The sequence below is a fragment of the Microchirus variegatus genome, assembly GCF_963457635.1.
Source record: "Microchirus variegatus genome assembly, chromosome: 3".
NCBI classification, from domain to species: Eukaryota; Metazoa; Chordata; class Actinopteri; order Pleuronectiformes; family Soleidae; genus Microchirus; species Microchirus variegatus.
The window spans coordinates 5,429,818-5,679,385 of NC_139804.1; the positions used below are offsets into that span (position 1 = coordinate 5,429,818).

General features: G+C 42.4%; 4 protein-coding genes across 9 annotated transcripts in view; 2 read left to right on the forward strand and 2 right to left on the reverse strand.

Annotated features, from left to right (window-relative positions):
* Window positions 1-17,133: 17,133 nt before the first annotated feature.
* On the reverse strand, window positions 17,134-23,713 carry LOC310924431 (arfaptin-2-like; the record flags this gene model as incomplete). Of its 6 annotated transcripts, XM_083886159.1 has the most annotated exons (9): window positions 17,134-17,311; window positions 18,251-18,425; window positions 18,514-18,671; window positions 18,758-18,979; window positions 20,485-20,588; window positions 20,720-20,809; window positions 21,321-21,383; window positions 22,535-22,643; window positions 23,610-23,713. In XM_083886159.1, the coding sequence occupies 9 exons, from the start codon at window positions 23,706-23,708 to the stop codon at window positions 17,156-17,158; spliced, it is 1,176 nt and encodes a 391-aa protein (XP_083742285.1). In that variant the 3' UTR covers window positions 17,134-17,155. The 6 variants fall into 6 exon arrangements, with proteins under 6 accessions (XP_083742285.1, XP_083742287.1, XP_083742286.1 ...); XM_083886161.1 differs by lacking the exon at window positions 21,321-21,383; XM_083886160.1 differs by lacking the exon at window positions 20,720-20,809 and having other exon boundaries at window positions 21,315-21,383; window positions 23,577-23,708.
* Window positions 23,714-72,647: 48,934 nt separating this feature from the next.
* Window positions 72,648-183,574, reverse strand: LOC310925382 (protocadherin-16-like; the record flags this gene model as incomplete). The annotated part of the gene is made up of 20 exons (XM_083887329.1): window positions 72,648-75,238; window positions 75,968-76,109; window positions 77,119-77,405; window positions 77,713-77,843; window positions 78,326-78,477; window positions 79,100-79,311; window positions 79,838-79,951; window positions 80,045-80,911; window positions 81,150-81,359; window positions 81,449-81,574; window positions 82,765-83,004; window positions 86,175-87,015; window positions 89,016-89,173; window positions 89,414-89,510; window positions 90,321-90,508; window positions 91,244-92,272; window positions 93,757-93,993; window positions 94,100-94,331; window positions 95,040-95,228; window positions 181,775-183,574. The coding sequence occupies 20 exons, from the start codon at window positions 183,572-183,574 to the stop codon at window positions 72,648-72,650; spliced, it is 9,843 nt and encodes a 3,280-aa protein (XP_083743455.1).
* Window positions 183,575-229,420: 45,846 nt separating this feature from the next.
* Window positions 229,421-246,311, forward strand: urb1 (URB1 ribosome biogenesis homolog; the record flags this gene model as incomplete). The annotated part of the gene is made up of 39 exons (XM_083886410.1): window positions 229,421-229,550; window positions 230,211-230,350; window positions 230,440-230,591; window positions 230,710-230,839; window positions 230,928-231,024; window positions 231,106-231,191; window positions 231,272-231,397; window positions 231,506-231,636; window positions 231,980-232,175; window positions 232,255-232,392; window positions 233,065-233,238; window positions 233,311-233,443; window positions 233,541-233,663; window positions 233,760-233,872; window positions 234,256-234,375; window positions 234,707-234,823; window positions 234,918-235,056; window positions 235,153-235,311; window positions 235,900-236,099; window positions 236,194-236,412; window positions 236,500-236,697; window positions 236,822-237,659; window positions 237,776-237,980; window positions 238,054-238,240; window positions 238,319-238,377; window positions 239,033-239,214; window positions 239,298-239,408; window positions 239,491-239,554; window positions 239,645-239,813; window positions 241,174-241,276; window positions 241,365-241,525; window positions 241,618-241,729; window positions 241,847-241,953; window positions 242,409-242,552; window positions 243,181-243,290; window positions 243,385-243,585; window positions 243,737-243,978; window positions 245,177-245,755; window positions 246,118-246,311. The coding sequence occupies 39 exons, from the start codon at window positions 229,421-229,423 to the stop codon at window positions 246,309-246,311; spliced, it is 6,789 nt and encodes a 2,262-aa protein (XP_083742536.1).
* A 1,099-nt stretch (window positions 246,312-247,410) lies between these two features.
* Window positions 247,411-249,568, forward strand: part of LOC310924623 (SR-related and CTD-associated factor 4-like) — a gene marked incomplete at its 3' end in the record, with an annotated part of 32,905 nt that continues 30,747 nt past the window's right edge. The window contains exons 1-2 of the mRNA XM_083886411.1: window positions 247,411-247,571; window positions 248,987-249,070. Of these exons, the coding sequence (XP_083742537.1) occupies window positions 247,542-247,571; window positions 248,987-249,070 (114 nt within the window). The 5' untranslated portion in view covers window positions 247,411-247,541. The remainder of the gene's footprint in view (window positions 247,572-248,986; window positions 249,071-249,568) is intronic.

Below are 249,568 nucleotides of genomic sequence, written 5' to 3' on the forward strand. Positions count from 1 at the left end.
CAGGAACTGACTGAGGGGAAAAGAGTCTGTCTGGTGCAAAGGGGTTTGGCTTTCTCGGATTGTACCACCCCAGTTTCCCCCCCCCCCCCCCCCCTAAAAGGACAAAGGATACAGTTTTATGTGCGCTTCAGGTTTGAATTACTTGGGATGCAAAGAATTATTGGAGTGTAAAGACAAAAGGGAAACACAGAGCGCTCTCTCTGACTCTGTTTGTCATGTGATATTCCCTCTAAAAGCTCATGCATCAGCATGGAAAAAAAACCCAGATGTTTTGTCTTATTATTATTATTTGTAAGATTTGTAAGAATCGTCAAAACCCTAATGCTCTTCTTCTGCAGAAAACTATGTACAACAGGAAACTGAGACGTGCAGAGTCACAACTGGACGTTTCCCATTGTGTTTCTTTCTCTGCATAAAACAACATTCTCAGCAAAAACTTCAACCTCTACAGCTTTATTTTTGCTTTGTATAACTGTGAACGGGGGGAAATTGCAAATGACTCTGTGGAGTCTTTGACAACAGGGAAATAAGACAGTTTGTGTGTGTGAGAGTGTGTGTGTGTGTGTGTGTGTGTGTGTGTGTGTGTGTGTGTGTGTGTGTGTGTGTGTGTGTGTGTGTGTGTGTGTGTGTGTGTGTGTGTGTGTGTGTGTGTGTTCCACTAACACAGTCATTCGGGTGGAGTCAGGTGGTTGAATGCAACTTGGGGTCCGGGCCACTTGATGAAATCTATTTATACACATAATTATGGACGCGCTCTCCAGAGGATGATGATGTAAACAGTTGACTCCAACCTCAATCTAATGGAAGCTTAATCCCCTCTGTCTCTCTTAATGGTGGGAAAGTGGGGGGGGGGGGGGATGGTCAACATACATGTATGTATCTGTGCTCCATGTAAATAAAGGCTGAATGCACGTTATAATCCGTTTAAGTCAAATTTCAGCTCAGTTTGTCTAATAAATATTGTCCTAAGTGAATAATAACTTGATTATTTCACCATTAATTGATTCTAATATATTGTTTGGCCCAAAAAAAGAGAGAAATATTAATAATAATTTGTCTACAAACCAAAGATATTAATTTAACTGTCACACAGAAGCGAAGAAAACAACATTGTCCCATGCAACAAGCTGAAATCGGGTGATTTGCTTTTATTTTGTGAAAAAGAAAAATAGCTATTGATTCATTCAGTAACCGCCCGATCATTGATTAATCAATAAACAGCTCCAGCCCTTTGTGTGTTACACTGACAATGATGTTAATGCAAGGACGGAAACACATTTGCATCACATTTTTTAAAAGAAAACAGCACATTTGGCTTTAATGATGACAAACTTCTGCCCCGTATGAATGAATGAAGATGGCCGTGTGTTGTAATGTGGATGCACTCACTGTGTGAGGCTGCTGCTGCAGAGGGGGAGTTTGTTGGGGGTGGGGCTTTGGGGGGGTGAGGGGCAAACACAATCATCTCTGGGTTTTCAGTCTGCAACGCGACGTTGCCATGGAGACTGCTTCCCCGTCGCCGTGGTTTAGTCAAGATGGCTGCTGCTGCTGCTGCTTTTGCCAGACAGCAGCAGGAGGAGGAGGAGGAGGTGTGATCAGACTGTTGGGGTACAGTAACTCACACGACCTGGATATCCACATGGATTGATTTTTGCGGGCTAAATCATTTTCTTTATTGACACAACGCACGATACGATCACTGCCGTAGACGGCAATTACCTGGCATCAGATAATACAGTCAAATAATAGGCAGCATGTATTGTTAAGATACAGTTAAAAATAACTACTCAAAGAGTTCAGTGTGTTTTAATGTCACAAAACAGGCTCCAAAGTGAATTAAAGTTGAAAGTCTATGTAATAACAACAACCACTGTGCAAAATAGATGCTATTTTTAAATCGCTCATGTTGACACAAAGATAAGAGCGATTATTTGTTATTAGTTTGTCTTAGAGCTCTTAAAGGTCCCATATTACCCAAAATCAACTTTTTAATCACTTTAATACTTTAATACTTATATCTGTGAAAAAAAGATGACTCACTCATGTTTTTGTGGTCCTCCTCAGTCTAAATACAGGAAGTAAAAACACGCGATGTTGACTTCCGCGCTCATTGGGGCGTTTTACGGTCCGTAATGTGTCCGTAAAACCCGCGAGAGTGCTGGCGAGGTCGAAGTCCGTGAAAAGTTCTATTCTTGGCTCCACAGTGCAGCGCAGAGTTCTACACAAACTTCCAGCCTCAGAGGATTTATCTGTCCACTGGATACATGTTATATATGACGGCAATGTGCCTGCTAGAGCCTGCAAATGATCACTTTTCCAAATGCTAACTGCTGTTAGCTCCCATGTAGCCTCTGTGGCTGATATCATTTCCTGTCGCTTAAGTTTCGTTTTACTCACACAAGCTCATTCAGAGCGGAGCCAGAGTTTTATATGTTTATATATTATATAATTAATTGTTTTATTTTCTGAAATATACAGCAAAGGCAACAAACGAACAGGTGGGGGATTAGTTAACCGAACTGTGTGTGTGTGTGCGCATTTATTCTAACACTCTCAATCACAATGAATCTTTGTAATGACAGAGTTTATGTATTTCACACTTATAAATATTATTCTCAAATAAATAACGACAAGGATTCACACAAGTGTCGCACTTCAGTCATATATCTGGACACCGTGGTCCTGAAATGCTAACCTTTGTAGCTGTTTATGGCAACAAAGTTACATAAACAGATGCAAATTAACATAATCAGTGTGTCGGCCTGGGGATTTAAAAAAAACAACAAAAAAAACAGACTAACAATATAGCAATCTTATATTCAATAAAATCTATCAAAGTATCAAAAATAACAATCAAACTGTGAATTAAATACATTTTGAACATTTCTACCATTGTTATAACACTTAACATGCGTCGTATAACACGCTGTAATAATTAACTGGTTCATCAAATCATCAAAGAAAATCTTCTTGCAATGAGTTTCCTCATCATTCATTCCCTCTTTTTCTTTCTTACTTAACACAGACCCTCAAATCACCACCACCACCACCCTGTTTCTCTACAACATTACTGTTGCACACTGCCATCTAGTGGTAGAACATACACAATGACCTTTCTTCAGCAAAACACTGTCAACTGACAACTTTGCACACTTTCCAGCTTTCAAACGACTTTCTCCTTTTCCATCTCATTAACATTTACAACAACAAGTCCCTGCTAAGTGATAGTGTAACATTTGGAGGTTCTTGTGGCTCAGAAGACTCGAGAGAAACCATTTTCAGCCACGATTTTCTGCGTGAAATCTCTCAATTTTGCTTTTACAGCATTGGTTCTCAAAGTGCGGCCCGGGGGCCAATGGTGGCCCGCAGAAACATTTCTGGCGGCCCGCAGTGAATTACAGTTGATAGTTTTAATCCAGGAGCTACTAAGCTTGTTAAATGTTTATTGGACATTACTGGATACAGACCAATAAGTGTAAACACAAATACTGGGTATTTACCTGGTTTCTATATGGTGAATTTTTGTGTATTATTAGGTTATAAGCTGATAATAAGCAGGTAGCTACAGCCCCCAATAACTAGCCATTTACCCAGTAAATATATGGTATCAGAAATGTGTTACTTGGTATTAACCTGTAATTAGAAGGTAAGAACAATGGCCAAAATACTGGGTAATTACCCAGTAAATTATAAAGCCTTATTATATTAATGCTTATATTACTTAACGCTAAACTGTAGAACTGCAATCTGGTCATTAAAATTATTACAAATGGGATTTCTTTCTGTTTTTTTTCTTTGGCGGCCCTCAGTCCAATGTTGGGTTCCTAAATTGGCCCTCAGGTATCAAAACTTTGAGAACCCCTGTTTTACAGGGACTTTAAATGCATCTCTTCAAATCTAAACCTCAGAACTGCTGCCTTTAGGAACCGTTTCCTTGCTGCTCTGCTGTTTGCCGATATCTCCCAGGCGTTTGAAGAAGCTAAAAAACAGTCCGGACGTGTCGCTCTTATTCCACGCGCTCTTGGGCGGAATATTTTCGTTATTCTTTTGCGCGTGGTTCCCTGACGACTCCAGGGCGGACTTGCCGTCTTGATTTTGATCCCCACGGTCTGAAGGAACGTGCGGTTTGCTTCTCCGTTGTTCGGCATCGGATTGTTTAAAGTTGTGACACGCACCGGAAAAATCAAACACTTGTTTTGAGGCGTCGGGCTCAGCGCCGTCTTCAGGAAGTGTCCTCGCCGCAGAAAGATTCTTAGGTGTCCTGATTGGAGGCTGATCCCACAGATTCTCCTCCTCCTCCTCCTCCTCGTCAGTTTTAGGGACTTTGGAGGGGAGAGTGTGGCGGCGGCTGATGGCGGGAATCGACGGATTGATCAGAAATCTGATCAGGTCGTCGTTGGTCGGGTCTCCGGGATAACGGTCCGTTTCCTCGTCGAGGGTCCGCTGACGAGACAGCTTAGAATTCGCGCTGGGAGATTTCTGATTTTCCAGAGAAAAGTCCCCAGATGAGACGCTGCCACGGCTGTTCTGGTAGCGCAACACTTTTTTGGACGCTTCGCGCAACCTTTGAGCCTCCTCCTCGGTATTGTCCTGTACATCCTCCTCGGCATGGTCATCAGCGGTGGCTGAGAAAGATCTGACCGAGGAGGAGATGCTGGTGGTCCGAATGATTGGATGTGCAAATCCTTTAGGGTCCTCCTTTTTGGCCGTTTTCACGTCTTCTTCTTCGCAAGGAACGACATCCTCCGCCTCGTCCACCTCGCCAATCGACTGTGAAGACGCCTGCGTGAGCTCCGCCGCCGAGTTCCACTCTTTGCCGCCGATCTCCTTGGTTTGAAACGCGCGACCTGCTTTGTGATTTACAGTCAGGAGATTTGCGTGCGAGGTAATTTCGGATAAGCTTCCATTCTTTGGGCTGCCGTTGACGGGGCTTCCTTGAGTGGACAGGGGTCTCGCGGATCTCCTGCGAGAGACGCGGTTGGCGAGGAAGTTGTGAAGGACAGACTCCAACGCAACGCCGTCCATTTCCTGACTGGAGCAGGTCGCCGTGGACCTGCGCTTGACGGCGCACTGCAGTCGATCTTTGTATCTCCGCTTCACCTCTGCGACCTCCCGGGCCTTGTTTTCCTGCAGAAAATCACACAAATATTGGTCGTTTTAATTTACCCCAGATGAAGAAAACCTACCAGATACCACACTATATACACTACCGCTCAAAAGTTTGGGGTCACCGATACAATTTGCTGGTGTTTTCCCTTAAAAGTCACACTTTTATTCATCAAAAGAGTTGCAAAATGAATAGAAAACATTGTCAAGACATTGACAAGATTAGAAATAATTAGTGTTGGGCACAAGGTCAACTCACGATGCGCTTCCGTGACGTCATGTTTACGTGCCGTGACACCGGAGTCCAGGCACCGTTTACCAGTTAGCTCCGTTAGCTGCATTAGCTTCTTTAGCACCGTTAGCGCGCCTACAGTCGAACTGGAGCGGTCTGTTTATTAAACGAAAAGAGCAGCGCTACAAATAACCGGCCTACCTGTGTACTGCGTATGTGTGCCTCTGTTTTTAAAGTGTAGCGTTACTTTAGAGACTCATTTTAACAATCAGGAGTCAGTCGTCACAGAAACGCATCACGTCGCGCGTCTTAACTCTTAACCGCCGTTATTTCATAACGTGCTCAGCACTAGAAATTGTGACGAAGAGGCGGATCTGCTAGTGTTTTGTTGTTTACTTTTTACATTTTAGTTTATGTTTTAAAGGTTAAGTAAGTAGTTTATAGTGCCATCTAGAGGAGAGGCTGAAATTTACAACAATGAACTGCTCCTCTGCTCACCCCCTCCCTTCCCTGAGCGATACGGTATCCTCACCCGGTCAAATGTCGTCCTCGTCGTCTTTCTCCATGTCAGCAGATGAGGTTCGTGAGGTGAGGGAGAGGGCGAGCTACCGCGGCCGTAGCAGACGAAGCGGAGCGAGGGGAGGCGGGACTTCCGCTACAAGCAAAGCGACGCTTGATTTGTTCTCTCGCGTCTGTCCTTACAGGCTCCGGTAGAAACATGGTGTCTCGCTGCCAACAGTGGCTATGCAACCGCGGCCCGCGACCATGTTATTTTACATGACTTTTTGAAACACTACGAAAATGAAACAAAAACTATTATACAGCGACTAGACAATGCAGGAGCACATAATATGTATAAAAGAGTGGATTTTGGGTCATATAAACCCATAAATACTACACAGTGTCCCTTTAAGTCACGTTTTTAGTTCATGTCATGTTTTGGTGTCGGTTTAGGTTTCACTTCCCCTTTTATTTTGGTAAACACTCCTCATGCACTGCACCTGGTGATCCTCAGCAATCACACACACCTGCCCTTGATTTTCCCTTCCCTTTATAATGTCCCCACTTCCCTCAGTCAGCGCCAGTGCGTCAGTCTTATCGCAAGTATTTTCGAAAGCTCAAGTGAGATTAGGTTTTGTTATTTTTTGATTCATTTAATGTTCTATTGAAAAAAAGTACCTTTTGTTCAAAAATAAGGACATTTCCAAGTGACCCCAAACTTTTGAACGGTAGTGCATATATGTATAAATATGTTTACCTGCATGGCCCGGAGAAATCTTTCACAGAAGGACTTGAAAATGGAGCAGCACTCCTCCAGCCTGAACTTCTCCGGGTCCTCGCAGAAGTACTCGGCCACAGAGTCGCTCACAGACTTCAGCTCCTGAAAGTCGCTCTCTAATTCTGTCAAGCAGAGCTCAGCTTCCTAAAAAAGAGCACAGATAAATAAAAAAAAAAAACAACATCAAAGCACGGCCATCGGCATCACAGTTCACACAAACGTCGGCAACAGAAGGTTTTTCTCACCTGTAGGAAATCCTCCGTCTGTACCTTCAGGTCGTCCTGCTTTAACGTATAAACCTTAGCGTCTTGCACTTTCTTTACCTGTCTTCGAAACTCTGCTTCAACATCACCTTTATTTATTCTAAAATAATGCAGAAAAAAATATATAATTATAAAGGAACAGCGAGTAAAAAAGTGTTAATGTATGGATTTCAAGAAGCCTGTTTTACCGTGCAGCAGCTTCAATGTGCTCGAGTTGTTCTGGGAATTTGAGCAGGGCCATGTCTGCCTTCTGAGCTTGCTGTGGTGAATTTGTATTAAAAAAAAAGTGTGGATGAATAAAGAATCACACAAAAAACAAGACTCTCGATTCAAATTGCATCAAAATAATATGAGATACTTGCCATCACGACGTAGTGCATAAGATTCATTCCAGGTTTGTTTGCTTTGGTGTCCACTAATTTCAACAGAGAAGCCATTCGGAAGCCGATTGCACTGCCCGCGTAGCTGCCCTGTGATCACATTTAATACGATAACAATTAGAGATTCAATAAAATCAAATAAAAAAATACTGTCTGCTGCTGTCACATACTTTAAAGTAGACATAATACCGTATTTCTCCAAGCTAACCTAGTTCCCTGGTGTCCTAATGAACATGTCTGTGACATGCTTTGGTCAAAACACCTTAAGGATGAAGCACCACAGCAGTTCAATCACCCTGAACAAAACAGCCCTGTTCAGAACGCTCGCTTTAGAGTGCCTGTCTCTTTAAATATGCAAATGAGACACAGGAAACTACGTTAGCATCACTGAGGCTCCGGCAGCTAACAGCAGTTAGTATTCGGAAAAAACATAATTTACTGAATCTAGCCGGCACATAATGTAAATCCTCTGAGGCTGGAAGTTTGTGTAGAACTCTGTGCTGCACTGTGCAGACAAGACTAGAACACTTTGCGGACTTTTGCTCTTCCTGATACTCTTGCCCTCGCCTGCACTCTCGCGTTTTTTAGGGACAAAGCGGACAATTCCAGGAATGTCTCATTGTGACGTAGCAATACATTGCTGTCATATATAACATGTATCCACTGGACAGATAAATCCTATGAGGCTGGAAGTTTGTGTAGAACTCTGTGCTGCACTGTGGAGCCAAGAGTAGAACTTTTCGCGGACTTCGACCTCGCCAGCACTCTCGTGTTTTACGGACAAAACGGAGCTCCGCGAGACAACAATTCCAGGAATTTAGCACATTGTGACGTCCCAGTGAGCGCGGAAGTCAACATTGCGTGTTTTATCTCCCGTACTTAGACTGAGGAGGACCACAAAATCATGACTGAGTCATCTTTTTTCCCACTTTGCTGACTCATAGGGCCTCCAGAGTCCCAAATATAAGTATTAAAATGATCATAAAGTTGATTTTGCATAATATGTCTCCTTTAAACTCACCGCATTCATGTAATTTCCAGTCTTCAGTACGAGGCGAATGATGGAATGGAGATGATCAGACTCCAGCAGCTCTGGAAGAAGACACACAAAATGGTGTTGAATTCAATATCTAACCTCTAATTATTAATCATCCAGGTAAACAACAACAACAACAACAAATACCATTTCCAGCAACCGTCAAAGTGCCGATGAATTTTCTGATTTCGTCCATGAGAGGGAAGAATTCCTCTTTGAGCACCAGACTGCTGAGACGCTCCTCATAGCTGTCGGAGAGAACAACGTTTCCGTCGTTAATACGTCATCAACGCTCGCATTCAACAAAAGCAATACCTGGAATTACGTGAGGTAAATATATATATATATATGTCACCTTGGAATCCTGACTAGCATTAGCATAAACAGATCTGCTTCAGGCAGAGCGAAATGGTCGCCCTTAAAATTCACCAGCTGCTTCACCTGAAAAAAGACATCGAGGGTCAAATCAGAAACAGGGAAGAACGTAGAAGGTTTGGTAACGCTTTAGATTAGGGAACACATATTCACCATTAGCCTAACTAGCTGCTCACTAGCATGCATGTAAGTAGCATACTAGCCCTTAATTAGTAAATACTAAGCACATGCTAAAATCTTAATTCATGTCGTAAAAGAGGTAGAATAAGGTGTTTAACCCTTCAAGGGTCCCACCAAATCATTTTTTATTATTGTATTATTTTATTTTATTTACTTATGATCACAATAACGTGAAATTAGCAGGGTATCCGCGGGGACTTAAAAAGTCTTAAATCCAATAATTTGAATTTAAGGCCTTAAAATGTCTTAATTTCTCCTAAAATCTCCTAAAAGGTCTTCAATACAATTTTGAAAGGTCTTAAAAATCTAATAACGTGACTTTTATTCAAAACGTGCATAAACTTCAGTCATAAAAGGGACTGCGGCGGGGAGTCGTGACGAAGCTATTTTTAAACACTGTTAAAACAATGTCTTAATATGAGTAGCAGTGCATCCGCCGTTCCAGAGGGGGGAGCTGCGCTTCTGAGAGCGGGGTGTGCTGATTATGTCACTTCCGGGTTGAGAGACTTGACTCTCAAATCTCGCGGCTGGGAAACACCGTCAGAAAAGAGGATTTCTATCGGCTCGTTTACAGCAACTAGGAGGTTTTTGACCATAAAAACAACTTAATGTATGTAAGTAGACCTCCATTACTATTATGTGTGCGACAGGACCACTCTATGTGAGCTTTAAAGGGTTCAATGATTACTAATAAAGGGCTAGCATGCTATTTATATGTTAGTAAAGCACCTAGTTCCCTAATCTAAAGTGTTACCGAAGGTTTATATGACACAGTAGAAAGAAAAAAAAAGTACCTCCGTGTCGTCTGGCATCAGCTTGCAGAGCTCCCTCACTTTTCCAGAACCAAAACAAAGACTACTTCCTGATTTGATCGATTCAATCATTTCTTTGACGGGCCTGTGGGGGATGAAGAGGACAGACAGTTCAGTTCAGTTCCGGTTTAGTCACTGAAATATGTTCCTGTTTTTTCACAAGGGTTGGGGCAATAACCACAGTCGCATTGCCTTTGGAAAACTGGGCCGCTGAACGTTAGCAAGCCCCTACCTGCACGAGCATCTTTGGGAGATTGCAACACCTCTGGCATGAAAACACATGACGTAAAACACGTGCGGTCAACAAAAATGTTTGTACTTTTAAATAGAGGAGAAAAAAAAATGTTCTGTTGTGCCGATTGTGACATTCCTAATCTCATCATATATGGTCACCTTTATGCTCCATGTGCACAATAGCCTGAGGCAATATTTTTACAATACATCACCGTAATTGATCTGCGGGGTTTATACCAAGGGAGGCAACCTGTTGGAGCAGTGTATATCAGACATGCCAGGACATGCTGGCACTGAGCTGTGTGTGTGTGTGTGTGTGTGTGTGTGTGTGAGGCAGCCATGTTGCAGAATAATCTGTGTGTGCCCGTCATGCCCGTGCAATAATTCCCACCACATTACTGGGAATATACGAGCAGTGACTCACCGCTTAAATTGCTTGAGGAAAATTCCGACGTTCATGCTCCTCTTGGAGCTGAGGATGGAAACCTGAAAACAGACACAGATATAATCAGTTTGTCACTCGTGGGGGGGGGGGGTTCATTTCACTGTTGTCTTGAAACAGTCGAATCCAAAGGTTAAGAATTCCAAGAGTTGATAGTATTGAACAGTCGGAGGGGGGGGGGAAGATACCGCAGAGGTCGGTCACTTTTAACCCCCAACTTTTTCCTTCAGATAAAATGTGACCTCAGCTCAGCTCACTCTGCCAAAAAAGTTGTGATGTTTTTCTAATTTTCTGACATTTGTTTTTTAGGATGAAGATGCAGATTATTTTTGCACTGTGGCTTCATCGCAGACACGAGTCAGCAAATATAATGGAGAACAACCCGCCTTTAGCAAACACGCTGTATATTTAGAATTGTCAGACTCCACCCGTGCATTGAGGGATTCTGTCATCAAAAGACAACACTCCTCCTACAAGACGTTTTGGAAACTCGAACCATTTCAAGAATTCATGTCGTGATAAAATGAAAGTGCTGTGTAATAGAGCTAAAACGATTAATCGTCAACTATTTTGATAATCAATTTCATAATTAAAACAAGATATCTGATTGTTTTAGCTTCTTAAATGTGAATATTTGCTCCAGATAACAAAGAAATCATTAGAAACCGAATCATTTTCGTTCGCGGACAAAACGAGACATTCGAGAACATCGTCATCTCCGCAACAAACACTGCTCAACCAAACGATTATTCGAGAAAAATTATCGATTACGAAATAATAACGGTCTTGTTGCAGCTCTACTGTGGGAGTCACTGCGAGAGAGTGACCTGTTTATCTACAGAGAAAGAACAATCGATGCAGCTCAATGTGTCACCATTTCATAACAAAAATCCAGTCAGTTCAACGCACTGCACTGTGGTTCTATGACGTTTCAATGTGAAAGAACTAGTGACATCTAAAGGTGGGAATGCACATTGCAACAGATCGCATTAGGGAACAACAGGATGCAAGATGGAAGCCTCTGTGAAGCAAGGCCCTTGCCTAAAGCATATACTGTATATGACCTTACTCACCAGTTCCCCTCCTGAGGCTGCAGTTGCTAGTTGCTGGCGATTCAGGGCCTTGAGTTGTTGCTGCTTGTGGCTGAAAAGCTCTTCTATGTGTTCAGTGTCCAGCTCATATTCTCCGTCCATCGCGTCCGAGGTCCAGATATTGTGCTTTCCAACCACACAGTGTTTGGGAAGAGTTTCCCAGTTGAAATTGCGCATCTTGGAGCGCCGGCGCTCGCCCTTGGCAAAGAGACCCAGGCCATGTAGGCCTGGAGGTGGTGGTGGAGGGGGCGGTGGTGGTGGTGGAGGTGGAGGTGGTGGTGGAGGAGGAGGTGGTGCTGGTGCTGGTAGAGACGGTAAAGTGGGAGGACCTCCAGGTTGCATCATTTGGAAAGGAGTTCTCAGAAGGTGCGCGATACGTTCGTGATCTGTGAATTTGCAGGGAGATATGCTGTAAGTTGTGCTGTAACGAGTGTGTTTTTACAGTAGGAGAGCGGCGCAGCCAACGTGTTGTCGGTTGGGATGATGCATTCAGACTGAAAGGAAGGGCGTGGACACAATGGCAAACACTCCCTTGCTACTACAGCTGCAAGCCACGGTGTAAAGCGACGGATAAAGAAGCAAACACAGTCCTGAAAAACATGCAAATCAGCTGCTTCTTTATTGTAGACTGAGAGACAGCTCTTGGAAAAATGAGAATAAACATTCAAATTCTATCTTTTCCATGTGTGCTCAGTGTTCATTGTTCATTAATTTCGGTATAAATTCATAAGGGCTTGCCAGAACTAGAAATAAAAATGCTAAGTAGAACCATATAGGGTTCTTCAACTTGTCCTCATAGGAGAAACATTTTTGGTTCCAGGTAGGTTCCATCTGGACCATCTGGACTAAAAACCCTTAATTCAGGAAAGGGGTTTTAAATGGTTCTCTGGATCAAAATGGTTCTTACTGAAACCATTAGTGTTACCAAGAACCCTTTAAAAACCCTTAATTCAGGAAAAGGGTTTTAAAGGGTTCTCTGGATCAAAATGGTTCTTACTGGAACCATTAGTGTTACCAAGAACCCTTGAAAAACAAATGGTTCCAGGCAGAAGCTCAGCCCTTGTAGAAGAACACTTTTGGAACCCTTATTTCTAAGATTGTAGGGTACTAGGCACTAACTTGTGCTGTAAACCCATGGGTCCATTTAGTCAAACACTAATTAAACTATGTATAAAAACAACCACAACCATGGGAATTGAGCTTGCGAGTTGGTTTTTCAGCTATATACACATGAGCTCATGTGTATATAGCTGAAAAAACAACAACTATCTTGTCTTAAACTCGACGTTAAGTCGGGTCCTCCAAAAGTCTCCCTTTCACTACTTATTCTCTTCCCCACCAGGATGGCGTTATCATGGAAAAACCCAAATGACATCTGGGTTTTTATGGCACAAATGAGCTTCCTGAACAATAAAAAGTTAAAGGCTATCATCTTTTATCAAGGGCACTAAATATGGCTCAAAGGAAAAGTATCTAGTAGCTGTGTCCTGTGACCAAATAGGAACCAACTAGGGTTCCTAAGTATTGAGTCAAAACACAGCCTGACCCAAAGAGACTCTAAGAAGACTCCTTTGGTATTATATAAAGACATTACAATGGATAATCTGTAGTAAATAATGTGTTATTTTGAGATTATGTTGTCAATATAAATGTAGTTACTAGTTAAGAGTCACATGTTTACACTCTTAGAAATAAGGGTTCCAAAAGGGTCCTTCTACAAGGGCTGAGGTTCTACCAGGAGTTTGCTTCTGAAAAACCCTTTCCTGAAGAAAGGGGTTTTCAAGGGTTCTTGGTAACACTAATGGTTCCAGTAAGAACCATTTTGATCCAGAGAACTCTTTAAAACCCCTTTCCAGAATAAAGGGTTTTAAGAGAGTTCTTGGTGGAACCCTCCAAAAGGGTTCCAGGTGGAATCTTTATAAAAAGGTTCTACCTGGAGCCAAAAAGGGTTCTCCTATGAGCTTTATATGGTTCTACTTAGCACTTTTATTTCCAAGTCTATCAGCTCCCACATCTAAAAATGCCATTCCTGTCATGAAAGTGAAATAAATCATCTTACCTTAGTCTGTGAGTGGGCAGCAGAAACATTATCCTTCATTATCGGCCTGTTTGCGTCTCATCATCGTCGTCGCTCCCGTCCTCAGCAGCTCCACGGCACAGAATGACATCAGGCAGGAAAAAGCAAAGTGTCGAAACAACCTGCGTGCGCGCACGACACGCCCAGGAAAGACATTTATGTCCACACGCCTTCCCACCGGGAGGGATTATGGGAAGTGTTTTGACTTGTTGGCCGCAGTCTATGGCCCCCGCTGTGTTTGCTGTTATGTGAGCTGGATTTATAGACTTAAAAGTCCTGATTTAAAGTCCTGACTGATAGGAAGAAGGAACAAAAAAAATCAATATCTTTAAGGTCTTTGTTCACTTTTCAGGTCGAGAACACACACAAAAACACAGAGAAAGAAAAAAAACAGTTTCAATCACACCTTGAACATGCTGCTTCAATGTAATCAGCGTCTTAGAGTGGAGCTGGGGTTTGCAGCCTCGGCCTACTTTTTGCGGTCTTAGAAATTACAAGATCAAATAGCCGCGCTCTGGTTAAACATTAAGCCACTCGAGGAGCTCACACAGTGGTATTTGTTTGTGTGTGTGTGTGTGTGTGTGCAGCAGCAACATCAGCAGGGTACTTCAACTCTGACCTGAGAATGATAAGCCCTGGCAGTGATAGCTTTAATTCCCTTTGAGAGGTTTTTCTTTTTTTACAAAATTGCTTCATCTGAATTTCGGTCACTACAAGGTGTTAAATTCACTCATGTTAAGATCTTTCAGATAAAGATTCTCTGTAAATTAGCCTTCATTACGTAGGGTGATTTTTTTTTTTTCCTGAATCTCTGTGGAATGAGGTTTGCCTAATCGGCATAATCTCCACTCATGTTAAGATAAAAGGGGGATTTTAACAATGTCAGCGAGACATTTTACACTTTTGTCTGCACATATTCAGAGAAAGTCTCATTTTATTCTATTTAAGACCAAATGTTTGGGAGTAATTTGTCGTTTAAGATAAATCAGACACTTATCAAGGCCTATAATGAGGTAAAGTTTAGATTACAACTATAATATTTAACTGTGTTTTACTGACAACTGGGTTTAAGGGGATCATCTAAACCTTTATTGCTGCACAGACTTATACAAATATAAATAAAGTGCTTTTCATTCACTGTGATAATATCATCAGGTTTTGAATAGAATAGAATAGTCTGTGTCTTGTGCAGCAACTCAGCGCCAGTTTAAGAGATACAGAGGCTTGTAATCCAGAACTCATGTGGTTTCACAGCCTCTAATCCCCATTCATTAGACTCCCATTCACTTTTTTACGACCCATTCACTTTCCCACTGTGTTGCCATCTTGTACAAAAATGAATGCTTCCATTCAAGCTGAACTCAACCTGAATGAGCCATCTCTACCATTGCGTCTGTGAGCACTATGCCTTTGATGACACATATCGGCGGGGTTATCGTTTCAGAGGAGTTGTTGTACAGAATTATGCAACTTAATTCAACAAAAATAAGTCTTATAAGGGTCAAATATTTTTTTCAAAACATGCTCTACCAAACGGTTTGCTTGTCATTTTATGGTAAAGGTAGAGAAGCTAGCTAATGATGGTAAAATTCGGCGGGAAAAAAGAGTTAAGGCCACATTATACTTCTCCGACTGCGTAACCACGGAGACCCCTCGAGCCTTCATACTTCTCCGTCGAGGTGACGGATACTCACTGCAATTTCCCGCCTGATCAGTAGGGGTCGCTGTGCAAGGTTGTTGTGCTTTTGGCTACAGTAAACAATGGCCGTCCAAGAGAGAAAGACTGTTGTTGTTGAAACAGTGGCCGTTTCTCACTTTTCTGTGTCACGGAACGCAGTTTTAAGATAATTTAAGGTGAGAAATTGGCCATTTAGAGTCTAAACATGTGCTGTGTGTATTAAGATATGACGTATTTATAGTTTGGCAGTGACTTTGTCGGCGGTGATCAGCTCCGCCTCTGTGGACGCTCGGTGCGCACAGTGGCCCGCACATAGCATCGCTAGCTCGGCCTGTCCTGAGGACCAATCGCAGCCCTTGCCGTCGCCGTTGTCCCTTGACGGAGTGACTTAAAAACCTATATTGATTGTCGTTATTGTTATCATAAGTGAATAAAACATGCAAATAATTATTTTTCCTATACTTTTTTCTTGGTGCGTACCTTAAAGGGTTAAACCGCCTGAAACTGCGTCAAATAAAAAAACTAGCTAGCTAGCTAACTAGCTAACTAGCTAGTGTAGCGCATGCTGAAATAAGTGAGCGTCTCTTGTATACAGGAGTGCATAATTCATGAGAAAGTATGGATTTATGATAATGAAAGACGGCATGTCAAGAGATATATCACACTGTATTGCCATATACGTACATATTACATACATTGTGGGGGGTTTTCTGCATATACATCTGTGAAAGCTTTCCATATCAAAGGGCACGGTTCAGTGAAACAAAACATCCAGCAGACTTCATTGGAAATGGTGGAATATGCCAAGCTAACGAGAATTTTAATTGTTTGTTTTTTTTGACGTTAACGTGGGAGAATTTATGTTACAAACACACTGGAAATAAATAACAATAAAACAAGAAGATACCTATTCATACACTCCGCCCGCGTCGACGAAGAGACACTGAATTTATTATGATTGTAATCATGTGTCTTTCCATTCGCTGTACTTGTACGTGTTATAAATACTTAGAAAATAAGCCTCAAATTCTGGCACGGTAGATTTTCTGAACGACGACTGACGCGTTTGTGTTTTCGTCATCTCGTTCCGAGGCTTGAGTCCATGTAAACGGTGGAGTAAAAAAGACAAAATGCTGGGTTCATATCCTCAGATACCAAATCTGTACTGTAGGTAATTATGATTTATGGACTATATTGACTATGTTTGTATCCCTCCTATGCGAGTTAACTGTAAACTGACAGACTTTATATCCTCGGCGAGTTTGGCTCAAATCTGTGGGACAAAAACTTCCATGCATGCATGAAAATAAACACGATTTCAGACGATATTTCGTCATAGTCTTTTGACTCTTATGGAATATTACTAGAGCTGAAACGACTAATCGATTATTAATCAACTATTTTGATAATAGATTAATCAGTTTGAAGCATTTTTCATGATTAAAACAAGATTTCTGATCGTTTTAGCTTCTTAAATGTGAATATTTTCTTCGTTTCTTTGCTCCACATGACAAAGAAATCATTAAAACATCGTCATTTCCTGGTTTGACGAACACCGATCAACGTTTTTTTAACATTTTATGGACCAAACAATTAATCGTGAAAATAATCGTTAGTTACATCCCTAGTTATTACCTGATAACGCTTTAGACAACATTTTAAAAAAACAATAAAATAATGCATGTGCAAAACTGCTGAGGAGGTACATGAATAATATACATGTAAGTGATTGTGTACCTAAAGGAATAACTACGTAAAAAATAGGATATTTTGCGACGTAACGACAAAAATAAAGTAAATACATCCGATGTGTAAAATAAGTGATACTGTAAAACTTTACAAAAAATGATTTCTCTAGCATTTCCTTTCCCTCACTGGCCACTATTGATCCTACGATATACTCCATTATACAGCAGACTCTTGACCGTCTAACCTTAACGTTGGCATGTTCTTCTCTTTTCTTTTTTTTTTTACTGCTCCTCCAGCCAGGACGGCTTTTGCGATCCCGGGGGCTGCAACTTTACATTGAACTGTATCAGAGTTTGTTCCAGCTGCTGCTGGTTGCCAGCAAAGTAAGCCGAGATGGCATTATGGAAGAGGAGCAGCTGCTTGTGCATCACCTTCACCTGGAATACAACGGGAAAGGAAAGGACTTCAGACGTCGGCCATTACAAACACGGTTTAGAAAAACGTCTAAGATGTTAGCAACTCAAAAATAATCTGTGCATTCCTCTCAGATACAGTGGCTCTTCAGACATCAAAATAAACCATTACAATTTAGAAAATTGTGTATGATTTGCTATGTAATTGAAGTTATTATAGTTTAATTTAACAGTAATTATCAACATCAACTCTCGCTGATTTTCCCCCATTTAAAAACAGGTGCTTATTTTGCCTTTATGTAGGTACAAATATTTTATAAAAAGTATTAAAGCTGCATTATGTAATAAATCTAAAGTAACTGGTCATAAAATCCTCCTAATATGTCACAGAGACACATGAATAATATTCATATAACATAGTGAACTCACCAACAACAACAGTACAGCCAAAACATTTGCATCAAAACAAATATTTTGCGGACCGCAAATCATGTTTATGTTTTGAAATCATGTTTCGGCATGTGGCGCCACCTACCGCCGTCTACCAATCATTGCAGTCATTCAAGTCTCAGCTGCCGAGCAACCACGGGTTACCAGTTACGTCTGGCGAAGAAAACAAAACCTACGACGAAGACCTAGGTATTTTAAATTTTAGTGTAGTAACCCTTTTTGGCCACATTCTTACATATGGCGCCTTTAAAGTAACTTTTAAAAAGTAGACTTAACAATGTTGTCCACGTCTTGAAAGCCTTTTATCTGGTGGAGATCATCGCTGACCTGTTGCGTGAACACAATTGTTAGCTTTCCTGTGATTTTTCCATTTCATGCGGTAGTAAAACTGCAAATGAAGCGAACCCGTCGACGATGACAGTGATAAAAACATTGCGATGATTGCCTGTCTACCCGTGTAACCTCCTCTTATCCTGCCACCACATCAAGAGAGAGAAATCACAGACGACGAACCTTGTTTTCCTCCAGGAATTTGAGCTTGATGGTGACGTCGCTCCGCAGCCTTTCATACTTGTCTCTGTGTACCTGGTACTCTTGCTGAGCCATATCAATGCGAACCACGGCAGCCGCGTCCCTTGGGCCCAAACTCAGCTCCTCCAGATCGGAGCGGTAGGCGTCAAACTCAAGTCTGAAGTGTGTAAAAATAGGACAAGGCTGTCACATTCAGTTCATTTCCCTCAAAAAAATCCTACACGGTATATCCCAATATTTGTTACCTTGCATTTTCATAGTGCTTAATGGTCAACAAAGTGTCGTCCATTGTCTTATTGACCAAGGTGTTGACGCTGGAGACAAAGAAGCTAATGGCGCCGAGCAGAGCTTCGCCGTTCTTACACAGCAGCTTCTGCGTTTCCGCGTTATAACCAAACTCATCCTGCAAAAGGAAAAACTCACGTTTTTACATCACCAATTACCAAACTTTCATTTCACGTCAAGTGCGCGGCTTTGGCGCCAGCGTACCTGCAGCTCTGGAGACTTCTGGCTGAGGTCGGTGAAGGTGTCTCCTAAAGCCTGCTGCGTCTGAACCATGCTCTGAAAATGTTCGATGAGTGCTGTGGCCAGTCTGAGGATCAGCTCATACTTGCTCTTGGTGTCTCTCAACACGTCGATCTGGGCCTCGAGCTCCAGGTCTACCGTTCGCGAGCCTCGGCCAAATCGCTCGGAAAACATCTGTCTGGTGCACTGGAGGGCGGAGAAAGTAGCAGCGAGACTAAAAACAAGATCAAATCTTCAACGTGCATGATATAACCTGCGTTTTATTTGGAAGTTGTGATTACAGAACACATGAGTGACGCAGGTTCACGCAGAATATGATCTTCTCCCAGACGAACCCCCCCAATATTGCATCATAGAAAAGGAGAAACGATGACTTGAAGCTACATTGCGTCATATTTATCACCTTCCTGATGAATTCTGTGTAATACTATCAGCTCTATGTCTCATGTATCTCTCGCACCCCCCCACCCATGCTACTATCTAGTAGCACAAAGCAGTTTGACAGGATAAATGCTCCTAACAAGCTAACTAGGGGGTTGTACCTATGTTCCCCGGGTCCTATGTTCCCCGATCGGGGAGCATCGGACCTTTTTTTTAAAAAAGGGTCCTATGTTCCCCACTTTGTGGAAGCCTGGGTGTGGAGCTCCAGGGTTAGGGTTAGGGTAAGGGTAAGGGTAAGGGTTAGGGTAAGGGAAAGGGTTAGGGTTAGGGTTAGGGTAAGGGTAAGGGGTAGGGTTCTATGTTCCCCGGGTCCTTTTGGGTGAACAGCGGGGAACATAGAACCCTTTTTTAGAGAAAGGGTCCTATGTTACCTGGTCACATACAAAGCGGGGAACATAGGATCCGGGGAACATAGATACGGTCCCGCTAACAAGCTAGCTAGCTAGCAAACTGCTGAGAGTGCAGTTGTTAGCAGAAGAATTCACTACAGTAGTAACATTTTTCAGCCATACTGAGACCAACTGCAGCCTTCTCACCAGTTGGGAGTTGCTGTTAGTGCTTCCCTCCCCACGTTTTGTCAGTCTTGGAAGTGAAATTAATCACTTCCTGTATGCAGCATACCATTGAAAACACTACTTTACTGCTTTAGCCTACTGTGTTGGTCAGTAAAGCAGTAAAACACAGTGTTGCATGGGGCTGATGGACTTAATTATCTTTGTGTGGCAATAACTTAAGAGGAAGCAACAATCATTTATAACACAGGTGTTAACAAAGTTTGGTTTCGATACGTGAAAGCGTTCCTGATACATGAGCTAACTTCCTGTTTGGAGGCTATGCCGCCGATTTCGTCTAGCTGTTCAGAAAATCAAAAATCCTTCTGGGAACTTTTGTGAGGCTTGGTCCAAGGATCGTGTATGTCAAGTTTCATGAAGATCGGACAACATATGTGACCTGTGAAAGTTTTGTTTCGCTTTCTATCCAATCCAATGGCTAAAGAACGACAAGGATCAGTAACGCTATCTTCAATTTCCACACTACACCGGTTCTGGCCGGACGTTCCAGAGTTGGATCGGTGGAGATATCTCAAAAGGTCTAGGAGCAGGAGCAGGAGCTGACCAAAAATCTGACCAAAAATCGAAGAAAACTTAAGAAGGACAATAGTGTGCTGCCTTTCAGCATGCACACTAATGATGGTGACAACCAAAACTGCCGTACATGTAACAGAAATGTGATAAATATGTGCCCAATACCTTGTATGTGTTAATTCCCCATTTCTTCACACTATCCAATTTCTCCACAGCCACACCACGTGTAACCTCCTCAGTTGAAGAGGCAGGATTATGGTTTGATGAGCCTTAGAGATAAGAAAAACAACAATACACATTCTAATGAATTTCCATTAAAGACAATGAGGCATTGATTTACAAAAAATCTTGTTGCGGGACATGAAAGAGGACTTTATGTTGGACATGAGCCGGGTGATACCTGGATGCTGCGTTGTGTGTTGGGCAAGTCGACCGGCAGCAGCAGACTGGCTTTTAGGCAAACAAATACCTCTGGATTTCATGCGGATGTCTGAAATGAGCATGGCGGGGTGATAACAGAGTGAAGATGAGAAGAACAGTGGAGCATGTGTCAGAGGCAGCTTGGATTATGCAGCTGAAGAGCTGAAGGCTGCTAAGACTGAAAGGTAAAGGTTAGTCTCTGTGGCGGAGGACACAGCATGACGAGGAGGTTAAAACGTGCGGGGAAAACTCGTGCAGGAAATGGATGAAGAGAATGGACTTCATGGCATGAGCAATGACATTCGTTCAAAGTGCATTTCACACAGGTCGTCCTTAACAGACACCGGCACGGCGATAAATTTCAAGTGACGGAAGGTTAATACAGCTCTAACTTTGACAGCTGCCAAAAATATTCCTTTGCTTCTGAAGCTGTGAGTTGAAGAGGAACAAGCAAGACCGCATACAACTCCCTTGGTCAAGCAATATATAAAAAAAAAACGTTTATCAGGGGAGGACCAAGACAGACCAACATAGGTTAACTTATATATATATGTATAAGGGTTGTTGGGTTGCACAGCCACCTGGTCCTGATGCAGGGGCTCGTCTCCTGTCCAGATACTCGGGGTTGAAGTGAATTGCAGGCCCTGTAGGATATGGATGTTTGTGACATGAACCATGAGCATGGAGGTCAGCAGCTCTCTACAGTGACACGTTCAAATACAAGGAGGAAACAGGCTTGGTATGAGAATTAGGCAACGACCGATGTGTGACTGCGAAGTGGACAATCCGAGGAGGTAGAGGTGGACCGACTCATCTGCTTAATCGACCACCGATTACAAATGAGTCATGTTTGTTCTCAGACACTTTATGAAAGTGAAAAATATATATTTTTTAAATCGAAAATACTGCTGACATGAAATGTAGATTGGAAAAACAGACCATTAGTGTTGTTCAACATGAACCTGGTTCAGGGTATCCGCGGGGTCTTAAAATGTCTTAAATCCAATAATTTGAATTTAAGGCCTTAAAATGTCTTAAATTCTCCTAAAATCTCCTAAAAGGTCTTAAATACAACTTTGAAAGGTCTTAAAAATCTATGAACGTTATTTAAAACGTGCATAAACTTCAGTCTCGCATTGAAATGTTTCTATTTTTGAGGATGTGATAACATAACCACAACATGGAACTAAAGTAGGTCACCTGTGCTGCCCGGTGAGAATTTATCAAGCACCACTAGCTAGTGTGCTGTGCGCGCGCCGCGGTCTGTTATAGCTTAGCATAGCAGTGGAAAAAACTTAAGGTAAGCCCACAGCTAAGCCAAATTGCAAGTTCAACAATTTTTGGCTCGAATTCTCCAACTTTTTTTTTACCATTATGGCTTTGAAATGGGTCTTAAATTGTATTCATTACGGTCTTAAAAAAGTCTTAAAAAGTCTTAAATTTGACTTGTTAAAACCTGCAGGGACCTTGTGGTTAACTTTACCAGTCAGTTGCCTTATGAAACTGCCATAGTTATTTTGATCATTTCAAGCAATTTATGCAAAAAATAAGACACGCAACATTGAAACTTAACTCTATGAACCAAATCTTCATAAAGTAGCAGTGAAAAAGCAGGAGAGCATCTGCACACCTTAAAGCTGACATTTAAAAGTTTTTTTTTTAAATTATTATTATTATTTCCACTGATGTTTCAAGCACAAACTCTTCCCCAGCTGTTTTTCCCCCCACAAGAATAAACAACAAATCAAAGCCCTGTGAGAAATGCATTGCATTCAGGGTTTTTTTCTGGCATTACCTTTGATGGCGCTGGTTGGAATGATGCCCCCTGCTGGCCCTCCATAACCTCCGGAGACGATGCTGGTTTCGTTCAGGTTGGGTCCAGAGACCATCACCTGCTGCAAATCCTGATGGAGTCACAACAAAGACGTTGGTTGGTTTAGAAGGCAAGAAATACTAACTTTAGGTAGAATAACCTGAAAACTGTCAAATAAATAAGCTATAGTGTATTATACAATGATATGACCGTGATATATATTTTGCGCAAATGAGAAGAAATCATGCATTTCTTTTGTAAAAATCAAACTAAATAAAGAAGATACCATACAAGATTGTTTACATGGTGTTAAATGATGTATTTATCTATATCATTTGTCTGTGTGATACTACTGCTACACTGACTGCCACTTGTATTTGTTTATAATTGTTCACTAATATTACCATCAGCTTATATTATATAATTTACTTAAAAAATATATTATATATATATAATTTTAAAAAAAAATTAGTAGTAGTAGTATTTGATGAGAGATGATGACAGAGGCCACATTACCATGTCAATCATAGTTTGATACCTTTCCATGGCTCTTTATTAAGTGGATTGTGGAAATTGTGTACATGCTTTTGACTTTAAAGTAAATGTGTGTATGAACATGAGCATTTTGGGGGTGTCTGTCCATACAAGCACACGCACATATGTGTTATTTTTCAATTCCCCCCCCCCCCCCATTGTATTTCCGTATTTAAGATATTTGTCGTGTGTTTCATTCTATATGCCCTTGTTGAATTTCATTAAGGTGATGCACAATGAGGCTACGATATCAGACATAAAGAATACAGATATGCCACGTGTGTGCAGCATGGGTTTGTGTTTTTAATAAACATCTGTATGTCTGTGGATGCACATATGGCTGGTTTCACTGTTATGCTAATAAGATAAATACAGTAGCTGCAGGCCTGTGTATGTTAACAGGCCTGTGTAGGTGACAGCTGGTCTTTAACCAGCAGTTACACACAGAATAAATAAACAAATAAATAAAGAAACAGTATGAAATAGAAATATGCTGATTCAGAGGTGACAGTGACTGACTGACCTGCTCCAGGCTGTCATCCTCTGGCAGAGTCCCTGTGTCTCCATTGCTGTTAATGGGGATCTCCATGGTAGCAGCTTTGCTCATGATACTGTCTGCCATTATGAAATCTCTGCAATCAGAAAAGCAGCGCAACACTCACACATCAACGTGCACTTTGATAACAGTGAGAACAACAACAACAACAACAACAACAAAGGCTGACACATACACACACATGCACAGCTTGATGCTAACGTGACAGAAGCTAATAGCACAGCTGCTGCTGATGTGGCTGTAAAAAAAAAAAAGAAAAGTGACAGCTAGCTTCCTCACCGCTGTACCAGCGCAGAAACCTGACACTGGCGGCGTCCGCAGGACAAAACACGCCGCGGTTCACACGGAAAGCAGACTTTGACTGTCAGTCAACGTCAACGGGAGGGCACACTGTCGTCTTTAATCGTCTGTCAACGCTGCATCCATGATTATTTGCCCCGTAACGTTCACGTTGTCCGAATGCTTCCATTTAATTCAGCCAGAAAATCCTCGCATCCAGGCAGCTAGCAGCTTTTTACAAATCCTTTCAAAGTAAAATGTCAACATATGTTTTAATGCAATTGTTATAGGTGTTTTTATGATTTAAAATACAAAAGATGCTTTAAACGTTTGCAATGTGTTTTTTAGAGAGGGAAATTAATCAAAATACGAGGCTGGAGGGCTTGTGCTGCGCTTACACGCTCTTATTCTGAAGGAGCACAGCTTTAACGTAGCATCCCTGGCTCCATCTTCCACGTAGCGCAGTGCTGACGTTGCTCTGGTACCTGAGCTGCAGTACCGTGCTTCACCGGAGGATGTCACTGTCTCCCCACTAAGATGGACACATTCAAATTCTGCAGCTAATATAATAAGTAGTCTGGATTTGTATTACAGATACAGTACAGGTGATTGAATTCTTCCTTGGACAATTTATTTAACTTTTCCCATATATTATACTTTATCAACAATTTAATTTTGAACTGTCATAATAAGTGATGATATCTTAAATTGGAATGAGAGATAATTAGTTGCAGGAGGGTAGCTACTATTGAATTAAAGGTAATCAAAATTACAGATTTTCAGATTTGTTTTTTTTTGTCCATACAAGTTATTGACTGTTAAATTGACTTACCATGAACCAGGCATGAAACTGCAATTCTTAACACATTTATTGTGTTAAATTATGACAAAAATATCAAAATTACATGTAAAAATGTGATTATATATATCACATACACAGTTTTTTTTGCGTTTTAAAGGTGCATTTCAAGAATAAATAAGTAGTTTGACATTTATTACCACAAAGAAAGTAAAAAAACTGTAAATGGGTCTTATTATAGAGGAAATAATATATATTTGTGTTTCCTTTTGTGTCTTTTCTCACTTATGTGTTTCTAGTTCACATTTTATTTGTTTTTCTTTAATACAAAATAATGGAGAAAATGTACATGCATTCCAGTTATGAGGCGCCAGTTTCAGAACTTACTTGAAATCGTCATATGTTGCATTAATCATCGGGAGGAAGGTCACGGAATCCTGCTTCATTGATTGCAGTATCTCACAAAATCAAAGTGTGTTAGTACGGTCGTTTGTTTTCTGACGGCAGAGGCCTCGCCCCGCTGTAAACTGACCACACTTCTCATTATTTGCCTCATTTGTTTCAATCAGGGATGCTTGGAAAGTGCACATGGTCACCAAATGTAGGATGTTTTTGTTTTCTTTCTTTCTCTCTCTCTCTCTCTCCTGTAATCACCCCAGCTCAAAATAGAGAGAACCAAACCCTTCACACATACTCACCCACAACCCGACTGATTCCTGTAGTAAAAAAAAAAGAATTAATATTCTTTGATTTGCAAAATTTTCCGCGCAAGTGATGTAATTTTAAGACATCTGAAAATATCACGTGGAGCAAAAACAACTTCCTCGTCTTTCCTGTTCAGACGTCTGCACGTGACTGAAGTTGACGCCGGGATCAAAGGGAAACAAAATGGCGAGTGATGAAACCGGGAGTTCTTCGTGTTTTTTCTCTTAATCTACAAATCAACATGTCAAAGAGCATCTTGACTGACAGGATACTTTACGCTGCTTTTGATCCTCCTGCCAAAGATTCTTAGATGTTTTTTAAAGCATCACACTGGTCAGGGAACGTGGTGCAACGTACAGAAACACAAACACACACACAAACTGTGTGTTCTCACCACAATATTTCGTAAGACATCTTGAAACATTAATGTTCCTTGAAACAAACAACAAAAAATCCTTTTATACTACGAGCACAGTGTATGCGTTTTTATTAGTGCTGGGCACGTTAACGGCGGCTAACTGTGCTAGCGGCGTGAACATTAACGCACGCCGCGCTTCCTTGACGACTGACCGGAAAAAGATGTGCGTGACGTCATGTTTATGTGCCGCGGCACCGGAATCCAGGCATCGTTTACCAGTTAGCGCCGGTAGCTCCTTTAGCGCCGTTAGCACGCCTACAGTGGAACTGGAGCGGTCTGTTTATTAAACGAAAAGAGCAGCGCTACAAATAACCAGCGTACCTGTGTACTGAGTATGTGTGCCTCTGTTTTAACGGTGCTAGCGGCGTTAACATTAACGCATGCCGCGTTTCCTTGACTGACCGGAAAAAGATGTGCGTGACGACATGTTTATGTGCCACAGCACCGGAATCCAGGCACCGTTTACCAGTTAGCGCCGTTAGCTGCGTTAGCTCCTTTAGCGCCGTTAGCGTGCTTACAGTGGAACTGGAGCGGTCTGTTTATTAAACGAAAAGAGCAGCGCTACAAATAACCAGCGTACCTGTGTACTGCGTATGTCTGCCTCTGTTTTAACGGTGCTAGCGGCGTTAACATTAACGCATGCCGCGTTTCCTTGACTGAACGGTAAAAGATGTGCGTGACGACATGTTTATGTGCCACAGCACCGGAATCCAGGCACCGTTTACCAGTTAGCACCGTTAGCTGCGTTAGCTCCTTTAGCGCCGTTAGCGCGCCTACAGTGGAACTGGAGCGGTCTGTTTATTAAACGAAAAGAGCAGCGCTACAAATAACCAGCGTACCTGTGTACTGCGTATGTGTGCCTCTGTTTTAACGGTGCTAGCGGCGTTAACATTAACGCGTGCCGCGTTTCCTTGACTGAACGGTAAAAGATGTGCGTGACGACATGTTTATGTGCCACAGCACCGGAATCCAGGCACCGTTTACCAGTTAGCACCGTTAGCTGCGTTAGCTCCTTTAGCGCCGTTAGCGCGCCTACAGTGGAACTGGAGCGGTCTGTTTATTAAACGAAAAGAGCAGCGCTACAAATAACCAGCGTACCTGTGTACTGCTTATGTGTGCCTCTGTTTTAACGGTGCTAGCGGCGTTAACATTAAGGCATGCCGCGTTTCCTTGACTGAACGGTAAAAGATGTGCGTGACGACATGTTTATGTGCCACAGCACCGGAATCCAGGCACCGTTTACCAGTTAGCACCGTTAGCTGCGTTAGCTCCTTTAGCGCCGTTAGCGCGCCTACAGTGGAACTGGAGCGGTCTGTTTATTAAACGAAAATAGCAGCGCTACAAATAATCAGCTTACCTGTGTACTGCGTATGTGTGCCTCTGTTTTAACGGTGCTATCGGCGTCAACATTAACATACGCCGCGTTTCCTTGACGACTGACCGGAAGAAGATGTGCGTGACGTCATGTTTACGTGCCGTGGCACCAGAGTCCAGGCACCGTTTACCAGTTAGCGCCGTTAGCTGCGTTCGCTCCTTTAGCGCGCCTACAGTGGAACTGGAGCGGTCTGTTTATTAAACGAAAAGAGCAGCGCTACAAATAACCAGCGTACCTGTGTAGTATGTGTGCCTCTGTTTTTAAAGTTTAGTGTTACTTTAGAGACTCGTTTTAACAATCGGGGAGTCACGTAAACATGACGTCACGCTCGTCTTTTTCCGGTCAGTTGTCATGCATTAACGTTGACGGCGCTAACAGTTAACAGTGTTAACCGGTGTTAATGGCGTTAGCTGCTAACGTTAACGCAATGGCGTAAGCGCTAGTTTTTATTATAGTATTATTCAAATATGTTAACTACCTCATCAAGTCACGGGGTGTAAATTAAATCCAGTGTAACCTTGGGTTAAAATAGTTAGCCTAGTGCTATTCTGTAATGTCTATTTTCTCTCTAAACTTTACAAAAAAGACATCATGCTATTAAGGAATAATTTTACTTTAGGCACATTAACCCATAGATTTACACTCAAATAGAGCTCTTTTTTTGCAACCAGCAGAGTTGCTGAAACCTAGATCGATTAATATATTCTTATTGTTCGATTGGCATCACCAAGGAAACAGGAAGTTTATGTTGATTTTTTTTATATGCTACAGACACCAACTGTGAGATGGATGTTCATTTGCATTAGATCCATTCATCCGTCCATCTTATACCACTTTATCCTTCTATACGGTCAATTTAGAGCAGGGGTCAGCAACCATGTTGAGCCCGAGAGCTACCTGAAGGGCACAGAATAATATGGAGGGCTAGCATAATAACGTTTTATGCAATTTACCATTTAAAGGTGCATTATGTAATAAATCTAAAGCAACTGGTCATAAAATCCTCCTAATATGTCACAGAGACTCAGGAATAATGTTCATATAACAAACTGAACTCACCAACAACAACAGTACAGACAAAATATTTGCATTAAAAAAATATTTTGCAGACTGCAAATCATGTTTATGTTTTGAAATCATGTTTTGGAGTCATGTGGCACCACCTACCGCTGTCTACCAATCATTGCAGTCAGTAGACTCTCAGCTGCCGAGCAACCACGTGTTGCCAGTTACGTCAGAAAATGAAACCTAAAAGACCTCGGTATTTTGAATTTGAATGTCGTGACCGTTTTTTGGCCGCATTCTTACATATGGCGCCTTTAAATTATGATTATTTTTCATTCAATTGCATACACATTCATTCCAGTGCTTAATCCTAACAACTATCACAGTTTTTCTAAACGATATCAATGATATTTTACTGAGTGATCATATGGATACATGCAAGTGATGTGAGCCCGTGGGCACCTTATCAGTGGTTACCATGTTGGTGACCACTGATTTAGAGTGTCCAATTTGCCTAATCCCCAAACCTGGGTGCTTTTGGACTGCGGTAGCAAACTGGGAAAACACAAGAACGTGCGTAAATGTGTGACCCTGGAAATCACATATCATAGAGACAATTTCATTAAATAAGAAACAAACGAACGCAATATACAGTCACATCCTTCACTTGTAAAGAAAATGAAAGAAAGGCAACAGGTGATGCTTTCAGCAGTCTGACCATATGCAGCGTAGGTGTAACAATGAACGAACACAACAATATTCAGACCACTGTCTCAAACTAAAAGCACCGATATTATGAATCCATTTAATAATAACGCTGTTATGCTGTTTCTTTATCATAACATCGTCAAACTCTCAGAAAAGACTCTACGCTCGAGGAGACTTACTGTCATTTCACCTTCCTTTTTTTGGGGCACTTATGAAATGAGAAAAATGGATGTGATTTTATTACGATAATAATTGAATTCAACAGCTTGCTCACTGAGCTGACTCACAGCTTCTTTTTTTTTTAAATCAAAGAATCCTTGGTGCCTCACGAAAAATATGTATTTGAAGGTAAGCAGTAATAGATTTCGCATACTCATTTGTAATTTAAAAAACGAATGTCGAGTTGTGTGTCATTGAGTTATGTTGAATTGCATTGAATTGTTTGTCCCTGAATCATTTAGATATGAATCAAATCGTGCTCTAAGTACAAGTTGCACAACCCTACTATACTATACATCAATGGCTTATCAGGGAATAAGATAGTTAAAGAGAGCAGAATTCACAACAAGGTACAGCACGAGGCTGCTGTCTCAAAGCTACACTACCGTTCAAAAGTTTGGGGTCACGTAGAAATGTCCTTATATTTTAAGGAAAAGCACCATTTTTTTCAATGAACATAACATTAAATGAAGCAGAAATACACTCTGTACATTGTCAATGTGGTCAACGACTATTCTAGCTGCAAATGTCTTGTTTTTAATGGACTATGTACATAGGTGTATAGAGGCCCATTTCCAGTGTTCTAATGGTACATTGTGTTTGCTAATTGCGTTAAAAGGCTATTGGATGATTAGAAAACCCTTGAAAACCCTAATGAAAACCCTTATTTCTAATCTTGGCAATGTCTTGACTATATTTTCTAGTGCTGGGCATGTTAGCACGTTAACGGCGTTAGCGGCATCAACGTTAACGCACATTCGCGCATGACACGTTTCCATGATGACCGACCAGACAAAGACGCGCGTGACGTCATGTTTACGTGCCGCGGCACCGGAGTCCAGGCACCGTTTACCAGTTAGCCCCGTTAGCTGCGTGAGCTTCTTTAGCGACATTAGCTCACGTAAACATGATGTCACGCGTGTCTTTTTCCGCTCAGTCATCATTGAAACGCGCCATGAGTTAACGTTGACGCCGCTAACGCGCTAGCCACTAACATTAACGCAACGCCGTTAGCGCTAGTTTTTGTCCTAGTTTTATTCGAATATGTTTGCTATGACATCATTTAAGGAGAACACAAAGTTACGCGGTATAAATCCAGGGTAACCTTCGGTTGGATTAGTTTTTAAAGTGAAGCGTTATTTAAGAGATTCATTTTAACAATCGGGAGTGACGCAAACATGACGTCACACGCTTCTTTTTTCCGGTCAGAAACGCGCCATGCGTCAGTGTGCATTAACCTTGATGCAGCTAACCATCGTTAACATGTAAATGTGCCCAGCACTAATTTTTTCTATTCATTTTGCAACTCTTTTGATGAATAAAAGTGCGACTTTTAATGGAAAACACAACAAAAAATGTATATGAAGTTTTCAACGGTAGTGTAAATGCAGTCAAAGGACAGAATACATTAGTCCCATTTCAGTGAGTGAATAAGTGAAAGGGTGTGTTTCGACTTATACTATTTGAAGAGAATGACTGACTCAACATCCTACAGCTCCGGTACCTTTGACCTCCACATAATTCATGGGCCACAAGAAGCCTCTTGCTGCTGCTGCTGCTGCTGGTGCTCGAAGCTTGAATTTTTAAACCAGTCGTTTTTTTTTTGAAGTGTAGGTAACGGAAACGGCGTGCAGCAGTCTTGTGCACTTCTAAGCGTTGCACAGGATTTGCGAGATTGTAATGAGGTGCTTAAGGTTTATTAAAGCCGAGGTTTTATCGCAAAAAAAAAAAAAAAAAAAGAGTTCTCTCACGTTTCGACCGTCGCGACGTGATAAACATCGCAGATGTCGCTCCGTAGCGGTTTTATATGTGAACAAAGGCAGTGGCTGGAGGTGGAGGTGGAGGTGGAGGTGGAGGTGTGGGGGGGTGGCTGAGTTTCTGCCAGCTGTCAAGCTCCCTCTCTATATACTTTCAACCTTGGATATAAATTTTAAAACACAAAAATCTCACGGAGAAATTTACTGTAGCTATAAATTTAGAACAAGGCCAAATTAATTTTTTTTTTAAGGTTAAAAGCCAGGGTAGGCAAGAGAGTGGGGAGCGTGAGATCTACACCACAGTGTACCCCCCTCCCCCCCACGTCAGTTTAGAGAATAGTTCATCTTGTTCTTTAATGATCATTAAGCACGGTTCCAGATGTTGGGCAGCAAATTTGTCCCCACACAATTCGCCCCAATGCTCCGCAGCAGCAAACGAGATGACGAGAGCGAGACGTGGGGGAATCCAGAACAAAAAAAAAAAAAAGAATCATGCGTGGCAAAGCAAAAGCGATGGTGCCAGCATGGGAATTACAAACAGGGCTTGATTTTGTTAAATTACAGGGCATATGGAAGTTATTTTAATGGTGTCTTTAATATGCCATTTCTCGCAGTCTGTCAACCTTTTTCCCAGTTGGTGGTTCTATCAACAGCCTCGCGGAGAAACAGCAATTTATTACCATAATGGAGGCTTGGATGTTGTCAATGATGATCGCGGATTCTTTGAAAAACACAACACATTATCAAGAACAATATCCCGTGCAGTTAAAGGCTTTAGTGAGAGTGTAGATATTGTTCAGCGTGGAATAATAAATGTTTTTTTATGGTTGTACATCAACTTCCCACTGACGCTAAAGATTACTTTGACTGACAGATGTGTTTTCATATGCAGAAAAGTGCAGACATGAAGTCTCTGTTTTCCAATATTTTTCTCGATCCTCTTAATTTCGAAACGCTTTAATTTAGGAATACATTTGGGGGCTGTCAGGGGTATAAGCATTATTTAAATGGAGCCCAAAACAACTGAGGGAAATAATTTGAAAACAAAAAACAAACTCCAGGCTATCGTTGAGTGACAGTAGACCCCTCAATGTCATAGAATCAACGGAGTCTTACCTATGTTCCCCGGGTCCTATGTTCCCCGATTGGGGAGCATCAGACCTTTTTTTAAAAAAACGTGGGACTTATCCTACCACCAACTAGAAAAAGTGCACTGGAATACCTGTTGAAATGGGACCTCCTACCCGCAAAGTCGGGGCTGATCGACCTACCCCGACTTCACCAAAATGACGTCGGAGAATAATGGCGGCTCCCATGGAGTCACATGAATAGTCTATAAACTTTACTTTTCTGCGTGTAGAGTTGTTTTAAACACAGCAATTTTATCACAACTTGTTTTTTCATGTTATAGCGTGAAATTCTGTCGTTGTTGTTATCCGTTAGCATGAAGATATGTAGGGCTACGGTAAAAGTATACTCATGACGTTATATGTATGGCTTTAAAGCGGAACTAGACCGGAAGTTCCTATTATCGCAGTTATTTTTGGTGTGTATCTGCGTCATTACCTTGTTTATGAAGCCTGACGGTTCGAAACAAACAGTTCAGCCATTGCTGAGAACGTTGTGTTTTATTGTAATCTCGGGGCTCAACGAGATCACTGAAAATCCCGTAATAGTTACGTAAGCAGCGGTTCTCCTGAACAACCGATCGCCCTGCTCCGGGCGGTAGTCCGGGCACATCCGGTTACGTACATTGAACCGCAGAAGAAGAATAACGTCCGTTGTGGAGGTGTTTCACGAGCAACAGTGTCTTCTGACTCTGGGTCTGACTCCGGTTTAAAGTCATAAAAGGGACTGCGGCGGGGAGTCGTGACGAAACTATTTTTAAACACTGTTAAAACAATGTTTTGATAATGAGGAGCAGTGCATCCACCGTTCCAGAGGGGGGCGCTGCGCTTCTGAGAACGGATGTGCTGGATAGTACTGGCCAATCACAAGACTCTGTCTTCTGGGGGTGAAAGTTCACTCTGAATTCTCGCAGCGGAAAAACACTGTCAGAAAAGAGGATTTCTATCGGCTAGTTTACAGAAACTAGGAGGTTTTTGACCATAAAAACAAGTTAATATATGTAAGAAGACCTCCATAACTAACATTTATGTGCAGCAGGACCACTATATGTGACCTTTAACATATACGGCTCGCTTGTTTATGTAAGTAGACTGAATTGCTAACAGTCAAAATGCCTCTTCAAACATAAATCTAAAGCCGCGTGATCGTCCATGTTTTCTAACATTCGACTTCAATTGCTGGAACGCTTTGAAGTAGCTAGTACAATTCAGGTAGGATATGTCCCGCATGGGCTCTGGAATGCAGCATGAGTTCCCCGGGTCCTTTTGGGTGAACAGCGGGGAACATAGAAACCCTTTTTTAGAGAAAGGGTCCTATGTTCCCCGGTCACATACAAAGCGGGGAACATAGGAACCTAGATACGGTCCACGAATCAACGAGTACAATGGCGTGAGAGCAATGCCCTCCATAAAACACAGGCTCTGCTATCGCTCTGATGTTTCCCATTAAAGTCACCTGCATAATCAGAGGGACAGCGAGTCAAGAGGCACCAAATAAACGGGGAGGGACGCAATTTAACAATCGTAAATCCCGCAAAGGGCTTGTTGGCATTTTCACTGAAGTGTTAAAGCAGTTGTTCATTTTGTTTTCAGAAAGGCTACCTTTGGTTGAGACTGTGGTCAGGATGTGCACGAGAGGGCCGTGTTTATTTTTTCCGTATACTGTTTACTTAGCTTGCCGTGCAATTTTTTCCGCTTCGCGGGCCTCTAATTTCGAAAAAACTCATTCATTGTAGTTTCCTGCTTTTGCTTTAACCGTGAATTAGCGCGCCGACGAAACCCTTCGTTATCTACGTATACAAACGTACGCTACCGTTCAAAAGTTTGGGGTCACCTATACAACTTTTATGTGTTTGACATTAAACTTAAAGGGGACATATATACCGTATTTCCCTGGTGTCCTAATGAACATGTCTGTGACACGCTTTGGTCAAAATACCATAAGGATGAAGCACCACAGCAGTTCAATCACCCTGCCAAAACAGCCCTGTTCAGAACACTCAGTTTAGTAGTATCTCTTTAGGTCCACCTTAAAGGTCCACCTTTAAAAAAAGGAAAACGAAACTTAAGGGACAGGAAAGGACATCAGCCACAGAGGCTACTGGGAGCTAACAGCAGTTAGCATTTGGAAAAGTGATCATTTGCAGGCTCTAGCAGCCACATTGCCGTCATATATGACATCTATCCACCGGACAGATAAATCCTCTGAGGCTGGAAGTTTGTGTAGAACTCTGTGCTGCACTGTGGACCCAAGAATATAACTTCTCGCGGACTTCTCGGACTTACGGTTTTTCGGATGCCGTTGCGCTCGTCAGCCCTCTCGCGTGTTTTACGGACAAAGCGGAGCTCCGCGAGACAACAATTGCAGGAATTTAGCGCATTGTGACGCCCCAATAAGCGCGGAAGTCAACATTTCCTGTCCCAAGACTGAGGAGGACCACAAAAAACACGAGTGAGTCATCTTTTTTCTCACATTGCTGACTGATATGGAAGGATTTAAATGATTAAAAAGATGATTTTGCATAATATGTCCCCGTTAAGTGTATTTCTGATTCATTTTCATGAAGCGTCTCTTGATGCAAGTGTCACCATCAAATCCAGAACAATGCTCACGTGTGCGTGACGAAGTCCTGACACACAACAACATTTCAGTTATTGTACATAACAACCGGAGAGAGCCCAGAACCTTGTTTTTCACATTCTTCTGTCAAGCAGCTTTAGTGCATGTGCTCCACTTGTAAACATGCTGCTACTCCAAGCTTGGACAATAATAACTATACTGAGTCATAAAAACACTTGTGCAAGAAAACAGGAAAAGAAGAGCGTTGTGAATATACAAAGCGGGGTCATCTGTGGACACGCAGCCATGTGTCTACCGGTTGAATCATCGTAGATCGTAGAAGTTGCTTTTGTCTTCGGAAATGCGACGATCTAAGAACATCTCAAGCAAAAAACCATCGAGCCATTTCCTCAAATCACAACAGTCATTTCTTCCCTTCCTGTTGTTGTATAATGGGTTTCAGTGGTCAGAAGAGACTTAAGTGGTTTCTGCCATCATTAAACTTTCATTTCATTGAAGTTCTTTTATCTATAAATGAATACAATGAAAAACAAACAAAACTTAATCTTTATACTTTCCAATGCCTTTGAATGATTCTGCTTTACCCTACCGTTCAAAAGTTTGGGGATCACCTATACATATGGTCTTGTGTTTTCCATTAAAAGTCACACTTTTATTCATCAAAAGAAAATAAAATATGAGAAATAATAAGATGAGAAATAATGATTTTTATTACAAAATATGACAAAATCTCTGTTTGAACCTGGCCACAAGCATGGAAGGCAAACTATAATAAAATTAACCTACTGATTTTTCAATCATGTGTTTAAAATGTAAAAGAAAAAGCTGCTTCTTATTAAATAATGTCAAGACATTCTGAGATACTTTTTGTTTTTGAGAAGAAAGTCAGCTCTCTGTCAAAGTGAATCAGGGCAAATGGATCATTTCCTGAATTTCAAAAATTAATTCAAATTATTCCTTTAGAGGTTTGTAAATATTTCCAATGGATCCTTGTTCAGGGTGATACCGACTATTATGATGGTAAATTTCAAGTCATTCCGAGATACTTTTGTTTTTTTGAAGAAAGTCAGCTCACTGTCAAAGTGCATCAGGGCAAATGGATCGATTTCCTGAATTTCAAAAATTCATTAAAATTAAAGCACTGTTTATTTAAAACAACAACAACAAAAAAAAACAACCTAAATACTGTTGAAATTCTGCTGTAAATTCACAGACATGATTTACAGAGTGTATTTCTAATTCATTTAATGTTATATTCATTGAAGAAAAAGTGCTTTTCCTTCAAAAATTAGGAAATTCTAAGTGACCCCAAACCTTTGAACGGTAGTGTACGTACCTCGCCTATCATCCTGTGTCGACATAGGGCAACCCTCATGTGGACCCGCATGTGGAGGACAAAGGGGTAGAAAATGGATGGATGGCTACTTTACTTCCTGGAACGTACTTGTACTTGCCCACCTTATTGTAACACCCCTGGCCAACTCATTTCCAGCACTTCTTATGACTTCTTGCGAATCCATTTGGAGACTCTATTCAACTTATTAAACTTTGTGGTGTAGACTTTCCTCCGAAACCGCCGCGCCACAAACAGTTAATCTGTGCAGCAATTTTTCATTTTGCTCTCATGGAAGAAACCTCAGCAGAGACAATTGAGTCAGAGATTGCTTTTTATTAGACAACTAAGTGAAGACAAATAGGATCCAGTTCAGTCCAACATGAGTAATACAACGAGTAAATCAGTGCAAATATTCACAGAAAATATCAACAGTTTGGCAAATGTGTGGCGTCTGTGAGATATTGTGAACTAATGAAAGAATAAATGAATGAAATTGTATTTTCCCAAAAGGGAATTTGTCTTGTACTCAAAACTAAACTAAATGTAAATATGGAAGCTCATTTCCATCAGGAAAAAAGTGGTAAAACTTAGCCTTGATAATAAAAAATGTCCTCAAAGTATGTCAAAGTTATGAGATTAAAAAGTGGAAATTGTGATATAAAGAGTCAAAATTATGAGATAAAAAGTCCAAATTATGAGATTTAAAAAATCCAAATTAAGAGATGCAAAGTCATAATTATGAGGTAAAGTCAAAATGATGAGATTTAAAAGTCATAATCATGAGATAAAAAGTCAAAACTATGAGATAAATTCATAATTATGAGATAAAAAGTGGAAATTATTAGATAAAAAGTCAAAATTTAGAGATAAAGTCATAATTATGAGATAAAAAGTGGAAAATATTAGATAAAAAGTCATAATCATGAGATAAAAAGTCAAAATTATGAGATAAAACTCAAAATTATGAGATAAAGTCATAATTATGAGATAAAAAGTCAAAACTATGAGATAAATTCATAATTATGAGATAAAAAGTGGAAATTATTAGATAAAAAGTCAAAATTTAGAGATAAAGTCATAATTATGAGATAAAAAGTGGAAAATATTAGATAAAAAGTCATAATCATGAGATAAAAAGTCAAAATTATGAGATAAAACTCAAAATTATGAGATAAAGTCATAATTATGAGATAAAAAGTCAAAATCATGAGATAAAATGTGGAAATTATGAGATAAAAAGTCAAAATGATCTATTATTGTGTATTAAAGTACAGCGTGCCAACTTTTTGTGTAAGATCAGAACATATTGCATTAATTACAACAGGCTAATAAAATTCAAGATTCAATCAATTTCATGTCTGATCACAATAATTATACACATTATGTAGATGAATGTTTACCGGAGGTATCAAGAACGAGTGACATCTAAAAGGTGAGACTGCAAACTGTAATAAACTCCTCCACTCACTGCTAAATTTCCCAAGTGAGTCGGGAATCTATGGTGGCCTTTTGCGTACACTCGACAGGATGTCAATCTTCTTTGCACTAATTGGTTGCATTAATCCAGGCTGCTGCGTCGAAACATGGTGCAAGATGGTGGCCTCTGTAAAGCAAGACGATTAAAGGCGCATGGGGTTGGAGATCCCGGAAAAACCCCTATACACATAAAAGGCTTATCCTGAGACTTTTATTTCCCAGAACATACTTATGGCAAAGTATATTCACTTTCCCTTGTATCTCACATAGGAACACGAGTTTCAGCTCAGCACAGTAGTCTATTTGACCTCACGGCACAATATCCAGCGAGTGGAACAGCACCTGTGGAACGTCCGCCTCCCTAAATCACAACATCAGATGAAGTGTGATAAAACATATGTGGAGCTGCGCCACGTTGATTAGAATCTGCTCCCGCCGTCTGTCACCGTCGGCTCAGAACCTGCCGACTCTCGTCCACCTGGTACCTTTTTCTTTTCCGAAAGGCCCCCACACTCCAAATATATACGTGCACCGCCTCTCATTAAAATCAAAGCTGCCTCACAGATGTGCTGTTCTGTGTTGTTTAATGGCTCGGCTACAGGCCTATCTGCTCCGCGCGAACACCTAATGTGCGACGTTTGCCAGGTTCCTGCGCTTTTATGAGGCACATTACATCCTGACTGGTGTCTTGCTGTGTTCAAAGTGGTGTATACTTTTTTTTTTTTTAAAAAGCAATGACGATGAGGAACTGGAGCCGTGAAGGAATCTACTGCAAAATAAAACCTGCTGTAATATTCATATTTTAGCTTTGCAAACTGCTACATTAAAGGGATAGTTCGGAATTTTGGACATAAGACCTATTTTCCAACTCCTTGCCAACCAGTGTGATGGAGACGTCTGGAGACGTTTTCAAGAAATTTCATTAAGTTCTTCCAGTTGCCGAGTTCGCTGATGCTATGGCTAGCGCAAGTCAATGGTACGAGCTAGCACGGCGTTAGATACACTCATACCGACTCCACAGTGCACCCGAGGCAAATCAATTGTAATGGCAGACTATCGATGTACATATCTGTGTTGATAGAATAATATTTGAAACAAAACTAACACATTTTTGAAGGACTACTTTCTCAGCAGCAGCGGAATCAGTCTGCCGCTGCCATAGGCTAACAGGAAGTATGACGCGCTGCTGCTGCTGCTGAGACATAAATCCTTCAAATTGCAAGGTTAGTTTTATTTCAAACATTCTATCAACACAGACATGTACATCAATAGTCTGCCGTTACAATTGATTTGCCTCGGGTGCACTGTGGAGTTGGTATGAGTGTTTCTAATGCCATGCCAACTCGTACCATTGACCTGCGCTAGCCATAGCACCAGCGAACTCGGCAACTAGAAGAACTGACTGAAATTTCTTGAAAACGTCTCCAGATGTCTCCATCACACCGGCCGAGTTGGAAAATAGGTCTTATGTGCAAAATTCCAAACTGTCCCTTTAAGAGAGACAAGTACTGTGTTGTTTTTACAGTTTTCTTGGAGCTCTTGAATCCTGAATCGCATGCGTGCTCATCCGCTCGTCCAATTGCGAGGTTTATTTTTTACCAACACAACATTTAGGACGGGGATAAATATTATGTCACAAATGAAAATTGTTACATTAACAAATCCTCTTGTTTTTATAATATTTATTTCCGCAGTAACACAAGGGCCTCTGTGCAAAAAAAAACCACGTGCACTGAGTGCCATATGTAAGAATGTGGCCAAAAACGGTTACTACATTCAAATTCAAAACACCGAGGTCTTTTAGGTTTGTTTTCTGACGTAAACTGGCAACCCGGGGTTGCTCGGTGGCTGAGACTCTACTGACTGCAATGATTGGTAGACAGCGGTAGGTGGCGCCACATGCCAAAACATGATTTCAAAACATAAACATGATTTGCAGTCTGCAAAATATTGTATTGTCTGTGAGTTCAGTATGTTTTATGAACATTATTCCTGAGTCTCTGTGACATATTTGGAGGATTTTATGACCAGTTGCTTTAGATTTATCACATAATGCACCTTTGACTCTACTTTTAGAAAGTGCAATATTAATATTGGGCTCAGACGAGTGTAAGTAAGTTAAAGAAGTTGCTTGTTTTGTCACACCGCTAAAGACTTGACGTGTTTATTTTTTTCAAACTCATTGAAAATCAGTTCCTCCACAGGGACGACAAATAAAGTACTTTTTTCCCCTTTATCAAAACGTACGGTGCGAAAAATCCGCCCATTCATCACTGGATCTGCGGTTTGCTCGGCTGTTCCTCTGCAGATCCTTTGGACAAAATGTTTCCTGCTGAGCCGACCAGCACGTGGCTGCTTTAACAACACTGGTGCGGGTGAATAGGTGTTAAGTTCATGAGCTGCTGCTGTGAGTGTAAAATATTTTTAAAGCACAGTGTGTGTGTATGTGTGTGTGTTTAGGCTGGAATCGATTAAAAACATTCCAATAAAAGTGATGAATTATGTCTCTTAAATGACATAAGTTCAGCCCGAACAGTGAGAACATTCTCAGACTGTCTGTTCTTGTGGTGTCTTTGAGTGATATGCTATTCAGCAGCATGTCCAAATTTCTGGAAATGTTTTTCTTTAATGGAAACTGCCAATGTGAGTCGAAATAACTGTGGTCAGGCTGGAAAATGTATTGTTTGATGCTGTTGTATTGAGAAGCGCTATGAGCCGCGATTCCATCCATGCACCATCACCAGCTTATCACGTAACGTAGCCCATGTACTTGTGAAGAAGTGTTTGCTGACTCGGAATTTTAATATACTACGAGAATGTTTGCACATGTGTATAATTGCTTAAAAGAAAGTGTCGCCTTGTGCCGTTGTTGCAGCAGTGTTGTTTTCGTCAACGATGACGAAATCTTTTTTCGTTGACGCCACTTTTTTTCGTGATGATAACGAGACGGTGACAAGATAAACGGCTCCAAAACATGACGAGACTTGTGTGAGTTTTTTTTGTTGAATGAAGATGGATAAGGAAACCCACAGAAGGACTAAACTGTGGCTGTACTTCTTAACAAAGACAGACAGACACTTCTGCTCGGTGAGTGGAATCGTTAGCATTTTAAGCTAGCGATCTTTATGCTAATGTGTTAGCAAACAACAAACAGATGGACTATTTAGCGGCAGAGAGAAAGCAGGACATGACAGTAACTGGACACAGTAGTTAGTAGTTGTGGCTAAAGTTAGCTTTTGTCACGCTAACATCAAATCATTAGTTTCTTCAGCAGCATGTTTATTTTTTCGTTGTCGCCACTTTTTTCAGGACGATAACGAGACGGTGACGAGATAAACGTGGCTCTTTGATGACTAAAACATGACGAGACTTGTGTGAGTTTTCGTTGAATGAAGATGGATAAGGAAACCCACAGAAAGACTGAACTCTGGCTGTGCTTCTTAACAAAGACAGAGACAGACACTTCTGCTTGGTGAGTGGACTCGTTAGCATTTTAAGCTAGCGATCTTTATGCTAACGTGTTAGCAAACAACAAAGAGATGGATTATAGCGGCAGAAAGAAAGCAGCACATGACAATAACTGGACACAATAGTTAGTAGTAGTGGCTAAAGTTAGCTTTTGTCACGCTAAGTCAATTCATTATGTGTGTGTTTCTTTAGCAGCATTTTTAGCCATGTTTACATTCAGTGACGGTGTGGTCATCTCTTTGTGTGTAATAATAGCCAATCTGCAAGCTCACAATGTGTTGCAGTGTGTTGAACTTATAGATCTGCTGCTATTTTCACAACTTATGTGTGACACTGCTCAACAACAATCTCCAACACTTATTGACCTAAATAAATTTGTTAAAAGCCCTTTTGAGTTTTCGCCGACTAAAACTGGACGAAACTATCACATATAGTATAATAAAGTATAAGTGACTAGAATGTGACTTAAACTAATAAGTATATTAGTCCAAAAGACTAAGACTAAGACTAAATCTAAGATGGTTGTCAAAAACAACACTGTGTTGCTGTGATTCGGTGGTAGAACAGGTCGTCCCTCTCACCAGATGGTTCCATCTTAGGCTCTCTGCTTGTGTACATACTAATGCGTCCCTGGGCAAGACACTGAATCAAGTTGCCAAGTGTAGCTCCTGGTGGCTGCACGGTGACAAAAGTGTGGCTCTGAACGGTCATCGAAACAAAACAAAGAGAAATGACATACAAATACAGACCATTTTGTCTGTGGAAAGCTTATGGCGCTTTTCCATTATATACTTTCAGGCACGTCATTTTCCATTACTTCATTGTATCTACTCCACATGGACCAGGTCGTCATAGCAAGGCTGTGCCAAACTGCCATGGCATCATTTTATACATGACACAAACAATGGAGGACATGAGGTGATGGTGGTACTTCCTGCTCAGTCTGTGGACCATGGCGTATTTTTGCTCTTGCTAGTATTGTTAAAAAATGGCAGGTTTGACGACTTCCAGTGACGACACTCTCGGACCAATCAGTGGCCGGCAGTTGCCGAGAAGGTACCAAACCACCAGGTACCAGGTTATATGCCGAATGGAATCGCAAAATAAAAAAAAGTCAAAGTGAAATCATGTTTCGGCATGTGGCGCCACCTACCGCCGTCTATCAATCATTGCAGTCTCAGCTTTCAATTTGAATGTAGACCGTTTTTGGCCACTTTCTTACATATGGCGCCTTTAAAACCAGCCGGAGTTATATAAGAGTGTGCGTCAATTTGAGAATGTGGTTAATTTTGTATTTTATGTGTGGATAATTGCCTGCACTAATCGAACTTGTGCTGTGTTAGCAATTGGGCTATTGCTGGCTAACGTGTTACTGATATATATGACCTGTGCTATTGCTATATGCTAACTAATGCTACATTAGCTAAACGAGTTGGTTTTGTGAGCTAAAACACATGCAGTCATATGCAGATGAGTTATTGAAAGACAGCAATTCAATGAATCATTGTCAAACACGATTGATATGTGAGTCAACCCTTCAAGGTACTACTCAACCATTCGGTCGACCACACTTTAAGTCACTATATCTTTATTATCAACAGACATCTCAACCGTTTGGTAGAGGCCTGTATCTAAAATACTGGAGGGTCTAATTAAAAAAATATATATAATGCAAATAAATCATTTTTCTTTTGCTTTTATCTTGGTGCATACCTTAAAGGGTTAATTCACAATTTGTGTGCAGTGGTAAATGTCAAGAACACTTAAAAATATTTAATATACACACCATTTTTTGCGTGTAGCTTCACCTCTGCGTTCTGGCCTTGCGTTCCTCTGCTGTGCATCGATACGCCCGATGAAATCAGTGGCTAAACACACAACCGAGAAAACAAATGGACACACCAGATTAACAGCAACACAACAGGTGTTGAATGTGTAAAAAAAAAATCTCAAAAATGAGCGGGTCCACTTCCTCTATTTAGAGCCGGAGCCATTAAATACACGTGACCGCTGAAGAGTAGCTACTCATTTGACCCAGAAAGCCAAATTTTACCCAGAAGACAAAAGCCAGATGTTAGTGGGTGTTAGTTAGATTTTTGTCCAGCTTATATTGGAGGCTTTTTTTTTTTTTTTTTGCCAAAGGTTAGGTGGAGGAAATTCTGGAATATCGATTACAGCCCGAGAGCCGCGATGGACTCTGCCATCTTGGTTTTTTTTAAATGTGCATAATCGGGCCAACAGTTTCCCAGGGAGGGACTCGAGGCACGAGTGGCTGGGCTGGCGACCAAAACAAAGAACAGAGAAGCTCATATTACACCACACACAGAGAGCGGGTGACTTCATCCTCCACCGAGGACGCCATTACACCACCCGACATAAAAAAAAAATTGTCGCCGCCTGTTATGTTTAAAATTTAGCATAACTTTCTTATAATGTTTCTGAAAATAATTGAAGAGGCTTTAACGTTTTTAACCAGACTTGTAAATCAGAGCTCCACTTTCAATCCAAAAGAGGATCACAGAGGTCTTAATCCCTGATCAGTCTTAAACCAGATTTACATCCCACTGTTTGATTATTGAAGATTTTTTTTTTGTAATTTATGCTTTAGTGAAAGTTTTCGGGTTTCAATAATAAAAAGGATTGGATTGGAAGTCGTTGATATAAATGCAAGGAGGAACATATTTAGCATTCTCTTTCACCGAACTGTCAGTGGAAGTGCAAGAAAAAGGAGATGAGCTGTCAAGAGAAGCAGGAAAAGAGAGAGAAACTGGGAAAAAGATGTTTTCATACGAGAGTTGAAGGTAGAACGGCGGACGGCGGTTACCAGTGTGTGTTTGAAAGACGAATACTTCTGTGCATTTAAACGTGTTGTCAATCAAGATGATTCTACACACTAAAGCTGTTTTAGCTTTTCCACATTATATTGTGTTTCAGTGGGCACATGCAGGGTTATAAAAGAAACACATTTTTTTGTTGTACATTGCAGTATTTCAACCTCTCCTCAAATAGTCATACCAAAAATAAGGCCCAAAAGTTGCCCAATTGAATTCCACGATACAACCACGTGCATATTATAATCCCAATTTACGATTTGCTTGAGATTTGAGGAGATCTAAAAAATGCAATTTCTCATTTTTTACCCAGAGCATCAAGTAGTTAGAAATAGCTGACGTTTGCATGGTCAGAGTTCAGAAGAGACACTTCCTCTTGAATGTCAAGATCTTTTCAGACCCACCGTCATCAAATCTCTATTTTAATTTAATTTAATATTTAATAATGAAGTGTTACATTATTTAAAATTTTACATCTTTGGTTTTATGATGTTATTTTGCAGATATATATGCCTTTGATCCATATCGTGCAGCCCCCAGGTCTTGGGAGGAGGGAACACTATCAATCCTGTTCCTTTCTACTCCTGCCAAAGATGCGTCATGGAAATCAAACCTGATCCAACTCCAAGTATGAAGGTAGCACGCATTCCATATGAAATCCTATAGGTCAGCAATAAAACTGGAGTCTGGCTGGATGTTAGTGGTTTGAAATTTTAATGTGGAAAATAGGTAAACATAAATACAACAATTGTCATTTGATGTATCAGGAGTTTCAAGTGATGATGCATAGCAAGGGTTCATTCTAGGGTGAAAGCATATAAGTCGTCCTCTAACAGTTGCAACAAGTGGGTCATGCTTTCCTGACAAATAATTGGTTTTGGTTATGTATGACGGTGGGAGAAGTCAGGCAAAAATTCAAATTTACTTTCACATCTGCAGGGTTCGGCGCACAGGAAGGAAGTCAGATAGAGCAGAAGAACACAACTCACTGTGCTTTAAGGCAAAAGCAATTAATTAAAGTCACAGGATGGTCTACAATGGAAACGATGGACGATCTGGCGGCGAGTGAAATGTGAGGAAAGTTTAAATACCACGGAAAGACGAGTGAAGACTTAACAAGTGATCGAGTTGTGAAACGAAATCACTGGGGCGGGATCAACAACCAGAAGTGAGGGATGTGTGCGATAAGACAAGGTCGTCATGCTCCAATCACAGCCACCGTCGCATCACGACTCCTCCCTCACTGAGACTCAGACTCAAACATTCAAAATGTAATTCAAAGTCTTGCTTTGGCTCGTTCTAATACAGGGTTTCCTGCATTATGATATACCTGTTTGACTGTTTGATCCGTCCAGGGAGCTTCTAAAGAGTGGTCGTTTTCCACTTCTAGGTCCAGCAGCCTTAGCAAGGAAGCCCAGACCACCCTCTTGTCAGCTGCTTCTGCCAACTCCTTTCGGGAACATCCCAAGGCGTTCCCAGGCCAGTTAAGAGGTATAATCCCACTTCCATGTCCTGGGTCGGCCCCGAGGTCTCTTCCTGGAAGGACATGCCCCAAAACGTAAAACCTCTACTCGTTCTACTCTGAGCCCCTTCCGGATGTCCAAGCTCCTCACCCTACCCTAACTAATTTTGTCCTCCTGGATTCATGTTCTCATTCTTGAGAATGAGAACATGAATTCTTTCTTGACTGCCCTGATCAGCTTGAATCAATCAATCTCCCATTCCAAATCTACAATCTTGGAAATGAAAGCGCTAAGTAGAACCATAAAAGGTTCTTCAGCTTGTCCTCATAGGAGAACCCTTTTTGGCTCCAGGCACCTGGAACCCTCTTGGAGGGTTCCACCAAGAACCATTTTAAAATCCTTTATTCAGGAAAGGGGTTGTAAAGGGTTCTCTTGATCAAAAATGGCTCTTACTAGAACCATTAGTGTTACCAAGAACCCTTGAAAAACCCTTTCAGAAGCAAATTGTTCCAGGTAGAATCTCAGACCTTGTAGAAAGACCCTTTTGGAACCCTCATTTCTAAGAGTGCAGTATGATTGGGGACTTGCTTCAATTGGGGGTTGGTATGTATGTTTTGGTTGTATTTACCCACAATGCCCTGCCTTGTAATCCACTTCCTGCATTTGGTTCACTTGAAGCGAACAAAGACCTACGTTTTTCTCTTAGAAATAAAAGTGCTAACTTGAACCATATAAGGTTCTTAGGCTTGTCCTCATAAGGGAACCCTTTTTGGCTCCACGTAGAACCTTTTCATAAAGGTTCCAACTGGAACCCTTTTGGAGGGTTCCACCAAGAACCCTTTTAAAATCCTTTATTCGGGAAAGGGGTTTTAAAGGGTTCTCTGGATCAAAATGATTCATACTGGAACCATTTATGTTACCAAGAACCCTTAAAAAAGGGTTTTTCAGAAGCAATCGGTTCCAGGTAGAACCTCAGCCCTTGTAGAAGGACCCTTTCGGAACCCTTATTTCTAAGAGTGTAGTATGATTGGGGACTCGCTTCAATTCGGGGTCGGTACCTATGTTTTGTTTGTGTTTACCCACAATGCCCTGCGTTGTAGTCCGCTTCCTGCATTTGGTTCACTTGAAGCGAACCAAGACCTACATTTTTAGGCAGACCAGAGTTTGCTTTTTTGGTGCGGATCAAAGTTTAGTTGTGCGTTCGCACCTCCCCAAACAAACCGGACTTTCCGAGCAAACCAACTAGGGTTCGATCAAGAAGTCTACTTCTAATTTTACCTTTTTACTGTTCATTTTTCTTCCGTCAGTCTCATTTCTGCTTTTAGCGCCCAAGATAATTCCCTCGACATATCTACACGAATGGTTATCCAAGTTTGTCTTTCATTTTTTAGTTTTTATTCCTTCTGCTTAACATTCACTTTTATGCAGCAGCAGCATCTACGTCTGGAACTTTTCTTGAGTGCCTCTCCAACCTGTTTCAGAGACTCGCTCAGAGCTGATTGGCTTAATCAGCACCTTTAATGTAACAGACATTCATTTATATTTTTAAAAATTATGCACTACAGCTTTAAAGTAGGCTTTGGTTAGGGTTAGGTCTAGACACACAGTCAGACATTAATTTTTCTCTTTAATGTTTAACACTACCCATATGTATGGGCACTATGTGTTAGATTAAACTTCAGCGCTCATGTGTTGCTGGCAACATTAAAGGCTGTTTTTATGTTGCGGACTCAAAGGAACAAGCAGGCACTTTCAGTGACATTCTTGTCTGAGTTGAAACTTTCAAAGTTAATAGTTTCCTATGAGCAGTAAAACGTTTAGCAATTTCGAACCATAACTTTTATGGGATGCTGAGTTTGTTACTCGCGGCTCAAAGCAGCGCCGGGGAATCGTGAACGGCTTATAATGATTCTAATATTTTTTTGAAAAAGTGGAGTGCAGAGAAAAGACACATAATCATGCACAGGTAGTGGCCACTATCTGTTTTGATGGGGGGGGGGGGGGAATCAAAGTGAAAGCAGATGGGATTGGAGGCTGAAATATTTTCCACTTGAAGCAGATTTCTCTTGTTCAGAGCTCTTCTGTCTCTCCCAGTAGCTGGGATTGTTCCAGCTGCACGGCTGGAGTGAGCAGTGGAGTTCAAACTGCTTGGCTCGCATCGCTCCCACCACGCTGTCGCAGGGAAAGATGCTGATTTACAACAGAGGCACTGAGCAGGACGAGCCATGTGCCTGAGATGAGGAATGGCACAAAAGGAACTCAAGACGCAACGGCGTGTGTTTTTGTGCGTATGCTGTTATTTTTTTTTAAACATATCGTACATGTGTACAGCTGCAGCTGCAGCAGGAGGAGAGACACACACACACTTACAAATGAGGCCACGATGCACAAGTTAATGCTGAGACGATCCACTGTACATGTGCAGGCTTTCATCATGCAAGTGTTTTCTTTTCAAATTAAGTGACATTATATCCTGTGGAGCCATTGTCGTCTGTAGCATTTAAGACACTGCACACCCTCACATGTGTTTTCATTTACTCTGTCTGATCTTAATAGTTTGGCCAGAGCAGTTCTGGGAATGAAATGACTTATTTTATACATATTTGGACTACTTTTTTTAAACCTCTGGGTGACCAACTTAGGTTCGAATTTAGCAATATGTCATGACCTCTGATCTCTGGTTTTCAGTTTCCAGGGTTTTTCTTTTTTATTTCCCTTGTGTCTTGTAGGTTTTAGTTCTTCCTAACGTGTGCACTTTGTCCCTGTTTTCCCTCCGTTGTGATTGTCAGCTCTGCCCTGACGTGATTCACCTGCGTCTCATATGTACGGTGGCCGACAGGGGCAAACGCACTGCAAACCCCAAAACACCAGCAAATAAGAAAACGCCAGCAAGTAACAAAACAACAGCAAAAAACATAACACCAGCAAATAAGAAAACGCCAGCAAGTAACAAAATGCCAGCAAATAAGAAAACACCAGCAAATAAGAAAACACCAGCAAATAAGAAAACACCAGCAAATAAGAAAACACCAGCAAATAAGAAAACACCAGCAAGTAAGAAAACACCAGCAAATAAGAAAACACCAGCAAGTAAGAAAACACCAGCAAATAACAAAACACCAGCAAGTAACAAAACGCCAGCAAATAAGAAAACACCAGCAAATAAGAAAACACCAGCAAATAAGTAAACACCAGCAAATAAAACCAAAACCTTTTTTTTTATAAACTTTATTTATTTAAACTTTTCCAGTACACATATACAAAATACCTCAAGGGGAATATAAAATTGCGTTTAGAAAGGATACCTCGATTGTAACCTTGCCTTAATTGCCTTGTTGTGATTGATTTGTTTTCACTGTTGTATTTATTCTCGACAAAGCCTTGTAGATTTTTTTTTTTTTTTTTAGTTTAGTTTTGATAAATAGATCGACGAGATGCAATTTTATATTCCCTTTGAGGTATTTTGTATATGTCTATATGTGTACTGGAAAAGTTTAAATAAAGTTTATTAAAAAAAAGTTTTGGCCCAACACTGCGAGTCAACAGGTCGGTCGAAGACCTGCACGACAGCGCCCCCACAGACCCGGAGCACCTCCGTTTTCTTACTTACTGGCATTTTGTTATTTGCTGTTGTTTTGTTATTTGCTGGTGTTTTGTTATTTTCTGGTGTTTTGTTATTTGCTGGTGTTTTGTTATTTTCTGGTGTTTTCTTATTTGCTGGTGTTTTGTTATTTTCTGGTGTTTTGTTACTTGCTGGTGTTTTCCTATTTTCTGGTGTTTTTTTTTATTTGCTGTTGTTTTGTCACTTGCTGGTGTTTTGTTATTTGCTGGTGTTTTGTTATTTTCTGGTGTTTTGTTACTTGCTGGTGTTTTCTTATTTGCTGGCGTTTTGTTATTTGCTGGTGTTTTCTTATTTGCTGGTGTTTTCTTATTTTCTGGTGTTTTCTTATTTGCTGTTGTTTTGTCACTTGCTGGTGTTTCGTTATTTGCTGGTGTTTTGTTATTTTCTGGTGTTTTGTTATTTGCTGGCGTTTTCTTATTTGCTGGTGTTTTGTTATTTGCTGTTGTTTTGTCACTTGCTGGTGTTTTGTTACTTGCTGGTGTTTTGTTACTTGCTGTTTTGTTACTTGCTGGTGTTTTCTTATTTGCTGGTGTTTTCTTATTTGCTGGTGTTTTCTTATTTTCTGGTGTTTTGTATTTTGCTGTTGTTTTGTCACTTGCTGTTGTTTTGTCACTTGCTGGTGTTTTGTTACTTGCTGGTGTTTTCTTATTTGCTGGCGTTTTCTTATTTGCTGGCGTTTTCTTATTTGCTGGTATTTTCTTATTTGCTGGTGTTTTGTTATTTGCTGTTGTTTTCTTATTTGCTGTTGTTTTGTCACTTGCTGGCGTTTTCTTATTTGCTGGTGTTTTGGGGTTTGCCCCTGTAGGCCACCGTACATATGAGTTGCACCCGAGTTCAGTTCTCTGTGCTCTCCACTGTCTTTGTCTCTTCTTATCTGTTCTAGTTTCTGCATTTTAGATCTTGTGTTTGAAGAGTTTTTTTTTTGTATTTTTACAGCTCATTTTTTATTCTTTAAGCCTTTATTTAACCAGGTTGGTCCCATTGAGATCAAAGATCCCTGTTTTCCCTGGTGGAGAGAGAAGCTGCACAGTGTTCTTCATGTTTTACCTGCACCATCTCCTCCTGCATTGGATTATTATTTTTTCCCTTTTTGTGTTGAGTTTGTTTTATTAAAGACTGTTTATCCTGCATCATGGGTCCTTTCGTTCACCTGCTCAGTGATTCCACACACACACTGTTCTCAGAATAATTGAAATACTTTCAAGGTACCTGCAGCTGTTTCTATTTTTCTTGTTTGGAATTAAATATTTTGTCATGGATTTATGTCTGATTCATTTTGTTTTGTTGGGTTGTGTTATGCTGAAATGAAGAATTTAAAAAACTCAAATCTCTCTCTCTCTCACACACGCACATTTGTGACATTGTATATTTGACTCCTTCCAACTGACTTCTCACATTAAAGCAACAGGAGCACTTTTCTTTTTCAATAAAATGCTCAACACTTAAGCGCAGTGTACTTTTCACCCTCAGCGAGCCACTCGCAGACAAGTGAGGTGCACAGGGCACGGATAGAGTTTGCGGATAATAGACACTGGAGAGGCTCTTTCACGCCCGCCAGTAACTCCCACATATAAACAGCGAGCAGAATAAATGTCACGGCGCCTGACCCAACCATGGAGCCGATGTGAGGGAAGTGCACACTGTGTTGACCGAGACGATGGAACAAAATCGGAGACAATTTAGACGGGGACGGATGAAAAGCGTTGCTGCTGTGGTAACCGATGGTGGTGCTGTCATTTTTAATCATATTAAAGTTGCAGTGCGTAACCTTTTGCTGATTTCTGTTGTTCTTCTGCCTCTGTTTGGTCTTTGTGGAGAGAAACTTTTAGAATATTATTCGTATGCTGCATCCTGATAAACAGACCCGCTGTGATGTATATGTTGGAGACACTGGAGGTGGCAGAGCTGGAAATACTGAGGATATTTTGTTTGAGGATTAAAAGTGAGCATATTTGAGGGACAGGTGAGTTTATTTACATTATATAAAGTATCATAACTCGGGTCAAAATACAGTACCAGTATCGGTATCTTGAATTCGGTACTGGTATGTTTTGAGTCTCTGATTTTCAGTTTTTTATTAAAAAGTAATTAAATAAACTTTTCAACTACTTATTCACATAGTCAATTAGCTGATAATTACCTGAACGTGTCGAGGTTGATTCTTTGCTCGTTTCGTCAACGTTTCTAGCTCGACTGGCTTCAGGGCTGTTGCTACTAGCAGTGCTAGTAGTTGCACAGCTAGCTAAAACTGCTAACGTTGGTAGCTGATGCGGCAGTCGTCACTTTTCAGTCAAAAAAACGGTACATTCCCGTGTTTGACCAGGTGCTTCGTCAGGTTTGAGGTGTCCCCCCCCCCCCCGGGCCCGCTTTGTATTTAGCGTGGCTAATATTACCTACATTGAGCTCTTTTTGCGTCTAATTGTATGAAATGCAACCACACTTATGACGGCTTTCGGCCCGCTGCCGTGCTCTCGTAGTCTCGCGAGGGGTCGTACCTATGTTCCCCCGGGTCCTATGTTCCCTGTTTTTCCCAAAAATGGTCCTATATTCCCCACTTTGTATGTGACAGGGGGAACATGGGACCCTTTTTTTGAAAAAGGGTAGGGTTAGGGTTAGGGTTAGGGTTAGAGAAAGGGTCCTATGTTCCCCGGTCACATACAAATCGGGGAACATAGGGTTAGGGTTAGCTGGTAGCTCTCACATTCTTTGGCGTTCTCCTAGGGATTTCAAGTACTGAAATTTGGCAGTCCAATACCAATACTCGGTAGTAGGCCTGTTAACGGCGTCAACGTTAGCGCACAACGCGTTTCCATGACGACTGACCGGAAAAGGACGCCGTGACGTCATGTTTACGTGACTCACGATTGTAAAAATGAGTCTCTAAAGTAACGCTAAACTTTAAAAAACAGAGGCACACATACGCAGTACAGGTACGCTGGTTATTTGTAGCACTGCTTTTTTCGTTTAATAAACCGACCGCTCCAGTTCAACTGTTATTGTGCCAACGGCGCTAAAGGAGCTAACGCAGCTAACGGAGCTAGCTGCTAAACGGTGCCTGGACTCCGGTGTCGTGGCAAGTAAACATGACGTCACGCGCGTCTTTTTTCCGGTCAGTCGTCATGGAAACACATTGTGCGTTAACGTAGTGCCCAGCACTAATCATTACCAATGATTTCCCTTCACTGACTGATTTATATTGTAGTAGAAATGTTACAGTATTCATCGACTTATTTTACAAGACCTTTGGCTTTCAGAGCCGTTGGTAAGACGACTGACGATTAAGCTGCAGCACAGTGGTCATAAAACGTTCTGTGTTACTAAGTGTTTTCCACAGCTTTGCACAAAGTTGTCAAAGAATCGGGCAAGAAAAAAAAAAAAAAAAAAAAAAAACGTTTCGAAAGACTCACTCCAATTTCAGTTTAAAACATCAGGAAAGACAAATTGTCATTTTCCAAGGTCAAAACCAATTCTCCCAGCAGCCATTTAGCCTCAAATCATTTTCCAAGGCGAGTGATTGATCGCTTCATACTCCTTAATGAGCAATGCAACCCAAGAGGGACGTGAGGTGATAAAATCTGAGCTAAAAGAACGAGGATGATAGTCATGTTGGATCAGAAAGGAGGAAAGATAAGGATGACCCCCCCCCCCCCCTTAAATCAGATTCCTACTTTTAATTACTTCTTATTTAATAGATTTAACATATGAACCCGGCCTGGAGCTTTCTATCACTTCAGATTCTGACAACGGAATCTCCAGATTTTATCTGATGCACTTCAGGATTGTTAATCAGGACAAAAACAGGGACATAAATTTTGCACATGGAGCTGCAGAGGAGATGTGGGAAAAAAACAATCACTCACGTACGATATAACTGAGCTGCCGCAGGCAATAAAACCCCAAAAGTTAAACTATGAGGCCAACAGTAAAACTGATAAGGACTTTGGTCACATGTTGACAGGAGATGTTTTTGAAAGACTTATGACAAAGTGTGATTGACAACACAGAGGATATTGTTGTAAGAAAGGGAACTCATAAAGAACAATGGTTTTAAGAGCTAACCCTCTGGAGAACAGTTTGTTTTGCATACAACGAAAGGTTGCTAATCTGCACCTACTTGATCTTGGCGTCCCAGGTGCATTTTATTTCATCATCAGAATGAAAACCTCTGTTTCTGTGAGAGCAGGCAGATAAAGCAAACGGCCGCCCAGTAACTCTATTGTCTATGTTTTTAAGATGACGATGGTGCCAGGATTCACTCTTTTGTCAAAGTTTATTTGAGGAAAGTTACACTTTTGATTGTTGTGTGCACTGAATAAAAAAAAAAAAAAGATGAATATTAATAAAAGCTAGAGCTTTAAGCTAAATTCATGCTAATCACCATCTCCTCTGTGACTGTGAACCTTTCGGCTAACATTGCCATTGTTACCAGTGTTAGGACTCTCATCTATAGTCATTGTGTTGTGAGGATAGTACGGTGGCCCTGAGGTGCAAAACACAAACGCAAAACACAAATGTAAATCACAAACGCAAAACAGAAGTGTTTTGTGATTTGCGTTTTTTGATTTGTGTTTGTGTTTTTTGTTTTGCGTTTGTGTTCTGTGATTTGTGTTTGTGTTTTTTGTTTTGTGTTGGTGTTTTTTGTTTTGCGTTTGTGTTTTGTGACTTCCATTTGTGTTTTTTGTTTTGCGTTTGTTTTGTGATATGCGTTTGCTTTGCATTTGTGTTCTGTGATATGCCTTTGTGTTTTTGTTTTGCGTTTGTGATTTGCGTTTGTGTTTTTTGTTTTGCGTTTGTGATTTGTGTTTTATGTTTTGCGTATGTGTTTGTGATTTGCGTTTTTTGTTCTGCATTTGTGTGATTTGCGTTTGTGTCCTGTGATTTGCGTTTGTGTTTTGGTTTTGCGTTTGTGATTTGCATTTGTGATTTGCGTTTGTGTTTTGCGTTTGTGTTTTGCGTTTGTGTTTTTTTTGCGTTGGTATTTTTTTTTTGCGTTTTTGATTTGCATTTGTGTTTTGTGATTTGCGTTTGTGTTTCTTGTTTCGCGTTTGTGTTTGTGTTTTGTAACTTGCTATTGTGTTTTTTGTTTTGCGTTTGTGTTTTGTGATTTGCGTTTGTGATTTGTGTTTGTGATTTGTGATTTGTGATTTGCATTTGTGTTTTATGTTTTGCGTTTGTGTTTGTGATTTGTGTTTGTGATTTGCGTTTTGTGATTTGTGTATGTGTTTTGCACCTCAGGGCCACCGTACGAGAGTGAGCCTTAGAAACAAGAAAAAACACTTAGCAACTAAGTGTGTTGCGCCACATGTTCTCAATTCATTGTGCGTGCCATTATAATCTTCAAAGCAGAGAGTGTGTATTTGATATAAACATCATTAGGGATCATCATAAATTATTGTTTCCCCCTCGGCTGCAACATTATTATTGCATCCCACATTTTTTTTCTTTACTTTTCCGTAGTTTTAAAAATCTGAATGAGCGACTGATGAGGTTTCCATAATGTATCAAACTTCCAGACTGGCATCTTTACGCTCACGTCTGCTGGGACCATGTGTCTGTGGAATCCCTGTGGCAAGAGAAAACACAAACAATATTGTGTTATCCACTCTGCAGAGTATAAAGAAAAACAGGTCCTGAATGGCAACAGGTCCAAACAAAGACAGAGAAAATGTGTCCATCATTCTTTTCATCATTTTTTTTTTTTAATCCAAATAGCCCAGAAGTCACTTTCAGGTCTTTTTCGTATATTTTGATGTCAGGCGAGGGTTAATTAGCTTCAAGGATTAGCTCTCAGGGATTTCTTTATGTTGTTAATCAGTTGGTTGACTGGAGAATGTTTAGCCTTAAATAATTGTGTCTGTGAGAGGAAGCAGGTGAACCTTTTCAAAATAAACTTATAAAAGCGACTGTTGCCGACCGCCAACTGATTTCATTTTGTCAATGTCTTATGAGGGTCATGTTGTGCGCTGGCTGGAATAAAATTTCAGACATAATTATCGGAGACAATTACCATAAACATGTTCATAAACAATGGGTAATTGCAGGGCACCACACTGGTACCTGCCATATTGGTGATAATATTCGTCTCAATTATAAGAAGCCCTGAACTCTGTATGCAACACAAATGAATACACATGAAAAAGAAACACAAAATCCAATTTGGTCTCTTTGTTGTTAGAGAGTGATACAGTTTGGCTTTCTCTACCTCAGACATAGGGCCAATTCCAATTCCTATCTTAACCCTCAAGCTCAACCCTTAATCTTAACTGGCCCTCAAAACCAAGTGTTATTTTGTCACTTAGAAATGGGACACCCCTAAAATGCAGATACGTCTTCAGACTGTAGGGGGCAGAATAATGCGAAAGCTGCGTCCAGTCTGTCAACTCCAAAAAAGAAGAAGAAGAAGAACACATTTACGTCACGATTATTTATTGATTACGATCCGTTTGTCAGTCAAGTTATTAGGTTGTCAGTTTGTTATAAGATGATACTCATACAAATACCACAACCACGGACATATTCAGCTGACAGTTACCACACACCACGGCTTATTGAAAAGTAAACCATAGCAAACGATCGCTTGTCCGCACCGGCCGGCTATTGACAAAAGACCGTAAAATAAAAAATAAATGTTACGCAACAATGACGTCAGTAATCCATAATATGGGCCTAAACTAAGATAATACAATGGTTTTCATCATTTTTATATCTCTATTAACAAAGAAAATGCTTCATTTGTATCGCACTCGCTTCGCTGCTTTCGACGCCATCTTTCTTATGTGAAAACACGCAATGCATTCTGGGTAGCCCTTGCTCCCAAGGGTGGTCTGGGAAAATCTCAATATTGAGGGGCGATACAGCCCTTAACCTTCCCCTCAACTTAATTTTTCTGAGAATCAGGACAGCACTTGCACTAGCGGGAGCGCGCATTTTTGAGATTGAGGGTTAAGCAAGGAATTGGAATTCACCCATAGTCCACTTCAACTTTAAAGTTCTAAAGTTTTCCTTCACTGCAGCCAAAGTCACAAGAATAAAAAAAAAAAATACTGAATTCAAGCCAACCAAGGTGAGACCGGACATATTTAAATTGGCAAGTGTTTTACGAGTGGTCACAGGGATTCGAGAAACTGTGAAGTTTTATGTAGCCCTGTATTTTTCTAAGATCCTAACAGTCATTAATCAAAGTATGAATCTGCCAAAAAAATAAAAAATGAAGCTTTATCATTTATTAAGCTTTGATCACGCGGGAGGAGATAAGGTGAGATTTTTAAAAACCTGGATGATTTCCAGACTTTATCGACCGTGCGCTCGACGTGTGAGCTGTCATGATATAATTTTGGTTACTTTATAAATTGGGATTCTAAATGTTTTGCACTGCAGCGGTGCTTTTTTAGTTTCCAAGGTACCTGTTTTTTTGTTTTTTTTTCACCATGTTCCAGAGTCAGTCACACATTTGTTTTTCAATGAGCAGCTATTGGGAGCACCTGTGTTCTCCTGCAGCTGAGGCCAATCAGCCTGGCTTGGAGCTTATATAAGAAGGCCGGAGAGGCTTTGGCCAGTTGGGGTTTGTGACTCTCCAGCGTCGACACCTTCAGTTGACGCTGTGAGTTTCTGTTCTGTTGGTTGTGTTACAAAAAAAAAAAAAAGATTTCTCATTTTTTTGGTCATTTATTTGGTTTTCCAGTGGATCCTATTTCACCTGTAGTTTTGGACCAAGTTGTTCATCTATCATTTTAATAGAGCTAGTTCTTTTGGGGGATGTTTAGGGTTTGATTTTCTGAGGAAAATTAACTACGTATCGTTTAATCTCCTCCATGTGTCTACATGTTCAAAGTGTGGGGTCACCTGTATTTGTGTGTTTATGATTAAAAGTCACACTTTTATTCATCAAAAGAGTTGCAAAATGAATAGAAAATATAGTTAAGACACTGACGAGATTAAATATAATGATTTTGCTTGTGTCAAAGAACCGGAAAAACCGTTTTCAGCTGTGCTAACATCATTGCACGAGGGTTTTTCTAATCTTCTAATAGCCTTAGCTATTAGCTTAGCTATTAGCTTTAACGCGATTAGCAAACAGAATGTACCATTAGAACACTGGAAATGGGCCTCTATACATCTATGTACATGTTCCATTAAAAACCCCTTTGAACGGTAGTGTATATGTGCACCTGACCAATATTAAAGGTGCATTATGTAATAAATATAAAGCAACTGGCCGTAAAATCCTCCTAATATGTCACAGAGACTCAGGAATAATGTTCATATAACAAACTGAACTCGCCAACAACAACAGTACAGACAAAATATTTGCATTAAAAAAAAATATTTTGCAGACTGCAAATCATGTTTATGTTTTGAAATCATGTTTTGGCATGTGGCGCCACCTACCGCCGTCTACCAATCATTGCAGTCAGTAGCGTCTCAGCTGCCGAGCAACCACGGGTTGCCAGTTACGTCAGAAAATGAAACCTAAAAGACCTCGGTATTTTGAATTTGAATGTAGTGACTGTTTTTGGCCACATTCTTACATATGGCATCTTTTAACCAGTTCGTAGTTCCTCTTCAAAGGACCAATTTCTTGGTCAACACAAACTTATCGGGTACAAAACAAAGACTCTGCAGTTCACAAAAATCCAAAAGAAATGGTTTGTGGGTTAAAAAAAAGGGACTGAAGGAGGTTATCTGTGTTGAAGTAGAGAAACCATTCCTCAAAAGAGTTGGTCTTTCGTTCTGTGGACAATTTCATAAGTAGCCGTCCTTCATACGACTCGAAACCCTTTTGACAATTCTGACATGAACGGCCTTGATAACAATCCCGCAAACTCTTAACCTTTTATTCCAGTCCAGTCGCCCTTTATTCAACCTTTTCTTGAGTGATTCCCATAGTTTCATTTTTTTTGTGGGTGCACAACAAATTGTACAGTTTATTATCTGATTAAAAAGAAATGATGAACATAACTCATGCCTTAGTTTGGTACTCTTACTTATACCTGTCGGCACATGTTTTCACAGGCCCCGATTTATGTCTTATTGGATGTATATTGGAAGCTTCGAGGTGTCTGCTAAAGCAAGTGTTGAGCGCTAAGTTCCTCAGTTACAGCAGTTGGACTGTGGCGTTGGTTTATCAGACCAAATATGTCAACAAAGTATGTTTTTAAAAAACCACTATGAGGCTGTTTTCCACCTGGATATTTAACAATATTTCTCCCTCAGCACCTGTATCCTCTTCAGCAGAGGCCGGTTGACTGATCATTGTGTGGGGAATTCTGAGATTCCAGTGTATACACGCTCTTTTTTTTTTTCCCGGACTGTCTGCAAATTCTTTCTTATACCAGAGTTTACTAGTGTTTTGTTGATTCCCATTAGAAAAAGGGAGTAAACTCCAAGTTTTTCCGGATATATTGAAATAAAGAAAATGAAAATAATCCCATATTTCAGGGCTAAGCAACTAAAATTTCCAGAGGGCCAGCTTTTCAGAAGGCTGTCCAGCCAGTACTACTATTTTGTGTTGCATGTACAGTAAACGGATACAAAATGCTATAAGTTATTTAGCACTTATTTATTGAAATGGCTGCTAGTTTTGTGGAAAAAATACAATACAATTTGCATATAGTGCAAAAGGTTACAGTTAAAGGTGCATTATGTAATAAAGTAAATCTAAAGCAACTGACCATAAAATCCTCATAATATGTCACAGAGACTCAGGAATAATGTTCATATAACAAACTGAACTCACCAACAACAGTAGAACCAAAATATTTGCATAAAAAAATATATATTTTGCAGACTGCAAATCATGTTTATGTTTAGAAATCATGTTTTGGCGTCACGTGGCGCCACCTACCGCCGTCTACCAATCATTGCAGTCAGTGGAGTCTCAGCTGCCGAGCAACCACGGGTTGCCAGTTACGTCAGAAAACGAAACGTAAAAGACCTCTGTGTTTTTGAATTTGAATGCAGTAACCGTGTTTGGCCACATTCTTACATGTGGCGCCTTTAAAGTACCACCAACATTTGGGTATAACGGTCACAATTGGCTCTTACAAAAATGTGAGGTAACAATATAAACAGCAATAAGATGCAATGGCCACAATAGGCTGTTTTTGCAGAATTATAAGTAACAGTACCCATAATATTCGGGTACAATTGCTACAGTTGACTCTTAGTATTACAGTACAAACAACACACAGGTACTGCTACTATGCTATTTGGCTCATAGTGCATAATATTCTGGTACATATATAGGGCGCCTACAATTACAGCTGTACTAGTATTTGTCAAAAAGGGACGCAAAGTGCCAGAAATAGGCGAAGCTACAGTTTTATTGGCTTTTTAATAATGCATTCATTATTTATGGGTTAATGGGCCACGGGCCGGTCCAAATTGCTTGAAGGGCCGGTTCTGGCCCCCGGGCCTTAAGTTGAATAGCCTTGCCATATTTCATCGAAAGTAACAGACTTTAGACTCAAAATTTTGTGCGGTTTAACAGACTTGTTTTTGCCTTGGAAATGTGGCAATAATACTTTCTTAAAAGCATCAAGCAAAGCTGCTTTTTTTGTCTTTCTGAAATCTTACCAAGACATGATATCATTATAATTCCCCAGTGGAGGTTTCTGGCAATAACAGATCTAATAAACTGTGTTGAAATAGTCGTGCAGGTGATTTGTCATGGGAGATCGAAGTCTTTCTCTCATCGTAATCCAGTTCGATAGAGTCGAGGGCTCCGTGTTCTCAATCAAACTCAATTTCTTCTGATTCACTTAGAAATATCCCCTGCTCAAAAAAACATCTCTTTATCCAGATGTGTTTCAGATAAGATGCCACCATTTAAGACCAGATTGCGTGTTTTTTTTATCGAAAGCCAAAGCCAGGTTTCGTCCCACTTTGGAGCGTAATTGTCGACTATTCTGAATTATGGAATCGTTCAGTTTCGTTGACTGGTGTGCAAACTGCACCACACGTTTCCGTTTTTTATACATGAACGCAAGAACAATATTGCGTTTGAGACGTTTTCAAGTGGCTAACAAGAGGTCATTGTGCTGGGCCTGGAAAGTCTAACACTGTCTCAAAGTCTAATACTCTGCTCCTGCACGGTGGATTGAAATAGGGGGGGGAAAAGGAGGCCTTTGTTTGGACAGAATCAGTAGAAGGTACAATGGGTTTTCCTACAAGAAATTTCCCATCCCCGAATCAGTGACGGGAAACACGTCGTCATCAGCGCGGCCGCACACTGCTGTGAGTCATTATCCCTCTTCCACCACAGAGCTCTCCATTTTCATTCATGCCACGATGTTTTGGCCGATTCAGACTGACGGACTGTAGCATCTCCTGCCTAAACGGGCCACAATTATGACTCCTGTCATTATAAACCCAGATTAGTTGTCGGATTGAATTGTTTTTCTTTTCTTCTTTGTGGTATAAAAGTCTTGCGTCGTCGTTTTTATTTTTTTTTACGACAAAGATTCCACGGCCGTTTTCTTGCCTCTTGTTGTGATACAACAAAGTAAATCCCGAGCAGATGCCTCCTCGCTAAAAACAAAAGGGGAACATGTGCCAGTTGTAAAATCACGCAAAGATTATTTTTAATACTGTTGCTGTCAAATAAATAAATAACAGGGGAATTTTCCTTCACTGAATCATCTGAATTTCTCACTGTATTTGTGTTGCCATCATCTTATGTCATCATTTCTTTTACATTTGCAGTCGCCAAAATCATGGATCAGAAATGTTGCCTGCACTTAAAGGGACACTGTGTAGTATTTATGGGTTTATATGACCCAAAGTCCACTTTTTTATACATATTATGTGCTCCTGCATTGTCTAGTCGCTGTATAATAGTTTTTGTTTCATTTTCGTAGTGTTTCAAAATGTCATGTAAAATAACATGGTCGCGGGCCGCGGTCGCATAGCCACTGTTAGCAGCGAGACGCCGTGTTTCTACCGGAGCCTGTAAGGACAAACGCGAGAGAACAAATCAAGCGTCGCTTTACTTGTAGCGGAAGTCCCGCCTCCACTCTCTCCGATTCGTCTGCTACGGTCGCGGTAGCTCGCAACTCTCCCTCGCCTCACGAACCTCATCTTCTGACACGGAGAAAGACGACGAGGACGACATTTTTACCGGCTGAGGATACCGTATCGCTCAGGGAAGGGAGGGGGTGAGCAGAGGAGCAGTACTTTGTTGTAAATTTCAGCCTCTCCTCTAGATGGCACTATAAACTACTTACTTCACCTTTAAAGGTGCATTATGTAATAAATCTAAAACAACTGGCCATAAAATCCTCCTAATATGTCACAGAGACTCAGGAATAATGTTCATATAACAAACTGAATTCACCAACAACAACAGTACAGACAAAATATTTGCATTTTGCAGACTGCAAATCATGTTTATGTTTTGAAATCATGTTTTGGAGTCGTGGCGCCACCTACCGCCGTCTACCAATCATTGCAGTCAGTAGAGTCTCAGCTACCGAGCAACCACTGGTTGCCAGTTACGTCAGAAAACGAAAAACCTAAAAGACCTCGGTATTTTGAATATTGAATGTAGTAAACGTTTTTGGCCACATTCTTACATATGGCACCTTTTAAATGCGCATACGTTGTTTTTAACCCAACGCTTTTCTCTCGGATTTGTCGAACGCAAACGCCTCGTATATAATTTATTGAATTCCGAGGTCATTATCCGTCTTCAACAACAACAACACAGCAACTGGCAGAATGGCAGCTGTATAGAGCTTTTGGCATGTTTTTCCTATACTTCTGCAGCAGCGACTGATGAAAATGAATGAACAGTGAGCGCCGAATTTGAATGCAGTAATTTAATCATGGTGAATTTCAGACAAAAGTTTAAAAAAAAAGGAGCGAAACAAATCAAAACAAAGTAAATCCTGGAACGCGAGCAGATGGCTCGGTAATGGGAAGCAGGTCGGAACGGTTGCTAAGTGACGAGGTTCTAAGACGATGGGTCCATAGTTTTGGCCGCGGTGTTGCAGGGGGAAAAGAAACACTTCTCCTCCCTTCGTCTGAGCCACCCTCTTTTCCTCATAATGCTGTGGTTCTGACGCTGGCGGGGCAGGACAGAAGGCTGGGCCCGGCCAAATGAGAAACAGACCCCCTTCACCCCGGTATTGCCTATTTCTCCCTGTGGCTTTTTTGTTTTCAAAGAAAGAAAGAAAAAAAAAAAGAAAAGAACTCCCCTCCAAAAATAGATTCGGGGCTCGCGTGCCAATGGGTTTTGAAACCTTTTCTTTTTTTTCCCTTTCTTTTTTTTTTTTTTCCACTCCCTCCAGTCACGCAAGTAGCCTGGCAAGATCATGAAGAGAAAAGAAAAAGGGGAGGAAAAACACAAACGAGTGAGAAACAAGAGGATTGAAGGGAAGGGAAAGGGAAAGGAGGGGGGGGGGGGGATCGCTGGAGTGTTTGGAGAAAGGATTGTGGTAAGCTGAGGATGGAGCATCCCCGGAGCCTGGCCCTCTGCTGAGGGAACTAGAAGCAGAAAACTTCCATGCAAACGGCAGGTATGAGGGGTTTATGGGTAATCCGAGCATAAGCAGAGAGACCTCGCTCTGTTCCGGCCTCAGTCTGGGCTGCTCCACACACACACACAAGTGTCTGATCCGTACCAACGGGCCTGCAGACAAAGTGGCTCGCAAAGAATCCCCCATTTCTTATATAAGTCGCTTCACCTCACCTCGATCCTCACTTATCTTTGACCATGTGTGCTCGAGATGAGATCTCTGCCTTTTATGATCAGAAGCTATGTTTGACGTCTTCCTGTTTTCCCATTCACAAGCCGTTTTTAACGTTCAACAGTGAAAAGGAACCGTGGTAGAAGTTCTTTTGTAGAACCCTTGTTAAAAAAACCATTAAAGCTCACATAGAGTGGTCCTGTTGCACATATATGTTAGTTATGGAGGTCTACTTACATACATTAACTTGTTTTTATGGTCAAAAACCTCCTAGTTGCTGTAAACGAGCCGATAAAATTCCTCTTTTCTGACACTGTTCCCCAGCCGCGATATTTCAGACTCAACTCTCACCCCCAGGAGACAGAGTGTGTTGTGATTGGCCAGCCAGCGTAGAGGCTTCCCAACTGTCTTGTGATTGGCCAGTACCCGGAAGTGACATATTCAGCACACCCACTCTCAGAAGCGCAGCTCCCCCCTCTGGAACGGTGGATGCACTGCTACTCATTATCCAAACATTGTCCACATCGGACGTTATTCTTCTTCATTGTACGCAACCGGATGTGCCCGGAGCAGGACGATCTGCTGTTCCGGAGAACCGGTGTTTACGTAACCGGACCGGGTTTTTTCAGAGATCTCGCTGAGCTTGAGATTACAATAAAACACAGCGTTCTCAGCAGTGGCTGAACTGTTTGTTTAGAACCTTCAGGGCTTCTTAAACAAGGTAATGACGCAGATACACACTAAAAAAAAAAGCGTTAATTGGAACTTCCGGTCTAGGTCCGCTTTAATTCTTCAAATTTTGTACTCATAAGCATGAAAGTCCTCAGTCTGAGCAAAGGTACACTTTAGAACATGTCGTCATCCAGTCCTATAAGTGCATGTTTAAATGAGCCACTCTAAAAACAAAATGACTCTATAATTTGTCTGAACTCTTTACCCAAGCAGGTGAACCGTGTCGGTCACACAATGAAAGATGAAAGTTACATATGCTAATAGTTTGACATTCACTTTAGCACTCCAGTCCTCCACAGATGGACACAAACCCAACATTATTATTATTATTACTATGGTAGGATAATTGCTTTACAGAGACCATCTTGCACTCACGTGAGTTTACAGCAGCCTGAACTGACTTGTGTTTCTGAAGCAGCAAACACTCAAGGTTTGTTCAAATAAAACCTGACTCATAAACCAAAGAAAAGAGTTGTGAAAGTGTGTTGAGGAGGAGGGGAGTCTTACATTTGTTGCACTCTTCAGTCTCTGCAATAGGTGTCACCCAGTGCGTTTACATGCATGTTAAAGGTCCGATTTTAGTCGAACTAAGACTATTGTGTGAGTCTTTCAGCTGTTCCCTCCATGGGGTCAACGCAACCGGCCCATATATCCGGGCACGGTAAGGCAAGTAGCATTAAGGGCCTTGTCTAGGGGGGCACGCACTGGGCATTAGCTGACCTTGCCCTGACCAGGATTTGTACTCAAGCCTGCCACACCAAGGTCTGTGGACTATAGTCGGACTATAGTCGGACTATAGTGAACTTTATCGCTAACGCATTAGCATTTGAGCTAGCAAACTTTATAGTTAACGTATTAGCATTTAAGCTAGCGGACTTTATCACTTACATGTTAGCATTTCAGCTAGCAGACTTTATTGCTAACATGTTAGCATTTAGGATAGCAGACTTTATTACTAACGTGTTAGAATTTAAGCTAGCTGTCTTTATCACTAACGTGTTAGCATTTAAGCTAGCAGACTTTATTGCTAACATGTTGGCATTTAAGCTAGCAGACTTTATTGCTAACATGTTAGCATTTAAGAAAGCAGACTTTATTACTAACGTGTTAGAATACAAGCTAGCGGTCTTTATTGCTAACGTATTAGCATTTAAGCTAGCAGACTTTATTACTAAAATGTTAGCATTTAAGCTAGTAAAAAAAGACACTAATTTGGTTTATGTAAACGCATTAGCCCGGTTTAAATCGAACTGATCTTAATTGGACAAATATACCTGGAAAACGGGAATCATAGTCTGATTACTCCTTAGTCGGACTGGAGTTGGACTCGGTGTTCTGCACATGCACCAAATTTCCTCCCCAGTCTTTGACCCTGTAGTCGGACTACAACGTGCAAACTGCAGTACTGTTGCTGGAAATCGTACGACAACGGACATCTTTCACTAGAGTCACGCTCCATCTAATATGTTTCATGTATCGCGATTAACATGTACAGCAGGTTTTTTCAGCAGGAAACAGGATTTAATACACACTAGAATACAGTGCATCCATTGTAGAGTGTTCTCTCACATGAAAACATATATTAAATATGAAGTAGAGGACTCTTTTTTTTTTTTGGTATTATTTAGCAATAAATCAAAATAGTGTACGAGAGAATCAGCAAACTTCGGACCAATCACAGGGCAGTTAGCAGAGAGCGTACACTCCTGTACTTTGCAGCTGCACTTACTTTGCCCCATCTCTCCTTACATTAAAAATTATATGTACATATATATACAAGTAATGCATCATATACAACATGGCCAAGTACTTGCATTAATTACCAATTTGCCTTAGTGGTCATGAATCACAGCATAACCTGCAATGCAACCGTCAAATGAGTTATAAAATGAGAAAAAGCAAGTATTTTTCCAAGCTTTTTTATATACGTACAGTATATGGGTGCAGCTCTTGATTAATGATATGTCATATTTCAAGACCCTCAAAGTCAAACACTACTTCAGAAATTCATTAGCACCCATTGTGGGAGAGAGAAAAAACAATACACGACAACGACTAGAAGTTTACTAGTGTGAAACTATCAGGAAGATAATACAGCTTAAAGTTTTACATTACAACAGGAATACGCAGCACATGAATAATAAAGGAACGTGAAATGCGTCACTTAAAAATATAAATTCAGCCACTTCAGCAGTAACGACAGTGTTCTTTCTCCGCGCTGCAGAAACAAAGGGAAATCATGGCACAATGCATGAAATTAGATCATTAGCATATATTTTGAGCAAAGTGTGCAACTGATCAACATGAATGACGACACTGTTTTTGTTCTACATCAGGTTTGTGGGTCTCGACGCTTGAGGAAAAAGCAGCTTTAGGCGCAAATAACACGAACTGAAGGGAAATAATACTATTTTGTAAACTTCCAGGATAGTCCAGAAGGAGACAATGTGAGAAATAACTTATTTTTTTTTTTTTTTTTTTTTTTTTTACAGACAAACCTCCTGTGTAAAACTTTAAAAATGTGGATAACAAGAACAGTGTTCAGTAAGGGCCTTGGCCTTCCTCTAACCCTTTGGGGGGGGAGTAAAAAAAAGAAGAAGCTATACCTTCAGCAGGAAAATCCGATTTTTCTCAAAACGTATTTCCAGGCAGATGCTATACACTGATCAATTTAACTGTGTGTCCAAACGTAACCGGATATATCCAGGTTGATTTGGTAGTGATTGAGACGTGTTTGTGAGGCGTCTTTTTTAAAAGTAGATGAGTAAAAACCGGATATTTCTCATGTATTATATACTGTATATGTCTAGTACAGGTATATTGCAGTGTTTTCTGCCGCAGTAGTGGCGCAGCGCTTGTATTGTGTCGCATTAAGAGTGACATACAAGACGACCCAAATTCTGATTTGGTGTCTAGACTGAGAAATCTAGACAAATCTGATTTAAATTACACTTCAAAGCTCCTCCAAGTGCGGGTTTGAATCAGATTTTGAAAAATCCGCTTTCATGTGTTTCAGTTTATTCAGTGTTTGGAGAGAGAGAGAGAACATGCAAACTTCACACAGAAGGTGTTGAAATGGAATTTTAAAGCTTGCAAGTGTGCAAAGTGTGCAATTTTTTTGTCTATTTGTCTCTCTGGTCTTAGAGTAGAGTTTAGATTCTCTTCCTGAGCCTGACCTGAACCGCGGGCCGGGTCGGGTCGATATTTCCCGATATTTCCCGCCTCAGCATTTGTGTTTTTTGTCCCTCGTCGTGTTCGCGCCGTGTGTTATAGCGCGTCGTATTGTGTGAAGGTGTAAAAACCCGCGGCCATGAACGCATCATTTAAAAACCAGGAAGCATATCGTCATTAGCGACATACGCGTCCGTGGACGCGGATCCCAGCGGCTGTGTTTTGATTGTTGTAAATTAGACTGTGGCAGCAGGTACAACAAGCTCCCGCTGTTGGGAGGACGCGGACGTACGCGTACATTTTACGGCTCACGTATTTAAAAAATAATAAAATATATATAATAAAAAAAAAAACACAATAAAATGTGTGTGTGTGTGTGCAGCATGGCAATGTGGCTGGGAGACTTAAATTAAGTCCTGTGGCTTAAGTGAACTCTGGACAGGACGTGGTTACCGATTTCTCTGTGCAGCTGGTGATACGAGTGCATTACTAATGATCAAGATGGACATTATGGTATAATTAAAATGCCTGTTTTGCAAACACAGGATGTAATAATCGTCCAGTTTGAGACGGCTGAAATGAAATTTTCGGCGTAATGACCGTACTTTTCTGAAATTTCTCTAAAAGATGAGGACTTTGGCTCGGTGAAGAGAAAAGGGGCAGACTGGCACTCGTAATTGAATGTTAACGGAGAGTCGCCTCCTGTGTATTCACTCTGTGTTGACGAGAAAATGATAGATTCCATTTGGTTAACTCCAAGCCTTTAATTTAAGCTTTGAGTAATGACTTGGCTTTTGCCCCTCTTACCCATATAATCTGACTTCACTTGTGTGTGTGTGTGTGTGTGTGTGTGTGTGTGTGTGTGTGTGTGTGTGTGTGTGTGTGTATATACTGGCCTCTGATCCAAGGTGCTCGGTTTGGGTCACGGCGTTCGTCTCATAACCTGTGTCTGTGATGAAACTCAGACTGTGTGTGTGTGTGTGTCATCAACAAACCGTCCAGTTCAGCCAACTCCTCCCATATTTCCAGACCAGCGATACAAAAAAAAAAAAACCAGCACAGCACATGGATTCAGCTCAGTGTTGTAATTGCTCAGAATGAGGTTTGGGTTTCAGCTGCTTGACCTGTTGTTCGAGGCAGACCTTGGATTGGGGGAAACCGGTGCTGGTCCAGTTTCAGCTCTGTTTCATCAGGCACTTGAGAGTGTTGTTCAGCCTTTGGCAACGCGAGATGTAAATGTGCGAGTGGGAGTGGATACAAAAAATGAAATATGCATGCAAAATGTGAGCAATTTTAAAGCGGACCAAGACCGGAAGTTCCAATAACCGCTGTTTTTTTTAGTGTGTATCTGCGTCATTACCTTGTTTAAGAAGCCCTGAAGGTTCTAAACAAACAGTTCAGCCACTGCTGAGAACGCTGTGTTTTATTGTAATCTCGGGCTCAGCTAGATCTCTGAAAAAACCCGGTCCGGTTATGTAAACAGCGGTTCTCCTGAATAGCAGATCCTCCTGCTCCGGGCACTAGTCCGGGCACATCCGGTTGCGTACATTGAACCGCAGAAGAAGAATAACGTCCGTTGTGGAGGTGTTTCACGAGCGACAGTGTCTTCTGACTCTGCGTCAGACTCTGGGTCAAAGGTCGTCAAAGGGACTGCGGCGGGGAGTCGTGAAGAAGCTATTTTTAAACACTGTTAAAACCAATGTTTTGATAATGAGTAGCAGTGCATCCAGCGCTCCAGAGGGGGGAGCTGCGCTTCTGAGAGCGGGTGTGCTGAATATGTCACTTCCGGGTACTGGCCAATCACAACACACTCTGTCTTCTGGGGGTGAGATTTATGTCTGAAATATCGTGGCTCAGGAACAGCTTCAGAAAAGACAGATTTCTATCGGCTCGTTTACAGCAACTAGGAGGTTTTTGAGCATAAAAAGTTAATGTATGTAAGTAGACCTCCATAACTAACATATATGTCTTTATAGGATAGTTGATGACTTATCTGTGTCGTATATTTTCATTATATTGCAATCTGTGTAGTCTTTCTGCAGCGACTGTAATCCATTCTACTAAGAACGGCATTTCACTTGAGGTGTTTAAAGACACGGGTTCAACTGCTTTTAGGCTAACAGTAACTGGAGGTCTGCACTGCAGTAACCTATAGCACTTCACAATTTAATTTGTTTACACCACCGAGTTGGCAGGGAAAGCGTCGGCATAAATGAAGAGTGCCAGTGCCAATTTCAGGCTGTCAGAGCTCACTGCACACCTCAAATTCAGTGTAAGACCTATACATCTGAATTTGACAGACTGAATATGAATGACCCTTATAATGCCCCCCCCCCCGGTACTTTGCACGAGTATGGAAACAGCCAGAGTGGGCATTATTCTATATCTGCAGTGTTTTGACATCTACAGCTATCTAATACATTTGCCCTCATCCAACTCCTGACAATGATTAGACATCACAGTGAAGGCATGTAAAATAAACCTGTAAACCTTAAAGTATGTAAGAGTTCTTACTTAAATAAAATAGTGGGGAGAAATTCAGCAAACACATCTCCCATGACCTCTGTGTGTGTCTGACGTAGAGTCTCCAATTTAGCAGTTTTCTCTCTAAAGTACCTACCAACCATTTGGATTTCAAACTTTTGTGCCAATCGTCTTTTATTGGTATTTGAATTGAAAAGCAGGATGGAAATAAAAGAGGCCCGAGAGCAAGTCTCTGCAATCATCTTACAAAGTGAATACCACTGTACTGACAATTTAGTGTGAAGCATTTTTTTTTTTATTCCTCGGTTAAGTGGCTGCTATTTCAACGCCTTGAATGCTTTGTCTAAATCCATGCCCAGGTATATTCGGCAAAACCATTAGACGCATGAAAATGGGACTTTCTCACGGTTGATTTCACTTAAAATGACATCTGAGGGCCAAATGACTTTGTAATGTGGTTTTGTTGCATCACACGTGAAGGTCTTCATAATGGTTAATGGCTACCATTAAATTAAATATTGTTCAATTTGAGTTATATTTTCTTAAGATTGGAAAATTTTAGTGGGAATGAACTGGGCTGTTCGAGGTCCACATTTGTTCATTTATCCTGCTGCCCAAGGGAAAATAGGGAGTTTTAATGTTTATGCAAGGTAACGCCTGAGGTTACTGGGGTAGGGCTGTAGTGGCTTTAGCTGTGTTTAGGTTTTTAGTGGAGTGGGATGCCAGAAAACATAGGTTTTTATCTGATTTCATGGGCCCTCGGAGTATGACAACTCTTTGTTAATAAGAGGTTAGGGGTGTTTTCTTTTCATCGCTGGCGTCATGTCATCATCTCAGAAGTAACTACTGTGTCTGTTTGCCTCAAGGTGTCCAGTTATTCGCATTTCCTGCTGTCTTTCGGCCGCTAAATAATCCATCCGCTTGTTGTACATAGGCTGCGGAGAAAGTTTGCAACGAAGAAGTCAGCTAGCTTGAATACTAGCGTATTAGCCATGAAGTCCGCTAGGTTAAATATTAACGCCTTAGCGATAAAGTCCGCTAGCTTAAATGCTAACATGTTAGTGATAAAGTTCGCTAGCTAAAATGCTAACATGTAAGTGATAAAAGCTGCTAGCTTAAATACTAACATCTTAGCAATAAAGCCCGCCAGCTTAAATTATTACATGTTAGTAATAGTCTGCTAGCTTAAATGCTAACACGTTAGTGATAAAGCCCGCTAGCTTAAATGATAACACATTAGTGATAAAGTCTGCTAGCTTAAATGCTAACACGTTGGTGATCAAGTCTGCTAGCTTAAATGCTAACAAGTTAGCGATCAAGACCTCCAGCTTATATTCTAACACGTTAGTAATAAAGTCTGCTAGCTTAAATGTGAACACGTTGGTGATCAAGTCTGCTAGCTTAAATGCTTACACCTTAGCGATAAAGACCTCCAGCTTAAATTCTAACACGTTAATGATAAAGTTTTCTAGCTTAAATGCTAACATGCTAGTGATAAAGTCAGCTAGCTTAAATGCTAATGCGTTAGCGATAAAGTCCACTAGCCTACCACAAACCGAAGTTTATGGTTTTGAGACTACTATAAGATTTGAAGCATGTAGTGGCTTTTCGAAAGAAAATCCCTAATCTTGTAAAAATAATAAATAAAATAATAATAAAATAAATAAATATTCTCTTCGAGTACCGATTGTGCTGGACTGACTTTCTAGTTTACCAGTGGCGGGTCACAAATGTCAATCAGTCTTTTCCATTGTTCTGACTTGAGAAAGACAACAGAGGCAAAGATATGTTCACGTAAGTACTTTAATCAGGCACTTTGCTCAAGACACATCTCTGGACCAGACCTAGAACGAGGAATTTCTCTTCTTTTATGGCATATTTATACACAAAGTCTGGACAAACATGAAACAAAAGGCAGGTAACACTGTTCAACACAAAAACAATACCAACAAAAAAGAAAGAAAGTACCCTCATCATATCGAATAGGTAGTGTTCATGCTCATTTTGGCTATGGTCTAAATAGCTTACTTGTAAAGAGATTGGCACATCTCTTCAGAGGTGTACATGTAATAAATAAAAAATACTGGAACATGTTATTGTTGCGTAATAAACTTTTTAAAAGGGCATTTGGATAAACAAAATACTTAAATTAAAATATGTCAGAGGGATCAGCATTTAAGCAGAGACGGAGCTCCAGGTAGTCATTAATGCAGATTTACAATGTTTGTTTTTTTTTACCCAAAGTCAAAAATATAATTTTCATAACCATGAATATATTTCTGTTGTAGGCATCTGTGTACAAAATATTGTGAATAATGGCTGAAGATTGACAGAAACATTCTCTAGTGGGTGAACATTCATATACATATTCAAATATACACTATTTGTTTTTCAACTTTTAGTATTTTCTATTCTTGTAGTCATAAAGGGAAAATAAACTTAGACAAATTGCAGTGAAAAAGGCCTTCATTACATTTGTCAGTAAATCCAAACAGATCTGGACAGATATTATGAAGATGGCACTGGCTTCCATTCTCTACTTAAGAAAATTAGGTGTGTGAACAAATGACCTTACATTTCCTGGAATGATTAGGCTGCTGATTGAGCAAACGTTTTTTTTTTTTTTTTTTACTTTACATAGCTGCTGAATGTTCGGTTTCAAGTGAATTATTTTATCACCACAACGTGACATGAAATGCAGTAAGGCTCAAAGTGAGAAATTAAAGCCTGGAAACCTAAAGAACAGGATCAGCAGATGTCAAGTTCCATTTTTCCTTCTTTATAGAAACACATTCACGTTTACCTTTTTTTTTTTTGATATGAGATCAAACATCAAGATCTGGAGAATACCCTGAATGAACAATATGCTATTCTGACTGATGTTTGTTCAAGGCTCCTCTTCTATAAATATTTACAATAATCTGTTACAAAAGTCCCAAATTCGTGAAGCATTAATGAAGCGCTTCATTTTGAGTCCACAAGGCCAACAATTACAAGAGATGAAAACAAACGTACAGTACAAACATGTATACAGTACAGGCTACAAATATACAAATATAGAAATATATTCTGAGGTTTTGAGCAACCTTTTTTTTTTTGACACTTTAATGCCATTTCTTGTCCGAAACCACACAAGTATAAAAATATAGACGAGGCTTTTGTACAAAATATTGACATCATGTATGAATTCCTATTCGAATGTGCAAATTAACACTGATCAACAGAGGAATAAGAAGTTTCTCGCAAACACACAAAAGGCATGGTCCACTTGGGACCGTATCTATGTTCCCCGGGTCCTATGTTCCCCGCTTTGTATGTGGCATCATAGGGCCCTTTCCCTAAAAAAGGGTCCTATGTTCCCTGCTGTTCACCCAAAAGGACCCGGGGAACATAGGACCCTACCCCTTACCCTATACCCTGGAGCTCCACACCCAGGCTTCCGCAAAGTGGGGAACATAGGACCCTTTTTTTTTTTAAAAAGGTCCGATTCTCCACGATCGGGGAACATAGGACCCAGGGAACATAGGTACGACCCCGTCCACTTTGTCCTGCTTAGTCATATTGTTCAGTTTTCCAGTAAGCACCGCAGCATCAGCTATTTGAACTGTTTCGTGTGACCTTGTCGACTCGTTCGCTTCGGCAAAGACGAGACGAGATTGACTCATTTCAAGTTGCAGCCCCTGTGGTCATACAGTAGAAAAAATAGTCTGGGGCAGCAATGATTCAGTTCTTATTCACTTCATTAAAGTATTTGAAAGAGTTTAAATCCTCAGCTCTGCCTCCTCGCTGTGCTCCAAATGGTGCTCGGTCGCACTGATCATGGATGCCGACGGTCCCTGCGAGACGCTGAACGGCGTGACCGCGGGAGAACGCGCCGCCAGCGGTGACAGGGAGGGCGAGAAGCTCGGCGACATAGCGGCCGAGGAGATGGAGCCCTCGGCGCTAAGGGGAGACCTCCGAAAAGACGACAAGTGCGGGAACGTTCTCCCTGCGGCGGGTTTCGGTGGTACGGTCTTGGCCCCTGGGTGGGCCACGGAGGTTATGAGAGGCGGCGGGTCGATTCTCGACTCGGCCTTCGCCTTGTGGTGAAACGACCTGCGAGAATGAGGCGGAGCCGTTTCGTCTTTTAAGCGCGCTATTTCGGTAAAAACGTTGGCCAACGGTTGGAACTGGGGACACCAGTTCAACAGGTAGTCCCAGTTATAGCTGCCCCTCATCTCCTCATCGCTGGCCACGATGGCAGTCAGGGAGCCGTCAACGGGAGGCTTCCCGTCCTCCGGGAAAGTATATTCTTTCGGATGGGAGATGCTGAGCCCCCGTCCGACACCCACATACCCTCCCCCCTCATCCCTGTAGACCGGCACCTGACCAGCTAATAGAGTACTGTTCAGACTGCCCAGCTTCTTCCCTTTGAACCAGTCGATGGAGGGCTCGCAGGAAACGTCCGAAAGCTGATCTGCATCCTGCTGGATTCCAGAGTCTGGACCTCGGGCAGAAATCCGTTCTTGCATGGAGGAGGAGATGCTTGACACCCGCGGGTATTCGTTAATCATTCTGATCTCATCGTCCTCGGCTGCTTCTGCCTCAGCTGAGCCACGCCCACTGGAGTGGGAGGGATCCAAGGATCCGCCGCGGGTGTACGGTCCGCCGCCACCACCACTCTGGCTAGTCGTGTAGCCAGGAAGGGCTTGATGGTAAATCATTTCGCTTGCTGTGATTTTAGTTTCCTCAAACTTATGCAGCATCGTACCTGAAGTCGGCGTTCGTCCGTGCCCTTTGTGATGCCTCTTCTGACGTCTTAATTTCATGAAAAATAGTGCCATGGCTATGACGATCAGAATGACTATGGTGCCGAGCGAAACTGCGATGACGCTGACGAGCAGCATGTTCATGTCCGTGGTGAGACCAAACGATGTGTGGGTCACATCCACGGTGACTTTAGCCACCGCCACGCGGGACTTCTCCAGAGGGCCGTGAGCGTTCACGTCCAGCGTCATGAGGCGCAGCTCTCTTTTGGAGCGGCTCGCGTGTCTGCCGTAGCTGTCCACCTTCAAGGAAACGGCTCCTGTTGATTTGTTCACTTCGAAATAAGGCGAGCTTTCCACTAAGGTGTAGAGAACAATGCCGTCCACGCCTCCATCCTCATCTTTGGCCTGAACTTTGCCAATGACCTGGCCTTTCTTTGCTCCCTCAGGCACTTCGAATGAAAACTGGGGAGATGTGAAAACGGGATCGTATTCATCCTCCCCCGTTACGTAGACCTGCACGGTGACACTGGCCGAATAGTTCCCGGCGTCCATGGCAACGGCCACAAATTGGAAAGAGGCTACTCTTTCAAAATCAAAGGTAGAGCGAGTGCGTACTTGTCCTGTGCTCTGATTGATTAGGAAAGCATCTCTTGCCTCTTTGGAGCTGTCTAACATGTAGTACCTCAACTGTCCAAAAACACCGCCGTCGTGGTCTATGGCATGCAGCATGGTGACTAAGGCATTCTGGGGCTGGTTTTCCCTGATGCTCGCAGTTACGAGTTTAAGGGGAAAGAAGGGACGGTTATCGTTAATATCCTTCACCTCAATACTGACTGGGGCCAAAGCGTAGTGCTCTTGACCATCGGTTGCCTGAACAACAATCACGTGGTTCAACTGTCTCTCGCTGTCTAGAGGTCGCTGCAGCCTCAAAGCTCCAGTCCACCGGTCCACTTGGAAAAGGTCCGTCTCGTCCCCTGAGCTTATGGAGTACTGCACCTCTCCGTTGGGAGCCGAGTCTGGATCCGTGGCGGACAGATGAAGGATCTCCGTCCCTGCCGCTGCGCCTTCGCTCAGCGCCACGCTGTACTCTGCCCGGCTGAAAATCGGCGGGTTGTCATTGGCGTCGGTAACGCTAATCAGGACAGGCACACTGGAGCTACGTTGAGGGATTCCTCGATCCGAGACCACCACGGTCAAGTTATAACTGGGTACCACTTCAAAGTCCAGCTCCTCCACCAGGATCAGGCTGCCAACCGTCTGGAATCCCTGGCCCTCCAAGAAACGCACGCTGCTCTCGATCTGGAAGGCATTACCGGAGTTGCCACTGGCAATCGCAAAATCAAAGCCGCAGTTGTCCCTCGACAGGTCTCCATCGACAGCTTCTAGAATCAGAACGGTCGATCCAGGGAGTCCGTCTTCAGACACGGTGACCCTGTACTCTGACTGATGGAAGATGGGCGTGTTGTCGTTGACGTCGGACACTTGCACTTGGATGGTGGCGATGGATGAAAGGGGCGGAGTGCCGCGGTCGCGCGCCTCAATCAGCACCAAGATGGAGGGATTATCAAAGTCAAACTCCGTTTTTTGGTTCACAAACAGAGTCCCTGTCAGGAAAGAGAACACGGTTAAAGAGAGGCCAAATGTATTTTCATTTTCTAGAATTCATCACATTAAAGCTGCATAACGTATGGTTTACTGTTTTTAGTTGTTTTGCTTTACTAGCACGGTGGCCTCCATCTGTCCTGACGTAAAACTAATCACTTCCTGTGTGCAGTGCAGGAATGCCTCTGGGCTGCATGAGCTCTAAACACAGTCGTGTGGAGCCAATGGTTGGCGTTCCGTGAACTCATTTGACAATGTTGAATTTGTTTTGAAAAGTTATGCACTAGTTTTAATTAGCAAGGATTAGCATTGAACCTCAGTACATTGACCGACTAACAATTAAGGAAAACAGCAATTGGTGATTAAATAAATAATCATGTTGGGAATAAACACGGTCGGTATGAGCATTTGGGAATCAATGTTTGAGGCGACAGGAATTGCAATGGGAAATAGAAGACAGAAAAACTTAAGGCAAATAAGAGTCCTCTTTTGTAACAGACATATTTGAGATGTTATCTCAAGCATCTGAGGAGAACATCTCAGGCCAATAACATTAAACGTTGCCACTCAATGACTTTTAATCATTGGAATTATAAAATATTTTGGCAATGACTCATACAAATATGTCCAAAACCAAAAAAATGTTCATTTGAGTAGAGCTTCAGGGAATAATTTTGGTTTGGGGAGGTGTAATTATTATAAAAACATCAATGTGCGCACAACAATATTACCATTGTTTGGGTCAATGTAGAAGATGCCCCTGGTCGATGACATCACTCTGTAGCTGATCTTCCCATTCTCTCCGGAGTCGCGGTCGGTGGCGGTTACTGTGATGACGGCACTGCCTGCAGGCAGGTGCTCTGGTACTGTAACCTAAACATGAAACCGACAATATGAATTCATTTTTATTAGTGATACAAATCGGTAAATTGGTTAAAATACAAAAGCTAAAAAATACAAACAGAGGAGGAGACAAGCCTTGACTTTGTCTTTGTAAGAAATAGCAAGTGGGTAATTGTGAAAGGATTCGTAGTCTTAATTGTGAAACTATTCTGACAGTGATAGATTTGGTTTAGTTATATTGTAATCAATGTCTCTATTAAACAAAGAATTGTATAGTATCAGGTGTAGAAGGAACACAGTTCCAGTGTTACAGTAAACATTGAGCAATATTGCACATTAGGAAATGTATTTTAAACTATTATACTGTTTATTAATGCTGTATTTGCTATTCTGGTATTGGTACAGTGGTCATTTGCTTGGCTATTATGGATTTTAAGTCTTAAGGCCACATTTTACTTCTCCGACTGCGTAATGCGTTATCCGACTGCTTAACCACAGAGACCCTCTAGCCTTCATACTTCAATTTCCCGCCTGATCAGTAGGGGGCGCTACGCAAGGTTGTTGTGCTTTTGACTACAGTTAGCAATGGCGTCCAAGAAAGAAAGACTGCCACGGAACGCAGTTTTAATATAATTTGAGGTGAACATTTTGAGTCCAAACATTTGCTGTGTGTATTAAGATATGACGTATTTATAGTTTGGCAGCGACGTTGTCGGGGGTGATCAGCTCCACCTCTGTGGATGTGCGGTGCGCACTGTGTGTGGCCGACACAGAGCCACGTTAGCTCGGCCTGTCCTGAGGACCAATCGTAGCCCTTGCCGTCTCTGTTGTCGGAGTGACGGACACTTAAAAAATATTTTGTGCAGTCGGAGACGAGGCAGAGGCTCTACGACAGGCTCTCTGACGACGCAGAGGGCTCTGCATAACCTACATGGAGCACTTTACGCAGGAGTATAAATTGGGCTTTAAGTGAAGCCTGGAGGATGTTCGTGAATAGACCCCACTGTTAAAAAATGTGAGTGTGTGAACGTTGCTTCACCTGATAAAAGTCTTGAGTAAACGTGGGCGTATTGTCGTTCACATCGTCCACCAGCACGGTGAGGTTCGCCTCACTTTGATGTTTAGAGTCGGACGAGCGGATGGTCAGAGTGTACCACGTCCTCTCCTCGTAGTCCAGAGGCCCAGTCAGAGACACGGCGCCTCCGTAGCGATGAATCCCAAACATGCCCTGGCTGCTTGTGTCCAGATGCAGTGTGTAGGAGAGGGCCGGCCCTGAATCCACATCATTCCCGGTTACCTGGGTGATCACTGTGCCAATCAGAGTATCTGTGTATGTGATAATAAAGACAGGAAAAAAGACAGGAGAACAAGAAGAAATATTTAGGTTGTGGACGAGTGAAGCGGTGGGAAAAAAAGAAAAGGGCTTTTATTTTGTCTTTTTATGAAGAAATATCCGGTTCTGCAAAGCCTTGATCTGACAGGAAATGAACAGAGGAAGTTGGCAATAACGTGTTTCATAACAGTGTAAGACCCTTCTTACTGAGTCCTGCTGAGCATGGGCGATATGAGGCTTTGTGATAAAAATCACTGGACTGACTCTCCCGGCCCCCCCACCCCGTGAAGCGAAACTCACCCTCGGGCACGTGGATCTCCCGGGGCAGTGGAATCATGGGGCTGTTGTCGTTGAGATCGATGATGATCACCGTGAGCGTGGCGGAGCCAGCGAGCCGCGGGGTCCCCCGGTCGGTCGCCGTAACGACGAGCCTGGTGTCGCAAAACGAGTGTCACTGCGTGAACTTGTATATTTTTATGAACATCGCATGGTTTTCATGCGGTTTCAACCCCCCCCCCCCCCCGTGAGGATTAGCCTGTTGTTTTAAAGCAATATGTATCTCTCAATGTCTCTATCAAATAGAATTTTTTTGCAAAATCTGATGGAAAAACATCACTGGAACAAAATGTGTTTGAAATCCAATTTTAAGATACTAGCTTTAAGGCCAACATGATTTTTTAATACAACATCGACAAGCTCTGACTATGATCAACAACCAATTTACATTTTCTCCAGATTTTCCTCTCATCTTTCTGTAACTCAAACCATGTTGGTAAAAGGTTTCATTTACAAAGCACTTGATATTTTTCTTCTCTTGCAGTGGGAAAACATGTAAAACACAATCCAGAACAAAGTTGTTGGTAATTCCCAAAAATACGAACCTAATCATAACAACAAATGATTTGTGACTCACTTTGTTTGCGTCCAGATCTCTCTGTCCATTATGGCCGCAGTGGTGATGTAGCCGCTCAGCGGGTCAATCTTAAACAGGCCGCTCATCGACGACGATCTGATGGAGTAAGTCACTTGACCGTTTTGACCCTGATCCAAGTCCTCTGCTGCAACCTAAGAAAAAAAACAAAAAAAAACGCCAACCCATTTTCGGTTAAGATAATAAAAAGACATATTTGCCACAGCTGTTTCTGTGCACAGTGAACTCGTGAGCGATGTTGAACTCGGGAGTCAAGAATTCATCAAATTCATCATCTTTCACGAAAAAGACTGATTCTTTGTATTCAGCTGGGAGGTTGGGAACACAGACAAAAGCAAAGGGGGGTCATTTCTCCACACCACACCACACCACACCACACAAACCATGCAGCTTACTGAAGCCTGAGTGCTTTTCTACGCAACGTAAACTACAGCCAAACCATAATAAACGTGGCGGGAGGCGACGGGCAGGACCATATCTATGTTCCCCGGGTCCTATGTTCCCCGCTTTGTATGTGACCGGGGAACATAGGACCCTTTCTCTAAAAAAGGGTCCTATGTTCCCCGCTGTTCACCAAAAAGGACCCGGGGAACATAGGACCCTACTCCTAACCCTAACCCTAACCCTAACCCTTTACCCTGGAGTGCCACACCCAGGCTTCCACAAAGTGGGGAACATAGGACCCTTTTTTTAAAAAAAGCTCCGATGCTCCCCGATCGGGGAACATAGGTACGACCCCGCGACGGGCTACTGCACCTGGATAATGGGGAAGTCGTGGCCCTGTGCCTCTCTAATGTAGGCGACGTAGTTCTGGAGCTGGAAGCGCGGCAGGTTGTCGTTGACGTCCTGCAGGATCAGGTTGACGGCCATGTAGGAGCTGGAGGACGCCGTCTCGGCTTTGACCACCAGGCGTAGCTTCGGGGTCTCCTCAAAGTCGATGCCTTCAGATTTCTGGACCCATATTTCACCTATTTTTGCAAAAAAATGGCACAAAAATGAGTCAAATTACCACCCTGAATAAACTGAGTATCTGTATTTTTCCATTGATGTGACTCAGAGTGTACACAGGCACCTCGGTGCCACTTCCAGTTTTCAAATTAAATGTGTGTTAGTTCAGTGTGTGGTCCTAGGTCACATGTATAATCCAATATGTGGCCGTGCTCCATGAGTAAGAACGGTCCTATTAGAATTCTTGTGGCTTTTTTTGCCTATACTCATGAGCTTAGCGCTGACGTCATCAAACCAAAAGTTAAACAATGGAGGAGAGTTTCATCCTGTCGAGCTAAATCTCACCCACAAATTCACTTGTGTGAGCTTCCATTTCTGACTCGACTTAAATACCGAGTGGATTCAAAAACATTTTCTGTCGATGACACATCGCTGCTCCGCTCTGTGTGCGCATGCCATTTAAGAGGGCAGTCGCCTTCACATGGGCAGTCAGACGCCAAGCAATTAATCTGAACAGAGCCAAAGCTGTGTCATTTCTGCACTTACCAGTAATGGTGTTAATTCCAAAAGACTGCAATCTGTTTCCACTGAAAATACTGTAGCTGATACCAGTTTGGGAGCCATCAGGGTACCGGGCCTGGGTCTGTGTTACCACTGTGCCTATGAAGAGGAAAAACAAGCAGCTCTCTATAAACAACTATTTTAGTTTCCAAAAAAGGGGAAAACTTTGACAATCACTAGCATCATGCAAACCTGTAGCAGCGTTCTCCTGCAGACTGACATCTCGGGCTGAGCGCGAGAAGCGAATCCCTGTGTAGCTCTGCTCCCTAACGTAAATGATAACCACCCCGAGGGATGACTGTGCAGGGTTGCCCTGGTCCATGGCCTGAACTATCAAGGTTCTCTGGCTCTGGGTCAAAGTCTGCAGCTTCTCTGTGGCCTGGATGTCTCCTGTGAGCGAGTTGATTGTGAAGCCTCTCACGGGGTTGGCAAAGCGGTAAAAAACAGAGCCGTTGGCCCCAAAGTCCTTGTCCTCCGCTCGCATGGTGGCTAACACGCGGCGGCTAGACACGCTGCTGGAGGAGACGTTGACAATAAGAGGATCCTGAACGAAGAAGGGAGCGTTGTCGTTCACATCTTGAATGTAGACCGTCACCTGAGCAGTGGAGTTACGCGGGTTTGCCGGGGACGAGTCGGTCGCGCACACCTCGAAGGTGTAAGAGGCCGTTCTCTCTCGGTCTAGCGGAGCTGCTGTGATGATGCGGCCCGTGCTCTGGTCAACGATGAACATGCTCTTGGAGCCGCGGCTCAGAAAGTACAGCACCTGACTGTTCACGCCCTGGTCCAGATCTACGGCTTTCACCTCCAGCACCAACGAGCCAATCGGAACATCTTCGGAGACGTCTGCAGTGTAGCTGCTGCTCTGGAACTTTGGGCTGTGGTCGTTGATGTCGAGAACGGTGACCTCCACGGTGGTGGTGCCGCTGAGCGGAGGGTAGCCCTGGTCTTGAGCTGTGACGGTTAGCGTGTATCCAGCCCTCTTTTCCCGATCCAGAGGCCTTGAAGTGGACAGCACACCAGTGCGTCGGTCTAAATGGAAGTCTCCTGAAGGATCTCCAGCTGGAAAGGAAAGCAATCACAAATTTGGCTTTCTGGGTTTGTCACATCGTGTCTTGCTAGCTGTTGGCTAATTTACATCTATAGCCCTGGGCAGGTTAATGGAATTAGCCAAATTTCAGAAGAGACTGGTGCTTAGGTGAGTTTTGAAACTTGAACTAAATGGACTAAACTGCACATTACCTTTTGGTATAAAGGAGTTTTAAACCCTGACAAAGCACATCTAAAAAAAAGTTCTAACCTGTAATCCTGTAGCTCTTCTCCCCGCTGTCTCCTGCGTCTGGGTCGGTGGCTCTGAGCGTGAACAGAGGCAACGCGTCCAGGTTTTCCGGCACCTCGATGCTGTAGTAGAGACGTCCAAAGACTGGGGCGTTGTCGTTTTCATCGATCACGCTGATCCTCACTGTTGCTTTAGCGTAGTTGGGCAGAAGTCCTCCATCTTTGGCATAAACTGTCAAAACAGAATACATTAATAATGTGCGATTCTTTATGTTACAAATCAGTCCAGTTCAGCTTTGCGGGGCAGTCCCAGGAAAGTACCTGTCACAGTGTAGAGTTCCTGAAGCTCCCGGTCCAGCGACTTCATGGTTGTTATGACACCCGTCAGTGGATCGATTCGAAAACTCTCTTCTGAGATGCCGCCATATGTCACCTGCCCATTGGTTCCTACGCAGCAAAGCAAAAGTACATCAATAAAAAGGTGTTTCTTTGACATGAATTTGTGCTGTGTGAGCGTTTTTTTCCAGGGACTGGCAACTCCCTCAGGTGTCTGACTGCCAGGTTGCGTGCTAACAGAAAGCAACCTGGCAACCTCACCTGTTTACTTCACTAATTGCTTTTGGAGTGAAACTTTATAAAGCCTTTTGTTTTATGTGCTTCTTACAAAGTCTGGGGGAATGCACCCTTTTCGCCCACACTCTGTCGTCTCTCTCTCTCTCGCTGCTGTATAGTCCTCAATTAAAAACAACTGTTAATGTCTGCGGCACAAACACGTACTTAGCATATAAGGGGCTGCAAATAATTACAGGCATTTTTCACCTAATTGGTGAAGCAGTGATGTTTGGTGTCTGTTCTGATGCAAAAAGGTCTGAGACCACTTTGAGTTAGCATAGCAACAGGGTCATTTGAACCTGATTGTAAATACAGTGTAATGCAAGTCTACAATCATTGTCCCATTTGAAGTGGAATAGGAATTAAAGCAGGATATGACCTGCTGGTTCTCCTTTTCCTCAGTGAAAACTGACGATTTATGATAGCTAACTAGCTAGCTAGCGGCTATTTGCAGAGTGCTTCGAGAGCATTTGCCCGCCGTGTAGCTCTACATGATGGGCATACTCTCTCAAAGCACTCGGCTAATAGCCTAGATTCTCAGAAAAATTGAGGGCTAAGTTTAAGGGCTGTATCGCTCTCAATATTGAGATTTTCCGAGACCACCCTTGGGAGCAAGGGCTCCCCACAATGCATTGGAGTTGACAGACTTGACGCAGCTTTCGCGTTATTCTGCCCCCCGCAGTCTGAAGACGTATCTGCATTTAAGGGGTGTCCCATTTCTAAGTGACAAAATAACCCTCAACACTTGGTTTTGAGGGCCAGTTAAGATTAAGGGTTGAGCTTGAGGGTTAAGATTGAGGGTTAAGATAGGAATTGGAATTGGCCCTTAATCTCCACCCTCTCATCCATACTCTGGTTTCTAGACTACATGTAGGTCCACACTGTACAATCAGCATTTCTGTGATTAGATTAGATGCAATTTAGATGTCAAAAATAGACATTTTCCAGACAAATCTTTGCAGTTTAAACTGCAATAAAAACCATGTATATGATTGAATAAGTGTGTGCACATGGCATGCCTTTACCTTGGTCCAGATCAGAGGCGAATACTGTCAACACGCTCGTTCCCGCAGGCTGGTTTTCCAAGATTTGGGCCTCGTACTGGCTCTCCTCGAACCAGGGCACCTCATCATTGACATCAATCACGTGGACACACAGCAGCTGGCTCGATGAGTGCCGGGGTGTCCCGTGATCCTCGGCGATTACGGTGAGGTTGAAGATGTCTTGCTCTTCCCGATCCAGAGGTTTGGAGATCGACAATGAGCCTGCAGTGGAGGATGAATCGGAGGTGAAGCAGAGGCGGAGAGGATTCCTGTGTGTGTGTCAGTGTGGTCGGCGTGGACTTTATTACGGCCCGTTTCCCAGAGGCAGTTACACACACGACAACTACAGTATGAAAGCATGCCATCAAAGGCAATAAAACAGGGCCACTTTTCCACGATTGTGTGTAGTCAGGATGATATAAAAAGCGAGTGTGAAAATTTGCCGTGTGAAAGCCAAATCAAGGCTAATCTGCTCCATACACACACACACACAGAGAGAGAGAGCTCTGCCTACCTGAGTGCTACCACCACCACTGCTCTAACAACCCAACGGTCTGGCCACAGTTTACGAGATTTTCCATTGGAGAATGCCGCAGCCATCGAGAAAGAAGCAGTAAACACACTGCTCTAGACACGCAACAGCCAGGCCTGCCGTGCTCTGCAGAAATTAGGGGCACCCTTAGCCTTTTCATTATCTTGCCCCGGAGAGAGTAGAACTCGCATTGATTCAATTTCAATTTCATGCCTTCAAATGAGCTGCAACTGTTGGAGAAAGAAGAGACCATGGCCGCTTTTGTTTTGTTTTTCAACTTTCGCGTGTCGGTTTTTTTTTGTTTTTTTTTCTGTTTTGCTAGGACTGAGATAACTTGCCCTGGAGCTTTTAACCTGGTAGGAGTTACAGGCTTTTTTGGACTAAATTTGACTCCTCTGATCCTGCCGTTTCCCTGGTCACTGATAAAACACGAGCAAGACAAAAACAACAGTGGGAAAAAAAATGTTTTGTTTTCAATTCCGACTTCTTAAGCCTATGTGGGGTTTTTGTGGCGTCATTCTTTGCTTTGCCGTACGAAGGTTAGCCGAGGTTGTTTGGACGAACAAACAAAGTACATGTTGGTCTTACACGCAAGACGTTGTTATTCACCATTTGATGTCTTAATCCCCTAGGTGGCAGCTCACCAACCTGTTGCTCAAAGAGGGGAAAATTAATGACCTACGCTATGACAAAGAGTGGTGGGGTATGCGTCTCACTGTGTGACTTAATGGGCTCCTGATAGTAGTTTGACAGGTTCTCCTCTTTTTTTTTACGGTTAACTGCAGTGTCAAGATAATGAAAACAGAGTGAGCAGAGACGAGCCCAGGTCGCCGGTCGCTGACCCCAAAACAGAAGCAAACCAGGTGCTCGGAAGATTAACTCTGTCATGATTTTTTTTAACAAATAACCAGCGTGCATGAAAACACTTCAAGATCAGTGCACATATACTGCGCTGAAGACGGTGTGACATTCCGCCCCCCCCCCCCCCCCGAGGCGGCTCTGGGGGTGGGGGGGGGTGGGCGGAAAACACTGGCTGGCGACTCGGAGGCGAAGGTGGAGCCAAACGCTGACACGTGTCTCAAACACCACAACAAAAGCCCGCGGAAACCAAACAGCCCCAAGGTCAACGCTGACTAAGTGACAGAGTCTCATGCGAGCGCGCAGACACACACATGTGCATGCCGACACACACACACACACACACACACACACACACACACACACACACACACACACACACACACACACACGTGTGTACACATAAACACGCGTAACTGATCCCTGCTCTAATGGTTCCCAGAAGCTGGAGCAAGAGGCGCTTTGGTCTTTCATGGGAATAGATCCACAATAACAGATGATGGGGCCTGTGTGTGTGTGTGTGTGTGTGTGTGTGTGTGTGCACATGGATGTATGTATGTGTGTGTCTGTGCGTGTTTTAATATTTGGCAGGCAGCTCTGTCTGTCTGGCCTCCAACTGAGAGAAATAAGTCATGAGAGGTGAAGCAAGCATTGTGCCGCACTTAGAAGTAAGAAGAGTATTATAAGTGTGTGTGTGAGTCCTCGTAGAGAGGAGGGGGGGGAGGCTCGGGCGATGGTGGTGAGGACGCACATGGTGAGGCGAGTACACGTGTGAGCTAGAGGTGCCGCTAAGGCTAGCTTTAACACCACGACAACGATCCGAACACAAACCGCAAAAGTGGCGTTGCGTTCCCACTTTTTCATTTCGCGTTTAGACGTTGGCGGCGTCTTTGGGTGGAAATCTGCATGCAAGCGGTGACGCAAAAAAAAGAAGTGTGTGAAATTTGATGTAGTATGCATGCCAGGTGGCTAGGTGGCACTGTGAAGCACTGCAGGTACGCTGGTTATTTGTAGCGCTGCTATTTTCGTTTAATAAACAGACCGCTCTAGTTTGACTGGAGGTGCGCTAACGACGCTAAATTAGCTAACACAGCTAAGTGAGCTAACTGGTAGAACGGTGCTTGGACTCTGGTGCCGCGGCACGGAAAACTTGACGCCACATGCGTCTTTTTCCGGTCCGTCGTCATGCTAACGTGCACTAACATTGCCATGGAGGCATCATTTTTGCAGGTTTTGAGTAACGGTAAGCACATTAGCGTGTCTGATCGGAAGCATATGCATTGATTTTGATGCATGTGTAGCATGAGGATCATATGCACAAGTTACCAGATTTGGGAATTGTCAATCATGTGAGTTAGATACAGCTATGAAATTCAGCTGTAGTCATTAATAATAACTTTAACGGTGTCCACTTTCAATCTGTGTCAGTGTTTGTGCTCATTATTTTCTCACAATATCCATAACGGTGCGCTACCTCATGCATGTGGGAAAGGGCGAGTGGAGTCGGTGTATTTACCGGTGCATCTTATTTTGAGATAACAGATTTTAACAAGCCGTTTCAATTTAATTGTAATATTTTTGCTGTTTCCAGTAAAACAAAACCCAGCAATGTCCAATGCTAAGATGTGCCTGAATAACATCGGTACATACACCTTGAAAGGGGAATTTCACATTTAATTTAGATAGATTTCTGTCTAAATAACATACTGCACATGACTTGCGTAAACCCTACCACCAGGGGAAAAAAAATGGATGATCCTGGAAAACCAGAAACCCCTGTTAACAGATAAATTGTTTTAAATGAGCGCGACCTGATTTCAACCATATGTGCGAGGCAATCACAGTATTGTGGTCTGGTTAAAAAATATTGCAGTTGCGGTTAACAAAACAAACACTAACTGTTTGGCACGAGGAGCTCCGAGAAGACAGTTGTGTAACAAAATCCGTCCACCACACGACATCCTTATTGCAACATAAAACACACACACTGGGCCAGACTTACCAGTGTTAGGGTTCAGGCTGAATGTTCCTCCGGTGTTTCCCGACTGGATGCTGTACGTCACTCTCCCGTTCTCGCCTTGGTCTGCGTCTCTGGCCATGACGTACAGAGCCACGAAGCCCACCGGCTGGTCTTCCATTACGCTGACGGCCGTCGGCGAGCTAAACACCGGCGGGTTGTCGTTCTCGTCGGTGACGTAGACCCTCACCGTGACGGAACCCCAGCGCCTCTGACTGACGTCGAGGGCGGAGTCGGTTGCCTTCACAACCAGGATCAGGTTGGACGTGGCTTCGTGGTCGAGCTCCTGGCCCAAGAACAGAACCCCAGTGGTCGGGTCCAAGTTGAGGAGGTTGCTCGGCGACTGGTGGAGAACGGAGTACCTAAGCTCACTGTTGGGCCCACTGCCGTCCCTATCAATAGCCTGGAACGTATAGATGGAAGAGCCAGGCTCCATACTCTCAGAGATGACGATGGTGACGGGGTCTTCTGGGAACTGAGGAGCATGATCGTTGCTGTCCTCTACGTCGATGCCAAGGTCGACCAAGTAGCTGCTGGGCGGGGCCTGAGAGAAGTCGTCCACCTCTATGCGCAGCGTGTAGTGTGCGTCTCGTTCATAGTCGAGAGGGCGAGCCAGATAAACGTCTCCGGTCAGGCGGTCGACGACAAACGTTCCGTCGAGGTCCGTACCGCCAACCACGGTGTAGGTCACCTCGCCTTCCTCTGGGGTTTCTCTGTCATGGAGACGGACCGAACCGATAACAGAGCCGGGCTTGGCTTCCTCCACGGAGTTGAAAGACATGGAGAGTGAGTTGGTTTTGGACGCGGGTCTGTTAATGCTGAGAACCTGCAGCGGAAGAAAAACACTGGACGTGAACACGGATGGACTCAAGGCCACATTATACTTCTCCGACTGCGTAATGCGTTATCCGACTGCGTCACCACGGAGACCCCTCGGGCCTTCATACTTCTGCGTCGTGGTGACGGATACGCGTTGCAATTTCCCGCCCGATCAGTAGGGGTCGCCGCGCAAGGTTGTTATGCTTCTGGCTACAGTGAGCAATGGCATCCGAGAGAGAAAGACTGTTGTGGCCGTTTCTCACTTTTCTGTGTCACGGAACGCAGTTTTAAGATAATTTGAGGCGAGAAATTGGCCATTTAGAGTCTAAACATGTGCTGTGTGTGTTAAGATATGACGTATTTATAGTTTGGCAGCGACGTTGTCGGCGGTGATCAGCTCAGCCTCTGTGGACGCTCGGTGCGCACTGTGGGCCGGCACAGAGCAGCTTCGCTCGGCCTGACCTGAGGACCAATCGCAGCTCTTGCCATCTCCGTTGTCCCTTGACGGAGTGACGGACACTCAAAAAATATTTCGTGCAGTCGGAGACGACGCAGAGGACTCTGCGTAACCTACGCAGAGCACTTTACGCAGGAGTATAAATTGGGCCTCGACACGCTTTGTTGAGACGCCTGGTGGAAACTCGAAAAAGTTAACGATTTTCCCGAACAAAGAATCGAAACGGTGTCACGCCAAAGCAGAACCAGATTTTTGGTCCGCTCCACCCGCTCTTGTTCTCTTGTGTGTTCACTGGGAATAAAAAAAAAAGAGGGGGTTTTTATAGACTTGAATTACACGCTAACATTAATCACACTTAATCTGATACTCAAAAACGCTGCCAGGAAAAATAATAGATGATAAAACTAACACAATAAAAGAAGAAGAAAAAATATGGTAAGAGGGGTTGAATTTAGCGCTGGGACGTATCGCTGCGCTTCCTCTGATCAGTTCAAAGTCAGAGACTACTGCTTCTTTTCTTTGCATGATAAAAAAAAAAAAAGCTCCATAATTAACGCACGCACCGGTGTTTTTATCAGAACTTTAAAAAGGAGAAGAAAAAAATCTAAGCAGCTGTTCAAGGAATGGAGAGTTTTTTTTATGTTATGACCTTGTTGTTTAAATAGTTTATAGCAGCATTCCTGGCATTGTTGTGTAAGCTAAGGCTAATCTGGACGCTGCAGCGCCACATCCTACGCCGCAGTTCCCACAGTGAGTCGGCGCTTTACAAATACACGGTTTATTTGTGAAATCTGACATGACGTGCTGTCAATTGGTTCCACATTAGAAGGGGAAAAAATAAATAAAGTGCCGTAGTCTTATTCAATCATTGATGGATTCAATAAATCAGTCTAAAAAAAATTACAGAAATGCGTCAGCGGGCGAAGAACAACACACTGCACTGTTTAATCCAATTAACTGATAATTATGAGTGTCTTGGGGGGAGAAAAAAAAGGGAAATGTAACATACTAGAGCTTTTTTATATATGGCAACCGTGTTTTCCTGTAACCTATAAATCCAAGTTCCTTCCAGGGCTCATGTTCAATTCTGTCCATTTTCTGGTCTATATTAAATATTAAGTGAATTACATCCAATGCTACGTAAGTGTGCTGCTCTTTGCTAAAAAAGAAAAAGGCTACTGTATTAAAAAAATGTTGGAGTGGATCGAAAGTGACCTTGATCAGAGCCGTCTACAGCTGGGCCTCATCATGAGCCAGCTGGGAGTATTTGATTCAGACGCACTTTTTTTTTTGTTTTATTTCTGATAGAAATTTTCCCTTTTTTTTTTTTGAAAATTCACAGGGGGAAAAAAAAAGGGAGGAGATGGGGAGGGAAGGTTGTCAGAAGTGAGGCTGATACGAGTCTGCAGTGAGGCTGAGGGAGGCCCAGCGACACGGATCCTCTCAGCCTCCCCACCCCCTCCATCCCCGAGTCCATGTCTTTGATATTAAATAAGTGAGTAGTGAGGGTGTTTGTGCTGGCCGGGCTCCAGTGGAAAAGGAAGTCTGACCTGAATGGTGAGGGAGCAGGAGGTGCTGCGAGGGGGGAGTCCTCTGTCGGTGGCCGTCACCGTCACGCCGTACTCGGCTCGCTCCGAGTGGCTCAGCGGAGACGACGAGCGCAGCTCGCCGGTGTTTGGGTTCAAAGAGAAACGCTCGGCCCTCGGACCTGCAGGAAACAGAAACACTTCACTAGTCGTGTATGTGTGGGGTGGAGAGAGCTGAATCCACAAAGTTAGTTATTCACTGGACGCAGATCAAGTGTGTGCACTGCTCTGCTCAGCCCTCCATTTCCCAAGAGCGCAACGGGAACATTTAAACGGTGGCCTTTAAAACCACAACATGCAGCTCATTTGGACACTAATATTTCAATAATACACTTTCAGAGATGGAAACTTGGTTAATGTACCTGACAAAGAGTAGAACACGGTGCCGTTCTCTCCTTCGTCGGGGTCCTTGGCTTGAATTGAGCCCAGTAAAACCCCTGAAGACTGACCTTCTGTCACCTGTGGGTTAAAAAAACAAAAACAAATATTATAACACTGCCCTTCAAAAGTTTTGGGTTTTGGGAAAGGGTTTTCAGAAGCAAATGGTTCCAGGTAGAACCTCAGCCCTTGTAGAAGGACCCTTTTGGAACCCTTATTTCTAAGAGTGTACATTGTTAATGTGGTAAACGACTATTCTAGCTGCAAACGTCTGGTTTTTAATTTAATTTGGAATATGTACATAGGTGTATAGAGGCCCATTTCCAGTGTTCTAATGGTACATTGTGTTTGTTAATGGCGTTAGAAGGCTATTGGATGATTAGAAAACCCTTGTGCAATGATGATGGCACAGCTGAAAACAGTTTTGCTGAATTTTCGCAAAATGATTTTCTATTCATTTTGCAACTCTTGATGAATAAAAGTGTGACTTTTAATGGAAAACACAACAAAAATTGTACGGGTGAGCCCAAACTTTTGACACATAAAAGAAAACCTTATTGCGTTTGCTCGTGCAGGACAGCGTAGTCCGAGACGCCCCGGCTGTAATCAGCTGACAGCCCCGCTAATCACAATCTATTAGTCACAGCCACTCTAACACAGAGGCAGTCCATTAAAATAACACTCCTCCCCGCGCTCATTTCTTGCTCCACACATGCTTCCTCACACCAATGCTGCTGACAAAGCTTCAGCCTCCACCTTATTCTAAATCAGAGTTCCGCAGCCTCAGCATTAGTGTCTCCTATATGGCCGTTTCCCGCATTGTGCTACAGCTAAAAGAACTAAATGCATTCGTCGCCAATAATAATGACAAGAGTGTCCTGTAAGCGTCACCTGTATAATGAGGTTTTTCCCTGACTGGCTGTGGGCGAACGTGGGGCTGTTGTCGTTGTCATCCAGGACGGTGATGAAGGCCGTGCCGGTGGCGCTACGAGGGGGCGAACCGCCGTCTTGAACCACCACCAGCAGCTGGTAGCTGGACTGCTGCTCTCTGTCCAGAGTCGCCCTCGTGCTGATCTCACCTGAGGGGGGGGAAAAGGAAGATGCGTTTGAGAGGAATTGTCATGCAGAGGCAAAAGTAAAGAGCGCTGGAATAATGACGAGAGGAGCTTTGATCAACGACACAGAAGCAACAGCCACGCTCTGCGTGATAGTGCACGCGCAACATGTGCACGCACACAGACAAATCGAGGGATTCGGGACGCTTATCGGATTCTGCAGAGACTCGCAAACGCAGCCAGACGCTGATCACAAAATCCAAAAAAACGCTGCATCTCTCCACCCGCGGAATAACACACAGCAGCGGGCCAATTAGAGCCCAGCGTGAGGCGTCATGCTGCTGTCACCCTCGTCTGACTAATTCATGACAATACTGTCTCTCATCTTCTCAAGTATAAACACTAATTAATTTCTCTTTCCTCCATATAGTTTAAATTTTCAATAACAAAAGAAAAATCACAATTTTTTTCTTGTTTTGAACTAATGAAAGGAGCAATGTATAGATGTGTCATTATGCTAGAAAAGTGATTATTTTGAGTATCGTCTGAAGGCAAACATCTATAATTGACTTTGTAAACGTCCACAATATAATATTAGTTGTCAGGTTTATTAAAGCACGACAGCTCGGTGAGCTGCACGCCTCTTCCGCATCGTTACGCGGGGTATTTATTTTTCTGCATGAATAAACACATTTTCTTTCGGGGCTGCCTAATGAAGCAAACCCCACAAAAAAACAAGAGTTACGGTTTTTAACAAACCTGTGTGGGAGTTGATCTGGAAGTGGCGGTCGGCGTGCAGAAAGCGGTAGCCGAGGCGTCCGTTGTGCCCGCTGTCTCGATCCGTGGCCGACACGTGACCGAAGCCCGTTCCCGCCGGCAGGTTTTCCCTCACGGCCATGAACACCCTGTCCTGCGTGAGGCGCGGGGAGTTGTCGTTCTCGTCCGTCACCGATATCCGCACCGTCGCGCTGCCCGTCTTCTTCATCTGCCCGTGGCCCGTGCTCGCCATCACCGTCAACAGATACATGTCCTTGACCTCTCTGTCGAGGGCGCTCTTCACGAACAGCCAGCCGCTGTCCGCGGCGATGCCGAACCCGGCGGCGTCTCCGTCTGGACGCAGGTGGTACGCCATGTCGCTGAAGTGACCTGAGCCGGGCGTCTCTCTGTTCAGGGCTCTGACCTGGAGGAAGCGGGTGTTAATCGCCGTGCCTTCCTTTAACTCGACGCGGTAGGTGAGGGTATCGAACACGGGTCCCTGGTCGTTCTCCGCCTGCACGTGCACCACGAGCACGAAGGTGGCGCTAAGCTGCGGCGCTCCGTTATCCTTGGCGATCACCTGGAGGTCGTAACGAGGGGTCGTTTCGTAGTCGAGGCCCCCGACCAGGCGGATTTCTCCGCTGCTGCGATCGACGCTGAAGGTCCTCTGGGTTGCGCTCGGAGAGGAAAGGTCAAAGCTGAGTTGCCCGTTCACTCCGGAGTCGAGGTCGTCGGCTTGCACCCGGTACACGACGGTGCCCATTTCGGTGCGCTCGAGCAGCAGCAGGGACTCCGAAGACGAGGGAAGGAAAACGGGCAGGTTGTCGTTGACGTCCGCGACGTTGACGTGGACGCGGGTTTGCCCGAAGGCGGGCGGGTTCCCGCTGCGCGCCTGAATCTCCAAATCGAGTACAGACTGAGCTTCGTGATCCAGGGGCAGACTCGTCCTGAGGACCCCGGTGTCAGGATCCACTGTGAAGTAACCACCAGGGTCCCCAGAGCTGATGGTGTAGGAGACGTCTCTGCTGGTGCCTGAGGAGACAGAAACCAGAGGCCACGTCAGCACTACTACACACTGAAAGTACGCACACTAAAAGCACAGCAGAGTAAGAGTGCACCCTAAAGATGTCATTTTTCAATTTTCCCTGACAGTAATAGCTCTTAAGATTCAGAAAATGACTGCACAAACACAGCCATGTAATGGAATTTTTGATTGATGTTATTTCAGAGTTAGGTGTGTATGGTGGCGCGACATCTATTTGTACAAGTGGTGCAGGGAGAAAATAAATGTATACTGAGGTGTTCAGGTGGGCTGAGTGAGTAGCACTTCATCGAGGTTTGAATTCTTTGCCATCTTCTGTTCTCTACTTGGGTTTCAGGAGACATACCCTATTTCTCCAAGTGGACATAGTTCCCTGGTGTTCTAATGAACATGTCTGTGACATGTTTTGGTCAAAATACCTTAAGGATGAAGAACCACAGCGGTTCAATCACCCTGAACAAAACAGCCCTGTGCAGAACGCTCGCTTTTGAGTGCCTGTCTCTTTAAATGCAAATGAGACACATGAGAAACTACGTCAGCGTCACTGAGGCTAACGGCAGCTAACAGCAGTTAGCATTCGGAAAAGCAATCACGTGCCGAATCTAGCCGGCACATTGGCGTCATCCTCTGGACGCGTAAATCCTCTGAGGATGGAAGTTTGCGTAGAACGCTGTGCTGCACCGTGCAGCCAAGAACAGAACACTTCACTGACTCCCTCTCTCCCGGATACTGTAGCCCTCGCCTGCACTCTCGCGTTTTTTAGGGACAAAGCGGAGCTCCGCGAGACAACAATTACAGGAATGTCTCATTGTGATGTAGCAATAAGTGCGGAAGTCAACATCGCGTGTTTTATCTCCTGTACTTAGACTGAGGCGGACCACAAAAACATGACTGAGTCATCTTTTCTCTCACTTTGCCGACTCATAGAGCCTCCAGAGTCCCAAATATAAGGATTAAAATTATTAAAAAGTTGATTTTGCATAATAAGTCCCCTTTAACCTTGGAGGAGATTTTAGTACATGAGTAGACGAGTTGGAGTTTTACCTCCTGATCCACAGTGAATGATTAGGTCGTAGGCTTTCATTCAAAATGTATCGCAAATACAGCGATAATCCTTAAAATGTCTGTTTCCAACCAATGCTCTGGAGTGAATACTGGAAGCTACAGTTCATTCATACAACATTTATTGAAGTGATATTCACTTCTTACACTAAAACGAGGAATTTAGTGGTTTGGAAAGTGGAGGGATTTTTCAGACACCTCATCCTTTATTCACTAAATCAGTTTTCATTGCACTTATTCGCATTAAATTTCCACTTTTTTTCCCACCTCTGTCAAACCTAGAGAGAATTTATGCGACGCCGTACTTCAAGATGGTTTCAAATTTTTTCGCTTTCCATTCCGGCTATTGTGAGTACAATTTAGGGCCGATGGAAACGCATCCAGCGAGTCAGTTTGAGTCGTCAGTCCTCACCCGTCTTACTGTTCGCCTGGACGGAACCTACGACCGTCCCTCGCAGCACGTCCTCCGATACGCTGAAGTAGTACTGAGTCTGTTCAAACACAGGTGGCGCCACCAGCCCCGCCACCACGCTAATGTTGACTCTGGCATTGGCGAGCGCAAGCAGACCGCCGCCGTCCTGAGCGGAGATCACCATGGGGATGATGGAGTTGGCTTTCCCGTAGACGGAGCGAGACAGCGAGATCACACCTACGGGGGGAAGGTTGAATAAGAGTTTATTTATTAACCCGAGATCTTCAGAAAACACATTAAAGGGTTGAAGAGGAAGAGGAGGAAGCAAAGTGTCCGTGCTAACCTGTGTCTTTGTTGAGCGTGAAGTATGGAGAGGCCCCTCCAGGCACCGTCTTGTAAGTTATTTTTCCGTTCTCGCCCGAGTCGGGGTCATAGGCCGTCACTCTGACAACAGATGTCCCGGGAGTGCTCTGCGTGCTCAGACTAACAGCGTAGCCGACGGGGTAGAACGCCGGTCTGTTATCGTTAATGTCGACCAGATCCACCTTCACGTAGGCTACTGAGCTCAGTCCGCCCTGCGGGAGGAAACACACAAAAAGCTCTTTTATTAAAGCCTCGCACTAAATCACGGACAGAAAAAAAAAAACACACACACAAACCTGAAAGCAGGATTTAGGCCACGTTAATGGTGCTAGTAAAAAAAAAAAAAAAGTTTCGATGTACGGCGTAGCCTCTTAAATACAGTCCCAGCAGGTCGGTGCAGGGATACAGATTGATAGTTTCCCTCGGGAGGGAGCACCGTGTCATGACCCGTGGAGGGCGAGAAGGGCTCGCCTCGCCCCGAACAATCTGTTTCATAGGCCGGCTTTTCATTCGCAGAAAACACAGTGCAGGCTTTTCATTTGGACCAGGTGGCGAAAGCGGGGGAGGCTGCCGTCCAACTTGTTAAAATATTACTGCCTGACAGTTGAGGCATTTCTCCGTGTGATTGCTTTAACATGACCGCAGTAATTTTATTTCATTTTTAACCTTTTTTTTTTTTAAAGTATTATCTGGAATAATATGAACAGGATGCTATACTAACTTTTTTGAGTAAGTCTGCCATTGAGAGCCATTCAAGCTTTATTTTTAACTTGGCTGCTCCAGTTTTTTTTTTTCCTTTTTCCCTGCACGGTTTGGCCATGTCACGGCTGCTCTTTTTATAGGCGTACTCTGTGGCTCAGTGGATTCATATTAAGCATGATTTTTTTTTTTTTTTTTTTTTAAATGCGGCGGTGGCTCACCCCGTCCACTGCAGTGACGGTGAAGTCGAAGCTGGACGGCCCTTGATCTCTGTCCAGCGAAGCGCTGGTGCAGATCTGACCCGTCTCCTTGCCAATGGTGAACTGGGCGGGAGCGGCGCTGTTGACGCCAGAGCCGAGGGAGTAGGTGACGGAACCAAAGGAGCCGCCGTCTGCATCCGTCGCCGTCACCTGGAGAGAAGACAGAAATGATTTTTTGATGAAACATATTTTTGTGCATTAAAATGAAGATTTATTACAGTGGAAAAGTGCAGAGGGAAAGTTTCAAACTTCGAAATCCCCTGATGGGATGCTGTATCTTGCGTTATCTACCCCTGAATACATTTCAGCAGACTACTAGGGCTTCGTAAGAGAGAAATAGCAGTAGACATTTCTGACAATGCCTGGACCAGAAGGCTTTGGGGCTTACGCTCTTCTTCAATTAACTTAAAGCTCACATAGAGTGGTCCTGTTGCACATATATGTTAATTATGGAGGTCTTCTTACATATATTAACTTGTTATTATGGTCAAAAACCTCCTAGTTGCTGTAAACGAGCCGATAGAAATCCTCTTTTCTGACGCTGTTTCCCAGCCGCGATATTTCAGACTCAACTCTCACACCCAGAAGACAGAGTGTGTTGTGATTGGCCAGCCAGCGTAGAGGCTTCCAAACTGTCTTGTGATTGGCCAGTACCACGGAAGTGACATATTCAGCACACCCGCTCTCAGAAGGCCCGCTCTCCCCCCTCTGGAACGGTGGATGCACTGCTACTCATTATCAAAACATTGTTTTAACAGTGTTTAAAAATAGCTTCTTCACGACTCCCTTTTATGACTTTGACCCAGAGTCAGACCCAGAGTCAGAAGACACTGTCGCTCGTGAAACACCTCCACAACAGACGTTATTCTTCTTCTGCGGTTCAATGTACGCGACCGGATGTGCCCGGACTAGTGCCCGGAGCAGGACGATCTGCTGTTCAGGAGAACCGCTGTTTACGTAACCGGACCGGGTTTTTTCAAAGATCTTGCTGAGCCCGACATTATAATACAACACAGCGTTCTCAGCAGTGGCTGAACTGTTTGTTTCGAACCTTCAGGTCTTCTTACACAAGGTAATGATGCAGATACACACTTAAAAACATCGTTAATTGGAACTTCTGGTCTAGGTCCGTTTTAATATTCCTCTACATAGGCTTAATTTCTCTTGTGTTGAATCATATTCTCCATCTCCAATTCTGTAAATCACATGCTTTGGTTCAGTCCTAAGTTGCAGGGATTTTGGTCAGAGTTTTTTTTTTTTGGATGCTATCCAGATGTATATGGACATGTAATTGCCCCTCTAATGCTGAGCAGTCAACCAAACTGTGGCCGTGAGTCACTGGAAAACATCATTGTTCCAGTCCAGTAGGGCTGCATCTAAGAAGGTCATCCATAATGTCTGGAACAAGGAGATACAACCTCAGTTTGAGTTCCCTCTTAATGTTTTTATGAAGATAAATGGTCTGCATTTATAGCACATATCTCAACTTGATGGCCACTGCTTTATACTGCATTCACTCACACATTCATTCACACAGCACTTTCAATCGCACGTCTGTCATACCCATTCGACACTACCGTTCAAAAGTTTGAGGTCACCTATACAATTGTTTGGTGTTTGCAAAATGAATAGAAAATATAGTCAAGACATTGACAATATTAGAAATAACTATTTTTATTCAAAATAATAACTTTGCGTTCGTCAAAGAACGAGCAAAACTGTTTTCAGCTGTGCTAACATCATTGCACAAGGGTTTTCTAATCATCCAATAGCCTTCTAACGCCATTAGCGAACACAATGTACCTAAATAGCCTCTATACACCTATGTACAGCTAAAAAACAGACGTTTGCAGCTAGAATAGTCGTTTACCACATTAACAATGTACACTAATAAGAGATAAGGGTTCCAAAAGGGTCCTTCTACAAGGGCTGAGGTTCTACCTGGAACCATTTGCTTCTGAAAAACCCTTTCCCGAAGAAAGGGATTATGGTTCAAGTAAGAACCATTTTGATCCAGAGAACCCTTTAAAACCCCTTTCCTGAATAAAGGGTTTTAAAAGGGTCCTTGGTGGAACCCTTCAAAAGGGTTCCAGGCGGAACCTTCATAACAAGGTTCTACCTGGAGCCAAATAGGGTTCTCCGATGAGGACGAGCTGGATAACCTTATATGGTACTACTTAGCACTTTTATTTCAAAGAGTGTAACAATGTTTAGAGTGTTTCTGATTTATTTAATGTTATATTCATTGAAAAAAAGCACTTTTTCTTCAAAAATAAGGACATTTCTAAGTGAGCCCAAACTTTTGAACAGTAGTGTATACGTAGACTACAGCAGGGGCCGAACCCAAGATGAAATGTTTGGTAAAAGCTGGCGGCTTTGTCCACCTGACACTGCATATGTCTGTCATGGTTTATTTTTAATATTGACTTTTGCCTCAAAACTAATGTGATCACGAAAAAACAGTAGATCATGGCATGGCCCTGCTCATGAAAGTGAAGTTCCGTTCCCCCAAAGTGGAAAAAGGGGAAACCCTATTACAGCGTAAAACTCAGCATTTTTCCATATTTATTACTCTAATGCCGCAGCAGATGAAATCAAATTTTCTATAAGTGGGATGGGAGACTAATGACCGCTTTTAGAAAACCGTAAACTGTAACAAGAAACATCGTACCAGGTGCTTTGTGAAAGCATCTTTGGACTAGTTCTGTTGTTCATCAGAGGCAGAGCGCGAGCCAAACAGGCCCTTTGGCAGAGCAGTGGCTCAGAGGGAATGAAAGCGTTTGGCGGGAGGGACGAACGACTTCTCCAGTTCTCCGGGAGAGCTGCCAGCAGGAGAAAACTGCCGGCTTCAGGACTGGCGTCTGTCTGCGAAGGACAGTGACAAGGATGGCGGGGGGAACAGTGGGATACCACACAGTACGCTCTCGGTGCAACACGTTAGACCACAATGTAACGTCCCCGTTTGTAGTCTGCTTTCAATAACACCGCTGCGTCGACAGTGGGCTGGAACCGCTGGAACTATAAAAGCAGCTCACGAAGCCATCGGCCAGGGTGCCGACTCAATTATTTGCGAGATCCTCCGAGACAGCGTAAGGCAAACGCACCAAATCTGATCGGGCCAGCTGAGTGCCAGCAGTGTAATTGTTTGCAAGTGTTGAGTCTGGATCCCAGTTTTGCAAGAGATTAGAGGAAGATTAAACCTTACAGGTTGATTAGAATTCTCTTTGCTCCCATCATGGATTTGTTTTTTAGGGAAAAGACCAAGGGCCGATTCCAATTCCTATCTTAACCCTCAAGCTCAACCCTTAATCTTAACTGGCCCTCAAAACCAAGTGTTGAGGGTTATTTTGTCACTTAGAAATGGGACACCCCTTAAATGCAGATACGTCTTCAGACTATAGGGGGCAGAATAACGCGAAAGCTGCGTCCAATCTGTCAACTCCAAAAAAGAAGAAGAAGAACACATTTACGTCAGGATTATTTATTACGATCCGTTTGTCAGTCAAGTTATTAGGTTGTCAGTTAGTTATAAGATGATACTCATACAAATACCACAACCACGGACATATTCAGCTGACAGTTACCACACACCACGGCTTATTGAAAAGTAAACCATAGCAAACAATCGCTTGTCAGCAACGGCCGGCTATTGACAAAAGATTGTAAAATAAAAATAAATGTTACGCAACAATGACGTCAGTAATCCATAATATGGGCCTAAACTAAGATAATACAATGGTTTTCATCGTTTTTATATCTCTATTAACAAAGAAAATACTTAATTTGTATCGCACTCGCTTCGCTGCTTTCGACGCCATCTTTCTTATGTGAAAACACGCAATGCAATGCATTGTGGGTAGCCCTTGCTCCCAAGGGTGGTCTCGGAAAATCTCAATATTGAGGGCGATACAGCCCTTAAACTTGGCACTCAACTTAATTTTTCTGAGAATCGGGACAGCACTTGCACTAGAGGGAGCGCGCATTTTTTAGATTGAGGGTTAAGCAAGGAATTGGAATTCACCCCAATTGTGTGTGGGGGGGGGGGGGGGGATGGATACGTTCATGCTCCGGCAGCAGAGAGTCTCCTCAGCGTAAAGACTGTGAAGTCATCAGGAACTTTGCCAGGATAAATAAGGCTTATCATCAAAAGCTCGCGGCATCGGCAACGAGGGTGAGAAGATGGAAATCATTCATTCGAGGTGATGATGAAGGTTTTTCGGGGCTGCGGTAATTCAGGCTCTGACTGTGCCCCGAGCAGATGGCAGACGCAGGACTCGGCAGACAAGCGTGCCCCGACACTCATGACGGCAACGCCTCACAGAGGGTGAGACGCGAAGCCAGGGAGAAGAATAATAAACCACACAAGGAAAAACAGGGGGGAAGCCGCTCCATCTTTTCATGTGCCCAGACTGCAGTTTACTGTAATATTGAATATTTTTTTGCAAAGACGACGACAAGTTCTTTATAAGAACCTAACGGCGTTGTGCGCTTGTTTTTCATGTTTTCACTATCATCTGATGAGTGTCAGCTGGAGGTAAAGGAGCACGTAAACTTCAACGTAATCCACAATTCTTTCTGTTTCACCAACAAACGTCAATCAATGTTTTATAAAAGTGCATCGCAGTGTAAATTAAAAAATTAGGACATCTTAAAGAGTGCCAGGAAAGGCACCCTGTGTGTTCTGCTGCACGCTTAGAAATAAGGATTCCAAAAGGGTCCTTCTATGAGGCCTGAGGTTCTACCTGGAACCATTTGCTTCTGAAAAACCCTTTCCCTGAATAAAGGGTTTTAAAATGGTTCTTGGTGGAACCTTTCCACAAGCCGAAGAACGAGGACAAGCCGAAGAACCTTACATGGTTCTACTTAGCACTTTTATTTCTAAGAGTGTGCTGTAGAACTTGTGCTTAAAAAGTTCAATGTATTCTGCAATGATTGATGGTCGTCTTCATACTTTGGTTGTATCTAGAGCTGCAACTAACGATTATTTTCCTAAAATGTCAGAAAATGTTAAAAAAAACGTTTGCAGTGTTCGTCAAACCTGGAAATGACGATGGTCTGGTTTTGTCCGCAAACCTACATAATTCAGTTGTAATGATTTTTTTGTTATGTGGAGCAAAGTAACGAAGAAATGTTAAGAAGCTAAAACAATCAGAAATCTTATCTTAATCATAAAAAAAAAGCTTAAAACCGATTACCAATTATCAAAATAGTTGACGATTCATTTAGTAATCGATGAATTGATTCAGCTCTAGTTGTATGAAGTGGTTATTTCAAATATTGTTGCTTTAACTAGTGTGTTTCTTCTTTAGGTTCCAACCTGTCTGGTCATTCTTCTATGATCTCTGGCACCAAAAAGACATTTTTTCACCCAGAGAACTGCCGCTGGACATTCTCTCTTTTTGAGACCATCATCTGTCGACTCTATAGAGCCACAGAAGTTGGGCATGAAAATCCAAATACATCAGCAGTTTCTTCAAATACTCAGTTCATCCACCAACAACCATTATGTCATTGAAATCACTTTTATTAGACATTCTGATGCACAGTCTTGACCATATTAATGCATTGTTGCCATGTCATTGGTATAGTGCTTAATAAAGTGGTCAGTGAGAGTATATTTTAAAATATGAAGACTTAAAAAGGAAAGTAAAAGCAAACGAAAGTTACTTTTGGCGCATTGGGATTTGGACTCTATGAATTTATAATGACTGAACATTGCACAAAGGGTTTCCTGTGACCTTATCTGTGGAGCGCGAGTTCATCTGAGAACACCATTTGTACAATAATATGAAATTAATTTCCATTGCGGTAAAGACATTTGAGAACAAAAATATCACATAAGTTGAGGACCTTTTTTTAGGGGGGGTGTAATGTAAGATAATAAACCACACAATCTTATTTTCACGAATCCTTACCCACTGGTAAGAAAAAAAAGAAGAATGCCTGAAGCTATTGGGCTATTTTGGAAGCAGTAGAGGCTGCGATTTCACTTCCACTCACACTCGTAGGTTAATCACAGCATATCAGTGTCATCTCACCGGCTCGTCTGTCCGGGAGATTGTAATTTGTCAGCCACCCGTGTGAGACAAATATGCAAATGAAAAACGAGCCGGACAATTAAAGCTGACCGCAAAACTACACGAACCCTGAGAAATGAGGATAACGCAGCATAATGTGGTCTTTGGCGTCAACATGCCTGACATAAAAGTCTGATTAAAAAAGGATTATGGGAAATTAAAAACAGAGTTGTATGTGCATGTGTGTTTATATATATATATGTGTATATATGTATGTATATATATGTATATATATATGTATATATGTATGTATATATATATGTGTATATATATGTGTATATATGTATATATATATGTATGTATATATATGTATGTATGTATATGTGTATATATATGTGTGTGTATATGTGTATATGTGTGTATATGTGTATATATATGTATATATATGTGTATATATGTATATGTATGTATGTCTATATATATATGTGTATATATTTGTATATGTATATATGTGTATATATGTATATGTATGTATGTCTATATATATGTGTATATATGTATATATATTTGTATATGTATATATGTATATGTATATATATGTGTATATATGTATATGTATATATATATGTATATGTATATATCTGTATATATATATATGTATATGTATATATCTGTATATATACATGTATATGTATATATGTATATATGTATATATATATGTATATATATATGTATATATATATGTATATATATATGTATATGTATATGTATGTATATATATATGTATATATATGTATATATATGTATATGTATATATGTATATGTATATATATATATATATATATGTATATATATATAAATTAAATGAGATTTTTTAAGCTAGTCACAGTAAGAAGTCCTCCATTATTCATTATTCATCCAAATCCTGTGTTTTTACAAAGGTTTTCTCCCCTCACACTTTAGCCATACGCGTCTCTAAATGAGCATATGCCAAATTAAAGAATATTAAGTAATTAAGTCGGCGTTCTCTGCCCTGCAGGAGGGAGAAGGATGCCATTCACCGCTGCACAATGGCCGTCGTGACATAAATACAAAGGGCCTCTCTTTCTGTGTTTCCGTCACACTTTGTCCTCTCGTCGCTGCGATGTATAGGTATTACGCAAGCGTTACGTTGTTTTTTATTGGATTAAAAGTTCTAAAGCAGAGAGGTAATCTCAGCAGCCAGCAGTATTCTCCCTACGCCCCACGTTCTGTGAGTGAGGCATGATGGGAGCTGTCTTATCAGCGGGGGAAAGGCAATGTTTGGGCCGCGTCCTTAGTAAAACAAGCTGGAAGAATCCAACGATAACTCGAGCACTCCGATCAGATTCCGGGGAACTTTCCACAGAGCACGTCGTCCAATCAGGATTCACAGAGAAAACAATGCGTCTCTATGTATGTATATAATACGTTCAAATGGAATAACGATCCGGAGGATTTTTGGATGCTCTAATGTTTTCTGGCTCATCCATCCTGAGAGAATGAGAGCGCCAGAGCTTGGCCACATCCCAGGTTTCTGTGGTTTCTATTCTTAGTTTAATTTACACCGACAATTATTGTTTATGATTTATCAGAGTAGCTTTTCCACTACCTGATCCTGAGGCTGAAACGGACAACTTTTTGGCGTAAAACGCTGTCAAAGTGATTGCGCAGCATAATAGTGATAGAAAAATGGAACCATCCATGTTGACGTTGGGCCTCCGTGGGCCTCCCTTTCCCTTTGTTCTTGGTTATTGAGGTTTATTTGTGCATGAAATATAACGAAAGAAATTAGGGGGGAAAACGTACGAGGGAAACACATAAGGGAAAGAGAAAAAACCCAACAAGTCATACTTTGTTGGGCCAAATTATTTTCTTGGGATGTAGATATCGTAGGAAAAATACTAAACGGATTTACAGACTACACATTCGTAATTTGAACACACACACACGTACGCACACACGCACCACAAACTGACTTCTGTCATTATTACTCATTCCAGCAAAGCAATAGTTACACAAGCTGTTGTTATTACTTTACAATGCAAATGCTTCACTTATACCTCTAACATTCAAAAGTTTGGGGTCACTTAGAAATGTCCTTATTTTGGAAGGAAAATCACTTTTTTTCAATGAATATAACATTAAATGAGAAGAAATACACTCTATACATTGTTAATGTCGTCAACGACTATTCTAGCTCTGGTTTTTAATGGAATATGTACATAGGTGTATAGAGGCCCATTTACAGTGTTCTAATTGTACATTGTGTTTGCTCATCGCGTTAGAAGGCTATTGGATGATTAGAAAACCCTTGTGCAATGATGTTAGCACAGCTGAAAACTGTTTTGCTGGTCAAAAAAAAACCATTATTTCTAATCTTGTCAATGTTGACGATATTTTTTATTCATTTTGCAACTCTTTTGATGTATAAAAGTGTGACCTTTAATGGAAAACGCAAAAAAAATGATATAGGTGACCACAAACTTTTGAACGGTAGAGTGGTGTAATACTTCCTTCCAATATTTGCAAAGTCACGCCGATAACTGGTTTGCCATTATTTGGCCACAGTTGTGGGTTGTGTGTGTGTGTGTGTGTGTTTATGGTGGTTGGAAGAAAAGTGAGGGAAAGTTCCTACATCCTTAATGGCATCTGCGGGTGGGTGAGATTAGCAGAGCAGGATCGATCGTGGCTGATACGACGTAGCGAGAGTTGCTAATGTTGCTAAAAGTGACGGTAATGTGATATTTCCCCTTTTTTGGGTGCACAGCATCTATCAGTCATGTGGAAAGAGAGCTCTCGGTTTGCACTCAGCTAAACGCAAAGACGTGATTTGATTGGCTTTTTCCCTGTTGATGATTTCTCAACTTCAGCGTCAGCGTTGGCAAAGCAACAGATCTATGAGGCGGTTAAAGGCCTACTCATACTCATACTTCTCCGTTGTGGTGCCGGATATGCACTGCAATTTCCCGCCCGATCAGTAGGGGTCGCTACGCAAGGTTGTTGGCGTGCTAGAGAGAAAGACTGCCGTTGTCGCAGCTGAATAACATTGAAACAGTGGCCGTTTCTCACCTGAAATAAATATTTTTCTGTCCCGGAACGCAGTTTTAAGATCATTTGAGGCGAGAAATGAGCCATTTAGAGTCTAAACATGTGGTTGGTGTATTATGATATGACATATTTATAGTTTGGCAACGACGTTGTCGGCGGTGATCAGCTCCGCCTCTGTGGACGCTCGGTGCGCACAGTGGCCGGCACAGAGCAGCGTTATCTCGGCCTGTCCTGAGGACCAGTCGCAGCCCTTGCCGTCTCTGCTGTCCCTTGACGGAGTGACAGACACTTAAAAGATATTTTGTGCAGCCGGAGACGACGGAGAGGCTCTCCGGCGACGTAGAGGTGTCTCCGTAAACTACGTAGAGGACTTTACGCAGCACTTTCTCAGTAGGATCGGCTGTCAATGTCAGACTAATCTTCACCAAACTCTTAACCGTAACCATCTAAAAAAAAAAGCTCCACAGTGGAAATAGAATCAGTGCAAAAAGTAAAACACAGAGGCCAAAGACCATCGAGGGGTGAAATGAAGGCGACGCAGTTTTCAATCACACTCCCTCCTGTATTTGCGAGTGCTCAGTCAAACAAATCCGTCTCACTGTACTGTAAGTCCTCGGCGAGCCCAGCCAATCAGGACGGCACCTCTGCCAATCTAAATAGCCCACAAATGACGGAGTGGGCAAGTCAATGTTTGCCAACTGGGAAATTATCGCACACATCAGTCAAAGTCTCCGCGCGCACACACACACACACACACACGTCCTCGCAGTGAGTAAGCACAAGACACAAATGTACAAACACTGGAAATAAAACCATTGCTCATCACAGTCCCGGGATGCCTGTGGAGCAAGAGAGCAAACGCCGAGTTCATGCTGCACTCTGATTACACCAAAAAAAACCTCTCTTCTTTGTGCTCAGCAGGAACTAAACAAACCCAGCACAGATGCGGCGGCGGCAGCAGCAGCAGTGGCGGCGGCTACTGTGACTCTGGACCGAATTAAACTCTGCAGCTTCGTGGCAAAGTGAAATATGCAGAAAAAATACCGGATGTCATTTCTGAATCTCTTCAGCTCAAAATTACGACCCCCGCCGATGACTGCCTTAACCCGGAGAGCGCTGCTACTTTAACGCGTCATGTGTGATACGTTGGTACCGGTTAAAAGGGGTTTTAACCGGTACCTGAAAGGGGTTTAAAGAAGCACTCGGAGATCGGCGCTGATGTCGAACAGGAACAAGTTTCCATCCCTTGAGATCTCGCTTAAAGGGACACTGTGTAGTATTTATGGGTTTATATGACCCAAAATCCACTTTTTAATACATGTTATGTGCTCCTGCATTGTCTAGTCCAGTGTTTTTCAACCAGTGTGCCGTGAGAGATCGTCAGGTGTGCCGTGGGAAATTATCCAATTTCACCTAAAAACATTTTTTGAAACCAAATAATTAATTATCTGCAAGTAATATGGATATAAATATTCAAGACACTTTGATAAGAATTACTAAATTGTTAATATAGGCAACAGAGTATAATTTTTTTAATATTTTTGTTTGCCTCGTGTTTTTTTTCAATGAAAAAAATGTACCTTGGCTCAAATAAGGTTGAAAAACACTAGTCTAGTCGCTGTATAATAGTTTTTGTCTCATTTTCGTAGTGTTTCAAAAAGTCATGTAAAATAACACGGTCGCGGGCCGCTGACACGGAGAAAGACGACGACGGACGACATTTGACCGGCTGAGGATACCGTAGCGCTCAGGGAAGGGAGGGGGTGAGCAGAGGAGCAGTTTCGTTGTTGTAAATTTCAGCCTCTCCTCTAGATGTCACTATAAACTACTTACTTCACCTTTAAATGAAAACCGTGCTTTTTGAATGATGACGTGTGATTAAAAAAGGTGAGAGGGCTAAATAACGCCCATCCGAAAAAATTCCAAAGATTATATTACATAAAAGTCTAATAGTCGATATCAAGCATCAACCAATTACGCCTGTAAAGGCAGGACTTCCACAACAGGATGTGACTGAGTGCTCGAGTGACGAGGAGATCATTAGAAGACGGGAGGACGAGGCAAAGAGGAAAAGCGTAGGCTCAAAGAAATCAAACGAGTAGGCGAGTTGCAGAAATCTGGACTGGAGAGAGCTGCTTTGAGCTTCCACAGCTGGTGTGAAGCCGTGCACGCTCCTCCTGCTCTATTGTCCTGGCATCACATCTGAGGAGTGTGGAGACGAGGAGACCGAGGCGGAGACCTCCTAAAGGGCCTCTTTCACAGCGCACTCCAGCAGCAGATTGAGAGCGGGTCACGGAGTTTTTTAGCGACACCGTCCGATCCACCACAGCACAGCAAGCCCGGACCCCGGTGGAAGGAAAGAATGAGCCCACGCGTTGTTGACGACTGTATCAAAACTCCAAGCGTCCGCCGCACAGCCAGTATTGTTTGGATTCCGACCAAGCATATGTGAAAGATTTTTGGGTGGTTAGCGAGCAGACGAAAAAGCCCGATATCTTTGCTGCATAGTTCAGAGACGCGTGTAAGATCTACACGAAATGGTGACATTCAACCATCGCCAAAGTTGTGATTTTTCAAAACGCGGCCCATCAAAGACAATCATTTATCATTTGAACTTACCTCGCTGTGTTTGATGAGTCTGAGTCAGCCCCCGAAGACTCTATTACCCGTCTGAGAGATTACGCCACGCACTATTACATTCTTCACCTCCAGATATTTCCATTAATTGAAAGGGTTACAGCTTTCTTTTTTTGTCATGAAAAAGGATTATTCATGAATTTTATCTTTCTCAAGTGATGCTTGATGTGATCAGTGTATTTTAACGTAAAAAAATCATCACCATGTTTTTGTTTCTACCTGTTTAAACTATATGAAGCCATATAGTGTGATATCATCATCAATGAAAGCGTTATATATTAGGCAATATGTATGTGTATATGGTATGTTTTCCATCTAATGAACATAATATGCACTACTGTTCAAACGTTTGGGGTCACATATACAATTTGTTGTGTTTTCCATTAAAAGTCACACTTTTATTCATCAAAAGAGTTGCAAAATGAATAGAAAATATAGTCAAGACATTGACAAGATTAGAAATAATGGTTTTTAAGAACCAGCAAAACTGTTTTCAGCTGTGCTAACATCATTGCACAAGGGTTTTCTAATCATCCAATAGCCGTCTAACGCCATTAGCAAACACAATGTACCATTGGAACACTGGAAATGGGCCTCTATACACCTATCTACAATGTATAGAGTGTATTTATGATTAATTTATTGTTATATTCATTGGAAAAAAGTGCTTTTCCTTCAAAAATAAGGACATTTCTAAGTGACCCCAAACTTTTGAACAGAAGTGTAGCCTTTACCCATTCGTTTTTGACTTGGAGTTCAATAAACCAGATGATAATGAACAATATTCTTTGATCAAATGCTTAGTAAAGATCATCCCATGTGATCTTGATCTCATACGATGATAAGTAGACAATTTACGCTTTAGGAAAGTCGTAAAACGATGTAGAACTCTACCTATTTCTACTTCCCATCGTGTTCATACCAGACTAAAGTTCTCCGTCAACGTGATTTCAAAGCCGCCAAGGCTCGTTTCATTAAAATTCCACAGGCATAAATTTGCCTACGTAAAAAGAGAAGTGGCTCCACGCAACGTAAACGAAGCACCGCGCCGTTTTTGCAAAAAGGTTCACCTTGGAAATGAATGGAGGAAGAAAAAAAAAAAAAACGGCAATAATCTAGTCATCCGCTCTGATAGAGTTTGAGTCTTCCTGTCCGCAAATGGAAATGTAGTCTTGATGGTAATGCCGCAGGAAACGTGGAACATCAAAAGCATTATGATTCACCCTCTGGTGACCCTGATTTTCACGGCAAATTTAATGGAAATAAAATTCCATATTTCCATGCCAGTGTTGGAAAAACAGCCGAAATGTTGTTGTAAAGCAAGTAAAAAAGAAAGAAAGAGGGGCCCACAGAGGTCATAGAAACTCCAAGGGTTGGTGGGTTGGCTGGACATGGGAACAAATGCTTTTGGTTGGGGGGCAACTCTTTGTGTGTGGCCTGCCAAATAAATGATATTCACAGGAAACTCTCAAACACAGCAATTCAGGCATGAACGAGAATTTTACATCAGGTCTCGATTATTCTTTGCATAATTCCGGCTGTTTAAAAAAAAAAGCCTCAGCAAACATTACACTGGCATTGCCGCAGCCGCACATTCTTTACGATCAGAGAACAAACACTTATGTAGGACTGCATTCATTATTAGCAATTCAAATTCTCAAAACCCTCTTTTTTTTTTAGTATCCTGGCACGACTTCACATGCACAGCGTTCCCCCAGATTTGTCAAGTCATTTCTCAGTCCAGATGTCTGTTCAAATACATCTGCAGAGTCGGGGTTTCCCTGTGAAACACCGTATAAACGTCAGGATCGGTCACCGTCTTAATCAACGCCGAGTGCACGGTTGCGCGCCCAGTTGCCAAATCGCGTCGTTCTTTCGCTCAACGACCGGTTCCGGGACCGTATCCATGTTCCCCGCTTTGTATGTGACCGGGGAACATAGGACCCTTTCTCTAAAAAAGGGTCCTATGTTCCCCGCTGTTCACCCAAAGGGTCCTATGTTCCCCTATTTGTATGAGACCGGGGAACATAGGACCCTTTCTCTAAAAAAGGGTCCTATGTTCCCCGCTGTTCACTCAAAGGGTCCTATGTTCCCCGCTTTGTATGAGTTCACCCAAAAGGACCCGGGGAACATAGGACCCTACCCCTTACCCTAACCCTAACCCTTACCCTTACCCTAACCCCTAACCCTAACCCTTTACCCTGGAGCTCCACACCCAGGCTTCTACAAAGTGGGGAACATAGGACCCTTTTTTTGAAAAAAGGTCCGATGCTCCCCGATCAGGGAACATAGGACCCGGGGAACATAGGACCCGGGGAACATAGGACCCGGGGAACATAGGACCCGGGGAACATAGGTACGACCCCCCGGTTCCAACCGTCCTCACGCTGCTAATGGTTTGACCAGACTGTTGTTGTAGGGCGACTAATAAAATCCGTTACACATGTACTGAAGAATAAATATGACAACAGATAATATTTTACAGTAAATCTGGATATGATTCAGTTGCCCACTCGGGGGGGAAACTTGTGTTGACATTTGACAAGACAGTGACATTTTGATACATTTTCGGCCCCAGCAGATTCCACTGCCCTACAGCGTCAAATCTTAAGCTCTGTTAAGGCATGAAATAAACTCCTTTCTGACACGGTAAGACAAAGACATATTGATTTTCTAAATCAACAATCGCTGCCGTTGAACTGCAGCCTTTCATCTCGCGGCAGCCGTGTACGACACGGACATAAATGTGAGGTCCAAATATCTGGCAGAGGAACAGAGGGGAGGGTCATATAGCAGCCTGGAATATAATGACACTCAGTCAGCGGCTCAGAGTGCAGACGCGGGACAGGATAAGGTTCCCGACTTTTTCCTCTCCTCTCACAAATCACTCACCATAACTACTACACTGCTGGGGAAACAAAAAAAAACGAGTGAGTCAAAACATCACGGCAGAGTTTCTGTGTTTGAAGCGAGTACAAGGTCGATGTGATGATAGACTCAACATCGTGCCATTTCAGACCGTGACGCCAGAATCCTCAATGTGTTTTATGTGAGGATCCACTTCCCAAAAAACAAGTTAGTTATTTTTACCCAGTTGTCATGGCATTTACAGCAGACGACAGTGTTTTAGTTTTCTGGTGATAGGAATAAGACACCAGACTGTAGTAACAACATGGGAATTGTACGGTAATAGATTAGTAATGACTTGCTTGTTAATAACAATGTTATAATGTGGTAACAATAAGAGATTACTTTCAGGAGGCTTTCAGGATCTCCCTCATGTAAAGTCATGTAAAACGGTTGTGAATTGACGGAGAAATTACAGTTTTAAAATCTTTATTTTTAAAAGAACTTTTAACATGGGAGTCAATGGGAGCTTTGACCAGAATTCTCTGCACCTTTAGTTGATTTTAAGAAAAACTGCAAATCGTATGAAAATGAAAACAACACGCAGGGTTAGACAACCATAGCAACGTTTTTTATGTAAAACATGTCTGTGTAGGTAGGAAAATTGTGGGCAGGAGAAGAGTTTTGTTTAGACATTTCTGTGATTTATTTTTTCTGGATCTCAGCAGTGCTGTGTGTGCCACTCTAGGCGCCGCCCACTCACCCCACACACACACACACACTCATTATAAAATCGGGAAAAAAAAGTACATAAACATAAACTGTGATGGTTTAAAAACCGTAATAGGGATCAAAACTTGGGTGATACAAGTCCTAAGTCTCGTGACCCGTTTAAAGTTCCAACCGCGTCTCTACGTTAAAGTATGACGACACTGTGAGGCTCCAAAGTGGCCGTGGTTCTGATCATTTTTTTCGACCGTTTCCCATTCATGTGTGTGTGTAAATTTTTGTCGCCACGGTCACTCCAAATCAAAAAAGTCATTCCCGATCAAACCGCCTGCTTGTGGGAGGAGTTACGCCAACTTTTTGGCAGAAACGGACTAAGAATAAATAATGTGAGGCACTAATAATACAGTCATTTCCAAAGTAATATAATAGGTAAAGGCTAGGTTATCGAAATTACCATGGGCTACAATCAGAGCAAAATCTGCACATGAAATATGATATAAGTACATATCATAAAGTTGAAATTCCTCCTTGGTTTTGTCCTACACATTTTTCATTGTCCTTACCAAACTATTACTTTGTAATTGCGGCAGAAATAAGGTTTCTTGCTATGACTTTATAACCATACTGTAATGTAAAGTTTTCACCTGGCAAGGTCTGGTGCTTTGTCTGCATTATTTCCACCACGTTCATGTTGTTACTATAAATACTTTAACATCTAAAACATCAGAAAGGTAAAGTCTAATAATAACAACACCGCGGGGCTTTGTGGACGGCTACAAAGCTCCTCAAAAGTCGCAGAATTACGTGGATCTACTCTTTGTACTCTGCCGCCTAAGACTTGTGTGAAGTTAGCTAGGTGACTCTCATTATACTTCCCTCTAAAAAGTGAAGTGTCTGTCTTTCATCTGGACCTTGCATCTGGAAGCGATTAAGCATCAAACCGTTTAAGAAGAAAGGCGTTCCAGAAGAAGCCAAAACGAGCAGAGAGGAGAGATTTTTGTTTAGCCAAAGGGGGGAAAAAAAAGGTTTGAGCTAACAGAGCTGCGTGACGTGCAAAAAGCAGCATTCAAGACCAGACGTAGCGAATTCTATTTTGTAGTTTTGCATGACGTGTGCAGGGTTAATTGCGACTGCAGAGCGTGATATTTAAATACAAACAAAGGTCTCCCATTCGAACAGACGTGTTCACACGATGCTGATTGAGTCTATCAGCGTTCACATGGCTCTCTCCCCCCGCCCCCCGTGTTTATCTCATGTCACTCACAGTGAGATTCCTGCTCTCTGCACGCAGGAAATGATTTGTTTTACTTCAGGACAGATGGAGGCAACGGCAACATTCTGCCAGTAAAGTGACGATGCATGCAAACAGGTTGGAGGATGACTGACGACACGGAATTGTGTCCATGAAAACATTGAAAAGTGAATTCTACTGCTCAAAAAAAACCCAGTTTATTGACCTCACCACGTTTCTGCACTGTCAATACTGATAGTATTGCTTGACAGAGACTGTTTTCAGGTGAGGGACATGGCATAGTAATTGATTGTTTATATTAAAGGGGTGATATTATACCCTATTTCTCCAAGTGAACCTAGTTCCCTGGTGTCCTAATGAACATGTCTGTGACATGCTAAACTTAGGGGACAGGAATTGACATCAGCCACAGAGGCTACTGGGAGCTAACAGCAGTTAGCATTTGGAAAAGCGATCATTTGCAGGCTCTAGCAGGCACATTGCAGTGATATATAACATGTATCCACTGGAGAGATAAATCCTCTGAGGCTGGAAGTTTGTGTAGAACTCTGTGCTGCACTGTGGAGCCCATTATGGATACCGTTGCCCTCGCCAGCACTCTAACGTGATTTATGGACAAAGCGAAGCTCCGCGAGACAACAATTCCAGGAATTTAGCGCATTGTGACGTCCAAATGAGTGCAGAAGTCAACATTGCGTGTTTTATCTCCTGTTCATAGACTGAAGAGGACCACAAAAACATGAGTGAGTCATCTTTTTTCACACTTTGCCTACTGATGCGGCCTCCAGAGTCACCAAATATAAGGATTTAAATGATTAAAAAGCTGATTTTGCATAATATGTCTCCTTGAAGGAGACAACACACATGCAAGAATAACAACATAAACTTGTGTGCACATTCTAACCGAGTCACTGTTTGATACAAACTGTGTAATTTGAGCTAATTTAATTTGAAGTGTGTGTCCAAAATGACTTGTGTAAGGATACAATTAAAATTTTAATTTAGAGAAGCACATGGGGTGGAAAGGTTAGCAGTCAGGGGTCCTGGGAAAACCCTGCATATCAGACCTGGTGCTACTCTCGGTGCAGCTGCGGAAGACTTGTTCTGCAGCTTGTTCTGCCATTGACAAAATCTTTGCGCACACACTCACTGTCGGGGATAATTCTCAAGGAAAAATAAATAACAGACACAAAAAAAACCTCAACTGGAGGTGTAAGAGCGCTGATGTGTGTGTGTGTGTGTGTGTGTATGGCGTTAACCCTCGGTGCACCTGAAATGACAGAGGCTGCTCAGTGACCCGCGGCTCAAGACATTAGCTTGTTCATTTTCCAGAAAGGGCAGATGAGGAAAAAACAAACCTGCTATTATTTTCCTATGCATGCTGAGCGATGCTGGAAGGAAAACAAAGAGAAAATAGTCTATTTATAATGACGAAACAATCATTTGGGATGGCAAACTCCGAACGAGATGAGTCCAACATCTACCCCCCGTTAAATATTCATGACGGATGGAAAAAAATCGTTTTGACCTCAGCTGCTTGGCGTGGAGTAAACGTCTCCGTGAAGAGGAACGCATCGACACTCGAAAAACGTTCAAACTCCAAGGGAGAAGATGCAAATGCATGCAACGCTAATTGATGCAAATCCTCGGAAAAAAAACTCAAGTGGTGTTTTAACATCTGACACGACATTACGAGTTGACCGACCCTTACGTGATTTAGTATCAGAGCACACAGCTGGAGGAACGGCCGCCGAAACCCCAGCAGAGGCAATTAAAAGCCTCCAAGAACAACCCCATGGTCAAGTGTGGGAGGAGGGCCGATGCTGTAAGTTTGCAGGAGGGAGGGGAGACCTCCTCTCTTACAAGTCATCCAGCAAGGAGGAGGTGACCTCACATCATCAGATTATACCCACAGAGCTCCATCTTGGCTCTGTTTCAGTCCGTCGTCCAATCGCCGAGGCTGGTTCACCGGGCTCGGGAGGGTTGAGGCAGGACAGGCGGTGAATCCCAGGTTCTGGTGTGTGTGTGTGTGTGTGTGTGTGTGTGTGTGTGTGTGTGTGTGTGTGTGTGTGTGTGTGTGCGTGTGTGTGTGAGTGTGTGTGTGTGTGTGTGTGGGAGGGGAGCTAATATGAAACATGCACAGCATGTGTGTGTGTGTGTGTGTAGCAGGAGTTCTGATGTGGGCTCATGCTGCAGCTGCCTGCAGTGGGTGGGAGGATGCCCACTGAGCTCGGTGTGTGCTGCACATACTCAAGTCGTTGTGTGCACCCTGGATACTTTCATTATATACACTCGCGTTCAAAAGTTTGGGGTCACTTAGAAATCTCCTTATTTTGGAAGGAAAAGCACTTTTTTCAATGAATCAGAAATACACTCTATACATTGTTAATGTGGTAAACGACTATTCTAGCTTCTGTTTTTTAATGGAATATGTACATAGGTGTATAGAGGCCCATTTCCAGTGTTCTCATGGTACATTGTGTTTGCTAATGGCGTTAGAAGGCTATTGGATGATTAGAAACCATTGAAAACCCTTGTGCAATGATGTTAGCACAGCTGAAAACTGTTTTGCTGGTTCTTTGACTAAAGGGACAAAATGATTATTCGGAATAAAAATCATTATTTCTAATATTGTCAATGTCTTGACTTTATTTTCTCTTAATTGTGCAACTCTTTTGATGAATAAAAGTGTGACTAAGGTGAGCCCAAACCCTTAGGAACGGTAGGGTACACTTTTATTTTTTTGCATCATATAAGTTGAGCACAGTGCTTTAATAATAAAAATAAAGTTTTCCTTGACTGTTTTCATTCAGAGGTTGTCCATACGAGACTCCCTTCTGCACAGAGAATCACAGTCAGATTGTCAGGTTTTACAGAAATCTGCTGAGGTCAGCGGTTTTAAGACTGAGCCTGGGACTGGTCGGATTTCCCAGCACAGCAGAGGGAGCCAGAATCAAGTCCTCCCGGAGCAGAGCAGAGCAGAGCTTGAATGAATGAATGAAGCACCATCACTCAACTGCCTCCGTCTTCGCTTCATCACCATGACGGTGGTGAAGGTGAAGGAAAAGCCGTCGAAAAAAACAGACAACATCCTGAATACGGTGATATTTTTAAGCCGGTTGAGTGTCAAAGTCACCTGGTTATGAAGGATGTGTTTATTGCTGCCGCAGTAATTTCACTTCAGCGTTTGCTGAAAAACAGTAATTAAAAGGGACAGTTTGGCAGAGATGGTGTTGTGTCTTGGTCGTGCCACTGCTTATGTTCAGAGTCTAGACCAGGATCACACAGAGTGAGCTCCAAACAGGAAGACGTTCTATTTCTGCCACAAACAAAAGGCAAGGCATTTTCAACTAAATGAAATAATATATATTTCTATATGAGTCTTTGAAAGTGGTTATACAATAAATAACTATCATCCATAGTGACTCACGCTTGTTTGGACAAGTCAAGTCATAGAGAGCAAAAAAAACAACAACAACATGGGGAAAATGAACACTAATCAAATATGTAATAATAAGTGGTGGCGTTAAAGATGGCACTTGACAGAGCCACTTACTTCGGTGATGCAAAATGTAAATAAATCAATAGATCATCAGCCTGGTGCTTATGTTTTCTCTGCACACATTTTGTTGCTCACATTTTCTCACCCCCAGGCAGCGGCAGAGCCACATCATGACTCTACTGCTGCCTCCTGTTTCATGCTCACCTGGCAAAGACATAAGTTATCAACTTATCAGCCGCACCGGGATGTCTTCCCCCCGAAAACGCTGCATTTCAAAGCCGGGGGTGTTGTTGCGGCAAACATGTTTATTTTATTGTTATTGACCATAATCACCTCCCAGATGAATGTAAAAATCGAGTGATCTGACAGCGAAACCAGACTTCTCCTCCAGGGTTTGTTTACAGCATTGGAGACCAATCACGGAGCATTCCAGAGAGAGGTGGTTGACTTTCAAGATATAGGTCATTATTCATGATTAATCCGTCTCATACCTGTCTGTGATCCCTGCAGCAGCAAATGTATCTACATCAAACATGCAAAAAACCCCTCCTGATGCATTTGCACTCCAGGTTTCCAGAGAGCCCTTCCACGTCCTCCGGGGTTGTTTACAGGGACGCGCTCTTTGAATGTCATCACCCACGTAACCACGTGACCATGCGAGCATTACAGGAAGTAAGACAGCTGTTTAGTCCGTGCACCTCGCAGCTATAGAACCTTTTAGAGCCACGGCTTTATTTTCAGTAACGTAATCAGTCCTGAGCGGAAACTCTGTGTCAGGGTGGTGGAATCTGCGTTTTGGGGTCATGAAGGCCTACTGGAACCATACTGTACCATTAGAACACTGGGGAGATGGTTGCTGGAAATGGGCCTCTATACACCTATGTACATATTCCATTAAAGCTCCCATAGCGTGGTCCTATCGCACATATATACCTGAGTTATGCATTAACTTGTTTTTATGGTGAAAAACCGATCAAAATCTCTCCTCACTGAAGCTCTCGTCAGCCACGCTGTTTTCAGACTGAAATCTCACCTCCAGAAGACAGAACTGTGTTGTGATTGGCCAGCCAACGAGAGCTTTCCCAACTGTCTTGTGATTGGCCAGGTACCTGGAAGTGGCGTAATTAGCACACCCGCTCTCAGAAGCACAGCTCCCCCCCTCTGGAACGGTGGATGCACTGCGACTCAGTATCAAAACATTGTTTTAAAAATGACCCAGTGTCACAAGTAAAACACCTCCAGAACGGACGTTCTTCTTCTTCTGCGGTTCAATGTACACAACCGGATGTGCCCGGACTAGTGCCCGGAGCAGGAGGATCTGCTGTTCAGGAGACGGGATCATTACGTCACGATTCCAGGCTTTTTCAGAGCGCTTGCCGAGAATACACTAAAACCCAGCGTTCTCAGCAGTGGCTGAACGGTTTGTTTGGAAACTTTAGGGCTTCATAAATGAGTTAATGGCGCAGATACACACTAAAAAATACAGTGTTAATTGGAACTTCCGGTCTATAGGAGCTTTAAAAACCAGACGTTAGCGGCTAGAATAGTCGTTTACCACATGTAAACGTGTATTTCTGATTCATTTAATGTTATATTCATTGGAAAAAAACGCGCTTTTCCTTCAAAAATAAGGAAATTTCTAAGTGACCCCAAACTTTTGAACAGTAGTGTATAAACACGCGGTTTCGGAACCGGCAAAAGTTTGTAAGCCCACACCTGAAGGAAGTGGCCTCATGGTTCAGACGTGGGTCGGACACATCAACACAAACACGCTCTGGAGACGGAAAAAACGCTGTCCGGACAAGAGCCGAGTCGAGCGTCTGTTTAGAAAATCTTTCTTTTGTTGCGCTGAGTCACGTAATCACCGCAGTCACCGCAGATTCCTCCAGAGCGTGACGGAAAGAATCGTAGACATATAAGACGGATGAGTGCAGACGTTCTATACTTTCCAAAACAACAAACAACAGCTGCTCTCCACATAAAACCTCTGGAATAAAACACTGACGTTCTGTCATCGTTGCACCTTTTATCTTGATGTCAAACTTCACGGACAATGAGATTTTTCCATGTTTCCACATGCATGTAAAACGACGTCACCCCCGCAAACTACAACACAACATATGTTCAACGTGGTTACGATGCAATATTTGAATGTTTACCATCCAGGACGTTCACCCTGACTCATAAGCAGCTTTTCTTCTTTTTTTCTCAAAAATACCTTTTCAGCCTCCGAAAAAACCCAAAAGGCGGGTTTCATTTCCTTCGCTAACATATTTATTTAGTTTCCCTGCAAAATATTTAGGTGATAGGGTAATTATATTTTATCTTGTATACATGTCCAGTCTCCTCCTTCGTGTGATTCATTTCAAACAGTCCTTTTTTGGGAGTGTGCATAAGGTAGTCGGCGAGCACTCGGACTGTTTCTCACAGCGAAAAAGGGACTTCCACAGTAAACACCGTCCTCCGCAAAGATTACACTCACGCAAAGCCGCCCCGAAAAGGAACACACACGAGTATGAATCAAACATATTTCGACGATTTTTTGTCGTGTTTGGCTTTCAGAGAGCTGAGAGTTTGCACAGCCGACGATCTCCTCGCTTTACTAATACACAAAGTCACCTCATATCTGAAAATATCTGAAGGAGATGTGGCCATTTGAATGAAGGCACTCCTCAAACTGTTTTAGGGAGAATTTTCATCATTCGTCTGGTTCTGGTGTATATTTTTTACTCAGTAACGGATAGGATTTATAAAGTAACTAAGTACAATACTTGAGTCAATACGTACTCAAGTAAAATACAAAATCCTGATTTTAAATTGTGCTTAAAAAATACAAAATACACAAAAAAAAGTATTCAATACAGTAACTTGAGTAAATGTAATCAATAACAGGTCTAAGGACCCCAAGGGTTCTATGAAGGGACCCCAGGGGGGTTCCCAGAGAAAAATAAAATGAAATATACATTTCATAAACATTAAAAACCAAGAAAGATAATACACTTATGAGTTAGACGGATCAAAGATAGATACATATTTCTAATTAATGCTAACGGCATTAGCTTTAACACGCGACTGACCGGAAAAAGACGCCCGAGTGACGTCATGTTTGCGTGACTCCCGATTGTTAAAATGAGTCACTAAATTTAGTAACGCTAAACTTTAAAAACAGAGGCACACATACGCAGTACACAGGTACGGCTTGGCTATTTGTAGCGCTGCTCTTTTTCGTTTGATAAACAGATCACTCCAGTTCCACTGTAGGCGCGCTAACGGCGCTCAAGGAGCTAACGCAGCTAACAGAGCTAACTGGTAAACGGTGCCTTTTTGAAAAATACAGTCGTGTTTGGCTTTCAGAGAGCTGAGAGTTTGCTCCCTGACGATCTCCTCGCTTTACTAATGCGCACCTTGAAAGTCACCTCACATACCCAAGAGCACTTATCCACAAGCCCCCTCCCCGGAACCGACCCAGTGATTACAGTCCCTGCTGTTTGCTAAGCAGTGAGACTTTGCATATGTAGGGGTGGGACTGTTATCGTCAAGTGTCTGCACATATGTTTCAGTGTTAATTGCTTGTGCAGCTGTGCAAAAAAAAACAAAAAAACTTCTTCTTCTGTTTGAGCGGTTAAATTCTACGATCTTAGCCCCAGTCAACATATATCTGTAACTGTTGTTCGAGATTGAAGATCAAAGCAGTCAAACCTAATACTCATCAGGCTTCTTCTTCAATTCTTCAGCGATCAATTATACATCAAATAGTCGTAGTTAGGCCAGGGATGGTTTGAGATCTGTTGTCATTAACTATGGTGAAGAAAATCCCCCCCCAAAAAAAAAAAAAAAAAAAAAAATCTGTAGAAGAAAATCTAATTTTAAATGAATGGAAAGCGCAGATCAAAGAAAACAGAAACGCAGCATTTGAGTCATTGTAGTTTGTTGAAAGCTTCTGTGAAGCCAAAAAAACACTAGAAAACTGATGGGATATCTTTGTGATATTGCAAAAGTCCTGGTAAATGCAATCAAATCTTTAGCCTTATGCCTTTTTTTTTTTTTTTTTTTTAATAACAGTACGTGAAATATGGAACGCATTTACGTACAAGAATACACCGCATTGTTTTCATTATCTTCTGCTCCGAGGAGATTACATCAGTGGCTGTTTTGTCAGGGGCAACAGCTCCTGCCACGATCTTCCGCAGCAAATTGGTCCCACGTGAGGAGAGCCAGACTGAGAACGACTTAAAGGCCATGTGGTCGGGAAAGCGGTTTGAATGTGAGAAAGTGGCCTCACCCAAACAGAGGAAGCTGAGCCAGTTCCTGCAGCAGGAGTAGCATGGCAGCTAAGGTTCTGCTGTAGCGCCCATCCAGAAGATCAATGACGGTAAGTAAACTAACGTCTGGCGACAAAATGTTGAATGCAGATAGTTTTGACACAGCTGCGACGATCAGTTACTCTGAAAGTGGGATTTCTAAGCTTTCCATCAATGTCCAACACATGGATATCTGAAAAATATCTGGAATGAGATGTGGCCATTTGACTGTAGGCACTCCTCAAACTGCTATAGGGAGAATTTTAGCCTGAAAGATTTACACCTTCTTCTACGCCCTCCTCGTCTAAGCTGGCATCTGATATCTGTTAGCCCACAGGACATGCAATATTGTAGTAGTTTGAACAATGGTTATCAATAACAGGTCTAAGGACCCCAAGGGTTCTATGAAGAGGCCCCAGGAGGTATCCCAGAGAAAAATAAAATGAAATATGAATATACATTTCGTAAAAATGAAAAACCAAGAAAGGTAATATACTTAAGAGTTAGAAGGATCAAAGATAGATACATATCAAAATTAGTGCTGGGCGCGTTTACGGCGTTAGCCTTAACACACGACTGACTGGAAAAAGACGAGCGCGCCATCATACGTTGTTTACGTGACTCCCGATTGTTAAAATGAGTCTCTAAAGTAACGCTAAACTTTAAAAACAGAGGCACACATACGTAGTACACAGGTACGCTGGTACTGCTCTTTTCGTTTCATAAACAGACCGCTCCAGTTCGACTGTAGGCCCGTTAAAGGAGCTAACGCAGCTAGCGGCGCTAACTGGTGAACAGTGCCTGGACTCTGGTTATTTGTAGCGCTGCTCTTTTCGTTTCATAAACGAACCGCTCCAGTTCGACTGGAGGGGCGCTAAAGGAGCTAACGCAGCTAGCGGCGCTAACTGGTAAACAGTGCCTGGACTCTGGTTATTTGTAGCGCTGCTCTTTTCGTTTCATAAACGGACCGCTCCAGTTCGACTGGAGGGGCGCTAAAGGAGCTAACGCAGCTAGCGGCGCTAACTGGTAAACAGTGCCTGGACTCTGGTTATTTGTAGCGCTGCTCTTTTCGTTTCATAAACGGACCGCTCCAGTTTGACTGTAGGCGCGCTTAAGGAGCTACGCAGCTAGCGGCGCTAACTGGTAAACAGTGCCTGGACTCTGGTTGTTTGTAGCGCTGCTCTTTTCGTTTCATAAACGGACCGCTCCAGTTTGACTGTAGGTACGCTAAAGGAGCTAACGCAGCTAGCGGCGCTAACTGGTGAACAGTACCTGGACTCTGGTTATTTGTAGCGCTGCTCTTTTCGTTTCATAAACAGACCGCTCCAGTTCGACTGTAGGCCCGTTAAAGGAGCTAACGCAGCTAATGGAGCTAACTGGTGAATGATGCCTGGACTCCTATGGCGCCCAGCACTAAATCAAATACATTGAAGTGGCTCTGTGTTGCAGTGTGGATGATTCAGTCTGTTACTGAATGAGCTGATGATGTGCTAACGCTCAGCTAGCTCCTAAATCACTAGCATCACAGTCAATACTTGACACACAAAGCTGTGTCATTCACACATTATCAGGTCGGTTTGTTATTCATACTCCCATATATGTAGTTTTCATTGAAAGTAAGAGAAAAGTATTCCTTCCCAAAATGTGATAACCAGCAATAACACAATAATATATATGCTCCTAAAACAACATTATTGTATTTCCCAAAATAAGAAACTAGTGTCCAAAATAGATAAACTCAAAAGACTCGACCTGAAAAACATTAGCTGATGTTAGGATTTTTTTCTTCATTCTCTCTATCCAGGTGCATGCTGTGCTGGGCTCCAGGTTATTTGAAATTGAGGTTTACAAACAGCCTCCAGTGCAGTGACTGTACAGCGTACATCTATACCACTTATCCTTTGAGTATCTCACGAGGGGCTGGAGCCAAATCCCGCCTGCATTGCGTGAGAGATGAATCCATATCCTGTTTCTCGGCCAAAAACTTTGCACGGTTTTATCTGCTCTGTCTTGTTTTTTTGAAATCTTGAAGGTGATAAAAACTTGAAATCCTTCCGCCCAGTGTTGCTTTTCCTGTACATTTTATATTTAATTATTAACAAAAAAAGGTAAAAAAAAAAAAAAGAAACACACTGACACAGACTTTTGAGGACTCAAGTGTGATCCGCAATGCAAATACACGAACAATACGGTCATGTTTGAGAGAGTTCAAGCATTTGTGGGTCTTTGTGTTTCAATAATAGAGGGGTACAAAGCATATCTAATCTAATCCAATCAGGCAGAAAGTTCTGACAAACATGTGAGGTCCAGGGTGGACAAAGGTCAGCCAAACGTCCAGCTGCCCTTCGTGACCTCCGGCCCGAGGACCATTCATCCCGTCTTTCATCTGGTAGCCAGGCACCCACCACTTGTGTGTGTCGGGGTGGTATACGAGGTTATTCTGCTTTCATCGCATGCAAAGTCAGAGCAGACAAGCGAATTTACGACGCAGGGCGAAAAGGGAAGGGTAATATAAATCACGGATAAATTGGCACCTAACGTCTCCCTGGAGTCTTTTTTGTGTTTTTCCAGGATCCCAGAAAATGTTGTTTTGACTTTGTAATTAAAGACCGTCCTGATGTTTCGGAGGTATGGCATTACAGGGCCATCGCCGAACCGACACGCCATCTTCAAATAAGCCACGAGCACGGACCCGCTTATTAAACAAGAACGTTTGAGCCAAAAGACAACATTTCGTTTAATCCTCTAATACGCCGTGCTCCGGTTCTGCAGCCGCTCACACTCTGTCATTTAGACGTTGGACTCAGTGGCTCAAGTCAAACCCCAATTTCCAGCGTTTTCATTTCATCTGGCTATAGTTGCTCTGAGAGCGATGAAAGCGATGTTAGAACACATGAGAGGGAAAAAAAAAGAGACATGACATCATGTATCGGCTCCTTATCTGCACACGCGGTGCGGTATTACAGCCGAGCAGAACATGTGTCGCCGCTAATCTCAAATCATCTCCCGTGTGAAAACAGATAATCAGCTGCAAGTGCAGCTTCATCGTCACCATCAGAACACACCGAGATTTCTCTTTCTCTGCCGATGTCAATACTCCGTCTACTGTCTTATTCATTCCACGGGAGCTCGCTGGATGTTTTCCCAACTGCTGATACTGATCCACCTCAATGTTTCACTGTTTATCTGAAGGCATCGTAGCTCGCGGGCTTAGAATCCACAATATTAATCCAGACAATGAAGGTTCCATTGAATAATCTACCATATAGATTAGTATATCTACCACTACATCTTCTATATTGTACAAAACACATTTATTTGACTGTATTTTTTATTGTGTGTAATCCTAGGTCCTCCTACTGTACCAGTGCATATAAAAACAACAAATGCAATCTTGAAATCTTGGAATTTATCCATCCATCCATCCATCCACCGAATGGAGCAGAGACAATTACACTCTTAGAAATAAGGGTTCCAAATTGGTCCTTCTACAAGGGCTGAGGTTCTACCTGGAACCATTTGCTTCTGCAAAACCCTTTTCCCGAAGAAAGGGTTTTTCAAAGGTTCTTGATAACACTAATGGTTCCAGTAAGAACCATTTTGATCCAGAGAACTCTTTAAAAGCCCTTTCCTGAATAAAAAGGGTTCTTGGTGGAACCCTCCAAAAGGGTTCTACCTGGAGCCAAAAAGGGTTCTCCTTTATCCTCATACTTTTCTTTGGCGACGGCAACTTTCCTACAACAAATCGAACACAAACAGATCAACAAAAAGAAACAAAGGGGCCGAGGAGCCAACAGCTTTATTTATGAGGTCTGAGCCTTACTTAATTTCCTGTTTCCTGCCCCAGCGTTGTGGCTCTTTATCGCCAGCCACATCGCAAAAAATACAGCACATTAATTGCACACCTTGACAATTTAATTACAAAAAAACGATAAAACGACGCCGTTGCCAGATGCGTGGTTTTTCAGGGCAAAAAAAAAAAAAAGTACAAATAATGCATCAACATCACACACCCCACTCCCCTAAACAAGTCAATATTATTTATGTAATCCAATGTGCTTTAGAAACTATACACATGGCAAATATTCTCCGTCTGCAGACTCAAAAAACAACAACTTAAAAACTATAAAAAATAACTTTTTGACAGGAGGGGGAGGAAGTAAGAAAGCTCAGGAAGACTCAGAGGAGACATCTTTCCTTCAGGATGGACAGCTGTGCGTTATCTGTCTATAAAGCAAGTCTTGTCTGTCTGTCTGTGACAGGCATATCTCACTGGCCGTCAGATCGCCCCTTGGAGATTTTTGTATATGGGTTGAGCATGGCCCGATGGTGTGCATCCTTGATTTTCGAATTTTTTGGAAGAATTTTAATTTTTACCGATTTATCGCGCTACACCAGGCAGGCAGCGGCTCATCAGCAGCGGCTGCGCTGTCTGTAGCGGGGAGGTGGGAGTGAAGAGGCTGTCGTCACGGTGGGTGAGACATTTTCACACGCTTCAGTCTGTGTCCATTCACCAATACGCGAGCACGTATTTATTTTTGCGTTAGCATGCTACTACTTTGCGGCTAACTTGGCGAACCTGTTTCCAAAGGTAAGCTAGCGAATCTACGATTAGCATTAGCGTAAGGCTAACATAATAGAAACACTGCACAACCTCATTAGGCACAATGAAATGTTTTCATTTTCGATTAGCATTAGCGTAGCTACCTGTTGCTGTAGCCAGTTGCACAGTGTTTGTATTGTGTTAGCGTTTACGTTCTTTATCATGCATTACCATAACTGAAAAATCTTATTCAGAACCCACTTTAGGAATACATACTTCATACGTGCACTGCACCAGTGTTGTGCATATGAGATGTTGTTGTTTATAGTTTTATTGTATGTACTTTATTTTATTGTTTTATTGACTCCTAGGTCTATTAGGTCACACGATGTACAGCAGCTGTTGTTGTTTTTAAAGTGCTTTATAAATAAAGTTGGATACAGAGCAGATCGAACACAACACATACAAATAATTATTTCCTGTATATCAACTTCACGTGACTCTTCATGCACCTTACGCCAATAAAAAAAAACCTAATTACACGACTGCCATAGCAAACCTGGCGCTGTGTGTGTGGCTAACAAGCTCATTCCTCAACATTAGCCCCACGCGCCGTGCAAACGCCGTTGTTTGTCTTGACAAACTTATTTATCGTCCTGAATGTTAGTCTTTCAAACAGCGTCCTTTTAATAAGTTAAACAAATGAGGCCATTAAAGCAGCGTTAGCGGACGTTTCTCGGGCGCTGAATGGGTTAATGCATCACGTCCTGCTGTGTAACCCCTGAGCGCTAACCTCTGTGACTCTCCGCTGGACGCTTTGACTTGAGAACCCACGGCGACAACGGCGCGAATAAATCAAGGGGTTGATTCCAGAGGGAGATTTATTAGACAGTGTGGAATGTGTCTGGCGGTGGAAGGACTGACTGACCTAACAGACACAACAACAGTCAGAGATCACTGCTCCTCTTCACTGTCTGTGCAGCAGGGTTGAAATAAGGCTGATTGGAAGTGGTGTTTCGGGTTATTCGGAAAAGATCGACATGACCTACCAGCTCCTGCTGCACGGTGGTTATTTTACAAAGCAGAATATGAAAATAACTGAGAGAAAAAATGTCTTTCATGAGCTCTAGTTTTGCAGCTTTTGAAATGGCACACGTGCGGAGTGAGAAAGAGAATAAAAAGCAGTACAAAGAGTCATAAAGGACAGCTCTTTGGTGCAGGAAGCTTTGTTTTTGCAAGGTCTGGAAAAAAGAAACCAGAATTTATGGCACAAAATAACAATATATGTTGATGAACGACTGCAGCGACCTCACTTTTGGTGTCGTGTAAACTCGACGCGTAAATGAAATAATCAATCAAATCACGACGAGGGTTTTTTTTGAAGTGACCCTTTAATTCGCCGTTACTGAACGCCAACTTTCTGGGCCTGATTCTTTTTTTTTTTTTTTTTTTTACATTTTTGATTCACTGACTATAATTAAAGCTGAGACTGACATCTTTGTGGCTGAAATGTGTCATTATGATGTCAAAAGTCTAATTGCGGCATAGAAAATGACACTCCGGACTCTTAAAACTTAACTTTCAAGACACAATTTAGACGCTACGTTAATCTATCACCCCAAACTATGGACAGAAATGTGATTTCTATGCATGCACCTCCAATATAACTACACTTATTCCTTCGGTTCGTAGCGTACAAGTTTTCAATAACTCTCTCAAAGGCTGCTGCATCATAATCAGCACCCCCTGTCGCATTAGTAGCACTCAACGGGGGGGTTGACATTGCAGTGGTGGCCTAATATGAGACAACACAACACTTCGTCAAAGCTGGAACGACATCTTTAATTCACACAAACGCGTCGCCTACACGTTCTTGTTGAACGTTATATAGAGAGCGATAACAGGAGGAAAAGATGCACCACTCTTATTGCAAGTCAGCGACCGGCTATTTTAAACCGTGCCTCTCTTCCTATAATAACACGCCACGATCAAACATGTTTTCATCTCATATATATATACATATATATATATGTGCGATTGCTTCTATGCCGACCGCAGATACATCATCGTAAGGCCTTTTACGTCAACAGAAATGTGAACATGTTTCTCTCAGCACCTGCATGGGCATGGGAAACAGAGGAGCTGGGTCGTATTCCTGACATCTACATCTGTATGTACACTACCGCTCAAAAGTTTCACTTAGTAATCTCCTTATTTTTTAAGGAAAGGCTCTTTTTTCCAATGAATATAATATCAAATGAATCAGAAATACACTGGTAAACGACTATTAGCTGCAAACGTCTGGTTTTTAATGGATACAGAGCTGTATAGAGGCCCATTTCCACTGTTCTAATGGTACATTGTGTTTGCTAATAGCGTTTAAAGGCTATTGGATGATTTGAAAACCCTTGAAAACTCTTGTGCAATGACGTTAGCAGAGCTGAAAATAGTTTTGCTGGTTCTTTGACGAAAGGGCAAAATGATTATTTTGAATAAAAATCATTATTTCTAACCTTATAACCCTAACTCGACACTATTTTCTATTCATTTGATGAATAAAAGTGTGATTTTTAATGAAAAAACACCCAAAACGATAGTATATGTAAGTATATTTCACTATATTGTATAGATGCTGTGGCGTATCCTTGCGTGGAGAAAATGGCAGAATCCTGGTATATTTCAGGAGAGGGGTCAGGACACAGACCTGGAGCAGAGCAAAGAGACATGATGTGAGCTATTTATAATGACACCGAGCTATCCACGTCCTGTAATAGGGAGGATAAGCTGTCAGGAAAAATAAAATATTAAATAAAAAAGACCCATCCACTCCTGTCTTGTGTTTCTGATTCCTCTGTGAAACGGGAGAACGGCCAAGAGGAACACACAGTGAGGCTGCCCCGGGGTCACTGCTTTAGTTGGGTTTAGTGGATGAACAGAGCAGCTCAGCCAAACAAAAGCAGAAAGTGCTGAAAGATTAACAATGAAAAAAAAACAACAACTAAATAAAGGAAAAATAAATAAACAAACAGCAGACCGACTTGAGTCTGACGGAGAGAAAAACACCACAGCAGTGTTTTTTCCATTCCGTGACAGGAAAGATAAGGGACTCTTTATCCAACCTTTATTTTTGGGAGGGCATTATTTTTCATTTGTTGGGTCAGTGAAATAATTTCATTTCATACTGAGGTTGAGGTACAGGGACCGCTGCTGTGCAAGAAGAGCGTTGGTTTGGTTTGGAGAGGAAGATGAATGTAACCCGGCCTGAGCGTAAACACCGGGAGAGAGAGCGCACCGGTGGTGAAACAAATGGAGTTCACGACACCACTATGGCGCTAATAATCCACAGAGCTGGGGGCCACGACTGGATGAGTGAGCGCCGCCAAAAAAAATGTCTTGCTTTTCATATTTTCATATCGGCGCGGACAAAAAAAAAGATGAGAGCAGCCACACTGCCCGCATCAGAGGAGTATAAAAAGTTCACCTATTTTTGTGTGTGTGTGTGTGTGTGTGTGTGGTTCACAGCAAAATAGATCTTTCACCGCAGTTTCTATGTCGAAAATATCACAAACACGACACATCTGTTGTGCAGCGATGTTGTTGTTCAACAAACGGTACAAACTGCAGCTTTAGGTACAGGGAGTTAGGGCTTTTATTGTGAAATATTGAGTGCAAAGGAATATTTAATCATATATTTATTAGTACTGGGCACGTTAATGCGTTAATGTGCGCTAATGTTAACGCCGCTAACCGCAGTTAACGTTAGCTAACATTAACGCTGCTAACTGCAGTTAACGCTAGCTTACGTTAACGCCCTTAACCGCAGTTAACGGTAGCTAATGTTAACCGCAGTTAACGTTAGCTAACATTAAGGATGTTAACTGCAGTTAACGTTAGCTTACGTTAACGCCCTTAACCGCAGTAAACGTTAGTAAACGTTAGCTAATAAATGCGTCATGCATATATGAGCGGAAATTTTTTTCGTGTGATGTCATGTTTACGTGACTCCCGATTGTTAAAATGAGTCTCTAAAGTAACGCTAAACTTTAAAAACAGAGACACACATGCGCAGTACCCAGGTACGCTGGTTATTTGTATCGCTGCTCTTTTCGTTTCATAAATATACTTCTCCAGTTCGACTGTAGGCGCGCTAAAGGAGCTAACGCAGCTAACGGAGCTAACTGGTAAGCAGTTCCTGGACTCCGGATATTTGTAGCGATGCTCTTTTCGTTTGATTAACAGACCGCTCCAGTTCGACTGCAGGCCCGCTAAAGGAGCTAACGCAGCTAACTAAGCTAACTAGTAAACAGTGCCTGGACTCCGGTTATTTGTAGCGCTGCTCTTTTCATTTAATAAACACAGCGCTCCAGTTCGACTGTAGGCGCTCTAACAGAGCTAAAGGAGCTAACTGAGCTAACTAGTAAACAGTTCCTGGACTCCAGTTATTTGTAGCGTTGCTCTTTTCATTTAATAAACACAGCGCTCCAGTCTGACTGTAGGCGCTCTAACAGAGCTAACGGAGCTAACTGGTAAACAGTGCCTGGACTCCGGCTTTTTGTACCGCTGCTCTTTTAGTTTAATAAACAGAGCACTACAGTTCGACTGTAGGCCCGCTAAAGGAGCTAACGCAGCTAACGGAGCTAACTGGTAAACAGTTCCTGGACTCTGGTTATTTGGAACGCTGCTCTTTTCGTTTAATAAATATAGCACTCCAGTTCGACTGTAGGCACTCTCATGGTGCTAAAGGAGCTAACGCTGCTAACAGAGCTAACTGGGAAACGGTGCCTGGACTCCGGTCAGTCGTCATGGAAACGTGCCATGCGTTAATGTGCGTTAACGTGCCCAGCACTAATATTTATAGTGATTTCCAAAATACGATGCAGAAAATCTCTTTGTTAAATCACATATTGTGTATATTATTGTCTGAGATATTCAAGCTTTCACTTGGAAATCATCAAATCTCAAATGAGCCTCTTGCCCACATGAGAGCAAAGCAGCAATATGATATTGAAATCTATTGTGGGTTTTTTAGAGAGAGAGAAAAAAAAACTGCTGATGCCTTCTCTTTATAGGAAGCATGGGATTGGAAAAAAAAATTAAAGCCACATAAAAGAATACCAACGCCGCTCGAGATAATGCATAACCATTAGCTCGACCGCACGCTCGCAGATTCAGTCTGAGGTTCTTCTCTGGATCTCGGAGTCGGGATCAAACCAAAAAAAAAAAAATGTACACACGTCAGTCAAAGTTACATGAATATGCACAAGGATGTATTGTACAATGACACCAGGGGAAAACATGGGAAAAGTAAAAAAGTGTAGAAAAGTAAAGGCCAAAGTCAAAGAAAACACTCTAATCCTCCACCCCCCTCCACCCGTTCCCAGCTTCCTCTGAGGCCGAGCCCTCGCAGAGCTCATTCACCAACAACTACACACTGTTTTCCTTCCCTTAAACAGATTACATCAGCACACTGGAGTCCATTTCCTTCATCTACAAACACTCGCAGCATCTCAAGAAAGTGTCTTTGACTCCGGCTGCTGTGCAAGCGGGGGGGGGGGGGGGGGTTTGGCTTTGATAGAGCAGCACAATCAGACACATGGAAGAGGATAAAATAAAAAAAACGATATTACACGAGCCATTGCAAAAGGTAAATAAAGGTTAATGTTTTTTTTACATGTGTAGCGCACATGCACTGGAAAGTCCGAAAGACGTGAAAACACTGCGTTCACTAATCAAGCAGGACCACATACAACGCTCGCCAACATTTCAATAAATGGCTGTGTGGGGTAATGATGGATTAGGTGAGGCTTACATAAAGAAACCCAACGCTGTGGGCTGCTTTAGTGTTAATAGCTGAAAATGGAAAGGGAGGGGGGTGGGAGGTAGGGGGGGGTTAATGGCACAAAGAAAACATATTGTTATCCAAAAAGGCCAACAGCAGATGGGGGGGGGGGGGGGGGAATCTGGATTATTGGCCAAGTCATGGGATCACTCAAACTTTGCCTCTCGCTGGCGTTAACTTAAGCTGATTTGATGGATTAAATATGCAGATGTCACATGACAGGAGAAACTGGCTCTGTGTGTGTGTGTGTGTGTGTGTGTGTGTGTGTGTGTGTGTGTGTGTGTGTGTGTGTGTGTGTGTGTGTGTGTGTGTGCAGCGAAAACTCCCGATAAGAAGATCAACCGATCCTTAAAGGGATTACGCCTAATTTCTGAGGGCAACTGTTCGGGGGGAGGAAGGGAAACTAGTAAAACTAAAAATTTGCACGACTGATGAATGAGCTTATAATGCAAATTATCGTATAAAAAAAGGAACATTTGCGACTCTGAAACAAGTGAATTAAAGCCGCTGCGTCCAGTTTCTGCACAACATCAGGGTTTGTTGATGCGGCTTGTAAATAATTTCCCAATATGGTTTCGGCTGTGGATCAATACACGAGATCCTGATGTCTCTGGATATTTCACGATACACAAGTGGTCCAGGCTGTTTGTCTGAGCTCAGTTTACTACATTGAAACATACAGGTGTCAAACTGCCGGCCCACGGGCCATATGCGGCCCCCCCAATCGATTACATGCGGCCCCCTATCATGTTATAATTAAAAACATGGCCCACAACCACAGAATGGAATATACAGACAGAATATAATATGCTCAACAGGAAGTTGGCTTTTTTTAAATTTTGGTGTCCATTTTGGCGGTTTGCGATGTACGTTCCTATAAATCTATCTACGTTCCTACAAATCTTCATAGGAAATCTAGGTACGTTCCTACAAAACTATGTAGGAGCAATGTTAGCGTTGTTGTCGAAAGGTTTTGCGGATTCAAAACGGCGTGAACATGGCAACCCTTGGCGAGTTTCGACCATGGCCAAAAACCAACCACCATGGCCTCAACTCAACAGGAAGTCGGCCTTTTTGAATTTTTGGCGATTTGCACCGTTTGTAAATGAGCTAGACACATCGAAAAGTTGTCGAAAGTTGTTGTTTTTTTTCTCCCACTTTTTGTTCTCTAGGCCGGCCCCCTATTGACCATTCTAGACATTCATTGGCCCCCAGGTCATTTGACATTGACACCCCTGCTGTGAAGGAAAATAAAGTGTCAACCCTTGACACATTTTTTCATATTAACGTAATGTGAAACAGTGGAATTGAACAGTCAAATTGCTGCTAGAAACATAAAATAATCAGGTTCAGAGTAGATTTTATTTCACGATGATTCCATTTTACTCATATCATAAACCAATTTTATTGCGAAATTTCAAAAGAATCGCCCATTGACCGTGACCTAAAAAGCTTCAATCAGTGACGAATAATCAACAGAGGACCTCAGCATGCCAACACACTAGCTGTTTAAAGAGCTCGGGCATGATTAATAACACGTTTCCCCCAGGAAACTGTTGAGAGAGATGTTTCACTCCTTTGCACAGGGTTCGGCTTTTGTGTGAACATTAATGAACGGCACTGTTGGACTTTTGTGATTAATTATGAATCGACGACGACTGACCAAAGACCAAGCCTACTGCTTTTTGTGTGTTTTTTTTTATGCCTTTATATCGCTGCTGTTTTTGATATACACTCTTAGAAATAAGGGTTCCAAACGTGTTCTTCTACAAGGGCAAGAACCATTTGTTTTTCAAGGGTTCATGGTAACACTAAGGGTTCCAGTAAGACCCATTTTGATCCAGATAATAAAGGGTTTTAAAGGAGTTCTTGGTAACACTAAGGATTCCAGTAAGACCCATTTTGATCCAGATAATAAAGGGTAACACTAAGGGTTCTCCTATGAGGACAAGCCGAAGAACCTTATATGGTTCTACTTAGCACTTTTATTTCTAAGAGTGTACCAGTACATCTTTAATTAGAGAATAATTATATACTTTACTCCTCATTTACCAGCCTGGTACTCTTTGTTCTGACAATACATAAGACCTCGCGAGTAATTAATATCGGGGTTACGACAGTTCATATATAGCACAGATGTTTTAATATGAAAATATATATTATTATAATCTACTCAACTTCATTTTTTTTTCCTCCCAGGTGCATTCATTCATTCATTCATCATTCATGTTTTCGGGTATCACCGTCACTCCGTTGACAATGACCGCGGACGAGCGCTGAAGGGCAGTTAAGCTTTCCCAGACGCCCCCCCCCCCCCCCCCCCCCCCCCCCCCCCGACCTCAGTCAGGGATCGCGTGTTTATGAGGTGCTTTTAAAATGTGATGATGTCACTCAGCGGCTGTGAAAACACGTCGGGGGCGGCTGCTCCGTCGGCCTTAATGAGAATATTAGCAATGAGCGCGGAGCAGCGGGGGGAAAATGTGCTGAATGAGTGGGCAGCGCGGATCCAAGTGTGTGGCCTGTTGTCAACCACCACCACCACCCCCACACGCCATCCGTAGACAGTAAAACTGATGTTGTAGCCATATTCTATTTTCCATATTAATTAAATAAGGAGTGAATCTGTGTCTAATTGCAATTATTTTATGTATAATTCAGATGTCGGGTGCTGTAGGTGGAGGTGGGCCCGTATGGAGAACATGTCTGGGAACTGTAACCGTGGTGAAAATAAAGACTTTCCACCACTTTCTTTTGTAATGAAGTTGATTTAGAAAATCATTTGGATCACGCTTGACTTGATTGAATGATGAAATGCATTCCAGAGGTCACTTTCAGAGGTCTTCTGGAGTTTACTCGTGATTCGGCACTCGGAAAGGTTTTACTGAAGACTGTAGTCTCCGGGTACAGGAAGTGAAGCCAATGCAGAGGCGCGTGCAACCTGTATTCTCTTGAATGGCCATCAGGGGGCGACTATGAGTTGTATAAAGACTCACTTACATTTACTGGGACGTTTTATGGTCTCTTTCATATGACATGGTGTCCATTTTAACATTTACAGTAGTGCTGGGCACAAGGTTAGCACACGGCGCGTTTCTATGACGACTTACCGGAAAAAGACACGTGGGACGTCATGTTTACGTGCCGCGACACGGGCAGTTCAGGCACCGTTTACCAGTTCGCTCCGTTAGCTGCATTAGCTCCGTTAGCTCCTTTAGCGTTGCTAGCATGCCTTCAGTCGAACTGGAGGCGTGCTACAAATAACCAGCGTACCTGTGTACTGCGTATGTGTGCCTCTGTTTTTAAAGTTTAGCGTTACTTTAGAGAATCATTTTAACAATCCGAAGTCACCTAAACATGACGTCACGTGTCTTTTTCCGGTCAGTCGTCATGGAAACGCAGTGTGCGTTAACGTGCGCTAACGTTGGCGCCATTAACTGCCGATATCGCATTAAAAAATATACATTAAAGCAGGATATACAGTTTATAAGGGGGTGTATACGGTGTGATATGGAGTCCTAACGCTCCCAGAAACACCCCCACAACTTGGTTTTTCCTCAACTTCACCCTCTCATTCGAACATGGTCTCTTTCTTTTGGTTTTAAAAAAGGAAACCATGATGGCACGGGCAACAAAGTGCAAAACAAGGCTAAGAACAGCACAACACACACAAACAGCAGCAGTAAAGTGACTTCAGCGTGAAACACAATACCTTTTTTTTACGTCTCATAAACAACACTATGTCAGACACACAGAAGGTATCGCGTATTTATTGTTAATCGGACGGCCTTTGGCGAGGATCACGTCCGTGATCACACATAGACAGCAGAGTTTACGTTTAACAGCAATATTTAGGTTGGCTCTCTTTGGGAAACCAGTGACGGAGCCACATTAGCTGTGACAAGTGTTTATGTTCACGTAAAAACCGTGACGCGGCAAAAAAAGATTAAAGGGCGACACATCAGCCTTGATCTTGTAAATTAAAAGCATGCACTGTAGTCTGAGAGCTTGTTAGGATAAGAGCATTCTTTACTGAACAGAAGGTCGAATGAATCATCACAGAACTTGTTTTTAATGAATATATATATATCCATCCAATATTCCTTTCTTTTCTACTTATATAAGTGTAAAATACACTTTAAGGCAGCTCAGCACAGCAGCTCTAATACTATACATTTATAGGTCTGATATGACAATACCGTTGGAGCAGAATGTCTACCTACTTCTTAGCCTTTCCTGAGCTTTCAACCACATCTAAAGAGTCGTCTCCACTAAATGCAGCCGACTCCGGTATCGCGTGACATATAGATTGCCTTCAAATTGCACGTTTTACATGTTGACTACTATAGAAGAAGTACACGTTTCACGTGCAGGACCGATGCAAGACTGAGTAATTGACCTCATTCTCACTTTCGGGAACATAATGGCGTGTTTCCACCGGCTCGACTCGCCTTGCCTCGCCTCGGCACGGCACGGTTACCAAGGTACATTTCCACTAGCATACAGTACCTGGTACCAGGTACGTTTTGTTTTAGTACCTGCTCTGGCGAGATTCCCAGAGTAGGTACTATGCGTGATGTCACCGGTCCAACCCACGAACAATGCCGAACTGTAGATCAGTTAAAAAGACTTAATAATCATAAAAATGTGGGTTAATCTCCAACAATTATCAGGGAATTACCCAGTGTTTCATGAACTGATTCTAATGATTCAGTTGCACTGAAAACAACTGCTTTACAAGTCACTAGTCACTCGTTTGTGTGTCGCATTTGAAAAACGAAGTCGACCGCAGTTTCATGCAGCCGTGCAGTGGTGACTCCGCCCACGTTGACGAAGCTACTTTTTTTGTAGGGAAAAACCAACCTAAACCGTGCCGTGTCGAGGCGAGACGAGCCGGGACCATAGTGGAAAAGGGCCATTAGTCACGGACTGAGGTGGGAAAACCCGGTTCTAGATGTTTTCAGCTCATTAAAACATGTTTCACTGTGTGACGCTTGTGTCACTTGTTTTGCTTAGACCAGGACGTCAGGTGGCTAAAGTTAGCTTTGACCCTAAAAATTGTGAGACTACATCCATCCATCCATCCATCCAGATTCTTAACCCACTTTGTTTCTAACGTGTTTTCCTGTGGGGGAATCTAGTGATGAATGCTTTTCCTCTGTCTGACGTTTTTATGACGAACATTTTAAACAGTGGGTCACCGCTCGGGGGCTTAACTCGCTCTTTCCCACTCCGTGTGTGCGTGGTGTGAGTTAAATAAAAAAAACAATGACCACCGGGGGAATAAAGCCCGTTCACTGCTCCCATCTTGATAGTGTTGGACACAGACTGTAGACTGAGTTCCTGTAGGAAAAAAAAAAAAAACGTATTTTCACACCTTGTCCTGACAACGCATTTCTACAGAGAAGTAGCTGGAGCTTTAGCCTCTCCCTTAAAGGAGCTAGCATACATACATGGGGGGTACTACCGTTGAAAAGTTTGGGGTCACTTAGAAATGTCCTTATAGCTGCAAATGTCTGGTTTTTAGTGGAATATGTAGATAGGTGTATTGAGGCCCATTTCCAGTGTTGTAATGGTACATTGTGTTTGCTAATGGCGTTAGAAGGCTATTGGATGATTAGAAAAACCCTTGTGCAATGATGTTAGCACAGCTGAAAACAGTTTTGCTAGTTCTTTAAACGTGCATTATGTAATAAATCTAAAGCAACTGGCCATAAAATCCTCCTAATATGTCACAGTGACTCAGGAATAATGTTCATATAACAAACTGAACTCACCAACAACAACAGTACAGACAAAATATTTGCATTAAAACAGATATTTTGCAGTCTGCAAATCATGTTTACGTTTTGAAATCATGTTTTGGCATGTGGCGACACCTACCGCCGTCTGTCTACCAATCATTGCAGTCAGTAGAGTCTCAGCTGCCGAGCAACCACGGGTTGCCAGTTATGTCAGAAAATGAAACCTAAAAGACCTGAATGTAATAACCGTTTTTGGCCACATTCTTACATGTGGCGCCTTCAACAAAAGGGCAAAATTATTTCTAATCTCGTCAATGTCTTGACTATATTTTCTATTCATCTTGCAACTCTTCTGATGAATAAAAGTGAGACTTTCAAAGGAAAACACACAAAAAGTGTACATGTGACCTCAAACCTTTGAACGGTAGTGTATATAATGTTGTTAAAAGAGTTTAAAAAAGTCAAGGTTTGTAAAACATATTGAGATGTATGCACATTTTTCTGTGCTCCGGTGATCCTGTTAAAAACTGCCAGGCATGACCCAGGAACCACACACTCTGTGACCATATGTTCTCATAAGACTCCCCCCCCCCCCCCTCCTTTCCCCTCAGCAGACCCCATTATTCAGGAGGATTAGGACCGTTCCTATCAAACAAACCTACTGGAGGGAGACCAAAGAGGGAACGCAGCGCCCCGCCAATCTAATCAAAGGGGAAATTAAAGACTATTCCTGTTTTTTATGCTGACTTATTTTAAAGTCAGATAAAGAGGACGAAACAATGGAAGCAAGATGGCGAATTACCCGCATATTGTTTCACTCTCTTAGTATCAACTTATATAAAGTGAAAAGTTCACTCTTTTTTTTCTTGCGTACATGCTAAGCCCCCCCGGGCAGTTATCAAGTTTAAAATCCTTCTCACACGAAAAAAACCTCTTATGAAACGAGCTCAGGAAAACAGAAACTCACTCGGATGGGCAGTTTGCCCAGGATCCCTGGTCGTAGTACTATGGAAGTGAGTAGATCATTTGTCTTTGAGCTGTTGTTCGCCTCCCTAAAGAGAGGGGCCCATGCTTTAAGTAGCTCAGGACTTCAACACCCGTCCAAAACGAAGACTCTCAATAGCCAACAAAATAGTCAAAATGAATTCACGTGGGGGAATCTAATAGATGTATTACTTTTCCTCTTGTCATTGCCAACATTTGCTTTGTCCCGGAACTTTAAGGAAAAACAAAAAATTAAAATTAAAAGCAAAAATAATGAAGCTGTGAAGAGAAATGACCCCGATGAAAAACCTCTTATCTCAGAGCATGTGAACTCGATGTCCTTAAAGCGTTCGAAAAGCTCAGAGATTTCCAGATCTTTGTAAGTCCTGGAGAAATTTGAAACCATGAACACTTGTGGAAGGGGGGGGGGGGGGGGGGCAGTGCAGAGAGAAAAAACAACAAAAGACCCTGGTGGAAAAAACCACTGAGAAGAAAGAAGCAGTTTTCATGCCTTACCAAATTTCAGATGAGATTTAAGAACATCAAAGAGGAACTTAAAGCATATGCCTACATATAAGAGGGCCATTAGAGGCACGGCCACAGCGACTGTTTTCTTTAGTGTAACCCGTCTGCGCTTTACATTCGTGAAACGCAGACGCAAAATTCTCACTTTAACGCGATCGGTGCCAATTTTGGGTTTGTTATACACGACCGTTCAAAAGTTTGGGGTCACCTATACCAATTTTGTTGGTGTTTTCCATTAAAAGTCACACTTTTATTCATCAAAAGAGTTGCACAAGGGTTTAATAATCATCCAATAGCCATTTAACATGATTAGCAAACACAATGTACCATTTGAACACTGGAAATGGGCCTCTATACACCAATGTACATATTCCATTAAAAACCAGGCGTTTGCAGCGAGAATAGTCGTTTACCACATTAACAATGTATACACTCTCAGATATAAAAGTGCTAAGTAGAACTATATAAGGTTCTTCGGCTTGTCCTCATAGGAGAACCCTTTTTGACTCCAGGTAGAACCTGTTTTATAAAGGTTACACCAAGAACCCTTTTAAAACCCTTATTCAGGAAAGGGGTTTTAAAGGGTTCTCTGGATCAAAATGGTTCTTACTGGAACCATCAGTGTTACCAAGAAACCCTCGAAATACCTTTTCTTCGGGAAAGGGTTTTTCAGATGCAAATGGTTCCAGGTAGAACCCAACAATTTTGGAACCCTTATTTCTAAGAGTGTAGAGCACATGTGTCAAACTTAAGGCCCGGGGGCCAGATGTGGCCCGGCACATCATATTATGTGGCCCGAGACGTCTATGCTGCTTTAAGGCGTGTGTTGACCACAAACCACAATGCATGGCGATTGTGTTTACCCCGTGAAGTGAAGGCATCCCGCCACTAGATTGCGGTGTATCATGAAACTGAGATTGAAATATCCACAAATAATCCCAAAATGGGAAATCAAGAAAGATGGGAAGGCGAATACATGTTTGTGTTATGAGGCCGTGTCCGAGAGTACAATCTACGTCGTCATTTTGACACCAAACAAGGAGCCAAGTAGGCCAAAGTTAGCCTTCAAGAAAAACAACAAATTGTCAAAGAATGAAAAGTTAAACTGCGATCACAGCAGAATGTGTTCACATTTAATTATTAGTTATATTCATTGAAAAAAAGTGTTTTCCTTCAAAAACAAGGACATTTCTATGTTGAACGGTGCATTTTCTCTTGAGAAGTAGGCAGTAACCACAATCGCGCAATAAGAATCACGCAGTAATAATAAAAGTGTTAATGAGCACTTTTTCCTACCACGTGTGAGGACTCGACAAACGGCCGTCTCTTTGAAATGAAAGTCTGTCTTTGTCCCGTCGGACCAAACCGTTAGTTCACAAGAGTGGATCTGTCCTCTCCAGGCTCCAGACACAAAGCAAGCCACTGTGTCCGACACATCTTCAGCGACATGATGAGAGAGTGAGCTATCAGCAATATTTAGCCGCTGTCAGTGGGTGTTAGCAGTGATTGAAACATGAGTTTGAGAGGGGGGGAGAGAAAGAGTGACAGGTGTGGAACTGTGTGCGGCTATTGTTTAAGTTTCCCCAGTACGGCTACACAAGACGTACTTCATACACGCCTGTTGCATTATCATGACGGGACCGTATCCATGTTCCCCTGGTCCTATGTTCCACCGGGTCCTATGTTCCTCGGGTCCTATGTTCCCCGGTCACATACAAAGCGGGGAACATAGGACCCTTTTTTCTTTTTTAGAAAAAGGGTCCTATGTTCCCCACTTTCACCCAAAAGGACCCGGGGAACATAGGACCCTACCCCTTACCCTAACCCTAACCCTAACCCTATATCCTGGAGCTCCACACCCAGGCTTCCACAAAGTGGGGAACATTGGACCCTTTTTTTATAAAAAGGTCCGATGCTCCCCGATCGGGGAACATAGGACCCAGGGAACATAGGAGCCGGGGAACATAGGTACGACCCCATCATGACAACCAGTGAGTAAATGTAGTGTTTTTTTTAATGAACGATCTGAACATATGTAGCGTAAAAAATAATCTGCTGCCGCAAAAGCTTTCACCACGATGGATTATTGCAACAAAAAAAAAGACTGACAAATTTAACTAAAACATGATGTGGTTGTCAAGGGAACGGATGTGCGGTGTTGTTATTCCAAGTCACAGACTCGTGTGCTCTGACTGATCCTGCAAAGATAATAGGAAGAAGTCTTTGATTTGAGGTAATTCCAGGTAATAGTTTCCAGAGAGCCGTTCACCGCTGAGGAATGCAAAAGTAATCTGGTCACATTGGTTCTGCTGAACCTCTCAGAAGACCCCGCGGGGTCGTCACCCCCATAACACCAGCCCACGTTTATGCCCCCCCTTTAAAAGAGAAGGGAGAGTGAAAGGAAGGAAGGGAAGAGGGGAACTCACACATTGTCCAAGGGAACCAAAGCTACTGTTCAAGTGCGCAATGAATGCATCGAAGCATGCGGGCTATAAGCTGCAGGTGTGAGTCGCACGCTGGCTTACAGGTCCAGCGTGTCACATTCAGGACGGTTTATTAGCAGAAACTGAATTTACTACCCTCAAGTTTGTTTGTGTAAGTGAGTAATCTGTTGAAAAAGAAATGTTAAGCTTTAAGACTTCAGTTTGTGGCGCCGTGCTCGTACAGCAGCCGTAAACAGCCGGAGTGTTTTGAGTATTTTGTAGTGGGGAGTTTACTACACAAACAAGAAGAAGAAGGACGGCTCCAGCCGAGTAAATCCGACGCATTAGCAGAATCAACAAATAAGGAGTGTTTACATTCTTTCTGGTCTGCAAAGGGACACCGATAGTTCCCTGACGCGCCGAAGTGGGGAAAAGAAGTGTTAGAGCTTCTGTCGTCACGATGAGGAACCACTGCCAGCAACGTTACGTCGAGGTGTTTAATCCGTAGAATCCATTTCACGGCTATTTCTCGACACAATCGACCCATTTGTAGCCGTCTCGCTTTACTCGAGCAATAACGTAAAGATATCTTGTCAACTCGATCTGTGCTAATTTTGTATTTGTTGTACACTACCGTTCAAAAGTTTGGGCTCACCTATACCAATTTTTGTTGGGTTTTTCCATTAAATGTCACACTTTTCTTCATCGGAAGTGTTGCATAGTCAAGACATTGCGAAGATCAGATATTAATGATTTTTTTATAATCATCCAATAGCCTTGATTGGTGTTTATTCCGTAGAATCCATTTCACGGATATTTCTCGACACAATCGACCCATTTGTAGCCGTCTCGCTTTACTCGAGCAATAATGTAAAGATATATTGTCACGCAAGACAAAAACATCACAATACTGATAACCAGAATGAGTTGTGTGGACTCATTTGGCAATAGCTTGAATATAATGGATATTCCATCCATTTTCTACCGATTTATCCGCCGCGTGAGGGTTGCGAGGATGAATCTCAGCTGACGTGGGGTTATAGGCGGGGGTCACACCGTGGACAGATCCACATGGGCCAAAGACAAACAGCCGTTCACTCTCACATAATTCTCACTTTAACGCGATCGGTGCCAATGTTGTGTTTGTTGTACACTACCGTTCAAAAGTTTGAGGTCACCTATACCAATTTTGTTGGCGTTTTCCATTAGAAGTCACACTTTTATTCATCAAAAGAGTTGCGAAATGAATAGAAAATATAGTCAAGACATTGACAAGAATAGAAATAATGATTTGCCTTGGTTAGCAAACACAATGTACCATTAGAACGCTGGAAATGGGCCTCTATACACCTATGTGTATTAAAATCCAGACGTTTGCAGCTAGAATAGTTGTTTACCACGTTAACAATGTATACACTCTTAGAAATAAAAGTGCTAAGTATATGTAGAATATATAAGGTTCTTCGGCTTGTCCTCATAGCAGAACCCTTTTTGGCTCCAGGTGGAACCTGTTTTATAAAGGTTCCACCTGGAACCCTTTTGGAGGGCTCCACCAAGACCCGTTTTAAAACCCTTTATTCAGGAAAGGGGTTTTGCGGAAGAAAATGGTTCCAGGTAGAACATCATTTATTTACGTGAAAAAGCTTTGCCACTGCTTAGCAAAAAAAAGTCAAAACTTACTTCTCGCTTTCCAAAATTCATTTCATCTTCTTTTTTTGGGGGGGTTCAAAACTCCTGAATTGAACGACATTCCCCTACAGCAAAACAAATGAAAGACAACATTTCGGCTGCCAAGGCCTGTCTGTACTGCTCCACGCCACCAAATTAAGAACGCCTGGCGTACTTTGTGAAATCCTGTTAAAATGGGCGGGAATTTGTCACCGTGCAGACAATGGCTTCACTCTGTGCCCCCCCCAGGGTCATTTTCATTAATTAAGCAACGTGGCGCTCAAAAAAAGGTAATCCAATAAACATCGCCGTCTTTTCTCACGGTGTTCCAGGCCTGGCTCCGATTCCTGGGTGACTTTTGGTAGACTTTTTGCCGCTCGACGTGACCAGCGACACAACAGTGTCGCGCGGTGCCAAACGGAGCCAGGGCGAGGGAGGAGGATGTGGCTCTGGAACCCGGCTGGAGGAAGCAAAAAAACAATCCAGCCATACATAAACACACAAAGCCGAGGCTCAGACGTCACCTAAATTCACTGCAGTTTGTCAAGATTTTATTTAATGCTTTTTTTCGTGCCACTGACTCCCGGACAAGAAATGAAGGAATGAAAACCTCCTTTTCACGTGTTTCTGTTTTCTCTCCAAACACCGCCGCATGTGAGTGAGTGGATTTCACAGATACTGCGCGTTGTGTTATAAAGAGCATAATTTCAAAGGTCAAATCAGGTTTTATGGTAACATCTTGACCTCTCCCTGCCGACTCCCGCTCCTGGTAGAGTCATTTGGACGTCCCAGCTTCCCTTTGGGTCAGTCAATTGGTTTGCCATCTTCCCCTTTTCAGTGGCGACTTCCTCTGCCCGGAGAAAAACCTCCGTGTCTAACTTTGCTTCAAGCCACCACGGTCTGTCAAAACAGCCCCGGGATGGTGATCCACTTGACTTGTTTTCCAAGCTATTTTATCAAGAAGTCCAATGTAGTTTGACCTTTCTCTGTATTTGACAAAAACATGCTGTGGTGGGACCAAGGCCCTAGGAAATTCAGGCTTCAGGCTTGTTTTCCCTTCCGAATCTGGATTATTTTGCTGAAGTATCATCTGAATTCTTTGACACACTGAGGATTAAAAAGCTCAATTTAATTAATTCCGGGAACGACTAATTAATATTGAAGGTTTTTCTGACTTGTTATAGCGGGGACAAATATTCTCCAAGGCTTTTGGGCTTATGCACTCTATACTCACTGTATCCGTCAGCTTTTAGCGGCTTCTCTTTTGAAGCCCGCACATGCTTCAATCCTCTACGCGATGTTATGTGCCAATAGACCGTACCCCGCTAACAGTTTGACGTATGTCTTCAGACAAAGAGCTACGGGCCTCCCTGGACTGATGGCTATAACAGATCTCTCCGAAAACCCCAGATGAAAAGAGGGGGAGAAAAGTGGAACAGCAGAGGTGGAAGAGACCGACTTTTACTGTGTTTTTACTTTTCCTATTTGAAGAAACTTGATTTGACAGAGGATCGTCACTGTCGCACCTTTGAGTCGTGTTTCAAGTCCCCGCTGATTCGCTGAGGTTTGTGTCCGCCATGACCCCGCGAACCCTGACCCATAAATCGGCCTTTAGGTCCACTCAGGAGGACACTTTAGGTGGTTTTGTGTCCTCCGTCCTCGTTGAAAAACAAAATATATGTCTTCTTCTGACCCCACTGGGGTCAACTTTAGAGTCACTTTGAACAGCCTGATGCGCTTCTAGGCTGTTTGTGTTTGAAATAATGCAGGTTTTTAAGGTTTGAGTTGGAACTTTCTCTTGAACTGCTTCAATTTGTCTTTTCGGTTCAGAGGACATGTACAAATACAGAAGATATAAATGCTGAATATGGAGTGAAGGTTTCGTCCTTTATCGCGTATGCGTCGATGAGCATAAATTAGCCTTTAGCCATCCCACTGATCTGTGGCCAGAGCAGAATGCATTTATTTGATTCACATTCATGCGACAAGACATTCATGCGTCATTCAACAACTGTTTCGTGCACTTTTATTATCATGTGAAAAACACACATACTGTACGTGTAGTTTGTCTCTTCTTACCATCTGCTCATATTCTCACAGTGCTTCCACATGCTGAAATGTTGTTTTTTTTCACAGATCAATCAGCTTTTATAGGAATGTTGCTTTTAATGACAGCGCGCGATGAAGGACGCATTTGTTTTCAATCAGCGGGAACAACTGTGGGATTAGGCCAGGAGACTCCTGTGGAACGAGTCGGCCAAAAGAGGGGAGGGCCGGGGCTACATCTGACGGACTTATTTTTACAACTGTCAGCGTCAGATTAGCGCAGCTGACGCGCAACATGTGGGTGTTGACGGAATTTATGCTAAAGCCGGCAACCCAAGTGTGCCACTCTTGCCGCCGCCTGGTCAAGGGTACTCCCATCTCGGCGGTGTGCAACACTGGCCTGAGACAGCTGCTTAGAAACACCTCCTTGACAAGGGAACTCGGTGCATGGCTCCCCGTGACACTTAAAGGTCCAGTGTGTTATATTTAGGAGGGTTAAGATTACCCATTACTATTCTTGAATAAATGTGTAATTGCTTCACATTTGTAAGCTTAGAATAAGCCTTTTACACTATTGGCATGTTTTTGGCACGGTTAAGTTGCGTTTCCACTAGCATAGCACATGGTACCAGGTACTTTTTGATTTGTACCTGGTCTGGCGAGGTTCCAAGCACGAAGTCGAACAATGCCAAACTATAGATCAGTTAAAACGATTTAAAGCTCACATATAGTGGTCCTGTTGCACATATATGTTAGTTATGGAGGTCTACTTACATACATTAACTTGTTTTTATGGTCAAAAACCTCCTAGTTGCTGTAAACGAGCCGATAGAAATCCTCTTTTCTGACGGTGTTTCCCAGCCGCGAGATTTGAGACTCAACTCTGTCTCCCAGAAGAGACAGTCTTGTGATTGGCCAGTACCCGGAAGTGACATATTCAGCACACCCGCTCTCAGAAGCGCAGCTCCACCCTCTGGAATGGTGGATGCACTGCTCCTCATTATCAAAACATTGTTTTAACAATGTTTAAAAATAGCTTCTTCACGACTCCCCGCCGCAGTCCCTTTTATGACTATGAAACACCTCCACAACGGACGTTATTCTTCTTCTGCGGTTCAATGTACGCAACCGGATGTGCCCGGACTAGTGCCCGGAGCAGGAGGAACTGCTGTTCCGGAGAACCAGTGTTTACATAACCGGACCGGGTTTTTTCAGAGATCTCGCTGAGATTACAATAAAACACAGCGTTCTCATTTTTGGGTTAGCAACAATAAGGAGGACGATATTTCAAACAGTGTTTCCATCCTTTCTAGTCTAAAGAGAAAGCGGTGAGTGGTGTGATTCACTCATGAGTTGCAATCTGCAGTCTCACCATTAGATGTCACTACTTCTTTCCCAGGACAGCACAGCACTGGAGACAAATATTTGGACGTCATAGTGCAACATGACCGAGCGAACCTTCACTTCGAAACCAAAAGTCGTCATTCATTCAAACCAGCAATAGTGAAAATTAAATTCTTTGGTTTCCCATGATATCGATTCGATGCCTTGGAGAGGAACGCGGCACATCCTTTATCTTCCGTTTAGAGCAAATTAGACCGGCTAATTTCCCCTTCAGTGAAGCATTGCCTCACGTCTCGTCCAAGAGAATGTTTGGTTTATTGTTATAAATGGATTCTAAATTTATTTTTCCCCTCCCCAAGAAAATGAAATCTACAGCAACATCTAATGAGCTAAAAAAAAAAAAAGCCTGAAAAGTGCTCCGGGATGGGAAGCGGAGCGTAATACGAGAAACGGCACAAAGCACGACTGAAATGAATTACCAGTGATACCACAGAAATATTCTTGGAGATCTCACAGACGGTAAATGCGCCGCTCCCATCACTTAGACTTTATTCCTGCTGTGGGCCCGGTGCATCCTGCAGATAAGGACACATGCAAACCTCACTGCGGCAGCTCACCGTTAAAGGGCTAAAGTGAGAACGAAAGGCTGTAATTATTTGATTTATTCCAAGAATATGTGCACATTGTGACGCGTTACAGGGGCGTAGCAAAAAAAAAATATGAAAGGATCAAGCAGAGAAACTACAGGAGTGGGCAGAAGCTTAAACGGCGGTAGCATCTCTTCTTTTTTTGGCTGGTGGCACTCCGGGGCAATCTAGGAAAAATATTGTTCTGCAGTCTAGCCAAACCTTGGCAGAACACTGGACTAAGTCAACCTGACGTCTACTGCGAATGCAAAAAGAGCAAAAAAAAAAAAAAGGCCCACCCTCGCGCGCACAAACGTAAAGACGTTTTCTTTTTTTTAAGACAAACACACGCAAGAGGTCTGAAGACCATGAGAGCGAGCCCCAGTGTTCGCCGAGTCACTGGGGACTCTGCAGAAACACAGAGGTGAGGGTGGGGAGGGAAGGGTGGGGGTGGGGTGGGCTCCAGACCTTCGCTTCTCCATTACGTCCCAAAGGAGTCCTGCGCTACTTCCATTTCACAAACAACCTAAGGACCGTCGCTCAGGATGCGGGAAGTAGAGGAGCCGTGGCGAGGGCCCGGCTTATACAGATACGAGACCCAAGTCTGGAATGAGACCAGGGTTTATATCCGAGGGAGTGACCCTGAACAAGAGAGAAGACGGGGGTGGGGGATTTAGGGATCCTGGATCACTCCAAATGATGATGAGCATGTCACGTTGACCGGTGGTGGAGAGGTTGCCGTCCAAATGCGGTGAATTTATGCACCAAAGTTCACAAACCCGTGTTTCCTGTCGCCTTTTCGTTGAACTTTTGCAATTCAAAAATTTGAAATTCATGAAGTGTTCCTGACGTGCAAGATTGGAAAAGATGTCTCGTTCAGTTCTGCGGTATTGCGTTGCAGTATACAACAACAACAGTCCGATTCGGCACGTGTCGTCGGGAAACGAACCAATTTATGAAAAATGTGTGTTGTTTGTGCGCCGTTTACTCCGCCTGACAAAATAAACCTCAATGAATTTTCTTCTTCATTTGCTTCATTTTTAGCAGGATTTCATCCTATTTCATTATATTAGGACCTAGACTAGCGATCAAAAGTTTGGGGTCACTTGGAAATGTCCTTATTTTTGAAGAAAAATCACTTTTTTTTCAATGAATATAACATTCAATGAATCAGAAATACACTCTATACATTGTTAATGTGGTAAACGACTATTCTAGCTGCAAACGTCTGTTTTTTAATGGAATATGTACATAGGTGTATAGAGGCCCATTTCCAGTGTTCTAATGGTACATTGTGTTTGCTAATGGCGTTAGAAGGCTATTGGATGATTAGAAAACCCTTGAAAACCCTTGTGCAATGATGTTAGCACAGCTGAAAACAGTTTTGCTGGTTCTTTGAGGTAAGCAAAATTATTATTTTGATTAAAAAACATTATTTGTCAATGTCTTGACTATATTTTCTATTCATTTTGCAACTATTTTGATGAATAAAAGTGTGAATATATAAAAGATGACCCCAAACTTTTGAACCGTAGCTCAAAAAGGCCGTTGATGCTAACGACTGTAGCACTTTCATTGAGCTCCATTGTGCTGTTGTTGTCTTTTCCCTCCGACTCATTTCTGCCTCGTTTGTGACATCACGTTTCACGCCTGGGTGACGGCCGGCTCGAGTAACAGAGCGAGATTTGCATTTCAAATCCATTCCCACCACGAGAGAGAGAGAGAGAGAGAGAGAGAGAGAGAGAGAGACGTCTGCGGCGCAATAATGAAACAGTCAGTGTCTACAGCGGTGTCTCCAAAAAAAAGGGGAGCTCAGGAGATACAAGGAGGGTTTTTGGGTGAAACCCAATCATCGCGGAGCCATAACACGCATGCTTGTAGAGAGATGAGAAGCAGCTGCTTGCTGCACGGCGTCTTCACCGGGGCCTCTCTTCACCCTGATGAAACCACTCACGGCTACAAACGGGAACCCAAAATAAAGGAGCCAAAACAGGGTCAATCAAATTCCGGCAGCGTTATTGTACGAGGCGGGCACATTTTTGCATGTGAAAAAAACTAACTAACTAAACATATGCATTTTTGTTTTTTTCGCAATTTCAGCATTTTATCTTTGTCCAAGTAATGACGGACTCATATGTGGCGCGGTTCTAAAGCAACCTGAAAAAGTGTTTTTTTTGCCAGCGCAGCAGATCAAATAACACAGCTGAATGGAAGTATATATAATAGACCTGATGCAAATGCATCCTATTTGGACGTTAGTGTTTCGCTTTTGTTAAAAAAAAACAGATGAGGTCAGGTCCTGGAAGCAACAAATAAAAACACACTTCAGGCAGAATTTCCGAATCCTTCCCCGACGATCGATGACGGAGGCTTTTCAAACCCCCGTGCATCGCGCCGATGCGGCGGTAAATGCTCGCAGCTGCAGGTCAAGGAACTTGGACTCGCATCCTGCATCTTATTGTCTCGATACTTTCTGAATGCCTCGATTCCAAAAAAAAAGTTATCAGAAATTTGAAACTGCACTGCCATATACTTTACCCTGAAGCCCTCATTCCTCCACAGGAGACATCCAATAATGTTAGAAAAAGAAAAAAAAAAAAAGGGGGGGGGCGGCTGCGTTTCCGACAGCTGTGATTCCTTGCGATCGTCGCTCTCTCTGTTCTTTCCCCTCTCTCTCTCCTTCGTTATCCGTCTTATCTTTAGCCGCGGCTGCACTGGGAAAGAGAGATTTGTGTCGTTTTTTTTTGCGGCCCTGACTCATTTTAACTGGCTTTATTTTAGACACCTCTCATTTCCTTCCCCGCAGTCCGGTAAAGGCAGACATCCTGCAGCCCGTAATCCCACGACGCAGCCCTCGCGCTGACCTTCGTACGTGGGGATGAGCCGCGGCGCTGACCGTGTGTGTGTGTGTGTGCGACGCTCGGGGGGCCTTTTAGACTGCGTTTCATCTGTTTAGACAGACAGTTAATATTACCTACATATCCCGTGTCTTACTCCTTAAAAATCGAGCGGATATGATTTGTTGTTTTTTGTGTGTGCGGAAGCTACAGCTACAGGCGGTCGTGTCCTCCTCTGACCCCGTTCTGCTGCAAACAACCGTCCGGAGGCTGCGGATAATTAAAATTTTTTAAAAAGCACGGAACCGTTTAGTAGGTAAATATGTGATGAAAGAATACAACGATCTGCACACGGCACCTTTTCTGGGGTCGTACATATGTTCCCCCGGGTCCTATGTTCCCCGTTTTTACCAGAAAAGGGTCCTATGTTCCCCACTTTGTATGTGACAGGGGAACATGGGACCCTTTTTTTGAAAAAAGGTAGGATTAGCGGGGAACGTATCTATGTTGCCCGGGTCCTATGTTCCCCGCTTTGTATGAGACCGGGGAACATAGGACCCTTTCTCTAAAAAAGGGTTCTATGTTCCCCGCTGTTCACCCAAAAGGACCCGGGGAACATAGGACCCTAACCCTAACCCTTTACCCTGGAGCTCTACACCCAGGCTTCCACAAAGTGGGGAACATCGGACCCTTTTTTAAAAAAAAGGTCCGATGCTCCCCGATCGGGGAACATAGGACCCGGGGAACATAGGTACGACCCCGGTTAGGGAAAGGGTTAGGGTTAGAGAAAGGGTCCTATGTTCCCCGCTGTTCACCCAAAGGGTCCTATGTTCCCCGCTTTGTATGAGACCGGGGAACATAGGACCCTTTCTCTAAAAATGGGTCCTATGTTCCCTGCTGTTTAACCAAAGGGTCCTATGTTCCCCGCTTTGTATATGACCGGGGAACATAGGACCCTTTCTCTAAAAAAGGGTCCTATGTTCCCCGCTGTTCACCCAAAGGGTCCTATGTTTCCCGCTTTGTATGAGACCGGGGAACATAGGACCCTTTCTTTAAAAAGGGGTTCTATGTTCCCCGCTGTTCACCCAAAAGGACCCGGGGAACATAGGACCCTAACCCTTTACCCTGCAGCTCCACACCCAGGCTTCCACAAAGTGGGGAACATAGGACCCTTTTTTAAAAAAAAAGGTCCGATGCCGGGGAACATAGGACCTGGGGAACATAGGTACGACCCCGGTTAGGGAAAGGGTTAGGGTTAGAGAAAGGGTCCTATGTTCCCCCGGTCACATACAAAGTGGGGAACATAGATACGGTCCCCCTTTTCTCTGCTGTTTGCGTTATGGGGTTGTTTTTTTACGCAATCTGCTGCTCGTTTTCCGTATTAAACCCAAACGCGCTGCGGTGACAGTCTTGCGGAAACATGAAGAAGGACCCAATTAAAAGCAGTCTGTTTTGTATAAGTGAAATCATGTCACCATAATCTCATTGTTATAGTGAGAGTAATGAGCAGGCTGAAAATCGGAGACGACGTGTCTCATTTAGTGCATGGGTGTTCATCTTAAAATAAATAATACGGGGCCAATTTGAATTCATTTCCTTATATGTTTCCCCTAAAAAGTAATTATGCACAAATGAAGTTAAAATGGTATTTTTTCCATTTTATGCCTCTGCCCGTTTACACTCCCTTTCACATTTCATTGCGGCTCATGACAGTGGCTGATGTATTGGGCTTTCGGTGGCTGCTCACGGGGGGGGGGGATCGCTACCAGATGAAAAGGTCTCTGAGTGCAAACCGGGCAGTTTTTTGAATAAAGCCATAAGTCTGCGCCGTCCCATGGGGACACGGAGAGACAGAGACGGCGCTAAATGAGGAACATAAATGGCATAAATGAAACTTAATGTGGGCATAAATGAAACTTAATTTGCTCCAAATGGACTGACAATGACCATTTGTGATTAAAGTGGCTCCGTTCGCCAAAACAACGACTTTAAAGTGAAACTGTTTTGACAGGTATTTAACAAACTGACAGCAAACTTGGCAAAAAAATGTTTGCAGTAGTTACTGCTGGAGGGAATTAAATAACACCCAGGTAAAAGAAACTCATTCTTGTGGACTTATCTTGCAGATATTATGACATTAATAAAGTGACTTGACTTCCAGTGTAACTAACACTACTTACATAAGTCGGTTCCTTTGTATTTGTTCTTTCAGCTCAGTCCTAGAAAGACAAACACTGAACGGAATAATAGATATTTAACATCAAATCCTTCCGTATCTCAACATTTCATCTTTGTTCTGTAAAAAAGAAAAAGGAAGTGATGTAGAGATCAATGGTGAGCTCGCTCTGTAATCTTGGTAACAAAAAGGAAGACTCAACTTACAAAAATCTCGATATAGTGGAACTGAGCGATGGAACCGTTCAGCACATTTTGATCCTCAGCGGTTTTGGGCAAAATATAGGTTTCGATTCTTGGCCAGAGCTAATTACAGCACACTGTACATGCCTCACAAGGGTAGGATGCAAAAAAGTGTGCGTGTGTGTGTGTGTTGGGGGGGAGGGGGGGGAGCCAACAATAAAATACACTTTTTTCTCCACATTCTATATGCTCTATTTTTTGCCAAGTAACAAATCGAACGGAGAACAATAGTCTTCATAAGACACGACTGATGTAATCCAGATGTTCTCCAAGTGAAATACTATGTGTGTAGGAACGCTGTAATCCACTTAATGTGTAAGATTTCAAACAGTTATGAAAATATTGTTTCACTCAGCTGCCATGTTGAGCTGCGCTAGTTTTTCTTCCCCTTTTCGTCCGATGGTTCCAGTGATTTCCCGATCGCTCGGAAACCGTCTGAAACTGCTCTGAAATCGTACGAATAACCTCTGCGTGGCTGAAATCTTGTCCCGAGGCGGCAGTACCGTTTATGTTTTAAGTCACGTTAACAGGGTATCCGCGGGGGTCTAAAAAGTCTTTAAAAGTCTTAAATCCAATCATTTCAATGAATTAAATGTCTTAAATTCTCCTAAAATCTCATAAAAGGTCTTAAATACAATTTTGAAAGGTCTTAAAAATCTACTAACGTGACTTTTATTTAAAACGTGCATAAACTTCAGTCTCGCTTTGAAATGTTTCTATTTTTGAGCATGCGATAACAACAATAACTACAACATGGAACTAAAGTAGGCCACCTGTGCTGCCCGGTGGGAATTTATCGAGCGCTAACTAGCTAGCGTGCTGTGCGCGCGCCGCGGTGTGTTACAGCTTAGCATAGCAGCGGAGAAAACTAAACGAAAGCCCACAGCTGAGCCGAATTGAAAGTTCAACTATTTGTGGCTCCAATTTTCCTTCATGTCTTTTGTATTTTTTTTTTGCCAGTACGGATTTGAAGTGGATCTTAAATTGTATTCAATATGGTCTTTAAAAAAAAGTCTTAAATTTGACTTGTTGAAACCTGCAGAGACCCTGGTTGAGTTCACGTCACGTTTTGGTGCTTTTGGTGCTTTTATTTTGGTAAACAGTCACTCTTCCTGTCGCGCTGGCACTGCATCCACCCTGACACACCTCCTCCTAACGCCCTCATGCACTTCACCTGGTGCTCCTCACTCACCTGCTCCTTGATTTCCTCTCCTCTATATAACGCCCTCACTTCCCTCAGTCTGTGCCAATGTGCCGTTCACGCTACCTGAAGAAGTCATTGTTTCAAGTCTGAAGTTATATTTGAAGACGCAGATGTTTGTTTGAGGAGCAAACAATAAAGCCTCATCATTTTTCATTTATCCTGATTTCTGTCTCGTGCATTTGGATCCAACACCTTCCTGAAAAATCTCTAATTGTCAAAACTATGGGACTTGAATTAGACTTTCCAAATCCCCCCCCCCCCCAATAATTAAATTGATCAAACAGTCTTCTCTGGTTTCTCCCGGGTCAGTGACCTCCCGCCAGGTTCACGTCTGCTCCCGTCGGTTCCCTTTCTCGCTGTGATTGATGTGACCTACGCTGCCACATGCGGTCACATCGCCTGGGCAGTTCAAATGTCGGGGCTTCTGTCTCAGTAGCAACCAGCTCCCACACTGAGTCGGTGGCTTTTTTTCTAAAACCAACAGAGCCATCACACACACACAGCTCTGATGTGATACCTGCACGGCTGGGAGCTTGTTCCTTCCCTGCTCCTGCTCCTGCTCTGAAGCCGTAGCATCAAGAAAGTGGGGCAGGCCCCCCCCCCTTTTTTTTTGCTTGCCTTTCAAAGTCTCAGATGCCTGGCCCCCCCACGACCAGACAGAAAAAGAGAGAGAGAGCGAGAGAGTCGGCCTGGCGCTGGAGCCTTGGCAACCAGAAAGATCTGTGGTGCGGGCCCCTCCTTTTTTCACTCGACTGGGATAAGTCGGGGAGTGTGGCGCCTCTGAGGTTAGTGGGCTGCCTCATCAAGACACCATGCTCCATCACGAGCCTATTTTTATTCCATTTTCTCGCTTTCTCTTTCCCCCCCTTCTCCCCTACTCAGTCCTGTCTTTGGTTTATTTCTTTAAACCCTCCACTTTTGCATTCTCTGTCCATCTCTACGCCGATGCGTCTTCTATGGCGTTGAAGTGTTTCAGCCCCGTATGCTCGACAGAGGAAAATGAAACGGCCTACACGACTCGGTTTCTGGTTTGGATCCCAATTTTCACTTGCCTTTTTTTCCCCCTTTTCCTTTCCCTTTTTCTTGCAGTATTTATTTTGCACACGTAGTTGCCAAAAATGGTCAGGGCTCCCTGTCACTGGTTTGGCAGCATCTGAGCAGTATATATATATATATATATATATATTGAAAGTGCTTTAACCTTTATGCACAAAACCATGTTGTTGCATCTAGAGCAGAGGCATTGTAACCCAGACAGACGTTGTCAACTTTGTCGTGTTGTCTCTATAGACTGCATAAATAAATGGCTCCTGTTTTGAATCCTCAATGTTTGCTGTGTGACAGGTTTTGAAAACCGGAAATTCACAAAAGTCACAAACACCAACACCTATGGGACAATGCTGGCAGTCAATCACACCGACTGTTCATATTTGTCATGTTTTTTTTGGGGTGTATTTTGCTCTACATGGGAATATAATTTACAAAATAGACATTTTATATTTATATACCATGGTTGGTGTAGTGGTTAGCACTCTAGCCTTTGCAGCAAGAAGACCCGGGTTCCTGGGTTCGAGGCCCGTTTGGAACAAATTCGGAACAAGGGCCTTTCTGCAAGTTTGCATGTTCTCCCCGTGTGTGCGTGGGTTTTCTCCGGGTTCTCTGGCTTCCTCCCACAGTCCATATATGTGGTAGATAATCTGGTGGTAGATAATGGATGGACATTTTATATTAACAAAAAGACCTGAAACTAGTGATCGACACCATTAACTCCAAATGGATATGTTGACTGATATAAATCAACACAGAATTCTTTTGGCAACCACTTATTCCAATTCCTTGCCTAACCCTAACCCTTAACCCTCAATCTCAAAAATGCGCTCCCTCTAGTGCAAGTAAGTGCTGTCCCGATTCTCAGAAAAATTAAGTTGAGGGGCGAGTTTAAGGGCTGTATCGCCCTTAATATTGAGATTTTCCGAGACCACCCTTGGGAGCAAGGGCTACCCAGAATGCATTGCTTTGCATTTTGCCAGAACAAAGATGGCGCCGAAAGCAGCGAAACGAGTGCGCTACAAATTAAGTATTTTCTTTGTCAATAGAGATATAAAAATGATGAAAACCATTGTATTATCTTAGTTTAGGTCCATATTATGGATTACTGACGTCATTGTTGCGTAACATTTATTTTTATTTTACGATCTTTTGTCAATAGCCGGCCGGTTGCGGACAAGCGATCGTTTGCTATGGTTTACTTTTCAATAAGCCGTGGTGTGTGGTAACTGTCAGCTGAATATGTCCGTGGTTGTGGTATTTGTATGAGTATCATCTTATAACTAACTGACAACCTAATAACTTGACTGACAAACGGATCGTAATAAATAATCGTGACGTAAATGTGTTCTTCTTCTTCTTCTTTTTTGGAGTTAACAGACTGGACGCAGCTTTCGCGTTATTCTGCCCCCTACAGTCTGAAGACGTATCTGCATTTAAGGGGTGTCCCATTTCTAAGTGACAAAATAACCCTCAACACTTGGTTTTGAGGGCCAGTTAAGATTAAGGGTTGAGCTTGAGGGTTAAGATAGGAATTGGAATTGGCCCATACTGTCTATTTTCTTTTTCTATAATCTTACATATATTAACATGCTGGTTGCCTTCCTCCTCACACTGGGCCAAGAACAAATAAGAAAAGCAGTTCCCTGAGAAAGACTTACCAGTCTTTGTTGGTAATCTAAATACCCTAAATGTCAGGATTGTGCTCGTGAGGGGAAAGGATCACTGTATTTAACCAGCTAATCCAACATGTTGAGTCAATTCACGTACAATGTGGTTATGCTGGCAAAGTTAGCAGGGGGTCCCCCGGGCTCCGAGGGGGAAGGAGTTTACCATTATAAAGCAGCTGTCCGACACCGACAGTGCCCGCAGTCTGTGGAGACAGTGCCGTGTTTGTGCCATAAGCCGTTCTATACAAGCGCATTGTGGGCGACTCTTTCCAGAATTTTTCAACAGCTTGGCAACAGCGGGACTCGCCGAGTGAAAAGGGGGTCTAGACTGGTCTTGTAAAGGGGACCCTCGCCTCACATTAGCACTGAGAAACACTGAGACAAGGATACTAATGTACTTGTAAATAAAGCCTTAATTAAGGACCGGTTAGCAGAAGTCCAGATTTGGCACAAACAGTAACTACAGTATGTTGATTATGCGAAGTGGTAATCAAGGTGGCGCAACCACAGTTATCCCAAACACATTGAAAGGTCACAGTTCTTGAACACTTCGGTTGATCCCCTGGCAAGAAATAAAGGAATTGTTTGATTTATTTAAATCCAATCTGCTTTTTTCTCCCAGTTTCACCCATCACTTTGCTAACAACCATAGCTAAATGAGCTCTGTATCTAAAAAAAAAAAAAGAGCTTGACACAAAGTATTCTATGAGCCGCCCCAGCCGACTTGAATTAATTTGAATAATTTACTTTACATAATGGCATGAATATGGTGGAAATGGTTGATCCATCAATCTCGTCTGACACCGTTCTTAACAAGAAGAGACTCTGTTTCCCCTTTCGGTTCTTTGTTTTTGTAAATCCAGCGTGCTTCACAATGGAGAACAAAGAGGCAGGCAGGGTTATATAATAAAGATTTCTCACGTGAGCCCCGAAAAAAAGGATTTGAAAACCTTGAATTAGTTTGGTGCTGTAAGAGCGACCGATTTCCTCTCTGTCGTCCACAGAACATACCACCACCACAGTGCACGTTTTCCACTGGCTTCCTCCGGTGGCCACATCTGAAGACTCCCCCCCGGATTAAGCCCCGGATTGGAAACTAACCTACTAGTCCAGTGTGAACAACGCAGATATGCGAGCGTATCGCGGCTTTATACTACTTTTCCAGTCACGACGTCACACCTCTAACCCCGCCTTTTTTTTTCCTTCACCCTACCTCCCAAAAACTTGTAGAGACCACACCGAAATCCTCTCCACGAAACGAGCGGCGCGGAAGATCACTGCCGTGCTGCTTTAATGAGGCTTATTACACAAACCAGTAAACCAGCGATGAACTTCAGAGACGGCACAAGCACTAATAAAGCAGATGTAATATCAAAAGTGCCGCAGTTGTTTTCCAGTTAGAGGAGCTCATGAAAGAAAGAAAGAAAGAAAGAAAGACTCACCCTTGTAAAAAAAAATAAAAAAAATCACAAAATGCGATGACTCATACAGACCAACCCTCCAAGAGCAAGAGAAGGCTGTGTTCCAGAGGATAAGTGGACACGAATGAAATCTTGACATCCTTTGCTGGCTTTAAAGGATCAGTATCTATTGGTGGAGGTATTTTTTGGGGGGGGTTTTTAACACAATGTGTTTCATTGGCGTTCAATTCCTGGTCAAATGAATCCATGATTGATGCACACATGCAGGACATGACCAGCTTCTTCTTCTTCTTTGCCACGCAGTTCAGTTCAGTTCAGTTTAGTTTATTGTCCCAAAAGGGAAACTTGTCTTGCAGTCAGGTCCACACAGATAGCACAAAGATACACAAGGACACACAACAGGGTTATAAACTAGCTAATACAAGTTAAAAACACTGTCCTACTTTCCTAATCTACTAATTCAATGAGATTTCCCGGGTTGTGCAAAGAGTTGTGCAAACTTAACAAATGTATTGCACTGAGTTCTTTGTCCTGTTGGACTTAAAACAGGGGACTCTAACCCCTAACCCTACATTTTTCCCCTAACCCTACATTTTGCATGTTCACATGTAGGGTGGATCAAGGGGAAATGTGATTTTCCTCCTTATAATCAACCCTCAAAAACGTAGTGAGACCTGTTGCAGGCTTAAAAAGAAGTGGAAGATGACATTACCCATAACGCTTTGCGGATTCAGGGATCCGGCTGATATTTTTCCAACAAAGATGGCGGCCACATCTACCGAGGAACATTTTTGTTGTAATATTATTTTCGCAAATAAGCACATTACAATGTCGAATTGTGTTGGGATATGTTGGTTTGATATACATCCAAAGGACCGCTGAGCTTTGAACACTAATGTCAGAAAATAAGTGACGATTTATGAAAGCAGCTAGCTAACTAGCTAGCGAGCGGCTACCCGCCGAGCGCCCCGAGAGAGCACGCTCTCGAAGCACCCGGCAAACAGCCGCCAGCCAGCTCTGCTACATCTGGATAGTTTTGTCAGTGTTTTCGATGTGTGCACCGGCGTTCACTCGAACACGAATACCCTGGACGTGTCAGATTTCAATCACATTCGCGATATAGCGTTTACGAGGACGGAGAAAAAACGGCGTTGACGGAAAAAAACAAACAGCTGATCCGCCGGCATTTTTTCTGAATGAAAATAGTAGCACTCTCCACCGGTAGGATTGTCAACATGTGACGTGAGGTTAGGTTAGCAAGTTCGTTACGTTCACTACGCTAATTATATCCGCGAGAAACGTGCGCGGATATTATGGAATCGGTCTCGCGCGTCCGCAGATTTAAGCCGTTAACGCGATAACTGGAAAGGCGTTTGAGATTAAATTTTCTTATTTTTTTTATGGGTCACATACCCCCTGTAGATGATTCCTATTGATTTTGAGCTGTCTACCATTATTGTTAATTAGTTAATTAATTAATTAATTAATTAATTAATGATATAAAAAACATATTTTCGCCTGTATCTTCCAAAGTATTGCAGGTATTGGATTTCAAATTTTGCATGGGCATCACATACCACCTGAGAATGATCCCTACCTTTGTAGCTTTATTATTAATTAGCAAATTAATTGATTTATTATGCTAAAAACACATTTTCGGCTTTATCTTCCAGACTGATGGAGATATTGCCTTCAAATTTTGTACAATGATTCATGTAACAACTATCTACAAGTACAATCATTACTTTGGCTATGATTGGTAATAGTTAATAGTTACTTCCTGTCCAGGAAGTTCTCACGTTCTGACAAATATCAGCTGGGACGTGGGCGCCTCAAAGCATAAGCAGAAAGCAGCTGACGGACGACGGACGAACACACGGACGGATGGAAACGTGACCACACATTTATTTTTTTTATTTTTTCAAACAAAGCTGCTTTCAATTATGCGTTTTAATGTGTTTTTCTCTCGCTCCTACGCCTCCATTGGTTTCCATTATTTTCCATTGTTTCGCTTGTTTTCACGTCGATCCGCGTTCAGTTCATTACCATGAAACAACAGTGTGACTTTGACTAAATGAATCCAGACTTGATGTTTGCTGTGGTGGACCGTTTCATGCATATGACTGATTCACCCCCCCCCCCCCCTAAAAAAAAACCTCATCATCAAACTTCTGAAACTGTGTGGCACGCATTTCCAATCCGTCAGCACAGATTTTGAACTCGACATGATTTCCTGTCAAAGAACTTATTGTTGTTGAATCCTTAGTCATCCCCGATGCACAGGACCGTGGCGAAAAATGTGACCTCACTTCAAGGAAAACCACTTCAATAATTGTTTGTAATACATCACCGAAAGGTTTTAAAGTGCCAGTTTCAACATAGCGCGAGATGAGACGAGAGGAAGCACCGGTAGAAAATAACAAAATGACCTACAGTGCGTGGTTAAAATGGCCAACAGAAGGTCTGGAAGTTACAAAGCCAACTCGCTGTGGCCACAGTTACACAAAATATCCACTGGGACAATTTCTGTAAGTACTTCATACACACACAACTCCCACAACCACGGCCAGTGACCTAAAGGAGATCATTGCACATTTCCCCTCAGGCAGAGTCCAAGCCAAACCAGGATGTGGACAGCACAGGATCCTGCTCCAATCTGCTCCAAAAAAATGTTCCAAAACAGACACGGAAGACAAAATTACACCCTGCGAACAGGTGTAACTCATTCTGCAAGGTCACCTTAACTGCTTCTGCTAGATAAGGAAGCAAAACATTATTGTTGTTTTTCACGGGAAGTTTTGGAATCATAAAATGCCCAGAAAAGGTCCAAAACAACCTTGCTATATCAACCTTTACGGGTATATATATATTTGTCTTAATTGTAAGCACATGTCAATAAAGAAAGTGAACTATTTTGAGGGTAATATGCATTTGCAAGGAGACAGCTCAACACTTAGATGTCCAAAGGCGATAAATCAGGAGGAAGTGGACTTGGTTGAGTTCCTGTATAGTCTCCAATTTTCCTGGCTATCCTTTCAAACTCCTGCACCACACTGAGGGAGGGAGGGAGGGAGGGAGGGAGGGAGTTCCTCCCGAAGACTTTCAGCGAGACATCTGTGGAGATTCTCATTCACTGAGGCTGCTCGGAGAGATCCAAAGGCACTAAATCAGGTGCAGCCCACACGTCCACTTCCTCCTGATTCAACACCTTCGGAACTCTCTCACAGGAAGTGTCCAGACAAACTATTTCATACTCTGTGTCCGTAGAAGTAGTGCAAAAACCTAAGAAGGGTATATGGCATGATAAGGAAGCTGAATCTCTTCTCTGCAGTTTGCAGACTGCTTAGTTTCATCAATAAACTATTAACTCATTGGCTGCCAGACATTTTCAGCATGTATTTTTAAGTGTTTTACGGTATTTTGACTGATTTTCCAAGAGTTAATGAGAAACAATGGTGAAAGATCAACGCAGGGGTTTCTTTCGTTAGACAATTCATTCATCCATTCATTCATTTATCCTCCACATGAGGGTCGTGGAGGCCACTTTAGCCAATGCCAGTTGACACAGCACGAAGGGTGGGTACATCCCGGACAGCAGATCCTCTTGGTCCGGGCACTAGTCCGGGCACCTCCGGTTGCGTACATTGAACCGCAGAAGAAGAATAACGTCCGTTGTGGAGGTGTTTCACGAGCGACAGTGTCTTCTGACTCCGGGTCAAAGTCACAAAAGGGACTGCGGCGGGGAGTCGTGAAGAAGCTATTTTTGAAACACTGTTAAAACAATGTTTTGATAATGAGGAGCAGTGCATCCACCGCTCCAGAGGGGGGAGCTGCGCTTCTGAGAGCGGGTGTGCTGGACAATCACAAGACTCTGTCTTCTGGGCGAGAGAGTTGAGTCTCAAATCTCGCGGCTGGGCAACAGCGTCAGAAAAGACAGATTTCTATCGGCTCGTTTACAGCAACTAGGAGGTTTTTGACCATAAAAACAAGCTAATGTATGTAAGTAGACCTCCATAACTAACATATATGTATAAGAGAACCACTCTATGTGAGCTTTAATCAAATTCTGCAGTGTGGGAAGAAACCTGGAGAAAACCCAAATGCACATGAGGAGAACATGCAAACTCCATAGAGAAAGGCCCTCGGTCGGACTGTGTCTCAAACCGGGATCTTGTTCTTGTAAGTCAACAGTGCTCACCACTACTCTGCCATGTGGCCGAGTAAATTTGAGTAACATCATAGTTTTTCAAAAGTCTTACTTTCTGCACATCCAGACTTTTCAGTTTAAAATGGAGCCAAAAAACACTGGCACTCAAAAACTAAAAAAAAAAAGCGTGGATCTGGAGCTGAATTTGTGCCGTTTTGAAAGGAACGCGAAGAAGCCATATTCATTCAATAATTCATACACTCACGGTTCTGATCCGTCTCCACTAAAGAAACTGGAGTAATATCCATAAATTAAACACAGAATTAAGACTGTAAAGGTGTCTTGTTTCCGCAGTGATGCTAAAGTGTGTCAGCGCAGACTTGATTCACTTCGCTAAGCCCTCCTGTTACTTCTTGTACTGTCATGTAATGTGATTAGCAGCAGCAATGTTATGACTTCAAGTCAATCACAAGCGCACACACATACACAGGGACCAATTTGGTCAATTAAGTCACGGACTGCTTTCACATCCCACCAGTCTCCCCGAGTTTTTCCATCCGCTGCGATATTGTGGCGTTGTCTCTCGCCGGCCAGAGCCAAACATCTTTTCAGCTTGTGTGCTTTGGCCTCATCGCGATGCACCCTTCACTCGCTGCACAAACACCAGCCAAATCCTGCAGCTTTGTCCGACCTTCCCAGAGTGAGAAAAAGAAACACACTACCACGCAAAAAAAAAAAAAACTGTGACATACTTTATTTCTCTCTTCCTCCAGTAAAACTTCTGAATTTTTAACTGCACTACATTTATTATTTACTTTATTATTTACTTTTGTCAGTCCGACTGCAGCGAAAGGGAGTTTGCTGAATTGTCTTCCCCCCCCCCCCCCCCCCCCCCGCTTTAAAGTTTCTTGGAATTGTTTCCATGCATCTATATAAATCTTCAAAGATTTCCCGTCAGTGCACGTGAAATGCACTTTTTTGAAATGTATTGATAATCTCGTGTCTCAAAAGCCGGGCAGTTGCACACGCTTCTGTAACACAACCCCACATCGCATCATAATTTAAACGGGAAAATATTATGCAAAATCAACTTTTTTAATCATTTTAATTCTTATATTTGGGACTCTGGAGGCCCTATGAGTCGGCTAAGTGTGAAAAAAGATGACTCGGTTGTGTTTTTGTGGACCAACTCAGTCTAAGTACAGGAGATAAAACACGCCATGTGAGTGCAGGCGAGGGCAATAGTATCTGAAGGGGTCGTACCTATGCTCCCCGGGTCCTATGTTCCCCGATCGGGGAGTATAGGACCTTTTTTTAAAAAAAGGGTCCTATATTCCCCACTTTGTGGAAGCCTGGGTGTGGAGCTCCAGGGTAAAGGGTTAGGGTTAGGGTTAGGGTAAGGGGTACGGTCCTATGTCCCCCGGGTCCTTTTGGGTGAACAGCGGGGAACATAGAACCCTTTTTTAGAGAAAGGGTCCTATGTTCCCCGGTCTCATACAAAGAGGGGAACATCGGACCCTTTGTTAGAGAAAGGGTCCTATGTTCCCCAGTCACATACAAAGCGGGGAACATAGGACCCGGGGAACATAGATACGGTCCCGTATCCGAAAGAGCGGAAGTCGGCAAAGTGTTCTATTCTTGTCTGCACAGTGCAGCACAGAGTTCTACACAAACTTCCAGCCTCAAAGGATTTACATGTCATTTATGTCGGCAATGTGCCGGCTAGAGTCGGCAAATGAAGGCTTTTCCGAATGCTAACTGCTGTTAGCTGCCGTTAGCCTCAGTGACGCTGACGTAGTTTCCTGTGTCTCATTTGCATATTTAAAGAGACAGGCACTCAAAAGCGAGCGTTCTGCACAGGGCTGTTTAGGCAGAGTGATTGAACTGCTGTGGTGCTTCATCCTTAAGGTATTTTGACCAAAGCATGTCACAGACATGTTCATTAGGACACCAGGGAACTAGGTTAGCTTGTAGAAATAGAGTCCAAAGCAAACTCTCCTTGAGTGTTTACATTATTTCCCACACAGGCTTTGTCTGGTCGGAGATAACCGCAGTGCGTTTGTTTCTTCTCATGGTTAAACTGACGGAGATAAAGGTGCCGAGCATCAGCGGTCGTCTGGCAACTGCGGGCAGCAAGGGGGGTGGGGGTGGGGGGTGGTGTAGGTGTGGGATAAGTCTGTTTCTGGAGGGAAGTGTTTTTCAAACTGATAGCTCTTCTCTCCCAAGTGGAAAAGGGGGGACAAATTGAATCGAGCCACGGTGGCACTTCATTACAAGGATGCCCCTCGATGTGTTATCAGAACCGAGGGGAGCTGTAGATGGGGGGGCAGGAAGTCCAGGCGGTGAGACAAAAAAGCATGGACAAAAGATCTCTGAGACAGAGCTGGAGTTTTGGAAGAGAGGGGAGGTCCTGCGAACTCTCGCTCATGTCTGTTTCATGACAGAGGCCTGGCCGCCGACACTGTGCAAGTGTGGGTGGGTTAGGGTTTTGTGGGGAGGCATGGTGAATAAACACAGCGAGTCCTCCGCCACCCCCGCTTCTCCGTGTGCAGTTTATTTCTATGTGTTTATACACATAGAAATAAGAAATGAATGCACCCTCTTAAGCCAAGAAATCGTGATGTTTTCTATCTCCAAACAAACTTCTGCAGACCTCGAGGACGTGGTGCTGACACAGTGCCACGAGAAAGCCAAGACTGAGTGAGTGGCAGTTGCGTAACCTCTTGAAGAAGGTATACAGCGAGAAGTCCAGCATACTTTGAACAAACAAAGAAGTCCATAAACTGCAGTTTCTTCCTGCTGGTCAGTAACGGAGCATTCAGCATTCATCGCGGGGCTGCCCTGGGTTTCGTAAACGCCGCGTCGCAATCGCACCAGAATAGCAGGCACTCTGAGATGATGATTTGCCCCCGTGAAATCAATGGGGTTTCTTGTTTATACCACTCTCCTCCTTCGCCTTGTTTCTCAATATCGCCATGGTAACGAAGCAACACTCGAGCTTCAACTACACGCCACTTTTGCACACACACGGCGTGAGGTAAATTGCCTCCTTTCCCCTCTCATCGTCTGCTTTCTGTCTCACTCGTCCTCCTCCCGAGTTTCCCCGTTCGCTCCCATCATTTACCACTTTCTCCAGTCGGACGCTTCAAAAGAGTGCAGGTCTGCATGTTGTCTTCTTCTTCGGGTCCAATGAAGCATCTTCACTAGGGATGTAACGATGCACTCAACTCACGACTCGATCACGGTTCACGATACGATTTTCTCACTTTTTTTTTTTTTTTTTATCTTGAAAAAAACTTGTTTTTATGGTCAAAAACCTCGTAGTTGCTGGAAACGAAGCACTTGTCAGCCGCGCTATTTCAGACATAAATCTCCCCTGAGAAGACAGACTGTGTTGTGACATTCGGCACACCCGCTCTCAGAAGCGCAGCTCCCCCCTCTGGACCGGTGGATGCACTGCTCCTCATTATCAAAACATTGTTTTAACAGTGTTTAAAAATAGCTTCTTCACGACTCCCCGCCACAGTCCCTTTTATGACTTTGACCCAGAGTCAGAAGACACTGTCGCTCGTGAAACACCTCCACAACGGACGTTATTCTTCTTCTGCGGTTCAATGTACGCAACCGGATGTGTCCGGACTAGTGCCCGGAGCAGGAGGATCTGCTGTTCAGGAGAACCGATGTTTACGTAACTATAACGGGATTTTCAGAACTCTTTGTTTTGAAACTTCTGGTCTAGTTCCGCTTTAAGATATGACGTATTATAGTTTGGCAGCTCACGAGGTGGCGTAACATTACTTTGCAACTCACTGTGTTGGCGGCTAATATGCTGTTGCATGTCGCTCGTGTTTGCCGCTATATGTTAGCAGTCTCTTGCTATATTTACATGTGTCCGTCCATTTCTCACCGGTTGTATTTGTGCATATAGGGAATCCAAAATGCCGCCACACAGGTGATTTTAAACAGCTTGGTGCATCCTCTATCTCAAAGTTGTTGCCTATAACATAGGACCCTTTCTCTAAAAAAGGGTCCTATGTTCCCCGCTGTTCACCCGAAAAAGGGTCCTATGTTTCCCGCTTTGTATGTGACCGGGGAAAATAGGACCCTTTCTCTAAAAAAGGATTCTATGTTCCCCGTTGTTCACCCAAAAGGACCCGGGGAACATAGGACCCTACCCCTTACCCTAACCCTAACCCTTTACCCTGGAGCTCCACACCCAGGCTTCCACAAAGTGGGGAACATAGGACCCTTTTTTGGGAAAAACGGGGAATATAGGACCCGGGGAACATAGGACCAGGGGAACATAGGTACGACCCCCATTTTTCAACCGGTGCGAATCGTCCCTAATCTTCACATTTATTGAAGTTGCTTCCCGCATTTAAAAGTCCAAAACTTCACATTTAGCGAACAGCTGAATGAGTTCCTCTGTCTATTATGTTTCGAGGCTGAAAAAAGATTCTGTGGAGCTTCTCTGGTCCCAGTCCCACAACAAGCCAACCGTTGCCCTCCCCCCCAAGCTCTTTAGCAAAACATTCACTATACGTCTGTGTGCATGCGAGTTAGTGTGATGAATAAAGATCGGAAGCAACGGGGCATAGGGCGACTTCACACTTAAACAGCCTGTTTACAAGTCGTTTACAGAGCGGCGGGAGGGAGAGAGGCTCAGAGCGGCCCTCCTTTCAGAAATATACAAGTGGTGGAAACCGAGGCTTTAGGAAATTTGAACTGATCTAAAATGCGGGTTTTCGTTGGAGGAGAAAACTTTGCTCTCGGTAGCGCGGGACGGTTACATGAGAACTTCCACACAGTGCGTTTTAGAATTATTACCCGATGACTCAGAGGTAATAATAAAAGAAAATAATAAAATAAAAAACTGCACAGGCACCAGTCAGCCTGTGAGATGGTGTAGAATAAGTATGACTGAGGTGAAAAAATAAAGACTCCATGCACGGGGAAAAGGAACATAAATAAAGGATGGTGCAGAAGCATAGTGACAGAGGAAGAGCTCTGAATGAAAGTAGCTGAGATTTTAAAAGCCTGATTATTTTTCTTGTCTTTCCCTGCACAGCTACACTGTACGTGATCATTATTGGAGGAAAAAGTGACTGACAGTGCGTCAGACTTTGTCAACTAAAGCTGCGAAACTCGGTTTACTTCAAACGAAACGCCTGGTGCATAGTTTCAATGTTTTAATTGGCATGTTTCTAATGTGTCAATACAGGATGCTCGCAGTTAGATGTCAGGGATTTACCCGCATCACAATATCCACAAATGTCTGCATGTCTGGTTCATGCCAATAAAAGACAATATCTCTCAGCTTTCTCATCAAATACTCTGTTTGGAGGCTTTCACCATCATCGTCCTCAAGGCACCTTTTAGATAATCGTCAAGACCCAGTTTTACAAATCACTCCGTGCTTTCCAGCAGGGCTCAAAACAGTATTTATTTTTAATCAAAGGCTTCGTAAAAAACCAGTCGTGATGAAACTGCCCGCACATCCTACTCTCAAAACGATGCTTGTCGGAAATTGTCTGGTGACACTGGAGCAGCCAGACTGTGATTGTAAATTGCGACCATTTGCATTCCTGATGGTCTGGGAAAGTGTCTGAAAGAATGGGACTTAAAAGTAAAGTGGCGGTCACTCGACTACGTGATCCTTCTCCAGGTGAGCTCCCAATGACTATGTCTTCGCTATCTCCCTATTGTTACAGTCTCACAAACCCTCTATTTTTTTCTTAAATACTGATAGAATAAAAACTCTGCTGGCTCCAGCAAAGTTTTGAAAACTCCAGGGCTGCAGAGAATGGAAATGATGATGAGGCACTTACACGCATTTACTTCCTGAGTGAGCAAGTATGTGTCGTGTTTTTAGGCGCTTGTTTTTATCTGAAAGTGACATTTTTTTTAAATAAAATTAGTCGCGGTTATGTAGCCATAGTCTCCAAGCTGTCTTTGGTCCCAAGAAGCTACACAGGAAACAACATGCAACTATATTTCAAATGTTTAAGGGCGCCATATGTAAGAATGTGGCCAAAAACGGTTACTGCATTCAAATTCAAAACGCCGAGGTCTTTTCGTTTTTTTCCGACGTAACTGGCAACCCGTGGTTGCTCGGCAGCTGAGACTCTACTGACTGCAACGATTGGTAGATGGCGGTAGGTGGCGCCACATGCCAAAACATGATTTCAAAACCATAAACATGATTTCCAATATTTTGTCTGTACTGTTGTTGTTGGTGAGTTCAGTTTGTTATATGAACATTATTCCTGAGTCTCTGTGACATAAGGAGGATTTTATGGCCAGTTGCTTTAGATTTATTACATAATGCAACTTTAAGGTAAAATCCATGCTGCTGTCTCATTGATGAATGAATGAATGATTTGTTTATTTCGGGCATGACAGTTAATCAACATCTGCACACATCAACATTTAAATTCATACACATGATCGAAAGGGAAAGCGGGAGAAGCAGAGCTTATCTAGTCCCGATCAATTGAAGTAGAACCCCTTAGGTTCCAGTAGAGGGCACTTCTTAAGGTGTCCTACTGTATCATACTGTAAGACAGAGGGACTTGTACAAACTGTGTGACGGCACCTTTGAGATGCAAGCCTACACGATGGAGACACCAAGTTAACTGTTGCAACTGTGCAACTCTCTGTTAGCTGGCTCATGAATATCTGTGTGCGTGAGAAGGATACCTATCCACTCTCAGTGCGTGTTCTCATCCACGGGTAAATTGGGTCGTTTTCCTTGACTGTCATTCTTACATTTCAGTTCAAAGCTGTCAGAGCTTCCTCCTGTTGTCAGGCCACAACTGTGACCTTTGTAGATAATACAGGGAATGGTGACTTTTCATGTTATTCTGCATGTTATGTATTGCTCGTTCTCCTCCTTTGTCTCTCTGATGGAGATGAAGAGGCTCCTTCAGATGAGTTCTTGCAGAGCGACTGACGGCTACAGATTCCATTTGTCTGAATGCTGCAAAACCCATTGGTGACTGGATAATTATGCTGAAAACCATGTTGTGTGAACCCAGCTTAAGTTCACTCCGGTTCTTAAAAAAAAAAACATGTAGCAAAACCTGCTCTGCTGCCAGAAGTGGAAGACGTTGGTTGTATTGGAAACAGTGAGTAAGACACGAGATGGATTCAAAAACAACCATGTAGCCACACTTTTCCTCTTCTCCTCTTCACTCTGAGGCAGATGCTTGAATGGGCTTATGTTGTTCCAGCGTGCCGTGACTTCACATACAGAAAGGTAAATTGCAACATTAATCACCATATCCGCTGTCTGGGCTAATCAGGGCCTGTAAGCAATGAGTTGTTGATAGTAAAAAAAATTGGCAGCAGGTGACTCCTTAGTTCTCTCCGGGCATGGAATCAAAGATCTGCACAGGTCAGCAGACGAAGATCATTCACATCTGCACAGCCCCCAGAGTCCAGGGAGATTAACAATGTGAGGATTACCGCCCACTGCAGGACAATACAGCAATGACACAAACAAGTACAGCTGTGAAAGTGTGATTAAAAGGTTGCTCACGTGTGCGTACGGGAGAGCAGGTGGATTCAATACAATGGATGTTCAAAGGGGGAAGATACTACAGCATTCCTGTAGCACCAGACAGATATGCAACTGGGATTTGAGGCTTTTTGCAGTTCCGTCGCAGATCTGAGGAAAATATATATTATGCATCATTTCCAGGGATCCTCTCTATAAAGACACAGCCAGGTTTTGACGGCAGAAGGCTCCCGAAACCAGATGTCTGGAGGATTTCAGCCCTGGCAATGATGCATTGGCTTGTTGAAAGCATCAACAACTTGTTTCTCCATTATCCACCGGCTACTGCACTGACCGGCTCCCCGTCTGCGTCGATATGAGCAACGAGATGCGATGAGACTTTGCTCGGGCGGCTTCAAGGCTCTCCCCGCACTTTTTTCTGGACACTTAAACATGAAGTATTTTTTTAAGGGCGATCGCCTCCAGCTGAAAGAGTGAAAGTGAGCCTCTGCACAGTGTGCACATGACATTCATGAGTAAAAAAAAACAAAAAAAACATGAAATGTAAGGTCAGTCAGTCATTTTCAGTAAACTTTCCACGGTGCTGCAACTCAATACGGTCCTGGCCCGATTAGATCAGATCGGCTTCACGTCCGACATTAACCTTGTGCTGTAACGGAAAAAGGTGGCGGCGAGCGCTGATGTGCGTTATTTTAGTTTATCCGCGAGGAGACAAAATCCTATATCTGCTCCATAAACTCCCTTTGCTTCTTCAAATCCTGTGTTGATACTCGGGATCCCACAAGATGCATTTTGTGAGGCAATCTGGGAGGAACCCGGAGCACTGATTAGACAATTTTCTTCCACCCTGTCTGAACCGAGAGACATGCACACACACATATACGCACACCCCAGTCCCTCCTGGCCTCCTGTGTTTCGGAACCTGCTCTGATACCACATCACAAGTCCTGCACTCCTGCATACTAGCGCTGCCTAATTACTGCGGAGTCCCACTGGTCCCCGCTCGCTGCCTCTGGGCTCTTCACAGCAACACGACAATCCAAACAAAGATTTGGCCTTTCAACACCCTGGTTTTAAAAAAGAAGCAGCGCACCATTCTCAACACACAAACTCTGCAGCACCACGGCAAATTAGCCTTATTGATGAGGTGCACAGCCCTGCGGCAATTAGTTCCCCCCCACTAAATTGTTAATAACCTCCGAGCACTCAGAAACGACTCTGTTAAGTTTAGCCGTTGACTACTAATTTCATTTAATCAGCAGGGGTGGATACATTACCTTAGAATAGATAAGGCATAACAGATGGCTTCGTGACAGAAGGGGCGTTTCTGGTCTATGTGGTAAAGGTTTTAAGATATGCAACCAACAGTGTGAGGGTGGACCACCGAGGAGCAACAGCTATACACAGACTGGGAGTCTGGTTGAAGCAGGGCCTGGGTGCCGCTCTGTCTGAAGCCAAGACAGACAAAGTTGGCTAACCGCAATGTAAAAGTGGAGCGTCTCTCCCCAAAAAACCTCCCTCTCCATATGGTTTGTTGTTCCCCTCCTTCTTGCTGTTTTTTTCTCAGTCCTACGAGGCTTCAAAAAAAGCGACTTTATGCTTTACTCTCGATTCGAGGCCAGCATTTTCAACAGTTTGAAACAGTAAACCCCCAACACCCCCCGATGTGGCTCGTATTTCCACCGCGGGATGGCGTAGGCAGGATGACGATAGGTGCATCGACTACGTAAAACAGTGCAACACAGCGTAGTCTGTCATTTAAGTCTGGATAAGAACTGCAAGAAAACAGGAACCAGTGCTACAACTAGTATTTAAAAACTATATACCCGTAACAGAAGGGTGCCAAAAGGTGGGATGGTGCATATCTGTTATTTTGACAGTTAAAATGCAAATATCTGTGTGGCATACCAAATTCAACTGAATGGTGCCACTTGGTGGAAATTATGAAATTATGAGGACTGAGAAATTGAGCAATTTTGCTCAATTACACTACCGTTATATTCTATCGCCTATACAGTTTTTCCATTAAAAGTCACACTTTTATTCATCAAAAGAGTTGCAAAATGAATAGAAAATCTAGTCAAGACATTGACAAGATTAGAAATAATGATTTTGTTTTGGACCAGCAAAACTGTTTTCAGCTGTGCTCACATCATTGCACAAGGGTTTTCTAATCATCCAATAGTCTTCTAACGCGATTAGCAAACACAATGTACCATGAGAACACTGGAAATCTATACACCGATGTACATATTCCATTAAAAACCAGACGTTTGCAGCTACAATAGTCGTTTACCACATGTAACAATGTATAGAGTGTATTTATATCCACTGGGGAAAAAAAGAGCTTTTCCTTAAAAAATAAGGATATTTCTAAGTGACACCAAACTTTTGAATGGTAGTGTACCAAATCAAGCTAATCTGAGCTGCCAATGTGTTGTGACATCATACAAATCCCTGCATGAAAAACAATGCATTCTTTATTGTTTTGGATACAGAATAATGCAGTTGTTTGTGACTTTAATTAAGTCATAAATTGTCTGTTTAAAAAAATAAATAAATAAATAATAATAATAATAATAAAGCATCCCAGTGGCCATGAAAGAAACACAGTGAAAATGTGGTTAATAAGGGGCCAATGTATTTCCGCTTTAAGGCACAACAAGCAAACTTCAAACATTAAAAAAAATAATAGTATTTAAAAACAAAGCAGATGCAAAAGAAGTTTTAATTAAAATGCATGTGAAAACGACCAAAAATCATCTAATTAAAGAATAAGTGCAACATCCCCGGTCACATTTAAAGCAAAAAAAAATGTCCTGAGGTTCAATGCTTTTAGCCCTCAGAGCTAATTTGGTCCACACAGAAGCTCAGAGCTTTCATAGCATCATTACGGCTAACAAGCATCTGCAAAACATCCTGCTTGTGAAGCCTGAGTTTAGCTCCCACATTCTCCTGACCGCACACAAGTAGCTTTGGCTCGGGAATCCTTTACCTCTGGACTTTGTTTGTATTTTGCATTTGTTTTTTTTTTCAACGCCGTTTCCCTTCCCAAACTATTTCTACGCCGCCTATTTCCCCCGCACGAGGATCTGAGGGGCACCGTCTAATCCCCGTGCTCTGCTACCTCCGCAGACCCTAATGAGACCTGGTAGTAAACCAACATTGATCTACGCTAATTGAGAGCAGAAATAGAGCGATGTGACCGCGTGCGTGCTCCGTGTGACTGAATTGCAGTCCCGGTCTTTCCAACGCGCTCGCCGGGGCTCTGCAACATTCTTCTCAGTCGTTATTTCATCTGGCACAGTCTGCGCAGCGGAGAAGGCTGGAGCGAAAAAAAGACGAGGGGGGCGGGGGGGTTGCTGAGGTTGCTGGCAGACGAAAGCGATGCATTCCTTGTAACAGTAAAGTTGTGGATATGGAGATGATTTGCTCAGCGGTTAAGATATTCTAAGGCCGTGTATATATAGAGCATGCTGTTCTAGGAAGAAGCACTTATGTTGTGAATAAAACAACTTTTTTTTGGACATGTCGGTAACGGAGAATCCATCAATACCTGCACTTCAACCGCCGAAATACAGATACGTTGCTGTTCATTTGGCGTCGACTTCTCCAGTTACAGTTATTTCTTTTTTTTTCTACCTGGCAACCCGTCGCAGAGCGTCTGCTTTCCAGTCTGGTGCCTTCTGATGGACAGCAGGGGACTGGACGAATGATTTAGCACAGATTTGCTTTGGAAAAGGAAGGGAGTATCTCGAGCAGACGATGCGTCCCGATGCCCAGATTTGTTGAGCGCCGCCAAAATTTGCAACTTGCACATGTGCACGGGGCGACCACAGGATGTGAGAACAGAAGGCCTGGCAGCCCTCGTCACAGCGAGCACCTCGGTCAACGCTCCTGGCCACACTCGGTTGTCTCGGGTGGGAAGGCAAAGTGAATATGTGTCTCTGCGAGTTAAGCAACATTTCTCCTCTTGAGCATGAATAAAAAAAAAACACTGAAAGCACCTGCAGCCTGACTTCACTCTGCTGCTAATTTAAACCAACACTTTTTCTTGCATCATCAAATTGGTTAAGCCAGGGCCCTGGTCTGACCTGGACCCGCGAGGAAGTGCATATCCGTCTGCAGGGACGCTGGCGAGCAACCCCCCCCCCCCAGACAGGGCCGATGTGCCGCTTTCACCTGCTTCGATCCATATGTCACCGTTCCGTGGGGGGGGAAACAAGGAAGTGATGAGGGTGTAATTGGATCGCACAGGGGACTCGGCAGAGCGGGAAGGGAGGGAAGAAGATAAGAAGTCTGGATGGAACAAGGTCAGAGACGATACGGAAACACACAGACAGGATGAGTGGGAGATAAGCCACCCCACAGAGTCATGGGGGTGACGTTAGAGGAGGGTTCAACAGCTGGATCCAGCTGCTGAGTCACAGCTGTCAGAGGCCGACTGTCCCTGTGGAGACACGATTGTTTTCTCTCTTCTCTCTCTCCACTTTAACTACACTTGCACTTCTTTCATAAACAACTTTGGAAGCAGCCTCACCTGCAGCAGACAGTCGAGCAGACGAACAGTAATGAAATTTCTCGTCCCACGGGGGGGAGAGCTACGTAAGCCCGTCTTCAATCCCTGCCAGATGTGGGCGGGAAACCCCTCCGGCGGGCTTTTATCTTTACACAAACGTTTGCTGCACAGTCAACACTCTCTGCGTTGGCTGCAGCGCAGCTTGCACTGACCTTTTACAGTCACCCTGAAGTCATGTAAACACGGAGTGTGCTTTACCTCAGCACTCGCTGCAGAAAGCAACCTGGGTCACGGCAACTATTTTATACAGGCCTGAGCAGCTGATGACAAAAGGATGTATGTATATATATATATATATATATATATATATATATATATATATATATATATATATATATATATATATGTATATATATATATATATATATATACATATATATACATATATATGTATATATATATACATATATATGTGTATTAGGGCTGTCAAAATTAACGTGTTAACGCAGGATGATTAATTTGTGGAATTAACGCGTTCATTTTTTTAACGCATTAACGCAGTTTCTCACTTTCATCGTGCTACGAGTAGACGACACAGACAGCAGTCAGACATTAGCGTCAGAATGCTAGCTGACGCTAACTAGTAGAAGCAGTGCTTCTCCTGCTGTGGGTTTAGTACCCCCAAGAAAACTATTTAACTTCTATACTTTATATTTTGTTTACAATGTGAGTTATTTACAGTGCAGTGTGTAGTAATTTTTTGTATTTATTTATATTGTCTTATAATGTGGGTTCTTTACAATGTAATGTTTATTTTTTACTAAGTTTGTATAGGTTTTTACAAGTTATTTACAGTATTTTATTGTTCTTTACATTTATATTTTCACATATTTTATTTATCTCTCCGTTCCTACAACAATATAAAGAGAAAATTAGAATTTTCTGGCATATTTACGAATGATAATTAATCGTGATTCATCGTGATTAATCCACAGCTACCCTGTGATTAATCTGATTAAAATTTGTAATCTTTTGACAGCCCTAATGTGTATATATATGTATATATATACGTATGTATACATATGTTTATATGTGTAAATACGTATATATGTGTATATATCAGAATCAGAATCAGAATACTTTATTAATCCCCGAGGGGAAATTGTTTTTTTTATGTGTATATATGTATATATATGTATACATATGTACATATATGTATATATATGTGTGTATATATATGTATATATATATGTGTATATATGTATATATTTATATATATGTGTATATATGTATACATATGTATATATACTCTAAATTGCCTGTAGGTCCAGGTTGTGACCCGGCCTTTAATCCTATGTCAGTTTGGATTGGCACCAGCAGTAGAAGTTGGATGGATGGATGGATGGATATAATGTAACTAGTGCAACTAGTGCTGGGTGCGTTAACGCACGTCGCGTTTCCATGACGACTGACCAGAAAAAACGCCTTAAAGCAGCATAGACCTATTTCTAAGACCAGTTAATCACTCGCGGGTCCACATAAAATGACGCGGCGGGCCACATCTGGCCCCCGGGCCTTGAGTTTGACACATGTGCTCTAAAGTAACGCTAAACTTAAAAAACAGAGGACACACATACGCAGTTCACAGGTACGCTGGTTATTTTGTAGCGCTGCTCTTTTCGTTTTAATAAACAGACCGTGCAAGTTCGACTGTAGGCGCGCTAACGGCGCTAAACGAGCTAATGCAGCTAACGGAGCTAACTGGTAAGCGGTGCCTGGACTGTGTCGCGGCACGTAAACATGACGTCACGCTCGTGTTTTTCCGATCAGTCGTCGTGGAAACGGGTCATGCGTTAACCTGGTGCCCAGCACTAAATGTAACATTTGATTCGTCATTTTGGATTATTTTTTGGGACGAACTACAATTATAACCAAGTTTTGTAGGACTCATACGACTCGTTTGAATTGCACTTGTGTTCAAAAGGCCAAAAACATGTGGATCCAAGTAAACGCTTGTACCAAATATGAAAGGATTGCCCTTCTGATGTCCCTGAGTTATTGTATTTCATAAGGTCATAGTAATCTTAACCTACACAATGCCTCGTGCTACTGAGGGTGCAGGGGCACAAAGGTTTGATTTGAAGCTCTTTAGAAATATGACGGTACATTTTCTCCACGATTAAATCATTAACCACAGTTTAGTTGCAGCTGTGAGCTTTTTCCTCCGTAGAGGTAGCACACCCTCAAATTTACAGCTTCAAAAATACTCAGGTCTGGTTTCCTCCTAAAACGTACGCAGCCACATAGGATTACATTTTTCAACGCCCCTTTCTCCTCTTCACTTGTCGTCGGAAAGAATGAGGCGGTGGATTTGCTCAGGGGGGGGTTTTCATGAGCGCTCAGCCGTCTCAAGCAACCGGCAACTTTGACCCTGCACGCCCACATTCTATCCAGATGAACATGGGTGTTTATGTTCGCGTCGGTGCCCCTGCTAGGCCCAGGAGTGAGTGTTTGAGGAAGTATTAAATTGTGCGAAAACATTAAGTAGCACATCCAGTTTCCTGCAATTTCGCCGTTCTCCAAAAAAAATGCTGTTACTGCACCGCAGAGCCACAGTGAAGCGCTCGTAGTAGTTAGCAGGAGGGAAAAGCAAGAGTCAGTCAGTTACCCTCAAGCTAAAACCAGTCTCACGAGGAGCACAGACTGGTATGGTATTAAAACAGACAAGTGAACATTTCATTTCACACAAAACCATTCCCAGAAAAAAAAAAAAAAAAAATGTCTGGTTAGAATTGATTGCATGGCATTTTGTACCAAAAATATCACTCCACGAAACTGGCAGAGTTACTCGTCTTCAGATGATTTGAAGCTGGCCCTCATTTGCATTCTCTGCTTGAGAAGTTAGAAAAGTTCATTACAGAGAGTCAGACTGGAAATGAAGAGACGAGATCAGGTGCATTATTATTACATTATACTATTTTTTTGCAAAGATTCACTTTGGGTGAAAACGAGCTGTTTAATGCACTATGCAGAGAACTTGTGGGGAAATTAGGCTGGCATTTAAAGCTCACATAGAGTGGTCCTGTTGCACATATATGTGAGTTATGGAGGTCTACTTACATAAACTTGTTTTTATGGTCAAAAACCTCCTAGTTGCTGGAAACGAGCCGATAGAAATCTGTCCTTTTTGAAGCACTTGCCAGCGGCGCTATTTCAGACATAAATCTCGCCTGAGAAGACAGACTGTGTTGTGATTGGCCAGTACCCCGGAAGTGACCTATTCAGCACACCCGCTCTCAGAAGCGCAGCTCCCCCTTCTGGAACGGTGGATGCACTGCTCCTCATTATCAAAACATTGTTTTAACAGTGTTAAACAGTCCCTTTTATGACTTTGACCCAGAGTCAGAAGACACTGTCGCTCGTGAAACAACCTCCACAACGGACGTTATTCTTCTTCTGCGGTTCAATGTACGCAACCGGATGTGCCCGGACTAGTGCCCGGAACAGGAGGATCTGCTGTTCAGGAGAACCGGTGTTTACGTAACTATAACGGGATTTTCAGAGATCTCGCTGAGCCCCGAGATTACAATAAAACACAGCGTTCTCAGCAGTGGCTGAACTGTTTGTTTAGAACCTTCAGGGCTTCTTAAACAAGGTAATGACGCAGATACACACTAAAAAAAACAGCGTTAATTGGAACTTCCGGTCTAGTTCCGCTTTAAGAGAATCTGTTAAAACGAAGAAGAAACTTTTCTCAGCGTGCTCCAAAAACATAAACACTGCATTTCTTTAAATGAGGATTCTCGTTCGAATACACCAGGAAATAATTACCTCCGAAATCGCTCACGCCAACGTTGTCAATTTTTTTTAATTTACTGTGAGAGTTTTGTTGTTTTTTTTAACAAGAAACAATTAGTCTTTTCTCCAGGGAATTAGAAATGAGCTGTAACCTAAAAACAACATAAGACAGAGGTTGTGGACAAAAACAAGAAGTTCTTTCTGTTTCATGTGGTTAACACACGCTCAAGGACACATGAATGACACAAGGTAATGGAATCCCTGTTATTAGTCTCTGCCTGCTGGTTACAAGTAGGTGGTCAGCCTGAAAGACTGTGGAAAATCTAGCGTGAAAAAAGAACAACTTTCTTTTTATCATTCGTATGTTCCCTCCTGTGCAATTATTAGTATTTTTTTTCCTCCCATAGACCGGCTGCTTTTATGTTGGCAGGAAGAGACTGAGGGTACAACTTTCAGCGAGGTACCTCCTTTCAACTAGGCTGTCTTTAAAGATCCCAGTGAAATAATGAATGTGTCGGAGTGCTGCTGTAAAAAAAAGACCACGACGTATCCGCCATCATCTAGACTCATCCATAATAATGTTTTTTTTTAATCTTTTGAAAACAACATTGTCATATGGAGAAGTGATCTGTGTTCATATTATAACACCCAAACCCGGTGTACAACAGGAAGCTGATTCTCTGCGCCGCTGTTGTTTGCTTTGTTTCAGACACAAGAGAGTATGGAAACAGTATAGTTGGGGTTTTTTTCTGCATGCTTCCTATGAATTCACTTTAGCTAGCAGCATGTATTGTATGTTTTTGGGTAACATCTACTGCACGTCTGTCCGTCCATGGGAGTGGATCCCTCAACTGTGGTTCTCCCTAAGGTTTCTACCCTTTTTTCCTGTTACAAGGGTTTTTTCCCTTCCTTACCCTGGTCGAAGGTCTAAGGACAGAGGATGTTTCCAACCCTGTGAAGTCCCGTGAGACAAACTATGTTTTGTAAACTGTGGGCTATACAAATAAAGATTGATTGATTGATTGATTGATGTTAAGCTACCTAAAAAATTTTAAAGGAACACTGCGTAGTATTTATGACCCAAAATCCACTTTTTTTTATACATATTATGTGCTCCTGCAACTATTGCATAATAGTTTTTGTTTCATTTTCGTAGTGTTTCAAAAAGTCATGTAAAATAACATGGTCGCGGGCCGCTGTTGCATAGCCACTGTTAGCAGCGAGACGCCATGTTTCTACAGGAGCCTGTAAGGACAAACCCGAGAGAACAAATCAAGCGTCTCTTTACTTGTAGCGGAAGTCCCGCCTCCACTCTCTCCGCTTCGTCTGCTACGGCCGCGGTAGCTCGCCCTCTCCCTCGCCTCACGAACCTCATCTGCTGACACGGAGAAAGACGACGAGGACGACATTTGACCAGCTGAGGACACCGTAGCGCTCAGGGAAGGGAGGGGGTGAGCAGAGGAGCAGTTCTTTGTTGTTAATTTCAGCCTCTCCTCTAGATGGCACTATAAACTACTTACTTACTACTAACTTACTTCTCAAAAGTGCATTATGTAATAAATCTAAAGCAACTGGCCGTAAAATCCTCCTAATATGTCCTAGAGACTCAGGAATAATGTTCATATTACAATCATGTTTATGTTTTGAAATCATGTTTTGGCATGTGGCGCCACCTACCGCCATCTACCAATAATTGCAGTCAGTAGAGACGCAGCTGCCGAGAAACCACGGGTTGCCAGTTACGTCAGAAAAGGAAACCTAAAAGACCTTGGTATTTTGAATTGGAATGTAGTAACCGTTTTTGGCCACATTCTTACATATGGCACCTTTAAGTCAACAGAGGATCAATTCGGTCTCCTAAATGTCCAAAATGTACTAGCCTGGATTTCGCCCACATTTGTCCCCTCAGTTGTCTTTTCGAGAAATTCAGTTTAGTACAATTACAAACACTGTTTTATCACGTCATGTTAGTCTACTGGGCTGTAATATGAACCTTTTCACCTTTTTTTGGGGGGGGGGGGTGAGGTGATTATTCAAAAAATCACCAAGATATCAGTGAGTCGGGCAGCAGATAAATGCAAAAGCATGAGTAACACCTTCACTTCTGGCAATCAAGTGTTGGTCTCATGTTTTTTTTCAAGTGGCCGCAGTGATGACAAGTGGTCCATTCTGTCATGAACATGTTGGGGGGGGGGGGGGGGGGTTAAAAATTAGGTCCGGCCTCTTGTCTCAGAAATGAAGAAAAATCAGATAAGAATTTGGAGAAGGAATGACAGACCGACAGAGAAGGAAGCCCCCCTGCTAATGTCGCCTCCGCCGCTCATGCCAGCGCTTGTCAGGGCTCATTTCCCCCTCAGCTGCCTGGAGACCCCCTCTCGCCTTTCTGCTGGAGCCAGAACGACCCCCCCCCCCTCCACGAAAAAAAAAAGACAGAGGGACAATTCTTAGCGCAGACACCCTCCAAACCAACGATATGAGGTGTAAATTATTCCCCAATGTGGGATTCTGACATGACCCGCTGGAAAGATACATTAATTCATAAGTGAAATGCCACACAGGAGAATAATCTGCAAATGATTCCCAAAAGCCGACACAGCGAGGCATTGCTTTAAAGTCTGCGGAGATATTAAGTCTGGGCCGATGTGCCTCATTATCCCTAATGACATTTTATATCACGCCTCTTCCTCCATGTCAAAAAATCAAAAGCCCCCTGAGTCCCTAATGACCACATTAAATGACCTTGAAATAATGATTTTATTCTAACAAGACGTCAGCCATAAACACAACCCGGCCGAGTGAATGCACGCTTTCAACTCACAGTAAAAGAGCGATACATAAAAACAGCGTGAGAGCAAAATGTGATCGCTGCATGATCCAGGCGACTTTTTTTTTTTTTTTAAAGTTGGACATGGTTTGAAAAGTATTAATGGAGAGTGGAGTTGGTAATGGCTCACGAAACACTGAGTTTCTGGTGCTTAAAATCGTTGCTTTCCGTGGCCTATTTGATTCACTCTCGATGATGACCTATTTTCTTTGCAGAATCTCACACGTTGGATTACAGATTGATATTAATATGCTCAAATCCTTATTTTTTAGGCCCCACACGCACATTTTTAATGTGACTAATCAGTGTTTGCAAACACATGACCGACTGCATGAGAATACTCAGGAATTGTTCTGCTGTGACGTTGACGGAGACACTTCAAACATGTTGACAATACTGCTATTGTAATGGTTTTTGGACACTGTTGCATGTGGTGGGGAATTGGGAGTTTCGACTATAGGGGCGAAAAAAAAAAAAAAGAAAAAAAAAGGCAGACATGAGATGTCTTGCTGAGATGTTTGGATGTAGAGCTGGCACCGCGAGTAAGAGCAGTCTGTTCTCACATGCCTCGCCAAACACTCGGCTGCAGCATCCAGTCCAGGCCTGGGAGAGGCCATGAAGAGCGGTGGCTTTAAGGAGTTCAGGCCACGTTATGCTTATACTCCGACTGCGTAACCACGGAGACCCCTCGGGCCTTCATACTTCTGCGTCGTGGTGACGGATACGCGCTGCAATTTCCCATCCCGATCAGTAGGGGTCGATGCGCAAGGTTGTCGTGCTTTTGGCTCATGGATGTATTATATGAACTGGACAGAGCTCCGCCCCTTCGCTTCCGTTCATTCCTATGAAGCTGCTCACCCAGCGCATATGCCCAAAAAAGTTTTTGACTTCTGCGTTTATTTCCGGGTTATGGGGCCCATAGAGCATGCGCAGTAGTGTCACTACCATATCTATCTAAGATCTATAAAAGCCTGTGTCCATGTCTCGAGGTGTCCTGTGGACACTTTTACTATTGCGATCAATGGGAAAATTGCTTTTTGGGCTTTTGGGCTTTTATGGGGTTTTCTGTTGCAGTACCCACAGTGGCCACCATGTAAAAATTGTCTTCAAGGCAGAGGGGGCGGTGCTCTATCCAGTTCATATTATACATCCATGTTTTGGCTACAGTGAGCAATGGCGTCGGAGAGAGAAAGACTGTTGTTGTTGTTGAAACAGTGGCCGTTTCTCACTTTTCTGTGTCACGGAACGCAGTTTTAAGATAATTTGAGGCGAGAAATTAGCCATTTAGAGTCTAAACATGTGCTGTGTGTGTTAGAGCTGAAACGATTAATTGATGAATCGATTAATAATCGATTCATAAATTAATCGGCAACTATTTTGATAATCGTTTGATTAAAATGATTAAAACAAGATTTCTGATTGTTTTAGCTTCTTAAATGTGAATATTTCCTTTATTTCTTTGCTCCACATAAACAAAGAAATCATTAAAACTGAATCATTTTGGTTTGTGGACAAAAACAAGACGTTCGAGAACATCGTCATTTCCAGGTTTGACAAACACTGATCAATGTTTTTTTTAAATTTTCTGACATTTTATGGACCAACCGATTCGTCGAGAAAATAATCGACAGCTTAATCGATTACGAAAATCATCGTTATTTGCAGCTCTATGTGTGTGTTAAGATATGACGTATTTATAGTTTGGCAGCGACGTCGTCGGCGGTGATCAGCTCCACCTCTGTGGACGCTCGGTGAGCGCACTGTGAGCCGGCACAGAGCAGCGTTATCTCGGCCTGTCCTGAGGACCAATCACAGCTCTTGCCGTCTCCGTTGTCCCTTGACAGAGTGACAGACACTTATTTTTCAATATTTTGTGCAGTCGGAGATGACGCAGAGGGCTCTGCGTAACCTACGCAGAGCACTTTACGCGGGAGTATAAATTGGGCTTTACTCCATGATCACGCATTTCATATTGTGGGAGCTGTTTGAACGTAGGTAGTACGGCAATAGAAGAGAAAGTTGAAACTCTGACCGTGTCAAGTTTGAAAGAAAAACAACATTTTCATTTTCCCAGAACATGAACTTCAACTGACGTTGGAAAAAGAGCGATAACAGAGCTTTATGGTCTTCCAGATCATACATTTTTTTTTTAATTCTCCTCTGCTTTGCGTTCCAAATTCATTCAGCAATCAATTTTTTTTGTTCTTTATCTCCATGCCTCCTATGATTTACAGTGTAATAAGGGACCTCCTATAAGAAGCTGTGGCTTCTTTTTCTGCATTCAAGCCAGGAGTCACAGTGTAAGCCTACATCTCTCTTCACCCCTCCCTCTCCCAAGGCTAAAGCCGGGGCCAAGATCCTGTCTGCTGGGCCCTCTGTTTGGACTTACACTCTGTATCCAACTCCTTGATCCTGCAGGCGCTTGTGAAGCAGAATTTGTTAGAGCCTCTTTAACTGTAAAAAGCATTTCAAAAACCTCAGTGACGCTTGTAGCGTGTCGTCATTTGGCGCAGCGCAAATGAAACTGAACTGAATAGATTAGAAATTGCTTAATGACTTTAACTGATGAGCCGTCTTTTTTTGTGAGCGCTGTCTTTTTTCGCTAGAACAACTTGAGAAAACAATGTTTTAATGAAAAAGGCCTGCAGTCGCTGGGAGCGGGAGGGGGGGGGGGGGTGTGCTGCTGTAATTTGTCCAAACTTTAATTCATCTTGTCTTCTATAGCTATTTTTTTTTTCTCACGCTCAACTAGACTAATTAGGATGCCTTTTGAGAGTGAAGTGACATCTATTTCTTTAGATAAAGCCCTGAATTTGTCTCTGGCTGCAAATATGTGAAAAAGCCCTTTGTGCCTTGGCTGACAGAGGACTTTGCACTGCCTCTGTTGCCCTGGCAACCTTTTGAGAGGTGAAAGGCAGGACAGCCAAAGAGGAGATCATCTTGGCCGAAAAACACAGGTAAATCCTCACCGAGGCCGTCCAATTTAAATAACGTTAACCAGTAAAACAACTCTTCATAGAAAGAATGAAAGGAATCAGCAAAGTCTGACAACTTCCACCATTATTTGTCTAATAAATTCCCATTTATTATTCTCCTCACGGCTGACCCTAAGCCGAGTTCACTTACAGTCTGTAAGTGTAGGCGTGTGTTTACAAAATAACTCTTAATTAAATGAAGCTGTAAAAAAAAAAGGTCCTACCTGAAGAACGCAGGTCCCCGGAATGGTGTTTTCCTTGATGGAGGCGTTGTAGAAGTTTCTCTCAAAGACCGGCTCATTGTCATTTATATCCTGCAGCACAATGTTGACCACAGCAGTGGAGGACAGCGGCGGTTTGCCGCCGTCTCTGGCTACCACAGTTATGCTCGGATTGGGGTTCTTTTCATAATCCAGCTGGGACAGAGTGGTGATAATCCCCGTGATGGCGTCTATCGTGAACCAGCTCGAGTACGCGCCTTGGCCTTGCAATACGCTGTAGTTAATGTCCCCGTTCGGCCCCTGGTCTTTGTCTCGAGCCGTCACTTGTAACACGAAACTCCCCGGAAACACCACTTCGGGGATGACTTGCCTGTACACTGGCTGGTCGAACAGTGGCGGGTTGTCGTTGACGTCCATCACCTGGATGATGAAGGAGGACTCGGCTCTGAGGGGAGGGGTGCCCGAGTCTGTCGCCATCACTCTCAGCTCATACGTGTCTCTTTCCTCACGGTCCAGAATCTGGTCCACGCACATCAGATAGATGATACTATCCTTTGTGGTCAGACCGAACTTTCCATCGCCTCCCTCGAGCGAAACGTTGACATTGGCGTACTCTCCGTAGTCTGGGTCGGTGACGGAGATCCTGGCCACGTACTGACCCGGCTGAGCGCCCTCCGAGATCCTCGGAGATCCGTCCTCGCTCAGGAAGATGATGGTCATCGTGGGCTGGTTGTCGTTGTAGTCTCTGACGTGGATGGTGACGAAGGCGTTGGTCACTTCCGGCTGTGTTGCGTTGTCTTGCGCCTGCACCACCAGCTCGTGGACTCTCCTCATCTCAAAGTCCAGCGGTTTGTTGAGCGTGATGACGCCCGTTCGGGAGTCGACGACGAAATAGCGGTCTGGGTCGCTTTGCCTCCTGTTGATCTCGTACAGCACCATCCCGTTGTCGCCTTCGTCGGCATCTGTGGCAAACACCTGCAGGATGTTGCTTCCCGGTTGGAGGTTCTCAGATATTATGGCATGGTAGCGGCTCTGATTAAAAACAGGAGCGTTGTCATTGATGTCTTGCACGGTAATATCTAGAGTCATCTGATCGCTCCTTTTAGGCGAGCCGCCATCAAAGGCCTCCAAGGACAATGTGTAAGTAGATCTTTTCTCTCGGTCGAGAATGGCGTTGACCACCAGGTCCAGATAGAGAACGCCATTGCTTCCCCTCCTGGTCTCCAAGGTGAAGGTCTGGCCAACATTGCCGTCTTTTATAAGATAACCCTGTGTCGTAAACTGGCCTTTATCTGCGTCCACAGCCGGGTCGAGAGAAAACCTCGTTCCAATAGCTGTCTGCTCGGGGATCTTAAACATGGCGCGCTTTCTCGAGAACATCGGGGCATGGTCGTTTATGTCATTCACCTTGATGGTCACCTCCACGGTCACCCCCGTCATCGTGACAGCAATGAAGTTGTATCTATCCCTCACTTCCCTGTCAAGAACCTTGGCCGTTTTAATGATGCCGGTGCTCTCATCGATGTCCAAGTCGGTGCCAACGCCCGTTCCCTCGTGGTCTGAGATGAAGTACATCGATGCCGTGACGCCCGGAGGAAGTCCGGCACTGATATCGCCCACGATCGTGCCGGCCGGTTGTTCTTCGTCGAGCTGTAGCTCCAGGGTCCCGAGGACGACGGTCGAGTGGACCGTCACGAGCTCTAAGGCCACGTACAGCATGAGCACTATCCTTCTGTTCCACCAGCCCTCACAATGCGAAGGGTCCATCGCGGACTTCCCGAAACCCTTGGCAGCTGTCTTCATGTTGGCTCCTTCTATTCAAACCTGGGAAACACACACAAAGAAGACGAAAGAAAAGCTGAGCAATGTCGAAACCTGACAACGGCAGAAATGAAGAAAAGGTATATTATTTCTGTGTACACAGTGAGTTAGTTTAAGAAATATAAGAATATGGCTCAAATAGTTTCCCCATATGTTTTATGGGCTCTCCTCCCAACCGCAGTGCATACAATAGGCCCTGCATGTAACTTTTTCCAACACCTCCGAGTTCACCTAATAAGTCAACACCTTGTCTCTCCTTCATACCAGAAAGCTCCCCTCTGCTAAAGAAACATGGAAACCACAGGCACTGCCTCAGACGGAGAGTCTTTGACTGATGCAATTCAGCTCCAGTTATAAAGGTGCGGGGATCACTTTTGTCAGCCTACCTGGTGCGTTCACCAAAAGCAGTACTTTGTCACGAGAATGTGGGAGGCAGAGTCCTGGATTTAATATTTATTCATGCTGCTACTACATTTAGCCCTCCTGGAATGAGCCGCTTTCAAACTGCTCCTCAAATAACCTTTAAAAAATATTTAACTCTCCCCCAAGAAAACACATCTATCTTCCAATACTTGTGAGAATTAAGCGATGTGAATATTAAATCCAGAGGAAAAGAATATTCAAATATTGATTTTTTATTTTTTTTAAGCTCACATAGAGTGGTCCTGTTGCACATATATGTTAATTATGGAGGTCTACTTACATACATTAACTTGTTATTATGGTCAAAAACCTCCTAGTTGCTGTAAACGAGCAGATAGAAATATGTCTTTTCTGACGCTGTTCCTGAGCCGCGATATTTCAGACATAAATCTCACCCCCAGAAGACAGAGTGTGTTGTGATTGGCCAGCCAGCGTAGAGCCTTCCCAACTGTCTTGTGATTGGCCAGTACCCGGAAGTGACATATTCAGCACACCCGCTCTCAGAAGCGCAGCTCCCCCCTCTGGAACGGTGGATGCACTGCTCCTCATTATCAAAACATTGTTTTAACAATGTTTAAAAATAGCTTCTTCACGACTCCCCGCCACAGTCCCTTTTATGACTTTGACCCGGAGTCAGACCCAGAGTCAGAAGACACTGTCGCTCGTGAAACACCTCCACAACGGACCTTATTCTTCTTCTGCGGTTCATTGTACGCAACTGGATGTGCCCGGACTAGTGCCCGGAGCAGGAGGATCTGCTGTTCAGGAGAACCGGTGTTTTTACGTAACCGGACCGGGTTTTTTCAGAGCTCTCGCTGAGCCCGAGATTACAATAAAACACAGCGTTCTCAGCAGTGGTTGAACTTTTTGTTTTGAACCTTCAGGGTTTCTTAAACAAGGTAATGACGCAGATACACACTAAAAAACAGCGTTAATTGGAACTTCCGGTCTATGTCCGCTTTAAATGTGGCAAGGGTGTTGCATAAACAGAAACGCAACTCAACTGCAGCGGCTCAGCGCAATGTGGAACTCTTACAGCGACACTGTCACCATCTGCACAATAATCCGAAACCGCCAAGTGTCTGGCACATAAAGTTATTGTGTCATTTTCATCACACTGAGGCTTCCAATTGTGTGTGGTGGTTGTGTCTCATATTTTAATTCCTAACTACCATTATGAGTTACTCGAAAAGTATTTCAGCTTTAATTGTTTAAGAGTTAATAAACACAGAAACATATTAAGTTTTTTGTTTTTTTACTGGAAGTTCTTCAAGGCTCCCCCCAGTGGCTGACATGGAAACCAAACATCTGTGCCTGGGTGTGTGTGGTAAATGCCTCCCCTGGATGCAGTGTGGACATGTGTGTGTGTGTGTGTCTCGCTGGTGACAGCATGCTTGGGTGAGACTTGAGCAGCGGAGTTGAAGGGCTCCGTTCAGTCTACCTCTCTCTCTCTCTGCCTTTTCTTTCTGGCTCCGCAGCATTGTAATTGAGGTCCGCTGGACGATGGCCATGAGCGCACCAGATTCCAAAAGCTAATTTCACTCTGCTGTGATTCACAGCCCAACACACAGCCCGAGATACTGACTTTAATGAATCTGACTTAAGGGGTGAGAAACCTTGGAAGCGTTCGGGTGTAAAGACACGGAAATCACCGTTGTTAGCGTCGGCTACAGCCGTCCATACTACTTTGTTTTAATTTGAAAATGACATCCTCAGATATCGTCTAACACGTGTATCATTTACCATTAATGAACACTGGGCATCTCCTCTCAAGTTCTGAGCTTGGTTTGAGTCAGAGCAGGGATTTATTTTTATTAAAACGTCAAACTGAAGCAGGAGTGTTAATGGAGCTTTTTGTTGTTCACGAGCTGATAACTGTTGGATCAAAGCCGATCAGATCCAATCGGGAAATGGACGAGGATAATTGCGTCGTATAAAGTCATCGTAATTGGCAAAAAACGGAGCCAGCGGCATTTTTTTTAAACTTCAAAACTGACTAGTTGCTCTAATCGAAGAGGCGTGAGCTGGTGGAGCCACTATTTGGCCACTTTATTAGGCAACTAGTTCACCGTGTTGTGCATTCAAGGGGGATTTTCTGGTCGTTTGCATATCTTGGTTGTGACGACTGGTTATTAAAGTCACTTTCTCTCATTTTCTGACACCTTTCTTTTTCACCGTTCTGATGCTTGAACTATAGCAGGTTACCATGACCATGATGATCATTGGCTAATGAGATATTTGCATTAACAATCAGATGAGTTTGTCCTTTTTTTTGTTGGTAGTTTAACGGTACGCAGAGAAAGCAAGAAAAAAGCAAAGGAAAAATTATTTCTTTGCATTTTTATTTTTTTTACTTATGATAACAATAATGACAATCAATATCTTTATTTATTTGTTTTTTTTATTAGACCCTACAGTATTTCAGATACAGGCCTCTACCAAACGGTTGAGACGTCTGTGCATAATAAACCTGGTTTGCATAATTCATAAACTACAACATTCAGAACAAGTCACATTAAAGGTGCCATATGTAAAAATGTGGCCAAAAACGGTTACTACATTCAAATTAAAAATACCAAGGTCTTTGGTACTACGCAACCCGTAGTTGCTCTGCAGCTGAGACTCTACTGACTGCAATGATTGGTAGACAGCGGTAGGTGGCGCCACATGCCAAAACATGATTTCAAAACATAAACATGATTTGCAGTCTGCAAAAGATATTTTTTTAATGCAAATATTGTGGCTGTACTGTTGTTGTTGGTGAGTTCAGTTTGTTATATGAACATTATTCCTGAGTCTCTGTGACATATTAGGAGGATTTTACGACCAGTTGCTTAAGATTTATAACATAATGCACCTTTAAGTGTTAGTGAGTTCAGCTTGATGCATTTTCCAATGAGATATAGTGACTTAAAGGGTGGTCGACCAAATGGTTGAGTAGTACCTTAAAGGGTTAAAGGCAAGGAACAAAAAGAAATGACCTCTGGATCAATTTTCTGCATTCAGAAAGACTCTAATACTTGTAGTATGACACTTGCGTACTCTATGTATGTACGTGGGTTGCTTTCTGATTCCTGCGCTCAGCTCAAACCTGAAGCACATCAGTAAAAGTCTTAACAGCACTTTCCATCTCCGCATTAATTCTCTTACTTCTGCGAGACTGGGGGGGGTGGACGTTTACAAATCTCACTCCGAATCTCGCTCACTCCGAACAAACTCTCAAGGCCGAATAAAATCCCAGTCTGAAATGCCACAACTGAAATAATGCACTCTCTGGTTGAGCTACAGTGGAGGACCTCTGCAGAGCAGCGCCGCAGCCTAATGGATCTAGCAGACACACACTCGGCCCGAGGCTAATTGCACAACACCAGGTTGAGAGGGACATATGGTTTATAAAGATTTGGTCACGAGCGAAACGGTAATTTCGCCACATCAAAGCTAACACACGCTCACCAAATACATAAAAACTGTCTCTCACCTACCCAGACATCTACCACTAAGAGTTAATGACTGAAGGGTTGAGGCCAGTTAGTAGTCGGGATATAAAAGCCAATAACCTATTCGTGCATGGAGCTTCAGGGAAAGTAATCTGAAGGGGAAAAAAAAAAAAAATCTTCAGAATAGCCGCTGATGGTTGAAAGCTGTTGTATTTAGTAAGCCAATTCCATTGTGGCTTGGATTCAGATGTTTTCCTTGCATCATTGTCCTAGATCACGGTGAGTCCCTCCCACTGGTAGTTAAACATTGGTGGAGAGGGTTTTTTTTTTGGTTTTTTTGTTAAGATGATGTAAGTCCGTGGAGGATTAGCCCCCGTGTACCTTCAGCGAGGACGGTCAAATATTCAATTGCATGCAGTTTTCTTTTTTTCCTACGACCTGTACACAACACACAGTGCTCACCTCATTGTTATTAATAATGATGGCTTGACCTGGTTTCTTTTCGAATCCCCCCCGAAAGCAAGGAGGATTTACATGCAGAGTGAAAACCTCTGTTTGTATACGCTGGATATCTTTCCGATATCTCTTTGCTAGCACGACTGGAATCAGCGTAAAAATGTGAATGCTGGGAACATCAGGGCCGCATTTCAGAACCTCCCCACCGCGTTCGACATCATGTTTGGCAGCATTTTTCTTTTTTCCATTTTATTCTTCCTGTGAAGTAGAATTTGTCTTTTTTTTATTATTATTTTTTTTTACCTCCACTATGAAAACAAGCTGGTTCGGGGAAAAAAAAACCAAGTACATCTGAACAAACATGGCTGCCCCCTCTCCCTGAACCTTACATTAACCTACAATGAAACCTAAATATGATTTATAACAACGTACAGTCAAAAAAAAAAAAAACGTTAGATATCACAGTTAATTTCGTGGATTTTTTACACGCCGCACTAGCCAAGTCGTGCAATTTCATCCGAGAGGACACATGTTGGGAAATGCCTTCACACTGAATCAACGTCAAATACTTATCTTAAGCTAATATCGTAGACAACAAACACGCACGATATTTGAGATAGCCGCTCGCCCTCTCTCCTCATCCAAGCAGCAGTATCAGACTACAGAGATACGGCATTAATAACGGTCTAAAAATCCATCCCAATCAATCAAAAACCTGATCCCTGAAGTTAATTAACACAATGAAACCGTGTTTTCACCAACAACAAACAGGCCAACGAGGGGGGGTTGGGCGACCGCAGTGACAGACGACGTAAACTGAGCTTCTAATTCTAATGTCACGATTCCAGTTAACTCAAAGAAAACTTCTGTGGTTTGAGAAACATGCCAGGCTGCCTGAGGCTCCATAACGGAGCCATAATGGAAACCACAGACAAAAAAAAAAAAAACTGCAGATTGACTGGACATGAGGATGACAGGCTTAGCACAAAAGCGAATGAAAAAAATGAAGAAAAAAAAAAAAAAAAAAAAGTCCTCTGAATGTTTGCCAGACTATTGCCTCTCCCAAGTGCCACGTTTCTGTGCTCTGCATTAGTCTTTGAAACTTTGGTCCCAGGGCATGTTGAGGGGGGGGGGGGGGAGAGGGAGAGAAAAGGCCAGGAAAAGCCATTACAGGCCTCAGATACGCACGCGATCCCCGGCCATAACAACGCGATATTGGGAAAACACACTGGCTACTTTTTCACAGTGAGCTTAAGGCCGCTGAGAAGGACGATCCGTTTCCCCCCACAACAAGAGCAGCATGCGTTAGTTCAGCTGTTTTGTCTAAGATGTTCCAGATTTTTTTTTTTTTTTTTTGAAAAAAACAACACACATGTACACCTTGTGTCTTTGAAGATGACGCCATGTGATATTGTGTTTCCATTACAAAGTGGTTGCATCATTAAAAACACATGTGCATCGCGTTACAGTAGCAGGGGTGCGAAGGAGTGTTTGGACAACATTACAACAACCGAGGTCGAAGGTCATCGCGTGAGCAGTTCCGCATGTGTTTTTCCCGAAAGACGACAAGGTTTTTAAAAAAGAACACCGGTCGTGAAAAAGCAAACGCTCATATCGATGAGTTACTTAAGTCCTTACTGGTGATGACACTTCACTATAATGAGGCAAAACTGCAGCAACTGCAGCCATTTCCAGAAATGTGGGGCAACAGGATCCTGGTGCTGGTGTGGCCGTCCTGGAAGAACCACATCTTTTGTTTTTCATGCCTTTTTAGGAGTCTGCAACACGAGCTTCATCAACAGCACATGCGGAGCTACAAAGACACAAGACTGGCGAAATGATTACTTCATGCGCCGCGCCGAGGGTTTTATGACATAATCCTTGGAATCGTATAAAAGCTGGGGTGGCCCGATGCATTTTCTTAAGTTCAAGCCATCCATGCTGCTTTTTTTTTTTGTTTTCGTTTGTTTGTTTGTTTTCTCTGTGACTTGTATATTTTAACCAAACCCAGAGTTTGAAGAATGGTTCGGATTAGAGAGATGTTTTTGTACATGAGAGGGCGGTGGGGGGGGGGGGGGCGGCGAAATGATCACAAACATTTAAAAATGGTCGAGAAAAACAAAGCAGGTGGGGAATGGTTGCACGAAAAGGATTTAAGGATAAGTTACTGAATAAACTCTTTAAAATAAGTGTTAGCTGGAGCCAATCCCTGCTGACATAGGGCAAAAAAAAGGGGCAAACATTCACATTCACACCAACTCCACACAGAAAGAACTGGTCACGACCCTTGACCGTCTTGCCGCAAGGCAACAGTGCTAACCACTTCCGTGTGGCCCAAAAATCAAACCAAAGTAAAGTTTGCAGAACTCTCTAGAATCAATATAAACTCTGGAAAAGTTGTCAATTTTCGCCCCTGGTGACGTTTTCCACACTGCGCACAGGAATTGAAATTAGTGTCATGTCAGGTGACAGATGGAGGGCAACGGCAACGATGCTCGAGTAAAGCGAGCCAGCCAACATAACCAACATGTTCTCACGAAGGGTTCGTATGAAAACGTACGAAAAAGTGCGTACCCCGTTTTTGTGCATTATCCTAGGAAAGTCCAATGACACGAGCGCGAGTGCGCATGTTCTCAGTTATTACGGAGATTTTTCAGGTCTCTACCTCGCGTTATGGTTACTGTTATGGTTACGGTGGCGGGTAGGGTTAGGGAAATGGACAGGGTTAGGGGCTATAGCGCATCATTATCAAAATTACATGCGAAAGCATACGAAAACCCAGTGCATTACTTTTTCGTACCGTTCAGTACGAATCTTTCATGAGAATACGCTGACTTGATAGGTTGGAGTACGACTGAAAAACACAAAGAAGAGATTGGAAAAAAGTTCCCGATGTAAATTCTACAGCTCCAAAAGGTACTGTGTCCCTGTGCTGCCGCTGTATACACATAAACGCTCCCTCAGCCTGTTCTGAAAGTTGCTTAACTGAGCCCAACAAAAATGAGCAGAAATTACACACTGCAACCTTAAAGGTGCCATATGTAAGAATGTGGCCAAAAACGGTTACTGCACTCAAATTCAAAATACCGAGGTCTTTTTGGTTTCGTTTTTCTGACATAACTGGCAACCTGTGGTTGCGCGGCAGCTGAGACTCTACTGACTGCAATGATTGGTAGACGGCGGTAGGTGGCGCCACATGCCAAAAACATGATTTCAAAAACATAAACATGATTTGCAGTCTGCAAAATATTTTTTTTTAATGCAAATATTTTGTCTGTACTGTTGTTGTTGGTGAGTTCAGTTTGTTATATGAACATTATTCCTGAGTCTCTGTGACATATAAGGAGGATTTTATGGCCAGTTGCTTTAGATTTATTACATAATGCACCTTTAACCTCTACCTTTTTTTTTTTTTTTTTTTAAAGTAAAACTCAAACCCTTGTAGTTCAATTGAACACTATCCCAGAATGAATTTGGTCCTAATTGAAAATGGTGTTGGAACTGACTCCATTAGTGTAACCTATAATAACCACAAACTGCTGCTATTGACCTCGAAATCAATACCAGGTAAGAACAAGAGTTGTTGCAGAGTAAAAAGCAGCATTTTAAAAGCTGGCATTAAAGCAGGACCCGCGTTCAAACTGTGTGAGAGCTGGTGGTGAGAAGAGAAGGAGAAAAAGGAGGAGTCTGCGCCCCGTGTTGTGTCTGAAGTCGAGAGAAAAGAAGGAAGGCAGGCAGCCCTGCGTAATTACGCAGCTTCACCATGGCAACCACCGCATTCACAACTAAAGTGCGCCGCGATGGAACCCCAGGGGGAGACTTAATAAATGTATTAATTGAGGCAGACGAACACACACACAAAAAAATGAAGTGTGTGCGATGAGGAGAGGAGGAGGAGAGCGCTGTGATGGTGGTGGTGAGGTATGTGGAGAGAAGACGCACGCGGGGTAGGACAGAGCTGTGGACAACACAATAACTCCATAGGTAGAATCAGAAGAATGTCTCAGAGGGGGAGGTTTAAAAGAAGAAAAAAAAAGTGAGACATGACATGCAATTAAAATATCTGCCTCTTCAAAGTCAAAGGATTTGAGTTCTGTGCGGTGTTAATTGCGCAAAACACACACGCTGTTCTATTGAGTGCGTTTGACTTCATCGGGGTGACAGCTATGGAACTGTGGAAATAAGCTGTTTGAGGAGTATTTGAGTATAAGAGCATAACAAAATATGATAATATACTACATATACATATATAATAGCGCTTTATACGCTGGAGTCTGCACAGAAATGGAAAGTTACGCATGCAGGAGTGGACACAAGGAGATCATCTGGAAGATACTCACATTCATCTGCTCTGCCACTCCTCGGTGTTATTATTCCCGTGTGCAGATAAAGTCCAAAGTGAAATTAAAACCCATCTCACAACTTCAATACAAAAAAAAGAAGAAGAAGAAAATAGAGGAAATCACGTGGTGGTGTTGGAAATCCCTCTCCTGTTGAATGACTGTCCAGTGCTGAACTCTTTTACAGTCACTTTTTCAGTTCAAACTTAAAAAAAAACCTCCTCCTCCTCTCATCCAAATGGTCCTCTTTTCCTCTGCGCGTAATGAACTTCATCCGCTGTTTGTCTAACGGAGACAGACGCACACCGCTGCAGCACACACCGCTGACTGAAAATCAAACAGTGTGTGGAGCAGAGCTGAGGAACTGTGGCTGCCCCTGGACGTCCCCCCACCTCCAAATCTAATTTATTCAACACGTGACGGAGAGCAACAACCTCCTGCTCTCTCTCTCCCCCCTGATCTCACTGCTGCTGCTGCTGCTGCTGCTGGAGCCTCCTCAGCAGATCTGCAGCAGAGAAGCCTCAGATTATCGCTGAACTTTGGTGCCACCATTCTGCGCCAAGGGGAAGTGCAGTGTGGATGAGCAGCACTTGAAAAGTGTTGATGATGGTGATGATGATTCACCATGGGGTTGTTGTTGTTGATGTGCACTGGTTTGGAAACTAATCGCATGCATATTTTTGAATACAAAATGTGTCCAAATACCGTTTTTGGCAACTGATTTTTCAGATTTTGAAGTGGATGAAGAGGAAAGATGGAATATTTTTACATGAGCAGCACTGGTGCCGAATTTAACAACGACAGATTTGGGAACATTTAATGCCAAACATCCATCTTCTACCACTTTATCCTCCACTCTCACACCTCTGTGAGTGTCCTATGAGTTGGTTCCAGCTCCTCATGTGTAATTTAAGTCACCTTTGTATGGTGGCCCTATAGTTGCAAAATACACAAAACACACACGCAAAACCAAAAACAAAAATGCAAATCAAAAAAACACAAACGCAAATCAAAAACACAAACGCAAAACAAAAAACACAAATGCAAAACAAAAAACACAAACGCAGATAAAAAAAAAACACAAATCAAAAAACACAAACGCAGATTAAAAAAAACACATACGCAAATCACAAAACACAAAAGCAAAACAAAAAACACAAATCAAAAAACGCAAAACAAAAAAGTCTAATCAAAAAACAAACGCAAAACACAAACTCAAATCATAAAAGACAAACACAAATGACACAAACGCAAATCACAAAACACAAAGGCAAATCACAAAACACAAACGCAAATCACAAAACACAAACGCAAATCACAAAACACAAACGCAAATCACAAAACACAAACGCAAAACAAAAACGCAAATAAAACAACAAATGCAAATCACAAACGCAAAACGCAAATCAAAAAACACAAATGCAAAACAAAACAAAAAACACAAACACAAATGACAAATCACAAAACGCAAATCACGCAAAACAAAAAACACAAAAGCAAACGACAAACGATTTGTTTGATTTGCATTTGTGTTTTGCACTTCAGGGCCACCGTACCTTTGGCTAGATTTACAGCATTACTTAACATATACATATATGTTAACAACACATAATAATAAATATATAAATGTTAGCTCAATGTCAGATTTTTACATCATTGTGAAATCTAAATGTCCATATATGAAACAATTAGGAATATAAAATATGCAATAAATGAACACAAATAAGAAGAAAAGGACAATAATTCAATAACAACACAAACTCTACCAAAATACTGTAAAGTGTAATGTAACAGAAGGAGGTTTAACATCATGTTGTTGCTGTTTAGTACGCGCTATATGTTGCACTGACTTCTGCTTTGAATTATATCCACATTTCACCTCCTCCCTTTATTGTAAATAATGGCTTTTCAATATTTCAATAATTTGTTGTTTTCTGCCCATAAAACAAAAAGTTGTTTTATGGGTAATCCGTCTTTATTTTGTCACGGTGATAATTATCCGTATCGACTGATTTGCGAAATGTTTGTCGTGATAATCTAATATAATCTGTGCCGGCGTATAAAAATATATTAAGGTTAACAAGAAGCACTCAGTGAGGTGGCAACGCCACTGAAATGCTGCTCTGCACCATTTTAGACACCACAGTTCACCGCTGAATGCATTTGCTATTGTGACACGTTTTAGTAAATCCATCCTCACCTTCTGTCCTGTTTTGTCTCCTATTATTTATCACATTTTGCAAACCGAACAAAAAAAACTGTTCCAAAAGTCCCCACTGGGATAATACAGATCATTTTAAGCTTGGGCTTGAAACCTCCACCAAGGCCACTTCCTTACATTCCTGAACAAACGGAAAAATAACCAACATTACTTTTATTTATTTATTTATTGATTTATTTATTTTACCCATCGTGAAGGATACAGCACTTTACAGAATATAAAAGAGACACTTTTATAGGAAAGTCCAATATTGTAAACACAGATCCGACCATTTTGGACCTACAGAGAAAGAAAAACCTTCTGAAAAGGAGGCTCAGTATTTTTGAATCTGTATCATGTAATGATTTCTTACATCATCCCAAGAGAAATGTATGAACATGCAACAAGAGCAGTGCACTACCATACAATAATTACACCATTTTAGGGCTTTTTTCACAGATTATAGTGAAATAATTACAGAATGTGCGTTTTTTGTACATAAACAGACACATACACTACCGTTCAAAAGGTTTTTTTTGTGTGTTTTTCCATTAAAAGTCACACTTTTATTCATCAAAAGAGTTGCAAAATGAATAGAAAATATAGTCGAGACATTGACAAGATTCAAAATAATGGGTTTTATTCCATAGAATAACTTTGCCCTTTCGTAAAAGAACCAGCAAAACTGTTTTCAGCTGTGCTAACATCATTGCACAAGGGTTTTCAACGGTTTTCTAATCATCCAATAGCCTTCTAACGCCATTAGCAAACACAATGTACCATTAGAACACTGGAAATAGGCCTCTATACACCTATGTACATATTCCATTAAAAACCATACGTTGGCAGCTAGAATAGTCGTTTATAGTGCTTTTCCTTCAAAAATAAGGACATTTCTAAGTGACCCCAAACTTTTGAACGGTAGTGTACAAGCATTAATGTCAATATTCTAGAAAACTGTACCGAAATCATGACTGTAGTCAAATATCATGCTCATTCAAAGCTGATTTATGACAAGTGTAGGTACGGATTTGCTCCATAAATGCATTAAATGTAAAGTTATGTTAGCGCTTGTGTTAACCAACAGGTTCGGATTTCCTTGTATCACCGTGCACTCAGAGCTTTGTTTTATTCAAAGAAAAAAATAAATAAATAAATAAAATATATACACATGAGCTATCATCACGTTCTACTTTATAGCTCTCAGGTGATGTAGTGCGGCTCGTTTTACCTCCACCTACTTCAAATATACTAACCAAACACAAAACCTCAGCATCATAAGGAGGCCCATAGCTATTTCACAGACTGTGTTTGCCTTTAGATGTTGGGAATAAAGAACCCTCGGGGGGATATTTTTCATCTAAGACTAGAAATAAGAGGCAGTGGCCCCGACTTTACCTCACACTCTGTGAAGCATATAGATCCTACATCTCCACTTTATGCCCCAAGAGGCACGTCGTCACTTTTATGTCTAATGGTGCTGGATTGCTCCATAACCCTGCTTCACTTCTCATGTCCGTCACTGCGAGCTCTGAAAGTTATTTAAAAAAAAAAATAATAATAATAATAATGCTTGTCACATTGCATTTGGTTTGTATAAACAAGACAATAACAACACGGGAGGAGGCTTTTATCCAGGAACTGTTTCCATGCTTAATCATCTGGTGTTAATTAAATTGCTGGCTTATTGTTTGATTATTTCATTCAAGTGACTCAACGCCGCTGGATTTATTAGTGACAGCCAGCCAGGGCCACTTTATTAGGTACACGTGTTCAACTGCTCGTTACAAGGTCAAGTGTGCAACTTTTATTGGCAGAGATGTACAATAAAATGTGTTTGGTATTTTTTGTACTTGAGGCGGCCACACACGGTCGGTGCAGTGGTTAGCACGCATTCTGCATGGAGTTTGCATGTTCTCTGATAGGGGGATTAGATAAATTGGACGCTCTAAATTGACCGTAGGTGTGAGAGTGAATGGTTAAAACGGTTGCTTGTCGTTTGTATATGTGGCTCTGGGATGGACTGGCGAACTGTCCAGGGTGTGACCCCGCCATATCGTCCTAGGTCGGCTGGACCCCAGCGACCCTCCTGTGGACGGTAAATTGGTAGAAACCCTTACCCAACCCTAACCCTAACCCTAGGGTAAAGTGGTAGAAAACCCTAACCCAACCCTAACACTAGGGTAAAGTGGTAGAAAACCCTAACCCAACCCTAACCCTAACCCGTAAAAAATGGATGGATGGATGGATGTACTTTAAGCAAGCTTTACAGAGGCTGCCATCTTTGCCCGCTATGTTTCTACAGCTGCCCAAATGGCCAAAGCAGCCAGAGTGTGTTTTCACGGAGAACACTTTCTGCCGTGTGAAGGCCACCGTAGTTCCTTGACCCACTGTTTATTCCACAAGTATCAGAAACCCTGTTGAATTGATCAGATTGATGATTGAGTGAGGCACAGTCAAATGTTGAAGTAGTAACGAAACACTTTACGTGACGGCCACTTTATTAGGTACACCGTTTAATCCAAATATCTAATCCGCCAATCACGCGGCACCAACTCAGTCCGTGTAGTCGCGTAGACACGGTCACGACGACCCGCTGAAGTGTCACAGTAGGGAAAGAGGAGTGAACGTGGCACGGTTGTTGATGAGAGTTTCAGAAACTGCTGATCTACTGAGGTTTTCACACACACACACACACACAAAAAACAGATTTACAGAGAAAGTTCTGAAAAAGTTCCTCCTCTGGGAGGAAAATGCCAAATGTTGATGCCAGAGGACTGAGGGGAATGGACCAGACCAGAGGTTTGAAATGATAGAAAAGGCAACAGTAACTCAAATAACCACTCATTTCAACCCAAGAGTTCGGAGAAGATCGTCACTGAACATGTCAAACCCTCGGAACAGATGTTCTACACTCTTAGAAGTAAGGGTTCCAAAAGGGTCCTTATACAAGGGCTGAGGTTCTACCGGGAACCATTTGCTTCTGAAAAACCCTTTCCCAAAGGAAGGGTGTTTAAAGGGTTCTTGGTAACACTAATGGTTCCAGTAAGAACCATTTTGATCCAGAGAACCCTTTAAAACCCCTTTCCTGAATAAATGGTTTTATAAGGGTTCTTGGTGGAACCCTCCAAATGGGTTCCACGTAGAACCTTTATAAAAATGTTCTACCTGGAGCCAAAAAGGGTTCTCCTATGAGGGTAAGCCGAAGAACCTTATATGGCTCTCCTTAGCACTTTTATTTCTAAGAGTGTACAGCAGCAGCACTTTTTTTGTTTCCTGTGTACCTACTATAGTGGCCATGCAGCAAGTGTGTATGTCAGTATAAATACTGACAGATGGTTGTGTCAGTCTGTTCGTGCCAAGTCAGTAAAGTAAAACTTTTCAGGGAGTGGATTGAAAGTTGATTGGTCAATCATCACTACCACAAATACCCAACAATTTTTGCTGGCTTATCTTTTTTTCCCCCCCCAGTTACTGTATATGTCTCCAAACTCTCACTCTGTGAAGTGCTGTATCACCAAGTGCAATGAGTTCCAGCGCTGGCAGCTACTCATTATATCTCTGACAGCAGAGCAGCAGAGGAGGCACACACACATGCACACACACACACACACACACACTACAAAACCACACACACACACAATCAAATGACACCAATTTATTACTCAGAATAGCCTGCAGCCTTCATATCACATGCAGTATCAGCCCCTTAATGGCACATGTTCCAGCGAAACGCGGAAAAGGAACGTGGCTAATTATGAAACGCCGTCGTGTTATTTGCGCACAACAATGAGTGCGGCGAGAGCGAAGCATCAAGAAAGGAGACCTTGAGTTGCAACACTGAAACTGTCGTAGCATAGTGATCTTCTCTTGCCTCTATCTTTGTCGTCTGTCACCGTGTTTGTATCAAGCGAAACAAATGATAAATCCGGTCTTATCAAGATAGATTTTATTGCACCTTTTCCCATTTTTTGTTAGTTTTTTCACTATATATATATATATATATATAAATGTGAGAACTCCAAACTGATGCATTGATTTACAGGGTTTTTTTTCTTGTATTTTTAACCCAACAGCAACTAGATTAGGTATTGCACTGTGGATAAATTGCATCAAAACATCAGAGGGGCATCTGTTGCTCGTTTGACATCACTGCATTTGTTCCACGCACAAAAAAACACACACACACACACAACTTTTTCGCTTTCCAAATCCAGTCCCAGTGTGCGTAACATACTACACACGTGTATAATCACTTTAAAAAGTTTGTGCACTTTAATTATGAGCACGTTTCTATCACATTTCACCCCTATTTCCATTCATTTTTTGCAGGATTTGTTTCCCGTAAACACAAAACTGTCCAATTATTAAAATCCACTGAGGTCAGTCATGGTTGAAATCATCAAAGAAAGCAAGGTGCAGTCACGGTGGGTAATTATGTAATCCTACTTTGAGGGTTTTCCGACGCTGTCCACATCACACGTTTGTGGTCTTCTTCTTTTTTTCTGCGATGGCTATTTCGGTGACATTTGACATGGATTAGAGGAGGGAAAGCCGCAGAGTTTGGGCTCCTCCAGAGTCCAAAATGAGGAATAATAAACAGATCATATTTAATCAAGATTAAAGTGAAGCGTGTGACAGGCTTTTTTTTTTTTTTTTTTTTTTTTTATAAATATAAATACAGAAAGTGTAGTAAAATAAGATTAACTCTATAAAAAACACCATAAATCGAGCGTTGCACCACCGACGACGAGGTCCATAATCGTCTAAGCTGCGCGTTTGCATGCAATATTAATATTAATAGCGAGACGCTGAATGGGATTCAGCTGTATCCGCTTGTAAATACTATACTTGTGATTTCCATGTGATTTATTTTTTTTTCCCCCCTCTTTGCCATATACTCATACAGCACTTGACCCAGAGACCGCCGAGGTCTGCCTCGCGTTTACTTCACTCACGAGGTTCTCATTGTTTGCGTTTGCCAAACGTGCCTCCAGGTAACGAGAGGGGGGGGGGGGGGGGGAAGAGGGGACATCTAAATGAATAAATCTGAATTTTATCAAAACATGGAAAACAGAGTTAGAGAAACAAAGCATGAGCTCACCCCTCGCTGCCCCTGATTCACAACATACTTGAAGAAATACTTGCATAAATGAAACGGTTTCTTTCTATTTATCGCGTTAATGAGGCAAACGTTTCATAATGAATTTCATTTCTCAACATATTCACTTTTGTACCTTTTGTGGAGGTGCTGGGTCAAAGTTTTTGCTCAAATTGTTGTTTAAAGGTCACATAGAGTGGTCCTGTTGCACATATATGTTAGTTATGGAGGTCTACTTACATACATTAACTTGTTTTATGGTCAAAAACCTCCTAGTTGCTGTAAATGAGCCGATGGTAATCTCTGTTTTGTGACGCTGTTCTTCAGCCGCGATATTTCAGACATAAATCTCACCCCCAGAAGACAGAGTGTGTTGTGATTGGCCAGCCAGCGTAGAGCCTTCCCAACTGTCGTGTGATTGGCCAATACCCGGAAGTGGCATATTCAGGACACCTGCTCTCAGAAGCGCAGCTCCCCCCTCTGGAACGGTGGATGCACTGCTACTCATTATCAAATCATTGTTTTAACAATGTTTAAAAATAGCTTCTTCACGACTCCCCGCCGCAGTCCCTTTTAAGACTTTGACCCGGAGTCAGACCCAGAGTCAGAAGACACTGTCGCTCGTGAAACACCTCCACAACGGACGTTATTCTTCTTCTGAGGTTCAATGTACGCAACCGGATGTGCCCGGACTAGTGCCCGGAGCAGGAGGATCTGCTGTTCAGGAGAACCGGTGTTTACATAACCGGACCGGGTTTTTTCAGAGATCTCGCTGAGCCCGAGATTACAATAAAACACAGCGTTCTCAGCAGTGGCTGAACTGTTTGTTTTGAACCTTCAGGGCTTCTTAAACAAGGTAATGACGCAGATACACACTAAAAAACAGCGTTAATTGGAACTTCCGGTCTAGGTCCGCTTTAACGCACATCGAATAATGTGTTTTTTCAAGGTCAACAGTGAAGGACACCTGCGGGGGGTGCATGTGTTCAAGCAGGAGACTTTTACTGGGACAAAAAGCTGAGCAGAAAACCTGGTGAGCTTTGGTTTACCGAATGTAAAGTGGATACTAAAAGCGTTTGATTGCGATCGAGTTGAATAGACGTTTTATTAAATTGCACTTGGAGCACTTACGAAAACACCGTGCATCTGTCCGACTGTCCGACTGTGCGCGGCCCTGTCTGAAGGATATTAGATATTGAGTGCACATGTGGCTTTCATTTGGTCCAACAACAACAAAAAAAAAAGAAGAGAAAACTCTGCGAGTACCAGCTCTTTGTCATCTTCTGTTTTAATCATGACGTAAAAGATCTTTTATAGATTTCTGTTCAGCGTTTCTACTGCTGCTCCCTGACTCTTTCATGTAACTCAGATTCAGCCTTGAAATCACATTCCGCCGAGTTTCAAACAAGGTGATATTCATAATCTAGATTCAGTGTGGTGTACACTGAATCTAGATTAGATTCACGCTCGCCCCCCCCCCCCGTGCGAGCGTTTGCGTCAACCTCCCTGCGAACAATCACGGGTGATTTTAAGTGATGACGTCGCCGTACGACTGCACTCTGTTGATTATAAATTGCCCTCTCATGGTCTACGTTAGAACAGACGGCACAAATAACAGAGATCAAACTTACCAAACACCACAGTGTCTCTGTGTGCACGATCTCACCCAGGAGCTAAATTTGGCAGGATCACGCTGCTCCTCCATGTTTTTTTTTTTCCTTCGCAAGTTGCTCGAGGAAAAGCTTGTGTTGTGATGTCAGCGTGTCCTAGCTGTGAATGTGTGCCGACATGAATTGGGCTTGCGCTAACGACGACCCTGACTCCGCTCTGCCAATGTTTGTCGCTCGCATGCGATTGCCTCCGCTGGATCGGATTTACGGTCCATTTAGCAGCTTCGTGTTCTTCTTCACTCTTTATTTCTGGACACATGTTTGTTGGTGTGTGTGTTGTTGTTGTTTTTTTTTAAAATGTGTAACAGCGTTGTGAGGATAAAGTGGATACACGACTACTTCAAAACAAAGCAGAGGAATAGTGTACAAAACATGGGGAGTCACAGAAGAAATTACAGTAGATTGACATGTTCTCAGGGCAGTTTCTAGCTGTTTGGGGGCCCTATGCGAGATACTATTGGGGGGCCTCTATTTTTTTTTTTTTCAAACTCCAGGTAGAGATTCCTAACCTTTTCTGATTACCCCACAAACACTTACATGCTTTGCAAATATATGCATAATGAATGCATCCAATACATGCAAATAAAGACAGGTACTTTTAATTCTCAAAAGTATAATAAAATATGAGTCTGAACTTGCAGTTTGGGGGCCCCCTGGTGGCTGTGGAGCCCTATGCAGCTGCATAGTCCGCATATAGCAAAAAAAACCTGTCTCTGCATTGTTCTTTTGGGGTGGTGCTGTACTACCTGTCAGGTTATGGTCTGGATGAAGAAAAATACAGCAAATAGTCGAGCAAAATATGTGAAAATCGCTGACAGGGATCACGGTGACTGACCGTGAAGAAGTGGAAAGGTGATGAAGACATACAGCAGAGGTGGAAACTGACAGCTAAACTGAATGATATCATGGTCAAATGCCCTTTTTTTTTTAAAAGTAGAATTCAAAAAGGAAGAAGAACACCAGGAGTCCACTGACCAGACCTGATGTTAATCGGATTGCAGATTACAAATCTGGCTTTATTTTTGCTGTATTCAAATACACAACAATTAGCCAACCATTAGCTCTACACACGCTGCTGCAGCATGAAGCTGTCAGGCTCAGACACAAAAGCAGACTGATTGGTTTGTGGGTTGTTGTTGTTGTTGTTGTTTTTTGTTGTTTTTGTACACCATTACAGTTACATGAATTCAAATATATTTCAAAAAAAATAAATAAATTGTCTTTTATCAGTATTCGCACAGTCTGTTTTTCTTACTTTTTTTCTTCTTCACATACATAAGTGAAAAATAAGAAAAACTGCAGTCAGGCAACAACATACACATCAAGCCAGACCAACATCACAAAACGAAAACACACAACAAAAAACAAGACAAAAACACCCTAGGAAATCAAGTAGCACACACATTATGTACATGGACCAATTATCAAAGTATAAATAGATCAATTATACAGAGGTGGGTAACGTCAACCTTTCATATCCAGCAATGGAGCTAGGAATGGGCCCCATACCTCATTAAATAGATCTTCCCTCCCGGCAACTCTGTAGGTGACCCGCTCATAGCTTGCCATTGAGCTCAATACCTCGATCCATTCCTTAAAAGTGGAGCGAGAAGCGGATTTCCAGTGGCGCAAAGTTATCCTGCACCCTGTTATCATAGCTAAACGACGCCACGATTTTCGGCGTTTTGACAATTGAATATTATCTGGTAGTAATCCCAAGAGACACAATGAGGGGTTTTTGACCAAGCGTGTACCTAACATCTTATTCAAAAACAAAATGATTGCATTCCACATGTCGTTAGTTTTATCACACTCATATATAACATGTGCACCAGAGTTCCCACCTTCCTATCACATCTCCAACATAAATCACTGTTTCTGAGTTTCAGTCTTGCCAATCTGGAAGGAGTCCAGACGGATCTTAAACATCTTATAATAAATAAGTTGTGTCTGTGATTCCCGTGAGTAACAGAACCAAGATGCACATAGTTCCTTCCAAACATTCTCTGGAATCTCCTGTGCCAGGTCGTTGTTTTTTGTATTTTTATTGCAGATGGCAACACAGCTTGAGTGTGGGCAGGCAGGCAGGTGAAGTCAAACAATGGCAGATTGTTGTTGGCACAGCGTGGTTGGATAATCTATACAGAGGAGTTACTGGCAAGGGACAAATACAGGCGAGCAGAAATACTGAGGAGCCAGGAGAGTTCTACCACGGAGAGGGCGGAACAATCCGGTGACAAGTGGATCAAGAGCTGCTGGAGTCTTTAAAGGGAACTTGATTCGTAATTCGCTGCAGGTGTGACAACGAGGCCAGGCGAGCCACAGGGGAGAGGAGACTGGAGGAGCAGTGAGCTAATAGTTTTTGTGTTCTTGTGGCTCTGACGAGCAGAAACAAAAGAGTGCGTCAGTTGACGACAGCTGAGGAGGCTTCTTTAATAACACGTTCTCACTGGTCAAAGCGCCTCTTAACTCCTGTGTTCTTCCATCAGTGGGGATATGTTTGATCAACAGTCAGTCTACTGTCAGAAACGGTAGGAACTTGAGCTCTCGGTGAGCATGCTAATACGATGTTGTTGTCAGTTTCGGTGCCACTGTGTTTAATGGACAATAGTATATAGTAATATTTGTGGTGATCCTTAGCCATGGAGTTGTTTTTGTTGGAAAGAAACAACCACTGACAGTGGGAATGGTGTTAATTGCCATTTTTTTAAATCCGTGATATACCTAATACAGCTAATTTAGTGCAAAAAGGCATTCTGAACATTCTAAACATTCTGTAGATGCTCAATAATGTGACCGAATGCATCCCTGACAACCTAAGAAATGTGGAATTTGTGATCAGATCTGATCGGATCACGTTCAGAATGCATTAGTGGCATTCAGACCTGAACTTAAGGCCACATTATACTTCTCCGACTGTGTAACCACGGAGACCCCTCGAGCCTTCATACTTCTGTGTCGTGGTGACGGATACGCGCTGCAATTTCCCGCCCGATCAGGAGGGGTCGCTGCGCAAGGTTGTGTTGTGCTTCTGGCTACAGTGACAACAATGGCGTCCGAGAGAGAAAGACTGTTGTTGTGAAACAGTGGCCGTTTCTCACTTTTCTGTGTCACGGAACGCAGTTTTAAGATAATTTGAGCGGAGAAATTGGCCATTTAGAGTCTAAACATGTGCCGTGTGTGTTAAGATATGACGTAATTATAGTTTGTCAGCGACGTCGCCGGCGGTGATCGGCTCCGACTCTGTGGACGCTCGGTGCTCACTGTGAGCCGGCACAGAGCAGCTTCGCTCGGCCTGTCCTGAGGACCGATCGCAGCTCTTGCCGTCTCCGTTGTCCCTTGACGGAGTGACGGACACGACTACACGAAATATTTTGTGCAGTCGGAGACGACGCAAAGGCTCTCCGACTGGCTCTGCATCCGACGCAGAGGGCTCTGCGTAACCAAGACAGAATGAGCTCTTTGTCAGAAGTGTGCACAAACATTCGTAATTTTCCCACACGGCAAGAACAAAAGCCTGCTATGACGTTTGAATAATGATGGCAATAAAACAAACAAAAAAACAAATGTGCTTGACAAATGTCATCAGTTCAACAGGACGACCGCCCTCTGCTGCTGTAAACTGTACGTGCAGAGATTTCCCACATTCTGAAGTCATGTGGTTCGCGTCTACATTTGGGTCAAGCTGCTGCCGCAAGCAATTCCTGTCAAATCTTGACTCTTGGAAGTAGCTCCACTCACGACGGCCGGCCTAACCCGAACCTTAAAAGCAGCTGCCAGTAGCATCATCATCATCATCATCATCACTAACCACCTGACATCAGACGCCCCAGCATAGAGAAGCATTCCCAGCCCTCACATTAGAAAGGTTAGTGTGATATGTGTTCAATTATTTATTATAGCCCTCAAAGGACGTTATAAAAACTGGAATAGCCCTTGATAGGGGGAAAAGTATACCAGATGCCTGCTTTAACCTCTTCTAAGGCTAAGGACGTATGGAACTGTGATGTGCTGTGTATTTTCACAGGATTTACTCTGTTTGTCCTCCAAATTGGGAAAATGGATACAACATGTTTGACTAACCAAAGTAGAATGTATTTTAATCCCATGACCTGAAGGCCTCGCTGTCATCATGGTGAGCTATGGAGTGTTTTAATTCGCCTCATCTAAAGCCAATTCTACAAAAAATCTATCAAAATATCACTCTTTCAACGTACACTGTAAATCATTTCTGTGAATTTAGGGAAGAATTTCAACAGTATTAAGGTGGGTTTTTTTAATAAACAGTGCTTTACTGTTAAAGTGTAATAGCTAACAGTATCATGCATTATTTTTAGCATTCTGGGAAGAGCATTGCCTGAGCTACACATGAGAGCTGACTTTCGTCAAAAAAAAAAAAAAGTATCTCCGAATGACTTGATATTTACCATCATAATAGTCGGCATCGCCCTGAACAAGGATCTGTTGAAAATATTTGCAAACCTCTTAAGGAATCACTTTTAATTAATTTTTGAAATTCAGGAAATGATCCATTTGCCCTGATGCACTTTGACAGAGAGCTGACTTTAGTCTAAAAAAAAAAAAAGTATCTCAGAATGACTTGAAATTTACCATCATAATAGTCGGCATCGCCCTGAACAAGGAAATGAATTTACAGATAAACTGAAGGAGTGGAACTTTGTGAACTTGTTGGTAAAAAAGGAAGTCCTTGATCAAATATGAAACCTGCTTCTGCTATTTCCAATCCAATCCAACTTTATTTATAAAGCACTTTAAAACGGCTGAAACATATTAAAATATAAAAACGTGTAACCTAATGGACCAAAGAACGAGCAATAAAACATAAAATAAAACAATGAAATACTGTAGAAAGTATAAATGAACACAAATAAACTAGTCACACAATAAAACTATAAAAAGGATAAAAACCAACGTCTCATTCCGGGTCGAAACCGTAAAAAAAGATTTTTAAGATGTTTTAAAAGTGGACAGTTAAAGATTCGATGACCACAAATCTAAATGTATAACAAATATGTGAGTATATTATCATTTTTGAAACTCAATTGCCTCTGAATCAGATCATGGTCCAGGTCCTCAGCCTGTTTCAAAGCAGTCTGACTTCTAACAATGACGCCCACTTCAGCAAAAATCCAAACCTTTAAGTCTCTTCACTCTGAATGGATTCAGATTAATACACTATCAATCACACAATCCAACATGTCGTTCTACCGCAGGACCAAATTCCTCAGACATTGTAGTGAGTCCGAGTTATTCTGATGGAGATCACCTTTATTCCCCCTGGAATGCATTATATTGTTTGAGGGGAAAGGAATTCCCAGCATTCAGAGGGATGTCCTGGAATTCACAAGACAATTAAATTGTTCAAGCACAAACTTCTTTTTGTAGCTCTTTAATCCCCGTTACTCTTCACTTCACAGTGCTGTCACTTTGAGAAAAACTTTCTTGACTCGACATACTCTGTCATTTTAAAGCACACCATAGCAATAAGCATTGGCACCGAGATGAACGATCACCATCGGGGTCAGGACATGGCAGCTCGGCCGAATTCCTCCGTCTCATCACCACGGCAGCGTTCGACTCGACTCTTGTTTTGTTACCACACGGGCAGATCACAGCCACACAGTTGGTTAAAAAAAAAAAAAAAAGAGTGCACGTTCAAAACATGCACGGGATAAACTGAAATAACATAAAACACTGGAAACTATTTTCTCTCCGCCGTGAATTCTGCTGCTGCGAACGTTTTCTTTGGCACATGCGACGCTTTCAGTCGGTTCCACAGGAAACATAAATGACCCACACCCCTCCTATATCGCCGATAAATTACACTCCTGTATTATGGCAGCAGGGGAGAAAAAGAGTCAAAAATAAAACATGTCTCGAGTCATAATTTCCACTGCTTGTCAATCAGTGTCACAACTCTGACAGGTCGTTAGAAATACTGAGGAGTAAATCATAATTTGTAGCCGGTAGCGCGTGACGACACAGAAAAAACGAACATAATTATGATTGTATCCACACTACCGTTCAAAAGTTTGGGGTCGCTTTCCTTATTTTTGAAGGAAAAGCACTTTTTGTCGATGAATATAACAATAAAGGTGCATTATGTAATAAATCTAAAGCAACTGGCCATAAAATCCTCCAAATATGTCACAGAGACTCAGGAATAATGTTCATCTAACAAACTGAACTCAACAACAACAACAGTAAAAAAAATATTTTGCAGACTGCAAATCATGTTTAGGCATGTGGCGCCACCTACCAATTATTGCAGTCACTGGAGTCTCAGCTGCCGAGCAACCACGGGTTGCCAGTTATGTCAAAAAACGAAACCTAAAAGACCTCTGTATTTTCATTTTGAATGTAGTAACAGTTTTTGGCCACATTCTTACATATGGCACCTTTAAATGAGTCAGAAATACACTCTAAACATTGTTAATGTGGTAAACGACTATTCAAGTTTCAAATGTCTGGTTTTTAATGGAATACAGTATGTCCAGTGTTCTAATGGTACATTGTGTTTGCTAATCACGTTAGAAGGCTATTGGATGATTAGAAAACCCTTGAAAACCCTTGTGCAATGAATACAAGTGTGACTTTCAATGGAAAACACAATATTGCATGCGTAGGTGACCCCAAACTTTTGAACGGTAGTGTGTGTATATATAATCAACTTCCATAAATCAACAACAAGCCAATGTGGGAAAGCAAACCCTAATGTCAAGAAGTGTCGGTCTCATTATGAACCGCAGGTTGCCATGGATCCTTTGAGCAATGCTGGTGCACAGAGGAAAAACGAAGAAGGAGGAGGATTTATTTGTTTTGCACTGCGGTTATCGTTCTTAAAAAGATACATGTGTGCGCGGAATGTGATGTTGCCAGTTGTGTATTTTGAGGTAAAGGAAAGAGGCTCCCTCCACCACCACCACCACCACCACCACCCCCAGGGGGCTCCCAACTTCACCGACAAACTCTGTCCGAGGGTCACGTGATGCACATGGTCATGCTCACGAGCGAACATTTACATAACAAGAAGCAGGGCTCGATGGTCCGAAAATGGTAAGCGGTTCCTTATGTCGGACGCAAACACGGAACAGCTCCTTGCGTGCAGCGCGTTAACAAACCAGAAACATACAGCGGGAGCGCTATCTTTCATTTTAAAGCTAATCAAAACCACGGCGGGAGGGAGGCATGATGGTATTATCATTTTATCCGATTTGAAAGACGGCAATTCACAAAACAAGATTGCCTCACAATGTTCATTAAAGCTGTTTTTATTGAATCATGCATATACTTTTTGATGGTTTCTTCATCTTCTTCCTATATTGTTGTGTAGCGTCGTAACTGCCTTTACACTGCATTTGCCCCGATGCACTTTGAAAGTGAGGTGACTCAAGAAAACAAAAAGTATCTTGGAATTACTTTAAGTTTTCTATAATAATAGTCAGCATCGCCCTGAACAAGGATCAATTGAAAGTATTCGCAAACCTCTTATGGAATAATTTTAAAGATTTTTTGAAATTGAGGAAATGATCCATTTGCCCTGATGCACTTTGACAGTGAGATGACTTTCTTCAAAAAAACAAAAAGTATCTTGAAATGACTTGAAATTTTCTATAATAATAGTCAGCATCGCCCTGAACAAGGATCCATTGAAAATATTTGCAAACCTCTTAAGGTATAATTTTAATGAATTTTTGAAATTGAGGAAATTATCCATTTGCCCCGATGCACTTTGATAGTGAGATGACTTTATTAAAAAAAAAAAAAAAAGTATCTTGAAATGACTTTACATTTTCTATAATAATACTCAGCATCGCCCTGAACAAGGATCAATTGAAAATATTTGCAAACCTCTTAAGGAATGATTTTTATGATTTTTAAAATTGAGGAAATGATCCATTTGCCCTGATGCACTTTGACAGTGAGATGACTTTCTTCAAAAAAACAAAAAGTATCTTGAAATGACTTGAAATTTTCTATAATAATAGTCAGCATCGCCCTGAACAAGGATCCATTGAAAATATTTGTAAACCTCTTAAGGAATAATTTTAATGAATTGTTTAAATTGAGGAAATTATCCATTTGCCCTGATGCACTTTGACAGTGAGCTGACTTTATTCAAAAAAAATAAAAATGAATGTATCGATAATCACGTCATGTGGCAATATAAAGTCTATATTATTGTCCTGCCGCGTCAGTGCCTGTTTCTAACTTGAACCTAAAAAAAACACGACTATGTTTCTTGGCTTTTAATAGAGCGAGAGATCGCTCTTTTAATGTGTTTAACTACAAGACTTTGTAATTATGAGCATTCTCTGTCAGTTTGGCACTATTTTACAGCCTGTATGACTACACTGGGCAGCCGCACATGTTAGCGTCTTAGCATACTGATGGACGGAGGTTTTATTGTTCAAATGTGTTTTGTTTGTGGTGCGAAACGTGTTCGTTTTGTGACCCCAGAACTTCTTGTCTCCGTTTGGAACCGTTACAGCACCACATAGAGGCCTGGCATATGTACTACAGCGCTTACAGTCATTTATGTTTTGTTCAGTTCAAGTGTAGATAGGGCCTTAAATTCTTAAATTTGACTATCACCATTAAACTATAGATTCAAGGTAGAGCCCATGATTGGACAAACTAAAAATCTTTTGAGTTTTAATGATAAGTAAAGGCTACACAGATGGGGAGGTTGAGGTGAGGGATATTCAGCTACAACATCACAAATAAAAGTTCTTATAGCGATGATGGAAAGCAACAGCGGCTATTTGAAGTGTGTCGGTCCTTAATGGCCCGCATTTCCTCAGGGTTTTTTGTTTTTGTTTTTTTTAATTCTCTCCAGCCTGGTAGAGTCAACATCCTCTCTCTCGACGGTCCACGTCTGCTCATCCTCCGTGGCCATCATAAATTTCCAGTAATGCGTGTGCCATAAATCTAAAATACATATGTGTTCACGGGATTACGTCTCATGTCTTGAAGACGAAAGTCATGAACATGAATCCTTTTGATTAAAAAAAAAAAAAGAAAAGAAAAAAAACCTCAATGTATTTCTTACATTGAGGTTTTGGCGAGAGAAATACGATGACTCAAAATGTGGCAGGTAAAATTCTAAAGAAAAGAAAAACCTGAGAGCATCAAACAGAATACAAGCACACAGACACTTACCCGCTCTGATAACAAGTCTGCTCACCCAGTACAAACTGAGTCTGCTTTGGTTTCTGATACCTTTAAGAATAAGTCCTCTGCTTTTTTTTTTCTCTCACTGTGAGTCAACTTTTTCTGGCTGAAAACTGAAGTTTGTAAGCTGCTTTTCTCCCTGCACCAAATTTCGGAGATAAAATCGAGATTTTTGTCACACAGGCAATTCTGCCTCCATCAGATCAAGTTCAAATGTCTTTCGGGGCTTTTCCAATATATATTCTAGCACTACTCGGCTCGACTCTACTTGTTTTTTGTCCTTTTCCATCAGTGATAGTATCTGGTTACCTGGTGCTATTTTGGTACCTGCTATCTGACGAGGTTCCAAGCGAGCTGAGCCGATACTCGGCCACGGATTTGGTCAAAGAGTGTCGTCACTGGAAGAGTCGTGAGCACGACACAGGAATCAAAAATGGCAAGAGCGTTACAGTGAGCATACATGGACCTGCTGTCCTCAATAAAATATGCCATGGTCCATCCACAGACCTAGTGTCACGCCGCAGCTGTTGAGGAGGTACTTTGAAATAATGATGTGAAGAGCCGAGTAATGCGAGAACCATATAATGGAAAAGTGCCATTAGTTTCAATAGCTTTGTCTTGATTTAGACACGTCCAGGGCAGGCTAGGGCCGCTTGGAACCACGGTTGGTGTAGTGGTTAGCACGCTCGCCTTTGCAGCAAGAAGGCCCGAGTTCCTGGGTTCAAAAGTCGGAACAACTTTGAGCCCCAGATGGAACAAGGGCCTTTTCTGCAAGGACTTTGCATGTTCTCCCCGTGTGTGCGCGGGTTTTCTCCGGGTTCTTAACTCCCGCAGTTCGAAAAAAACATGCAATGAATGTATGTAATGTATGTATGAATGATCGTGGTGGTCGGAGAGGCTGTTTACACATTGCGCACATTGGCAGCCACTCCTGCGTCCAGAGCAGCTGTGGCTACACGTAGCTTACCACCACCAGTGAGAATGTGTTAATTAATAATGGCCAATTTGTAAAGCGCTTTGGGTGTAGAAATGTAATGAATAATAATAAAAGGTAATTGTCTATTTCTGCTGAGATTGACACCAGCCAATAGACTTTGGTGGTGTAGGACAGTGAGTGATTTACAAACTACAGTTTGGGCATGATTTTATGAGATGAAACTTCCATTAAGTGGCTTAATCACCTTTTTCCATCGGTCCCTGCTGGCAGCCATGTTATCAGTGAAGGAAGGAGCATCCTGGTTCATAGAAACGACTCTGCTGCTCAGCAAAGTCATTCACTACGTTTTGCATGCACAGTTTAATCGAGCTAAGGCCATAGTCCAACTTAGGACTTCCTGTTGGGCTTTATGTCACAGAAAAACAAATGGTGAGATGGATCGTGCTGTGGTTCTGTATGTTTCATACCTGTCTCTTCGTCAGTCCAAACGTGGGTCATCTCCATCTCGCAGACGCCATCTTATACATATGTTTATATGTATATGTGTTTGCGGGTCAAATTGGTGTATGCCCAGAATGCCCAGTCCAACTTTAGTCCGACTAAGGGTATACATGCAGGAGTAATTGGCCTATGACTTTTGCATTATCCAGGTATGTTAGTCTGACTAAGAGCAGCTCGATTTTCGTCTGACTGACGTGTTTACACGACTTTAAGGAAACTGAATTATTGTCTTAGTCCAACTAAAATCGGACAGTTAACATGCAAAAAAACTATTCGTTAGTAGGTTTGTATGTTGTTTTTATTTCAGATGTCAGATTGTTCCTCGCTTCAGTCCGCGCTCAGCTGTTCATCAGCGCAGGAATCTCACATTCGTACGGTGAGAATCTCACAAACACAGTGACATCAAAGGCCACAAAACGCACAGCTGTGACCGTGAGCGGCCATTTTCTTGAAGTTTCGACAGCTGCTCGGTTACGATCTGTGACTTCTAAATCACCCCCCGGCTGAAAACTGCCATTGCATGCAACACGGCCTGTTGTGTAAAATGTCGGCGGACATGATAAATGCTTGTCAAGACTTTGGAAAACGAAGCTGGGCAGTAAAGCCTATAGAATGTCCGGAGCACGCTCGGTCAGAGGGAATGGAGTATAAAAGTAATCGGGAGTAAATCTAACGTATAAGTGGCCCATGGGAAGATCTGACATCAGCATGTCATGTTTCAGCGTTAGTCACGCACAGATGTTCATGTCGGGAGCCGCTATGATGCCGAGCCATATGTGCTTTGGTTTGCCCCAAACACTATAATCAGTCGCACTCCATAAACCGGGCTGCTGACTAAAAATACGCAGCGCTTCACGTCAGCAATTACACATACGTGCACCAACGTAATCACTTTAATGATGAAAATAATAATTTTCATAGCCTCAGTTATAGTCGATAACCACATCCCATGTTCAGCCTTTGATGGGTCGCTGAGGTTTTGAACATAAATCGTCTTCCTGAAGCACAGGGAGTTTTTTTTTTTCTCTCTCTCTCTCTCTCTGTGACTCATCGGATCAAGAACCCGAGAGCCAACGCCTGTAATAATTAACAAATGGCAAGGCTGTCGTCAGAGATAAAGGAGATAAAGTTATTGTGTGATCAAAGAAGGGTGGGATGATACCAGGACGCATGGTGGGGGGGGGGAGAGAGAAAGAGAACCCATGGCTTCTGCTTCTGTCGGTGAAGGTCATTCACAGCAGGACCAGTTTTTACAAGGCTGAGATGCTTTTATTGTGAAATACAGGGCAATTTGAAGGTCACCGTCAAACCACTCCACCTACAGTATAACAGTATAGTGTCAGGGAGTTAAGTCCTTTTTTTTTCTTTAAAGTTTCTGACACTCGTGCTTTATGACCAAAAACAAAAAACATGAGCGTTAACATAACTACCTACCCCATAATTTGCTATTTATATGTTGATGCATTGTCCTCGCTCGCTGCCTTCTTGTTGTTTAGTGTTTTTTATCTTGTGGTGTTATTCCAGAGGGCCACAGCGGAGATAAGCCTTTTGTTTATGCTTTCGTTCTTTACATCGTGTTTTATCCCCTTCACTTTTAGTTTTTTTAGTTGTTGTTGTTGTTTTTTTTTTGTTTTTCTTTAAACTACAAATCCCATTTACAGAATAGTGGGGAAACTTTTGGAAAATGCAATAAAATAGAAGTCAAATCTGGAAATTGTGAAGGTTCCTTCATCATCTACCACTTTATCCTCTACATGGGGGTCACGGTGGCTGGGAGCTTCCACATTTCTTGAGACTTTCCTCAAGAATTTTCTGAGTGTTTCTATGAGAATTTGTGCTCATTCATTCTGTAGAGCGTTAATGAGGGTTAGGCGCTGCCAAGCCTGGCTCACAATCTCTGTTCCAGTCCATCCCAACGGTGCCCAAATGGGGTCAGGACTCTGTGCGGGGCCTGTCAAATTCTTCCACACCAAACTCGTCACACCGTGTCTATATTGTCCCTACTTTGTGGCACTGGGGTACAGTCAAACTGCTGCCACAAAGTTGGAAGCGTAGCATTGTCCAAACTGTTCTTGGTACGCTGAAGATTGTCCTTCATAGCCTGATTCGAATTCAGAACTCAACAGGTGTGGCGACTTACTTTTGTCCAAATGTGAAGGTATGCAGATGCATTGTTTTGGAATTTTGGAGTTCTGCTCGTAGTGGTTGGAGCCCCGGTTGGAACAAGGGTCTTTTTCCATGGAGTTTGCATGTTCTCCCCGTGTGCGCGTGGGTTTTCTTCCGGGTTCTCCGGCTTCCTCCCACAGTCCAAAAACATGCAGATTTGGGAATTAGGTGAATTGGTCACTCTATAATTGACCGTAGATGCGAGAGTGCGAGTGAATGGTTGTTTGTCTCTATATGTGGCCCTGCGATGGACTGGCGAACTGTCCAAGATGTACCCCGCCTATCGCCCTATGTCAGCTGGGATAGGCACAGCACCTCCCACGACCCTCTAGTGGAGGATAAAGCGGTAGATAATGGATGGATGTTGTATGCTCATTGTGGTTAGAGCTCTTGCCTTTGCAACAAGATGTCCCGTGTTAGAGCCCCGGTTGGAGCATGGACCTTTCTGCATTGAGTTTGCATGTTCTCCCCATGTGTGCGTGGGTTTTCTCCAGGTTCTCCGGCTACATCCAATATGGGGATTAGGTAAATTGGACACTCTAAATTGTCTGTAGGTGTGAAAGTGAATGGTTGTTTATCTCTATAAGTGGCCCTGCGATGGACTGGCGATCTGTCCAGGGTGTACCCCGCATATCGCCCTTTATCAGCTGAGATTGACACAGCACCCCCTGGAGGATAGTGGTAGAAAATGGATGGATGGGCGTCGTATGCGCCCACCAGAACTTGTCTATGACCAGGCCTCATTCTACATGAGTTTACATTCATTCCATGTGTGAGACTATTGCAACAATTATTATCAGCAGTTCCTAAAATGTAAAAACCAAAAAGTTTGCTATTGCGAGTCGCTGGTAAACTTGGCTCTGTCCCAACTTCTTTGATGAAAAGAATTTAATTTGTCAGTGAAAACACTGAAAAACCTTTGTTTTTCCCCTTTGTTTGCTTAAAAAGGTTCAACTGAGTTAACAAATTACAGACTTTGGTTTGTACACTTCTTGAACGTCTCTGAACAACGAAAAGTGTGTTTTTAATTGTCATATAAATTAAATTAGTAAAAATATTCATCAGGAGACACTTAATAGCCCGGTGAGAAGAATAACATTGATGTAAGAGGGGTAAGATAATCTCCCTTCTTCTTCCACCCGGGGAACCCATCAAGTCTCCACTAAGAGCACATTGAACACTAATTTCAACATTATAAACAAAATTTGCTTGACATGTTATTGTACAGGAGTTTTATCCATTTATCCAATTCGGAGTACCTTTTTTTTTTTTTTTTTTCTACCCTTGTGGCAACATCCTTTTCCCCACCAGCTTCCTCCCTCTCCTTCTGTTGGATTCGTCTACTAAAAGATGTGACCCTGCAGCTGAGTCTGCTGTGTGGTCTTCGCCCCAAAATACCTGCCAAGAAACACTTAGTTTACCCCCGTATGCCAGTTACCCGACCAAGCAACCGCAGTCCAGACCCACATACTGGATCAGGATCTGCGTGCAGCCAACATTTGCTGTCACTTTTAAAGCAAGTAATAAAATAAAGGCTGGGTGTACGGCAGTAGTGTGCAGTTATATGGAAAATGTGAGGAGCACAAGTGTAGGATTATAGGGCAGGTTTTTTGTTTTTATCTTAAACCATTTAGAAAGTAAAGAAAGTCTAAATTTTGAGATGAAAAATCATAATTAAGATGGTAAAGGTCCAAATTATTAGATTAAAGTCATAATTATGAGATGAAAAGTCGAAATTATGAGATAAAAGGTCATAATTATGAGATTAAGAGTCAAAATTATGAGATGAAAAGTCATAATTAAGACGGCAAAGGTCCAAATTATTAGATTAAAGTCATAATTAAGAGATAAAAGTTGAAATTATGAGATAAACAGTCATCATTTTTAAATTAAGTCGAAATTACGAAATAAAAAGTCTAAATTATGAGATGAAAAGTCGAAATTATGAGATAAAAGTCATAATTATGAGATTAAAGTTGAAAGTATGAGCTAAGAAGTCATAATTATGAGATAAAAACACTATTTATACATAGTACAAACACATTTTGAGGTGCCATCACTCCCAAATGTGTTACATATTCATATGTTGAACAGTCATTTGTTGTTTTCTAAGTCTAAAACTATATTTTGGAGGATTGGAGGACCAGAATATTTATCATGAAAATTATGAATTTCAGCTCATTTCAAAATGCTTATTATCGTGATAACCTTTTTGGACATAATCACCCAGCCATATTTATAACATAATATACACTATATATACCCTAAACAGCTAAAACTATAAACTAAACTAATTTGGAAGACAAATGGCTTTCATTCACATGATTTTCCCTTTTGGCATTCAACACATGAGATGATGGACTGATAATTAAAACGTGTCTCCGGAAAAGCCTCCTACATACATCACTGTCGAGCAGAGCTGCTATTTCTATATCTGCTGACTGTGTTTAACTGTCCTCCTACCTGTTCTCACTGTTCTGTGACAATATTCCCTATCTGTACGGACCCAAACGCGGGCAGGAAGAACATGCAGTGACCTCCTCTTGACAGGTAATCATCACTGCGACATTTAAAAGCCTTCGGGTAACATGGCGTGGTTCCACATTGAGCCTCTTTGAAGCCCACCAGTGCAGCTGCAGGACAGACCGATGATGACGGAGAAGACCGCAAAAGTAGTGGCAGGCAGGCGTACAGGAAGAGTTCAGCGATGGCTGCTCATCCAGCTCCGGACAAAAAAAAACAACAAATGCATGAGAAGGGCATTGATGTGTCAGATCCTACGAGATGGCTTTAGCTCATGATGCGCTGCAGGGGGAAAAAACCTTGAGGGTAAGATATATACAAAAAAAAAAAAGTTAATGCCAGTATAAACAGAAGACCTCGCTTTGATGTGCAGAACAAAACCAATTCATTCACGAGGAACGGGGGAGGACAGGGTCGCGGTGAGGGTACCTCGCTAAACTCTGCCTCTGACGTTGTGCACATGCAGCGGAGTCTGGGCCAAAGATGTTGTTTTTAATGGTGTGTGGAGAGAGGGAACAGGCACAGACGGCAGCAGCACAGGGAAAGAATAACAGGCCGTAATGTCCACCAAAGTGTTTTTCTAATCACCGCAGGGAGCCTGCAGGAGCGGAAGACTCTCTCCAGACCATCCCCAGGTCTGGTATTAGCATCACATCCAGTGCATTAATATGTCATCTCTGCAATCACTCAGCGTCGTCCGTATCCATCGTATCGTTAACTTTACATTGTCCACAGCTGATTTCAAGAGTGGACAAGCCACGGGCACTTAAGGTCTGTGTCCACCGGTCATTGGACACACACTGTGGGTCGAAAAAAAAGCTATTTGGAATGATGATTGAGTGAAGAATGACTCCGATTTAGAGACAAATTATGCAAAATCAACCTTTTAATACATTTAAACTGTTATATTTGGGACTCTGGAGGCCCTATGAGTAGGTAAAGTGTGAAAAAAGATGACTCGTGTCATGTTTTTGTGGTCCTCCTCAGTCTAAGTACAGGAGATAAAACACGCCATGTTGACTTCCGCGCTCACTGGGACGTCACAATGACACATTCCTGGGATTGTTGTCTCACGGATGCGAGAGTGCAGGCGAAGGCAATAGTATCCGGAGGAGCGGAAGTCTGCAAAGTGTTCTATTCTTGGCTGCACAGTGCAGCACAGAGTTCTACACAAACGGCCATCGTCAGAGGATTTAAGTGTCCAGTGGTATTAGACGACTGACCGTAAAAAGACGCAAATGACGTCATGTTTACTTGCCGCGGCACCGGAGTCCAGGCACCGTTTACCAGTTAGCTGCGTTAGCTCCTTTAGCGCCGTTAGAGCGCCTACAGTCGAACTGGAGCGGTTTGTTTATTAATGGAAAAGAGCACCGTTACAAATAACTAGCGTACCTGTGTACCGCGTATGTGTGCCTCTGTTTTCAAAGTTTAGCGTTACTTTAGAGCAGGGGTCACCAACGTGGTGCCCGCGGGCACCTGGTAGCCCGCAGGCAGCCAATACGGTGCCCGCGGGCTCACTTCACTTCACCTCACTTGCATGTATCCGTATGATCGCTCAGTAAAATATCTTTGATATTGTTTATAAAAACTGGTAATCGTTAGGAGTAAGCACTGGAATTAATGTGTATGCAGTTGAATGCATAATATTAATCATTTAAATGGTAAACAAACAAAAAAATATTATATGGTAGCCCTCCATATTATTTTTTACCCTTAAGGTAGCTCTCTGTCTCAAAAAGGTTGGTGACCCCTGCTTTAGAGACTCATTTTAACAATCGGGAGTCGCGTAAACATGACGCCACGTGCGTCTTTTTCTGCTCAGTCGTCATGGAAATGCGTCATGCGTTAATGTGCGTAAACGTGGACGCCGTTAGCGTTCCCAGCACTACATTTTATATATGAAAGCAATGTGGCGGCTCGAGTCGGTAAATGATGGCTTTTCCAAATGCTAACTGCTGTTAGCTGCCGTTAGCCTCAGTTTCCTGTGTCTCATTTGCATATTTAAAGGGACAGGCACTCAAAAGCGAGCGTTCTGAACAACTGCTATGGTGCTTCATCCTTCAGGTATTTTGACCAAAGCATGTCACATGTTCATTAGGACACCAGGGAGCTCGGTTCACTTGTAGATATAGGGTATAATATGACTACTTTATTATCAACATAATAACTCGTGAATCGGAAAAAAACTTGATGCATCTGTCTGATTATGCACATATTTCTGCTCCAATGCTCACCAATGTGTCAACGCAAGGACAACGGTGTGTTAATTCACAATAGCAATAGAGGATTACACTATAGTCCCTTCAATTTCACCTGTTAACATCAACGATAACAGGTTCAAAATCCTTTTAATGGATCACCGACTTGTAAGAGGGAGAATGGATTTTCTTTCATTCACACACACACACACACACACACAGCTGAGCCTCTGTCCTTGCTTTATGTATGAGTTTGGTGGACCCTGAGAATTGTGTAACTCAAACTTCTCAACTTTTTTTTCTTTTTTTTAACCTTGGAGGCAACATTGAAACTTCATGGTCACCTTCTGTATACTGAGATGCAAGCAAATCCTGGAATCCCATGTTCCTTAATTCAATATTTAATTTCGCTTTAACATAATTAAATCAGGACTTTATATTGTGTGTTCCTGTCCTAGCAAACATTTATATCCATTAAACGGTTTCTCTATTGCTTTGTCTATAGATTACAGATGTAATATAGTCTCTTTGCTAATTTCGAGGATTTATAGCAATGTCTGTGTCATAGCAACCATTTTAATATGCTAAAAAAAAATAGGGTGAAAATGTGTCGAGAACCCTTATGTGAAATCTTAAAATCAGTGACACATTAAAGCCTGATGTTTGAGATAATAACACACTTTTAAATTAAAGTAATCACTTACTGTATTGTATTAAGATATAAGCAAGTCCTTGGATCCCATGGTCCTTCATTAAATATGAATGTTTTGCTTTCGTTAAATCACAAGTTTTATATTGTATGTTCCTTTTCAGATATCAGCTTTAATATATATATAACTCACCAATTTCTCTGCCTTTTTTTTAATTAAAAGGATCATTTCTCTCTCACAAAAAGAGATTGAGAGACCGGTCCATTTAATGTCGGTGTCAGTGAGAGTTAATTTGTCTTCCTGTTAATCTGTCTCCCTCTGTCTAATGTCTCTCATCAGGGGAACTATGTTGACCTTCACATATCAGGAAAAAAAAGAATGTTTCCACTCTTTGACAACTCTCTCTGTGCCTTTCACTCGCTTGTCCTTCGTTGGTTTATGCAACAGTTTTAGCTGCACAGAGACATTCTTCCTCGGCATAGTAAGCTCTTGTCTTCAAAATACAAAACACTCCTTAGTGCGTTGACGTATATATTAAGTCCAATTTTAGTCGGACTAAGACAATAATTAATGTCTTGAATGAAGCTAATCTTAGTCGGACTAACATATCTGGAAAATGTGATTCATAGTCCGACTACTCCTGCATGTATACGCTGAATCGGACTGGATTAAGACATTCTGCTCGTGCACCAAAAATGTCCTCCCCATGCAGTCTTTTACCCGGAATGTATGGAAGAAGACGATGTATGAACTTCAGTGCTGTTGCCGGAGAGGAACAAACTACACGATGGCGTTGGCGAGAGCGAGAGCAGAGGAGAAGACCCACTTTTAGACGGACGAACTGCCCATCTCGTCGTTCGCTGTTTGTTTTTTTCTGTGACGGAAAGGTCAACAGGAAACTGATTCAATACACACTAGCACTACTTAGACTCGGCAGGTTGAGCCTGTCTGAGTCGGACTACATTCTTAGCTCAATTCAACTGTACATGTAAATAACACACAGATGGCAGACCAAACGTTCTTGCCTAAAGTACACAAAAATGGCTTCGAAAACTACTATCCTACTAGTAGTAGTACTACGACAGCATGATTTCTGGAAAGCTTGACTGTTGACTTTCATCCACAGATTGTTAACATACTTGTGACATGATTTCAGATCTGTGTAGGAGATTAACAAGTGTCAGCCAAAATGGGTGCACACTTTTTTTCTAAACTACGGTGGCCCTGAGGTGCAAAACACAAACGCAAAACACAAACGCAAATCAAGAAACACGAACACAAAACCAAAAACACAAATGCAAATAAAAAAAACACAAACGCAAATCCCAAACGCACAACCAAAAACACCAAAGCAAATCACAAAACACAAATGCAAAACAAAAGACACAAACGCATAACACAAACACAAATCCTGCATTGGGTATTCGAACCAGGTCAAAAAACACAAACACAAAAGCAGAAAACACAAAAACATTAACTCAAAATGGAAAAGCACAAAAGCAGAAAACACAGCTCTACTAAGTGAGCTAAACGCCACCCCTTGCGTTTGCGCTTGTGTTTTTGGTTTTGCGTTTGTGTTTTTTGATATTCGTTTGTGTTTTGTGATTTGCGTTTTTGATTTTGCATTTGTGTTTTTTGATATTCGTTTGTGTTTTATGATTTGCGTTTGTGATTTGCGTTTGTGATTTGCGTTTGCGATTTTGGTTTTGCAATTGTGTTTTTTGATATTCGTTTGTGTTTTATGATTTGCGTTTGTGATTTGCGTTTGCGTTTTTAGTTTTGCGTTTGTGTTTTTTGATATTCGTTTGTGTTTTGTGTGATTTGCGTTTGCGTTTTGCACCTCAGGGCCACTGTACTAAACTCCCCTTTGATTGGTTCAAGCCTCCTGTGGAGCTTTAAACACAGAGAGAGAGGATGTGCAGAAATAATGTTGTCTCTAATATTGCTTACTATATCTTTAAAGGTGAATCTATCCATCTAGCAGTTGTTAGAGATATATGGAGCTCATCCAGAGACGCTCGGCACTCATTTATCTCGGGCACCAAAACTCAGATTCACCCTCGTCTTTCTGTGCTGAACTTCCTCTGCCGTCCATGATCTTTCCTCACTCTGTTATTCAGCTGTTCACTTACTTCAAATTATGTTTAATGAGTAAATAGTGTTGAAGTTTTTTTTAATCCATTACCTTGTGATTTGAACTGAAAGCATATTTGAGTGCTCCATAAATAAAAAAGGAAGTTGCACAGTAGTATTAGTAGTACTATCTCGTCTGTTTAGTCCATATTGCATGTCTTCTGTTATGAGACTCTAACACTGAATTATTTTCCCATTAACATTAATAGTCTTGTTTCTTCTTAGAAATGTTGATTTTCGAGCATTTGTATCCATTATACGGTTTCTCTGTTACTCAGTTAAAACAATGTTAAATCGTCTCTCGGCTAATTCCAGGTGATTCACAGCAACGTTTTGTGTCTCTGTTAACAAACGGATAAAAACAATAAAATGAAAGTAGCTGTAATTGTGAAAAGCACCTTAATGTGCTCATAATCTCAACGTCAGTGACACATTTTGTGGAACGTGTCGCTGTCGTTTTAGAAAATAAAGTGATTTTAACTGCTTGTGTTGCGGTTGTGTTACTTTTACTTTTCCGCGCATTTTCTTTCCCGTTCCACACGAGAGGCTCACAGCTGTATGGGATTTTGACACTTTACTGTTTACTGTTTACTGTTTACTGTGGTGAACGTGGAATTACTCCGGCGGGAATCAAACATTTTGGTAACAGCCTTTCACGAAACTGGAACTTAAGTGCTTATTATGTAAAACATGCGACAAAAAAAAACTGACATTCCTGCTTCAATAGCATGAGTGGGGTCAGACTAGGTGATATTTAGTGGTTGACAATAATCCATCGGGTTAAAAACAAAAAACCTAGTTTTGCACTGTTTTTCTGAAGCATTTTCACAAGCTGTGCTGTTTTCATTTAGTTTGCTGAATGGTGACAACCGCACAAGCTGGTGGCACGTCCCGAGGCACCAAGCCTAAATGTAATAGGACTTCAGAAGCATCCTACTTCTCCGCAAAGTGTTCTAATCTTGGCTGCACAGTGCAGCACAGGGTTCTACACAAACTTCCAGCCTCAGAGGATTTAAGTGTCCAGTGGTATTAGACGACTGACCGTAAAAAAAGACGCGAGTGACGTCATGTTTCCAGTCCAGGCACTGTTTACCAGTTAGCTCCGTTAGCTCCGTTAGCTGCGTTAGCTCCTTTAGCGCCGTTAGTGCGCCTACAGTCCAACCGGAGCGGTCTGTTTATTAAAACGAAAAAGAGCAGCGCTACAAATAACCAGCGTACCTGTGTTACTGCGTATGTGTGCCTCTGTTTTCAAAGTTTAGCGTTACTTTAGAGACTCATTTTAACAATCGGGAGTCGCGTAAAAACATGACGTCACGTGTGTTTCTTTCCGCTCAGTCATCATGGAAATACGTCATGCGTCAATGTGCGTTAATGCGTCATCTGGCAATGTGCCAGCTCGAGTCGGCAAATGATGGCTTTTCCAAATGCTAATTGCTGCTAGCTGCCGTTAGCCTCAGTGATGGTGACGTAGTTTCCCGTGTCTCATTTGCATATTTAAAGAGACAGGCACTCAAAAGTGATTTGTTCAGGGTAATTGAACTGCTGTGGTGCTTCATCTCTAAGGTATTTTGACCAAAGCATGTCACAGACCTGTTCATAAGAACACCAGGGAAGTCTTGATTCTTCTCAGAAATGACATTCCTGCTTCAATAGCATGAGTGGGGTCAGACTAGGTGATATTTAGTGGTCGACAACAATCCATCGGGCTAAAAACAAAAACCTTTTTCTGAAGCATTTTCACAAGCTGTGCTGCTTTCATTTAGTTTGCTGAACGGTGACAACCGCACAAGCTGGTGGCACGTCCCGAGGCACCAAGCCCAATCTGGGCTACAGCGCAAAACAGTCTAAATTTAATAGGACTTCAGAAGCATCCTACTTCTTCTTCTTGTGGCGGTCGGACGGCTCTGAGGAACAGAAACATCTGTACCTTACGTGAGATGATCTCCACATCTGGCCCCAGAGTCCCGATTGTTTCAGGGGCGTGGACATGCACCGACAGCTGCGCCCAACCGCTCTCGCAGATGGTTCTCATGGGCCAAGTGTCTGGCTGGTTTGTTAGGCGTGGGGTTGGCTGATCTTTGATCCTGCAGCGGTGCTGACTGCAGTGTTATTGTGCAGGAGGGCAATGCAGAGAGGAGGCGCGCACACAACGGAAGCACGGCAACCTCACAGAAGGGCCTGTGGTGCGCTGCGGTGAACAAAAAAAAAAACGGGGCACGGGTAAACTGGCTTCAGCTGTGGAAAAGAGGACTTTGGAAACCACCCAGCGTCTCCGTCCACATCCAGGCACTCTGTGTTGGTATAAAGAGGAAGTAAACACATAAGTATAGAATACAACCTGGTGATTTACAGTTGCACCGTTACGTCTGAGTGTCGTCCTTTTTATGCGAACTCCTCTACAAGTTTGGAATAAACCTTAACAACAATAACGAGCAATAAAAATATGCGCGCTAATGTATATGCTTTAGTCGTTTTTCACGCTGAAATGGTTTTTCCGTCGTATATCACCGCTGAGTGGTGTAGCACATTGTGGCATGAAAGAAACCAAATGTCGTAAATAAAGTTTTTTTTTTCTTTTCCACAGCAACGAGGGGGGAGAAGTTTACCCTTCTGTTGACATGATCGCTGTGCCTGAGCTACACGTGGCTGAAGTCGAACCTCTTTGAACCTCGACGAACATCCTGCGTCTCCCAGGGCTAGAAACGCTCAGATCGTCCCCCGATGGGAACGCGACAGGCTCTGCGCGCCAATCATTATGTTTCTGCAGAGACGGTATTTTAGGAGGAGGAGGAAGAAGAAGAAGACGTGCACGACCAGGCCCCGAGCTTTCGAAAATAAACATGGCATTTATGGACCGGAAAAGGCTGTGTGAGGAGCTGTGCCGCTCCTGCTTCCTCCCTCATCCAGCCTGGGCCTGGTCTACTTACTGCAGAGTCACATCAGCAGCAGTAGTTTTACATCCCTCCACCGTCATGGTGGAAGATACCATTTATTTTGTTCAAAAAGAAGTCACCTGCGCCTTTTACAAGTACAATGAGACACGCGAAAAGACTCATTTAAAACTTTATAGCATGCTTTTTGACCTCCGCCAAGGAGGTATACATTTTCTTTCTCTGTCTGTTAGCAACATAACTCGAAAAGTCGCAGACGGATTTGGACTTAATTTTCAGGAAATGTCTGCAATGGGACCAGGAACAAGTGATTACATTTTGGGCGTGATCTGTAGATGCTATCACTATTTTCATCCCTATTTTGTGGGGGCTGAGCTGCCTTAGCGGAGGTCTGCGCTCTCTGAGTGCTTTTCTAGTTGAAATTTTCGTTTCTGAAAGTGTTATTTCTACCTTATATATGTCAAATGTTTTTGTATTGTTTATTGTATATCGTTTTCCAGTACTTCTTGTATTCGTCACTTGCTGTAATAATGTGAATCCCCCCCCCCAGTGTGGGATCAATAAATTCTAAGATAATCTAGTACAATGAGACATAAGATAAGAGGGAATAAGACTCGTACAGGTTATACATTTTAGGGAAAGAAAATGTAAAAATATGATCATTCTGATAAAATGAAATTTCTCTTCTTTACAAGGTTGGAATATTTGTCACAGATTGGGAGCCTCGTGTTTTTGAAAGCTACATAAAGCGAGGTGGAAGATGAATGAATCAGCACTTTTTGTTGTTGTCGTGGACTCACGTCATTCCTCCCTAAAACATTTCAGAATGGCATGCTGTACAAAGCGGAGTTCACGAGTTGTCTCGACTGCCTTTGTGTTCCGCTTAGACATAGAATCGAAGCGCATTCAGCCAGTGCTGTGTTTGTGTTTTTACTCCTCTACTCGTCCTTGTAATTCCTGTGAGTGAAACACCAGTGAAACACCTGGCTCCACTCACGATCAGGCCAAAACAGATAAAAACTAAAGAGAGGGACTATTGGCGTAATATCCATGAGGAGCAAATGTGAGTGTCCACTTGGTGCGGTTTCTTCTTTTGAACAGGAGTGTGGTTTTATTCTCTTTTGTTCTTCGTTGGCCTGGTTTGAATCGAACAGTGATTTTTGGTCCTGTGGTCGGTTTTAAGAATTTTAAGAATCTTATTATTTGCAGAATAACAATAACTAGGACCAATCGTGGGACTCACAGTCATGAAACGGCCCTCGCCCCACGCAACTCAGGGACTGTGCGAAATGTCATGTAGTTCTGTTTACGTTAAAGATGTCAAAAAGTGGAATTTTAAAGTAGTTGTCCTGGCATTTTAACGTCAAATTTTGATGTATAGAAAATCCTCCGATAACTTTTATTCGTTAACTAGTCGAGAACATATGGACCGAGATTGACGCGGCTAGCTCAAACGAGCTAGGACGAGTTCGGTCAAATGCATAGGCTAGCCATTTTTTTTGTTTTTTCCAAAATGGCTGACTTCTGGGTGGGCGGAGCTAAGGGAAGTACATTAGAAATTTGTTTGGAATGATGAGTGCAACAAGTGTACCAAGTTTGGTTGAAATCGGAACAACTATGTGCGACTTGGACACAAAATTTAGCATATAACGCAATTTTGGCCACTTTCTCTCATGTCAAAAATTCATCCCAACCCGGCAAGTTTTGTCTGACCATGACCTGACTTCTGAGGGGGGCGCTATAGAGCCCTGGGGCACATAATAATATAACAAATTCCCTTGTAGTTTCTTATCAGTTTTCCCTTTTCAACCCCGTGTTTAATTTGAATGTTTTGCTTCCTTTTATGGAATAACAAGGACCTTTGTAATCAAATGAGTGCAGAAAAAGAGGAGATGTTATCACGTAAAACGCCTCAGTCGTATCACAAATAGCACAGCGAGTGTATTATATAACAGGCAAAGACTTTTAATTTAAAAAAAAAAGCCTTTAAAGCAGTGCTCGGTCATTTCAGGACATGTAGTTCTGTTTACGGTAAAGCTGTCAAAAAGTGGAATTTTAAAGTAGTTGTCCTGCCATTTTAACGTAAACTTTGTCGGAGAATTGAGGCCACACCTTTTGATGTCGAGAAGATCCTTTGATATATTTTAATCATTAACTTTTATAGAACATATGGACCGAGATTGACGCGGCTAGCTCAAACATGCTAGGATGAGTTTGTTCAAATTGCCATTTTTGTTTTTTCCAAAATGGCCGACTTCTGGGTGGGCGGAGCTAATGGAAGTGCATTGGAAATTTGTTTGGAATGATGAGAGCAACAAGTGTACAAAGTTTGGTTAAAATCGGAACAACTATGTGCGACTTGGACACAACATTTAGCATTCAACGCAATTTTGGCCACTTTCTCTCTCTTGCGTCAAAAAGCACACATTCAGGGCTCTATAGCGCCCCCAGAAGTCAGGTCATGGTCAGGCAAATATCGTCAGATCGGGACAAATTTTTGACACAAGAGAAAGAGAGTGGCCAAAATTGCGTTAAATGCTAAATTTTGTGTCCATGTCGCACATAGTTGTTCCAATTTTAACCAAACTTGGTACACTTGTTGCTCTCATCATTCCAAACAAATTTCATATTTGTGATCGTGTTCATAATAATATAATAAACTCCCTTATAGTTTCTTATCGTATCGTTTTCCCTTTTCAACAACATGTTTAATTTGAATGTTTTGCTTCCTTTTATGGAATAACGAGGACCTTTGTAATCAAAAGAGTGAAGAAAAAAGAGGGGATGTTATTATGTAACACGCCTCATATCACAAATAGCTTACAGAGTGTATTATATCACAGGCAAAGACTTTTAATTCTAAAATAAAAGCCCTGTAAAGCAGTGCTCGGTCATTTCTGCACCACAGCCTGTGTGTGTTTTTTTTTTGTTGTTGTTTTTTATAGCGTGCAGTGCAGTGAGCTGTAATCAAGTCACCAGACAATAGCAGCCCGCCTGCAGGCCCGACCTCACACTGGATCCTTCCAGTAAACACTTATTTTCCACATTGTAGTGAATCTGGGAGCTTCACACAGTGATGACACCGTTTTTTTTTACGACTTACAACTTCGCAGCAGCCTCTAAAGATGATTCACCGTGATCCTGTTGACGGAATATTATTTGATTAATTTAGTCTGTTGTATAATCTGGACAGCAGCTGTATGCAGGTCCTACCTGTGTGTGTGTGTGTCAGTCTTCAGTTACTTTGTTTCTCATCGAGTTCTCACCCTGAGCAAACACGGCCCCTTGTGGCCATCAAGTGAAATTACATTTAAGAGAGTTAAATTGTGTCTGTCACTATAAACTGCATGGATTTTACACGTTTTGTGCAAAACGTTGTCTCATTCTATCCAAAAAACAAATTTTTACTTATTCTGTGTGTATTTTGAATATAAATATGTTCTATATCTTTTTTTTAAAGCATATATATGTTTATATTTATGCATATATTTTGATTCTATTTGTTTTTGTTGTCTTATTCTAGTTTATTCACCTTATATTTGTCAATTTTTATTTTCTAGTACCTCTTGTATTCATCATTTGTCTATCTCTATCTCTAAACCCTTTGCTGCTATAAAAATGTGAATTTCCCCCAAACTCTAATCTAATCTGTTGTCATCGGTTGAGATTGATTAGAAACCATTTACTAAATGCATAATTTTACCATAAAAGAACCTGTAAACCAAAACTGGACAGACATAAGTTTTCTTTTATTGGTTCCTTGCTGTAAAAACTTGTCTCTTATCAGTTTTGGCATTCGAGATGTGTCTGCAAAAGTTGCTTGGAAGAAAAACTAAGAGGAGGCTCCACTTGGGTTGAAAAAAAAAACCCACACGCTCTTCAAATATAGGCTGCAAAGAGAAACCACAGCTATGTCTACGTGGTCTCAGCAAACTGTGTTCTCCCTGAATGATGATGCTGTGTTTTTTTTTTGGCCTGATTCTAAAACAAGGCACGCTGAAAACTCAGGACTGCAAACACAAGGCACAAGAGACTTTGGTTGTTTTCATCAGAGCTCAAGAAAATGAAACACAAATCTGTGTTATATCAAATATACATGAAGACTCTATAGACTATATAATATTCAATCATAGGAGATTAAAGAATATGGTGTGATACAACTAAATAGTTGACTAATAAATAAGTAAACAAATAAATAAGATAGAATAAATAGAATATCTTGTATTAGTGGAATAAATAACAAATATATAGAGAATAAGATATATATACTTTATACTGTTAATTTTCATTGGTGTAATATACTGTATATATTTTTTCATAACGTAAATTTTTTTTAAGTGCAATATATTGTCATTTTTCATACTGTACATTTTTTTTATACTGTAGTTTTCTCATCAGTGCAATATCCATATCCTTATTTAATATCCTTATTTAATAGCTCAGCCTTGTTTCCTTACACTATAAATACCATGTGCATACTGTGTATATTCTGCAGACCGGTTGTAATGTACATTCTACATTCTATTTTTAAACCTATTTTTATAGTCAGTGTTAATATCTTTATATATTGTACTTTATAGATTCTATTTCTTTTTGGTAATGCATGTTTATTATTTATTATCCTTATCCTTATTGTCTTGCTGCTGTAACACTGGAAATTTCCCCACTGCGGGACGAATAAAGGACTTCTTATCTTATAAGACATGAAATTCAACTAAATACACAGTTGTTGTCTATGTATGAATGTACACAATAATATGAGTTGTGCAAAGGCAATACAGCTAAATATGCAGAGGAAGTAGCGGGAATATTAAAGTTTATTTTGAAAGAAAACGGACGAGAACGCATGCGGAACCTTTTAGCTGCACAAAGTTTCCGACCGGATGACATTTGTAATCGGCGTGCTGTCTGTTTACACCGCAACGTGGGTTAATTGTGACAGAACTTTCATGGCAGAGGAGCGAAATACAACTTTACATTGATAATATCTAACAATACACCATAAAAATGGTGAAGAAGCGTCGCGGCGAAGACTCTGCGGAGTCAGACACTCCGGCGAAGAAAGAAAAACTCGAACCGGAGTTCAACGGGACGATATTTAAAGCTATGCTTAGAGAAGCGACCACGGCTAAGAAAGGTGAGTTTGTACATGCACTTTTTGGTTTTTAATAGAGATATAATAAGCATACTCGCAATAATCATAATAGAAATAGTATTGACAGTGTGCATGACATGAGTAAAACTTAAAGCTTTAGTGTGGAGAGTTTTCTGTCAGCATCGTGTGAACGAATTTGACAATGATTTCAATGTAACAGACATTTGTTTACATTTTAAAATGTGCACACTATAGCTTCTAAAGAGGACCACAAACATATCTGGTTTAAAAAGCAGATAAAGAGAACACACATGATGAACAGGCACTGAAACACTTGCGAGAAAGTAAGGCCTGTTCAACTGTGCATTCTGTAAAGTTTGGGCCACTATTGCATAACATTAATCACAATTTTGTTTTTATATCTGACCAAGAGAAAACCATTAAGTCATAGTCAACAGATCTCAGTCCAACTGGGTACATAATATGGTTTGAGAAGGTCGATAATGTCTTCAGGTGTCTGAATATGCAAAGCTTTGTCAATGAAAATGTGTATTCTAAAAGTGTGGGTGACATCTCCTGTCCTTTTAGTCTTTTATTGATTTGATTCCATCACTTTGGTTTAAGCACCCCGTGCCTGCCTGTAGCGCTTGGAGCTCATCTCTCCTGCTTTCCAATAACTCTTATTTGTTGTATCACCTGCAGGACTGGAGACGTTCATATCTACTGCTAAGAAGCTGCCGTGCTCTGACCTGTACGATGTGGTTGAAGGGTATATTAAAATCTCCATGGAGTGTGCAGAAATATTCAAACTGCTAGACGGAGACAAGCACCATGAGAGTGAGGTAAGTTGATCTCAGTGGATGGCACTGACTGACTGACTGATTGACAGCTGTTTTATGATCTGATCTGATCTGGTCTTGATTCCTTCCAGACGATACTGATATTTGAGAGCTTGGAGAAGATCCTTCTTAGGACAGCCAGTGATCTGTCCCATTTCAACATGGTTGGCAGTGCCATTGTGAAGAAGATGGTTTCCAGCTACATGAAACTTGTGCAGGGATCTCTCCAATCAGAAAGTCACAGGTCAGTACGGGGACACTAATGTCTGTCCTTATATATATTTTATTTTCATTTTAAACAAGAGGTGAAGGACACAACCAGAGGTTAATATGCTTCCTGTTGTTTTGTCCGTTGCGCACAGGTTCGTCCGCCAGTGTCTCGGTCTCCTGTCTGCGATGGTGTCCCAAGGCTCCGACGCAGCGAGAGAGGTCTTAAGTCAGATTCAGATTAACAAAGCGCTGTCTGGACTGGCAAAGAGGAGGGATAAGAAGGTGGGATGCGGTGTTTACGTTTGTGTCGGAGTGGTTTGGGTTCTGTTTCGATTTGCTGATGATGTTTTTCTCTTGTGAAAACTTCCAGGGGAGACCTGATGTCCGCATGGCTTATATCCAGTTTGTGCTGTCCTTTTTGGTGTCGGGAGATAATGCTGCGATTGGACAGATTTTGGAGAGCAAAGGTAATAAATACATTTGATTGCAAAAAGATTGTTTTTTCTATCCTGCAGCGTGTTAGTGAAATGTTAATTTTGGTGTGTCAGAGCTTCTGCCAGAGATCATGAATACGGGTCTGAAGGAGGACAGGATGTCTCTTGTCAATTTGATATTGTCCACACTGAAGACTCGAGTAAGTTCAAGGCTGCTCACACACGTCTTAGTTCAGTCTCTGTGTGTGTATTTTATTGTTTGATTTTTGACTCTCTGCAGGTTTTATTAAACAAAGTGTTAAGTAAAACACAGAAAGTGCGTTTTTTCACACCGACCGTTTTGGCCAACGTCGCTTCTCTGTACAAGTGGAATGGGATTGTTGACGCAACCACAGATGATAACAGAGTAAGTTGTTTATGTTGTGATCATTGAAGTAAAAGCTCTGTTCACCAAATGTACTTTTTTAAACATGTGGTTTTAATTTGTTATTCATGTTTCGTAAAATGGTTAAAGATGGCGGAGGACTCTGAACACGCTGCCGTATCCGTTGTCCGGGAACTTGCTCACAGTTTCCTCCTCGACCTGTGTTGCTCTCGTAAGCGTGGCATCAGCTTTCATGATGCCAGCTTTGGCACAGCTGGCAGGTAAGCGATCTGTGTGATGATAAGTTTAAATCATTCTCCGGCAACATTTTAGATTAGGGAACACATTAAATAGGTACTTATAAGTAGCATACTAGCCCTTAGTAATCATTAAGCACATATTAACACCTTATTCTACATAACCTTATTCAACCTCTATTATGATTTTCCTACATAAGCTGTTAATAAATGCTTAATATTTACTAATAAAGGGATAGTATGCTACTTATATGCATGTTAGTAAGCACCTAGTTACTGGTGAATATGTGTTCCCTCATCTAAAGTGTTACCCATTCTCCTTTGGAAACTCCTTTTGTTGATGGTGAGTTTTATTCCTTTTTTCCAGACCTGGTAACATTGTCTTGCTGCAGTTCCTGGTTGGCCTGAAACAGGCTACAGATGATGAACTGATGGCAGAGCTGGTGGTGAAGATACTGAAGGCTAATCCTGATTTACTGGCCAGATACTTCAAGGAGACTCAGTTCTCCTACACACCGCGCCTTAAAAGTGCTTGGCAGGACAACGTCGGGTTACTCAAAAAGGTAATAGTTTCAGGTGTTTTTGTTTACATTACCTTAAGACATCCATGTTTGGTAATACCTTTTTTACTGTTTTTGTCAGATCTATGAGGCCCAACCAGAGGTTTCCACAGTCTTTCAGTCTGGTGAGGTCATCCCTCTTCCTCGCCTGCTCTCCATGATTATGGTGATATCTCTTCCTCCTGTCTGTAATAAGACCTTCTTCACACAGGGCCTCAATGTAAGTGGTTAAACCCATAAAAAATGATTTTAAAAGCAATTTTTAATCTTTGGCTTTTGACCCAGTATGAGACATTGGCTTTCATCTTTTTTTAATAGTTTTATTGTATGACCTGTTTATTTGTGTTGTTTTTATATTTTTACAGTATTTTATTGTTTGTTCTTAGGTCTATTAGATCACATTATTGTTTTTATTTGTTATTTATTTATCACTGATATACATCACTTTCAGCTGTTGAAACTAGAGCTGCAACTAACGATTATTTTTGTAATTTATCGATTATTCTCTCGGATTAGTTGATCAGTGTTTGGCAAACCTGGAAATGACGATGTTCTCGAATGTCTTGTTTTTGTCCGCAAACCAAAATGATTTAGTTTTAATGATTTATTAGTTTATGTGGAGGAAAGAAACCAGAAAATATTCACATTTAACAAGCTAAAACAATCAGAAATCTTGTTTTAATCATGAAAAAAAGCTTCAAACCGATTAATCGATTATCTAAATGGTTGACAATTAACTTAACAATCGATTAATTGATTAATTGTTTCAGCTCTAGTTGAAACAAACAGTTGAAACTGCTGTTAAAGTGATTTATAAATAAAGTTGGATTGGATAAAATACATTAATTACCCTAGCCAACACATCACATGCATATCCTCTTCTTTCTTACAGTTAAACAACACAACTGTGCAGCTCACCACTCTGTCCGTGATGAATTTCATCTTGAAAAGAGCCAGTAAGAGCATCGAGTACCTCCTGGACAAGGCTGAGTGGCACAGCTCTGAGGTTTTCTCTCCTGACATGACGACAGACCTGGTGCAGCAGTACAGAGAGACACTCAGCAAGGTAAACTCTTTACTTGAAAGTGCCGAGTAAAAGATGATGCACCAGTTCAACAAACCTGAATCTGTGCTTCAGATTCTGCCTGATATGACGAGCATCGTCTCGCTGTGGCAGTCACTGAGCAAGAAGGAAAAGACGGACGGTGAAGAGAAAAAAGCTGAAACGGAAGGGAACGCTGAACAGACGGATAATACAAATACGCCGCCTGGTAAATAACATTTTAAAGTACATATGCACTGTTTATTCAGATATGTCAAAGTGAAAAGAAAGGCAATAATAATGTGTGTTTTTTTTGTGTTGAACAGTTGCTGAGACGGCTGAGATTGTCGTACTGAAGGCATTGATTCTTCAAGTCATTTGTCTTTACCAGAAAGTGGTGCCTCATCTGGTTAACCAGTGCAAATTTGACTTCAGCAAGCTCTTAAAAGGTGATACCTTTTTCTTCTTCTTGTTCTTCCTGTGGTGATCACAACTGTCTTTATTGTCCACATGTGAAACAATAGCTGAAATGTGTCTCTCTCCAGGGATTGTGTCGGAGAAAGGAATCAGGCAGGAAGTCCCTCCTGTCTTGCAATATCAGATACTGCAGTTGGCGTTGGAGCTGCCTGCAAGCAAGTTCTCCTGGTTCCGCTTACAGGTGAAAAATGTTTCATTTAACATTTAATGTTCACGGTTTCCTAATCATTTTTGCTAAAATTAAGGCCTTAAATGGCATTAAAAACATTAAATTTGATTCTCAGAGGCATTTGAAATAGGGATGCACCGAAAATTAAGACTTTGTTGTGATGACCTTTCTTATGAATCCAATGAAGGATATTTTATGGAAATGTTATGTGTGTATATAGGTAAGTATACACACATGCACATGTATAGTATTTGCAGTTAGTCATGTTTGAAATGGCATTAAAAAGCATTAAATTAGATTTGCTGGTACCTGCAGAAACCCTGTATTTTCATGTACATTTGTACATAATGTGTTGCTTGACTTTACTCTAATGAGATCTATGATCTTAATCCCAGGATTCTGCAGATACTGAGTCATCCTCTGCAGAGAAGTCAGTGCTGTATCTGCTCCTCAAGATGTTTGTTAGCAGCATCAGCAGCCACTTGAAAACCTCCACACGGATGCTGGTTCTAAAAGTAAGGAACAGTTACTTTATTTCTTTCTGTGTGTTGCTCTCAGTGCAATATTAGAGATTTTGAGATATTAACTTTAAGCTTACCTTGAAGGAAGGCAAAAAGGTCGAGGAATATTTACTCCTTAAAATTTTAAGTTTATCTCAAATAAACTGTTTAAATATATTTCCAGAGTAATTGTCAGAAACAATTGTATTATTATTCCATCTAAGGGCATGACATCATTTCCTTCACTTTTATTTGGGAAAGGTTTACCAAACCAAAATGTTTATATGTCGATATTCAACTGCTTAAAAAGGTAACTCCTGTTCTGTATTCCCTGGCACGTATCCAGGTGCTAAAGGACAGTGGAGTGTTTGAATTCACCTGGACTGAACTTGAGCTCTGGCTCGATCAGCTGACCAAAGTGGAGCCAAACCAACAAGACACTGTCATCCTGTTCTTGGAGAGGGTGCGTCTGTTTTAAAGCTCAACATATTTCTGTTAGACAAACTTTTTTTGCTAAATGATGATTTAGTTGCGTAACTCTTTGTCTCTTACTCCAGGTGTTGGTGAAAGTCATGTGCGGTTCCCACACATTCACAGATAAGGTTGCCAGCCTTGTCCAGGAGGCCGCTTATCTGCAATCTAACCTGAGCAACCAGGAGGGCGACACCGCCAGTATCGCTGTCTCTCACATAGATGGTAATTGGTATTAAAAATAGGTGGAATAGAAGCCACTGTCTTCTGTCAATATACATGTCTCTGATACTTTTTTTTTCATCTGACCGTGTATTATAGATGTCTTAGACATGCTGGATGTCATTATGGATGGTAACGACGGTGAGATGGAGCAGTTTGGTCCATCTCTGAGTGAAGATCTCATCATCCAGACGTTCCCCTTCAGCGTGGTGGTGCCTGCTGCTCTGGAGGCCCGGAACAAACTGCCAGCAAACAACGGTAAAGCTGTGATTTGAAGAAGATGGTTAAAGCTCCCATAGACCGGAAGTTCCAAGTAACGCTGTTTTTTTTGGTGTGTATCTGCGCCATTACCTAGCCCTATAGTGTCTTCTGACTCCGGGACAAAGGGTTAAAAGGGACTGCGGCGAGGAGCCGTGACCAAGCCATTTTTAAACATTGTTAAAACAAAGTTTTGGTAATGAGTAGCAGTCACAACACAGTCTGTCTTCTGGGGGTGAGATTTCAGTCTGAAACTGCGCGGCTGATGAGAGCTTCAGTGAGGAGAGATTTTGATCGGCTCGTTTGCAGCAATTAGGAGGTTTTTGACCATCAAAAACAAGTTAATGTATGCAAGTAGACCTCCATAATTCACATATATGTGTGATAGGACCACTCTATGGGAGCTTTAATACATATGGGGCAGAAAAGCAGTATAGTCTTAAATCCATATCCATGTTCTAGCTTCACAATTTGCAATTTCCGGCATCAAAAGTACATCTTTTAATCTTTAAAGTGTTTTCTCTATTCTCTTAATTAGTACTATGATTTGTTGTAATATTGATAATAACTTGTCCTTTCTTGCCTTAGGAGTTGTACTTGAATACCTGTGTGCTGTGCTCACTGATGTGCTGCACTGTCAGAGAGAGCCACTCCCCTTCTGTTTGGCTCTGCTGCAATATGATAAAGAGCTCGCGTCCTCCGACCTCCCTGCTTCTCCTCACGCCGCCACCGTACACCTTCATCGGTATTACTCCAAATGGCTGCCGCAGCAGTGTTGCGAGGAGTTGGTCAGTTGTTCACCACTTTTGTACATGAAAGTGTGATGGTGTGTAAATTATTTGATGTGGGATAAAAATAATACGCATTTCTGTTTCTTTGCAGTTCAAGTCCTCTGAATGCGACACAGAGGGACTGTCGACCCCCAAATCATACACTGCCCTGATTAAAGCCGCTTATAACCAAGGACCGAGTGCTTTCCTTGAGGACGCCTTCAGGAAGAATGTGGAGGAGGCTCGAGCTTCCATGTCGATGGATGAGTTCTCAGTTGCAATCAAGCAGATATTACTCTACGTCAAATCTACTGTGGAAATCTTTGGCACGGTAAGACCACAGGATAAGTATTTATAAAGTATTTAATTTATTTGTCAAGTCGTAAATATACACAGCACATCATTTTCTTCTGCACAGTTCCCCAAAAACACTGGATCTGCCATTTTGAAGACCTTAATGGGACAACTCCAGGATCTAGTGGCGAGGCTACAAGACTTTGAGGAGACCAAAAAGTCCGAGCCAGCAGCAGCAGCGGCGGCAGAGAACCTCCAGGAAGGATCAGATCTTTTCCTGGAACTCAACCAGTCACCCAGAGAAGAAACTAATAAAGAGCAGGTTAGGAAACATTTAGGTTTTATTAATGGTATCATTATTCACTCACACTGTGACTAAAAATGTTAAGTTATTATATTATTCCTCTTTTAAATGATCTAATATGCTTCTCCTCCTTTCTCCTTAGATCCTTGTTTCAGCTCTTGGCTCCATCTTCAAGCATCCGTGTTTGGAGCAGTGGTTTCTGGCTCTGGAGCTTTCTGCTCTTCCTCCACACAGTCTGAATCCTGTCAGACTAAAGCGCCTCTGCGCTCAGCTGACTGATGACACTCTGCTACTGCTAAAGGCCAGCGCCCCCATTCTTCATGATCTGAGTCACCTGGAGTTCCTGCAGAGCTACACCGGAGCCGTAGAAAAAGCTGTTCTCAAGGAATTGATGGAAAACAGCTCCCAGGACGCAAACACGCAGTCCAAACCTTTCCAGGCTCTTCTGTCTCTGCACAGCTACATGGATTCCTCCAGTCTGAGAGAGGTGGTATCCACGTTGCTGCTTCTCCCCCGTGAAACACTCATCTCCCCTGGCAGCAAAGGCACACATGCTCAGCTCAGTGTCTACGGCAATGCGGCACTGCAGATCCTCACTGAGCGTAAATCTAACCCTTCCCAGGACCACGACATCTTCCTCACACAGTCGCACCTCCACGGCCTGAGCACGCTGCTGTTGTCCTGCTCCAGTCCTGCGCTGGAAGCGTTCCTGTACCAGACTCTGTGCAGTGAGCCCGGCAGTGCCAAACTCATCCACACAGACGTGCTGCTGCACTGTCTCCAGCGGCCTCACACAGACTCGCAGGCCATCAGCGCTCTGCTGCTGCAGAACTCCTCCGCCCACCGCCTCTGCTTTGAGACGTGGTGCTTAGAGCCTGCGAACATGGAGAAGCTCTCAGAACAGACAGAAACATTCATTTTACTGATCAATACCTACTTGCAAGTAGCAAGCAGAGAGGACCCAGCCAGACCCAAAGATGGTTAGTATTAAAGCCGGGTCTCAAAGAATACAGCATCATGATTTCTCATTCTGTTTTTTTCCTGGCATTGCTTCTTGCAAATTACATAAAATATGCTCTATTGCTGTGTTTTGTAGTGCAAAATCAAGTTCTAAAATCCCTAAAGAAAGCGCTGCTTGCCAAAGTGTCCCAGTGTGTCCTGGGAACTCTGACAGAAGAGTCTGGAGCCCAGTTTCCTGAAACACTCGCCAGTCTGATCAAACTCTCCGCAAACATCCAGGACATCAGGGGCTTGATCATCAGTCTGCCTGACGCTCTTCACAAAGTGGACAGTTTTGAAAGGTAATACTTAACCCCCAATAATAATAAAAATAAACTCTCCGTTCTACAAGTTATTAACTGTTGTCTCTTGCAGATGGAAAATAGTGGACATTGTCAGTGAGACACTGGCTGATTTCCCAGAAGAACTAGGAACGTGGAAGAAGTCCGTCACAGCTGCTGCCTTCAAGTGTCTCACAGCGTCTTTCAGTCACAACAAAGATCAGGCTACTTCCCCGTCAAAGCAGGAGCAGAGCATCCTGGAAAGACTGCAGAGACTCCTGGTGGGTTTCCTCTCCTGATACAACCTACACAGTTATTGTTTTACTCTCTGAAATTCATCCTTTATCTCCTTCCCACAGACGTCCGCTGAAGATGTCACTGCCTCTGAATGGAACGCTTTTGTAAAGAATGGACTGAAGTAAGATATTTTTCTGGAAACCGTCCTGCTGTTTGATTGATCCTGTCATGTCTTGACAGTATGAGACAGTAGATTTGTTGTTTTAAAGGTATTTTAAAGTTTTACAATGGGTGGTAAACTCACTTTCTACCAATAAACCCCAGCACATTGGACCTTTATCTCACTGAAGTAGACAATAGAACTCCTAATTGTTCTATCTATCTATCAATCTATCTATCTGATGGCAGGTAACTAGCTATAGCATCTATCTATCTATCTATCTATCTATCTATCTATCTATCTATCTATCTATCTATCTATCTATCTATCTATCTATCTATCTATCTATCTATCTATCTATCTATCTATCTATCTATCTATCTATCTATCTATCTATCTATCTATCTATCATGATATGATTATTATGGGCCATCTTTCATGTATCGTAACACAAATTACACAGCTGTATTGTAAATATTGCTTAAATGTGCACACACTTCTTTTTTTTCAAGTTCTGTATCAATATTAATATTAACATTGTGCATATTTCTGTTCTTATTTTTATATATTTCATCATAATTCTATGTTGAAATGCATTTTTTGCATGTTCTTGTACAGGAAATTGGACAGAAATCTTTATACTCTGATTCTAAAAGTGAAAATATTCCTCCTCTAGATATCGGTACAGAGATCATCACTTCCTGAACACTTTGAGCAGCTTGGTGGATCTGATATACGAAGGCAGTGACGTCCAGAAGGATTTGATTCCTTTATCTACTCTTCACATGATGGCCAGCAGCCATTCTCTGTTCCTGCCCACGATGCTGGATGAAGAGCCCGGCAGATGTCAGGTTAAAGGTACCTTACACAGAAAAACAACAAATACAAGCACATTCCTTAGAACTCTGAAAGCACTCGTGTTGCTTTTGTTGTATTTTCAGAAGCGTTGGTGTCCCTTCTTCTCTGCCTGGTGAAGAAATGCCCAACAGTCTGTAACACCAATCACTTTGTTGTGTTTTTGGGAGCATATGGAGCTACACTGAATACTTCAGGTAAAGCAATAAATCTAAGGACTCTTTCATTGTTATTGTTTGTCGACTTTCTTCTTCATTATGTCTTGTGTTTGTTTTGCAGATCAGAAACTGCTACTGCTGCTTCAGGAATATGAAAGAAACCACGTCAGTCTGCTGAAATTTCAGTAAGTCATGGTAATTTTTTTATGCTTCTCATTTAAAAAAAATGGGTGCTTGCAAGTTGCCAAACACTCAGTTTGGGTTGTAATCCTCAGGTCCTTCTTGTGGGGCCGAGCGGCTGTGGAGCACCACAAGACCAGGATAAGTCTGGGAGCGTCTCTGTGGAAACAGGCGAGCTCAGACGACGTTTTGGCCCTGCTGAAACCTGAACTGATGCTGCAGACGATTGCGCGGTTTCCCCAGCAACGCAAAATCATCCCACAGGTCAGGATTTGAATATTATTTATATGAAAGATCTACACTAACGTGGTTGATCAGATTCTGTTTATCACAGTGTTACTTTGACTCATGGATGACCTGATTAGAAGTTGCTCATTGTGATGTCTGAAACCGCTGTCTTTCCTCGTGAATGCATTATCTTAAGAACTCAACTGTTCACGGCGTTCATGCACAACTCTCCGTGCATGAACAGCGGATGTCCTGCCCCCTGGTGGTTGGCTTTGTCATAATTTGAATGGTTTGTCACTTGGCGTGCAGCTCAATAGGATCACAATTTTTCCTTGGTGCCTAAAGATGCCTGTTTAAGATTCACATGCTAACGAGAGCAATGCAGTCACAATACACCTATACACCTGTTTTTTCTGGTTTTGTCTGTACTTCAACACATCTTAACACTTAGGCCAAAGAAATAGGTCAAATTCTGAATATCCACCATTCAGACGAAGCTTGTGAATCAGTTGGTGAAGAGTTGCGCGGAGTTAGTTTAACCCATTGACGCCGGGAAAGCATTGCCGCATTTCTACCATTAGAGCCGGGAGAGCAGCTGCGCATTTTATTCTGCCATAGACGCCGGTAAATTGGATTCGTCAATTTTCGGGGGTATAAGAGTTCTTTGTGACATTGTTTTGAAATTACTTCGCGCGAACATGGAGGACTTTGACAGCGAAGAGATTTCTGAAGGCAGTGATTTTGAGGAGTTTCGTCTTCGATGACGTCATCGCTGATAACTTTGTACGCTCTGAACAAATCGACCAGGATTTATGGTTAAGACATAATTATGTTAGAAGACGAGGAGGTCGGCGATAATGACGATAAATACCACCGTAATCGACGGAGGGTTTACAACTGCGCACCAGGGGTGACGGTGGATTTACCTGCAGATGCCACAGCGCTGTAAGCTCTATCATCGTCACATGTGAGGCAGACTGTTACAGTCATTACATGCTGTTCTTGTTCTTCACACTCCATCAGGACTAAATCAAGGCACTGACACAAGTTGATATTACTTTATTTTCTTACTGTTTTTTCATTGAAAATAATTATTCACTTTACTTTTACATTTTTGTATCTAAATCAACTAAATTTCACAGGAAAGCCACAGGTGTAAGCTCTCAAGAACTTTTTTAATTGACATTTTTTCCAGGCACTTCAGGCCTTAATGGATTAATCATTCAGTCTTCTCAGCAGCTTCCAGGTCAGGAGCGTGACCCTGAAATGTTTTTCTTTCAGGCTTTTTTCATGCACGCAATTCTTCTGGTCTGTGTGACATCAGCACAATAATTCAAGGGTCTGGTTATTGCTGCTTGCTTACTTTTAATTCCAGTTTTGGTTTGCTCTCTTATAGGAAGGCAAGGAGTTGCTGTACAGCAATGACGCAGTGAAGGATCTTGGGAACGTATACGATCCCTGTTTTCTTTTGCCTCTGTTCAGTGTCGTACTTCAGCCAGGTGAGCGCATCTCACTGCCGTCTTCTTTACTACAGTTCATGTCGTCAAAACTAACACGTGTTGTATTCTTCGTCTTCCCGTGTGACAGAATGTGTGATCGACTGCGTCAAATTTGTGTCGACCCACGCTCTCGGATTCACCGTCATGGCTCTAAGCAGCTACGATCCAAAGGTGAGAGGAGCGGCGTACCATGTGCTGAGCTGCTTCTACCATCACCTGGAGGGCGCGCGGTTCAGGGAGAAGAGACAGGTACAGTAACACGGAGGTTGTGGTGGTGGTGTTATCAGTATGTGAGAGGAATCACCTCCACAAATGCTGATATGTCTGTGTTTATCAAACAGCTTCTGTACTTGATGGACACGGTGAAGAATGGAATTCAAACGCAGAATCAAAGACTCCCGTTTGTCATGACCACTTACATCAGCAAAGTGGCTCAGCAAATGCTCAAACCTGGTGTGTAACCCTGAACTCTTCAGCTTGTCCATGACCAGTGTCATTTAACACCTAATATTTACTAAAGACTTGCTTATACTTAACATTTCCTTGTTGTTTTTCTTCTGATTTACCCAGAGGACCACATGTATGTGGTTGTGAACAGGTTTCTCCTGTCCCATCAGAGTTTGGACTTCAGAAGAGTCCCAGAGTTCTTCAAGCTATTCTATGGCTTTGATTTGGAGGTAAAGTATTTTAAGGAAGTTGGTGTGTTTTTTTTTCTTCTAGCGAGGTATACATAATAATAAGAGTGGAAATGACGGGGAGCAATTAGAAAATCAAAGAAAACAGGAAGTAAGTAAGAGTAAAGACAACAGAGCTTTAACTGAGGGTCTGATGTACTGAATGCAGAATTGGAACATGGGACATTGCTGGGTTTCTTCCCACAGCCTTTATTATCCTCATCCTAATAAAATAAATACATGAAAAAGAATACAAATCAAAACAAGAAATACAGCACAATACATTTTACACCATGATTTGGTTATTAATGACTGTCAATATGACCTCTTCATGCCTCTACAACTTTCAGCCTTCATCTGTTTTACTTAGATTAGGATTGTTTTGTTTAGACTGATCAGGGACTGTGATATGGGGTCATGTTTACCGACTGTCTGTTTTGTTTTTTTCTCCCTTGCAGCATAAAATGGAACGCGAGTGGATTCTGAGCGTGCTGGAGGACGGGATAGGGGACGGACTCTGCTATGAGCTGTGCGAGCGGCAGGGCATATTTAAGAGCCTTTTAGGCTTCAGCAGCAGTCCACTGAGCGATCAAAACTTCCAGGTACGCAAACTAGAGTGCGTAGGGGCGTATTGACTCATTATGAACCTGCCTGGATCCCAGATTAACCACTGTCACTGACAGCATGGTTGCCAGCAGGGACAGTAGGAAAAACAAAGTTATTTAAATTTTGCTTAGGTCTACAAAAGTCATCTTAGGTCTCCCAATATTTTAGGAATATGGTCCTCAAATCAATGTAAGACTGCCCTTTTTAGCTGGAAATGAAATATTGTAAGCTGCTCACTCCCCACACCAATGTCCATACAGAAAATTAGAGAGTCTATTAATCCGTTACTGTCTTCATCAATAAATTCAAAGGTGTTATCTTGTGATTTTAGTGTTTAACGGTGAGGTTAAGCAGCTAATATATTCTGTGCATGTTTGATAAAGTCAGTGTCTGTAATGTGTCGACTTCATGCAACCACACTTAAAAAAAAACCAAAAACCGAGGGTTAGTTAATCTAGTTCTTAGGTCTGTGAAGAAAGGGATAATTTAAGCACATAAGCATGGATTATAGTCTGAAGTAAAGCATGTAAACTAACAGATGACTAAGGACAAGGCGAATGGTGCTCTGAAAAAATCTATCTATCCATCTAATCTGGATTTATTTTGAAATTCTTTTTCCACTAGGCACAGATTATCAGGGTGTTGTCCCGGGCTGCCAAAGTGAACAAAGCAGCTTATAATCTCACCAAAAACTGTGGAGTTTTAACCTGGATGATACAGATGGTGGAGAAAAGGCAAGTAGTTTCAAGTCTTAGTTTTGATATTATATATTATTACAATTAGAACCATTGTAAGTGAAATGTGTCTGCTTTTTTTAATCCACATTAGGAACAGAAACCCACATCTGCTAAGTGCCGTCATAGACCTGCTCCATGTGCTGTGGTTCACTAACCTTGGGCAGAAGGAGAAGCAGGTGGATGGAGCTAAATCATCTGCAGAGGAGAAGCCTCAAAACTCAGTGAAGTGTCTCCCTCTTCCACTCATCAATGAATTCCTGTGTGTGGCGCTCACTGTCAGCAAACACCTCAGGTAAAGCACCGTACCTGACAAATACTGTGCTTGGCAAACACGGATACTTGATCTCAGAATTATGCTGACAAATTTTGAGACATCGCACAAAATAAATGCTTGTATGGTTTTGGTCAAGGATGTCAGTGTTTGTGTGGCCTTCTCCTGTCAGGTTGGGCCTGAAGGCTGCTCAGCTCTGCCTGTTCCTGCAGACTCTCCGCTCTGTGATGAAGCATCGTGGGACGGCGCTCGGTGTAAACAAACAAGCCGAGCGCTTCACACTTTACCCACAGCCTCTCTCCTGCGCCGATGTCCTCGCTCTGCTCCTCTGCTGGGCCCAGCTCTCGGGCGACAAGCCACTCTCCACCCAGATACAAGTCCTGTCTGAAAAGTGCAGACTAAAGGAGTTGCTGGGTGAGTGACATTCCTTTTCAGTCCACACATTTTTTTTTGAAACTCTGGAGGGGTTGTGTATTTGAGAACACAATGTGAGACATTTTCTGAAAGTGTCAAATTGGTGCCTATGTGAGAATACAACAGGAACATCTCTGGAAAATAGGGCTGAACAATTAATTGAAATCAAAATATGGCAATATGGCCTATATTTCTTAAAGCCAAAATATCTGTCCAATGACCATTTTAGATTAAAGGTCCCATATTATATCCTATTACTCCATGTGCCTAGTTCCCTGGTGTCCTAATGAACATGTCTGTGACATGCTTTGGTCAAAATACCTTAAGGATGAAGCACCACAGCAGTTCAATCACCCTGCCAAAACAGCCCTGTTCAGAACGCTCTGTTTAGTAGTATCTCTTTAGGTCCACTTTAAGAAAAAAAAAAAAAGTAAAATGAAACTTAAGGGACAGGAAATGACATCAACCACAGAGGCTACTGGGAGCTAACAGTAGTTAGCATTTGGAAAAGTGATAATTTGCAGGCTCTAGCAGGCACATTGCGGTCATATATAACATGTATCCAGTGGACAGATAAATCCTCTGAGGCTGGAAGTTTGTGTAGAACTCTGTGCTGCACTGTGGAGCCAAGAATAGAACTTTTCGCAGACTTCCGGTTTTTAAAAATAAAAATACTGTAACCACTAAAAATATGACATCTATTCCTACAAAGTATTCAGCCTATAGTGAAGTCAGGCCCATGTTATAATCAATTACTTCCCTTTATTTCAGACACATGAGTCCATATAAAAAATATAATGGGAAATGACAACAGCAATAATAGGTAAATAAAGAACCTGCCGGAAATATAGCACAGAGTAGACCCTGTGTCTGTTTCTGTTAATTAAAGTGATTTATATATCTTTTTTTTAATACATTCATATATATCATACATATAAAATACAATAATATCAAATTGCAGTCCACAACCTCTTACTATAAACTGCTCCAAAATTGTCTTTTTCCAAACCTCCCGTTCTCCTCTGTGGAGAAATGAACTGAAATATGGCTTCAAAAGTATCGTGCTGTTAAATGTGATCACATTGCATGTCATATTTTATTCTATTACTAACTGGAGAATTAGACGTTCGGTATCTAAATCATTCCGTGTATCTTTAATGGGATAAACAGTTTTCTTCTTCATCATCATCTTCTTCAGGGACGTGGAAAGACAAGGCCAGAAGTAAAGGCTCCGTTTCCCAGGTCTGCGCGCAGAAGGAGGACCTGGCAGAAGACGACGAAACTGAGAAACAAGGAGAGAGTTCTCTGACGGAGTGTAAATTTTACCTCAGCAGTATCTTTCTACATTGGGAGCCTGCGTTTCCCCTCACAGAACCCCCCCAGGTTCAGCCAGGAGACAAACTGGATCCCAGTCAGCTGGCCAGTGCTACAGCACACCTGCTTACCAAGTGGTCCCTGAGGTCTTTGGTGGAGGGCTCCCATGATGAAAACAGAACAAAGGACTTCTTGCACTGGCTTGAAACGGCTGTGGTAAAACACAGGGAAATTGTGGATGTCGTGTTGCTCGATCCCGGTTTGAAAGTTGACCTCCTTCGCCTCTACCACCGGGCCTTTGAAGCTCAGTGTGTCTCCGGCAGCGCTGAAAAAGTGGAAACTTTGCAGCGATTCACCAACATTATGATGCGCTTGCTCGAGACTCGAGGCCAACTTCCTGAGGTGCATCAGGCAGTCGTCTCCTCCTGTCTGCCAGAAACCACTCATGATCCATCTAGATGTGGTAAGAGCCTGCCAAAGATCATTATTGTAAAAAAAATACTAAAATTCAATGGAATCCAGCTAACTTTTCCACTGTTATGGTGACATTTTGGGGTCATAGATGTTTGTTGAGCAGATCAGAGTGCCATAAATTAAACATTTACTGGTTGAATGAACTCTGGCACGTTTCTTATTACTGTTATTGTAATATTATCTCAACAGAAACAACTTTCATTGCAGTTCCTCACAATAAATACCAAGAATTGTTGGTGTTTTTGTTCACACAAAACAAGTCAATTTTGGTCAATCATATTTCTAATAAATTGGTTTAATTATTTTATATTCAATGACTGACATCTCGTGTTTTCTATCCTTCCTTTCCAGAAGCAGGGCTGCATCTGTTGTCGCTGTACATTCACGAGTTGTGGAGCGGAGCCACGTCGGCAGAGCTGTTCCTGTCACACGTCGGTTCGGTGACCAAAGCCAAGTGTGCGGGACAGAAAACACCCCAACGTGGTCAGCTAAGTGCGATCAGAGCCATCTGTAAAAACATCACCACCTGGAAGAGTTCAATGTGATGTGTATGACTTTGAATAGAGCTAATTAAAGCCGTTTTTTTTAAATGTTGTTTCCTGGAACCCCTCTGTTATAAAATGCTGATTTATAAATCTTGTCTCAAAAGATTTTTTTTTTATAACATGTTACTGTTCACATGAACACACACACGCTGCTGGTTTAAGCGCAATATCTTAGCTATTAATTTGTGTATTTATATATAAATATAAGTATTCAGAATTTGAAAGAAAGCACAACCATTGTCGAGAGTTTTAATAACATTTATTCTCTGATTTCTCTGTTTAATTAGTAGCGTGTACATTTGTCTTCATCACAACATATCCTTTCATTTTTGTTCACAAGAAATTAGCCTTTACTCGGATTATGCCGATGATATTCTGCGTCGTCCTTTGATTTTGGATCTGTGATTCCTGCAATAACAAAACAAGAAAATGTTTAAATGTTAATTCAGGCCTCTCTTCTGCTTCATCCTGTCCGTCCTCTTACCTCTGTGTGTTTCCACTGCTTGACATTAGATTCAAAAAGAGAAAAAGGAACCCCACAAAGGCAGCCAGACATATCCAAAATATTATAACAATTGAGTCTGAAAGGTGAAGAGGAAAAAGTTCTGTGACCTTCATGCGACATAAGACCAAGACAAGACATTATAGAACACATAAAAAAACGTACATTTGTTGAAGCTCAGCTTGCTCTCATCTACAATCACAGGATCCATGTAACCATAATAATATTCCCATTCATAGGAAACGGTGCTGGTAGAGTTCTCCATCACTGACATCATTTAGTTTAGGAGTAAAGAAATGCTGTGACATGGGGAAAAAAATGCCATCTGCAGAAAGTTGAGTTTATATCAACACGAATACAGTGAAATAAATTAAGACGGTATTCAAATAAATTATCTATAAAGAAAAAACAACTCTTACCCGCATGTAAAATCGTCTGGCTCCAACTGTTGACTACAATCAAGTGATTGGAAGCAAATTTTTCTTGCAGCGGTGAATGCATCATTGCGTCGTGACGTCACGCGTCAAAGCGCGGGGCGGAGACATGGGCGGAGAAGGAGACATTCCTAGCATAGCAGTTTCTCGGGACACGGCGTCGGTGAGATCAACATTGAGCGTGTAATCGACGCGTGTGGGTTTTTTTTGTCATCTCTACTGACTCCTCAAAGTTATGATTAGGAAGAGTACGTAGTTACACACGACCCTGAAACCCCAAAACAACAAAGCAGCATGGATGCAGTGAACGCGTTCAACATGGAGGTAAAGTTTGTTTGCATGTTTTAGCCAAAGAGCTAGCTGTGCGTGCTACACGATTGCTCAAAAATATCGATTGATTGAAATACAGTTTTCTTTGTATTTGTATTGTAATTGAGTTTGTTAAGTGTTTCTGATCTTAATTTTAGTTATTGTGGCCGTAGAAGGCGTATAAAATCACGATTTGGCTTCGATTTGTTCCGTCGTTGAGCTCCACGGTTTAGCATGTACTCGTTATCTGATAAGGCCTGTGATGTCCGTGCCTGGCTAACTGTCAACTTACGATAACACGATAAACAGGAAAAAAAGGCAGTAGAGCCTCACATAATAGTATAATGTGCGGTGTTTAATATTAGACTCGATGGGGTACGTTAATATAATGTGTTATGGTGTCCGTTGCGTCAAGTTATGTTATGTTTGAATCGCCACAGTTAATGCTAACATGTAAAGGGCTAGGTGCTAGCAACTTAACTCGAATGACCGCATGAGATAAACGTCTAATAAATGTATGTTAGTTCGCAACGTTGTACTTTGGGCTATAACTTAACTGCTTTTCTTGAGTTCGAGTATGGTTGAAATGGAATTGAAATGGGGCTGTTGCATTAAGTTACATTTCTATTTCGTGCTAGATTAGCATGTGTAAGACTGGCATTTTGAAAAAGAATTACCGTAATGTGCGGTTTGTGTGAAAAACGTGCAAACAATTTGCTGTTTATAAAGTGTTACCGCCCCCTCAAACGGCAGCTTTACCATTGCTAACGGTAGAATGCAATGGTGATATGAAACGGTACAGTCAGTGGCCAAGATATGATGTAGAATTTCGTAATCCGGAAATATAATCGTTTTATGACAAATTATGCATATATATCCACTAATTTTACACGTATTATATTGAATGCTTATGGTTTCCCTAATCTGCATGTTATGTCTGCTGTGCACCTGGCCAATATGTTTTCCAATGAATAATGTATTAAGTAAATGTGGTCAACTGAATATTCAGAACAAAAAAAACAAAATCTAGTCAAATGAAAATTTGGATGTAAATATTTATCAATTTTAGAGAACTTAAATGTGAAAACAAATAATTAAAAAGTAGATTTATAATAGTCCCAGTGCTTGATATTTACCGTATGTACACGTGGTGTGCGGAGAGGTTGTTCAATCTTGCCATAACAAGCTCTGTGATCTTGTGAGATTGGGGACAGTTTGTATTGATCCATGCAAGTTAATCTGTGGACTTTTACATTGATGAAAGCCAACACTTACAATGTTTGTCAACAGCGAGGAATGGTAAATGTAGTAGATGGTGTATATACTTAAGATATGTATGGTGCCTGCGCTGTCAATCTTATGATGATGATGATAATGTAAAGCAGTGTTTTTGATTGGATTCCTTTTTTAAATTATTTTTTATCCATCAGTTGTTCTCCATGATTGATATGAAGCCTCCAATATCCCGTGCAAAAATGATGTCTGTAACCAAATCAGCCATCAAAGCTATCAAGGTAAAGTGAATGTTATCAAGTTGACTGTCACATGAAGTAGATTATTCAATGAAGTGCTACTCACCTCGTGGAAATGTTGCATGTCTTTTCTGGGGGTTTAGCCTGTCAACTGGCCCTTTGGTGTGTGTTTGATTTGGTGAAAACAGGTTGGGAGTTACAACTCATGTAAGATAAAAGAGTATTTTATTTGTACCGCAGTATGGAATTTACAGCATTACAGCAGGAAGACGGTAAAGATAAGGATAATAAATAATAACAATGTATTACCCAGAAAGAACAATATAAAAAGATAAAAATTGTGTGTGGTTTTAACCGGCACTGAAACGTTCTGGAAAAACTTTGAAGTTATTGGTCCAATATTATGTCAGACGACCCTTTTAATATTATTTCAAAGTGGCAGATGTATTATTTGTGATGCTGAATTTAATTATAAGAAAAAACATGTTAGGGTTAGTAGTTTTTGGTATTTAATTAAAGTATTATGTGATATGTTTTGAC